This window comes from Vipera berus, assembly GCF_964194415.1.
Source record: "Vipera berus genome assembly, chromosome: 3".
NCBI classification, from domain to species: Eukaryota; Metazoa; Chordata; class Lepidosauria; order Squamata; family Viperidae; genus Vipera; species Vipera berus.
The window spans coordinates 35055725-35331189 of record NC_138204.1 but is presented as its reverse complement, the minus strand read 5'-3'; the positions used below and the strand labels follow the sequence as shown (position 1 = coordinate 35331189).

The window sequence follows — 275465 nt, the reverse complement described above, 5'->3', positions numbered from 1 at the left end:
TGTGTATGTAGATCTATGGATCTTATTCATATATATATATAATCCAAGCCCTAAATTTAGAAGAAGCATATAATAATAAGAAACTTCCCTTAAGATCAACTAGCTGCCAAGAAATTTAAGAAGAAATTCTTCTAGTATCCTATCTATATCTAAACATCTGGCAATTCTAAAATTGGCCCATAGCTGCAAATTAAACATTTAGATTCCCAAACTATATAAAATGAAAAATGATAGGAATTTCTCTAATGTAGCCTGCAAGTTTTCTGCAGTGTAATTTCATATCACATAATACAATTAATATACTAAATATGCTAAAAAGAAATATACTAATATGCTAAAAAGAAAGCTAAGTCGGGTGGAAAAAATCCCCATGTCAAAATGAGGTAAATTTCAAGTATTCATATGGTTCTGACAGTTTCTCTCTCTTTCTAATCAATTATTCCACAACTATTTTTCCTACTAATGAAAAAATGCTTAAATTATAGATTAAATAGTGTATATGGATTCACCTTTAAACTTTGAAATGTTCAGATGAATATGCACTTACCAAAAATAAAGTATGACTTATAAAGCAGCTAAAGAACAGCAAAATATATACATTTTTATATTTATTCATACTGTAGCAAGTGAAGATGAAGAAACTGCACAGCCTTTTAACTATCAAAAGAAACTGTTTACAATCCATTCATAACATCAGTCATAACAAATTCAAATTATTATATATTCTTGCTTTCATTCTAAATATACGTAAAGTGCAGTGGAACATACTTTTCATGGAAAGATTAAAGTATGTTACAGAAATAATGTAAGAAGATTTTTTTAAAAACAGACATATACCACACTGAACATCATATCACTGATAAGGTAAGGCTACCATTACATAATGAGTAAACAGTACATCAATTGCATCAAGACTATTTAAAGGATGGAAAATTACTCTAAGAACAAACAGTGACAGCCACTGAAATACTATAACAGGAAATCATTATGTTTCTAAGCGACATTTTTTGGACAATCCATTGATATTGCTTCCTTTCCTCTTCTGGGAAATACTGGAATCTTTTGGGAGATCAGCCTGGCTTTTGTAATTCTCTTCATTGGTGATTTCTAAAGGCTGAAAGAGTATCAAAGAAAAACAATGAGATGGGGAAAGACTTTCATTCTCTATTCCCAGTTGCTCAAAGAATGAATACCTTTATTCATACCTTGCAAAAATGTAAGCTTCCCAGCTTAGAACTTCAGAATTAATTTTCTGCTCAGACTATATTCTTGCAACTCACTAGATTCTTTAGGCACCCTATTTTACAGTTTATCAATTTTAGTAGCATAAACACCAGGAGAAACTTCACAGAACTTTATTTCTGTTTGGAATGAATGCATTATTTTCTAACACTCCTGCAATATGAAATCCATGTTTTAACCTGTCATAATAGTTTTTATACATTTTCTGCACATTGTTATTACAATGACTCCAATTCTCACGAAGGCCAGTCAAGGAGCAAATTCTGGAAAGACATATCACTTCAAAAGAAATACAAGCAGAAAATTCCTTCTACAAATTACAAACCAAGTATTTTATTTATATCAGTTTAATACAAAAATAATTATTTTAATCTCTGCATTTTCTTTAGAAGAAAAAAAGCACAATTTTTTTGCAGTAGTTATTTAAGGACCAGGTGCCTCCTGGTGCTTTAATTGTGTAACTACAATACTTTTTTTATCCCTAGCAACATTGTATAAGTTTGTACACAAATAAAACATATTATTATTTACTAAAAGCTACCTTATGCTCTTTGCAGAATGGTCATTCTGCACATTGGCTACCGTATCAGAATATGCATATACATACTTAGATATTCATATGTGTGTACCAGTGTATTATTTCTACACTGTTGTCTTACTCTCAGGTTCATGTACTTTAATTCACTTCTTTCTCAAACACACACACTTTCGATGTTTCTCCCACTATGACTACTGGAAGAAGACTAGGAAGCCTAATCTATCAACTCTCCAGCTCTCTCTCTCCTAAATTCTTCCTTTGTTGGGGAAAGCAAAAAATGTCACAATGTAGCAGGTTGCTGCTAATTCCCTAGAAGAAAAGTGAAACTACTAAAACTGGTTCCTTTTGCTCATTAACCTGGAATCTAGATCTGCAGAACCAACATGTAGCTGAGGGGCTGCATACCCGTTTATTGGAACAGAGAAAACATTTTTGCTACAGTTGTTCTCAGTTTGTGTCCATTATCGGTACTATACAGTTAAAAGTTTTAATAACAATGGTAATTCAGCTCCGGTCTTCTCTAAACTATGATTCAGGTTTCCTGCTATCCAAATCCTACTATGATGCCTAACATAATGTGAGGAAAGTTCTTGCAAAAGTTAAGTGAAAAATATCAGGATTGTATGCCAAGACATGACGGTCATTCCAGCTGCAAAAAACAGACACCTACATCAGGAAGCTGCTGGAATGGGGTGATTACACCAGTGAAAACAGCAGAGAAGACAAAGATCTCAGTTATTCAGCCATCCACCCATCTAATTAAATTAAAAAGTTTAAAAGTTAAACCAAGATGATGGCAGCCTCGGGATGAGAATCTTCTCAACCCTGTCAGTCACCCCCAATGTAGCAGGCCTCTGTTGGGACCCCAGCCCAAGGAGCACAGCCAGGTTTTTAGGGTCTTCTGGGAGGCCAGTAGTGAACGGGCAGATCTCACCTCTAAAGGGAAAATATTCAAGAGGCTCTTCTCCTGGACCCTGCCATCTGAAATTCTTTGGCAGAGGCAATGCAAAATCAGCCCTTTCCGCTAAAATGAGTGGGATGGTTAATCCCATCAGTTCCTCAGATATCCTGGGCCCATGCCAAAAAGGGTTTTAAAGATGATGACTAACACCTTGAATTTGACCTGGAAGCAAACTGACAACCAAGACGCTCATGTAAAACATGTGCCACCCAAGGGAGCCTCCAGAATTGTCAATGCTGCTGAGATCTGTACCAGTTTAGCTTCCAAATACTCTTCAAGGGTAATCCCATGTAGAGCATATTACAGTAATCCAATTGGGAGATGACCAGGGCATGAGTGACTGTGTACAGGGCCTCATGATCCAGGAAAGGATACAAATGGTACACAACAGGAAGTTGCACAAAAGCTCTTATAACCACAACTGCCATCTGTTCTTTCAGCAGAAGTCACGAGTCTAGGAGAACCCTCAGATTGCGCAATGAGTCTGTCTGGGATAGTGCAACCCCATCCAGAACTAAGGATGATAAACCCCCAGCTACCATAGCTATGTCTATGAACCCATAGCCATTGTGTCTTATCAGGGTTCAGCTGAAACCTGTTGTCCCTCATCCAAGCTATCCCCCGACAGTTTCCAGGCACCATAAGAAAACAGCTACAGCATCGTCTGGATCACCAGGAATAAACATGTACAGTGGGTATCATCAGCATATTGATGGTACCGCATCCCATGGTGTGTTGGATGATCTCACCCAATGGTTAAATGTAGATTTAAAAAGAAGCAGAGAGAGCACCAAGCCCAGCAATACACCATAAAGAAGCGGCCATGAGCTGGACTGCTCTCTCCCTATCAACAGACTGGGGCCGGTCTTGAATAAAGTAGCTGAACCAGTGCAAGAGTGTGTCACCAAATCTCAACTCCCACAGCCAGCCCAAAAGTATAACATGGTTGTTGGTACTGAAAACCACTATCACTGATGCACTATCCTCATCCTGCTCCTTCCAGAGATCTTCTACAACAGGGATGTCAAACTCAATTTCATTGAGGGCCGCATCAGCATTGCAGTTGCCCTCAAGGGGCCGGGTGGGTATGGCCAGGGTGGGCGTGGCCTACTGGGTGGGCGTGGCTAAAGTGTGTATGGCCTATTGGGTGGGCATGGCCAGCTCTACATTGTTCACATCAAGGGTGCCTATGGGGGCCTGGGCAGGAGTGGGACAGATCTGAGGGTCTCTGACAGAAAGAGGGTCTCTGGGCCAGGGCCAAGGCAGTGGGGGCCATTCCCTCACTGTTTCCAGGATGGCTTCGCGGGCCACATGAAACCATTTCGCGGGCCAGATCCGGCCCCCGAGCCTTGTGTTTGACATGTCTGATCTACAAGTACAACCAATACTATCTCTGTCCCATAACCAGGCCTGAACTTGACTGAAAGGAGTCCAGATAATCCGTTTCATCTAGGACCCTCTGAAGCTGCAGTGCAACCACTTTTTCCATCACATTCCCTAAAAAAAAGGGGAGGTGGCAAACTGGAAATTGTTCAGGCAGGTGGGATCTAGTAAAGGTTTCTTAAGGAGTGGACTAACTAAGGCTTCCTTAAATGGTCCCAGAAATATCCCCCTCCGGCAGCAATGTATAAATTACTGCCTGGATCCACCTGCATGTCACTATCCTGGACTAACTTATTTACTAATCAGGAAAGGCAAGGATCTAATAAACAAGTAGTTGTCCTAACAGCCCCGAGGACCCTGTCCACTTCCTCAGGTCCAACTGGATCAAACTGTTCTAAGATAACTGGTTAACTATACTCCCTAAATAAAGAATTTCACAGAACTGTTATGAGACAAGAAGCAGCTTTAAAGTAAGTGACATTTATAAACTGTATTTTTGAAGTTGCTGAACCAATAGCCATAAGGATTACCTGTATTTTCCTCATATATTAAGAATGTATGTTACCGAGTTGCATACCTAATAGAATTCCAAATAAAATATGGTTGTAATAGGATACATTCCAAACCCTTTTAACCCAAGGCATGTTTTACAAAATTAGGCACCAATACAATAAGCTGTCAGTTGAAAAAACTCTGTATTTTTCCTTGACGTTTGAGTTATGCTAACCTGGCCAGGAACCCAATGTCTTCTTATACTGCCATCCCAGAAAATACTTTTTTTTCCTGGCAAAGATATAATCCAGGGACTTGTACACCATGGCACATTCATGACACTACACAAACTCAATTACAGGAAGATAGGCAATTATACAATGGAGATTTCACTCACAGCAAGACTGCACATGTGAAAATTAACCAACACCCCATTCTTTTGTAACAGAAGTAATGTATTTCTTACCATTGTTGTCTGGCTTGCATATTTTTCTGTCCATTGTCTGGCATTTTTGAGAAATGCTTGCTTGTTGTATTTATACTCTGAAGACTAGACATAATAAAAAAGATCAAGAGAAGGATAATTATGGCCTTTCATCATCACATATAGTAATGTTTAATGGCAGATTCATCTGACAGCATGGAAGACTTCACCTTACAGGAACATACAGGCTAAACTTTGAAAGAGGCCTTAATGGTTTATATATTGCATGTAACATATATGTGAATTTTGTAGCATGAATATTGGAAAATTCTATTAGCATTTTTAACACACCATAAGTTATATTCACTGATTTCCTATCTGAAGAATATTGTGCAATTAAATATGAAAAAATTGCAAAGTATTTCCTTGTAAACCAGGCAATTTAAATTTCCTAAAGTCCAATATTTTACAATCAAATAAAAGAATGAAACCTACTATATCAGCCATGAGAGGGTCATCAGGATTAGGTTCATTCATGAGGATCTGGATGGAAGTTAGCAAAGTAGCAATGTTCAAGGATGGCCTCCAAGCACCCTTACATGCAAGAATAGAAGAAAAAATATATTGAAGAAAGTAAGTTACTCTCCAAGATTTTTCAGATATTATTGCAGACTAAGTGTTCTCATTGCCTCCCAAGTTATAGAAGTGTAGTCCAGAGTAAAAAGGTTGCACAGTAATTTCACCTCTTAATAGACATGCACTTCTTTACCTTCTAACCCAGACATGTCAAACACAAGGCCCGGGGGCCGGATGCGGCCCGCGAAGTGGTTTCATGTGGCCTGCGAAGCCATCCTGGAAACAGTGAGGGAATGGCCCCCTCTGCCTTGGCCCTGGCCCAGAGACCCTCCTTCTGCCAGAGACCCTCAGATCTGTCCCACTCCTGCCCTTGATGCGAACAATGTAGAGCTGGCCATGCCCACCCAGTAGGCCATACGCACTCTAGCCACGCCCACCCAGTAGGCCACGCCCACCCTGGCCATACCCACCTGGCCCCCTGAGGGCAACTGCAATGCTGATGCGGCCCTCAGTGAAATTGAGTTTGACACCCCTGTTCTAACCAATTAGGCATATACTTTTTCCAGGGCAATCCTAAGGTACTCAGTTAAATTGATGTAGTCTAGTTTTTCCCCCCAAAAAATTCAAGGTCTCCTAGAAATCACTGAATATCCTTAATATACATTGAGTTTAATATACTACTGGTGGATGGAAGTAAGCAAGTTCTGCTTACGTCGATGTACTTTTTAAAAAAATTTAAAATTTTAAGTTTTTAAGTTTACAGTCTGGCTGTAGTTCATAGCTTTATGGATGCTATATCCATGAATAATAACAATTCATGGTGAAATAAATAAATTGCAAAAATATCCCTACACACATAAAATAGCATTTTAAAAGGCTCATAATTTTTACAACAAAATTATTTCAGCAGGGCAAACCCAGCAATATGTAGCAATATGCATGCCAGGGACTACATCCTGCACAGATAAAGCCATTTATATCAGTAACCATAGCAGCTGTCATAGATCTCCATGATAGCATAATTTTATCTAAAATGATACAGCATCAGCCCTCCCAATTAGTCTAGGTTAGGAAACCAGAGAAATACAAGCTAATGCTAGTTTTATTAGATTATAATAGCAGAATCTCAAGTTTGAATGTGATTTCCTTTCCTTTATCTTCATGAGAACTAAATCACCTAGTCATTGGAAATGTGATGGGCAGCAAATAAATTTTATACATAAATAAAATAAAAACTAGGGAGAATCATGACTGAGACACTTTCTCAAATCACATTTCTGTCCCGACCAGATTTTATCTGACCATTGTCTTGGTTGAGGCTCTTCCTCCTGTTCAAGGTTATTTCTTCTGCCCATTACAAATAATGGAACTACAGATAAAATTCAAGTCCTGTTGTCACAAGTTGAGAAGGAAGAGTGCAATCTCTGCTATTCATTATTCCAGTGTTATAAATTTCCTCCCAGTAAAACCAGCAGGAATAACTGATCCAAACTTTGATTATCAGTTTCAGAGAATGTTTGACTTCTCTGGACTTTGAGAGATAATAATATGAACTTGTCCCTCAATTATGGACTTGTCTTTCCATCTCTGGAGAATGAGATTTTTAAATTAATGTTTCTTGGCCATTCTCTTAAGAATAATAGTTCTGCAACTTATAATAGAAGTGATGCAGTGCTTTACCTTGGGTGGTAATCTAAGAACATCCAGGCAAATTCTTCCAGCTGAGTCAATGTTGGGATGGTAAATGGGAGTAACAAAACGCATTTTTGGAGGTTCAAATGGATACCTGTTTCAGAAATAGTTCTCATTATTAGAAAAGGAAGACTTTTTAAAATGGTTACAATCGATTCTTTATTCCCAAGTCATTTTTCAACTTATAAATCCCAATAACTTGTTACTGAATTTATTACAGAACAGTTCATTGACAACTTTCTGGTTCCTATTTCAATCTTTTGAGGATTCGTAGTTAATATGCCCATTTTATATGGACATTTGTTTTAAATTTCAAAAACACAGATTCACCATTTACCTTTCAGGAACAATTACTTCCAAGGCAAAAACTCCTTTTTCATATGGGGTATTTGCACATCCTAGTATTTCTAAAAGAAAAGATATAAATTGTATCAACACTGAGCTCTTTAAATAACTGTTGCACTTACTGTAAAAGCAGTTAGATCTAAGAAGTGACAATAGTAATCTCTTTAACATCTATTCTATTCAAGAAACTCAGCAGACTAGGAACAAAGAAGAGCACCAGAGTCTGATAATTACCAATTATTCAAAGTTGGAAACTAAATTAGGATACGTTCAATAGTGGATTTCCACAATTGCAAGTACAAGGTTTCTGGCTAAGGAAAAAAAGAACAATCGAAGCTACAACTAACTTCTTGAAAAGTGAGCAACTTTTCTATTTCCTATTATAAAGTGATCAATTCTTTTCTATATTTTGCAAACACACACATCTTTCTATTACATTAGCAAAGTAGGTTTCTTTATTCTGAGGATAAATGTGAGGGGGAGGGGGAGCCAGAATAGGATAAAATCATATGGGCTCAAATTTCTTAAGTATAAATAGATCCAGGATAAACAGATTCAAAAGAACAAATGTTTTTATCTAAAAAGGATTGAAACCTATGGAAAATGAAATCTCAGAAAACAGTCATGTGTCACTGTTTTAATTTAGTTACTTTCTGAAATAATAAGTAAATTCTGTCAGCTGCTGGCTTTTCTGTTTTAAAATTGGGATTATTCTTAAATACATTTTAAGTTGTTTATAAACTGTTTGTAAATATACCGCTGTTTATAGTATATTATTAGCTAGTTTTGGTGACGGTTTGTTACTGGAACTTTGTACTTTGATATGGCCCAAGGGCTAATCAATAAAGTTGTTGTTGTTGTTATATTATTAGTTATTGCTAAATAGAGAAATCTGAGAATATAAAGTTTAAAGATATGTAAGCATAAGCTTTAAGACTGTGTTGTGCCTTAGATTCAGCTGCAAAAAGATGCTTCATAGTACATAGCAGCACACAAAACAAAAAATGCAACGGCTTTGAAAAGCAATCAGGCTCTGTATTTTTGCCATATGTTCTATAGTACCCTTTTATAGTCAGATCCAAAGATCTAACAAGCATTCCAGTAAAGCAGGGCCTGAAAGTTATTCAAGGAAAGAGAAGGTTAAATTATGCAAAAAAGAAAACACATAATTACATAATTCAAGATCATACAATTTGTGAAATTCATTTAGCCGTATTTATAAATTTCCTCAATGACTGATACCGTCAATGTCAATTGATAATCATCATCTTTCAAAACAACTCAATCATCAGAACACAGAATGTCAACTTTTTTACCCTCATCTAATAGAATTCTGTGATGTGCTTAAATTACAAATATGTATTATTCTACCCAAGTACAAATTATTTCATTTCAAGCAAAACATTGTTTTGCCCAATCATTATTCCCACTTGGTTCTGGAGATTGCTAGATGCTTACATTTCCACCCTATGATGTTGAAATATATTCAATGGAATCTACTCTCAAAAAAAATAGGTTTAATTTGAAATAAATAAGCCTTCCATATATGGATACTGAAAACCAGAGATTTGATCTCAATATTTAATGTAATAACACAAAGTATAGAGATTGTATGTCTTAACAATTATAATGTTTGATGTAGGATATACGAAGCCTTATTTTCTTACAAAGTAATTTGCTATAATTTGTACATTTGTTCAAGGGATACCCACCGAGAATTTCAGTTACCTCAGGTGGTACCAAAAAGGGAACAAGCATATATAAGTGACCAGGGTAAGGGGTTGTAATATATGCTTCTCAAGTTCACAGATGACCAAAAGATAGAGATAGCAAACATCTTATAGAAGAGGATTACAGTTCAAAAAGATTTTGACAGCTGAAACAGATAGAAACTATCAAAATGAATTTCAGTAGGAATAATGCAAACTTCTATATTTAGATCAAAAAATCAAAAGCGTAGATTATACTGGGCAGCATTACATGAAAAAAAGAATTTGAATGTTTTGGTGCATCACAAACTGAACCTGAGTCAAACAATGTGGTGCACTGCAAAAAAGCAAAAGCATTCATAGGCCACAGCAACATAAATGTAAGATCAAGAGAAGTTATGGTTCCATATCTAGAATATTGCATCCAGTTATGGCACTGGATATTAGGCAGATCACTGACAAAGTACAATGGGTCAGAGTACAGATGACAGCCCCCAAGATGATAAGAATTCAAGAAGAAAGCACTCATGGGGAAAATTGGCAGGTTTTAGTTGTCTTTGACCTGGAGAAGACTGAGAAACATAACAGCTGTTTTTCAAATATCTGAAGGACTAGAAGGTAGGACAGAATTATCCAGAGTTGTTGCAAAAGACATGACATGAAACAGTAAGTTTAAATTACGCAGAAGACCTCATCTGAACATTAAAAAATCTTAATGGTAAAAGCTATTTAACAATGGAACCAGCTGCTTTAACACAGATGGTCTCTCTTGCTGGATATTAGATGGTCATCCATCCACTGGGGAGGCCCATTGTAATGGATTCTGCACTGGGCAGGATGTTTGATCAGATTATCTCCAAGGTCCTTTAGCATTCCATGCTGTATGAGTCTAAAAAGCATGAAGGGAAATGTATATTCACACAGTGAAGATAGAACTGTAAAAAATAAGGCTTGTAAGGAACATACATTAAAAAGTTGATCTCAACTGCAACCTAAAAATAAATAGAATCTAATATTTTGTGTATATATATTTATATTTGCAGTATATACATACGGGCTCGAAGATCATTTATGTGATTTCCATTCTGCCAGCAGGTAATACCTGGTGGTGGCTCTGTGGTCAGTAATTGTAGCTCTCTCTTCAGCCGTGAAGCCCTTTGCATTGCACTGCAATGACATAAGAAAAAACTCTACATCATTTAGTTCCTTTCTTTTCAGTTCCCATAAATCCTCCTCAAATCATAAATTTTAGTATAAGGTATAAACTTTCATGACCCGATGTTCACTTAATCAGATGTTGCATCTCACAAAAGCTTACACCTTACAATGAAATATCTTAGTCTTGAAAAATATTACCAGGCTCTTCTTGATTTTTAGCTACTATGGACTAACCTAACTTCCCACCCCCACTATAATTTCACAAATCTTGCAATAATCCTTACTATCATAGGATAAGTAGATTATTTAAAGCATGACACAGGTTGTACAGAACAATTAGAATATTTTTTTTATCTAAAAATACTGATCCAGACTTCATAATAATTATATTCATGGATAAAGCCCTAAATGGCTTGGGTCTGGGATATTTGAGGGAACACCTGCTGCCAGCATCAAGCTCCCTTCGTCCAGTGCGCTCCCACAGGGAGGGTCTTCTCAGGGTACCGCCGGTAAGAGATTACCGGCGGACAACACCCAGGGGGAGGGCCTTCTCAGTGGGTGCGCCTGCCCTGTGGAACCAGCTGCCCGCGGAGCTTAGGACTGCCCCCCCCCCGACCTCCGTTCATTCTTCGAGCTCTCTGGCCCAGGCTGAGAATTTTTTAATTTTTAATTTTAACTGGGTTTTTATTTTTTTCTCAGGGTTTCATTTAATCTTTTTTAATTTGTTTTAACTTTTGTATTGATTTTCTTTTAAATACCCTGTAAACCGCCCTGAGTCCTTCGGGAAAGGGCGGTATATAAATCTAAATAAATAAATAAATAAATAAATAAATAAATAAATAAATAAATAAATAAATAAATAAATAAATAAATAAATAAATAAATAAATATAAATGAATGAATGAATGAATGAATGAATAAATAATCAAAAGAATTTCTACTGATTAGCAGCAACCATACTAAGTTAACCCTCTTAACTGGCCTTGGACAGGACACAGAAAAGTGGATGTTTCACAAGTGGAAGTGTGGCACCTTCCCTCCTGCCCAAAGTCTCTGTAATCCTATCTGTATCCTTATCAACAGCATATTAAGGAAGGTCTTTGATTGCTCAAGTATTCAAGGTCGGGGCTGGTACGCTCCCTTTTCCTATTCCCTCCCCAATGTGTCCGCCCAAGGAAATTGAAGACCAGGAAAGCCTTAACCCAGGGGTCGGCAACCTCGGCTCTTTTATGACTCGTGGACTTCAAATCCCAGAATTCCTGAGCCAGCTATGCTGGCTCAGGAATTCTGGGAGTTGAAGTCCACGAGTCATAAAAGAGCCGAGGTTGCCGACCCCTGCCTTAACCGTTTCCCCAAGGAGTGGCCCGGGCTTAGTGAGCGAGGGGGAAAGCAAATTACCATCCCCTCCCCACACACACACACAGACGAAGGGCTCACGAAGCCACGCCGTCAAGCGAAGGGGGAGCAGCAATTTGATAATGACGTGAAGATTTTAACATACGCACCCTACAAATGTGGTTGCTTTCCTTTCAATCTCCCTCCGCCACGAACCCTCTCTGGACCCGCGCACTGGAGACTCTGTTCGGAGAACCGGGACTAAGATCCTGGAGAGCAAAGCTGCCTCCTTCCTACGTAGGGAAAGAGTCGGCCTCGCTCGTTCTTCGCGCCTGGGAGACGGCAGGAGTTCGAGAACCGGAGATTGGAGACAGTCTGAGTGCTCTCTAAGGAGCCCGCAAAAGGCCCCGCTGAGTTCGGAAGCCAAACTGAGGGGAAATTTCGGAAAAGCGCGCCACGAAGTTTCAACCAGCAGGAGTGAAGCTATCTAACGGCCTGCAATATGACCGGGTGAAAAAAATGCCCTTCAAGATCTAACTTTATGCCGATTGGCTATTACAGGAATGGCTCCCGCCTCAGAAATTTAAATCGGCGGAGCAGCTCTAGGTGGCTCTCTAAGAGGAGCTTGTCACTTGGTCAAAGTTTCCGGGCCGGGGCTAGACCGGGCATAATGAATAAAATCATATATCCTTGCCTAATGCTGTACAACTATCCTCACGCAAACCATCAGTCCGCGAATTTACATATCTGTCTTAGTTGCTGTTATATTCGCACACCGATGGTTGAATGTCAAAATGACGGATCGGCGCTCTACTTGTAAATCACTAGGAAGAAATGCTCTTATAGGCTTATGGAGCCACAAGACTCTAGGGTTACTTTTTCATTGAGTTATAACTGATCACTATGCTTATTTTGATCACTTTTTAACTAGCTATAATATTGTTACACAGTTTTGTTTTTTTTGTTTTGCTTTGAAATCTCATCAACTTTAACAAAATTAGCGAGGCTTACTGCCTTCAAGTCACAATTGATTCCTGGAAACTACATGGGGAAGAAGTAATGTAACTATTTTCTAATATTCGTTATCAGCACTAAACGAAACCAACCTGTATGTTGATATCCTTCCTTTTATCCTGACAACCTTGGGTGGCCCTTAATTAGTAAGAGTCCATCCAAATAATTTTCTTGCTCTGACATAAAAAGTCCCTGCTTCACTATTGGCTAAGGACAAGTCCTAATGACATTGCCTCTGTTTCATCAGTATGCCACTAGAATAGTTCAAAATGTTGGATACTCTAATGTAAAAGTGATGAGAAATGTTCCATGAGGACAAGTTAAAGTTGATGGAGGAGGTGACTTGAGACGCTGTAGTTGAGTTTGGCAATTTGCTTGGATTCAGTTGGCCTGACAAAACTATTGTAGGACTGCCACCTCCAGTGGCTGGGTTGAACATCTCTACTGCAATGCTGCTTTGGCTGAAAGGGAGATCAGAACCCCATAGCTTCTGCATCCATATATTTGTGGTTTGTTTTTTCTAATGGGTAGGCCAATCAATAAACCTAGAACATAGAATAATAGAGCTGGAAGGGACCTGAGAGGTCTCCTAATCCAACCCCTTGCTTGAGCAGGAGACCCATGATTGTCCAGTCTCTTTTTGAAAGCCTTCAGTAATGGAGCACTCACAACCTCTGAAAGTAAGCTATTCCATTGGTTAATTGCTCTTACCACTAGGAAGTTTCTCCTTAAGTCTAGATTGCTTCTCTCCTTGGTTAGTTTCCAACTATTGTTTCTTGTCTTGCCTTTTGGTGCTTTGGAAAATAGTTTGACAAACACCCCCTTGTCTTTGTAGGAGCCCCTCAAATATTGGAACAGTGCTATCATGTCCTCCCAGTCCTTTTTTTCATTAGACTAGACCAGGGGTGTCAAACTCAATTTCATTGAGGGCCGCATCAGCATTGCGATTGCCCTCAGGGGGCCGGGTGGGTGTGGCCTGGGTGGGCGTGGCCTACTGGGTGGGCATGGCTAAAGTGCGTATGGCTTACTGGGTGGGCATGGCCAGCTCTACATCGTTCGCATTTAGAGTGCCTATGGGGGCCTGGGCAGGAGTGGGACAGATCTGAGGGTCTCTGGCAGGAGGAGGGTCTCTGGGCCAGGGCCAAGGCAGTGGGGACCGTTCCCTCACTGTTTCCAGGATGACTTCGTGGGCCACATGAAACCACTTCACGGGCTGGATCTGGCCCCCGGGCCTTGTGTTTGACAAGTCTGGACTAGACCTACGCAAATCCTGTAACCATTCTTTATACATTTTAGCCTCCAGCCCCGTAATCATTTTTGTTGCTCTTCTCTGCACTCTTTTTCTTTTTGTATTGTGGTGACCAGAACTGGATGCAGTATTCCAAGTATGGTCTTACTAAGGCTTTGTAAAGTGGTACTAGAACTTCATGTGATCTTGATTCTATCCCTCTATTAATGCAGCCTAGGATTGCATTGGTACTGATTTTTTTTTACTTCTTTAACTCCAATGTAGTTACTATTATTCATCAATCTTTTAAAACAGAACATTAGAAATGAAAAAAATAATGTTCCTGAAAAGATCTTTATTTCCACTCCATTCTATTTGTTTCAGGGGCATTTTTCACTCTTTAGGATAATTCTCACATAGTCAAAAACACCATAACCTAATGCAAGATTTATCTATTACCAAGAAAAGAGACAGATTGAAACTGCACCACTTACCTAAAAGAGGAGGAAAGTACAAAGATTTTAAGTATGCTTTTACTATAAATAGGGCTTGGATTACATGTATATCAGTTGTTGTAAATCTTTTGTGCTGGCTTCATAACTTTTCTGCAACAAACTAATTATATTAACTTGATTTTTTTACTCTGCAAACCAATGGAAGCCTCACACTTCTGTTTCCTGCAATTTTCAGCTTCGTGTTATTGCTAGTGTTTCTCTAAATGCATTGTTTAAAACTTATCACCCAACTCCCTCATTTCAGCCAATGTTGCTCACAATCTTATTTTTTGCAGAAAGTGGAAGACAGCAAAGAAATTTTTTCACTTCATGAAAAGTATGCAGAAAAAAATATGTCACACTTCTCATTTATGTGTCAAACTTGGAGACACATTTACATTTGTAATTTGGAAAAGTTTTCCTTTATGAACAGGATAAATAAAGAAATTAGATCATAACCTTAACTCCCAGTTCCACAGTATGCCAGAATTAATGCTTTCACTTAATGGTGTTAACTAGGATTTTCCCCAATTTATATAATACTTAGTTTCATGCAAACTTTCAAATTAACAGTAAGGAATTTATATCCTGGTTTTTATATAAAACACTGGATATCCAGTTATAGTAAAATTGAATGCTCTTCTCTTGCAATGATCCCTTTAATATTTACTAAAGTCTAATAATAGAGAGTTTACAAGCATTTATTTTTAAAAAAGAGTTTACCATGATTTTGATGTTTACCATGAAATGTTTTAAAAGAAACACAATTTAACACATGATTTTGGGGTTGAATTTATCCAGAGTATAAACTTAGGGAAGCTGCAATATGCAAAACTCAAATTCAGAAATTTACAAGATTTACAAGAAATTTACAATTTACAAGAGCTTTCTCAATTTCCAAAGAAAACATATGTTCTACCTATTTTGGTTTAAAATAATAACACCAATACTTGGCCATATAGAATTTTGGATAGTCCAAAGAACAAGCTGTGGTCTATGCACAAAGATAACTGTTAACATCTTAGCATCTATACTTATCAAAGAAATGACTTTATAATTGAAACAAATAGTGAGGACATGCTTGAAAATTGAAAAACAGAGATACGTTGTGATACATTGGTTAAGATGTACTCAGACAACCCTCAGATATGAAAACTCACTGGGTGATTTGGGACCAATCACTTTCTTAGCCTAACCCACAGGTCTGCAACCCGCGGCTCCAGAGCCGCATGCGGCTCTTTCAGGCATCTTCTGCGGCTCCCAGTCCTCTGCCATGTGCAGTCCAAAAAAAAAAAAGTGGGACTAAAAAAGTTCAACCAATCAATTCAAATATGCAGGGTAGGTGCATATCTCGCCTTGGCTCCACTCTTTAGTCAAACCCTGTTCTGCGCATGCGCGCATGTATGCGCATGTGCACACATTTTTTTGCGGCTTCCAGTTTTTCCTTTTGTGAGGGAACCGGTTCCGAGTGGCTCTTTCACTGTTTCAGGTTGCTGACCCCTGGCCTAACCTATCTCACAGGATCTAGATGGGATCATATTTCCTAAGAAAGATTAAGTTCATTAATTAGGACTATACTTTGGTTCTCAAATGTTACTATAATTGTAAGTATACAAAGAATGTATTTTCAGAATTCATAACTGACTTTTCCTGAACAAACTGGACATAACACTGCACTTTGTTACCTTTGCTACTATAATATAGGAATTGTGTGTATATGCATATCAGGTGTATGTATGTGTGTATACACACACACACAGGATTTTATCCCTTGCATTCAAATCTTGAGTGTTTTGAGCACCTCGTCAGCCCAAATATGGGGAAAATCTTTTGCCTGTATCAGCCCAAACTAGGGCCATCCACTGGCAGCAAGTCACAACTGTGTGTGTGTGTGTGTGTGTGTGTGTGTGTGTGTGTGTATATACTCTCGCCTCTCCTGTTCAACATCTATATAAAGCCGCTGGGAGAGATCATCCGTGGCTTCGGGGTGAGGTATCATCAATATGCTGATGATACCCAGCTTTTCATCTCCACCCCGAACCAACCCAGTGATGCCCTTGATGTGATGTCCCATTGCCTGGAAGCGGTACAGATTTGGATGGGAAAGAACAGGCTCCGGCTCAACCCGGCCAAGACTGAGTGGCTTTACGTACCGGCATCTCGTTTAGTCCAAGAGGTTCCATCTTTGGTTATAGGAGGAGAGATCTTACCTACCGTTGATAGAGCATGCAATCTAGGCGTCCTCCTGGATTCACGACTCAGTTTTGAAGATCATATTGGAGTCGTGGGTGGGGGGGCATTTGCCCAGATTCGCCTGGTACGCCAGTTGCGCCCCTTTCTGGACCGAGATGCCCTACGTACAGTCACCCACGCACTCGTTACCTCCCGTATAGATTACTGCAATGCTCTCTACATGGGGCTGCCCTTGAAGACCACCCAGAGGCTTCAGCTGGTGCAGAGTGCGGCTGCACGGGTAGTGATGGGAGCACCCCGATACTCCCATATTACACCCCTCCTGCGTCAGCTGCATTGGTTACTGGTTGCCCTCCGGGTGAGATTTAAGGTGCTGGTACTTACCTTTAAAGCCCTACATGGCTTAGGCCCGGGATACTTGCAGGACCATCTGCTGCCAGGAACGAATTCCCATCGCCCAGTACGCTCACACAGAGAAGGCCTCCTCAGGGTACCGTTGGCTAGACAATGTCGGCTGGCGACCCCCAGGGGGAGGGCCTTCTCTGTGGGAGCGCCAGCCCTATGGAACTATTTCCCCCCTGAGCTTCGGATGGCCCCAGATCTCCAGTCCTTTCACCGCAGCCTCAAAACACTCCTTTTCCACCTGGCTGACCTGGACTGACAGGGATTTTAATTATGTTTTTAATTTTTTAACTCTAATTTTTAATTATTTTAATTTTAATTTATTGTACAGGGGCCTTTAATTTTAATTTTATCTTAACTTCTGTATTTATTGTATGTTATTGTTGTTAGCCGCCCTGAGTCCTTCGGGAGATAGGGCGGCATATAAGTCCCAATAATAAATAAATAAATAAATAAATAAATAAATAAATAAATAAATACATAAATACATAAATACATAAATAAATAAATATCTCAAAAAAAATAAAGGGAACACTTAAACAACACAATGTACTGTATTTAATAGTAGGATGTCTTATTTTCTGTTCCCTTTATTTTTTTGAGCAGTATATATATATATATATAAGCTCACGCCTACTGCTTCAATATATTGAGAGTATAGAGAGAGAGAGAGAGAGAGATGAATATAGATACAGAGAGAGAGAGAGAGAGAGAGAGAGAGAGAGAGAGAGAGAGAGAGAGAGAGAGAATGAATGTGGCTTCGAATAACAAAAAAAGCAAAGGTTAGAAGAGGAACTGTCTAAGGCGGGGGTCTTCAAACTTGGCCCTTTTATGACTTGTGGACTTCAACTCCCAGAATTCCTCAGCCAGACACGCTGGCTGAGGAATTCTGAGAGTTGAAGTCCACAAATCATAAAAGGCCCAAGTTTGAAGACTCCTGGTCTAAGGTCTTAAAACAAGCTAGGTGACAATTTAACCACAGGAGCTTCCACATAATAATGAAAGTAACCTTAGGCCAGGGATAGGCAACCTCGGCTCTTTTATGACTCATGGACTTCAACTCCCAGAATTCCTGAGTCAGCTTTGAAGTCCATGAGTCATAAAAGAGCCGAGGTTGCCTATCCCTGGCCTAGGCAAATGGGTTCCAAGAAAACCAGATGGGTTCCAAGAGAACAGGACCTGTCGGCTAGGCAAACTAACTTAGAAAGGGCAAAAGCAAATGGGGAACGTGGGTTCTAAATTTACCAAATTTAGATTTTTTTTCTAAATCTAAATTTACTTCATTAATATCCCATCTTTACTCTTTTTATGAATAACTCAAGGCAGCAAACCTCTAACACGCCTTCCTCTTACTATTTGCCCGACCACATCCCTGTGAGATGGGCTGGGCTAAGAGAGTGTGGCTCAAAGTCATCCAGCTGGTTTTCATACCTAAGGGGCGTGCGTAGATGTAGAATGTGAATTCTAACGAACATAGCCTGCCAAAGCTAAAATTGATGTATTTAATTTTAGAATGTATATTTAATTCCTACATATGTAATTTGTCCCAAAGTCAAGATTTGTTTTTTCAGTTGAATTAAATCTATTAATAGAAGCGTATACGTAAATATTATTTTTAAGGTGACAATAATTTTCTTTAATCTGCCAAAAGACGGAAGCAAAGAAACTTTAAAAGTAGCATTACGATCAAAGCCAGACAAGTTCTAATTTCCCTTTCCCCACCCAAACAGGAAGTAAGATCAACCCGGATGACCTTCTTGTTAACTCCCGGAAGCTAAAAGCTACCTCTGTCTGAACTGCCATAAAGGTAGCAAGATGGCGCCCCTCAATTAAGAAAAGAGATTAGGAAGTGATTGACGGAAGTGGAGGTACAGGAAGTGGCTGTTATGACTGTACAAGAGAGTAGCTTTATTACGATTTCCCCATATCCGGAAATACGTCGTTACAGTGGATTTAAGAGTTATCCCTTGGCAAAGGAGTGATCGACGTCGTCTCGGGTCAGGGTAACTCTTCCGGGATTTAGTTCCCCAATTACGATGTCCGAGATGGCGCTGGAAACAGCTACCAGTGGAAACGGGGAGGGGGACCCTCCAGTTGACATCCCATCGTAGTGAGTATTGATGGGCATTTTCCTCTCACTCCGCTGTCTCTTTAAATTGGAGGAAAGCAGCTCCGGGTCTTTATCCGGCTATTGTGGCTCAATTCCACAGCGCCCCGTAGAGCTGACTTCTCGTGCTATACGCAGGCCCTCCCTGTCTCTAGAATTTGTCCTCTTAGATCAGGGGTCGGCAACCTTGGCTCTTTTATGACTCGTGGACTTCAACTCCCAGAATTCCTGAGCCAGCTATGCTGGCTCAGGAATTCTGGGAGTTGAAGTCCACGAGTCATAAAAGAGCCGAGGTTGCCGACCCCTGTCTTAGATATTCATTGAACGGTCAAGTGGTTGGAGGAAGGCTGCCCTTTTAATCTTCCTGAATCCTTAGTGGGCAAAGAGTGGCAAAAGTAACGTGGCTTCTTTTAAAAACAGATCTGCGCGTACTGGTGGGATCCTACTAAGTGGATCTAGAGAGTTTTAATGTCAAATGTTGAACAGCAGCCATCAGGAAGATATATATAAATGAATTGTTAAAATGAAGAAAGATTGGGGTGATTTGGAGCAGGTACTTTGTAGAAAAAGCTGAATTTCTGATCAAATAGTAAAATAGTTAGGTCCAAAATTGGTTTCATTATATGCTTCCAATTTATGCCTGATCCCAGTTTGTAGATCTCAAGGAACGAAGGAAGACAATGGAAATAATACTGTAAATTTGAAATCATTTCTATTACGTTGGAGGGAAATAGCCCTAGACTTTCTGTTGACCTGATTAATTGCTCAATCGATTGATTCCATTGCACGTATACACTGCATTCAAATGATCCCACCTTTATTATACTATGTAGAAGAAGTAGGGTTCTGTTTCTCTTCACCCTTCTAGCTGAAAAAATATTTTAATTCATTTGTTCAAAGAATATGATAAGATCTTAAGATCTATTTAAAAACCAGAAAAGCTGTTCTGTTAACAGCTTTTGGCTGGAGGAATGGAGAAGTGATATCATAATCATCAGTGACTGTGCTTTCATTTTTTCTTTAGTATTAGTGTTTAAATTACATTTTTAGTGCTTAAGTTACATTAAGTTACATTTTTATAAAACTAACACAGTACATGGAATGATTTTTTTCTGTAAGTAATCATTGAAAGGCTGTTGACGGTACTCAACGTTTGGAATTTAGGAGAAATCCCCATTAAAGTAGAATAATATTGATTATACTCACAAAATCAAAATATTTATTTGAAAGTTAATAGTTTAAGGTATTTAAATATGTTCAGTGTGCAAACCAGTTATAAGAGCAATGGATCATATGTATTTTTCTCTTTAAGTTTTACAGATTGCGTATATCAACCAGTTCAAATGACTGGGCTAGATGGAAAAAAAGTTTTGAAATTGCTTCCAGTTTCTAAACCTTTAAATAACTTGAAGCTTCTGGTTCAGTCTCCAATCATGTCTCATGATGTTAAAAGAAATGATTCACTATCTGTTCATGATTATGTGAAGACTTCATTTAAAAGTACATCTACTGCTAAAATCTCTGAATTAAAGACTGTTGCAGCCAATCATTTAATTTTACTGAAGCCTTTAAATCAAAAAGAAAAAGTTAATGTAACTGTTGTAAAACAAAATCCAATTACATCAACAGTTTCTGGCATTCAGAGTAGTTATTCAGCTGATAGATCATCCTTACAGAAATCTGTTGCTCCAGTTTGTTCAGATACGAGCACAGCAATTGTGAAAATAGAAAATACTCCACTTTCTATGAAACCACCAGTGTTACCTTCTGGCCATCACCTTCAAATACCTGCTCAGGCCAAAGTTAAAACTCTTCCAGTTTCTGTTTTACCACCAGTAATTCAGGAGAAAATCCTGGCTACAGTTCCAGCCTCAAATGCTTCAGGGACCGGTCAGGTTATCAATGTACCAACTGTTGCCTTTGTATCACCAGTAAATGCAGTGAAAATGCCTGATTCCAAATCATTGGAAACAAAATATTCAAAACCAGTGGAAGAAGTATCCATTTCTTTAATACCAGCAACACCACAAAAGGTTATCAATAACTCTGCTATAGAAGTATCAACCTCTGGTAGCATGAAAAATAAGACAAATCCTATCAAATGGGTTGTTCATGAAAATCCACGGTCATCAACATCTTACCTTGTCCCTGTAAAATCATCTAACAAGGTGGCATCTAAGCTCTTAGAAACATTGATCAATAAGAAAAATACCAAAAGCAATTCTACAAGTATTTTGCCTGTTTGTCCTAACAGCCTCTACGAAAGTCATGCAAAAATGCCTTCTACAAAAGACAATGCTCAAGTAATGTGCAATGGAAAGACGCATTTAATGGCTAAAAAAGAAGCTAATATTTTTTCAACACTCAAGCCTAGCAAGCAAGAAAGCACAAATGTCAGAAAACAAACATCAGAATTAATTAATTCAGTTACAGATAATACCATGACCAATCAGGTTATCAATATTGTATTATCAAAAAATAAAAGGATTGCATCTAATGTAAAAGAACTTAAATTTAGTGACAATTCGATACCGTATCTAGAATCTGAAGTAAATAAGGATTTTAAAGCAGAATCTACACCTTCTGCCTCACCACATTGCAGTCTTCAAATAAGCAGCATCAGCCAACATGAAGCATCCTCCTCAAGGGGGAGTGTTTCTGTTGGGATAAATGTTGCTCAGAAATATGCCACAAAAGAAAACACATACGATACTGCACAGAAAGATCTTTCTTCTAAAGCAGCTGCTGATCCTACATCACCAACTTTGGTACATCGTGCAGTCAAAGAGGAAGAACAACAGGTAATTCTTCATATCAAATTGTATTTATATTATTGGATATTTATATCTTTGGGATCATGCTCATATCTGCCAATATGATTGGTAGAAATGGAAGTATGGTGGAAATTTTTCTGTAATAACCTCTTCCTTGAGGAATAATTTGCTGAAGGATGTTGGCATGACTTCCTTCCATTTTTGAATAGGCCTCACAATTTTAGATGGTCAGGTGATCTTTTTAAATAAATAGATGCCTCTATTTTATAAGATACAATTTTATATTCAGTATTTGCAAATTCTCTTGCAAATCACTTTAAGGAATAAAATGATTGTAATGAGTAATGCTTACTATTTTAGGTTAAAATAACTTCAGGAACGCCAATTTGGATGAAGCATATCCAAGAACAACAGAAAAAACAGCATCTTCAGTTGAGAAAGAAATTTGGTCTCGTTAAAGAAGAGAGAGTTTATCTTAGGAGAATTTCATCAGTTCCATCTAAAAGTACAGAAGCATCTGTATTTTCCAAAAGTGTACAAATGAATGACATTGATAATTTGATGTCTATGCCTATGAAAAGTGAATCTGAAAAAGAAGGAACGGTATGTAGAATATTACATTTATGATTAATATTCTTTGATATTCATCCTTATTAATAACTACTAGCAATAATAAAGCCTGTAACAATGATTGGCTGAATTACTGTGATGTCATTAAATGTTTATACATTCATTTTATTAGAAAAAAATGTGTTTTTCAAGAGGAGTGTTGAAGTATTAAAGTAACATCAAGGTATATGCCCTATTTTTATAGCTTTTGATATTTTTGTTATTTTTAGTGTTTTGTAACATTCAGAAAGGAGGGGATATATTGTATTAAGTGAAGCAATTTGAGTACATTAACTTTTGAACATGAAATAATGTCCCACTACTTGTTTTTCGTTCATGACAAGTAATAAATGTTTTGTGGAACATTTAATATATCACAGTTTTATAAGCCAATGTGGTGGTGCCTTAAAAGAAAAACAGTTTTAGGGAATGATGTGCTTATCCCTCCCGTCCCTAATAGAATCCTTTCAAGGACTTCCTCCCAGCACAAGCAGTAGTGGAAGTAAATCTAAACCAGTGAACTTTTTGAAGTTACATATTGATTTAAGGAAAGATGTTTCAGAGGGCTTTGAATTCAGTAGAATTTCCTGGTATGCTTTCTAGCCCACTCTGTAATACACCACCTTTTGACTCATTCCAAAAGTGGACTTCCTAAAGTTAGAACATCCTCAAAGTAGGAAAAGAAAAATTGGGTTTTCAACCCTAGGAAGACAAAGGGAGAAAAAAATGCCCCATGTTCCTTGAGACATTGTCCCCAAAGACAATGAGTTTCATTCAGAATAGCTGTAGAGTGGTTTGCTTAATTTATATTGTCACAATAATATGCTATTCTTTGTTTTCTTTATTTACAGATAATTGGGGAACAAGGGAAAGAGATGAATAGAAAGAGGAGGACAAAATCAATACCAGTTTTAGAAAATCCAAAGAAGAGAAAAAATGATGTTACAACAATGCAGGACGCTGAGTGTAACAACTCTTATTCCGTAATGGAAAACTTGAATAATTCTTGCACGCGGGACTTATCGGAACAAGAGCAGTCTACTAGTTTTCTTCAGTGTTCCCATAAAGTCTCAAATCCTTGGATTCACAACAACCAAGCGAACAGTGTTTTGAATTCTACTTCTAATTGCCATGAAAATGAAAATGAAACTGCTCTCAGTGAAGGTTCTTTCAAAAAGGATGTTTTTCCTTTCAACCCCCCAGACTTGGAAGAAACAATAAAAGATGAGAAAATAACACGGCTTAAACTATTGCTGAGGGAACGAGAGGCAGCCTTGGAGGAAATTAGAAAAAAAATGCATTAGTGTTAACAAAGCTAATTTGCCAATTGCTGAAATGTTACCTGTTGCTGTTCATTTAACCTACTATAAATCTAATTTTCCTAATGTTTACATGGTATTAATAGGTATAAGTATGAACGAATGAACTCCAATTCCAAGACAAAGAAGTATGCAAATCTAGAATCTTATTGACAAGAATATAACTTGCTCAGAAATTTATTTAATTCATTATATTTTTTTATAATAAATACAATTTATATTCATGCTGATCTTAATCAGTAACCAGAGTGGTTTCACGGATGAAATGTTGATAGAATTCTTCAGTTAAAAATGTTTTGAAAGCATATAACTAGCTTAATCCTGACAGAAATGTAGTAGCTTAGATATTATTTAAAACACTCAGTGATTAATATTGATCTGTTATTTAAGTGAGTAAATTTGTTCCAAAATTCAAAATAACATTTTTTGTCACTAAAGATCAGTAGGTCCTTTAGTTTCTCAAGAGATGAAATTTTGATCCTGACTTAAACAAGTAATATATTGATAAATAATTAGAACAGTGAACCGTACTACAAAGTATAGTAATTTGCAATATGCTATACTCATGTTTAGATTTTTAATGAGCTACTTATAGCCTTATCCCAGACATTCCAGTCACTATCTGCTTTCCCATTCATTTTTTATCCATTCCTTTATCTTCTAAATAATTACGTGGTCAGTATTGTGGCCCTAGAGAAGCTCAGACGTAATCAGCTTGTTTGGGATTTGTTAGCTTCATAAAAATCTGGATTTGGTATAATAAGTTGCTATTGCAATAATATATTGTAATCTAGGTTTTAGCACCAGTTAATATATAGCCTATATTTTCATGACCTTTTCTGTGAATCAATTTAATTCAATAATTCTTTTCAGTTGTGTTTCTCCTTTTCTATAATAAATATACAAACAGGGAAATCTCACTGGCTTATTCTTTAAAAGTATTACTCATTTGATTGGAATGTAATCCATGCTGATCTACTAACCTAACTCTCGGGGTTTTTTTTGTTTTCTGTATGTTGTTGATGGAGCTATGTGTAGTGTACCTGGAGCTTTTTGAGATACAGTGCTAAAGGATAGGGTTGTCCTATGTTCAATTGTGTTGGATCATAACTTGACCAACTAGATTGTGTGTAATGGAGCCTTGAGCCTCTGGTTCTGTGAAAATGGTCTTGTATGTTTTCTTTGCCACTCCCCATCACCAGAGCTTTAATAGGGGATTTTGCCAATTTGTCATTGCTGACACCATAGCTTTGAAAATATAGCACTGCTGGGGATTGTGGAGAAACTTGGCAAAAATCAAGATGGTGTTTCACTAACTAGCAGTAGACCCAGTTTCACATTCATGATGCTGGGACTTTGGCATCTGAGGTGCTGAGCAGCCTTGGAAAATATTGTATACTTTTGCCATCTCCTGGCCAAGGAGTTTGGTGGAATTCCAGGGCCAGTGATGGTCAGACACTCATTTTTCTGCCAGAGCTTTGAGTGTCATGATTTGTCATGATCAGGTCATGCCTGATAGCCATGGGATTCTCTGGTGTTACTAACCACTGCAAGAAGACAGGTCTACCTTCAGTGATTGATGAACCCAGATGGGTTTCAGAGGGAGCTGGGGATAGTTCCCAGTGGTGTGCTGCATGATTCATCTCAAGCTTTCATTACTACTTGAAACAACAGGAATGCTAAGGCTATAGATTGGAGTCCTATCCAATCCACCTAGGCAACCTTTCCCTTTTCATGGATCCATCACTCCCTGGAATGGTGCCTCAGGAGTCTGCTATTTAAAATCTATGTAAAGCAATCAGGTGAGATCACCTGTCACCATGATATGCCAATAGTATCCAATTACATTTCATATAATTATCTCCTGGCAAATTAAATGCTGTTGATGTCCTATCCCAGTTCCTGGAAACCTTGGGAGCCTGTATGGGAAAGAGCAGGCTTTGGCTGAACACCAGCAAAGCTGAACGGGTAAGGAACCTTCTGGTTCTAGCATTTTGCCATCCTTGGTACTGGATGGGATTATACTGCCCAAGAAGACCCAATATGCAACCCGGGGAGGGGGGTTCTAGCCTATGACACCTTCAAGGAGTAGGCGGCAGTTCTGGCTAAGAGGGCCATTGTATTGCATGGTGTGTGCCAATTGTGCCCGTTACTAGATTGGGAGGCTGTGGTCCTGGTCACTCATGTCCTATTCACCTTCCAGGTGGACTATTGTAATGCACTTTACATAGGCTGCCCCTGAAGAGTATTCAGAAACTTCAGCTGGTGGAAAATACTTTTGGTGTGGGCACTTAGGTGTGCTCCTAGAGACCTAGAACATCACAGAAGCTGTATTGGTTGCCAATGTGCTTCCAGATCCAAGTCAAGATTTGACCTTTAGAGCCCTTCACTGCTTGGACAGGTTATTTGAGGGACTGCCTCTTCACAATTATATTTGCCCATGCCATGAAGTCTGGCACAATAGGTAATATCTATCTGTTAAGGAGTTACATTTGGCAGGACCTAGGAGACAGGCCTTTTCTGCCATGGTATCCTCTCTGTGGAACATCATTCTCCCCACACTGAGACTGGTTGGTAACCATGATTGACAACTTTCTGCAAACCTCTCGATATGTGGCTACATCAACAGGCTTGGGGATCTCAGGGAAATGGAGAATACGTAGGTCAGATCATTATACTGCAATACTAAAGATGCTCCATTTCTAGTATTTTTTTAATAATGTTGATAGTTTTGTAAAATTATGGAATGTTTTTAAATGTTTCTTATGGTTTGTTTCTTACAGTACTGTATGCCACCCAGAGTCACACTTGTGAGATGGGTAACTATATAAATGTGAATGAATGAATGAGCACAAAGGCTTATAAATGATAAATATCCACAAATGCATTTATCATTTCAGCAGCATCTGATTTTACCTTCAAAAATGTTACTTGTGTTTGGTTTAAGTATTGATCACATCGTCTAAATATGATTCCTAAACTGAGGTATTCTTCTGGTTTACTTAAATAAATAATATTGGGTTCTATATAAATAGAGTTGCTTTTGTCTTAGCTATCCTAACAACAGAGAGAAACAACTTCATTTGCAAAGAGACAAGCTGAAGAAAGAATAAGAAAAACTCAGCAGATTTGTATAAAGTTACTCAGCAAAGAGCTCCAAAGAAGAGATTACAGGTAGTCCATATAAGAATGTTGAGACCAAAAACTCCTTCATCAATCATCATGGTGGTAAATTGAAAAACCACAGAACTGTGCTGCTTAGCTATGGTAATTCTGGCTGCCATTGTTAAGAGGACGTGAGTCATTAAAGACATCACGACTGCGACTTCCAAATTCCAGCCCTCTTCTCACCAACTTTGCTTGTGGGAAAGCAGCAGGAAAGATCAGAAATTGTGATCACATGATCACGGGGACACTGCAACATCCATCCACTCCAACATTCAGTCATAGCTACTGATTCAACATTGTTAAGTCTGGGTAGACACTGAATGAGTGGTTAAACAAGGACTACCTGTATTATTTATAACAGAAAAGCTAACACAGGAATAGCTGAGATGAAGTTTTCTGCAAAGAATAAGACTATATCTACTCTTGAAGGCCCAGAAATAAGAGAAATGAGCTGTAGAGAATCTACTGAAGTATTGAACATAAGTCAAATTTTACCCAAATGTCCATATAACGTCACCCCAGATTTTATAAGATAATGTTAAGTGAGCATCATTCCATTTGTTACTGTTTATATTATCTAAAATATGTAGCCTACTTCTTCACTCGGTCAATTTAAAGGATGATGATGTCTTATGACTAGCTATCACTCAGTTTTAGAGGCAGCTGCCAATAGTTAATTTTAATATTTCTATGACTAGCAATGTAAATATGTATTTGTTTTGATTCTACTAAAATCCCTTCTTATATTTCCAAACATTTTTATTGTGAGTTTGCTATTTATAATTTAATACCATTATACAATACAAATGAGTGTTTATTCTGTCAATTACTGTATGGATTAAAATTATTAAAACTAATGTATATAATTTGAGATTAGTTTAGATAACTTAGAGCCACTCTATGCCCAGTTTCCAGTAATATTTTAATATAAATTAAGAGGGAGCTAGTAAGGGGAAGCTTGGGAATTTCAAGAAGCAAAAATACCCAGACCATGCTTTTTTTTCTTTGCCTGAAGACATGCTCTTATCTCTAGCCAGTGCTTTTTTTGTAAAAGAAAAAGGTACCGGAACTCACACATGTCATACAACCTGCCTTGCCTACCCTACAAGGTTCCATCCAAAAAAGGTGCCAGAACTCCATTCTGAGCGTTCTATGAGAAAAAAAGCCCTGCCTCTAGCCACATTTGTCCCATTATTAAACTTTATTAATCTAGCTAGTCAGATTATTATTCATTTTGAGAATATTCTTTTTTATAATAATTTATTAATTTTCCAATTTTACATTTAAGTATTTAAAAAGCAACGTGGTGACTGGGTTAATCAACAGTTCGATAACAAAATCTTTAGTACAAATCTCAGGTTACAACATCAGATTTTTCCCTTAAAATTTACTGTCTCGTATTCAAGCTAGTACAGTTTTAAATTATATCAACTCAATAAAGATCAGTATTACATTTATCAATAAATTTTTAGCTTATACATATCTTAATTACATTCAATCTGTATAAACAATCCATATCCTGTTAATTTTTACCCAATTTGTAGTTTCTCATCAATATTCCAATTTAACCTTCGATATTTATAATTTTCAGGCTTTGGGTAACCAAGATTTCCCTTGTCTCAATTCATAGCAAAATATAATATCCAAAATACACATTTTATCTATTTGAATGTAATCTTGTTCTATTTCCTAAAGGTTATCTATTTCCCACTGTTGTGTTTCGTGCTCGAATGAGCAGGAAAGATGCCAGGCAGATGAGTACAGAGAAACAGCAACTTTATTGATAACCATAACTGTACTGAGGGGTTAGGGTGTACATGCACTCTTTATATACTTTCTTAGCCTTCAGACAACCAATCAGATTGAACCCATTATTCCCGCTATTTTGGTTCCCGCCTGAACTGTTAGAGCTCAGTACATGTGCTAGAGAACTATTATTTTTTTATTTTTATTTTTTATTTTAATCTCATTTATATCCCGCCCTTCTCCGAAGACTCAGGGCGGCTTACAATCTAAGCACAAATTAAATGTGCTTAGCAATAGCCTTCATTCTATGTATATGCCTGCTTATTAGGGCTTTCCCCCCCAAGCAGCATTATTACAAAGTCAGCTTATTGCCCCCAACAATCTGGGTCCTCATTAGTTCCCAGTAACCAAGTGAATAGGTGTTTCACCAAACCTCAATACATAACACCCACCATATTAAATCATCTACTTAATAACATAATATCCCCTTTAATAAAACAAAAACATTATGTATATTACCTGGGTTTATCAATAAATCAAACATATTCATAATAATTAATTTTCTTTTCCCTTTTAGGTCTAATTTTTAAATATTAAACAGATAAAATCCTTATTTTCAACTAATTTCCAAGTATTTTAAATCTAATGACCAAAATTCCCCTTATCTCAATATCTCCCTTTAACCCTCTAATTCAGGGCTTTTCAACCGGTGGTACGCGTACCACTGGTGGTATGCGAGCACGTGACTGGTGGTACACGGCATCGCCTTCCTCCCCCCCGCCTCCCCCCACCTCCCGCCTGCTCCTTCCTAGCTTACTTGCTGCCGGAAAACATGCTGCTGCAGGAACCTACCAGGCTGCGTGAAGAGCACAGGCGCAGATCTCGCACTCCTGCAATCTCCCTCGCTCGGTTTCAGCTTCCCTTGCTACAAGAGAAAGCAGGCTGAAACGGAGCGAGGGAGATTGCCAGGAATGCGAATCGGCCAATCTTGCACTCCTGCAATCTCCCTTGTTCGTTTCAGCTTGCTTTCTCTTGCAGCAAGGCAAGCTGAAACCGAGCGAGGGAGATTGCAGCAGCGTGAGATCGGCGTTTCTCAGCATGTGCCGATTCACGTTCCTGGCAATCTCCCGTGCTCTGTTTCAGCTTGCTTTCTGCAAGAGAAAGCCAGGCCGCAGGGCTGCCTCTGTGGGTGCTGCTCTAGCGCGGAGAGGGAGAGGCCAGTCCCCATTCGGCCCGCCAGCCCCGGGAGAGCCCTGCGCAAGCGTGTTGCTGGCTGCCAAACCCTGGCTTTCAAGCAGGAGCGGCCTTGCCCTATTTGCCTGGAGCAGCCACCTGCCCCGCTTTTCGCAATCCCTGCTATGCCGCCACCGCACGTTTCCAGCAGCGGGAGGCTCCGGGACAAGGGCCTGTCGGGGGTGGAGTTGGGGCTGCTCTGGCGGGCCACTTCTGTGGCAGTGGGGCATGCTGGTGCCCTGCACTGCACTCCACTGCGGGGGCCACCCTGGGAAAGTTGGAAGTGCAGCTGTAGTCCGGGACAGTCAACCACTCTGAGCCCTGGCTGGCTGGCTTTGTGCCTCTGTCCCCCAAAAGCAGCTGTTGTGAATTGCTAGTGTGCGCTTTCCCTCAGTGGCAGACCCCCACCCAGGACTCCGGCCGCGTCTGCAGAAGGCAAGCGGGGTGAAGGGCGCTTTGGTGTGTCTTCCATCCCTCCTGTGTGAAGGGCGCCTTCCTGCCCCACAGTCCACAGCAGCATTGTTGGTGTGCATGGATCGACTGTGAACGAATGCAAGGTGTTTCTGTTGCTGGAATAAAGCTTATTAAATGAGCTAGCAACCTCCAAGTATCATTGATAGATCTTCTCCAACTTTCCTCTGGTGCTTCATGAAGAGTTAAGTGGGCGTCAGATTTCTTGGTAAAAATGGATTTGGAAGGAAGGAAGGAAAGAAATGACAATGGGAGGGAGGGAATGAGGAAAGGGCAAAGAGGGAGGGAAGGAAGAAAGGAAGGGACAATGGGAGAGGGAGGGAGAGAAATAGAAAGAGAGGGAGAGAAAGAGAGAGGGAGAGAGAGGAGAAAGAAATAGGGAGGGAGAGAAAGGGACAAAGAGAGGGAGAGAAAGAGAGAGAAAGGGAGAGAGGATAAAGAAATAGGGAGGGAAAGGGAGAGAGAGAGGAGAAAAGGAGAGAAATAGAGGGAGAGAGAAAGGGAGAGGGAAAGAGAGGGAGAGAAAGAAAGGGAGAGAAAGGGAGAGAGAAGGAGAAAAAAGGGAGGGAAATAGAGGGAGAGAAAGAGAGAGAGGGAAAGAGAAAAATAGAGAGGGAGAGAAGGAGAGAGAGAAGGAGAAAGAGGGAGGGAAATAGAGGGAGAGAGAGAGAGAGGGAAAGAAAAATAGAGAGGGAGAGAAAGAGGGAGAGGGAGAGAGAAAGAGGGAGAGAGAGGAGAAAGAAAGAGGGAGGGGGAGAGGGGGAGAGAGAGGGAGAAAGAGAAGGAGAGAGAAATTAAATTAGTAACATGATTGTTAAGTGAATATGGTTTCCCCACTAACTTTGCTTGTCAGAAGGTTGCAAAAGGCGATCACATGACCCTGGAACAATGTGACCATCATAAATATGAATCGATTGCCAAGCATCTGAATGTAAATCACATGACCCTGGGGATGCTACAACGGTCATAAGTGTGAAAAATGGTCATAAGTCACTTTTTTCAGTGCCGTCATAACTTTGAACAGTCACTAAGTGAATCATTATAAGTCGAGGACTACCTGTACTTTATCATTTTTTTTCCTTTTTGGGGGGAGGGGGTGTCAAATTTTTGAGACCTTGCTGGGTGAGTGGTGGTACTCAGACATTGCCTTGTCCTAAAAGTGGTACAATGGATGAAAAGGTTGAAAAATCTTGCTCTAATTAATAAGTTGAGATCCCCTCTAATAAGTCAAAACCCCAATTTTCTTCAACCTTATTCTGGCTTTCTTACTTTGCCAACTAGGCTTCCATATCAGTGCTTTTACATCATCAAATATATCTCCCTCTATTATTATATATGCTACTTGAAATAAAGGAGACCATTGCCAGTTTTCTGAAAAGGTTAGCCCATTTGTATTTATTAAATTGTCTCTCTGTTATTCCAGTTCCCCATACTTGCCCTGATGTTTATCTTCCATTCAATCTGTTCCTTTCTCAAATTCCGATTTATACAAAAAGTCATTTCCATTTTCAGCATTGTAACTTCCTTTTCTGGATTTTTCATCAGCTGTATTTGTTGGTCAACTGAGTCCTCTGTCTTAATATTTGATTGTCCCACTTCTTCTGTTATCTTCTGCATTGTTGGTTCTTTGGTTATAGTCAAAGTTTGGGTTTGTGTATCTAAGCTGGTATCTTGATCTTTTATGTTAGATCTTATTTTATCAGAAGCTGAAAGAATGGTTTCATGTATTGCTTTCAACATGGAAAGAATCTTTTCCTGGTCTTCATCCATCTCTTTCACGTGTTTGTAAACAGTCTTTCTAGTAAAAGTTGTTTGTCAAGCAAGATTTTATAGTCCAAGGTATTTCACCATCTCATATAGTAAACAATATTCCTCAAGTAAAGAGATAGGAAAGCAATTTCCCACATATAACTCTGAAAGTCAGTAAAAGTTTACATTCACAGTTCAAGTAGGCCAGTTATGCCACCCAGTTGTTCTCTTACAGCTAAGTCTCTCACAGGTGGTGCCAAGGTCAGAAAAGTCTTACCTGAGGTCTGGGCTTCGAGCCAAGTCTTTTAGGAAATAACAAGTTGTAATACCAAACTTTGCCACAACATGTCACTGATGCCATTTAAGGTTTTTTAAGTTCAAAATTTTTCTAATCCTCTTTCCAATTTTATTTCTTTTTTGTAGATAAAAACAAGTCTCCAGTAAAAATAGGAAAAATTTTGGTCCCCAAGTTTCAGGAACATATAAATCCAATTAGATTAAAATTGTTCTTGTAATGCTTTGATTCCCCTGGGTAGTCAGATGCCGCTATTCTTAGAGGGTGGGATAGAAATTCTCTTCCCTCTCCTCACAGGGGGAAAGATATTTCAAGCAGCTTTTACAGGAAGAGAAGGTACCTAGGGTGAAGAGAAGATCAGATCTCACCCAGTTTCATCCGTGTTGCTTTCAAAGTGCTTGGTGGTGAGTTTGACTTCGGCTGTCTGCTGCCTAATGACGGGCCATATTGCTATGGCCAGTCTTTCCTCTGCCAATTTGAAGGGCTGCACCGGATTGAGTGGAAGGGCTGCCGCTATCCCACGATCAAATGCGGGTCCCCTCCTTGCTCGTCAACCCTACAGGGCGACTTTCGACCCTTTCCAGGGTCCCCTAGTGAAAGGAAATCAGATGTGGAAGACAGAGCTTGCTTTCTAGCAGCTGCAGCAGCAAACTGGATCTTGAGAATATTCTTTAGGCAAACAATTGTGGTCTGAAAAAGTTACAATGGGAGATATTCTGACAATAGTAGCAACAATTTTATGAGGCATACAAAAAAGCAAATTTGTAAGTAAACTTTAATCTGCAAAATTTTTGTTTATAAAAATCTGTAAAGATATAAAATACCATATAATCATTATTTTATATTATATATTACAATGTTTTGTGAGATACTTAAAAACTTTTTATATAAACAATGGGCAAGTCAGTAAAAATCCTTAATAGTAGTATTTTCATATAAAATGACATGTTTATATATCGCACTGAATGTTATATAAGCATATGCAGTATTTAAAAAACCTATGGTACTGTGCAGAAGTTTTCAGCAGTTGTGCAAAAATGCTGCAAATTAGAAATGCTTTCAGAAATATAATAGTTTATTTTTATCAATTAACAAAATGGAAAGTAAGTGAACAAAAGAGAAATCCAAATCAAATCAATATTTGGGGTGACCATCCTTTTCCTTCAAAACAGCATCAATTTTTCTAGGTACACTTGCACACAGTTTTTGAAGAACTTGGCAAGGTTACTTCAAAGTTGTTCCAAACATGTTGGAGAACTACAGATCTTCTGTGGATATAGGCTGCCTCAAATCCTGTCCTTTCATGTAATCCCAAACAGACTGTTGAAATCAGGTCTCTGTGGGGGCCAAACCATCACTTCCAGAACAACTTGTTCTTCTTTATGCTGAAGATGGTTAATTACATTGGCTGTATGTTTGGGGTCACTGTCCTGCTGCAGAATAAATTTGGGGCCAATCACATTCCTCCCTGATGGTATAATGGATATGTATCTGCCGGTATTTCTCAGCATTGAGGACACCATTGATCCTGACCAAACCTTGAACTCCATTTGCAGAAAAGCAGTCCCAAACTTGCAAGGAATCTCCACCATGCTTCACTGTTGCCTGCAGAAATTCATTGGCCACAATTTTTCCATGAAGACCACTTTTGGCCAGATGTCTCCGGACAGTAGCTTGGTGTACCTGAGTCCCACTGGATTCTGCCAGTTCTGTGCTGATGGCACTGCTGGGCATCTTCCCATGTTTAGCATGATATGTCTGTCATCTGCTGCATTAAATTTCCTTGGACAACCACTTTGTCTATGGTCCTCAGTGTTGCCCATTTCTTTGTGCTTCTTCAAAAGAGCCTGAACAGAACAATTTGGTTTGCAGCCTGCTTTGCAATCTCTACCTGGGAGAGACCTTGCTGATGCAAGGAACAAGACCTTTTGTCTTATTCATGTTCTGCTTTGCCATCGTGTATGACCTGTGACATAAAACTGTCTTCTATAACCTCACCTTAATAGCAGAGTTTGGCTATGCCCCTTTACCTAAGAATTGATGCTATTTTAAAGGCAAAGGGTGGTCACCCCAAATATTGATTTGATTTGGATTTCTCTTTTGTTCATTTACTTTCCATTTTGTTAATTGATAAAAATAAACTATTAACACTTGTATTTCTAAAAGCGTTCTTTACAGTATTTTTGCACAATTGCCTAAAACATTTGCACAGCACTGTATATATAAAGGTAAAGGTAAAGGTTCCCCCGCACATGCGTGCTAGTCGTTTCCAACTCTAGGGGCCAGTGCTCATCTCCGTTGCAAAGCCGAAGAGCCAGCACTTGTCCGAGGACGTCTCCGTGGTCATGTGGCCGGCATGACTAGACGCCAAAGGCGCACGGAATGCTGTTACCTTCCCACCGTAGTGGTCCCTATTTTTCTACTTGCATTTTTGCTTTCGAACTGCTAGGTTGGCAGAAGCTGGGACGAGTAACAGGTGCTCACTCTGTTACGCGGCACTCGGGATTCGACCTGCCAAACTGCCGACCTTCTGATCGACAAGCTCAGCGTCCTAACCCACTGAGCCACCGCGTCCCTACTGTATATATAGCCTATACTATATATGGGCTGATGCCAGTGGAACTAATAGACATCATTATTTCTGCATATTAAAAATGGAACCAATGTATGTGAACCAAAGCTTTTTTCTCAGAGGAGTTCTAATTTATGTCATTTTCTGTTTTCTTCTCATATGCTTCCTGTGATTAGTATTCCTTGATCATCTTCCAGGAGCTGCTCTTGAGTATGATAAAGATTAGGGCCAAAGAGTTTTGTTTCCATATGCAATGAGATTTTCTACAATAAATGGTGGAAAAGAATGAAATGTATTAGTTAATTTGGTTCTGTTATCATAAAGCATGATAAATGTTCACATTAGATCCTACTTTATAAACAAAATAATTAAGGAATCTCATGGATAATGTTACTATCTTAATAATTTTATTAAAGTTCAAAAATTGTACAAAGTCATCTCAAATCATTCCATCTTTGAGACTTTGTTCTCTTCCTTGTCTATCCTTTAAAGGGAGTCCCTGAAGTCCCTGGGAGTCACTACTTCTAAATGCTGAATGGAACCATTTCGAGAATTTTGCCTGGACTCCTTCCTTTCCCAACAGGTGGAAGGTCTTCCTGGCTCCCTGTGAGATGTTGCTCATGCTCACTATGTTCTTAGAGCCCTTTTCTTTAAAAGCTATATGATGCTAGTGGGTTGGGCTTCAGAGAATTGGAATGTTTCTAGGCCCAACCATTGATGTCACTGGCTCGAGAAGAACCCCAGGGAAAAATAAGTCTCCAGATTCCAACACCAAACAGATATGTTCAAATCCACCACTGATTTTAACACGTACAATACTACATAAATTCTAGCTTAAAATGAATAATGGGGAGAGGACAAAAGAAAGAAGGGGAGAAATATTCTGCAGCACACTACTTTTATTTCCCCCCCATTACTGAGGTAAATTACATATGTCTGTATTTTTTAAGCTTATAGGCTGCTTTAATTGTATCCAATTTTAAGCAATGTATGCTTCATCTCTCATGATTAAAATAATACAAATTCCATAAAGTCTGAGCCACCTATTCACAAGTGAAATGCTGGTCAATAGGAGGAAGCGGCAACCAAGAAGGATAAATTCAAGACCTCTGATAATAACGCTCGGAATAGAGACCCAAAGGGAACCCTCCCTCCCTGATCTTACTAAGAGCACAAATGGTGCTGAGAATAGACAGTGCTGAAAACATCCAGGTCTTAAGCATATAGTGCATTTAACAAGCAGCCATAATCAAAGTTTGACCCTTGAGTCCATCACAAACAAAATTTCACACCCAGTAATCAGAACAGTAGTATCTCTGGTTATATGCATGGCTTTCTACAACCATTCTCTCTCCCTTGCCTTGGACTTTCAGCTGATGCAAAAACCAAAATTCAAATCAGAAACATGATCGTCACACTTCTGAAAGTCTTTCCCTTCACCCAATTCTCAGTAATGTGCCAGGTCTGCCTTTTCTACAATTAAATCATGGCTTAGGAGACATTTACTATGGGCAGGCTAATATATTACTCTCCAATCCAAATTCAAAAATAAGAAAATGCATTGCTAACAACTGATCAATTTGGTCTTTCTTTTATAGATGCAATTATTCTGAAAAATATAATACTTCAGGATCAGTTTCTGAAAATAAAATAGTCATATATCTCTATTTAGCTTTAAGCTCAGAAAACGAAGAAAAATAAACATGAAATATTTTGAATAATCACCTATTTTGCTTACAACTAATTTCAAAGGCTAACTTTTGTTGCAGAAATTCATCATACATTTTAATAAAGTATTTTCTTAATGTCCTGTAGGTATGGAAAATTGTTTTGATGGCTTCTATTCCACCTCAGCTTCAGATAGATTTACCAACTTCAAAATATCCAAACATAAGATATTTAGTAAAACAGAAACATCTGTCTATATGACCCAACTCCTTTTTGTGGTTCTCATACAATGCTCACTCAAAGATGGCAATTCCCTTGTATATAATTTGGTTCCAACTTCTTTCTCAATTGTCATCTGTAGCCACTGTCCCCAAATTAAGGACACTTTCTGTCTACCAAAGGTTTGCCCACCCTTGCTGTAGAGAAACTTACCTGGAAGTCACGGATGAAAGTCATGAAAAAACTGATAACAGTGAAAGCCAAAGACCATTCAGAAACTGTGGCAATGATATGGACAGTGTATCCCTGCAGAAGACATTTTTTAAAAAAGTATTATACTTTTCAATGGTAGAATATCATCAGTTCTAATGGTAAACTCAAGTAATGAAAACCAATAATAAGCACAAGAAAGTTCCTTATTTGATTTTCATTCTATTAGAATGTTTATACTACTGACTACTGAAATATCTTGATAGTTTACAATTAAAACATAAAATCAAATTAAAACCAATGTATTAAAAAGAGTTTCAATAATTAAAAACTTGCAAGTTATGTTTCAAGTCCTTTTTAAAAGCAGTCAAAAGGCTTTAGACAAGTATAGGAGAGAATGACGAAAGGTTAAAGAGAGCATCAAACTTTATTTCATTACATTATGTATATTTATGTACATTAAAAAAAATCCCTAGTGTCTTCCAGACATATAATGCTTATAGAACTTGCCTTTGATGATGCTGGCTAGAGATTATGGGAGCTGAAATTAGGAAAGGCTTTAACGTGTGCTAACAAATGCAATACCAAAATATAACAAAAAAAGGGAATAAGACAAATAATTACCTAATTCTCAATAGAAGTTATTAATGGCTACTAAATGTGATTTATGTATCTACACATACATACAAACACACACACACACTTTCTCCATGTTTACAGGCATTATACTACTTGCCGGGGGGGGGGGGGGCGCAAAATAAAATACCTTTTGTTCATGTCCTGTCTTTGAACTTCTCAGAAACATCTAGGAATCAAACTTTGGTCTGATTCAGCAGAAAACCTCACTCTAAGTTTATTAAAGGTAAAGGTAAAGGTTCCCCCACACATGCGTGCTAGTCGTTTCCGACTCTAGGGGCCGGTGCTCATCTCCGTTTCAAAGCCGAAGAGCCAGCGCTTGTCCGAGGACGTCTCCGTGGTCATGTGGCCGGCATGACTAGATGCCAAAGGCACATGGAACGCTGTTACCTTCCCACCGTAGTGGTCCCTATTTTTCTACTTGCATTTTTACGTGCTTTCAAACTGCTAGGTTGGCAGAAGCTGGGACAAGTAACAGGCGCTCACTCTGTTACGCGGCACTTGGGATTCGACCCGCCAAACTGCCGACCTTCCGATCGACCTCAGCGTCCCAACCCACTAAGCCACCGCGCCCTAGGTTTATTACATTCGCTTTATAAAATATTAAAGAGGCTAGACCAGCTACTCTTTTTAAATTGCAGTAATGAAGCCAATTACTAATGAAGTAGACTTCTTGCTTATGTTTGTGTATGTTTGCAGAACTAAGTATGGTGTTTTGGGTAAACAATATATAAACACTACAATGTGTTAAGAATATCTTGGAATGTCTTCTGCAATGTGCTTGACATGTTTCATTTGTATCTTCTGTTGTCTTTTTAAGAAAAATCAAACTTACTTTCTCCTGGGGATTCCAATGCAGCCTCCATAGGGAATCTATTCCAGTTAAGCAGAGTAAAATGAGTGTAGAAATAGCCACTTTAATCATTAAGGAATATCTTTGAAATACGGAGGAAATAGCCTTGCTCTCCATCTATTCTTGTTTAACCCCACTTTTTTTTAATTTTAAAGGCTGTATACCCGGCAGGTTTTGAGAAGGGATGGTGTAATCTTTAGTTTAAATGATTTTTTAAAGTTTATCCCATCCTTTTGAAATGTGCCAATAATGCAGCAAATGTCCCATCTGGTCAGTCAGTATCAAATACAACCATGGCATTTCACTCATCCAGAAAATTGTTGTTAAGGATCAGGGGATTCTCAGAAACGCCTGAGGATGCAGTTGAGAAAAGTATCAACAGAAATCAGGGATTCTAACAGTAACACAAATGCTATATTTATATATATCTTGTGGGTGGTTTTTCCCCGATGCACGCTGTTGGCCCAAAAAAGGGAAGAAGGAATCTTTTGCCTGTATCAGCCCAATCTAGGGCCATCCAAGGCAGCAGTCGCTACTGCGACAATCATTTTTATGTTAAATTTGGATTTAACAAATCCAACGTGCAAGCAGCCCAGGTTTGAATCTCAGAAGGGTGTGGCTGGCTGATGAGAGCAAAGCAGCTTGAAATAGCTATAGCAGTCTCCCTTTAATTCTTTGTTAGCAATCCAAATTTAATATAAAAATGATTGTCGCAGTAGCGCCTGCTGCCTGTGGATGGCCCTAGTTTGGGCTGATACAGGCAAAAGTTTCCTTCTCCCCATATTTGGGTAGACAGGGTGCATCAAAAACTACTCAAGACATATATATATATATATATATATATATATATATATATATATATATATATATATATATATATATATATATATATATATATATATATATATATATATATATATATATATATAGTTTTACCTATTGTTGTAGAATACTGTATTACAAAATCCTTTTCACAATCAATACATATAATATGAATAAAATAAATATGAACACAATGAGTACTAACAGATTATTATGCCATAATACATTCAAATACATATAATCAAGTGCATGGAATATTATCCAGAGATAAAATCCATTTATAAGGGCAACTGATGACCAGAGTCAGGTTGAATATTGAGCTGGGCAGTTTATACATTTATTTATATATATAAATATTTTTTTAAAAATCACACTATGCAATATTTGTTAATTAGTTCAGCAATATAAAATCACTGATGTTGTACACATATGTAGAACATAATGTGTAATATAAGACATATATTATACTATATCTATATAATGTTATATATATTATTTCCTTCTGACATCTTTCTGCATTACATACCATAAGCTACATACTCCTAACCCAAATAAAATCTCATACAACTGGTAAAATTGTAGACCATGGAAATAAACATCAATGAATTAAGTCATCTTTAAAGATACAAGATAATTTCTTGGTTCTGTTGCAATAGTCTAACATAGTTACCTCTCCAGAAATAAAAAATAAAGCTTTTGAAGTTTATATATATTGTCATCTTTTCCAGCATTGTTATAAGTAAACATTTTAGCCACCTGAAAATAAAGCATCCTTTATTTAAAATAGACTTTTAAGAAATATCTCTTATTTACCACTTGCACTGTTTTACCACAAAGGATACTACTCACTATGCTTACTGCGCACCATAGCAACATTGTAAATCTGATCCAAAAAATATCCTTCCCATGAATTTGTGGTTGCATCTTATAGGAAATAATTGTCTGAACCAGAATATATACGGCTCCAATTCCAAATGCAAGGAAAGCTCCAAATGAATGCATGACAAATACAGAATTTTTCTACAGGAAAATAACATAATTTAATGGTTTTTAGAGAATACTGGGGTAATCCTTAAAAGGTTCAAACAATATAAAAAAACCTGAATCTTTGAACAGAATCTCTCAAAATTACCAGAATTATGGCTCAATAACAAATACTGTTATCTGCAAACCACTATAAAAACCTAGAGATCTATAATTATTGGAAGTTCATTATTTCTAATTAAGAGCAAGATTGTAATGGTATATATCTTAAAGGCAGCAATTTTGCTCAAACAGGGCAACTTTATTTAATGAGTTTTTTTCCTCCCAAATTACAATATTCACCAAATTAAATGAGTAATTTAAGAAAATAATTTTCTCTTTTTCTTTTGCCAGGTTATAATACTGTGAAAAAGTATTTGGCTGTTTAAATTTTCCTGAATGTATATCTTTGCCACTGAAGATTATTAGAGCTTCTACTGGTATTTCCTAAACAAAGTCAGCATACATTCAATGTGCCATGGTAAAAAATTAATCAGTCTCCTGATTCAATCAGTTAAAGAAATTCTAGCTCCAAGGTTCAACGTTCATTAAATATTCAGGATTGATAAAAAATTTCTGAAGATGTCCATTAAAAAGAAATTGATGCCTATCAGTCTGAGAAAAATTACAAAACACTTTTGAAAGGTCTGATGCTCCACCATTTCACTTCAGAGACATTGTGTGAAATGAGATTAGGTACACTGCTGAATTTTCCAAAGAGTGGGTATTCTGTCAAAATTGCTCTAAAAGAACATCATAAAATTGTCCATGAAATCATAGACAAAAAGAAAAAAACATCCAAGGATTTGCAGGTCTCCCTTGCCTGTGCTCAAAGCGTTTATGATTCCAGAAATGGGATTCATGGGCAAGAGGTTTCTGAAGTTTGCAAAAAAAAAATCCAATAGCTAAATAAGCAACTAGATTTCAGGAGAATAAATAAGGCAATGGGAAGCTTTATAGGCCACCTAATTGCTATGTCTGGGGGAAACAAAAAACACTGAATTTGTTAATAACCAGCTGTCAAGCATGAAGATGACAATATCACAGTTTGAGGATATTTTTATTACCGGTACTTCAGGATAAATAGCCATCACTGAGGAGAGAATGAATTTTGTTCATCCCACATAATTTTATAGATAATCAACCCATAATCTGAAATGCAAATGGGTCATATATCAAAGCAACGATCCCAAACTTACAATTAAGTCTTACAATAGAATGAACGGAAGAGAATAAAATGACTCAAAATATTTTTGAATGATTCAGTGAGTGTCTAAAACTATACAGAAATTCACCAGGCTTAAAAGAAAGCAGGTATTGCTGGAGATCCTCAAATATTACTGGATTTAAACAAACTGACATGGAGGAATGGACTAAAATGTCTGGGCAGCATTATAAAAGACTGATAATTATGGGATACGTTGGTTATGTAGATGCCAGAGTAGATGAAACCAATTACAGTACTGACTTGAGGGAGGCAATTGCTTTTTCACAAATGCACTTTATGAAATAATAAGCATTAAATGTTGAGCTTATCTGCTCACTCAGACTTTATACTGTATATCAATATGACTGACTCATAATATTCAGTGGCAAATTATATGCAAAAATTCAGAAAAAATAAAAGATGCCAATATTTTTCACAGAATTATAAATATAAAAAGTATTTTCCTCTGCTGATGATATGTAGGTATTTATTTGAAATTTTCTAAATCTAACCCAACCTTTACATTTTACTTTATTGTAATAGTCATTGAATGCACTGACCCTATTCTATAACCAAAAAAGGTTTATGATTGCAATCCGTTCAGAGTTACCCTGAGTTAAGATGGGCGGCCAATAAATATTAATAAACAAACAAATTTACAAATAAATAAATAAACTGCCATTTATTCTGCTTTTCCTTCAGTGAGATCAGCATGCCATTTCTAAGTAGTTGATCATTCAGCATAAAGTAAGATCAGCTTAACTTCAAACAGCTTTTCTGCATTATGTGTTTTCTGATATATCTCACAATGACTAACCCTGAGAGATCTACTGTAACTAATCAAAAACTCTCCACGAAGTTTCAAGGATATGAACTCTTTTTACTCCCAAAATCAACATTATAAATGGTCATCTATCTTTGGCTTTAAAGGAATAGTTTGCAGCAAATATTTTTCATTTTAAGGCCAAAATGTAAAATCTCAATAGCAAATATTACTGCCATCATAATAAGAAATGCCAGATTTTAACATCATATTCAAAACTGCACCTATTTCTGAGTAGTCATTTGTAATTCATTTGTTCTTCATGAAGTACTGTGGTGAAAGAATTAAGAATGGAATATTGAGAACAAAGAGGCTGAGATTCAAATACATACTTGGCCACAAAATCTAATAAATTACCTTGGCCAGTTGCTATTTCTCTGCCTTAACATATTCCATTGGACTCTATACAATAAAACTTAGAGAAAAGAAGTACAAATGTAATAAATATACTTATAAAGTATTTTAAAAAATACTTCTTGTATTTCAAACCTAAATGTATGAGGAATGAGAGACTTGGAATTAACCTTGATATTTAGCATCAACAGTGTGTTTACTTTATGGAAAGGATGCCTCCTAGACCAGAAAAAATAGTTTAGACTAGAGAATTTTGATAAGATACATTAATGTCTTGAAAACAAAATCAATTATTTTCCACAAAATAAGTATCTCTAAACAGCTTTTAACAGCTTACAATCTAGTTACATTTAATGTCATAGTATTTATTCAAGAGGAAAAGGTTTTAAATGTGCAGTAATTTATCTACACTCTTCTTAATCACTGGGTGTTTTTTTCTTTCATTCTTCTCATTCTTTTCATGCTACACTGTCACCTACTGTTCATCACACAAAGTATGATGCTTGGAAAAAATATATAGACCAAATAAGCAATAAAGAACATTACCAGCAAATGCTTCTGAGCACACTATTTTATGAGAAATGTAAAAGATGCTGATGTTTAGTCCAGTAATGCCAAATACTGTATTTGTTACACTTTCTCAAAGCTTTCTAGTTGTCAGGACTGATTTATTCTGCTAAATTATTATTTCTGAGAAAACATTTCTCGGACACTGAGATTACTAATAATGTGGTATTTTTCTTGAAAATATATCCATTTTAAAAATATTATCTGGCCTAAATAAAATAAAACCATTCCGAATACCAGCAGTTTGTCCCTGAAAACTTAAGAAACTTACATTTATTTGATTTATACCGTTGCTAAGGGTAAATAAAATTTAAAAAATAGATATAGAAATATCCTCACTATCCAAATATATTGTATTTGATTGGTTGATTGCCAATCAATACCAATTAAAGGTGTTTCCAAGTAGACACATACTATTCAAAATATATTGTGCATCTTGTGCTGTCTTTTACTCCCTGTTTTTTGGAAGCATGGAAGAAATGGTGGGGAAAAAACAATGATGTTCCCAATGTCAAACAACATAACACATACCTTTCTTATCAACCTTCATTTGGGCAGATCCTTAGAATAGGCTATTATAATCTTATGATGAAGATATGTACTTTTGTAATTTAATCATCAAAGAAAAAACACAAACCTGAAAGTTTGCAACGATGCAAATCCCAAAACAGCTAACTATTCCTAACACTAAGCCAGCCTTATTTAGTCTGAGCATCTTGGATTCCTCAGGGTTCAAAGCACTGACTTGTTTGTACCGAACATACGCGGTGGCAATACCTGTGAATGAACAATTGAAACAGAATAAGAATAGAGAAGTGTGATATCGAATGCAATGAAGACTAAGGCACAATTATAGCCACATGAAAATAGTAGTCTTTTATGCAAGACATAATAAAAGAAAAGTAGAAATAAATTAACTATATGAGGACTCATTTCATGTTATATATAAGGGGTTTGGAGAAACCTGCCAACCATGATTTTTTAATCCAGCCATTCAATAACTACGGTTAATTAACTATAGTTTAAATCCTCTGAATGTAAATGGAGAGTGAGATGCTCTTTAGCTATTCCTGCGATAGCTTAACATCCTGTGCTCTCCCTTCATTATAGTAGATGCAACTCTGTATAATTGTTTTGACCTTTAAAACTCTGTAAAAAGTGTACTTTTTTGTCTCAACTGCACATACCAACTGCATTGTCCAAAACATCTTTCAGTGAATGTCCTTTTCCTATAGTTAAGATTTCTTCATCTCTGTAGTCTCATCAAAGCCCACATCTCAGCAACCTCAAAAGCTCAGTATTATTTTTACTGTACTTACCTAAGAAGGAAGCAAAGCATAACATTATTCCAAACAAGCATCTTTCTGGAGGTCTTGCCCCTGTGTCACTGCAAGATAAGCAACGTATGATACTAAGCATCCTACTATGCAATTAGAATGACAAAACGTACAAAATACACAACACCCATTATTAATGTTGACACTAATGATAAGTGATGCAGTATGAGTAAAAATAAAGATTTCTTTGATAACTACATAGATTCTTGCAGGATAGTGGTTTGCCAATACCTACCTCCATAACGTGTTTTTAAATTCCATACCTAGCCTGCCTACGTGGGGCTTCCTGGAGATTTCTCATTCAACTACTCCTACATTTGCGCCTGCTAAATTCTTTAGAATCAGATAAGGTCATTTATCCAATTATTTTTCTCTCCTTTCAAAAAAAAATATGTATGTAATGATATGTGGGAATGACCTTAGAAGACGGGGGAAGAATTGCTTCCCAGGTAGTGACCAGGTAAGAGAGGGTGTATGTAGCCCACAGGTGCACAATGGGCAGAGAAATAAACTCAAAAGGGAACCTCCCTAACTTGTCAGGCAGTAAGACAGATGCAGCCAAACTGTATTGAAATAGTTCATTATACATTAAACTAAGCACAATTATGTTTATCAAAGCATATATATTTAAAAACAGGAAATACAGATTTGGAAATAATAGCTAATATTTATATAGCACAAGCAGTTACACATGTTTTATGTGGTCAGTTCAGAGTGACTTAAAACTGATAAGGAATAAATCTGAGTCTTAGTATTCCTCCTCAGTTTCATTTAAGAACACTGAGCTAAAATAGTCGTCCAGAGTCAAAGCCAAGGATGCCACTGAAGTCCTAAGTAGTAATTGATATCAATCATTGATAATATCAATAATAAAGAATTTATACTTTAATAAAGCAAAAAACAGCTCGAAGAACCATAGTGACTGCTATCTTGGAGAGAAAAGCATTGCAGAGATATAATATTTCCAGCTTCAATTATACAATAGTACTTACAAAATATCATCTATAACCCAGGCTTAGGCTAAGCTTTCTAGATAAAAGTACAATGACTTGCTTTAGAACTAAAAATTAGGTCTACTAAAGTTGTCAAGAGTTTCAGACTACATCTTGGCTTAAAGCAACAACTTTTTTTACAAGGGACCAGCAAAAGAGAATACTTAGTTCTGTAGTCAAAATCTACACCAAATGTCTGTATTTCACATCTCAAAATAGTAAAAATTATTTTCATAATTTCTATATTTAGAATGAATTATCTGAAGTTCTACTAATTAGCTAGAGCAGGCAATGCCAACTTGTGGTCCACAGGTTGGAAATGGCCCTGACCAGATAGTAATGTGGCCCAAGATATAATAAAAATATTTTAAAAAATAAAGTTTGTTATTTATATACATTAACTATATTATATTTTTATATGCCATCCAAGACTTCCCCCAATGTGACCCAGTAAAGCCAAAAGGTTGGACGCCCATGAGCTAGAGGCTTTAAGAATCTGGAAAATATAAGAATTTAAAGTTACAGCAAAATTGGATGTGGTGGAGAGAGGAGGAAAAGAATAAGTTTCTATACAGTATTTTCAGAAGTAAATGAAAGTTCAGATAGATATTCATCATAATTATAGAGTTGTAATATACGCCAAAGGAACCAAGATGATAAAACTTGACATTATTTGAAATTAAATATATTGGGCCTGTGAACACCTTGGGAATGATCCAATAAGCATCTTTATAGATATTTCTTGACTTATGACCATACAGCAGCCTGCCTTTACAGCTGTAGTTTGCGATGCCCATAAAGCAAATCCACAGTAATTAAACAAACACAATATGAAACCCATTGTTTGCTACCAAATGGTTTTGACAAAATTGAAAGTAAATGCCCATTTTCAGTAAAATGTTGTAAATCGTGGTCACATGACCACGGGATGCTACAAATGGCCATAAAGGGGTGGTGAGACTCCTCCTCAAGAAGCCTGCCCTGGACCCGGCTGTTTTAAATAACTATCGTCTGGTCTCCAACCTTCGCTTTCTGGTGAAGGTTGTTGAGAGTGTGGTGGCGCATCACCTTCCTCTGTTCCTGGATGAAACTGATTATCTGGACCCGTACCAATCGGGTTTCAGGCCTGGGCACAGCACGGAGATGGCATTGGTCGCGCTGGTGAATGATCTCTGGCGGGCTCAGGACAGGGGTTGTTCCTCTGTCCTAGTCCTATTAGATCTCTCAGCAGCTTTCGATACCATCGACCATGGTATCCTAGTGCGGCGTCTCAGGGGGTTGGGAGTGGGAGGCACTGTTTTGCGGTGGTTCTCCTCCTATCTCCTGGGCTGCTCGCAGTCGGTGTTGACGGGAGGGCAGAGGTCCGCCCCGAGGCCTCTCGTTTGTGGAGTTCCTCAGGGGTCGGTTCTCTCGCCCCTCCTGTTCAACATCTATATGAAGCTGCTGGGCGAGATCATTCGTGGTTTTGGGGTGGGGTATCATCAGTACGCTGATGATACCCAACTTTTTTTCTCCACCCCGAACCAACCCAGCGATGCCCTCGCCGTGATGTCCCGTTGCCTGGAAGCGGTCCGGGTCTGGATGGGGAGAAACAGGCTTCGTCTCAATCCTGCCAAGACTGAGTGGCTGTGCATACCGGCATCTCGGATCAACCAGACTATTCCATCTCTAACGATGGGGGGTGAGGTGTTACCCCCCGTTGATAGGGCTCGCAACTTGGGTGTCCTCCTGGATTCACGGCTCAATTTTGAAGATCACATAGGAGCCGTGACCAGGGGGGCTTTTGCCCAGGTTCGCCTGGTGCGCCAGTTGCGACTCTACCTGGACCGAGATGCCCTACGCACAGTCACTCATGCGCTCGTGACCTCCCGTTTAGACTATTGCAACACTCTCTACATGGGGCTGCCCTTGAGGACCACCCGGAGGCTTCAGCTGGTGCAGAATGCGGCTGCGTGAGTTGTGATGGGGGTTTCCCGATACTCCCATGTAACACCTCTACTCCGCAAGCTGCATTGGCTTCCAGTTGCCCTTCGGGTGAGATTCAAGGTGCTGGTGATGACCTATAAAGCCCTAAATGGCGAGGGTCCGGGATATCTGAGGGAACACCTGCTGCCAGCATCAAGCTCCCTTCATCCAGTGCGCTCCCACAGGGAGGGTCTTCTCAGGGTGCCGCCGGTAAAAGATTGCCGGTGGGTAACACCCAGGGGTAGGGCCTTCTCAGTGGGCGCGCCTGCCCTTTGGAACCAGCTGCCCGCGTAGCTTAGGACTGCCCCCGACCTCCGTTCATTCCGCCGGGACCTGAAGACCTGGCTCTTCGAGCTCTCTGGCCCAGGCTGAGAATTTTAACTTTAACTGGGGTTTTTATTTTTCTCTCAGGGATTGATTTAATCTTTTTAAATTGTTTTTAACTTTTGTATTGATTTTTCTTTTAAATATCCTGTAAACCGCCCTGAGTCCTTCGGGAAAGGGCGGTATATAAATCCAAATAATAAATAATAAATAAATAAATGTGGACCGGTTATCAAGTGCCTGAAATGCAGTCATGTGACTATGGAGGAGCAGCCATCAAAACTGACTCATAAGTACCTTTGGTGGAGTCCATTATAACTTCAACTCTGGTTGTTGAGAATTACCTGTATTGTAAAGTTCCACAATGAATGGGATACAAAACTACCAGTGTATTCCTGTACTTTCTTCATTCCAATTCAGTTCAAGGAGCATTCAAAGGAAATTTCTAAGACACTTATCCTTGTTTCTCCCAATATATATTTGGTCTGATATTTTTTAACAGACAAGCTATTTTGGAAAACATTATATGAATGAAAAATATATTTAAAGTAAGCAAATAAGCATGGAAATACATTTGTTTTCTGCCACCTCAATTTCAAGGGTAACCTTTTGCAAATCTAATTAAAAGAGCAAAGGAAAGAATCACTTCAGTATGTGTATATAAATTACATATGTGAAGACATGTAGTTGTAGTGGTGCTGTGGTTAGAATACAGTATTGCAGGCTAATTCTGCTGACTGCCAGCAGTTTGAGTCTGACTGGCTCAAAGTTGACTCAGCCTTCCATCCTTCCAAGGTCGGTAAAATGAGGACCCAGATTATTGGGGGCAATATGCTGACTCTGTAAACCGCTTAGAGAGCGCTGTAAAGCACTATGAAGTGGTATAAGTGCTATTGCTATAAGTGCATGTCTATCTATCTTTTGAATATATTATGAAACAAATTCTATCCATTTTGATATGGGGGAGGTAACCTAACTTCATTTTTTAAAACTTTTAGGGCAAAAAAACAGGAGAGTAAGAAACGTTTCATTGATGTAACATTAGTTACAGTGCAAAAATGCAAAGCATACTGACCTGATATAGGGTACCAGAGGGTCAACATGGTGTAAGAAAACTCCAACAACGTATGAAAACACAAAAGCAGAACTCAAGCAAATAACCAGGGCAGAAGGCAAGAAACTCAGTCCTTGTTGAAACCACCACATTTCAAAATGATCCACAGATTTAAATACTGAAATAAACAAACAAACAATCAACCCTTTTTTCTTTCTTCTTGACTTGAAAGCAAATAAATTGTATTTATAACAACACTTCTATATCATCCAATTTTTTCCAATTCATTATAATAATATATTATCCTTCTGCTCTGTATTTGAAAATATTTCCAGTCCAATCTTTTCAGTAAATTATTGAATCAGGACTTCGTTAGAAACAGTATTTTCAGCTTCCTTTTTTAAGTTATGTTCTAAGTCTAGCTCAAACAAAGAAAACTGTTGTATAAAACCCATGATAAAGTGAACAAACTATTTGGAGCATGTGTGAATGTTCTTAAAAATAGGAAGTGGAGGAATGAAAAATCAAATAAGAATGTTGATAACCCTTTAGTCTAAAAATAAGTGGAACCCAATACTGCACAGTTTGGCCTTTAATATATAAACTTTATATTTTGTAATAGAAAGTACAAACAACCACATTTATGCCTCCTCTATCATCTTCCATTCCAATTCCATAGGTCTGCCTTTAAAGACCATCTAGAAACTGGAGGTAATGCAAAATGTATCTAAAGAAAATAATCTGGTATGTCACATAACACCAGCACTGTAGGAGTTCAATGCAATGCTGATTCATTTCCAATTATCCTGCAAAGTTTTTTTAATATGATGGTTCATTGCACAGTCACCCAGATGTTTAGACTGCATTTCACATTTTTGTTCCCCCATTAAGTCTTTCCCAAAGACCTGGGATAGGCAGATATTGTTTGATATTGTTAAAGGTACTGTCCAGGATGTAAACTATTCCAAATAAAGAAGCTTTTTGCAATTGACTGATAGATTTTGTCAATACCAAAGTTCCAGTTCTTTTGGAATTGCACCCAGACGCCTATTATATCAGCCAGATATTTAGACTGGACTTGGCATTTTTGTCAAGAGAAACATAAGGGCACCCAGACGGCTTCATAGCTATAGTGGGACTAGAACTCAAGTCTCTGAGTTTTTAAACTGATACCTAAAACTAAAATGAATAGGCTATAAAGTCTACATGACTTGATTATCTCTAAGATTGCTTACTTCAAATAAAAATTCCCCCAATGGTACTTGCAGGGAGCATATGCTAAGAGTTTTCATCTTCCATGAGAGCTCAGAGGCTATCTCTAAATGTGGGAATTGCCTTTTTGAAGAATAATTTATCTCTGAAATAAAATAAGCATTCTCACTTTTGTTAATTAAAAGGCTTGCTAAGTTTCACCTTTTTCAAAGAATATTTGGAAGCTGTAGAATGAGTAAAGGATGTACCAAGGATTTATTTATTATTTCAATTTATATAGCTATCCATTTCAAATATATGACTCTGGATAGCTCACAGCAATTAAAAGAAATAATATAAAAATCAATATAACATAAAATATAGAACCATATTTAAAAACAGAACACAATTCATAGCCATGTAATTCCAAAATCCATTATCAACAATAATTAACATAACCATGGTACAGTTCTGTCACACATCGAGGTCCCTGCATACAATGGCAAAACAAAGTTTTTAAGGCCTTATGAAAATCTGATAGGTTCAGAACTAATCTGATCTCTGCGGGGGGTAATGTTCCAAAGGGCAGGACAACAATAGAAAATGAAGGGCATTGCCTATTATGGATTGTTATAATATATTCTATACATGTTTCCATTGTTATATTTTAATGTAATGCTTGCTTTATAAGCCACATTGATTCAACAATAGAGACAATATAAAAGTCTCTGTAATAAATTGTAACCATGACTGACAGACAGACAGACAGACAGACACACACACACACAAGGTAATTCTGGAGCAAAACAAGTATTGTTGTCTATGTATTTTTATTTTGTTGCACAACAATGTGCCACTGGAATTGCAACCAACAAAGTAGAATAACTTTACATAATCAATATTCTAACTCTAGCATTGGTAATAGTAAGACATTTTTTGATATCTGCCCACTGAGATGAGATAATATGAACAGATTAGTAGAAGAAAGAAAACTGAATTGTTGAATAAATTCACAGCTTTTCTGGAGGAATATTTAAACTAAACAACGGGGACAGTGAGTTAATTGATACAGAACATCACTGTCCCCGGCAAACTAAGAAAATAGGGGAACTCAGGCACCACACAAGTTATGTAGCAAGTAAACACAGGGTCAGTCATAAAGGACTCAAATGTCTGTATACCAATGCGCAGAGTATGAACCAGTAAGCAGGGTGAACTAGAAATTCAGGTAAATGAGGGCGGATACGATATTGTTGCCATTACGGAAACATGGTGGGATGAAACCCACAAATGGAACACACAGCTAGAAGGATTTAAATTATTTAAAAGAAACAGACTAAACAAAAGAGAAGGTGGAGTTGCTCTATATATAAGAAATAATTTTATCTGTACAGAAATAGAGCACAACAATGATGAAAACTGTAAACTTGAATGTATTTGGGTCAATATAAAAGGGGTAAAAAATGACATTGCCATAGGTGTATACTATAGGCCGCCCAACCAAGCAGAGGAAATAGATGAACTTTTTGCTAGTCAGTTAACTAAGGTATGTAGGAAGCGCATCACAATAGTAATGGGGGACTTTAATTACCCTGATATCAACTGGGAGACAAATTCTGCACCAAGTGGAAGATCTAACAGATTCCTAACAAACCTAACAGACAACTTTCTCTCCCAAAAAGTAGAGAAGGGAACTAGGGGATTAGCCATATTGGATTTAATTCTCACTAACAGAGATGAAATGATAGAAAGTGTTGAAGCCACAGGAACCTTGGGGGGAAGTGATCATGCAATATTGGAATTCAACATTATGGAAGCACAAGCAATAGAACACAGCCAAACTAGAGTCTTGGACTTTAAAAGAGCTAATTTCAATAAACTTAGAGAGAGCTTGGGAAGGATTCCATGGATGAGAATCCTCAAGGGGAAAACAACTCAAGAAGCTTGGGAAATTTTGAAAAGTGAGATAATAAAGGCCCAGTCTAGCACAATATCAACAAAGAAGAAAAATAACAAGAAATAAAAAGAAACCAGCATGGCTGCATAAAGAACTCTCTGATAAACTGAAAGATAAAAAGGACAAGTATAAGAAGTGGAAAGAGGGGCACATAACTAAGGCAGAATATCAGCAAATAGCCCGTGCCTGCAAAGATGAAGTGAGGGAAGCTAAGGCTCCAAATGAACTAAGGCTTACGACCAAAGTTAAAAATAACAAAAAAAAAGCTTCTTTCAACATATAAGAAACAAGAAAAAAGTTAAGGAAATGATTGGTCCATTAGAGGGGGAAAATGGCAAGGTGACAAGCAACAGGGAGAAAGCAGAACTATTTACTGTATTTTTCGGACCATAAGACGCACCTGACCATAAGACGCACCCAGTTTTTAGAGCAGGAAAACAAGAAAAGAAATATTCTAAACCAAATAGTATCAGTATACTAAAACAGGGCTTTTCAATCTTTTCATCCATTGTACCACTTTTAGGACAAGGCAATGTCCGAGTACCACCAGTCACCCAGCAAGGTGTCAAAAACTTGACACCCCCCCCCAAAAAGGAAAAAAAATGATAAAGTACAGGTAGTCCTCGACTTACGATTTACTTAGTGACTGTTCAAAGTTACGATGGCACTGAAAAAAGCGACTTATGACCATTTTTCACACTTATGACCGTTGCAGCATCCCCAGGGTCATGTGATTTACATTTGGATGCTTGGCAATCGATTCATATTTATGATGGTCACATTGTTCCAGGGTCATGTGATCGCCTTTTGCAACCTTCTGACAAGCAAAGTTAGTGGGGAAACCAGATTCACTTAACAACCATGTTACTAATTTAATTTCTCTCTCCCCCTCCCTCTTTCTTTCTCTCTCCCTTTCTCTCCCTCTCCTTCTTTTTCTCCCTATTTTTCTCTTTCCCTCTATTTCTCCCTCTTTCTCTCCCTCTATTTCCCTCCCTTTCTTTCTCCCTCTTTCTCTCCCTCTATTTCCCTCCCTTTCTTTCTCCTTTCTAATTTTTCTCTTTCCCTCTCTTTCTCCCTTTCTTTCCCTCTCCCTCTTTCTCTCCCCCCCTCTATTTCTCTCCCTTTCTTACTCCTTCTCTCTCTCTCCCTCTTTCTCTCCCTCCCTATTTCTTTTTCCTTCTCTCTCTCCCTATCTTTCTCTTCCTCTCTCTCTCTCTTTCTCTCTCTCCTTCCCTCTCCCATTGTCTATTCCTTCTTTCCTTCCCTCCCTCTTTGTCCTTCCCTCTCTGTGTTAGAGCAGTACTCACGGAGGCGGCCCTGCAGCCCGGCTTTCTCTTGCAGAAAGCAAGCTGAAACGGAGCGAGGGAGATTGCCAGGAACGTGATCTCACGCGAGATCGCGTTCCTGGCAATCTCCCTCGCTCCGTTTCAGCCTGCTTTCTCTTGTAGCAAGGGAAGCTGAAACCGAGCGAGGGAGATTGCAGGAGCGCGAGATCGGCGTTTCTCAGCACGTGCCGATTCATGCTTCTGGCAATCTCCCTTGCTTTCCACTTGCGGAGGTTGGGGCTGGCCATACGGATCACCTTCGGACCATAAGACGCACCCTCATTTTCCCCCTCACTTTTGGGGGGAAAAAGTGCGTCTTATGGTCCGAAAAATACGGTAACTCGTTTTTTGCATCTGTCTTTACACAAAGGGGAAAAACAGTCCAACCTAACAAAACCAGTGCCATAAAAAACAGAATAGAAACGCAAGTTAAGATAGGCAAGAAAATGGTAAGTGAGCACCTGTCCAGCCTAGACGAGTTCAAATCACCAGGACCAATGGATTACACCCCAAGGTTCTCAAGGAACTGGCAGACATGATCTCAGAACCACTGAACTATATTTTTCAAAGATCCTGGAGCACTGGGGAACTACCAGAGGACTGGAAGAGAGCTGATGTAGTTCCCATATTGAAAAAAGGGAAAAAAATAGATACAGGAAACTACAGACCTATCAGCCTGACCTCAATACCTGGGAAGATTCTGGAAAAGATAATCAAATAACAAATCAGCGAACACCTTGATGCAAAGTTATCACTAAAAGCCAACATGGGTATGTCAAAAACAGATCATGCAAGACAAATCTTATTGCATTCTTTGACCAAGTGACAAAACTAGTGGACCAGAGGAATGCTGTAGATATAATTTACTTGGACTTCAGTAAGGCATTCGATAAAGTAGATCACAACCTACTACTTGATAAGATAGAAAAATGTGGGTTAGACAGCATCACCACCAGATGGATTCATAGCTGGCTGACAGGCCATACTCAGCGTGTGGTCCTCAATGGAACTGCATCTACATGGAAGGAAGTGTGTAGTGGGGTGCCCCAGGGCTCTGTTCTGGGCCCAGTGCTCTTCAACATCTTCATCAATGATTTGGATGAGGGGATAGATGGGGAACTCATCAAATTTGCAGATGACACCAAGCTGGCAGGAATAGCCAATACTCCAGAAGATAGGCTTAAGATACAGGAGGATCTGGACAGACTTGAACACTGGGCGCTATCTAACAAAATGAAATTCAATGGTGAAAAAAGTAAGGTTCTACATTTAGGCAGGAAAAATCAAATGCACAGGTATAGTATAGGTGGTACCTTGCTCAATAGTAGTAACTGTGAGAGGGATCTCAGAGTCCTAGTGGTCAATCACTTCAATAGGAGCCAGCAGTGTGCTGCAGCTGCCAAAAAAGCCAACACAGTGCTAGGCTGCATTAACAGAGGGATAGAATCAAGATCACATGAAGTACTAATACCACTTTACAATGCCTTGGTAAGGCCACACCTGGAATACTGCATCCAGTTTTGGTCACCACGATGTAAAAAAGATGTTGAGACTCTAGAAAGGGTACAGAGAAGAGCAACAAAGATGATTAGAGGTCTGTTTTTAACAAAAGCTTGAAACTGTAGCATGGAGAAGTAGCCATTGTAGTTTCACATTTAGGACCTGCCCATACTTTGTTTTTCTTTCCTTTTAACCAAAGAAAATAGGAAAGACAAAATAGCTGACAAAGGCAATTTATTATTATCACTAGCAACTGTCGGTCGGGAACACCTGAATCGGAGGGTCTTTGCTTCAGCCAAGTAGTTCAGCCAGATTGGGAAGAGGCTGGAGAAGGCTATTTTCCCATTTTCTCCAGTCTCCTCTCTCAGGCACCACCTTAACTTACACTACATTCTCTCTCTCTTCTCCTGGTGATTTGAAAAGTACAGAATAAACAACAGCTACAACGATTACTTTTCTTGAGCTTTCGCCCTCACCCCGGACATATCCTGGACTTAAAAAAAACACCCCTCTTAACATGATATAAACTTAACCTCTGCCACCAGCAGCCCGTAGACAGCGTCCTCCTCCGGCCCGAGTGGCAGAGAAAGCAGCGCTCTTCTTGCAGAGGGTGGCGCCTGGCGCCTGACTGGATCTAACCCCGCCGTTTCTGCCGGCGAAGCGCGCTCTGACATTCGATCCTCCCAGACAAGGTGAGCTCTTTATTTACTACTACCTCCCGTTCTCTTGCAACTGTTTCATCTCACCGCTCCGCCTCCCTCCGAGGGAGGGCCTGGAAGAAGCCGGACGCGAAACGACGGAAGCAATCAGAACCCGCGCTCTCCCCGCCCCAACCCCCACGCGTGTGGTTGCCGCTTCCTGCCCATGCGCATCAAAGCACCAATCTCCGGGCGTCCCACGCACGCCCCCTGCTCGGTTAGTTGCCTGTTCCAGTCGCGCGCCCTTCCTAAGCAACCACGCAAGCCGGCTTATTTACGGCAGGCGCAAAAAAAAAGGACGTAAACGCGCCTCCTGGGCGAAGAGGCTGGTTATAAAGGTAAATGCCGGGTGTTCTTGGTGCTCTTCGGGATTGGCTCTGTTGGGCGGTAGAAGCTTGCGTCGGGTGTCCTTCGAGTTCAGCCAAAGAAGGTTGACTCGTGTGAGTCTCTGCCTCACCTGCCGCGAGGTTATGTGCTTTGGAGGGGGGGAATGGTCGACCTTCTTTTCTCTCTTCCTGAGCTTCGTAGGCTCCTGCGCAAGAGACAGGGTGTCGCTTGCGCTGCCTTGTTTTTCCACTCGGAGAGGGCTGCTGCCGTTTATGCCCGGACAGGCTGGCAGTCAGTCAGTTAGTTCGTGGAGGGAGCGATGTAATCGGAGCAGGCGTTCTTCAAATGCTGGGGACAAGTCAAAACAACCTTCTCCTCCACATAGATATAAGCAGAGTTTGTGTCAAATACAGAGTGGCACACATAAAGTAAAATGTGCCTCAGCCTTATATGGATTTTCAAGATTGAAATATCTGTTTTGAGTTTGTGTTCAATTTTTTGACTGCTGGGGTTATTAGTGGAAATGCATCAGTGTTTCGGGCAAAATGCTAATTGCCACATTTGCTTTCCTTTAATGCAAAACTAAAATTGGAATCTTGTACATTCTATAAACACCTTATTTATAAAAGCACAGTACTCTTTCCTCTCAGTATTTTTGTCACTTAAGTTACATTAAGAGTAACTTAAGATTTCCTCAGTCTTTCTTCTGAAGTGTTTTTATATGTAACTCGCTTAAGGGAATTACATTATAAAATTGCAAAAAACTTCTTTTCATTGATTACATTTTCTTTTAGTTATTGTATTTACTGAGTGCCTTAGATTTACAGACATAAATGAATCAGTTAACTAATTTGCTGCAAAATATATATCAATTATATCTTCATGATTATATAGAAAGCAATAAAATCTATATTAGTAGAGACCTGTTTTAAATACTCTTAAGTGAAACTTAATTGTTAAATGGAGAAGCTGATAACTTCAAACAATTGGGAATATGCAGTAGGTTACATGATTATTCATCTCATTGTCTTGAATTTAGCTAACCATACATATCTCTGAAGAGGAGCTTCTGGAAGAAAAAAAAATATTTGTTGAAATTAATAAAATTCCTCAGGCTAAAATCATGTTCAAACTAATTCCAACTCTTGCTCAAATCTTTCTTTATCCATAAACAAAAGTACAAACTGCATCATAACACACACTTTCCTGTGTTAAATAGAGGAAATCTAGAACTATCCATCTGCCGATAGTCTTATAATTACAATATAGAAATGTTCCTGATTGCAGCCCATAATACTCCTAATATTAGTGCTCCAGTCTCCTCCCTCTTTTGGAATGCATCTGTCATGATGGAAGTGCATCTTCAATATAATCCCTAAAGTAATCCATATATAGTGCTTTCCAGGGAGTAGCAAGAAGTTACTGAATGTGGGTAGCACACTTTAAGTGGACGGCAAAGATTAAAACAAGATTAAGAATTTAATGAACAGAAGGGCTTTGTGAAAATTACTAAAAATTGTGATGACTCCGATCAGAAGTAAGACATTTTATTAATAGAGATTTTACCTATATTCCATGCTTCTCTGAAGGCTCCTCTAACCAAAAAGATTTTTAATGGTATTAATATAAAACTAACCACTTTAAATAGACTGACTAACCACTTTAAATAGACTGGAGGAAGGGACAAAGGCTTTTCAGGGGGAAAAGTGAATTTATAAAATCTCTCTGATCTTCTGTTACTGTTACTACCTCTCATACGTAGGTTCAAATTTTATGGAAAAAAATCTTGTCCTATGGATTATTCTTATTAATCCATTATTTTGTTTGTTTTAATACTTCATTTTCTTCCAAAAGAATGCAAAGCATTTTAGAAAAGCCCTGTAAAAATATTTTTTAAAAAAGCATTCCTTAAGAGCTCTAAAAGAAAATTTAAATACAGTTTCATTCTCAATTACAAAAACAATTGAAAATAATTCAAAATGAAGTTATCATATATTGTCTTGGATGAACAAACTTCTCTTCATTTGTTGTCTTAAAACAGATAACATGAGGATCAGATATATTTTCTTCAAGAGAGGAACATAGTTGAGAAACTACCACTGTGAATCAGTCTGTCTGTCTTTGGAGGGAGTAATGCAATTAGAATATAATTACTCCTTGCTATTCTTTTTATGTTAATTTATCAAATAGTTTTATTTGAACTGACCAGTTTTTATGTACAATTTTATGAAAATATATTCAGGTTTTAGTGTTGGATATAAGAATAATATGTGTTAAATTTAAAATAATTAGCATGGGCCTTGATTCTCTCAATATATGATTGAAAATAAAGGTTAGGAAGCATATATTTGAATGTGTTTTCATTACTAAACTAATCAGTACTAAGACTTACCTTAAGTAGTAAAAATCAGTAACAATACTTTTTGAGATGACTTTCCATAATGTAATTATTTCTCATTTTTATTCTTTATTGTTGGTCGCACAGTCAACCAGAAATTTAGACTGGATTTAGCATTTCTGTTCACTTATTTAGTACTTCCCAAGTACCGTGGATGGAGATATATTGTTGAATAATATTAAAGATACTGTCATAGGATATAAACAGTTCCAAGTAAAGCTGCTTTTTGCAATTGACAGATGGTGATTTTTTTCAGTGTCAATGGTGTTCAAGTTATGCTTTAGATATTTTGGAATTGCACTCAAGGCACCTGTTATGTTCATTTAGATATATATTGTAACTTTTCTCCAGGATCTTAAGGCAGCTTAGTTATGGATATCCTTCCATTTTACTCCCACAACAAACTTGTAAGATTGGTTGTGCTGAAATAAAATAAGTGTGTCATAATTACCTTTTGATTCTCCATGACGGTTCTTCAGTCTCCTCAGTTGCAAGCCCCAAACTGTACACTATTCACTACCAGGGATAAGCAACCTCAGCTCTTTTATGACTTATGCTGGCTCAGGAATTTTGGCAGTTGAAGTCCACAAGTCATAAAAGAGCTGAGGTTGCCTACCCCTGCACTAGACTGTTACATTTATTAAAAAAGAAAGGAATATTAAAGTTGATGTATCTATGGCTTGGTTTAATGTATTTACAAATATTCTAGACTTTCAGCTATTATACTTTTCACAATTGAACACTTCAGATTTTTACAATATTTTGCCTCTTATGTTAAACTAAATACTTTCTCTTCCAGGGTCTTATGTTTCTTTACAACAATTAAACTTTGTCAGATATAAACTTTAAAGTGAATAAATCCATGAGTGGGAATCGATCACTGAAGAAACGATGTGGGGAATTGCATCCGGAATCCCCTGCACGATATGGTCACGTTCCTTCTACAGGATGTACATTGAGCAAGTTGTTTCAGTTGCCAACACCGCCTTTATCAAAGCATCAGTTAAAACGATTAGAAGAACACAAATATCAAAGCGCTGGACGGTCCTTACTTGAGCCACTTATGCAAGGTTTTTGGGAGTGGTTAGTGCGAAGAGTACCAGCCTGGATTGCCCCTAATCTAATTACAATTGTTGGACTCATAATAAATATCTGCACAACCATAATATTAGTATTTTACTGTCCAACAGCTACTGAACAGGTAAGTTAAGATCTCTAATACTTCTTTGTGACAAGGATTTATTTCTATTAATGGATCACTGTTAATTTTGTTTTGTTAATATTCTGTGAAATTTCAAATTTGTGAGGAGAAAAAGATAAACTACTTTGTGTGCAACATCTTACTAGCTGGGTATTATGGGAATTGTAGCTCAACTTATGTGAAGAACATCAATGTAAGGAAAGTTCATCTACAGTTAAATGTATTACAAAATATTCTCCTTTAATTCAGTGTAAATTATGAAATGCACACTTTAAAGCAATGTAGAGCTTCAGTAATGTACTGAAATAATCTTGAGGAAAAGGAGGAAGAGCCACAGTTAAGGCAATGATCAGATAAGAGAAATAACACAAAATAGACTGGGATTTGAGAAAGTATCTCTTTCTTGACTTCCTATTCCCTTTAGCATAAAAGTAAGGAGGGAAGAGAGACAAATTCGGAGTTGCAAAATTCTGTTGCTGTAATCCTGTAATAAAAGTAGTTTTGGTATTCATGACTTTGGCATTCAAGTCTGGTTTATCTCAAAGGGCTGACATCTTCAGATTCATAAAACAATTGGAGTGTGTGAGGACATAGCTGTTTGCAGCTTCTTAAGGCAGCTGTGTTATAGTTGGTACTGTGCAGCTGCCACCCAATCTCAGGATAAGATTCAATAATTTTAAAAAGTTCCAGGCACTTTTAACATTTATCCCTGCTTCCTATCAATAACCTTTTGCTTCCAATCAAAATGCCTTAATATACTATATATTATATGGCCCAAGTGAATCAGCATTTAGCTAGTTTATGCTGAGATAGTTGTTCTACTGCTTTTATTCATGAACTATTTAACAGTTACTAAATAGGGTTCCTCATTAAACCTTTCATAAGGAACAGGAATAACTACTCATTTGTAAATATTTTAAATTGCTATTTGATTATCAGTTTTTATCAAGTTCACTTATCCTACCTTGAGAAAAGATAGTGTGCACCTTAACATCCCTGACTGGTGCTTGTGCAGAATCATTTTTTTTTAGCATCTCACAGCATTTTGTTTGCACTGCTAGGAACCTGTTTTAAAAAATAATCTAACTATATCTTTCTTTATTGGCTACAGGTGGCTAACTCCTTTGGTTGCTTTTTCTCCAACATTACTTTTTTAAAAAGGCTAATTATATTTTCTTGTTTTATCATTTCAAAAGACTAGAACATTTTTGTAGCTCTACAGTGGATTTTTTCAAAATTTTTACCCTTTACGTACAGAGCTGACATTATTTATGATACTATAATTGGAGGCTAGTATTTAATATCTAATGAATATTGATGAGGATGTTTTAGATAAAAAAATTGTTGAATCTTTTTAATTTTTTTTTACAATTTTTATAACCCATTCCTCTCCTTACAGACTGTGAGGAGAGAATAACAATGGCAACAGTAGCATTTAAAAGAACAGAAACACAAAAAGAATTTTAAAACAACCTTATGATCATTTTTCCAATGTTAGGCACCCAAAATCAACTAAGAACTTTGGAATTCCAACTTATTTTCCTCCTTACATACTGAGCTACAACTTCCATATAAGAAAGTGAATAGAAGCATATTTTTAATGAAGAACCTTTTTTTTGTGTGTGGAATATCCCTTCTCCCCCCCCCCAATGCATCTGGCCCCCAAATGGGTCTTGTTTAAAGGTTTTGAGTTAGGGTGCTGACATGTTTGATTGCCTTTAATAATTACTCTTCTCACATTTGTAGCATTTGCATTTTGTTTCAGTTGTATTATTTTTACTACATGGTACCTAAAATTGTTATATATTTGATGGCCATTTCTAAAATAAATATATTATTTCTTTCTTTTTTGCTTTACTTCAACAAACTTTCATTCCTCACATCAGAAATTAGCCATTACCTTTGTACCATTATTTGCACATCCTGAAGTTTCTCAGTTTTTTTCATATTTATATATATTTTTCCTTGATAGAATGCTTACTGTTTGCTTTAGTTTTTTGCCACTTGTGTGTAACTTTCAACTATCCATTCCATTTTTCCTGTTGAACACAGCTATCTTGATATTTGAGACATTAATATTCTAATCCATATTCATTGTTGCATCATGCAGTCCATCTGACAATAGCTACAAATCATTTGAGTTTTTACTAAAAATATGGTATATCCTGTATACCAAAATATATATAAATTTTTCTATGTAGATAATAGATAGTAGATAATAGATAATATCTTTATCATCATTTCCACAAACATTATTTATATATTTATCTATAGAAGTAAATATATTAAACTAGAGTACATTATATATCTTTGATTTTTACTAGGTTCTGTTGACATTCAAACTATGTTTAGCAGTTTACTAGCTTCTATTAAAAAGATCACTTGGTATATTTACCTAAAGAAGCAATATATGTTTCTTGAAACAGCATTAAATTGATAATTATCATGGAATTTACTTAACAAAAATCAATAAAATTTATTTTATAATAATTACAGAATTGGCAAAACTTGGTAGATATTTTAAGATAGAAACAATTGACTTGGCTATGAAAAATATATGTGGTAAAAAATATTTTACCAAGAATTTCTATTTCAATAATTTCAGTAACAATTGAAGATAAAGTGCTAAATAAATGGTAGAGACAAGAAATAAACTTTGTTAACAATAACAAAGAGTGAAGATTTTACTTAAGATTTTGCAAGACACAAAGAAATTAGGAAGACATGATACCAAATGTCAAACTATATTAAGACAGATACCGCACTTGGATTATAGATTGGATCATACTCTCTGCTAGTAGGTTAAATCCCTTGTAAAAGGGATCCCACAGGTTTGTACATGTAGCCTTGATTGAATATAAACAGAAATACACAATGAGATTATTCAATTACAAACAGAATATTTAAAATATTGGATACACACACAGAGAAAGAGTAAGCCATTTATTTTCAGGAGAACATGTAGAAAATGTTGAAAATAAAAAAAAATTGTAGATTGCAATCCTATTTTTTAATAAAACAAAGGTGACAACTTTGTTCTATCCTTGAAATGAGCAGAGCTGCTTCATTAGTTCAATACAGCTTGTTCTCATTTAGCAACTATAGATTGACAGTTTTACTGCTAAGTGACAGTGTTGTTAAGTGAAAAATCATGTGATTCCAACTTTGCTTTACTGGGATAATTAACAAGAAGGAAATTAATGTTTCTGTTTACATTCATTGTAAAGGAAGGTAAGCAGGCTCACAATGGAATAGTCACATAGGGAGGAATATGCTTGCTAGTTTGCCTAGTGCACCGAGATGCTTAGGAGGCAAACTAAAAGCTGAAGGTATGAAAGCAAATAAAGTTTCAGCAGGTGCAGGCAGCAGCTGCAAATTGGCTAATTAAGGTCCCATAGCTGAGCTTGTTAACTTGAAGTTATCACGTTTTGGAAAAGTGCTGTGTTGTGGAGAAAAGCTCAGGAAAAGATTCCTTATTTAGGCAATATCTCTACCCTGTGAGGGTAGGGTAGGGTTAGGGAAAAACGGGTCAGGCACAGCTTAATGTGTATTAAGTGTAATGGCAATTGAGAAAGAGATGCTGTAAAGGCCATAAATGTGGGCATTGGTTACAAAAAGTTACCTTTTTTGTCACCGTTGTAACTTTGAACAGTTGCTGCCCGAGGCAGTGGCTAAGCGAGATCTACCTTTATCTTCAAATAAGGAGCATAGTTCAAAAGGAGTTTTAAAATCAAGATGGCATGCTCAGAGACTTGCATGTATGTTGAGGAAAAAAATATAACACAGCACCTAGAACATCTTTTGGGGCTTATTTACAAATTGTCACTGAAATGTGATTCAGAAACCAAATATGTTTAAATATTTTACATTCAAATGCTTGCAGCATTTCAACAGAAAAATTGAAATGCAACAGTGGGAATATCAATGGAAGACAAATACTAAATATATCGCAAATATAGTGAACTGTGGAATACACTTGTAGCCCAATGCGCTTAGCTCAGGATGTGATGATGATGATGACTGCAAATATTACATTCAGAGAAAACTGGTGTAAGATATTTTATATTTGGTATATTGTTCAGTGCTGATAATCCAATTTCAAAAATTGCTGATAATGCAATAATCAAGTTGGGTCATTTTCTCATACTTGGTGTAACGTTGGAATCCTGTTAATCCTGGATGATGATTTGTTACAGAATGAAACCGATCTTAAAGGTTAATTTTCTTTCCTGTCAGCTGTTTTTCTGCCAAATATCAAACTCTATATTCTTACAAAGTACAGAGTGAGCTTTGATTATGATAACAGGTGCCTGCATACCATATGCATCATTATTCCTCCTTTAGACAAAGGACAAATTAAGTTGTGCAAACATGTATCAATGTCAGAAACAAGTTCAATACAGAATTTAATTTAATTAGAAACTCTCTATGGATTATGATTCTCCACATGGATTTGTACCACAACCACAGTTTACTTTCTGTTAAGATAAGGTTTTAAAATTTTAGATCTTCTCTGATTTAATGCAGTAGAGATGCACTTTCTCAGATTAGAAAAAAACTTACTAACTCCTTTTTATCAATAGTTCTTATATTTGTTATTTTATTGATTTTTGAATATCAATTTAATTTTAATACTAGAAGAGCTACATTGATTAAAATCACTTTTACATTTTACCATGCACACACACACACACACACACACACACACACACACACGGGGGGGGAGAGGGAGAGAGAGAGAGAGAGAATGTAAATGCCCTCACATAGCTGTTTGTATAAACATAAGAGGGCAAGAAGATTTATGTGTATTTTTAATAAGATTTAAATGAAATGGGAGAAAAAAGTAAAAACGGTAGACTATAATTGGAAATGATACTTTAAACCAAAGTTTCACTGAAGTGTTATACAAAATTGAATGAATTTTGTCTTTCTAAGGGGCTATAAAATGTATTTTAACCTTTTCCCTTAAACTAAGATGCATGATGTTCTTTTTGACTCTTGTTCCTTCCTCCACCATTAGCAATAAAATCTCAAGTCTAAAAGATTTTTGCCAGTAGCAGCTAAATTCACATAGGCAGATTCTGGAAGCTTTTATGAATCAAGAACTCTGTTATATGAATATGCATAAATATATCAGGTAAACAGATTTATCTTTGTGATTATTGAACTCACTAAAAGGGAGAAACTTTGTTAAGAGCAAAAAAGGAACAAGACACTTTTTAAAAAATGGAAAGTCTTAATCATGGAGCAGTTCAGCATGGAGACTAATTATATTTAACCACAGAGTCTTTGAAATTTAGTTTTAATCTTAGAAGTGCTATAAAAATATATTTAGATTCAGATTTAATCAAATTCAGTTCTGAAAATCCCCATATTTTTATTGTATCTTTAATTTGGCCACAGATGCACAATTTATATGCTTGGTACGCTTAGTACTCTAATTGAAATACAACAGGGAGGAATCCTCTCCCTTGCCCCCATTTCTGATTTGGTTGTTAGCTTTTCTGATGCTATAACCTTACCAAAACAATCAGATAGGAGAACAAGTACAGAAAAATAATTTTATGAATAAATATAGTATATAATAATAACATCTTATGTAGTTGATTCATTTTTAAAAATGGAAGACAGTCTAATCCTGAGCAGTTTAAAAGCTTGAAGGCTATGGTTTTTAAATCTTTTATTATGAACTTTAAGACTAGGAGAGTTATAATGCAAACATAATTACACAAAAATATATTCCACTGAAAGTGAGGTTATTCTGGGTATTAGAACTGTTGCCTATATGTACAATAGTTCCTGCCCTACCAAATTGTTTGGCTAACATAATTTATATTTAAAATAAGAATGCCATTTCACCATATTAAAGATTAAAGGGATGCAGTGCTATCAAGAAGTGACCTTTTATTATATGGATATAGAATAAGATGGAAATCAGGAAAAAGAATCAAGGCTGCCCTCAAATTTTGAAGGCTGTTTCTGATTCTCCTGGATTTATTATATTTATTATTCCGAAATAGAAATAAATATATTGGCTGTCATTGCTGAATATTCTTAAATAACCTCTGGCTCACGTTAAGAACTGAGCTTTAACTTTTGAACAAACCATAGTGGCTGGATTCTTATATATAATGCTATGCTAATGGCTAGTTTACAAATTACAGTGGCTGGTTTCACTGTAAATGGCGTCATTTAGTAAATAGTGTCAGTTATTTAGCACATGTAACACCAGTATCCCCTGAGCTGCATTGGTGTCTTGCGGGTGCAATTCATGGTGTTGGTTGCTACCTTTAAAGACTTTCATGGCTTGGGACCAGTTTACTTCAAGGATCATTTTTCCCCCTGGTTCTTTCCACTGTCCAATCTGGTCCAGCAGGATAGATATACTCCAGGTCCTGTTACCCATAGAAGACTAGTTGGTGGGGTGCAGGAGGTATGGTATGTTTTTTCTGTCATAATGCCCATGATATAGAAAATCCTTCCTCTGAAGATTAGCCCAGACCCTGCTGACCTTTCATATGGCCCTAAAGAGCTTGATATGTGCTCAGGTGCATGGCCCTGAGTATTGAAGGGTCCTGTCTCCGGTTGTGTTAACCACCATGGATTGTAACATTCTCCTTAGCTGCTTTTTAATTTCTGTATTGTAATGGAATTCATTTTTAATTTATTCATGGCCTAGAACAGGCATGTCAAAACTCGTGATGTCACATGATATAGCGGTACGTATCGCAACTTTTTCCCTATTGCCGGCAATGGGGTGGGCACGGTTTCGGCATGATGCATCCGGCCCACAGGCCAGCAGTTTGACATGCCTGGCCTACAGTCACATATTAAGATGGTAGCCATACAAATTAAATAAATAAGCTGAAACAAAACAATCTAATAGTGTGCATGTTCATCAAATGTGCAATAATCCTTTCAGTTACAAAACTTGCAGATGGTTCAGGTTTAATCTTAGTACTCTTTGCTATAATACCATTTGTGTACGAAAGAAACTGGATATGAATAAAAGAGGGAATATTATTTGCATTTCTCATAACTAATCATGCAGTAGAATAGATTGTCACTATATGAAAATCATGCCTGATTTAAGACCTACACGTTTATTTACATGTTGCTGCTTTTTTACATACATTCTCTTTTTTAGGCACCTCCTTGGGCATATATTGCATGTGCTTGTGGCCTTTTCATCTATCAGTCTTTGGATGCAATAGATGGGAAACAGGCAAGAAGAACCAATAGTAGTAGTCCTCTGGGAGAACTGTTTGACCATGGCTGTGATTCATTGTCCACAGGTACTGCACTAGATTATGGTCTGTTAAGTACGTAATTTATGAGGACTAGAAATTTCTAAAATCTTTTGGTGCTCTAATAAGATGAGAATAATTTACTTGGTTGTATAATTTTCATGCCACAGGTCAGAACTGTGGTAATATATTTTACAAAGGTTCTACATTTGATTAGTTTCATATTAGCAGGTTGTAGCCTCAGGTTGACTTTGTTTGGTAAACACAGTTTGGCTGGTTAGTACTTCCATAGAGAACTCTCCATGTAATGCTAGAGTTTCAGGTTAGGCTGGAGAATCACAAAATTATCCTGGAATAAGACAGTGACATACTATATGTCCACCAGAAGTCAAACTCAATGCAAGGGAATCCCTTTTTTTTCATCCTAAGTAGTTTAAATCTTAGTTTAAGACTGAAATGCTTGAAAGACTTGTGAATATTTAAATTTAAATTTCCTTAAAAGTTAAATTTCCTTAAAACCCTTTCCAAAATTCTATAAAGAGAAAGAATAGTTGAACCAAAATTAAAATACTTGCAGACCATGTGCTTTCAGTGGCTCTCTTGCTTTTTTATCAATTTTCTGTATATAAAACATGTTCTGATGCCCCCCTAAATTGCAGCTGTGGAGCCTTATGGCATAATCTGGTGAACCAAAACTAAAGTTATAGAAATCATACGGATTTTGGAGGAAGGGGCTTGCTACAGAATTTGCTTATGTGTGTGTGTGTTCAGGTGTGCCCGCACGGACATATGGATATGTGTTCATGCAGATTTTGTGACAGACTCGCCTTTGTTTTAATTATGTCTATTTTTGATCAGATAATGTCTTTGCATTCATTGTATTTCACCCAAAGCAAACATCATAGTGCACTCCTATGTTCTAAACCATGAAGAAGTGGCTGAAATATATTTTTTTCTTTTCCGTTTGGACCATTTTGTCATTGTTGTTAGACATTCAGACTGACATAAAAATGGAATGCAGTGTTGATAAGCCAGGAATTAAATTCTTACTAAAGATTATTTATCTTTTCTTGCCACTGTATTAAGCTACTGTTAAGCTATCCCTACTAAATAAAGTCACGAGAGCCAATTTTTATTTTGATTAAATGCATGGCCCTGTGAATCCTAGTCCCACTGTAGGCGTAAAGCCAGCTGGATGATTTTGGGCCAGGCATCCACTCTCAGCCCTAGGATCAAAGCAATGGCAAATCATTTCTGAAAATGTTGCCAAGAAAACTGGATTTGTACAAGAAATCGCCAGCTGTCAAGATTGATTCCAAATCTCTCTCTCTCTCTCTCTCTCTCTCTCTCTCTCTCACACACACACACACACACACACACACACACACGCACAGAGAGAGAGAGAGAGAGAGAGAGTGAGAGAGAGAGTAAAACTTTTATAAAAACTGCTTATACCAAACTACAAAGAGTATTCTAAATTCATTCTGCTGTAACATTTGCTTCAATGGTTCTACCCAATGGTTCTGTATGCTTTGCTACACTCTATTCTGATAGGAAAGAAATAGGCAAAGGCCTTTATCTGTATATCTTAGTAAGAATGCTGTTTTAGCTACTGCAGCATATACTGCTGTTTGTCTAGGAATAAATTATAACAAATTACAGTTGATATTTTTTGTGGTACTGTACATTTAATATTTTCTCCTGCCTTTCTATGATCTCTTGTCAAATTGGACTGGTATTTGTTTTTGGGTTGTGCTTTCAGTAGAGATTAACTGTTAATAATATAACTAGCGAAACTGCTGAACGGTCACAATTATTGTGAATATTTATAAATATTATAAAGTACTCCAAGGGGGATGCATGGTACTTGAAAATACTGCACATCAGCAACCTTTTAGAATGCTTGCTGTCAATGGCTAGATACCTTTCCTAATTACAGGTGAAACTTGAAAAATTAGAATATGGTGCAAAAGTTCATTTATTTCAGTAATGCAACTTAAAAGGGGAAACTAATATATGAGATAGACTCATTACATGCAAAGCAAGATAGTTCAGGCCGTGATTTGTCATAATTGTGATGATTATGGCGTACAGCTCATGAAAACCCCAAATCAACAATCTCAGAAAATTAGAATATTACATGCAATCAATAAAACAAGGAGTGTACATAGAACAATATCGGACCTCTGAAAAGTATAAGCATGCATATGTACTCAGTACTTAGTTTGGGCCCCTTTTGCAGCAATTACTGCCTCAATGCAGCGTGGCATGGAAGCTATCAGCCTGTGGCACTGCTGAGGTGTTATGGAAGACCAGGATGCTTCAATAGCGGCCTTCAGCTCTTCTGCATTGTTCAGTCTCATGTCTCTCATTGGCAATGCCCCATAGATTCTCTATGGGGCTCAGGTCAGGCAAGTTTGCTGGCCAGTCAAGCACAGTAATCCCATGGTCATTGAACCAGGTTTTGGTGCTTTTGGCAGTGTGGGCAGGTGCCAGTTCCTGCTGGAAAATGAAGTCAGCGTCCCCATAAAGCTGGTCTGCGGAAGGAAGCATGAAGTGCTCCAAAATCTCCTGGTAGACGGCTGCGTTGACCCTGGACTTAATGAAGCACAGTGGACCAACACCAGCAGATGACATGGCTCCCCAAATCAACACAGACTGGAAACTTCACACTGGACTTCAAGCATCTTGCAGTGTGTGCCTCTCCATTCTTCCTCCAGACTCTGGGTCCTTGGTTTCCAAATGAGATGCAAAAGTTGCTCTCATCAGAAAAGAGGACTTTGGACCACTGAGCAAAAAGAGGACTTCGGACCACTGAGCAACAGACCAGCTCTGTTTTTCTTTAGCCCAGGTAAGACGCTTCTGACGTTGTTTGTTGTTCAGGAGTGGCTTGACAAAAGGAATACGAAATTTGAAGCCCATGTCCAGGATCCGTCTGTGTGTGGTGGCTCTTGATGCACTGACTCCAGCCTCAGTCCACTCCTTGTGAAAATCCCCAACACTTTTGAATGGCCTTTTCCTGACAATCCTCTCCAGGCTGCGGTCATCCCTGCTGCTTGTGCACCTTTTTCTTCCACACTTTTCCCTTCCACATAACTTTCTATTAATGTGCTTTGATACAGCACTTTGGGAACATCCAACTTCTTTTGCAATTACCTTTTGAGGCTTTCCCTCCTTATGGAGGGTGTCAGTGATGGTTTTCTGCACAACTGTCAGGTCAGCAGTCTTTCCCATGATTGTGATTCCTACTGAACCAGACTGAGAGACCATTTAAAGGCTCAGGAACCCTTTGCAGGTGTTATGGCTTAATTAGCTGATTAGAGTGGGACACTTTGAGCCTAGAATATTGCACCTTTTCACAATATTCTAATTTTCTGAGATTGTGGATTTGGGGTTTTCATGAGCTGTAAGCCATAATCATCACAATTATGATAAATCACGGCTTGAACTATCTTGCTTTGCATGCAATGAGTCTATCTCATATATTAATTTCCCCTTTTAAGTTACATTACTGAAATAAATGAACTTTTGCACGATATTCTAATTTTTTGAGTTTCACCTGTAGATTGCACAAAATTCTACAATATTTTCTAGAATTATAGAAAAACTTTTCTCTGGCTTATTATAGAACACAGTGTATAACTTTCAAAGAGTAGTACAACAACTGTGTGATCTAATTCTTGTTTTCTATTTGGAATCATGTTACTGAATTATGAAAATGAACCAAATAAACTTTTTTTCTTTTATCATTCAGATCACATTCCCCACTATAGCATTATTAAGTGGGGAATGTAGAGAAAGTTCTCATTCAATATTAAGATTAAAAGGAGATAAAATTCAATTCAAATAAGATATTTGAAACTAGGCTTGATTTGAACCAAACTGATTTTAAAAAGAATCACGCACTATATTTGGAAAGATCCAAACTCTCGCAGCTAGCTTACTTTTATGACTGAAAGGAACAAAATAACAGTGATAGTAGACCATTCAGAAATATTAACTCCTGACATATAGTTTCAAGGATTTCACTATAATAAATTTTTGCTATATTGCCCTGTGCCTCTAATGAGGTGAGAGTTGTCTAACAACACATCTATAGAGAAAATATAATTAATACAGACTTTCCAGTGCTAACTAAAAAATAAATTCTTACTACTAAAGAACAGTTCTAGACTCCTTCACCACTTATTTTTCTGGAATGGCAGTCTCTGGAATTGGCATGGCTTATTAGTTAGCTATTCACCTTACTATCAGAAGGCCTGTTCAGTCTCTACCCTTCCCCCACATCTTTCACCATATGGAAGGAAAGCTGCACAGTACATCTGTAAACAGAAAGCATAGTAAATCCATAACATCTTTAAATCTCCTAATAAGTTTAAGGGTACCTCATTCACCTCTAACTGCTTTAGAAATTTGATTACTATTCAGACTGAATACTTCCAAGTTTTGGATGGTGCTGGCTTTAGGATAACAAAGGCAGATGTTGAAATTAATTTCCTGTAAATAGTCAAATATTGCTAATGGTATAATTTTATACATGTCTGAGAAGAAAACTCATTAAATTGAATATTAATAGATTTTATCCCCATTATTTATTTATATTTACATTTATGTAAACACAAAACATTCATACATGCATATAAAAACACAAGGTGGCAAACATATCTAATGCTCCTACCTCTTATTTTTCCCACAACAGCAACCCTATGAGAGAGAATAACAGCCCAAAATCACTCAGCTGGTTTTCATGCTTAAGGGAGGCCTAGAGGTTACAGACTCTGGTTTCTAGGCCAGCCCCTTAACCACTACAACAAACTGTTCCCCAAAATGTGCTTTAAGACAATTACATTTTTAATGTAAGTGAATTCACATGCGACTGAGCATCTAGTATCGTTTCCAGTGTAGTTAAGAGTTCTGAAGTTTGTTGCCACGTATACTTTTTGTGTTTATTCACAATGTCATTATACTAGCATAAAATATTAACCATTTGTGGAAATCTTATTTTTAATCTTGCACAAGTGTAAAATATAATTGATAACACTTACAAAAGTTGGAGACAATTCTGCAGGCCTTTGAAGGAAATCTTATACTTTTCCCAAATCCATCAGAAATATAAGTGAGGCCAATTTACATATTAGAAGTTATTAAACAGCCATAATGATCTATTAGCGAATATGTGCATTTTCTATCACTTAGTTTTAATTTATTTTATCTTCAGTCTTCGTGGTTTTGGGAACGTGTATCGCTGTGCAACTGGGAACAAATCCTGACTGGATGTTTTTCTGCTGTTTTGCTGGGACATTCATGTTTTACTGTGCACACTGGCAGACATATGTCTCTGGAACAATGCGCTTTGGAATGTAAGTAATGTAGCTGAGAGAAATATTTTGCCATCTTATCTATCTTTTTACAGTTGTAAAATGAAACCTGATACAAATAATTTTATTGTTTAAATCTGTTTAAATTCAGTGCTAGCTAGATGCAATAACAACTGATTTTGCATATTGTAATTTTTTTTTAAAAAAACACACCTTTCCATCCTTGACTGATAAGGTCTGGTGCACATATCACTTACTTTGGAATTAACAGTATCTGTTGTATTATGAATAATTAATTAGGTCATTATGTGTGAAAGTCAGATCAAGATTTCTTTTTTCAAAAGCTGCAAAATCACTGCTTGGCTGCATTGGTTCATGCTGCTAATTGTATAACTTTTTCATCCCAAGTTAAGACTACTAGTTTAGAAATAGTGTTTATACACTTTGTCTCTCATCTCTTGGTTGTAAGGCTAAAAAGCATTGGGTACACAAATGATGCAAAACCATATATATTGCAATGTGTTTCGTGCCAATTTAGTCTGTATGAATCCAGCCACTGTTGTTTTTTAAAGGATGGTTTTATATTTTAATAATTATCAACTATCCACAGTTTATCAAGCAGTGGCAGTGTGTGAACCAGCATTAAGATCATGGTTAAAAATTCCTAAAATACAAGACTTTTTAAATTCAGTTTAGAGCATTTTAAGTAATAAGGTAAAAGAAGGCTATATTCAAATGTATGGCCTTTGTATGATCCTCTTCACTTTCTGAAGCAGTAAACGTCAATTGATTTCATGTGAGGTTTGAGTTCTGGGGAAAAATAAATCTTACATATTGACTATGACCAACAGATTTTTACAGTTTGGAAATTGTTTTCTAAGATACAAAATGCTTCTTCACTGAATTAAGAGACAGCAAGATCATGCAGATTTCATACAAATTTCACAACATCATTTAAGTGTGTACTAGTAAATATAAATTAAATGAAATATCTTGATAGATTTTTCTTGTGATTTATTGAATTTTTTTTATTTATTTATATCCCACAATTTTTAAAATAAATAACTCAAGGTGGCAAACATACTTTCCTCCTATTTCCTCTATATCAGCAATATAAGTTAGGCTGATGTAAGTTAGGCTGAGAGTGAGTCATTGGCTCAAAGTCACCCAGCTGGTTTTTCATTATCTAAGGTGCAATTAGAACTCAGAGTTTCTGGTTTCTAGCCTGGTGCCTTAACCAAGTCTAAAACAAATATTTAAAGAATCTGATGTGACTAAAACTTTATATCTTTGTTTTAGACATATGATTGGGCTACCTAATTGTAAAATGTACTATTTTTTAAAGTAATAAAATAATAAAACTAAAATGTTGCCATTAAAATACATATTCCATCTCAAAGTACTTTGTAACCTATTACTGTATTTTCTGTTCAGATATGATTTTACATAACAGAGATGGTCATAACAGAAATTAAATTAAAACTTTTTTTTTCATTCATAGAGGTGATCATTTCTGATCTCTTCTGGTCTTAACCCAAGCTCGTAATTACTGCTATAGATTATCTAAAGCAGGGGCGTCAAACTCAAAACGTCACTTGATGTGTCGTGACGTATCGTGACTTTTTTGCCATTGCCAGCAATGGGGTGGGCGTGGTTTCGCTATGATGCATCTGGCCCACGGACCGGCAGTTTGACACCCCTGATTATATTTTTCAGACATTTGTTTCAATATGAGATGATATATAATATCTGAATAGAAGAAACGAATTCAGTCAGAAGTTTCCTTTCTGCCCTTATTCTAAAAAAGACTTGTTTTCTTACTGGTTGATTGTTGTAAAACATAAAGAACTGAAATAATCTGTTCAAGAAAAAAATGCTGGACTGTGGGAGCAACTCATTATGTACAGTCAGAATTAATTTTATTCTTCTTTTATTAGAAACCTTTCCACCAGGAAAAAGAATTGTGTGAATAGCTACTTGGAAATATACACTCACTCTTTGCTTAGCTACTACCTTGATTTATGACCATTCACAAATATGACGTATATTAAAAAAATAATTTTCCAACCCACGTGTTTATTTGTGATCAAATTTTGTGTGCCTGACACCACACACTGGAGTAATCTTCACAGCAACTCTCTCCCTATTTCAGTTGCATGGTTCACTTAGAGACCATTTTGCTTAATGACTTGTTCATTAGAATAGAATTTGGTCACTAAGTGAGGAATGGCCATATTTATGTTCATACAAATATTCTGATTCATCCTTTGTAGTTCCTTAACCTCAAGCTTAAGAAAGATTCTACAGTCTCCTTTCTAACATGTATAACAGATATTATCTTAATAATAATAATAATAAAGTTGGAAGGGACCTTGGAGGTCATCAAGTCCAACCCCCTGCTCAGGCAGGAAACCCTATACCATTTCAGACAAATGGCTGTCCAGTCTCTTCTTAAAAACCTCCAGTGTTGGAGCATTCACCACCTCTGGAGGCAGGTTGTTCCACTGGTTAATTGTTCTAACTGTCAAAAAGTTTCTCCTTAGTTCTAGGTTGCTTTTCTCCTTGACTAGTTTCCATCCGTTGCTTCTTGTCCTGCTTTCAGGTGCTTTGGAGAATAGCTTGACTCCCTCTTCTTTGTGGCAGCCCCTGAGATATTGGAACACTGCTATCATGTCACCCCTCACCCTTCTCTTCATTAAACTACACATACCCAATTCTAGCAACCGTTCCTTATATGTTTTAGCCTCCAGTCCCCTAATCATCTTTGTTGCTCTTCTCTCTATTATTTCTAGAGTCTCAACATCTTTTTTACATCGTGGTGACCAAAACTGGATGCAGTATTCCAGGTGTGGCCTTACCAAGGCATTGTAAAGTGGTATTAATACTTCACGTGATCTTGATTCTATTCCTCTGTTAATGCAGCCTAGCACTGTGTTGGCTTTTTTGGCATTTGTAGCACACTGCTGGCTCTTATTTAAGTTATTGTCCACTAGGACTCCAAGATCCCTCTCACAGTAACTACTATTGAGCAAGGTACCACCTATACTATACCTGTGCATTTGGTTTTTCCTGCCAAAATGTAGAACCTTACTTTTTCCATCATTGAATTTCATTTTGTTAGATAGCGCCCAGTGTTCAAGTCTGTCCAGATCCTCCTGTATCTTAAGCCTATCTTCTGGAGTATTGGCTATTCCTGCCAGCTTGGTGTCATCTGCAAATTTGATGAGTTCCTCATCTATCCTCTCATCCAAATTGTTGATGAAGATGTTGAAGAACACTGGGCCCAGAACAGAGCCCTGGGGCACCCCACTACACACTTCCTTCCATGTAGATGCAGTTCCATTGAGCACCACACGCTGAGTACGGCCTGTCAGCCAGCTACGAATCCATTTGGTGGTGATGCTATCTAACCCACATTTTTCTATCTTATCAAGTAGTAGGTTGTGATCTACTTTATCAAATGCCTTACTGAAGTCCAAGTAAATTATATCCACAGCATTCCTCAGGACCACTAATTTTGTCACTCAGTCAAAGAATGCAATAAGATTTGTCAGGCAGGATCTGTTTTTGACAAACCCATGTTGGCTTTTAGTAATGACTTTGTTTGCATCAAGGTGTTCTCTGATTCGTTGTTTGATTATCTTTTCCAGAATCTTCCCAGGTATTGAGGTCAGGCTGATAGGTCTGTAGTTTCCTGTATCTATTTTTTTCCCCTTTTTGAAGATGGGAACTACATCAGCTCTCTTCCAGTCCTCTGGTAGTTCCCCAGTGCTCCAGGATCTTTGAAAAATATAGTTCAGTGGTTCTGAGATCACATCTGCCAGTTCCTTGAAAACCTTGGGGTGTAATCCATCTGGTCCTGGTGATTTGAACTCGTCTAGATTGGACAGGTGCTCACTTACCATTTTCTTGCCTATCTTAACTTGTGTTTATTCTGTTTTTTATGGCACTGTTTTTGATAGGTTGGACTGTTTTTTCCCTTTGTGTAAAGACAGATGCAAAAAAACTGAGTTAAATAGTTCTGCTTTCTCCCTGTTGCTTGTCACCTTGTTGCCACTTTCCCGCACTTATGGACCCATCTTTCCTTAACTTTTTTCTTGTTTTTTACATGTTGAAAGAAACTTTTTTTTGTTATTTTTGACTTTGGTCGCAAGCCTTAGTTCATTTTGAGCCCTAGCTTTCCTCACTTCATCTTTGTAGGCACAGGCTATTTGCTGATATTCTGCCTTAGTTATGTGCCCCTCTTTCCACTTTTTATACTTGTCCTTTTTATCTTTCAATTTATCAGAGAGTTCTTTATGCAGCCATGCTGGTTTCTTTTGAGAGCTGTTATTTTTCTTCTTTGTTGGTATTGTGCTAGACTGGGCCTTTATTATCTCACTTTTCAAAATTTCCCACGCTTCTTTTCCCCTTTAGGATTCTCATCCATGGAATCCTTCCCAAGCTCTCTCTAAGTTTATTGAAATTAGCTCTTTTAAAGTCCAAGACTCTAGTTTGACTATGTTCTATTGCTTGTGCTTCCAGAATGTTGAATTCCAATATTGCATGATCACTTCCCCCCAAGGTTCCTGTGGCTTCAACACCTTTTATCATTTCATCTCTGTTAGTGAGAATTAAATCCAATATGGCTAATCCCCTAGTTCCCTTCTCTACTTTTTGGGAGACAAAGTTGTCTGCTAGGTTTGTCTTCTAAGTTAAAATTCTGTCATCCAACTCTCCTTTCTAAAATAGTAGGAATAAATATTTGAACTTTTAGTTGTGCTAATTTTTCTGTTCTTTTGTGATGTCCATCACAAAAATGGTTTTTAACAGTGCTAATGGGACATGCTGATATAAATATAATTTTATGTAAGCAAATATATTTATTCCTTGAATTCATTTCTTTCCCACCGATGAATGCAAATGAGTTCCAGAGTGAACTGAGGAATATCCCAGGGCCTTGTTGCATGGTTCTGCCAAAGCTCTGATTACATCCTGGAACCAAAGGGCAGCCAAGGTTTTGAATAGAATTGTGCCTATGTGGCCTCTCTTGACCCTACACTCTCCATGGTTCATAGAAGAGCTGCAGGTTCTGAAAAGGGCTAAGAGACTAGTAGAACATCTCTGGAGGAAAACAAGGTATGAATCCGATTGTACACAACTTAGAGCTGCTATTAAGGCCTACCTCATGGCAGTAAGAGTGGCAAAATTACATTATTTCTTGCTCTTATTGCATCTGCAGAGTGTCGTCCAATGACCCTGTTCAGAATAACCCAGTCCCTCTAGGACAGGGCTTTTCAACTTTTTCACTCATTGTACCACCTTTAGGATATGGCAATCTCCAAGTACCAACAGTCACCTAGCAAGGTGTCAAAAACTTGATGACCAAATAAAAGGACTGTTCGAAGTTACAATGCCACTGAAAAAGGGCCCCCCAAGCCACAGCTAAGCAAGACACATGCCTGCCCACCTGGTGGCGCTCTTCCTCCTGTCCAAGGTTTCCATTGTTGTGAGCATTTCTGTTGAGGATTGGCAGCGAGGGTGGGGTAGGGGGTGTTTGGTTTTTATTCTCCCCCCCCTCTGCTGGATGGTTGCTGCAGGTTTTGGTCACTTCACATGACTCTGAGACACTGTGACCATAAATATGAATCAGTTGCCAAGCATCTGAATGTAAATCACAAGACCCTGGAGATGCTGCAACATTCCAGCTGATTGGCGCATCTTCTGGGTTCAGCAGAAGCACCAGGATCAGCGCCAAGCTCCAGCTGGAGCCTGGCGCTGATCCTGGCACTTTCACTGAGCCCTGACAGCCCCGAAGAAGCACTGATCCTGGCGCTTTCGCTGAGCCCTGACAGCCCTGCAGCTCCAGCCATCTCTCGGTCAGGCTTGTGCGGTGCTGCCATCGGTTCAGCTCATTCCCCTCCCCCGCAACCACTTTTCTAGTATGGTCGCGTACCACCTGCCAGGTGCCAATGTACCACAGGTGGTACCCGTACCACTGGTTGAAAAGCCCTACTCTAGGAACAAGGGGGTTCAGGTGATCATCTTCAGGGCTGTGCAGAGGAATTTGTGCATCACTTAATGGACAAAGTCATTTGGATTCATTCCCAATTGGAACCCATATGTGGTGCTGGTCCATTAGGGATGCCTGGGGAAAGGTCTTGCCCAGCTGTCTGGGAGCAGTTTATTATTGTTGGACCTGATGAATGGGCAGGGTCCTTGATGCTGTCATTGCAAGCAAATAAGTTAGCTCCCTGTCCCTCCTGGCTGGTGAAAGCCTTCTGAATGGTGACAAGCAACTATGATAACTTCCTCACTGCAGCAGAGGATGTTTCTGGGACTTTTCATGAAGGCCTTAGTTCGCCCTCCTGAAGAAACATCACTTGATCCTGTCAAGAGACAATTTCCATCCAGTCTCCCAACTTTCCTTTTTGGGGAAGATGATAGAAAAGATGGTTGTATGAAAATTTCAGAGGGTCCTGGATGAAGCGGATTTTCTGGACCCCTTCCAGTCAGGATTCAGGTCCAGTTATGAGACAGAAACAGCATTGGTCACACTTGTTAATGATCTTTGGTGAGAGTAGGATAGGGATAGTGCATGCATCCTAGTCTCCCTGACCTTTCAGCAGCCTTAGATACCACTGACCATGGTATCCTTTGGAGCTGACTATGGCCTTTGGGGCTGGGCTGCGCAGCTTTGCCCTGGTTTTGATTCCTTTCCCCAGAATTGATTTCCAGTCTGAGTTGATGGGCAGTGGGAGGGCTAGTCCACAGCTGCTGCTTTGTGGTGTTCCACAGGTTTCAGTACTTTCTCTGCTCCTATTTAACATTGTGAGATCATCCACCACCATGGATAAGGTACCATCAGTAAGCTGATGATACTCAACTCCACATCTCCATCCAGGGTGACGCAAGTGATGCTGTCACTGCCCTCTTGCAGTGTTTGGAGGCTATGGAGATCTAGATGGCGGAAAAGAACTTTGGCTGTACTTGGTAAGACTGACTTTGGATGCATGGCACTCTGGATTCCAAGACTTTAATATCTTTAGTTCTGGATGGGGTTGCACCACTGCAGACTGACCTGGTGCACAATTTGGGGGGTCTCTTGGACTCACAACTCCTGCTGAATGAGGAGGTAGCAATTGTGGCTAGGAGACCCTTTGTGCAACCTCATATTGTATACCAGTTGCACCCTTTCCTGGATTGGGAGTCCCTGCACTCAGTCACTCAAGCCCTTGTTAGCTCTGATTTGGACTGTTGAAACATGTTCTACATTGGTCTACCCTTGAAGAGTATCCAGAAGCTTCCGCCGGTGCAGAATCAGCTGCAGTTCTTCGAGACCCAGGGTGGCCCACATTACACTACTGTTCCATGAGCTGCACTGATTGCTGGTTTGTTTCTGGGTCCAATTCAAAGTGTTGATTATCATCTTTAAAGCCCTTCATTGCATAGGTCCAGGTTATCTGAGGAACTAGCTCATCCCAATGGGATTAGTCCGCCCCACCTGCGCTGGCAGAAGAGGCATGTTGCAGATCCCATTGGTCAAGGAATTTCAGCTGGTGGGGTCCAGGAGAAGACCCTTTTCTGCTGGGGCACCCACCCTCTGGAACTTCGTACCCAGTCCAAGGTGAGATCTTCGCTCTCCCTTCTGGCCTTCCAAAAAGGCTTGAAGCCCTGGTTCTACCAGCTGACAAAGGGCGCCAGTGGGGGAGTGGCATCTTGGAGGTGGTTAATGGATTAGTCAGATCTCATCTCTTTCTCCTGCACACTTTGTTCCCTCCCCCTCCATCTTGATTAATGGAATTTTAAATGTATGGTTCTTATTTATTGTTTTAATAGGTTATGTTGTATTTTAATTGTGTGACTGTTGCTTTGACAAGATGGGTGGCATAAAAGTTCAATAAAGAAATAAATTTCTAATAATATTGGTTTTGAAAAGGAAAACTTCACACAGAAGGAATTTTCAAATTCCTTGGTTTATTGACATTAGAAATGTTAATTCTTTTAATAACAGATTAAAAGATATTTGCAATAGCTGCAGTTCAGATATGTTTTTTGTAGTGCAAAATATAAATGAGAGCTTGTATATTTGGGGAAGAAGAATTCAAATAAATCTTGCAGACTATCATACAGACACTTACTATCCTATCTATATTATAGAAGGAAATAGCAATATACATATGACATAACAAAATGTACATCACTGGTGAGAGGAATATGGGACACCAATGAAGGTGAAGTATTGCAGAGCATAGCTTGAGGCCTGCATGGAATTCCCCAATTATTTTGTGACTGTATTTGATTAATGTACATTAAATAAAATTTGCTCTTTATACTACTTTTACCTGTTCCATTATCCTGATTCTACCTATGTTTAAAGGACAGCTTCCAAAGGGCAACTGTAGTTCTTTGTCTGAAAAAAAATTGTACATTTTTGAGGAAGAGCTTTCCATAGAACAAACAAACTAGGAATAGACAGAGAGTATGATGTGATGATTCATACACCAACTTAAAACTATGATTTGAAATTGTGATTATGGCCTCACATAGTCAATCTTGATTTAGCATGAATCACGAGTCAGTTCACTAAAATCAGCAGTATAAAAAAATAAATCTAGTTTCAGATATTTGCAGATTAAACCACAAGGAAAGGAGAAAGATAGTTGAATTCATTATTATTCTTAAAAGTTTTCTATCTAGATTCTTTTGACTGGTGGGCAAGGTTTAAATTTCTACAACTGCTTTTCATTGTTTGAAAGAAATAAAACTTCTAATAATCTTAGCAACACCGTGACCAGGGGAGCTTTTGCCCAGGTTCGCCTGGTCCGCCAGTTGCGACCCTACCTGGACCGAGATGCCCTACGCACAGTCACTCATGCGCTCGTGACCTCCCGTTTAGACTATTGCAATGCTCTCTACATGGGGCTGCCCTTGAGGACCATTCGGAGACTACAACTGGTGCAGAATGCGGCTGTGCGAGTTGTGATGGGGGTTTCCCGATACTCCCATGTAACACCTCTACTCCGTGAGCTGCATTGGCTTCCGGTTGCCCTCCGGGTGAGATTCAAAGTGCTGGTGATGACCTATAAAGCCCTAAATGGCTTGGGTCCGGGATATTTGAGGGAACACCTGCTGCCAGCATCAAGTTCCCTTCGTCCAGTGCGCTCGCAGAGGGAGGGTCTTCTCAGGGTGCCGCCGGTAAAAGATTGCCGGCGGATAACACCCAGGGAGAGGGCCTTTTCTGTGGGTGCGCCTACCCTCTGGAACCAGCTGCCCGTGGAGCTCAGGACTGCCCCTGACCTACGCTCATTCCGCCGGAACCTGAAGACTTGGCTCTTTGAGCTCTCTGACCCAGACTGAGAATTTTAACGGGTTTTATTTTCAGGGATAATTTAATCTTTTAATTCTCTTTTAACTTTGTATTTTATATTGATGTGATTTTAAAATGCCCTGTAAACCGCCCTGAGTCCTTCGGGAAAGGGCGGTATATAAATCTAATAAATCTAATAAAATCTAAATCTAAAATCTAAACACTCCTATACAACCAAAGGATTGGTCGGAAGGAAAATTCTGAAAGTTTCTCTTGTAACCAATCATTCAATGCAATGAGAAAGTCACATTTACATTTTAAAACCAGCTAGCTAGAGCATTGTAGAAATTTAAAGAATTGCTGGTTCTCTATCAGCTTTGTGCTCTATGGCAATTTAGACTGAATAAAAAAGAACATAGTGTAAATTAACTACATAAAAATAAATAATAGCTCTGTACTGTGAAACCAATGAGCTCCATTATTTTAAAAAATGTTTTGCTTTAATTTTTTTTACTTTGTTTCATTTTTTTCTCTCTTACCGTGCATGATAAACAAGAGCTACTCTGCCTGCAAAATTATTTAAAATTGCTTTGAGTAATTCTGCTTTTTTGGCTTTTTTGTACCTAATCAGAATTGATGTGACTGAAGTGCAAGTCTTCATAATAATCATGCATTTACTGGCAGCGATTGGAGGACCTACATTTTGGCAAACTATGGTAATTTTGTCTATCTCTGTATCTTATATCTTTTAGTCTTCTAGAGAAATTAATTCCCTTATATATTTATATTATTCTTATTTTTATTGGAAAGATTTTATCATTTCCAATAGAATAAATGTCTATTGTCTCAGATTATATTTTGATAACATTCTGCAAGTATTTCAACAGTTCTTAACATAAAATGCTGTCATTCAGTCAAAATCTCTTCCATAAGAAATAATTTTGACTGTTGTCTAAACAGGTTACTAATACACTAGGTAATTCAGTAGCATAAATTAGTAAACTGCAGACACTTAAATTGAAAAACGGTAGACTGGTAGAGCTGTGCATCATTTGAAGGTGACACTGCATCACTTCAGTGAGCCATGGTTCAGCAGAAACAAAACTAGAATATTTTGATTGTTCTAGTTATGAATCAAAATCTGGAGAGATCCCTGAGTGTTTGATGGGTGAGTATGGCAAGGGCTGGCCCCCTTTCACTCTTTTTCTTTCCAGTAGCCTTCAGTGAGACATATCTTACCAGCTTCACCTCCAGTCTCTACCACCTGTCTTCACACTCGTTGGCCACCGCTAACATTCTTAGTTTTTTCTTCACTCCACTCCCAACCAATCACAATTTGTATCTAAAGCAAAAAAGGCCCATTTTGTTCCCAAAATTACTTGAAACATGTATGTTTGGCTCAAGCATGGAACACCTGAAACCAGCTGTTCTGTTCAATGTATGCATGGAATGCTATGTACCTCCTTAGATAGCACCTTTCCAAACTTGCTGTTCTGGATATTGAGGCAACATTGAGGCTCTTTCCCAGTTTTTGGGGGGAAAGACCTGCAAAATAACCCTTCCAAACTTTGGAGAGGCATGCCTGTCTCGACACTCAGCAATGAATTTAGCGGGACAGCTTGCAAAGAATCTCCAATTAGCATGCATAAATCTACTAATATAATTCTTATACTATAAATGCAATTCAAACAGTGCTAAAGAAATAATTAACAAGATAATTTGGCTGCCATAGATGCTTGAGCATGTTGTTTTATCTGTAACAATTGTTTGTTCCATATGTTGTTGTGAGTTATCTAAAATTGAAAATGAATAATTGGTGGATCTTATAAAATGTATTTTACAGTAAAAGCAAATAAAACTAAAATTATTTTAAACTTGCATAAATGATCATTTCAAACAATATTTCTTTCATTTGGTACCCTTAGCTACTTAAGTTGTTTGTTATTGGGTAAAAAAAGGCGTAGTGCTAGGTGTACTAAATAAAGAGAAATACTGTATATATCAGTATATGTACTCAAACATTCTACTTTTCTTTCTGTATCACTTTATGTTTACATGATGGTTTCACAAAACTTGTTCTAATGGTACTATTGCAGTTAAAAGAGGAGCAAATTGAATAGAGCAGAGAGGAATGAGGATAGCAGCCTTCTTTACTACATTTCATGCCATTGTAGTCCTAGAATATTCTTAAAGAGGTTTGCAATGTATTGTGGCCTCCCTTCTGTTTTGTTCATCTTAACACATGCATGATTTAAAGTCTGTAGTCTCTAATGGAAACATTTCTCCACATGACATTATTTAGTCTATAAAGACTAAATGCATGTTTTGTGTGCAAAAGGGCATAGGTTAGTTATCTTCAGACTGGTCTAAAACTCCACAGAGCCATTGCTAATATTACTGTACTGTGACATAAAGCAATATTCTTGTTCTTGTGAAATTAACAATAATTGGATGATGTAAAGGATTATTAGGGATGCGGTGGCTCAGTGGGTTAGGACAAGCGCTGGCTCTTCGGTTTTGAAACGGAGATGAGCACTGGCTCCTAGAGTTGGAAACGACTAGCATGCATGTGCGGGGGAACCTTAACCTTAAAAGGATTATAGGTGAAGCATCCATTATTATTATTATTATTATCCATTAATCATCATGCTTACAAGTAATGTAGTTCTGACTATCAGATCCTTACATGGAACAAGGCGTGCTAGCATTCCATATCAGTGCCATCTGTTTGGTTCTGTCCCGAGTACTGCAAAAGGATCCATTATTGTATTCCCATGCAGCTCTTTTTTTTTCTTTGTGTCTGTTTGTGACATAGAATTTTGGAGTATATCCAAAGGTCTTTTTCTCATTCTTCTGTGATTTCAGTCAGCTTTTTCCCCTGAACGTATGCAGTCAATTATTTTTATTATGCCATTTCTTACTTCAAGGACAATATCTATTATAACTTAATTAAATCTTGGTTCCTGATTATGCCAAAACAGGCATTCAAATGTTTGGTCCTTCTAGTCAGTTATTACTTGTTTTTTTCTTAGGTAATAATAGTCACATATAGGTCTATTATTTCAATCATTATAAATAAAAAAAATTCTGAAAGGTAATTTACTCCAGAAAATTTTCTGTTCCAGAAAATTCCTGGATACAGATTTAGAAAAGTGGAATGTATTGAGTTCATTTGAAATCTAAAATAAAATTAACATGAAATATTTAAACTTTTAATATTTTTCCTTTCTCGTTAAGATTCCAGTGTTAAACATTCACATGAAAATACTTCCAGCTATTTGTACAGTAGCAGGAACCATATTCTCTTGTACAAACTACTTTGGTGTGATCTTCACAGGTGGAGTTGGCAAAAATGGATCAACCATAGCAGTAGGTGTTTTTCTGTTTTGTTTTATATTTTAGTATACATTGTTCTTCTATTTTCTCTTCTGTGTAATCCATCCATTCTTCCTTCCTTCCTTCCTGGCTTTTTCCAAAGGCACATAGGGGGTATCAAAAAACCCTCAGTAAAAATTAACTTATTAAAATAATAAATTCTCAACAGCATCATAACAGATTTTTTAAAATTCAAAGTTCTGTGTTTTCCAATGCATCTGAACATTCAAAGCATGTCCTTCTCCTGTTCTGTCCCAGCCTACGCAAATACTGCTTAACCACTTACTAATGAGGAAAAACCCCTTTGCATTGAACAAGTCAGGACTTGATCAGATAAACTCCTTTTATTTTTACACATGGAAAAATATGGAACAAAACTCCAACCAGTCCTTTAGCTATTGAAACGACCAAGATTTAGTCTCTTGAGTTCTCAGCCGGAATAGTCAAGGTTTAAGTCACTCAAACACACATAAAGCCGATAAACCTGGTTAAATGTCCAAGAATCCTGAGGCAAGAAATACAACGAAAGAAGCACAAAGCCGTAGCACGAACGTTTGCCTTCGGCAACCAGCCCCTCCCACGTCTCTCCTCTTTATAATCCAGCCAGGGCGTGGCTTCTTGGAGTTTTACTTTTCTTGGAGAGCTGCCCCACCGTCTTCTGCTGTCCTGCACACCTTTTTTCCCTGCACATCTGTGCAGCTGGAACAGGCCCCAGCTGCTCTTCGTCTTTGCTCAATTTAGGCCCCCAACCCAGCTGTCTCTCTGCCTGAGCGTGAGTAGATGGGCCTGGTGTCACATCTAGCTCTGAGTCTTCCTGCTCCTCAGAGCCTTCCACAGACTCCGATGTGACCCCAGGCAACCGTTTCCCCTCAACCAATTCATCTGACTTGGCTGCCAGATCTGCTGGCAGGTGAGGACTCACAACATCTCCTGGATTAGATGAGAAACCAAAGTTCAGACAGAAGAGATAAGAGTAGATCTCTATGGTCGGGCATAAGGTTTGTAATAAAAAAATATCCATTTCCTAGTTTCCTAGTTCTTATCAGATGGCATTCTCGGATAGACAGGCTCTGAAGCAAAATTACTTTGGTCAATCTGATTTTATATGATTTAAAATAAAATAATCTTATTTTAGAATTTCTGAAATCTAATTAATAAGAACGTCTACTACATTACCAAGTAAAAGGTAAGAATATACAGTATTTAAATAAAAATTCCAACGTGACAAGAAAAGATACTTCTTTACGTCTGGTTCTGCAGGTGCATCGTTTTCTATTGCAAATTTCAAACTGTCTTATAATAATTTTTATACATCTTTATAAGGTAAAACATTCCAATCAGATTAAATAAAACAGCAGTTTTTGTTTGTCCACATTTCTTAGGCTACTTCAGCACCACTGATGATCGTCTGAAACTAAACTAAGACCAGTTGTCTTTGGAGCAGATTTTGTATTAATTTAGATGAGTGTTTAATAGATACAGTGGTGCTTAAAGGTTTGTGAACCCTTTTAAATGTTCAGTGTTTTGCATGTATGACCTAAAATGTTACCTATTCTCCACACAAATCCTGAAACTAGATCACCCAATTAAACAAATAAAAAACACACATATTCATTTGTTTAATTAGAAAGATGGTTGAAAACTATATTTGTGTTTGGCAAAATGTGTAAAGCTCTAAGATTATCAGTTCATTTGAAGGGGAAATGAGAGTCAGGCATTTCAGTCAATGGAAAGATAATCAGGTGAGTGTAGGACGTCCTGCCTTATTTAAAGAAAAGAATTCTGGGTACCAGTATCAAAGTCTGACCTTCACAACATATGAAAGTGTGTCATGGCTCAAACAAAGGAGATTCTCTTTGAAAAACAATTGTTGATGCTCGCCAGGCTGAAAAAGGTAACAAAATTATTTCCAAAGAGTTTGGACTCTGCAGTCCATTATCAGGTAGATCGGATAGAAATAGAGGTAATTCACACTTAGTTACTCTTCTCAAGACTGGACAAACAACCAAGATCACACCAAGAGCAAAGTGTGTAATACTTTGGGAGACCTCAAAGAACCCAAGAGTGACATCTAAAGAACTAAAGCCCTCCCTTGCATTGGTGAATATGAGAATACTAAACAATGGTGTACATAGCAGGATTCTAAGGACAAAGCCACTAGTCTCTAAAAAGAACATTGCTGCCTATCTAAAATTTGTGAAAGGCTACATTGATAAGCCAGAAGGCTATTGGAACAATGTTCTGTGGAGAGATGAGACCAAAATAGAACTTTTTAGCTTGAATGAAATGCGTTATGTTTGGCAAAAAGGCAACTTTCATTCCAACATAGAAACCTTATCCTATCTGTGAAAGATGGTGGTGGTCATATCATGATTCAGCCATGTTTTGCTGCCTCTGAACCAGGATGGCTCCATTATTTATGGAATTCTGAATTGTACTAGCAAATTCTACAGGAAAATAAGGGTATTATCCATAAATTCACGACCAAGAGAAAGTCAGTCATGCAACAAGATAATAATCCAAAACATAGAAATTGTACAATCAAAGAATGGTTAAAGCAAAAAGAAGTCAATGTTTTGGAAGGAAGCCCACCAGCATCCCTGAGTTGACACTGTTCTATGTAGAGGTATGGGCTAAAATACTTCCACACTGATGTGCAGGACTGATTAACAGTTATTGGAAACATTTAGTTGCAATTGTTGCCCAAGGAGGGCACACCAGTTACTTAAAGCAAGTTTACATAGTTTTACCATACACAAATATGTAGCTTTGCATGATTCTCATCAACAAATAAGTGAACAAGTATAGCATTTTGGCTGATTTGTTCACTTGTGTACTCTTTATCTAAGTTTTAGGAGTTTGTGGAAAATAGATAATGTTTTAGGCCACTTTTATGCCAAAACATTGAACATTCAAAAGGCTTCACAAAGTTTAAATACCACTGTATATTGGGAATTACACGAAATGTTTAGATTACCCCACTGTTCTCTATATAAAGTGTAGACAGGTGATAAGCTGAGTTTTATCAGTGCCTCCCACAATCTGCTTTGCAATCTCCAGGGTGTCTACTGATGGCACTGTTGAAGTCCAGCAACAAAATCACCAATTTCATTGAATAGGGTGTTTTCCTCCTCAAACTTCAGAGTAACAAGGCATCCATTTTTTTGCTTTAATCCTCCATTTCCCACTCTACACTCACATAAAAGTCGAATATGATTGTCCAGCTTGGCTTGTAGCCCTTTAAAGACCAAAAATGTAAATTAAAAATTTTATTCCTATTATCTTTCTCTTCAAAATTAAAGTCAGTGTTATTAACTCTTGAAGGTCCTCAGAGGATCTGTTTATCCTATTGCCACCAACAACCTCTTTTTTGATTTTAAATTTACTTTTTCTCCCTTATATACATTTCTGAGATATTGTATCTAGATGTGGAAAATGAAGAAAACATGATATAGTAACTTTTTATTACTTAAGTAATTTAAAATTGGTTATGTACAAGTTCACTTCATATTGGAACATAGTTACAAACCTTGCCTTCCCCGATTATAAATATAGTCATAATTTTGTCTCTGGGTAGAGGGAGATTTTCCTAGATTAAATTTCTGAGCCTCCTCAAACATGACCTTCCATTCCCAAACTGTATTCTTCTCAGGACCCTTCTTCCTTTAGGGTATAAACTAAAGAAAATGCCTTGCACTGCCAGGCTTGGATTCGTAGCTTCTCACCCGGCCATCATGACATCTTAGCTACACATTGTTCAATCATTTCTTTGGAGTTGGTTATTTATGTTTTTCTTTTAATTCTTTTTTTTTTCTTTAGTGTTATTCTGTTCAGTTTTTAAAACTAATCATCTTTAAATTGCAGAATTAAATAAATTAGATAAATGTATGTTTATTCATTCCTTGCATCTTAACTAAATATTGTAGGTAATATAGTTCTTATTAGTTCTCCATTAACTTTGAAAAAGTTCAATGAGATTTAGTTATTAGGTTTAGGTTTTAGGTTTTATTTGATTTGTATACCGCCCTTCTCCCTAGGGACTCAGGGCGGTTCACAGGGCATATATAAATTTATTTATTTATTTTATTTTAATCCCATTTATATCCCGCCCTTCTCCGAAGACTCAGGGCGGCTTACAAGCTTAACGATACAAAAGTTAAAAGGAGATTAAACCAGTGCCCAGTTAAAAAAACAATAATACAATACTAGAAACAACAATTTAAAAACCCATAATCCCCCATCAGGCCAGACCAGCTAATTCAAATAAGTGGGTCTTCAGGCCGCGACGGAAGGTTCGGAGGTCTGATGTCATCCGGAGCTCCACCGGCAGTAGGTTCCATAATGCCGGAGCGCCCACAGAGAAGGCCCTCCCCCTGGGGGCCACCAGTCGGCATTCCCTGACCGGAGGCACCCTGAGGAGGCCCTCTCTGTGGGAACGCACAGGGCGGAGGGGAGTTGACGCCGGCAGCAGGTGGTCCCTGAGGTAACCCGGACCCATGCCATGTAAGGACTTAAAGATCATGACCAAGACCTTGAACCTCACCCGGAAGACAACTGGCAGCCAATGCAGCTCGCGGAGCAAAGGTGTAACATGGGAGTACCGGGAAACTCCCAAGACAACTCTCGCGGCCGCATTCTGTACCAGTTGGAGCCTCCGAGTGGTCTTCAAGGGAAGCCCCATGTAGAGAGCATTACAGTAGTCAAGGCGAGAGGTCACGAGCGCATGAGTGACCGTACACAGGGCATCCCGGTCCAGATAGGGCCGCAACTGGCGCACCAGGCGAACCTGGGCGAAAGCCCCCCTAGTCACGGCCACTATATGATCTTCCAGGGTAAGCCGTGAATCTAGGAGGACTCCCAAGTTGCGAGCCCTATCCACGGGGGGTAAGAGCTCACCCCCCATAGAAAGAGATGGAACATTTTGAATGTCCCGGGATGCCGGAATGTACAGCCACTCAGTCTTGTCAGGGTTGAGTTGAAGTCTGTTCCTCCCCATCCAGACCCGAACCACCTCCAGGCAACGGGACATCACAGCGAGGGCATCACTGGGGTGGTTTGGGGTCGAAAAGAAAAGCTGGGTATCATCGGCATATTGATGATACCCAACTCCAAAACCACGAATGATCTCACCCAGCGGTTTCATATAGATGTTGAACAGGAGAGGCGAGAGAACCGACCCCTGAGGAACTCCACAAACGAGAGACCTAGGGGCCGATCTCTGCCCCCCTGCCAACACCGACTGCGAGCGTCCCAGGAGATAGGAGGAGAACCACTGAAGAACTGTGCCTCCCACTCCCAATCCCCTGAGACGCCGCAGCAAGATACCATGGTCGATAGTATCGAAAGCCGCCGAGAGGTCTAATAGGACTAGGACAGAGGAATATCCCCTGTCCCGAGCCCTCCAGAGATCATTCACCAGAGCGACCAATGCCGTCTCCGTGCTGTACCCGGGCCTGAAACCCGATTGGTAGGGGTCCAAATAATCCGCTTCATCCAGGACCAGAGGGAGCTGATGCGCCACCACACTCTCGACAACCTTTGCAAGAAAGCGAAGGTTGGAGACTGGACGAAAGTTGTTCAATACAGCTGGGTCCAAGGCAGGCTTCTTGAGGAGAGGTCTCACCACCGCCTCCTTCAAGACGGTGGGGAAATAACCCTCACTCAAGGAAGCAGATATAACCGCCTGGAGCCAGCCTCGTGTCCTCTCCCTAGCTGCATAAACCAGCCAGGAAGGGCACGGGTCCAACAAACATGTGGAGGAGCTCAGCCTCCCCATAATCCTGTCCACTTCATCAGGGGTCACAGAATCAAACTCTTCCCAGATAACATTGACAAGACCGCCCGTGTCCTGATCGCCTGACTCTGCCCAGTTGGAGTCCAAACCGGTCCGAATCCGAGCGATTTTATCCGACAGATGTTGACTAAATTCCTCGGCACGACCCTGCAAGGGATCCTCCCTCACCTCCTGATTAAGAAGTGAGCGAGTCACCCTAAACAGGGCGGCCGGGCGATTATCTGCGGACGCGATGAGGGTGGAGAAGTAATTACACCTCGCCACCCTCATCGCTGCGAGATAAGACCTAATATAGGTTCTTAACCGCAACCGGTCGGGTTCGGATCGGCTAGACCTCCAACAGCTCTCTAGGCCCCGTTTCCGACGCTTCATCTCCCGGAGCTCCGCGGAGAACCATGGAGCTCGCTGGGATCTGCGCCGGGTCAGGGGCCGCAAGGGTACAACCCGGTCAAGTGCCTCAGTGGCTGCCCTTTCCCAGGCTTCCACTAAGGCATCCGCCGAGCTGTGAGCAATGGAGGCAGGTGGGGACCCCAGCGCCGCTTGGAATCTATCAGGATCCATTAAGCGTCTGGGGCGGTACCATCTAATTGGCTCCGTACCTTCACGGCGGGGGGTGGCAAAACGGACGACCAGCCGCAGGAGATGATCGGTCCATGACAGGGGCATAATAAATGGAGAGCCCCCACCAAGATCATCCAACCACCGTCTAGATAAAAAAATCAGGTCAAGGGTGTGGCCTCCCTCATGAGTTGGTTCAGAAATTACTTGCGTCAGGTCCATGGCCGTCATGGAAGCCATGAACTCCCGAGCTAGCTCAGATGAACCTCCCAGGGATGGTAGATTGAAGTCTCCCAAAACTATAAGTTTGGGAAACTCAACCACCAACCCCGAGAGGATATCGAGCAGCTCGGGCAGGGCTGCCGCTGTGCGACTAGGCGAAATGTACACCAGCAGCAAGCCCAACTGCGCCCCAGAACCAACTCTCACAAAGAGAGACTCACACCCGACTATCTGAGAAACGGTGGTCTCCCGCGGACATAAGGTCTCCCTAATAGTGACCGCCACTCCCCCACCCCTACCATGAGCTCGTGGCCGGTGTAGCACCCGGAAGCCTGGTGGGCAGAGGTCAACCAAAGGGACCCCACCCTCTGGGCCCAACCAAGTCTCCGTGATGCAAGCCAGGTCCGCATGCTCACCCTCAACTAAGTCCCTGACGAGGGGAGCTTTGTTAACCACGGACCTGGCATTCAGGTACACCAGCCGGAGCTCAGGAGGCTGCACATCCTCGCTCCCAGGACCTCGGGGAAGAAGCAGAGGGTCGGAGCGCCTCACCGCTTGCAAGTAGCGGAGACGGCCCTCCCGGTAGCGATACGGCCCCCTGTCTATCCGCCTGCTGCCATTCCCCGTCGTGGGAATTGATAATCCCACGACCCGCTCATGAGCCCCGGCGACGACACCCCGTTCTCCCCCCGTGCGGTCAGACCCAAGTCTGGCCTGAGCCATGGTTGATTGGCCACCCCCCCCATAGCCAGACAACCCCTATCTCCCACCCCTCTCCCTAACCCTATAAAAATTTTTGATAAAAAAGTAATCAGAGGCCTTCTATTAGATTTACATTGACGGCCCCTACCCCTGCCCAGCCATCTCTCAGAGACCCAAAACTGTATGTGTGTATGTATGCATGTATGTATGTTTGACCAAAGTGTGCTCTGAAATGCTGAAAGTTGTATTTATGTTATGTGCCCAGCATTATAAATTAATATTAAATCTCTTTCCTATGTAGGGAACAAGTGTCCTTTCACCATTTCTTCATATTGGAACTGTCATTACATTAGCTGCCATGATCTACAAGAAATCTGCTGTGGAACTTTTTGAAAAACATCCTTGCCTGTATATACTGACTTTCGGGTTTGTTTCTGCTAAGATAACTAACAAACTAGTGGTAAGTATTTCCTTGTGCTTTTAACTAATTTTCTATGAAATACTTCACTATTACAGGTTTATTCTTTTTTCTCCCAGTCCAGAATTATTAGTGTATATAGTGGCACTTCAACAAGGTTTATCCTATGACTGTCCATAATTCAGTACTTGAAGAGAAACATTTAATCAAATGTATATAGTTCCTTCCTCCATAGACATTACTAATTCTTATTATAAATAACAAATGCTTGTTTTTTTCTCTGTAGGTTGCTCATATGACAAAAAGCGAGATGCACCTCCACGACACAGCATTCATAGGTCCAGCACTTTTGTTCTTGGATCAATATTTTAATAGCTTTATTGACGAATACATTGTACTTTGGATTGCCTTGGTAAGTGGCAAATGCATTTTTAAAATACATGTATACATCCTTGGTTTTCTAATGGCAATGCTGGATTCATAATTATTACTATATTACTTATAAATTTGTATGCCAACCATTCTCAACAATTCTGGACAGCTCACAACAGCAAAAAATATTATAAAATCAATACGGTATATAAAAAATAAAGATAAATGATGGCAAGCGTGATAAAGTGAAGAACCAGGTCTTCATGATTCTTTTAAACAACAGCAAAGTGGGAGCCACCTGGATCTTAAGGGAAACTTTGTTCCAAAGGGCAGGCACTGCTATAGAGAAGTCATGCTTCTGTGGTACTGAGTGGTAACATTGTTTAATTGAAGGAACCCAGAGTGCACCAACCCTGCAGATGTTAGGGAGACAGCCAAGCCCTCTAATACCCAGGCCCTATGCCGTGTAGAGCTTCAAGGAAGCATCCAGAACCTTGAATCACACCCAGAAACAAACCAGTATAATTTCCCATATCTCTGGAGCATGGCTACACACACACACACACACACACACAGCAGAAAATGGCAAGTGGTTTGATGTTTTAAATTGCATAATAAAGTTATGTCATCTGTAATTTGAGAAAAGAGTATTTTTAGAATAGAAACACATTAAACTTGTAGTCTGTGTTTGATACTGAGAAATCATAGCTGGGTATCCTAGATCTTTTCCTTTAGCTATGTGCATTGGAAATATAACCCATATTTTTTCATCTTTTAAAAAATAAGACAGTGTTCCTAAAGAGAGATAACATTTTGCAGTTCTCTTCATATCCTCAATAAGAAAATATTCATTTTAGCCATGTTGTCAGTTTTTTTAAATGCACTCTTTCCTTGTGGGTTTTAGTTTTTTCTTTAATGATTTTTTAATTCTTTATTCTTTTTTATTCTTTAAGATCATGTTGATATTAAAGTGTTGATAATTACTCTGATATTTCAGTCACTGATACTATTGGAGTTTTCATGTCACACATGTCATTTACTGCATAGTTAACCTATCCTTTCTCCAAAGTGCTCAGGACAATGGTTGCCATATTTTGTCCATGTTATAACCAAATCATGAAAGATATTCATCTGAATGATAAGGGATTTCAACATAGGTTTGCAGTTCTGTCTTGTGAAACTATACAGCTTTCATAGATCTGTGCCCACAAGTAAGAAAAGGTTGATGTTTTTGTATTGATGATGGAAATCCTCTAGCCTAGAATACCAAAGAATGCCATACCTCCAATCAAGGAAGATATAATAATAATAATAATAATAATAATAATAATAATAATAATAATAATAATAATAATAATAATAATAATAATAATTAATAATAATAATAATAATAATAATAATAATTAATTATTATTATTATTATTATTATTATTATTATTATTATTATTATTATTATTATTATTTTATTTATATACCGCCCTTCTCCCGAAGGACTCAGGGCAGTGAACAGGGCAAACATATAAAAGTACAAAAATACAAAAATTAAAAAAGAATTAAATGAGATGCCCAAGTTACAACAATAGATTAAAATACATTTAAAACAACAATAAAATCCAAACCCATCCCCCATCAGGCCAGGCCGGCTTGTTCGAACAAATAAGTCTTCAGATCGCGTCAGAAGGAGCGAAGGTTGGGCGCCATCCGGAGCTCAACCGGCAAACGATTCCATAAATCCGGGATGCCCACAGAGAAGGACCTCCCCCTGGGGGCCACCAGACGACATTCTCTGACTGGTGGCACCCTGAGGAGGCCCTCTCTATGGGAACGCACAGGGCGGAGGGAAGTTGACGCCGGCAGCAGGTCATAGAACCTAAGATTTCTACAGCTGCATTGGAACAAGAATGTTGGGGACTTTCTCCTTTTAGGAAAATATAGGACAGGTGAGACTGGGCAGACACATCTTGAAAGCATTCCAGTTGCAAAAGGGTAAACTAAATTGGTTCAATCCAATCAAGTTGGGCTTTATTTTCTTTTGCATGAAATATGGGAGCATATTCTTTGAGGAACGTGCCTGCCCTGTCCTCTAGTTTAGGCCACTGGGGGACTGGATCTTTCCCAGCTCCCACTTCTGCTTTAAAATGCAATATATATATATATTTCTTTGGTCGGGACAAGATAAAATTTTATTGAAAGAGTATCTTAATGTTTAAAACAGAGTTCAAAACCCAAAGTAAATTGTGTCAAAAGTTTTTATGTCCAAATCTCATACGTGTTTATATTATCCTTTTAGATTTTTTCTCTTTTTGATTTACTCCGATACTGTGTCAGTGTCTGCAATCAAATTGCTTCCCATCTTCACATCAGTGTCTTTAAGATCACGACCTACAGTACGTATTCAAATCATCACTAGGTTGTTGTTGCAATAACCAGTAGCTGTTTTCTACAAAAGAGGATGCGGTTATATTGAGGAGTCTCCAGAAACTGCAGCAGATAGGAACAGATCTAATTTATAATAATGTTATATAGCTAATTTTGTTATGGATGACGCTCCCTAGTTAGACAGTCCTCCAATGAAAGGAGAATCCCAAGCATTCTCCAAATGTCTATATTACCAGATCCACGGGTGTGTACCTAGAGAAGCATGCAGAGAATAAGGCTTTATCTTTGTAATTACCTTGACCACAAACCAGGCTCTCAGATATCTGGATTCCAAACAACAGGAATTTCTAATACAGTTACAAGCTATAAGACTATTTGCTTTTAATTTAATTATTCTTTAAAGTGCTCATTTAATACCATCCCAGAAGTAATTATTGCCTTGAGAGACTCTGGCATCTCACTACCTTTGGTTGCTGGAATATCTTGGATTTGAGCCTAGATGACTATTCAACACTAGTTGCTGATAACCATGGTTAGTTTTTAAGAAAACAGATACTTCATGTTATTAGCATTGTCTCTGGAAGCTGGCATTTTGAAATGTTATCTTTGGAAGCAATCCACTGTGGCTGATCATCTTGTCATTGCAAATTGTACAGCCACTGTGCTTGATAAATTATTTTGTCTTTAAAAAAATTCTAACCCTAATCCCTATGATGTGGGATGATTTTCAGCATGCATTATAGTGTTATCTGTCAATTTATTTTTTAAAATAAACACTTTAAAATAAATTTTGTTTTTTTCAGTGGAAAGTCTATACAAAATTTACAGTTACTTTTTGTATAAAATTTATGCAAAAATATTTCTGTTTAATAAATGAAAATTCTCATAACTATAACCCTTGTGATCTTATGTTTTGATCAATAGGCAAAATGTTAATTTGAATTGTTAAGAGTATATTTGTGCAGTTGAACTATATTAGCATTATGGAATCAAAACCCTAGACCACAGGTCGGCAACTCTTGCGGCTCCCAGCCGCCCGGTGCGCGCGCACCTCTTCCAACGGGCAGTGGTGCGCGCGCACCTCTCCAAATGGAGAGTGGCACCGCCCGTTTGGAGAGGTGCACGCGCACCTCCCCGAATGGGCGGAGGTGCGCGCGCACCTCCCCAAACCTTTGGAGAGGTGCGCGCGTACCTCCGTGCGAATGGGCAGCGGTGCCGCTCTTTGAGGAAGCTGCTGCGGCCCGTCTCTGAAGCTGCCGAAAGCGGCAGCTTAGCAGACGGGCCGCGGCAGCTTCCTCAAAGAGCGGCGCCCCTGCCCATTCCGAGAGGTGCGCGCGCACCTCTCCGAACGACCGGAGTTGCGCGCGCACCTCCCCAAACCTTTGGGGAGGTGCGCGCGTACCTCCGCGCGAAGGGGCAGCGGTGCCGCTCTTTGAGGAAGCTGCCGCGGCCCGTCTCTGAAGCTGCCGAAAGCGGCAGCTTAGCAGACGGGCCGCGGCAGCTTCCTCAAAGAGCGGCGCCCCTGCCCATTCCGAGAGGTGCGCGCGCACCTCTCCGAACGACCGGAGTTGCGCGCGCACCTCCCCAAACCTTTTTCTTTTTTAGGTTGCCGACCCCTGCCCTAGACCCTAAGCAAATAAGGCTCATTGCAGTGTTTCTTGCATAAATAGTATATACAGTATGGGACCCCACCAAAATAAAAGTCACCCTGCTAGCAAGAGAGATGCACTGATAATTACGCATTTCAGGAAAGGGAAAAAATGATGCAGGCATATATATTCATAAGTAATGGATGATACTATCCTACATACTTGTAATCCTACATACTTGGGTTACTTCCTGCCCTTTTGCTATCTTCAAAAGAGAACAATTGAGTGGGAAGAAACAGTTCAAAATGAGCTCGGAAATTTAGGGCACCAAATCCCAAAAGGAAGAGATTCTTCATTGTCATGTTGAGGATGACAATTATTTCTACTGAAATAATTGCAACAGTGTAATATTTTTAATTAGGCATGGCTAGAATAAAGTATATAAAGTTTCTGGCTCAACAAATCAAATTGTTTTTTACTCCCTATTATGTAATATTGAGTCAAATGTAAACAAGAAAGAAATTAGTAAAAATTATCTGAGAAATAATACATACCAGATAAACACCAAGTTTATAATGATACCATTTTTTATAACATTTGTCTAGCTATACTCAGTGAGGTTTACCAGATTTTGAAGTCTATTTAAATACCTGCTGTCTTGGACAGGCTATTATCCAACAAATGTTGATGCAAAAATATTGACAGTGACTCTAGCATGTAGATTATAGACACTGTTTCTCAGATTTTCCAACGCATAGGGTCCAGTTTAATAAAAGGTTGCCAAGCATTTGATATTATATTACTGACATTCTGGATATGTATTCACAAAAAATGAAATAAATTGAAATTAGTGGTGGTTTTTACCCTCAATAGTATACATCTGCATACACTTCTGTGGTACTTTCTTTCTTGTATTCCATGATAATTTTCATTGTATTCCAAGTAGCTTCCATATTCTTTTGCCCTTGTTTCTATTTTCTATTCATCCTTTTATAAGATCAGTCTGTTATAATTCTTTTTTTCTTGCTGAACTCTTACTTCCTTTGTCTGCAGTCCTACTTTCACTCTCTTTTCTTCTTCCACGTTTTTCCTCAAAATCCTTTCTTGACACTACCAAAAAGCGGTCAGTCTCACATTCAGAACTTCTCATCACCCAGGCATCCTTCACTATTAATTCATGCTTTTATTTTTTGCAATTTGTTCATATGAGTAGACTTATTTAAATGATATATTTGAAACAATCTTATTTTATAATAGCTATACTTAATCTTTTACACTCAGTCATGTGGGCTTCTCATGGATGCATTTTACCTCGTTCTGCTTTTAAATTTGATATTGGATCATTGTTTTATTTTATTAAACAAACAGACTATTTCAAGAAAACAGCTAGAAATGAACACAAACTGTTATTATAGCCTAATAATATAATATAGATATATTTATATCCATTTTAAGATAAAGAGCACTATGTAGAGTGCAGAAAAGAAGTAATAGTCAACAAAATGTAAAGCAGGGGTGTCAAACTCAATTTCATTGAGGGCCGCATCAGCATTGCGGTTGCCCTCAAGGGGCCGGGTGGGTGTGGCCTGGGTGGGCATGGCCTATTGGGTGGGCGTGACTAGAGTGTGTATGGCCTACTGGGTGGACATGGCCAGCTCTACATCGTTCGCATCAAGGGTGCCTATGGGGGCCTGGGCAGGGGTGGGACAGATCTGAGGGTCTCTGGCAGGAGGGTCTCTGGGCCAGAGCCAAGGCAGTGGGGGCCGTTCCCTCACTGTTTCCAGGATGGCTTCGCGGGCCACATGAAACCATTTCGCGGGCCAGATCCGGCCCCCGGGCCTTGTGTTTGACATGTCTGATGTAAAGGCACAAAATAAGGAAATATAAATAAAGTGAGTAGGATTCTTAACAATTGATTTAGGTTCATTTTTAACAAACTAAATTCATAAATGAATATTCCCTTGGAATAACTATTTCCAGATATTTAAAAGAATTCAATAAAAACCCCAGTTAAGTTTTGAAAACATTGAGTTGTTCCAAAAGAAATTTGAATTGTCTAAACTTGCAAAACAGTACAGTAAAACTTTTAAATATCACCATTTACTCCAGCTGATTAAGTAGTCTGATGGTTTATATATGTTTGTATTGTTTACATCAGATGCATCTTTTGTGTAATGATGTAATTGTGTCAATGGCGTAATTCCATCATTATTCAAATGAAATAAAATGACATAAATTGGAGCAAATTACAGTTTTGATTTAACAGGCATTTATGAATAATAGACATTCCCATTTCCCAAATAGTCCTTTGAACTGAGATTTTATTGTGTATTCAATTAAACTTTTTTGCAATCTTGACAGTTTGACATTAGCGACAGTACTGGGATGTGTTTTAAATAATTCTAAGTCGATAGTATTCTTTGAATTAACATTTAAAAGAGTATTGTATAATAAAGCTGGATAGAGGATTTTTTTTTAAAAAAAAACCTCTAACGAAGAACTGGAGTATCCCATATTAACAAAGCAATGGCTAACGATCAACAAATATTAAGTGTATTTCTTATCTTAGGATCAGACTAATTCAGCAAACATGTTTAGTGGACAACAAAGAGAAGGGGTTAAAACAGTTGGCTTGAGAAAAGATTTATTTATATGATAAGAGGCTTGTCCACTATTGCCCTGTTTTTGTTCAATATTCTTAAGTGAATTAATAAATATTACAAAGATCACAGTGTTTAAAGATGTGAATGTGACTCTGAATTATGTACAAAAACTTTGAATTTATCACTGTGGATTTATGGATGTAATAAGCGTGGGAAGGATAGCCAGCCAAAAGGTTACTCTTCAATACTGTATTGGAAAGATGGTGGAACCCCAGTATTTAAAGTCCACATTGCCAATATAATATGCCTTCCTATTTAATAATTTCTCATCTAACAATGTAGTGCAGGGGTGTTAAACTGCCGGCCCACAGGCTGGACATGTCATGAAGAAACCGTGCCCACCCCATTGCTGGCAATGGGGAAAAAGCTCTTGATACGTCGTGTGACATCACGTGACGTCGTGAGTTTGACATGTCTGATGTAGTGGAAAGATTGATTATACTGTTCTGCGCAGTCAGTTTAAAGGCATGGTTGTATGTAGAAAGAGATATAATTAGATAATTATGTTTTCTTTCTTTTTTTCACAGCATGTATTTTTTATCATAAAAAATCTTTGGGTGGAGGGTGCACCCCCCTCTGAGTTGTACTTTAAATTGTCTAGTTACAGATGGCACTGTTTTTCTCCTGTCTGTAAAAGAATTTGGACATTCTTTACATAATTCAGAATAAAAATACTAGAAACTGCTAAGCTCTATTCCTATTTAATTGTGAATAGAGCTTTGTACTTCACGGTTAGTAAAGACGGTTCAATAGCTGAAGAACCTGAAAATTTTATAAGAGACATTAATTTTCCTATAAACAATATAAGCTTAATAACTTGTCCTGTCAGAGGACTTGACTTGTACACACTTATTAAATTAACTTATTTAAAACTGTGTCCTAAAAAGTACATTTTGTTAACTTTGACATGACATTCAACTTTTATCTATACCACATTTGTTGAACTCGATAGCAATAACTGGTATGCAACAAAACTATGTGGCAAAACGTGTACCAAGACCAAGCCTTACATACTCAAATCCTAAACTCTGCTGAACTTATGCAAAAGGGACACCTATTGTCCCCTCCCACTGCTTTTTTTTAATTTTCCACCTTTTGTAAAGATATGGTATTACTTATTTATTCTTGGGGCAAAACATGTTGGGCAAATTGGAAAGTAGCAGATTTGGTCAATCCAGTCTTCTCCAGGCTAATCCTTACTTGTATTCTCAATTTCAGCATAGTGACAAAATATTTCAAGGAGAGCAAAGACAACCTTTCTATCTTTTGAAAAGATATGCAAAATCTACAGCTCCTGGGATAACTCTCTTAAAGATCAGAGATTTATATCTTTATATTAGAACCATTCTACTCATTGTTTATATTAGTATTTGTAACATACAAAGTGCTTAAGAGATAAACTAAGGCAACTGTGTTAGATTTTGGTTCTTATCATCTGTAACTAATCTAGCTAACCAACAGATTGTTGAAGTCACTAAAAATCTGGAGGACATATAGTCAACCATCCTGGAAATGAACACTGAATGTAGGAAATTGATTTTTTTCCCCTTACTAAATGATATCTTTAATTAATATTTTCCAAATTAGCACTGGAAATTCACCAAGACTTAGGCTCATAAGAATTTCATTGTAAATAAGAACAAATATGTCTGATTAACTATTCACTGGCAGTAACTTGTTCTAACTGTGACGCTACAATGCCACTTACGATGCTAGGAACATCAACAGTCCCTCAAAGATAGCATCCTAGAGTTTGCTTGTTTTCCTGGATGTCCAATGTTCAGTGCAAGAATGTGTATCTCCCAATTCATTGATAATATTTTATAGTGGTAGAATGGGTCAAACTGGGTGGACTTTACTAAGTTGACATGGTCACTGGGGATCTGTTTGCTTTTCTATTTCTTTATTCCTATGCTCTTCAACTTATTCTTTAATCCAATATTGTGGTTCCACTTCCCTCCTTTAAATTGTTTAGTAAGAGAAATTTCATGTGGCACTGGGACAAGCATTCCTGCTTAAAACATAGCAAAGTATAGAATGTATATAGAAATCTAACATCCATTTTATAATCCCATCAAGTACAAACATTCAACATAAGATCTTTGGCCTGGAAACCAATTTAATGAGAATAAAAATGTTTTCGATGAATGTAATTGTCTCACTATTTCCACTATATTCTCTGTCTTATGCATTGTTTACTGCATCAGACAAAATTTCCCAAAAATGTAGAATCCTATTATCAAAATAGGATTGTTTGATAATACAGTTTTTATGCTGCCATTCCTTCTGTGGAACTGCAGCTTTGTCAGTTGGACTACAAAATTTCAGGCAAGTAAAGAGCAGCATGTAATGCCAACCAGAAGAAAAAGGAAAATGTAGAAAACAGTGCCCAAGGCTCCCCATGACTTTTCATGGTTTACGTGCAAAGCACAAGTACTACCAGGACAGCTAACAATACCAACAGTATCTTTCACGTATGGACCTAATCCAGGTAGATGATCAACTGAAGATCTGCCTATCTCCTAGGGACCAATCTTCTCTTATGAAGCAAAGATTCAGGAGAGTCTCCTGTATTTCTTTTCTTGATATTCATTTAATTTCTGCTGAAAATATCCTGCAGTTAAAACAAAAAGTGCATTAGTAAGAATAAAAATAAGATAGTAATAAATATATAGAACATAGAATAAAAGGGTTGGAAGGGACCTCCTCCTCTCACACTTGGCATATTTAGTTTTGTTCACATATCAGACCCTGGTCTGAGAAGTTTCTGCTAGCTGAGCTATCCTCTCTTCGTGGTGAGAATGTAATGTTAAGGCAAAAAAGTACATGGCCACTATGGCCTAGGAATTTACCTTCTATGCACTTCTTGCTTTTTTCTGCTTCTTGAATAAATAATGAGAACATTTGAGTCTTGACGAATTTTTTCACAAATCTGCGGTTGGTCTTGGAGGTGAGGGCCTTGCAAAATGATTGTTCTTGGAAGCTGCCTGTGCCATTTCTGCTCCATTTGATATGTGCTGGATAGTGACCAATCATCCTCACAAAGAATTGTATAAAGGTGTCCGAGACATGTGCATTGAATTCCTCAGATGCTTGAAAAAGAAGAGGAGAGAGTGCATATCTTCAGGTCAACAGAAATATTTTCTCTATCTTAAAACTTGAACTTAAGAAAATTCTACAAACCACAATAACTGGGGCATTGACAGACCTATCACATGGAAACCAATTTAGAATGCCCTCATATAAGTGCCATCAAATAAAAAATTGTGTACAATGCCTCAAATGAAGATTTGAGGTGTTTTCTGAATTGTGAAACTAGTCACCCTTTTCAATCAGATATGCAGTCTTAAAATTTTAATAAGCACATTACACCCATTCATTAACAACAATAATCTAGTGATGCTAAAGTGCCTCAGAGTGCCAGGATAGTTGGTGAGGATAATGGAAGGTTCCCGAACATAAGAATTGAGGGGTCTGGATTTTGGAACAGGGCTGCTGTTGCGGGAATAGAGGCAGGCCAAAGTATTATAGTGGTGATAGGCATCTGGAGATCTGGTAGGAGATGGAATAGGTTAAAAAGCTAAGAAAATACTAATATGAATAAACACATGGCTGCAAAAGAAAGATTTTGCTTGCTTTGCCAGTTTGCTAATGTAGAAAAATGATTTAGCTTTAAAAATTAAAAGCCAGAACAAGTCCTGAAGAATCTTAAGTTGAAAATTTATATGAACAGACAAAAAGGTTGTCCTCAATATATGGTCCATCCATAACTACATCAGGAAGTACCCCAGGCCAATCAATATTTTATTCCAAACTTCCACTAAAACTTAACAAACTTTCTTACCTATTACAGTTTTATAAAATACTATTCATTTATTTATTGTTCAATTGCTTACTGTTTATCATCCACTCCCATTCAACATGGCTGAGGGTATCTTGAACTGGACTGTGTTATTATTACTCCAAGACCTTGTAAATTATGCTATGTTTCTACTGGCAAAATGTAATGTCTGTACATACAGCATCATGTAGCATATATAACTAGCAAATACATCTGTAATTTCAAAATATGAAACAAAGAAAGCTGACTTAACTGACAAATTCTTTTCTAAATTCCTAGAAATTTTAAAAACAAATTCACTGGAAGCAACTGTGTCTACCAAATTAAAAAAACACCAAGAGCTGTTTTACACCATGACATGTCTAGAATGCTTTTTTGTTTGTTACTTGGCCTCTACTCGACAAAGCTGGCACTATTTAGCAAATTTTCTACATAGCGCGTCATTCTTGCTAAATGCACAGTTTCCTAGTTACTGATACATAATGTAACTCTTGATGTAATTTATGAAGGCAACTAAGCATTTCTGTTTTCATATTACTATGGACAATAATCTTACTCCCAGCCATCATTAGATACCCTATATACAAATCTTTCAAAGATCAATGTAATTGTTGCAAGACATGTTTTAGTTACTTTAAACATCTAAGCCATTCTGATGGTATTACTCAAGTAAAAGCCTGTAATTCCAAATATTGATCTGGGTAATGAAATCAACTAATTTGCCCTTACACTTGATGGAAAACTGAAAGAGTAGAGTAGAGTAAAGTAATAGAATAGAATAGAATAGAATAGAATAGAATAGAATAGAATAGAATAGAATAGAATAGAATAGAATAGAATAGAATAGAATAGAATAGAATAATTGATTTTCTAGGATCATAACATTTTACTATATACAACATTTTTAGATCTTGCAATGCCCTTATTCTACAAATCATTGCCATATACACTATTACTACATAGCAGTTATCTCAATAACGTTATTTCTGCTTCACTGGGAATATCCTGTGCAAGAAATCTGAGCATCCCACTAATGGCATATTACGTTTTTAATTACTTCTGATGAAATAGTCAAGTATTTCATTCACCTTAGATTGGATATTATCTAAGTTAAATTTATCATTCTCCTATTGGGCTCTTTCCATCACTATCTTCAATATGTCATCATCTTCCCACATGAAGAAACCTATAATCGTAATATCTAACATAAAATGAGCATCAGCTACGTCACCAAACATTTCATTATTTTTCTGCTGAAATACTTCAGCAATACACTAAAAGACTAAAATATTTATCTTGTTACTTTAGTGAAATGTTATCCATTTATTTACAGTATTTTTGTACAACTGATTCCACATACATTTCCTGAAGTTTATAAGAGTATGTGTAACAGGAGACTTCTGGTTTGGTCGCCAACGGACAACTGGAAAAAGCCGGAGCTCCGGCTTTCTAGTCCGGTTTCTCTTCGCCCAGCAACCCTTAAAGGGTCGGAAAGTTGCCCTGGAGGGGCAACGAAGGAGGGACACTCCAGGAGCTCAAATCAGGCGGCGGCCAATTGGAGTGGACTGAAGACCCCTCTGAAAAGGCAGAGGAAAGGCTGCCAGGTGAGCCGAAGCAGCCCAAGTCATCTCCAGCCAGAAGGGAAGCACCGCAAAATAGCTGTCAACTGTGTGCTGAGGCTGGGTGAGCCAGAATTTTCTTTCCTTCTCCTTGTGGATTATAAAACGTTGAGCTCCTGATGGGAAAGAGCTGAAAAGTAAAGACCCCCAGAAGGACTAATTTAAAAGTGGGAAGCAATTACCAAGAGGAGAAAGTGGTTTTTTTAAGAATATCGGACGTTGATAAATAAGCAGAGGAGGACATCTAGTGGCGAAAGAAGAAACGACAGCACTAATAAATGGGGGAAAAGAAAAGGAGGAGGAAACGGAAAAAATGTTTTCATAACAATGACCTTGAAGAGACACCTGCAAATAACAAAAGTGCCTTGTTGTGAGATTGCAAGGGAAAAGCCTTTTTAAAGTTACTTCTGTTGACTTTGGCTAAACTTAAACAGATACTGTTTTGGTTTTAGACTGTGAGCTATAAAATGAGTTCATCAAACATTACCACACTTATGAAGAAAACCTCTTCTGCACCCTCTAGTCCAACAACACAGGGATCTACTGAAGCAATGCTGCAACATGAGAAAATAAGCACTGCCCAAAGCGAAACACAGAGCTCATTAAAACTGATTCAAGAGATGATGCAAAAGAAATCATGAAGAGACACAAAGTAAACTTGAGAAAGTAAATCAAGAAATCCTGGATATAAAGGCAAAATTTGAAGCTCAAAATCAAATGATAATGAAAAATGAACAAAGAATTCGGAAAGTGGAAGAAAAATCAGAGGACATTGATAAAAAGATGGAAATGTTATTACAAGAAAATGAAAAATTAGAACAAGTAAACCAAGACTTAGAGGGGCCAATCAAGATCTTAGAAATAGAAAAGGCGGAAAACTATTTGAGATTTCAAAATATCCTTGAGGACAGAGAAGAAAACATAGCAGTGGTGATTATTGACATCCTGGTAGAGGCTTTAAAGGCAGATACGAGGAGAAATTCAAATGGAGGTCCATGAAATATTTTGCATGAACTCAAGCTATGCAACAAGAAACAAACTGCCAAGAGAAGTATATGTAAGGTTCATAAAAAAGACAAGAGATGAAGTACTGAGAAAAGTCCGAGATGAGCCAATAAAATATAAAAATAAAGAAATTGTGGTTTTAAAGCAGATACCTAAGAGAGTAAGAGATACTCAAAGACACTACCATTTCTTAACTACAAAGCTGATTGCCAAAGGCATAAACTTCAGATGGCTGATGCCAGAAGGCATTTTAATAAATTGGAACAATGCAAGATATTGATTGGATTCAGTATGGAAAGCAGAAGATTTTGAAGTAAGGAATAGAGCAATTTTAGATGGAGTGAAACAAAGACAAGGGGAGAGTAAGGAGCAGAAGCAAACAGAAAAAATGACTCAAGCAGCAACTACACAAACAGGAGAACAGAAAGACGATCAAGAGGGCAAAGATGAAGGACTTGTCAGAGAACAGAGGATTACTAGATCAACTAGACCTAAAAATAAATAATGGAAATAGAGAAAGAAAATGGATTTTTTTCAGTAAATATAAGTTGACTAAACTCCCCATCAAAAAGAAATAGTTTTCAGGAAATTACAAAAAATGAATATAGATATAATTTGTCTGCAAGAAACACATATAAAAGAACAGAATCATAAATTATTGGAATATCCAAAAATTGGGAAACTATCACACATCAGCACCTCAGAAAAAAACAGGGGCCGTATTTATTAAAGAGACGATTCTAAATTGGTATATTCGGATAAAGAAGGAAGAATCTTAATGGTAGAAATATATCTGCACCAAAAGCAAACACTGCTAGTGGCAATTTATGCACCAAACAACAATCAAGAAGAATTTTATAAAAACCTACACAGAAAAATAATAGAAATGGGGTACCAAAATATTTGTTTAGTAGGAGATTTTAACGCGATAGTAAACGGAAAAATTGACTATAAAAGCAATAAAACAGGAAAAATTGGACATTTTTTTATATGGCGGAGGAAATTGGAATCCAAGATGTCTAGAGGAAGATCAACCCACAAAAACTACAATACACCTTTTATTCAAACAGCCAAAAATCTTGGTCAAGAATTGATATGATTTGGATGACTGCTGACGTGAGAATGAACATGCAGGATATTGAGATAGAAATAGGCATATGGGCAGACCATAACCCCCTGAAAGTGACTTGGAAATGAATACAAAAAAAGATCAAGATGGACTTTAAATCAATCTATATTAATTCATAGAGAATTCATAGAGCTAGCAAAAAAAGAAATGGAATTTTTTTTCAAAGAAAATAAAAAAAGATACATTACAAAATGTATGGGATACAGCTAAAGCATACTTTAGAGGCATAGCTATAACATATATGGCAAAGAAACAAACAGAGAAGACAGCAATATGTATTACTAAAAGAAAAAATTGGAAAGTTAGTATCAGAACTGCAAAAAAAACCATAAAAGAAGACTTTGAAAAGAGAAATGGATATAACAAAACATAAATTAAATCTGTTGGACTCAGAAAAAGTGGCAGAACAGATAAAGAGAGCAAAACAACTTTTTTGAAAATGCCAATAAACCAGGAAGATGGTTAGCTTATAAACTTAAAAAGCAGAAAGAGAAGAAAACGATACATAACTTACTAGATGGGAAAGGCCATTTACAATTTAAACATGAAGAAATAAAAAAGATAATCAAAGAATACTACAAGGAATTGTAAGAATATGCGTAACATCCACAACCTAAAACAAACGAAAAATTTAACATACCCTATTACTCAATACTCTAATAATGTCTAAACCCTCAATAAAATTCACAGCATTACCCCTTAAATACTCTGCAGAAGATTGTCGTTCTCAATGGAAAAACAGTAGGGATGCTGCTTTATCTCAGGGGATAGTGAAATACATAGGGATAGTTCATATACGGAGAAAAAAGTGTTTCTACTACTGCTTCCCTAATGTCATGAAAGAGGTGGCTCTGTCAATATTACTTTGAAACAAATGGCCTGGACAGACCAGTTCTACGTGAAGCTAGTAGTACCTGTCAAGTATAAATGGACATGATGCAGATGATTCATCTAATGTGCCAGTCTTGATCTAATTTTAATCTAAAATAATCACTATACTTTTGACTTTGGACCTCCAACAATGCAGGAACTGAAAAAATACTACCCTGCTATAAATTCAATAAGCTATCTCAGCACAAACTCTTGAGATTAAGATCAGTGATGACTTTTCTTCAGTGATAACAAAACTATTAACTCAAATGCTGTATATTTCAATTTCTCTGCACAACAAAAGGTGCACTTTAGGGTACCATTTAGTCAGCAGGCCCAGGGGGAGGGCCTTCTCTGTGGGCGCCCCGGACTTATGGAATCAGTTGCCGGTTGAGCTCCAGATGGCGCCTGACCTTCGCTCCTTCCGACGCGGTCTGAAAACCTATTTATTTGAACAAGCCGGCCTGGCCTGATGGGGGATATGTTGGGGTTTTTACTATGGGTTTTTTATACTATTATTTATTGTTTTAGCACGGGCTCTTATTTAATTCTTTTTTAACTTTTGTAATTTGCATTTTATATGTGCCCTGTTCACCGCCCTGAGTCCTTCGGGAGAAGGGCGGTATACAAATATAATAAATAAATAAATAAATAAATAGTTTCCATCATTCTGCATACTAATTGAAAATCATGTTTCCTTTTCAGCAATGGACCATCAGATAATCGGGTAACACAAAAATGAAAAATGGTCTTATGTTTGGTTGCATTCACTCTTAAAACAAACTCTCTCACATCATCAAATCATAAACCATCACATGGAACCAGAACAATCTCAGAACACGTTAACATCACAGCTGTTTGCTTTTTTTAAATCCAAAGGTGCTTTTTCTTTCTTTTTTTTTTATTGAAAAGTTTTACATACAATTTTTCCCTTAAAAAATCCCCCCTCCCCCCCTTCTCCCTCCCCCCCTTCCTCTCCCCCCTCCCCCCCTCCCCCCCCCGACTTCCCAGAGCTAAATACAAGGTATATATAAAAAAAAAACAATCATAAACAACCATATACTAACAACCATAAACTCTAAAATCTATCACTCTCTAGCTTATATAGGATAAAACAAACCTTAGTAATATTAAATATATATAAATATATATAAAAAAAACTAATATAGAAAAAAAAAACAAAGAAAGAAGACTTATTCAAATATAAAACTTCTTAACCCTATACTTGTTCTGAATAAACCCAAGCCATTTTCTCCCTTCCATAATATAACGTTCCTGCGAGTAATCTTTCAAATAGGCCGAAATCTTCACCATTTCGACCAGGTCAGAAACCTTTAAAATCCACTCCTCTATAGTCGGCAGTTCCTCTTTCCAGTACTATCCCCGTAATTAAATTCAACATCAACTTAGTATATTCCATCAGGCTTTTATCCAAAAAGCCTTGACCTTTTTACAAGTCTACCATATATGAAAATATAAAAATATATTACATCTTTATCACCACACCTCCAACATTTAGGCTAATAATTCAGATACATGCTTAGCTTTTTAAAATCTAAATACCATCTATAAAACATTTTATAAAAATTCTCTCTTAGATTTCAAACTTGTATAAATTTTACATTCCTCACCCAAATCTTTTCCCACCTCCCACTACTTGACTGTAAGTACGTTGTGAAAGTTCCATAGACTTCTGCTGATCTTGTTCTTTTATCTTCTTTGATCGTTTTAAAGCAGCACGCATCACCCTCTGTTCTCTGGGATCATCCAAAAGTGTTATAACTTGATCTCCTCCAGCACCATTCTCCTCTGTCTGTCCATCTTCAACCTCTTGATATTCTCCTTCTCCAGATCCCTTTGCAGCTTCCAGAAGTGTTAATGGGGTTGCTTTTAAAACATTATTGTAAAAATCACGCGCTTGCATCACAGTGACCAGACGGTACCTTTTACCTTCATGCATCACCATCAACCCCGCTGGAATCTCCCATCTGAACCTTATATCTCGTTGCTTGAGCTCTTGCACAAGAAATGTAAAATCCTTCCTTCTCCTTAAAATCTTTGGAGGAATTTCTTTTAGAACCAGAACTTCTTGATCAGCAATCACGACCTTAGTATCATAGGCAGCTTGTATAACTTCATCTCTAATTTCCCTTTTTGTAAAATAAACCACCACATCTCTAGGCAACTTTCTCTGTCTAGCAATCCATGAGTTCACACGATACACTTTATCCATGCCTCCTTTTATTTCAGATGCTGGCTGATTCAATACCACTTCGAGAGCCTCAGAAACCAGCTGCTTTAGATCTTCCTTAATATTCTCCTTTAAACCTCTGATTCTAATGGCAAACTGCATCTGGAAATATTGAGCAAGGCTCAATTCTTTATCCATTTTGTGTCTTAAATCTTCATTCTCCAATACTTTTGCTTCTAATATGGCATTCTTTTGAGTCGAATCTTTAACTTTTTCATCCAAATCTTCCACACATTCAGCCACTTTATACACTGAAGACAAAATGTCTACCTTCATCACCCTGTACTTCTGTTCCATCCTCTCCTCCATTCTCTCCTCCAACTTCTTCAATTTCTCCTCCATCTGTGCAAATTTATCACCCATTGATTCCAAAATTGATTCCAAGATTACCTGGGTATGTTTTTCAAGAGCAACTTGTAAGTCCTTCGATGTCACTACATCAGGAGGATGCAATGCCTGCAATGATGATTGTTGCACCGGGGAAGTTCCAGCACTCCGAAGAGTTTTAGGGGGAGGTTTAGCCACCATCTTTTACTTTCAATTGTGACGCACTTTCACTTAGAGTTTAAAAAGTCCATCAAGCTCGAGAGTAGAATAAAATAATCCTCTTCACCTTTTCCTCTTGTACCGCTCTGCCTGCTCTTTTTATTCCATAGTCCTTCCTTCAGGCAGGGGTGGTCGCAGACGCCTGGCTCTGCTCCATAAAGTCAGGAGCAGAGGCGCTGGCCAGCTGGGAGCGACCCAGGCTACGGGGGAGTTCAATCCTTCGGCCGCCCAAGCTGCAAGCTCAGGCGGCCCCGGAGAACTCAACCCCTACCTGGGGCCTCACCCCCTCCTCTTCTCCTGAGGAGGGGGCTTCAAATTCGCCCGAACAGCTGATCGGCGCTGTTTCGGGCGAAAATCACTCAGCTGAGCCGCGGGCAGCCCGGGAAGGCTGCCTCCGTCGCCGCGGAGCCACCGGAAGTCCAAAGGTGCTTTTTCAAGAGGCAGCTGGACTTTTTGTTTTTCCTTTCTTTGTTTCGATTCCCATCCAAGAAGCTTCTTCAGTTATTTCTTAAAGAAAAAGTTCGCCCTAATGTTGCACTCCATATTTTATCAATGGAACTATTTATTCCAAAAATTGCCTTTATGTTAACAAACAAAGCACAAATCTCACCATGCACACAAATTTATCTAAACCCATTCAAATATGTTGTGTTTCTTCCCACAGTCCCCAACAAATAGCCATACCATCTAACAATGGTGATGAAATACAACTGGCTAGGCAAGGCTGGCAAAGAGAATGATCTTACTCTGGATGTTGTTGTTCATTGTTGGCAAAGAATGCAACATTTCATTTCTCAACTTGGGTGGCAAAATCTCTTCCTCGTCTCCGACCTGTAGAATTATTAAAAAGAGAAGTTATATCAATAACTATTGCAAATTCGTACTTGTAGCATAGTGAAAGATCCACAGTTCCTCACAATACCTGTAGGCTACTCAAGAAAAAAAATGGTCTTACTATTAACTCACTAAAGCTATTTTTAGCAATTAGAGCATTCAAGAAGAAAGAATTTAGGCAAGCTGGAATTTAGAGGATGAGGATAGAGAGCTTTCTGAAAATAAAGCACATTATAATGTCATAGGAAACATCAGCAAACAGTGATAGATAGATGATAACTGTAAGTAAAGGGAGGCTAGCTAATTGAAATATTAATAGCCCATTTTTCAAGGCAACCCAAGTCAAGAATATGACACAACCATAACCTGAAATTGGGAAAGAACAGGAGCAAAGTAAAGTCAGCAGAATTAACCAAGAAATATTGAAGAGAGGGAGAGATGAAACAGATTAAGAAAGGAGAAAGTAGATAATATGGAAAAGATAGCTACAGAGGGCAAATCAGGACTAGACAACATTTATTTTGTGGAGTCTTGGTGCTCTCTGAGCTTGATTATCTGCTAGAAGATGATACATTACCTAACTTGGTAACATCTTCAAGCACTAATGATATTACCTAGTTGGATAATGAAATCTCTGCAAGCAAACCACTAAGCCTAGATGGCATCAAGAACTTCATAGTTCAACCCTGAATTTTAGAAATTTTCATTTATTGAATATGGTTCTAGATTCATTTTATTACTCCAGGGTCCTCCAATATCATGGTGCCCAAATGTAGCACCAAATTTACAAAAAGTATTGTGCCCATTTTGTTAAAATACAAAACAAGTAGCCCCCCAAAAGGAGGCCAAAATTTTATTTCCATGATTTTCTTGCCCTGTGGCTTTCAGTGGCTATATAAGACAGATAGGCAGGTAGGTAGGTAGGTGTGTGTGTGTGTGTGTGTGTGTGTGTGTGTGTGTGTGTGTGTGTGAGAGAGAGAGAGAGAGAGAGAGAGAGAGAGAGAGAGAGAGAGAGAGAGAGAGAGAGAGAGAGAGAGAAGCTGTCAAGAGGAAAAAATATTGGAAGTCATTGCTGTAAAACGACTCGCAATGAATCAGAGCTAAAATTCTGAGAAGAAACTGAACAGGATGAATTTTACATCATTAACTAGAAGTGCAGATCTAAGGTCCATAAATGGTTATAATATAGGACTTGGATAGAACTTACCATTTTTAAGAATACTCCTTGGGACAGATCTACAAGCAACACCTAAAAAGGAAGCAGTACTTAGATTTATTGATTTATTTAAACAATTTGTAGGGCCACTCATATTTAAACAACCCTGTGCAGCTTACAACAGTAAACTACAAAAACCATATGACAAAAACTAAAAGCCCAGTGTGTTAATCATCCCCCCAGAGTGCCCTCACACAGGGATCCCCCAACCCCCAGTACACTACCTGGCCATGGCGAGTTTGGAAGTGGGCCACACGAGTGGTGGGCTGGCATACCCACAGCTAGCTCAAACAAGCAACAGGCTTTTCGCGTTGGCCCACTGCTCATGTGAGTTGAGCTGCGTGGGCACCAGGCTGACAACTCGCGCAAGCAGTGGGCTTATCACACTGGATCACCGCTTGCGTGAGTCAAGCTGTGTGTATGCTGGGCTGACGATTCGCAGGAGTAGCAAGCTGGTGTGCGCATGCACGCACCAGTCCACCTTTTGCATGAGCTACTTCCCCTCCCCCCCCAAATTGGGCCACCAAGCTATAAAGGTTGGGGACCGCTGCCTTAACAACCAACCATAGGCTCCTACCACACTACTTCAGTGCCTGAGTAAACAGGCAAGTTTCAATGGAGCCTAGGGCTACAAGAATGGAGGGAGGCAAGGGAGCATGCCTTATTCAATCTAGTGGGATAGGCAATATAAGATTATTATTAGAACAGCTGTTTAACTTGCAAGCCAGCTTCAGCACACTACTGGTCATATATGTATGTATGTATGTATGTATGTATGTGTATATGTGTATATTTATTTAGCAACCACAATTGGAGTCAGCAACTTGGTCATTGAGCCAAGAGGTTGCTAACTGAAACCGCATTTGTGAATTTGATCTTATTTCAGTTTTCCTTTGCTTTATAGATTTGCAAAGATTATAAATGCAAGGATTGATTGCAAAGTTATTTTTTATCACTATCATAACTACGAACAATCACTAAACAAGGCAGTTACTACATGTAACTGCATATATCTATCAAGGCTGATGAGAAAAACAAAAGAGGTTTCAAAATCAGAAATGGTTTGGTGGAGACAGCCAAACCACTAGATCCCATAGAGATCTCTGTAATTAATGGAATGATACCTTCATTCAGGAGTAGAAAAACAAACAAATCAGCAATCTATGTTGAAAAAATATCTAGGGTACCATTTTAAATAACAAGGCCTAAATCAGAGATCCCCAACCTTTTTGGCACCAGGGACTGGCTCCGTGGAGAAAGGTTTTTCCACAGACCGGAGAATGTGTGGTTTTGTGTGCTGCCTGCATCCCACAGATGGGGTTTTGCTTGTTTGTGCAGACCGGTTGCTGGCATGCTGGTATCAGTGCATGGACCGGGCCTTGGGGGACTCCTAGCCTAAATTAATTTTAGGAGATACCAATGTTCATGTTAAACTTTTAAAAACCCATGTAATTGATTAACTGATAGGGATGATTAGGAACATTGTCACTGGGAAGAACATACAGAAATATCACCACAGCCAATCTCTGTGCTGGTAATTTTTACAGACACATAGCAAACGTTGATCCATTCAACTATCTTTGTTTTTTTATGGAAATGTGCAAGCCTGTACCTCTTCCATAGGCTGATCCTGAACCTCTGCCAGGTAGCGCTTTTGGATCCCAACCATAAATGGCGTGGGACTGCAGACGGTGCCGAGAAGTTTCTTTGGAACCACTGGGATGTACATATGGGCCCAGGTAAAGGGGTAAAGAAGAGCAGCAGCTGAGTGAATGCACGTGGAGAGGGAGCTGAAAGGAAGCCAATGTTTCAGATTAAAATATAAAATAATATTTTAAAGCTAAAGAGCATATCTAAATAATCAGTTCACCTTGCTGCATAAATACCCTTTGCATGTTTATTATTTCATGGTTTAAATGCATTGCCACTGCTGTCTTAAAGGGTTTATTACAATACAGTATTACTGATCTTATGATTCTAATAGTCAAATATATTTCTACTTCATTCTGCAATGATTCTTAGCAAAGACCTGGGAAACTTTCTATCTCCAATAGCTCCAAACTGTAAATAAGAAGCACCCCAGCTTCTGTCTCTCATCCGCTCCCTCCCCCGACCTTTTGCTGCTCTTTGGACAGAGCAAGAATAATGATACAGTCAGCTCCTAAATCAATGAGTTCCGTCGCTGCCCTGTTGTTTCATAGATGGGGAATTCTCTTGACGGAAGTCCCAAAATGGGAATGGTATGCTTTTATAAATGTAACACAGTCATTTGTGAAAACCATTAAGATAACCTTCCAATCTAAAAGTCTTATTACAAACTTTACAGGACAGACACAGAGCTCAATGGATGGTTAGAACTGCAGAAAAATCTACTGCAACCAGCCTGTCTTCCATTGAGGATCTGTATACTACAAGAGCCAGAAAGAGAGCTCAGAAAATATCTACAGACCCTTCATATCCTGGACACAAACTGTTTCAACTCCTCCCCTCAGAACACCACTATAGGGGATTGCATACCAAAACAACTAGACTATTTCCCCCCATGCCATCACTCTGCCAAACACCTAATTCTCACAGCATTGTCTTATGCCTAAGGATATTTACCCATATAGAAGGGCTATATTGCTATTATCCTTCTCATCTTTCCTATACCTTCTCCTATTGGTATCTTATGATTTACCACTTTGTTGTTTGTATCGTATAATTTATGTTGTATCTTATAATTTATGATTTATGACTTTGTTTGTGGGTACATTGAAAGCTTATGCACTGGAGACAAATTTCTTGTGTGCCCAATTACACTTGGCCAATAAAGAATTTTCCAGCAAAGAATATTCTATCTAGCCTAACCTAACCTTAAAATATCTCAACTTACCAAGTCATATCAAAATATTTATGTTATACATATAAAAAGGAAGCCTGTATGTATTTCTCCATCTGCCATATGGACATTTCACAAGTTAATTAACCCAAGTAACAGCAAGTTATAAAATGGAAAGCTGATTCAGAGTAAATACTACGCTTCAGTCCTACTGACTGGTGAAGCACAACTGAATTACTGATTTCAACACGACAAGGACAAAATTGCTTCATTAGGCTTAGCGTTTACCTAAGCTCATCAGCCAGGAAGATTATCCGTCTCTCCAGAACTACAGAGGCAAATATCAGAAGTATCTTTTCAGGACTGAGGCACTGTAAAAGGGCCTGAAATTCTACATGCTCCAGGTGAGAATCCAATGGCCGGGTCAGCTCAATTTCCTAAAAACAGGACAACAGGATAAAGTTAACATAGCAATCATGGCTGAATACTGTTTGTCTAAAATAATAATTTTCACTGGGATTAAATTTCATCTTTTTTCCAGTTCTGAGTAAGTGGTTATGACAGCTGTAATTACACCCTTAGAACCTAAAATAAGGGACAATGCTAAAATATGGCTTAGTGCAATGGCGTAAATTTAACAAGCTTCAGGCTCCCATACTTGCCTGTGATAAACCTGAGTTCTATATTCTGTATAAATTTCTGGTAACTCTGGTAAATTTAAAAAAGAATTTTATATAAACCCCTTATCAAATCAAAATATGTTTATTCTGCTTTGCTCATATAAGCCACTGTTTAACCTACAAGTGTTTTTCGGATTGTGACAAAAATCTGGAAGCACCTGATACCACCTTTTCAGACTAACATTTTACTAAAAAGCATATATTTTCATAAGCTTTCAAGAGCTACATCTCATTTTATCAGGTGCCTCAGTGAGTTAACGAAGAGAACTGTGGCTAACAAAAGCTTATGCAATTTAACACAATTTTGAATTGGAAAAGATGCGACTAGACCCTCCTGAATTTTGACTACCATAAACAAACACAGCTTTCCTTATGTGTCAGGCTCTCCTGACCTTCTCAGCAATAAATCATGGATCTCCTGGCATTTTGTGACTTAGCTCTACTCTTTAGCCAACCTTGGCAGAAATTTACAAGCAACTCCAATAGACTGGAATGTTTATTGAGGGTAAGAATGAAGCTATACTTATGAATTAATTGCCCACTCCCAGTGAGAAGTTGTGAATGACTTTTATTGGTTTGGGGTTTAAACTTTTATCTTCTTTTTGTCTATGAACAAATTTGTATTTAGAATAGGCCTTAGTACTAACACTGAGTAATTGTTGCATATTTATATAATGGTCATTTCCAGCTTGGAAATTAATGATTCTAGCCTCAACCCTCATAAATTCAGCTGAAAACCAGATCAGTTAAATCAGACATGTCAAACTCGTGATGTCATGTGACGTCACGTGACGTATTGGAGCTTTTTCGCCATTGCTTACAATCGGGTGGGTGCAGTTTCTTCATGGCACGTCTGGCCTGTTGGCCAGCAGTTTGACACCCCTGAATTAAATGAAAGAAAGATCACCTCCTTGTAGCTATGTGAGAAGACTGGAGTGCAGATGTATCTATGGAGGAGAGACATCATTAGGAGAGACGTCAACTTCCCTCCGTCCAGTGCGCTCCCACAGAGAGGGCCTCCTCAGGGTGCCTCCGATCAAAGAATGTTGATTGGTGGCCCCCAGGGGGAGAGTGTTCTCTGTGGGCGCGCCAGACCTATGGAACCGCTTGCCGGTTGAGCTCCGGATGGCCCCCGACCTTCGCTCCTTCCGGCGCGATCTAAAAACGTATCTATTTGAGCAGTCTGACCTGGTCTGATGGGTTAGGGTTGGGGTTTTAATACATCTTAATTACTGTTTTAACCTTGGGCATTTATTTAATCGCTTTTAACTTTTGTATCCTGTTTTTGTATTTATTGCCCTGTACACCGCCCTGAGTCCTTCGGGAGAAGGGCGGTATAAAAATATAATAAATAAATAAATAATAAATAAAATATTCACACACTGTAGCAAAATATAACAGAATAACAGAGTTAGGAGGGACCCTGGAGATCTAGTCCAATTCCTTGCACAAGCAGGAGACCCGATACCATTTCAGACAAGTGACTGTCCAGTCTCTTCTTAAAAGCCTCTGGTGATGGAGCACACCCAACCTCTGAAGGGAAGCTATTCCACAAGTTAATTGTTCTCACTGTTAGGAAATTTCTCCTTAGTTCTAGGTTGCTTCTGTCCTTGATTAGTTTCCATCCATTATTTCTTGTCTTGCCTTCTGGTGCTTTGGAAAATAAGCTGACCCCCTCTTCTTTATTGGAACACTGCTATCATGTCACCCTTAGTCCTTCTTTTCACTAGATTAGACAAACCCAGTTTTTGGTTTGATTTAGCAAACCATAACACTAAATTATAAACTACAATTTGCAAAAACATAGTTACTAGGTTCATTCTATTGAAACAAACCACGCTGGTGTAGAGCCACTAGCTATAGTTGTTTTGGCACAGGAACTAGCCATCCATTTACAAAATTAATCATTCTTTTTTATATACACAGGGATGCATAAGTATAATTTGAAAAAGATTTGGAAGGGGAGTTCTGCACCTCTCCTTGAGTATACCATCTCCTCCCTCCACTGTTCATTAAGGCTTGCTCAAATTTTCAGGTTTCTGCTCTTGTATTGGTGCAGTACAATGGTTAAAATAATCTGTTTTCCCAGAAAGCCAGTTCAATATGAGGCTGGTACAAAGAGGTTTCTATGTCCATATAAGGCTAATGAAAAGATACAGCTGCTTATGTACTGCACAACCCATCAAACTCCTCCAGTTGTGTGAAGCACTGAGCAAGCCAGGAAACCAAATACCAAAATGTCATCCTGATAGTTGACAGAGAGAAAACTCTACTACCAAAACAAGAAGTCAGTACAGCAAAGACAATGCATCAGAGAATGGAAAGTTCATGCTTTGAGCTATTGTGACAAGGAGGACAAAAACTGAACCTCTCCCAAGACAATTATTAATTACTCCAGAACTTCACTTATGTCTGGAAATCATATTTGACAGTCAAACACATTTTATTTTTTAAAAATGATTTGTCTGCATCGATTACCGAAGCATCTCTCAAAAGATCCAGAGACTCAGGACAAGCATAGATCATGCTATTTCTTAAACAAATATCCTTAAAACTGAATCTGCAAAATACCACCCAAATAGAATTAGGACATGATAAGATCAGTTTCCTATTATTGCCATCTGATACCTGGTAATCAGCAATGGATTCTAGAAAAACTTACATGTGGAAAGGGCTTCCCCCATCTTTCTGGGAACACTGAATCACTGATTCATTATTTTATTCTACTGTTCCCTTAGCAACTACGAACAGCCCTCATTCTTTAGAATGACTGAACAGGTTTTACATGAAGTTCCTCTTGGTTAACAAAAAACACAAAACAATATGGGCTGTCACTAAGTTTGCAGTTGCAGTCATGCATTGCTAATTAAGTGAAGCATTATGTTTCACATTGTTCTAATGTCATTTTGCTGTTTTTTATTTTGTTAGCCGTAATAAAGAATAAGCTTTAAAGTAGCCACCAAATTAATATGACAGAAAATTATTAAATACTAATTAAATTACATTAATTAATTAAATATATTAAATAAATAACAATTATTAAATTCCATCAAATGCTATTTGATTTCATTTTACTTACAGGCTGAGAATTTTTTTTAATCTTAATTTTAACTGGGTTTTAATTTTCTCAGGGTTCTATTTAATCTTTTTTAATTTGTTTTAACGTTTGTATACTTTCTTTTAAATGCCCTGTAAACTGCCCTGAGTCCTTCGGGGAAAGGGCGGTATATAAATCTAAATAAATAAATAAAATAAATAAATAAATTAAACACAGCCACTGAAAAAACAAAGATAGCCCTTGGCCCAAAATGTGCACTGCTAAACTACACTGTGGTCCAACTTAACACGTATTTATTGAATTATTATTTTCATATCCTTTCCTTAGGAACTCAAGTTGCATAGGGGCTTCCTCTCATTTAATCCCCATAAAAGCCCTTATTAGGCTAGAAAGAGAGATAAGACCACACTTACCAAGTGAACTCTGTGATCAAGTGGAGATCTGAACCTGAATCTCCTGATTCAAGTCCAGCAATGTAGTCACAATACTGCATGGCTTCTCCAATGCAATGCAAGTAGAGCTCCAGGTGTACAGGAAGCAAACCATAAAACAGAGCTTCTCATCTGCTCAATACTCAACTAATTAAATACTTTCATATCTACTTCTAAATGTTTCATGCTGCAGCAGTTTCTTGACTCTCCATTTCAATGGAACCAGTTTCAAAACCTAAATGGTCATTTCCTAATTTGTCAATCTCACTGAGGTTAAGCAGTGCCACTAGTAGCAACTCCATCCTGTCTGAGATAGTAAAGGAAAATGTCAACTAATAGAAGCCAGGAGACTGTGAGTTGTAGTCTTGCTTAGGCATGAAAGCCGGCTGAGTGACTTTGGACCACTCACTCTCTATCAGGCCAGCTCAACTCACAGGGTAGCGGTAGGGAGAATTGGAGGGGGTTTTGCCTTGAGTTTTTAAAAATTACAAAGGTGGGATACAAATAAATAAATAAGAATACTAGAATGCTATGAATATGGGGTTGGGTAGGTTCTGTCACTAAGACGTCACATCATTCTTTTTCCTTTAAACAAGACCATTATAGAAGTTTTGTCTCTTTTCTCTCTCAGCGGGCAATTTCATAGTCTGTCCTTTGCACAGCTCTGTCCACCTGGCTCAAGATGATTGTATTGAATCAAATCAATAATTGGGTTGGGAGGAGAGGAGTTTCCCCTGTAATAGGTATCCAACTGGCATCCCTTTTTTTCCTGTATCAATGACACCGGTTGTATTCTGCAAGACTGCAGCACTGCCATTACTATATCAATATTTAAAATGGGGAGGGGGATAAGGGAGAAGCAACGGAATCCAGCTAATTATCACTCTATACATTTGCAGACTATGATTAGTAAACATTATGCCTTCCATTGGAATAGTAAATTACAAGTTATGATAGAGAAAGGATCAACTCTGGGCAAAGAGCAAATCAGTTTTTATCCCAACTGTTCTATATTACATCCTATGACAGCTAATTGGAAAAAATATAACTGCAAGAGCAGGCCTATACTTTACATATATAGATTTCAAATCACTTTTTGATTCCACTCCAAAAACATTTGGGGGGGGGAGTTAAAATAACATAACCATGGATAGGCATCTCCTATTTTTAATTCAAACACTTTACAAAAGTGCCATTTTTCATGTTTTTGTAAAGAATTAGGAGTAATCCTTTAAATATTTTGACTAATCCAATCTCTATTTGAAAGCGAATTAGATAAAATTCTTTAGCCCCCACCCTATTTAATCTCTATTTAAATTTATCAAGTAAATCAGGAGTCTCCAACCACAGGTACCGGGCTGTAGCACACCAACAACCAGTTCGCACAAACAAGCAAAGCCCCATCCGTGGGATGCAGGCAGCACACAAAACCACACACTCTCTGGTCCATGGAAAAACCTCTCTCCACAGAACCAGTGCCTGGTGCCCAAAAGGTTGGGGACCTCTGAAATAATTTCCACCCCTAAGATTACAGGAATGGATATTCTGTTCTTCTGTATGCTGATGATGTAGCTCTGCATTCAGATCTTTTACCCATTACTGTGAAAGCATCTGCTGGTAATTAATGACCAGAAAATCAAATGGCTTCTTGCCAGGAAATCTAAAAGATTTAAATGAGTTATCAAGGGAACAAAAATTAAATAGAATAACTGTTTTGAATATTCATGGGTAGTGCTAAAGGCCACAAATGCTTGGAAGATGCATACTTAATTTGCCTCTTAAAAAAGAAGGACGACAACCAAAAGTGGAGCTGAGGACAAGATTGTTAATACTCTCTTATGCCACTTTTTTCCTCATTTCAATAATCCTGGGAGACCAATTTCAATCCTTGGGACAACTGGCAATTTAGGTGACACTTATTCATTATGGTTGCTACCTGAGCACAATTGCTCCTTTGGAATACATTCAGACAAAAAGAATAATTATATATATTTATATATCTATAAACATCTATCATTGTGGATAGAGTGTGGGCAAACATAAGGAAGGTCTGATATTACTGATAGACACTCTCTCAAACAGAGGTCAGTCATCTCAACTCAGGCTTTTTACAGCTTACTCCCTTGCTGTTAATCAAACAAATCTTATTAATTCTATGGATGTTCAATAGTTTTTTCTTAAAACTTGTTGGGAGGTATTGGTTTATACATTTGCTTAACATAATTACTTTAATTATAACATTTAATTACAAGTCATGTTAGAATCAGCCAAAGGTATCTCAAGTAGGCACACACCTCTGTTCCGGATTCAGGGATGAAGCTTTTAATGGTAACAGTTTTTCCTGGTGCTGGGAAGGGAGATTCACGCAGGCCCTGCATAAAGGGGTAGACGACTGCTGCAGAGATCTGTCGCCTCTTCTCTACTTCATCCAAAATCTGTAAGAAGAAGAAGAAGGATACCCATCACTTTGCAGCTTCCCAACTCAACTCTTGATAGTGGCTTTACTCCTCCTGAAATTATTCAAAACCAACAGAGTCCTAAGCAAAGTAATGATGCGTGATAAACAAGTCCTGATGCCATCTCCTACTGAATCATGTGTCTCCTTCAAATGCATTTCATCCTCAGAACCAAGGTGTAAGAACCAAACAGTCAAGAAACAGTAAGAGTGATAGATAACGGTTAAGCCAAGCTTGAAGAACCTACCTGGATCCAGCCATTTTCATTCTCCTTTCACAAGAGGAAACTAATTGAGAAGTTATTGAGAAGAATTGAGAAGAAGTTAATTTAGTTACATCTGGTCTTGAAAACTGTAACTAAGGCGACATTTTAAATTTAGCTTCTTCTATTATTCATTTGTAGACCAAGTTATTCAAAATAGCTGAATTATCTGAACTGAGCTACTGTTCTCTATATTCAGGTTAAAATGCTATATTGCTTTTTCCATTCTAATAATGGTGAAAATATGAACAAATTATATCTCTATGAGTAGCCACAGCCATTTCCCAAATATCTGGGATGAAGGACATGACTTTCTTTCCTTTCCTCTTTTCTGTGAAAGATCAGAAGAAAAATATAGAAAGCTCATCTTACGATGAAACAAGATTAGGAACAGCAGATCATATATTTCTGCCTATTACCTAACAAACAGATTAATGTTTTTTGTATTTAGGGGAACAGACTATCCAGAAAACATACCTTTGAAAATAGTCCAAAGCAACCGAGACAGCTTACAATGCAATAAACTTCAGGGAGACGAGCATCTCGTCCAGAAGGCTGAAAAGCAGTGATGTAGGAAAAAAAGACACTATTAAATTTCCCTTTTAAATTAAACATCACTATTAAATTACACATATATATTATGGAAATATACAAAACTATTATAGCAGCAAATATGTTTGTTTAACCAAGTTCCCAATTTTTTATCCAGGGAACAATGGCATTCCAAAATAATGTTGATAATTTCTGGTGCACATCCATATGCATATGGCTAAAACTTGGGACATCTAAAATTTGGTTTTTTAACTTCAAATCCTGGAATCTTTCAGGCAAGTACATGGTAAAGTTACCAGATTTTATATGATTTTGACTTTCTCATTCAAAAAAATTCCGTTCCATTTTGGGATTCCATGAGCTATCAAAAAAGGGTCATTTGTGCTATGGGATACGCAGGCATTGCATTGCTGATGTCTAGGTTTTAAGATGGTCTTCCAAAACTTTTAAAGATGACTGAGAGAGCTGCATAATACAGAAGTTTAAGAACTACTGGTATAAATTACAGGCAAGTTTAAACACCCAAAAGTGATTTTCTTGATTTCAGAGTGGCCAAATAAATAAGCTAGTACATAAAATGGCCTTTGTGGAGTCATGATTACACCTGTCCTTTACTACATGAGTCAGATTTTTATAAACATACATAACATTCAATATGAAAAACAAATAAACCAAGCCTCAGATTGGCGCTGTGATTATTGGATGCTCTGACTCATTCCCTTTCTTAATATCTCATTAAATATAGAACAAAAAAATGTTTATTCTTCACAAGCCAGTTCAACTAACTATAGCTTCTTCCTAAATACAGCTCAGACCTGGACAACTTGCACTGTATAGCTCTGTGCATACTGAAGATGTTACCTAGCCAGATAATAAAACATCTTCATGAAAACAACCACTCTCAGAGAGTACCAACGACTCCACTGTGTATTTTCTCCAAGAAGAATTTTTATGACATAAATTTAGCCTCAAAACTATCTGTTCCCTCCCACTATTACTCTGGAAATATGATCATTTTGATATGAGATTTTTAAATAGAAAAAGTCAGATATATCCCACCCCAAAGAATCTAATCTGCAACCTAACACCTTGTGAGGCAAGGGTGTGCTGCCCATTACTCTTTCCCTTTAAACAAGGTACTGAATGAAGACATAAGCTAGTTGTGACTCTGGAGCTTCCCAGCCAAGTTATCAGACATGATGATAGTATATCTCAATCCTGGCCACGCTAAATTCCTATCAAACATCAATCTTAAAGTATAACATTTTCAGGAAAGAAAGACTTTTCAATCTTACCCACTCAAACCTCTATATTAATAATTTTTCTTTCAGTGAAAAAACTTATATCAAAAGAAAAACAAGGAAGACTGTTTTAAGGAAGAAGACCTTAAAGCTGCACCCTGTTCACTTATAGCAGGGGTGTCAACTGCCGACCCATGGGCCGGATGCATCATACTGAAGCTGCGCTCACCCCATTGCCAGCAATGCAAAAAGAATCACAATACGTTGTGACATGTCACATGACGTGGCGAGTTTGACAGGAATGCCTGATCAACCTAAATGACCCAAAGAATGGTCATGCTTTAGCTCAGGTGTCTTCAAACTTGGCCCTTTTATGACTTGTGGACTTCAACTCCCAGAATTCCTCAGCCAGCATGCCTGGCTGAGGAATTCTGGGAGTTGAAGTCCACAAGTCATAAAAGGGCCAAGTTTGAAGACCCCTGCTTTAGCTTGTCCCAATTTTTTCTTGTTGCCTTTCTTCTAAACCCCTACAATTGAAATATTTATTGCAAATACCACTGGAGCTAAAGGATTGTGAGACCTTTTCACAACTTAAGGTCAAAGCTTTAAAAAATGTTCACCTTGGTTTAGAAGCAGTTTCTGTTAATTATTAAACAGCTCTTCAAGTGTGCAAACACTTTAATCCTTTTTGGATATCCTTTTTATGTACCCCACATAATTGCGGGGAGAGAGAGAGAGAGAGAGAGAGAGAGTAAAGGTTCCACTTGCTGGCACTGACCTAGCTGCTGTCCCACTGCTCCAACCATCTATACTTCATCAACCCCTAATTTATTATGTAGTTAAAATCCTGAGTCACGGCAGCTTACTCATTTACAGAAGTTTGCTCTATGGCTGCAACTGTTAATCATTATTGAATACCTTACATTAATTGGGAGATACTTTTAAGTTTGTCTTGTTTATGTTTAAATCATTATACCCCAATTCATTCAGTAAACGATCGCCTAAGAAAATACAAAATAAATATTTTCTTTTAATCTCTTCATTGTGCAAGTTGGAGCTTCTAAGATTTATCTTTTTACCATTTTCAGCCCAATGGAAGCTGCAGCTGTGTCCTATGGGACAGAATGTTGGGCAGCTGCTCAGAATGTTGCTGACTTCCCCATTCTGAGCTCCCCTTTCCACTTTCTTCCTCAACATCTGAGCCAGAAGGAGTTCTTTTTAAGAGCTTGGGAAGACTCTCCAGAGTCATGCACTGCAAGCTTGCCTTAACATTTTTTTCTTTTTAATTGCATCTCTAAAATTAATACATGGACAGCAAGCCAATCAATGCCAAATGACAGCTATAAAACAAAACAAAAAACAGTTTCTTTGACTTTACCCAGAGAGAGTATGCTTTCTGTAAATATCTAAAGATCAAGCAAACTCCAAGAAGCAATAAAAGAAACATGTGAGAAACAGGTCTCTTTTTTTAAGAAAAAAGCACTTAAAGATTGTGAGGGACTGATGTGAAAAATAAGGAATGAAAGGAGAAAATAAGCTGGTGAAAGCAGGGTGGAGTAAGCTGCTGACAGGATGAGAAGAGGGAAATGTGCACTGAGCTGCCACCTGTGTTTTATATTGGTTTTTCTCAGGCATATGACGTGTTTCATTTCAGACTACCTGTTAACACATCCACTTATTAAAAAGGAAGCCACGACTGGCTTCAGTTTCTAAATTGTGGTAGTTGTAAAATGTTCTAAAATGAAGTGTGTGACAACCTCACAGGTCTCAATATAAAAAAAATTGCTATGTATCTATGTAGCTACAAGAAAAAAAAAGAAAAAGGATAAACTTGAATTACAAGTGTGTGTACTACATATGGAAACCAAGAATCCTAAGGTCCACTTGCAAACGGAACAATGTAACTCAGGTGCTACTACTTGTCCCTAACTTTGCATATCTCTTCAGTATCCAGGAATACCCTCACTCCCAAGAAAGATTTATATTCTAGAGCAGGGGTGTCAAACTGGCAGCCTGCGGGCCGGATCCGTCATGCACAGACCACGCCCACTCCGGCTCCACAAAGACAAAAAACATCACGATACGTCATGTGACATGATCGAGTTTGATACCCATGTTCTAGAGCAGGGGTCTTCAAACTCAGCCCTTTTATGACTCATGGACTTCAACTCCCAGAATTCCTCAGCCAGCGTGCCTGGCTGAGGAATTCTGGGAGTTGAAGTCCGTGAGTCATAAAAGGGCTGAGTTTGAAGACCCCTGTTCTAGAGCCTCTTCTGTAAAGCCACTTTTGCTATTCTTTCCTCCTAACTAGGGACCTGAAAGGACCTGATACCCAAATGTTGCTGCTTCCACAATGCACTTTTACCACACATCAGAAATAACCATACAGCTGAAGCACATGACATTGTAAAATTTTCCTATATCACTAAATATAGGAAAAAAATTCACCAGCTGCCATACTGAATGTGTCAATAGTTCTTAGAAGGCCAGTGCTTGGGCACTTCATCCAATATTTTTTTTTCTCCTAACCCTATCCCTAATGGTTACTAGATGGCAACAAATAAATGCCTTTCTTAAATTTATATGGAGATTCTTAATAATCCAACTCATGATTGTCCCAAAAGTGCTTTTTCAAAAGGCAAGTGGACTTTCTGTGTTTCACTTGAAGCTTCTTGGATGAGAAGCTAAACATTTTAAAGCAAAACAAAGAAAGTTCAGTTGCCTTTTTAAAGAAGCACCTTTGGGACTTTCTTAAAGTGTTGATTGTTGGTAATCAATCTGCCAATCAAACAACTGATTGACCACTAGATGGCATCAAAAATTTAGTTGCATTTCTTTGCTGCCCTTTAGTGGCAGTTAGTTGCCAAAATGTACCCACTGTACAATATAAATATTATGGAAGATCTGAGAAAGGGTTTTGCTATCTGTCATGGATAGATAAATTGTTCTGCATTTCAAAATATAGCCTATAAACCAGTGGTGGTGAACCTATGGCATGCGTGCCAGAGGCGGCACTCAAAGCCTTCTCTGTTGGCACGCACGCTGCCGCTGCTGGCATCCAGGTCCATCAGGCCACCACCACTGCCCAGAGCAGGAGCCCCACCCAGCACAAAGGAGGTGAAGCAACCAACTAACAAGCTCTAGCAGAGGTGGTAGAGCAGAGGTCACCAACCATTGTTGATTGATGGACTGGAAGAAAAGGGAGGTGGAAACATTTTACATGCATGCACGTGTGGTGGCCCATTTTTGCGCCTCCGGGTTTTGCCTCCCTGCCTCCCACGAGGGCACCACAATGCTGATACAGTCCTGGCACTTTGTGATAAATAAGTGGGTTTTGGGTTGCACGGTTTGGGCACTCGGTCTCTAAAAGGTTCGCCATCACTGCTATAAACTGACCATGGAAACCAGGTTTCCAGTCTCCTGCGTAACTAAAACACTGCATCACATGTGCTGAGCCCAGCAACCAGGTGAAGGGTGTGGTTCCATGGTACATTTGCTGGCCCAACTGCAACCAAGCAGATCATCAACCCTATCCACACATCATCTCAAGCAACTTTTCATCCCTAGGTTGTCCACAAGTCCACACCCACAAATCTTTACAATTGTTCAAAATAACTACCAAATTATATATTCCAGGGAAAACATTAATCCTATCAAGATCAGTAGTAGCTATTATTGTTTCTTTCTTCCCCTTAATTAAAATATAAAATTATCAGTGAACACATAAATTAGGCTAGGGGAGGAACTTAGAGGAATATATAAAAGCACTTCAGTTTCTTTCAACTTTGTAACTTCAATTATGAAGTATCAATTTACACTACCATGAACATTTAACTACCAATCCCAGCATCCCCAAGTCAATTTGATTATTGGGCTATCAATGATCATCTGACTACAAGTTCTATCACTCCTACATATCAGGCTCTTAGTTAGAAGTCATGATTAATTTATTATAAATTTATAATCTAACACATTTGGTGGTCATCATGTTGAAGAACAGTGTTTTAAATAATTCAAATGAGATTGTGTAGACCAGCAATTCAACATAAACTTATCCCATTATAAATCTTACAAATCTCATTTGCAATTCTGTTTGGAGTCAGCATAATTTAAAAAAAATAATTTTTAATAACAGGCAGAATAAACAGTGGCTGGGTAATAAAGACACACCACATATTCATTATTTTTAACATAAATAACCTTATTTCACTTCATATAGATATCATTCCGGAAGTAAACTCTATTATTCTTTTATAACCACAGGGAAAATATCTTTTTAAAGAGATTCTTTCCACTTTGAGACATGAAAACCTTCTATAAGCCACTTCTTTTCCTCTCTAAGCCTGTTCTACAGTATTGAAAACTCACTTCCCATCTGAGGAAACTATCAAGAAATTAGTAGACAAATCAATTACTGCCTCTCACAGGACAATCAATAAGTTGGTGGATAAAACCTGCATTTTTGGATCTTTTCTATTTGTCCTATGTTTCCTAATAGAAACTATGTCTTTGGAACCTTGTTCTACCTCCTGAATTTGAAAGCCAGACATTGTTTATCGCCTAGTTTTTTTGCTAGGTTTCCAGAGAAAATGCAATAAGCATGGCTTTCTCATCAAAGGATATTTCCTCCAAATATCCAAACTCCACCTTCATTCCTGAACCGTCCAGCCTATGTGGATAGATGAAGTACCATATTCCCCAAATGCGACAACTATCTTTGATCCAAACTAGCTGAGTTAAGGACAGCCATATTCAACAACAGTGCTTTGTGGTTTGCTGTAATCAGTTGTGTTCATTCTTGATTTTCTAAAAACTTGTGCTATCCCATTTCTTCCTTCATTCTCTCTTTATCTTTTCTCTTATTTTATCTGAAGCATTATTAATTAAAAACATGCATTTACCACCACCCAGCAAATCACTTCATCTCTACAGTTCTCTATCCAGACATTTTAGCTGGCTGTCTCAAAGAATCATTATTGGTATTCTCTACCTATTCCAAACCACTGGTCTGATTTTTTCTACCTTTCCTCTCCACGTTAACTTTCATCTCTATGTTTGTGAAAGGTAGTCATTTCTCATTTACTCTTTTTGATTATTCATAAAGCTAGAAGTAATAAAGGACCAATGTTATAAATTCTTATTGGTGCAATAAATTTTAGTGTTATTCTTATCTAAGATGGTCCAGAACTTTGGAACGTAGTTTCAGCTCCATCCAAAGTTACAGAGCTATAAAAGGTATGTTTGTCATGAGAGCAATCCAGAGTGGAGTAAAGCTACTTTTCTGGCTTATATTTTTCAATACAAGATTTTTATTTATTCCCCAAATAAGTCAAGTTCTCTGAAGTTGGATATAACTGCTTTTATATTCTAACAGAACAAATATTTGGCTGCTTTCCAAACCCCTTAAGTTTCACTGTTTGGTTATCTAAAATACAAATTTACATATTGCACTAAGCCAAAATGACTGTTTGGGTTTGGCTTAGATATTGTGTAGTTTATTTATTAGATTTTTATCCCGCCTTTATTACTTTACAAAGAACTCAAGGCTGCAAATATACATAATACTCCTTCCATCAAACTATCATTAAATAAACCATAGCTTAGTGTGATTGCAAATCTAACTACAGATAATTCATTGCAAAGATGCTGGCCTATTCATACTAACAAAATGTGAACACCACTGCCATAATTAAACTAATTCAGTGCATAACATCCCTTTCCAATTCTGTATTTTATCCATGTGCTCAATAAAACTTAGATCTAATAGGGCTTCTGAGCATTCCTGTATGCTCAGAAGCCAAATATTCTTCCTAAAAATAGCCTGCTCAAGCTTTAAATGTGAGATTACCAGAATGCCATCTTTTCCAATGTGGCATCCTTAAGATTGTTGGATTAGAAATTCTGTAACTGTGGATTGTGGAATATTGTGGACCTTGCGTTAGGGAAGCAAAGCATATCGTTCTATTGTGCAGAATGGTTGAAATTTTCCAAGCGGTCACAATACAATGCAGTTGCTCAAAAAATGGTGGCTGCTTCCAGGATCATCCCACAGGGCCCAGCAATGGAGCAGCCTGTTCTCCTTCCCAAGCCCAAGCTCTGGAGCTCCAGAGATGTTTGAAAGGTAAGTGTGCAATGAGTAATGAGGGTTGAGGAGGATGTGGGGCCCAATGACGTATGAAGCAGGACTAAGGCCTGCAAGAACCCAGTGAAGGATGGGGGGAGATTGACAGGGGCTCTGCAGCAGCTGTAACTTCGGGATCAGGTTATAAGTAGCTGGGGGGGGGGAGAATCTGCTGTAACTTTGAATAGTCACTAAGTGATCAGTCATAAGTCAAGGACTATTTATACTAAAGCTTTCTAATTTAGCAAGAACCTGGCACTAACACCATGATTCAAATAGACAATATAGGTAGTCCTTGATTTACAACAGTTCATTTAGTGACATTCGAAGTTACAACAGAATTGAAAAAAGTGACTTATGACCGTTTTTCACACTTATGACGGTTTCAGCTTCCCTGTGGTCATGTGATCAAAATCCAGATGCTTGGCAACTGGTTCATATTTATGACAGTTGCAGTGTCCTGGGGCCACATAATCACCTGCTGTGACCTTCTGACAAGCAAAGACAATGGGGAAGCAAGATTCAATTAACAATCATGTTACTAATTTAACAACTGCAGTAATTCACTTAACAACTGTGGTAAGAAAAATTGTAAAATGGGACAAAACTCACTTAACAAATGTTTCATTTAACAACAGAAATGTTGAGCTCAATTATGGTCCTAAGTCAAGGACTACCTGTAATAATTTTTTTTAATCATGATGAAACATATTTATTTTCCGGCATTTTAAGGAATTATCGATTATAAGACAAGATATGACAGCATGGAATGTATTGCCTCAATTGATCCAATACCTCAGCCAAGTAAACTCTTAACAAGCCAAATATTGTTTTTTCAAAACAATAAAATTAAATGGCATGGGCCCGGATTATTTTTATTTTTATTTTAATCCCATTTATATCTCGCCCTTCTCCGAAGACTCAGGGCAGCTTACAATCTAAGCACAAATCAAATGTTGCTTAGCAATAGCCTTCATTCTATGTATATGCCTGCTTATTTGGGCTTTCGCCCCCCCAAGCGGCATTATTACAAAGTCAGTTTATTGCCCCCAACAATCTGGATTATCTGAGGGAGCACCTGCTGCCAGCATCAATTTCCCAGCGTCCTGTGCACTCCCACAGGGAGGGCCACCTCAGGGTACCACCGGTCAAGGACTGCCGGCGGGCGATCCCCAAGGGGAGGGTGGGTGCACCTGCCCTATGGAATCAACTGCAAATGGAACTCCGGACTGCCCCCGACCTTCGTTCCTTTCGCCGGGACCTAAAAACCAGGCTCTTTGAGCTATCTGGCCTGGACTGAGGGGTTTTAATGATTTTAAATTGTGATTTTAATTTTTGGGGCTATACTTAATTTAATGGTGATGACCTATAAAGCCCTAAATGGCTTGAGTCCGGGTTATCTGAGGGAACACCTGCTGCCGGTATCAAGCTCCCTTCGTCCCGTGCGCTCCCACAGGGAGGGCCTTCTCAGGATACCGCCAGTTAGGGAATGCCGGCGGGTTATTCCCAGGGGAAGAGCGTTCTCTGTGGGCGCGCCGACCCTATGGAACCAGCTCCCCATGGAACTTAGGACTGCCCCCGACCTTCGCTCATTCCGCAGGGACCTGAAAACTTGGCTCTTTGAGCTGTCTGGCCCAGGCTAAGGGGTTTTAACTTTTTATTAGGCTTTAGTTTTAAATTTCGGGGACTTTATTTAATTAATTGTTTTAATCTGATTTTAATTTTTGTATGTTTGTTTTAATCTTCCCTGTACACCGCCCTGAGTCCTCCGGGAATAGGGCGGTATATAAATTTAATAAAATAAATAAATAAATAATTTTATTTTAATTTTATACTGTATTGTTTTTAAATTTTGCCCTGTAAACCGCCCTGAGTCCTTCGGGAATAGGGCGGTATATAAACCGAATTAATAAATAATAATAAATAAATAAATAAAAGAGGAAATAATCACCAACAGTCTTCTGCAGTAGCCAATTTTTCTACTCCCATCAATATTGGTAAGGACAAAAGAAAATGTTTCACTGTAAAGAATAAAAGACATAAAATGTTACTAGTTTTATCATATTTACATAGCTCCCCGTCTCACAGAACATGACTCTGAGCAGTGTACTATGAAACCTAAACCTTTGAAAAACGCTAAATTAAAAACACCAAAGTTACCAATGACAGAGTAGCAGATACAGCTATCATGATAGGCAATGTAGCCATTTCACTAATTTGCCACTTCTCTGAGATCCCCAAGCCTGATGACACAACCCTGTTTTAAGGGACTTGATCACAGCAGAAAAGATCTGCTGTCACCAAGAGGACCTCTAGCATACCTCTTCTACTGGATATAATATAATGGGCAGATATAACTGGGTGGAGGGTCCCTCAATCAACTCGGTCCCATGGCATGAAGGGCTTTAAAGGGCAAAACAGTACCCTGAATTGGACTCCAAAGCAAACTGGCAACTAATGTAGCTCACAGAGCAGAGGTGTAACATGTGCTGTTCTGGAGGCACACATAACTTCCTGCCCTATCACATTTTGAACCAGTTAATGATTCAGAAAACTTTCCAAAGCAGACCCATATAGTGTGTGTTGCAATAGGCTTATCTGGGAGATGACCAAGATGCTTCCTGACTCAGGAATAGGCACAAATAGTAACAACAGGAAGCTGTGCAAAGGCCCTCCTAGCCACAAATGCCACCTGTTCTTTGGGTAGGAGTCATGACTCCAGGAGGCTGCCCATTCTGCACACCAGGTCTGTTTGGAGCAGTGCTACTCCGTTCAGTACCAAAGATAGCATAGTCCCTAAACCAGAGGGCTGCAAAACCCAGAGCCGCTCAGGCTTACCAGGGTTCAGTTAAGCCTGTTGTTCCTCATCCAGGCTCTCACAGCCTCTAGCTATCAGGATAGAACGCCAACCGCAAAATATGGACAAAATTTATAAAAATAACAAAACATAAAAATAACCAACTGTTTATAATATTTATAAGAAATAATTTGCAAAACATTGCATGGAGATTACTGTATTTTCCGGCGTACAAGACGACTGGGCGTATAAGACAACCCCCTACATTTCCTGTTAAATTATAGGGTTTGGGCTATACTTGCCATATAAGACTACCCCTCTTCCAACGCACACCAAATAAAAATTAAAAAACATCAGATTTGATTTTAATATGGTAATTTTAATTCAAATGCTTATGACATGCAGGTACTTAGTAGGAAAACTGTCACTTATAAACATAAGGCTGTTTGTCATCAAACATGTAAACATAAAACAGTGCAAGTGGATTAAACTTTTCCTAATTCACTCTAAAGCTTTCCCTGCGCAGACCAAATGGGAGATCCGCTCCAGGTTTTCCAGCCAGCCCACCCAGTTCCTGAGTCAAATGTGTCCTTAGAGCTAAGCAGCTGCTCTGGCTGCTGCATTCCCCACCTGCCTTTCAAGTTGGGATAGACTGCAGCTGCTCTTCAACTTTAGAAGGAAAGACGCCCAGACCCCAGCCTGTAAAAAATCACAGACTGCAGCTTCTTCTCCAATTGGTCCCGCTTTCCCTGCGCAGACCAAATGGGAGATCCGCTCCAGGTTTTTCAGCCAGCCCTGTCCCTAAAGTTTCAGCACCCGGCGTATAAGACGACCCCTGACTTTTGAGAAGATTTTCATGGGTTAAAAAGTCATCTTATACGCCAGAAAATATGGTATACAAGAAAGGCTGTTCAGTGCAGCATTTATTTTAGCCAGCACTACTGAAATAAAAAAAGAAAATCTGCTTAAAATCCAAAATCTATTGAGGCTACCATACCAAAAGTTCCCAAGAAGGCCATTCTGATTATTTATGGCCCAACAGAATGCAGGGATCTGTTAAGCTTATCCACAAAGCCAAGAGATTGCTATGACCTACCCAACCATATGTAGTTAGAGCCCCCCCCCAAAAAAATCTCTTAGGAAGATTAACTTATTATAATTACCAGTTCTAATTCCCTTTGTGGTGCCCAGAGCACTGTACAAAAAGCATGAAAAACCATCTAATCACCAAACTATTCAATGGAATTCATATTAAAATACTCCCTTGAAACAAAACAATAGGAATATGCCTATTTAAAATAAACTCGTTAAAACAGCCCATTTCCTCCTCTGTCAGCATCTTGTGGGGGTTGCAGATTATCTAAACTACTGTTACTGAACATAAGATTGCAACCTTTCTCTCCTTTTGTATTCGGATTCAAAACACTGTATTTACTACATACAGGAAGCCACCAAATTAGCATTTGGCTAAAGATCTTCAAGCAACAGCAGGAAAGATGCCATATTTGCTTGCTGAATAACTTGTCAGGTGAATTTTCTCAAACAAGCTGTACTGGAAAATTCAAGAATAGTAATTTTCCCTAAAAAGGGAAGGAAGAGATCCAAAGTACATACTGATTTAAACAAGTACTATTTGTTTATTCAAGTACATATATTTATTCTGTTGAGTGGAATAAAAGTACAATAATTCGGGACTGATTGTTATATAGAAACCGGGAAAATGTGAACTTTGTTTTTATTTGCTTTTGTTTTCATGGCATTCAACACTAGGTCTCTTGTAAGACTAGTATACTATCCCAGGACAGTTACCTCTTATACTCCATGAGGGGTGCCCATTCATTACCATCTGGGAAGCAGAACAAGGGAATGGCCTGAAGCAATCTTTCCTCTTCTTCACGCTGTCCTCTCAGTAGATTCTCACGCTGAAATGCAAAGCAGAAAGTAGATGCAAAAAAGTTTCTCTCACAATTTTATTCTATCTGTACTTTTGAGTCAGTGTTGACTCATGGCAAGTGCCTGGAAAAATACCTGTAGAGTTGAGAGGAAGTAACCGGCCCAAGGTCATCCATGTGGCTTTGCACCTAAGGCAGAACTAGAATTCACAGTCTCCCAGTGTCTAGCCTGATGCCTTAACCACTACGCCAGACTGATACTCTTCTCATAATTTAATCTAGAAAAACCAATGTCTACGTTTGTTAAGAATGCAAAAATGAAAAACCACAAGACAGAGTCTGCTTACACCACTTACTTAACAGACGCATATTTAATTGTATATGGTATGTGTACTATTGTATAACTATCTCTGGAGAATTGCTATAAGGCTCAAGGTCATCCACTTCTGTCAGGACTAATCTGAAAAGCAAACCTTCAGTTCTTATAAACAGATAATTTCATATACTCAGTGGTGGGATTCAGCCAGTTTGGCAGAACCGGTAGCTAATTTTTTGTTGCCCAGGCCCAGAATGGACTTCCGGAAGCGGCATCCACACAAAGAACCGGTTGTTCACACATTTGAATCCCACCACTGCATATATTGTACATACTAGAATTATTGTTCTCAAAATGATGGTTATGTTTGTAAAATTAGTAAGATATAAAGCACTTTTTGCATTCTCAAGGGACATCCAACAATCATTATTAGCAATGTGTAGCCAAATAATATTTTTCTAACTTTTTTCCAAATCCACATTTCAACAAGAAAACATTTTTAATCTACATATAATGAATACTAGTCTGTCTTTAAAAATACAATTGTCTCCAAGAAAAAACAAAAACTGGTATTATATTTTTGAACTCATTACTCGGTGGTAAAACAGATGTTTTGTGGGCAGAAAATCCAACTTATATTCTGGCATTTTCAAACAAATGATCAAACAATAATTAAATACACTAATGTGATATTTTCTGAAGGCTACATGTAATCCCGATGCTCAGACTATGGGCCTCTGAGATAGCAGGTGATCAGGAAAGATCTGAAAGCTGCTTCTAATTTGATTCTGTATACAGCTTCCTAGATCGCGTACATATAGTTTGGTTGGTGCTCAACACTAAGCAGGATTTTGCAAAAGGAAAAAAAACAGTAAAGGACTTGCAGCAATTTAGCTGCATACCTTTCCTTCTATGCATACATAATCATGAAGCAGAACTTCATGTAAAGAAATCTTCCCTCATCAGAATGTAAACAGATCTAAGGATTTCCCCATTTGCAAATAACCATAGCACAAAGATGACTAGCAATATCTTTTTCAGGACCCCCTGAATATTGCCATTATTGTGTTTTATCTCAGCCCTTGATTGACACAGTCGCAAATTGGAGTTTATTTGCCTTATTACTCCAACTTTGTCCAAGGACAGCTTTAAGATATATAAAATCCATTAGACTTTGTCATGCCTTTCTTTGAAATCAGTTGACAGCAGCAACATGAAGACACAAAAGAAGCAGGGCAGATTCAGCAATGGGAAAAACTAAACGTCATCGTGCTATACTTTCTGCCAGTGGAAAGATGGATGAGTAGTAGGGAATAGTAGGGAAAGGCTTCTAAGTTGATTATTAATCTAAGGGAGAGATGCTGTATTTGATGCCTCTACAGAATGTCTTAGGAACAAGGCCATACCCATAGTATGAAGTTTAAGAGCACCTGTTTTAAGAGCACCTGTTCAGCAATGAAAGCAGCGGAACAGCAGGTTACATCTAAAGCATTTTGTATTCATATCTGGTGGTTTTGGTAGTTTGTGTCATTTCATAGTGAAAGGCAAGATTGACCTTTATGATTCTCTTAAGAATCTGTCATATACTTCCCCTTGCTACATAAGTTGAGTGATGAAAATATATAGCCAAATGAAATCAAACTGCTGCGCTACAATAGGAACCATACGAAGCAAAGCCACAAAGCAAAAGATAATGAGGCCCAGATAGTCAAAAACAGAAAATAAAGGGCACAGATTCTAACTAAGGAGATTACTTTGGAGAAACAGTTAGACCAATACAACCTAAGCTTTAGCAGACATCCATGCACTTTTTTTTTGTTAGGGAACAGATATATCTCAAGTAGTCTCAAATAAGACAAACTGTCTGGCCATTGCAATCTTGGTGCCTTCTTCCCTATCTACATTTGCTATAAGTTGGCATGCAAAAGGAAGAGTGGTGATTGATGTCAGAGCTTCTAGGTAGATAAAATCAAGAAGATTTTATCTACCTAGAAGCTCTGACATCAATCAACCACTCTTCCTTAATGCTTTGAGGTAGACCCTAATAGCAGTTCTAGTTTGCGCTAACTTGGATTCACTCCATGTTGTCCTTCAGCACTGCTCTAGGCATCTCTTCAACCATTTCATCTCCTTCAACTCATTGGTAAACTCCGAAGCATTACAAAAAGGCAGTCAGCATCACTAACTGAGATGTTCCACTGAGTATCGTCCACACACTGATGATATCTTATGCTAGATAATGTTAGATAATCTCACCCAGAAGCTTCATGTAGATAGTAAAGAGGAGTGGAGAGAGAACACTGAATGAAATGCAATTAGAGCACAGCCAGCCACAGTTGTTGCTCCAGGTTTTGCACATATTTTATCTCTGAGAAATATCTGAAAAAGGCTCCTAGCAATGTTCTAATTTCTACACATGATGAGATCATTATGTTCAATTCCTTACCCTTGGAAATTGATAGGTAATCTTGGGCTCATAATTTCCCTTTGTGTCCTTTTTAAGTGAGACTACAACCAGGTATTCAAAAAATAGGTGTCCAGCTGAAGAAGACAAACTGCTTCTCTGTCTCAGCCTTACATCAGCACCAGATTCGTTTTCTGTAGGATTTGCATCCTGGGAGTCACCTGTAATGCAAAACAACAGTAATGTTATATGTAAAATGTAAAAATCTTGGCTAAGATAAGACAGACATTCCATGTCAAGGAAAGTGAATTATCTGTCTTGAAATAAATGCTTCTACGTAAAGATAACAAACTGAAACTATTCCTCACAATTTGCCTCCTATCTGCTTCCTATAGACAATAGCCCTAACAAGGCTTATCTTCTGGTGCATAAACCCTTGCCCCAGTTTCTTTCTCATTAGCAATGCATAACTAGCAGACATTTATACATAGCATTCACATTAACAGTGATCTCAACTCCCATCCCTTATCATCTGTTGCTGCACACATCCTCAGTCTTTATACAAAATTTCCCCCAAGAAAGCAGTGATGACTTGAACCATCTGCTCACAACTTTTGTCTTAGGGTTCCTGCTCTGAATCGAGAGTATTCTACATTCACATCTACACTGACATCTGCTCTCTTGAATGCCTTCATTGACATTCACTTGGCAGGTAGATACTACGTAAAAATCTGTTGCTTCCTCCAGGCTTTTTTTGAATGGATGTTGCTATTACCATGGTGGCAATTTTTCAAAACAATCTTCTTTAAATATTGTCTAAATTGTATTTATCTACCACTACCTAGTAAAGATCAGAAAATCAATATAAATCTTTATCCATGGGTCAGAAAGGAAGGAAAGAAAGAGCAGAACAGAACAAGAGTCATCTTGTGGGGGAGATGAGTGGCATAAAAGTTGAATAAACAAACAATTAAATAATATGTATATAGAAATGCAAAGAAGCTCTTCTGATTTAGTCAAACAATAAATTACAGATAATGACTGCATCAGGCTGCATGAGGCAATGTTTAATAACTTTTCCCAATAGGTGGATCCAACTGCCTGAAGGAAAAAAATCAAGTTTTAAATAAATGAGGAGTGTAGAGGAAAATCCCTTCTGTGTTTGCCTTAGACAGCTGATTCTATAGATAAAGAGGTGAGAAATGTCATCACCAAAGCAGAAACAAATCTTGGAGAAGAACACATTTCCACCCTGCCATATAATCAAGTCAGCACCCAGTCACCCTTGACATCTTGTACATCAGCTGCATTTGAAAAACATGCTAAAACTATAAGCCATCCTTAATTAACTACTTTGGCTGTGGTTATTGGGCATGCTCAGCACAGACCAACCAATTATATTATAGCTTTTAATGGGATGGTTTAGTTCACACAATACTGTAATGGCTATTTTGCTCAAGACATTAGAAAAATATAAATTAAACATATAATCTGAAAACTGTATTTGAATCAAATGTGGTTATAAGAGTCAATTATTTGAACTGAATATAGGAACAAAATATAGTTTCCCACTTGCTTCTCTATTCTATGTAATGTCAGTGAAGACCCTCCAATTGGAGCTACAGAATAATTTAAATATTGACAGGATAGCTCCATAGGTTGCCCACTTGTAAATGCTTTTTCATGGCTTTGATGCTATCAAAGCCAAACAAATATTAGCTTTTGTGAGGAAATACCAAAATAAGAGGAGGGAGCAGAATTTATAATAAATTTTTAAAAGACCAAAGCTCTGTTCATCAAAATTGCTTCCAATATAGAATGAGTTAAGAAACAAATCTTGCTTTATGATTTTTCACTATAGACATAAATAGTGCTAATTCCAAGATATATTTCCAAAGTGATATGCTAAATTATAATTTGTAGTTTATAAAATTAAAGGTCAGGCTTAGTTAGGCACTTATTAAACCTATTTAGGAGAGCTGCACCTCTAAAAATGATTACATTTCCCAAATTATTACAACTTTTTCAGATATTACCAGTGTCTTTAACCAGGGAAAACCCTGAAAATTTTTTTGGAAAATGTGTATTCCAAAACAAAAAGCATGCATAAATATAAAATTGTTGTAAAGCAATATCTCAAAAGGGATGGAGATTTTCTAATATACTGTATGATTTAGGTGAAACCCCTATTATTTTGAAAAATAAACTTAAAAACCAGAAAAAAACTGAAGAATCACATTCATATTAACATTTATTATTTCACACAAAAAATAGATCTAAAATTTTACAAAGAGGGCTTGCAAAGTTCCTTCTTGGATTGCACAACTGAAATCTGCAAAAGTAGCACCAAATATGACTACTGTCATCTTTCGTCACTATTGGGCAACATTCTTTTTCACTTAAATTAATAAAGTTAAAGCACAAGAGAATTGCCACTGCTCCCAACTCTACATCCAACATTTTTCTTACCACAACTGGCTGGGGAAGAAGGAGAGAGAAGGGACAGGAGTTGACGGCTATTTTGGTGCCAATTCTCAAATCTCCCTGGGTGTTCATTCCATGGTATCAGAGAGGAAAAGACACGTCCATGCCTAAGAGATTTCTGGACTAAAACACCTGTTTTAACAAAGCTCCTTTTTATACATTTTTGTTAATATTTCCTCCTTTCGATACCATTTTTGTATTTTATTTCACTTTACCTTATCTTAATATTTTGCTTATTTCAGGAATTAAAACTAATTAAAAGTACCCAGTGCTATAGATAAAAGTACAAGATGCAGAATCAGCCCTGGAATTTTGAAATCAGCAAAGGCTGCAAAACACACACAGACACAGAGATTAATGAGCTCCTCACTTCAAAGGTTTCCACTGAAGACCTGATTTCTTCGAATCCTGTGAACAGTTCTTCAGTGCTATCCCATCCATCAGATGAAATGCCAGTGTCTCCTCTCTCTACCGTCTCTAATGATGCTCCAGCTGACAAACTAAATAACACCCTAACCATACACACATACCTATCAGATTGTTTAATGAAATATTGCCTTTTACTGCTCTGACTGTAATAGCAACTATTTCTGTAAAAATGGATAATCTGAAGAAATCCTTTGATGCCCACCCAGGAATGTTACAGAAAGCAAACTACCTTCAGTGAGCTTCTGTGCTGGATACCCCTCCATCTGTATGGATAAGTAGCCTGGAAAATGTAAAACCTGCGCTCCTTCAAGCGCAAATAGCAAAAAGGACTCGGTCATCATGTATCAACATAAATCGGTTCTTCTTAATAACAGCATTAATGTGAGGAGTTTGAGGTAATTTTTTTCCTAAACTTTCACTGCCAGCGTCATGCCACTGACATCGTTCATGTGAAATGAACATATGAAATGCTTCCCATCCCCCCCAAAAATAATAATGGATTCAGTTGCTTTTCAGAAATACTACTATCAACACTTTTAATAATGAGGATCTTTTAAAGGACTGCTTAGAATTACCTCTGTTTGGGAATTCTCTGAAGATAACATGAGGCCTCTTCTAAACCACATTACATCAGCTTACTCATTCCAAAACGCTGTGTCTGTTTTCCCCTTCCTTTTCTGCTTATCTTGCTTTGAACGGCTGGAGAAGTGGGGGGGGGGGAGGAGAGTAAAGTGGCCTGCCTCCTTCTATTCTCTGCAGTCATCAGTCTGCAACAAAGACCAGAGAGCAGAAGACCATCTTGTCCTCTGCTTCCAATAACTATCACAAAAGGGGACGTTTTTCATCCACCACTTTCTTCCATCAACTCTGCTTTATTTATTTTTGAGATTTCCTCCCCGCCCTTTACATATCAGTAGCCCCACATAAAACTCTGTGAAAACATTAAGAGGTAAAGATATGTTCAAATTCAGAAAAATGGAAAGGGGCAAATACTTTACAGGTAAACTCAACTTATGACCATTCATTCAGTGACAATTTGAAATTATGAGAGTTCTGAACTAAGGGACTTATGACCCGTACCTGCAGTTATGGTTGTGGCAGCACCCCTGTGGTCAAGTGATCCAAATTTGGGGGGTTTGGCAGCCCATCCACACTTAGGGTGCCAGGATGGATTAACTGCCCCACTCTCCCCCTCATCTAAGCTCTTTTGTCCCCCTATCGCCGTTCACTCCACTACTACAAGTTGACCTTTGTCAATTTCTTATTCCTTCCTGCAGATGAAGACATAGTCTGGCTCTTCCTAAGGGAGCTGCTGGCCATATAAAACAGAGCTGCCCAGATCCTGGGAGGAAACTATTACAGGGAAGAAAGTCTCACCTAGTCAGCAGCTGCCTGGGCACACCTTATCAGCAGTGGTGACAAAGATCAGCTGGAGCCTTGGAGTACAGGGTGGCAGAGACTACTCTGGCTAGGCCAAGGTAAGGCTAGGCTTCATGCAGCACAAAGGGGCTTCCTCGTGCACTGTGCTACTAGGGCTTTTTGCAGCCCCAGAGCTCCACACCAGAAAGCCTCTTTGTGCCATATGAAACCATCCTCATTCCAGTCCAACAGCACAGTGCAGAAGGGCTTTCTGATACATTGCAGCTGTGAGTCATTTTGCAGTCACAGAGCATCAAGAAGCGCTTGACTGCAGTGTATTCTTTTCCCAGCCTTCCTGAGCTCAGGCCACATCACAGTAGCCTCCTCCCTCAATTGTGCACAACCTGCGTTGGCCCTCAAAAGGCAGCAACCCCATGCTCCATACCTGGCATTCCCTCCACTTCCTGCTTAACAGGAATTATTTAATTTAATTTAATTTAATAATATTTCTATACCACCCTTCTCCCTGAGGACTCAGGGCGGTTCACAGGGCAAGAGTAAAATACAAAATACAAATATTAAAAAGAAATTAAATGATTGCCCAATTTTAAAACAATTGATATACAATTATAAAACCCCAAAGATAAAATTAAGAATACAAAAAATAAAAACCCCCACCAATCCCCATCAGGCTAGGCCGGCTTGTACAAACAAAAACGTCTTGAGATCGCGACGAAAGGAGCGAAGATCGGGCGCCATCCGGAGCTCTACCGGTAACTGATTCCACAGCTCCGGAGCGCCCACAGAGAAGGCTCTCCCCCTGGGGGCCACCAATCGACATTCTCTGATCGGTGGCACCCTGAGGAGGCCCTCTCTGTGGGAACGCACAGGGCGCAGGGAGCTTGATGCCGGCAGCAGATGTTCCCTGAGGTACTCCGGCCCCCTGCCATGGAGGGCTTTGAACACCATTACTAGTACCTTGAATCTCACCCGGAAGGCAACTGGCAACCAATGCAGCTCACGGAGCAAAGGTGTAACGTGGGAGTATCGGGAGACTCCCAACACAACTCTCGCGGCTGCATTCTGTACCAGTTGGAGCTTCCGGGTGGTCCTCAAGGGCAGCCCCATGTAGAGAGCGTTGCAGTAGTCCAGACGAGAGGCCACGAGCGCATGAGTGACCGTGCATAAATCATCCCGGCTTAGATAGGGCTGCAACTGGCGCACCAGGCGAACCTGGGCGAAAGCCCCCCTAGTCACAGCTCCTATATGGTCTTCCAAGGTGAGCCGTGAATCTAGGAGGACTCCCAAGTTGCGAGCCCTATCTACGGGGGTATGAGTAACTAAGTAACTACGGGGGTATGAGTAACTAAGACCACAGGGACTGCTGTCACTAAGCTATGCAGGAAATTTTGCTTTAGGACCACATCACTTAGTGATGGAAACTCCAGTCCCAACTGTGATCATAAATCAAGGACTATCTCTACACAGAACTATAATCTGTGTTTGATTTTGGCTGTTATATGAATTACATTCAATTTGCAGTGTTGCACGAATCCAGCCATTGTGTTGTAGACTAGAAACATTTACTTTGTGAACAGAACAGAAAAGGGAGTTGTTCACCTGCTCCACATGTGCATTTCCTGGTTCCTGATACAAAGTTATTACACATCTAAGTTTTCTTCATACTTGATATAAAATAATCCCAGCCTTGATGATGAATTAATCCATCTGGACTCACCAATACACACTGTCATACATTTATACTTAATCTTTTTCAATAACATAACTTGAGTTTCTCAGCAAGTTTCTCATTCAACATGGAGAAATCCAGCAGTTGCCAGATCACAGGTATTCTTAAAGGCCAGATGTACATTATAGCACAGATGAAAGAGGCCAATGGCTTTTACACCAGTATAATAAAATAGAATAGCCTTAATTCCAGGGATGGGATTCAAATATGTGAACAACCAGTTCCCTGTGTGGATGCCACTTCCAGAAGTCCATTCTGGGCCTGGGCAACAAAAAATTAGCTACCGGTTCTGCCAAAGTGGTGCTAACTGGCTGAATCCCACCACTGCTTAATTCCCTTGCTTTAACCAAACAAGTAACCAGAATTACGGTCAACATCTTATCCAAAAGTATACAGAAAAAAGCTATAATCAATGCATTTGTTAAGGTTTCTTAGATCTCATTGTTATTTCCCTTCAACTTGACTACATTCTGTCAAAAATGAGTAAAGCTTGGTTAAGCGGAAACTGAACTGCACAAAACAACCTTCATTTCTGCATCCTGTGTCTTATTTTCTGAAAACCTTATCAATTCTAATCTCCAGTTGCAAAAAACATTTTGTACCTTAAAAGCCCATCTAAATAATTATCACACGGACTTTTATGACCAAGTATCATAAAACCCAATCTGGCAGCTTCAGCTTATTTATTTATTGTCACTTCACATCATTCAGTCAGTCCTATTCCCAAAATTCTTTCTTCCAGTTTTCCCGGTTATTCCAAACGTTTCCTTCCGTTGTCGTCACATTAAGTACACAAGGGACTTTCCTACCGTGAATTTATCGGAAGCGTGGTGGGGAGACGCGGGGGGACACCGCTCAGCGTCTGACCAACCGGCTGGGGCAGAAAATAAGGGCAGACCCAGCACAAACTTGGCATGATCATTTCTGTCGGCCCAGACCCCCCCCCCAAACCTCCCCAGGGACGGAGTAGGCACGGCGCACCCCAAGGCGCAAATTCACTAACTGGATCGGCGAGCACGTTGCTTTTCCCGAGAGTTCGAACTACAGCGGAGCCGGGGAAGCAGAGCGAGAAGAGCGAAGGGAGGAAGAGAAGGGGACGAAGGCTGGGCTGGCGCCAGACTGACGGACAAGTGGGAGGAAGAGAGCTCGCCCGGTCCTGCCCCTTAAGCTCACCTCTTCTAGACGGTCTCTGTGTCAGGCTATTTCGGAAGAAGCGGGCGAGCTTCTCTCCCGCCATGCCGTTAAGCGGCTCGCTCTCTTCCGCACCAGGCTGCTGCCGCCGTCTCCTAGTCCCGCTGCGTGTCGACTTAAAACTTTACACCTGGGAAAAGTGAAAGCGGTGGCAGCAGCGGAGTTGCCGGGCGGGAGGAGCCTTCGGGAGGCTGGAAAGAGGCGCGCTGCAGTTCCCGAGCGAGGCGATGGGTGGAGAGCAGAAGCCTCTGCCTGGAGGAACAACACCTGAAAGGCGGCAGCCTGCCAGGAAAACACCAGGCCGCCACGTGCGCACGCCTCGCTTAAATTGAAACAGAACTCTGCCCGCATTGGTTGTGGGATCCTCAGGCTCTCGGTGTCCGCACAGTGTCATTCAAACTCACAAGAGACTTTACTCGTACGTTTGTACACCGCTGCAGCTCTTTGCCTTTCCTTATTTTATTTATCTTTGACCATGCTTCTCAGGAGCTTTTCAATCGGAATATGGTATACTTGTTTATATATATATATATATATATATATATATATATATATATATATATATATATATATATATATATATATATATATATATATATATATATATATATATATATATATATATATATTTAAAAAAGTGCAAATTTCTTCGACGTCTCACGTGGCTTCTGTGGGGCTAAACTGAAATGAAATTTGCTAGATTTTTATTCTTTCAAATGTACTTCGTTAAAGGGACAAAATATACTTTATTATATTCAAAGTTATAAAAACTTGAATTACATCCAGCTTCTTAGAGAAGTACACAATACCTGTGCTAAGATCCATTATTTATCTAAATCCAAGCTTTTCATAAATAGTAACACCACCCATACAGGGCAAAATCAAACTACGTAATGGGGGAGTCACACCCATGAAATCCAATTAAAAGTGTCTATAGCAAGAGTGAATGTGTATCCTAGTCCTGTTTGAAGCACAAAGTCAACTTCAACCCTAAGGAGGGAGTGGCAACCACTTCTGAAAAACCTTGCCAAGGAGATTGCAGCAGTTGCCAGGAAGGCTTGAAGGCCCACTCCTAGGAAGATGCCAGTGACAAAGCACTTCCAAAAAAAGATTGTCGAGAAAATTGCATGGACTTATTCCTATAGGTGCCAGAATTCAAGACTCACTTGAAGGCACAAATTAAAAAATAAATGCACACTAAACCCCCAAGATGAGAGCAGTCCCATGATACGTTGCTGCCTGAGACATATTGGTATTCACTCCTCCCCATGCACACACTATATACAGCAGTATATATAGTATATTGGTCTGGTTATGGAATATCTATGTGTTAAATCATAGACTTAGTTTCAATAGTAACTGAACCTAGCTATTAATAGAGCATGGCTCATGGCTTAGTATGTTATGCAAGCTTATCCAATTGAAATTTACCGTATTTAATAAACTAGGAATAATCAATCTCTAAATTGGTCAAGAAAATATATGCTCATATTATTAACCTCATCTCATTATTTGACTAAGTAGCTTCCTTAATGGACTGTGGAAATATTGTAGCCATGATATTCTTATTAGCAAGCTAATCAGCCTGATTAGTAAAATATATGGGCTATTGTGTGCCCATCAGACAATCAAATTGAAAGAATACTCACTTGGATTTTTGGAATGAAATATTAAATGGTGTGCCACAATATTCAGTCCTAAGTCCTATACTTGAGACATTTTTATTAAAGGGCTTTGGTGAAGAAGTGAAAACATGCTTATAAAATTGGCTGGTTATATAATCTGAGTGAAACAGCCAAATAAATCAAAAACTCAGATTGGTCTTAATAGGATACAGCACTGGTTCTTATCCTGTGGTTTGTGAAAGCTTGAAGAAATGTTATGATTTAAATCTTGAGTTAAATCTTGGGGGGGTCTGTGCCCATAGTCTGTGGCCACAAAAGGTATTTAAAGTGGATCAGTGGTGAAGAAAAGGTTGAGAACCATTGGCCTAGAGAATATATATAAATTAAATAAATAAATAAATAAATAAATAAATATCTTATTGAAATTGAATAGACAATGCAAAAGTCTTCATTTAGGAAATACAATTCCAATAAAGTGGATTAAGAAGGAGGATATCTGGCTCTGTGAAAAAGTTCTTGGAAAAGTTGATTTCAAACTGCATCAGAGTCAATAAAATAGCGTTTACAAAAAAGGCAGATCCAGTATTATATTGCATCAAAAGAGGTTTCCAAATAAAAGGAAGTAATGGTACATTTTGTAATACAGTATGTTGGTGAACTCTTTCCACAGCCCCTATGCCTCTGTTTACTCCAACAAAGGTCAAGGGTCATGAAGTTATTTCCTTGTTTCTTACCAGTCAAACCTGTAAAAGACAAGCGTTGCATTGCTCTTTTATCACAGACATGCACAAATTACCTTTCAAGACAGTTTTTAGTTTGTTTAGAATTCAGTCATTCTGTAGTTTGTTTGGCCTGCCCAGTTGGACAAAGATATTTATTGCTGGGACAAAACAAGTTTATCAGAACCATCTCAGGTATATCCAGTTAAAGGAAGAATTCCTGTAAAGGGGGTTTAAATGATTTGGGAATATTAATTGTTAAGATGACTTACCTGGAGATATGTTACTATTCTGAAAATACCTGAAGTTAACTTATTCTCTCATAGAGTATAAGGACCTTATATTCACAGAAGGATAAAGCTTGCTTTCCATTGTCCCAGACTGCTAGATACAAAATAGTGTCTTTAAGTTATAGGAAGACAGATACTAAATGAATTTTAGGAAAAGTTTTCAACTATTGCATTTGTTAGTTGGCATAGAATAGACAGCCTTCTGTTAGAAAAAAATCAGTGTGGATTCCTAAGGATATGTAACAGAGTACTATGTAGCTAGCTGACAAATGTGTAGTCCTCAACTGAACTACATCCACATGGAAGGAAGTAATCAGAGGGGTACCCCAAGGTTCCATTTTAGGCCCAGTACTCTTCAGTATCATCATAAATGATCCAGATGAGGGAATTGAAGGGGAACTCATCAAATTTGTAGATGACACTAAGTTGGCAGGAATAGCCAACGTTCCAGAAGACAAATTCAAGATCCAAAAAGATCTTAATAAATTGAATACTGGGTCCAATCTGACAAAATGAAATTCATCATAGATAAAAGTAACATTTTACACTTAGGCAAAAACCCCCAATTCTATAGGTATAAACTAGGTGAAACTTAATGCCAGTAACTGTGAGAGATCTAGTGGACAATCACTTAAATAATAACCAACAGTGTGCGGCAGCAGCCAAAAAAGCCAGTGCAATCCTAGGCTGCATTAATAGTGGGATAGAATCAAGATCACGTGAAATTCTGGTACCACTTTACAAAGCCTTAGTAAGACCACACTTGGAATACTGCATCCAGTTCTGATCACCAAATACAAAAAAAATGTAGAGTCTCTGGAAAGAGTGCAGAGAAGAGCAACAAAAATCCTGACCTATTTTATATGATGTTTTATGGAAGTGATGGCCAATTTACCCCAAAACTAGAACTGCCCTGCTCAACCAAGAAAATCTTGGGAAAATGAGTTGCTTTCGCTGGTATTGCAATCATCCTTTTCTTCTCCAGCTAAGGAGACAGGAACAAAGAAGTCAACACAAGATCAGTTTAAGTCCAGAAACTGGTTTACAACAATTTAAACTATCTAAGGCATGTTGGCAGATTATAATCCCCCAGAACAGTAACCAGAACCCAAAATACCTGCTTAGTGTATACTTCATTGAAAACACACAACAGTACAGAGAAATATAGAGTGGTGCCAGGCTTAGAGAAAAAGTATTAGATTTTCAGAGTTAAATTAATTCAAAATGCCAATTAAGCTCCAAAGAAAAGTAGTTATGAAATGAGCCAGACAAAGTTTTGAGCACATCTAAAATGAAATCAAACTTTTGATATAGTCTGCATAATTGACATAGTCTGCGTAATTATTATTAGCATCTGAATAATTTTATTCAAGTATCTATAATTCCAAATCCAAGCCAAAATAGCAATAAATGCAGTTCATTAAATAAATTTCTTTCTACACAATCTGATTTTGGGTATATTTATTTATTTTCTTTACATCCTCCCTCTAAATTGTTCTGAAGAATGAAACACTTGCTCACAATTCTATGACTTAGGAGTTTATCTAATAAAGAAATTATCCTAATACAGATTTTGATATTTTTTCTTACATCAATATAATATTTTTCAATGCCATATTGCTTACTAAATGAGTATCTAACATCAAACTAGAATTTTATTTGAATATAACTGTTTCTCAAACAAACAAAATATTGATGGAACTGGGCTCTAATGTAAAAACACAATCTTAGTGAATTTATTTGATGCATTATATTTTTCACCACAAGATGTCAGGGTAACCACAGTGAAACTACTTGGTGGCAAGATGAACAAAAGTACACATCCATATTAAATATTATATAATAGATGTGTATAAAGAATATACAGGAGTGTCTTGTAGGGTGTGGTCAAAGGAGTCCAGATGTTGTCCATGAAGGAGCAATTGAAACTTTGCCTGATTTCTGTGTGTCATATGTGTGACACACATAAAAAAATTGTGAGCTTTTATTGCACTGTTATATGGTCTCCATCTTGGGTTTTTTTTTGTTTTTTGTTTATATTGTTGCTGCTGACACTCCTGAATACATAAATGGAGTCCATGTTGCAATTATTCTGAGCTTAAATATGCGTCTGAAAATGTTTCATGCATGATGTGTATTTTTGTACTGTAAAATAATTCTTTGTGGCATCTAGTGGTCATTCATATTTTTGCAGCCCAGTTCTAGAATCCCAATATATGGTGCATTTTCATACCATGAGGGCTTTTTTTTCTCATAGAACGCTCAGAATGGAGTTCCAGCACCTTTTTTGGATGGAACCTTGTAGGGTAGGGCAAAGCGGGCTGTATGACGTGTGAGTTCCAGCATCTTTTTCTTTTACAAAAAAAAGCACTGCATACCATAAATGCAAATTGCTGGAGGACAAAGCTGGGGAAATCTTATTTGCGAATGAAAAAAAATGGAACTGTATGGGGGGACTCTGCTGTCTGACTGGATTAGGCAATTTTCCATTATATCCATTATATTCCCCTGGGCTCTGCCCAAGCTTAATCAATGAATTAGCCAATTGTGTTTTGGGTTAAATATAATTATTCATCAATCAAAAACCTCCAACAATACTCAGTGTTTTCCTAATATAGTTCCTGAACTTTCACATTGCAATCAATCATAATTGAATCATGTCTGGTGAATAAATCACAATAAAGTCAAAAGTAAACAACACATTATGGCTTAGTGTGCCTTATAAGCCATGATGTATGGTTTAATATGTGGGAACTAAGCTGCTCTACTTTCTTCAATGAACAGTTAAACCATGGTTTAGTGCAATATATGAACCTCATTGGCACAGTATCTGTGTACTAAATATAATTGGAATGGATGTGGCTATTATGGCTGATATAGGATCTCAGCAACGGGAGACAAAGCAGGACTACCATATCTGGGCTGCACTGGATGGCAGCAGATTGAGTTTCTATATTCCACTGCTACCCTCTTAGTCATCTACATTTTTGTAGCCAAAAATGTGTAACCCTAAGACAAAGCCTATTACATTTCCAGTGAGTTTGTGAAATTCTGGGTCCCTTCCATTTGTGGAATCATTTTCAAGCTAGGAAAACTGAGAGCCATTAGAAGACATTACTTCTGCTCCCAAGAGGCCCTAGTCAAATGGTAGGGATGAAAAGGTAGATAAGCCTCAAGCTTAGATTTGCCAGGAAATAATGATTTAACTTGCGGGAGGGGGAGCTTCTTGGCCAATCAGCTTGAAACTCTCCTTTGAACCTCTTAATGAGTGCTGATAATCCCTAAGTATTTGTTGGCATTTGAAACAGTAAATTGCTCTGTGCCTCACACCATGAAGTCCTTTTCAGAAAGCCAAGCTAAGTTTACTCTGGGGCATGTGAGATCAGATATCAGCCGGGGAGTCTCTCTGTTATTGCTTTCTTCTTCCATTCTCTAGCTTTGCAAATCCAGGCTGATTTGTGTAGCTCACCTGGAGTCTCATAAGCCACATGCCGTGCAAGTTCTCTTCTGCATGAAGGAAAATGGATCAGAATGCAAAACAAACTATTTTCCTACTGGTAGGGGAGAGACTGGTGGAACTGTACAAATTGTTACTCATTTATACCATTATGTACAAGGACTTGAGGAACAATCATAACAATCGCAAAAATTGTCTTATGCTTTATAGATGTAGTTGCTGGAAGTAACAGATGCCAAAATAAAGTTCGCAACAAACATGGTTGAATCAATGTCAAGATTCAAGCATCCATAAATACAAGCAAAACTTAAATATAAATAAAAGCAGCTGGAAACAATAGTACCGTGTTTATATACACATTTTCTGCATTGCATTGTTTTCTGTCCTGTAGATTTTTAAAAGATTAGAAAATATGTTTAGTTATTTGGCTTATTTATTAGCGTTACAAACCATGACAGATGTTAAAGCATTTAAATATCATATTGTTAAAGAAAAGTCTTCATCAGGGTTCCATCCAAGATGGAATAAACATGGTGACTGCTTTAGGAAGAAGGTTGTAGTTTACTGAAGAGGAGAACCAGACAGAAAGATGCTCTGGCAGAAAAAGGACTGAACACATGTAGGGAGTGGGTTTTTATACCCTCTGGAGCCTTTTGTTTAGAGCTGCTTCCTGTTCCTGTTTGAGGCTATTTCCTGTGTCATGAACTTTTGACCTGAGTTTGAATGTGCCTTTCTGGTATTCTGATGGTGATGGGTTAATCCTATTATGTCCAAAGGTCATGTCCTGCTTCCCTGAGGCTGGGCTGATGACTCTGGATGGAGTATATAGATTTTAGGTCTTTGTCTTCTTAACCTCCTAGCTCCCTGGATTTACATCTGCATTTGTACACAACTGGTTTCTGCTTGGGGGAGGGAGACTGAGGCTATCAAGAAAAACTGGGCATGTTTTCCTGCCTCTTTAAGATCCTTTGAGGAAATATACTGCTCAAAAAAATAAAAGGAACACTTAAACAACACAATGTACTGTATTTAATAGTAGGATGTCTTGTCTTGTGTTCCCTTTAGCAGTATATATATTTTAATATTTCCTTCTCTGGGGAGCTGACTTTCCACAATATATGCAAAAGAGGTTCCTCAGTGGGTTATAATGGGGATTAATTCTGTAGCATCTCAGTGGAAAATTTGAGTACCCCAGTAGTTCCTACTCAAATGTTAGTTCTGTTATGTATTAGGCTTTTTAGGAACACCTAAAGCACTGTTGTGATTCAGGGTCAGCCTGTGGGTTCGGCAGTTGGGTCGGATGACTAGATGAGGGGGAGGAGGGGGGTGTTGAAGAAGAACTTGCTGATGATGGCTTGGAGGCTCCGCAGAGCCCCCAGCCAGGCCCCTCTTACTTGGTGGAGACCCAGCTGTGTGAGCCCGACAGTGTGGATGAAGATGACCCACAGCTGGCCCTGTTCAAGGACGCCCGACGCAGGAGGCAGTCAAGTAGGAGCAAGCAGAGAAAGGCTGTGGGACTTCTCGGAAGGAGGCAAAGAGAGGCCACGCCCTGAACTCTTATAAAGGGAGTGTTTGGGGGAGGGCTGGTTTGCTGAAAGCAACCGCTCCGATAGAGGATCAAAGCTCCGGTATCTTGTTTCATGTTTTGTTTGTTTGTGTAATAAATTTGGCAGACGTATTCCAGCCTCTGCCGTTTGTACAGGGGTTGCCTTTCTGCAAGGCCGGTAGCAGGCTGGTACAGAACAAGCACTTGTATAAGAGTCACCACCAGGAGGCGTTGAACTGTAACTGTTTTGGCAGGAAGCAGTTTCGGCGGGAAACAGGTTCAATCCGATTGGTTGGTTGTGTACCTGGCTAGGTACTGGCCAGTTATATAAAGAGTGCAGGTAGCCCCTATTCCTCAGTACGGTCACTACCACCTAATAAAGAGCTGTTATGCTGTACTCATCGGCCTGGCATCCTTCCTGCTCTCCAGAACCCACTACACAACAGTGGCGATGAGGATGGGATCCTGCTTTGCCTTAAAGAGCTGAATTCATGAGGGGACGGCTTCGCGTGTTGGAGGAAAGAGGCATCTTTCCCCCCCTTCTACGTCCGGCTAGTCACCACGCTAGCGGCCTCACATACTCAGAACCAACTGTCTGAGTCGGCAGAGCAGGATCTGAGAACAAGAGGAAGAAGATGCCTAAGGTCGGCCAGCCCAAAGAATTCAACATCCGCCATCCCGAACGGTGGCCATCACACCTGGGGCAAGTCGAGAACTATCTCTGGGTGAACTAAATCGACGAGGACGGCCTAAAAGTGGCAACCTTGCTTTGCATAAGTGGGCCGGCCACATTTGATTTGGCCAAAAGCCTATTCGCACCGACGCCAATCGAAACCGTCTCATACAGAGACCTCATGCAAAAGCTGAACGGGCATTTCAAGCCCCGAATGTCCGAGCTGGCCTGGCGGTTCCATTTTGACCAGAGGGTACAACAGCTGGGTGAATCTGTGTCAGAGTTCATCGCGGCCTTGCAACAGGCTGCCGCCTCTGCAAGTTTTCCAACCTAGACGAGAGACTACAGGACAGGCTTGTGTGTGGCCTATGAGACAAGCGACTGCAACAGAGGCTTTTCGCAAGGCCTGATATAACTCTCCAAGACGCTCAAGATGAGATCTTGGCCGACGAGGCGGACGGTGGCGCGGTGTAAGCAGTACAGACTCCCCTGCCCAGCAGCCCAGAGGAAGCAATACACTACGAAGGCGATTCGTACGGCGGGCACACAGATGAGGAAGAAACCGACATCGACCAGATCCAGCGAAAAACGAAACAACGGGATTGAGGACGCAAGCACAGGGAGAGACAACAGAAGGCAGCTCCCTCCCTGAAATGCGGAGGCTGTGGAGGCAACCATGCAGGGGTGAGCTGCAAGTTCCAGTCAGCCACGTGTCGGGCCTGCGGAAAATTGGGCCACATCGCAGTGGTCTGCCGTAGCTGTTTCCGAGAGGGCCTACCCAAGCGACAGTCGGAAAACTCGTTGTTGAAAGGTACCGGGGCCCGGAGCTCGACAAGCGTGGGGTTTTTCGAAAGCTGGAGGGCCATCTGCCGTACCGGGGCCCGCCGGCCACTTAAACCCAAACTAAAATTGGAAGTCCATTTACAAGGCATTCCTTGTAAAATGGAGCTAGACTCCGGCTCTGCAGTCTCGATTATTTCCGATGAGACATTTAAACTTGTTTGCGGCCGGAGCAAGCAGTGGGTTAAATTGAGGCCCTCCAGTATCATGTTAACCGATTTCCAAAATGCCCCAGTAAAAGTTAAGGGGGAGGCCACCCTTTCCGTGTGGTTTAAGAGGTTTCAGGAGCACTTGGATGTTATCGTAGTCGAAGGCCGTAGAACCAGTTTAGTCGGGTTGGACTGGTTTGAGGCATTGGGCATTGTAATATCTGGCATCCACAGGATGCAGGGAAACAACATCGAATCTGTCTGCAAAGAGTTTGCAGACGTATTCGATAGTAAGCTGGGAAGGTACACAGAACCTCCCATTTCATTTAAATTAAACCCCAGTGTCTTACCCATTAGAATTAAACCCAGGAGAGTCCCCTTCACACTCAAACACAAAATAGAAAAAGAGCTAGACAAACTAGTAGAACAGGGGGTCCTGCAGCCAGCAGATGGGGGAGAGTGGGAGACCCCGATAGTCACCCCCCTCAAAGCTAACGGGGAGATCCATATTTCTGCCAATTATAAATGCACCCTAAATAAGGCCGTAAACCAGCACGCTTACCCGGTCCCCACAGTCAGCCACATTCTCGCTTCCCTCCAAGGCGGCGCCATCTTTGCTAAACTAGACCTCGCGCAGGCGTACCAGCAGCTGCCAGTTACCATGGAGACAGCAGCAGCACAAACAATTGTAACTCATAAGGGAGCCTTCAGAGTTAACCGCCTGCAGTTTGACGTAAGTGTAGCACCAGGAATTTTTCAGGAGGTAATGGAGCAAACACTTAAGGGCATCCAAGGTGTATGCCCTTATTTTGACGATGTCCTCATTGCAGGAGAAACAGAGGAAGTGTTAGCAGACAGACTTAGGGCAGTTTTAAAGAGGCTTCGCTCTGCAGGTCTCAAACTAAAAAGAGACAAATGCAGCATAGGAGTTGTATCCACAGAATTTTGGGGGTTCAGGATCAATGCCAGTGGGATTCACCCTGCAGAATCCTAAGTGAAAGCAATTAAGATGGCCCCAACTCCCAAAAACAAGGCTGAACTGCAAGCCTTTCTGGGATTATTAAACTTTTATCACTCCTTGCTACCCCACAAAGTAGCCATAGCTGAACTCCTGCATAGGCTCCTTGATAAAAAAGCTGCATGGAAATGGACCAATGTCCATGACAAAAGCTTCCAGGACCTAAAGGCTCTACTGTCCAACAAGTCCACAGTCACCCATTTCATGGAAACGAAGCCTATCTGCATTGCTTGCGATGTTTCACCCTATGGAGTGGGAACAGTGCTAAGCCATCTGGAGGAAAATGGTACACAGGTTCCCATAGCTTACTACTCTAGAACCTTGTCAGGGGCAGAAAGGAACTATGCACAGATAGACAAGAAAGCCCTGGCAATAATGGCTGGGGTCAAAAAATTCCACGACTATCTGTATGGTAGGGAATTCACAGTGTTTACGGACCATAAGCCTCTATTAGGCTTATTCGCCACTGACAAACCAACCCCACAAATACTCTCCCCAAGGATGCTCAGATGGTCCATATTCTTATCGGCTTACAATTTTAAACTGATTCATAAGCCAGGGAAAGAAATGGGCCATGCACATGGGTTAAGTAGACTACCCCTAGCAAACATAGAACCAGATCCGATGCCAGCTGCACAGATACTGGCAATTCAAGAGCTACCGGAATGCCCTTTCCATGCAAAGGACGTTGCAGCGGAGACAGCCTCAGACAAAATCCTGAGCAGAGTTCAGTCTTGGGTATTCACATGGTGGCAGGATAAAAGTCCAGGCCCGGAATTCCAAGTGTATTTTTTAAGGAGGCATGAATTGTCCACACATAAAGGATGCCTGTTGTGGGGTAGTAGGGTTATTATACCATCAACACTGAGAGATAGAGTTCTGCAGTCTCTACATGAAGGTCACCCTGGCATAGTTCGCATGAAGGCTTAGCAAGGAGCTACCTTTGGTGGCCAGGGTTAGATAAGGCAGTGGAAGAGCAGGTACAGGGATGCTACACTTGCCAAAAGTCCAGACCTGAGATGCCCCCAAGCGCCTGTCCACAAATGGGAGGCAACACATACACCCTGGTCCAGGGTCCATATAGACTATACTGGTCCATTCCAAGGACAGCTTTTCCTTATAGTAGTAGACAGCCACTCAAAATGGCTGGAGGTAGTGCCAGTCCCAAATATGACCATGGCCAGAACAATCCAAGTGCTCAGGAGACTTTTTGCCACACATGGTCTGCCTGACATTGTGGTATCAGATAATGGGGCTCAATTTACTGCTGCTGAATTTCAGGCCTTCATGAGAGCAAACTTGATTAGACATGCCACATCCACGCCCTTCCACCCATCAACTAATGGACAAGCAGAAAGGATGGTGAGAACAACCAAAGACGCACTCAGGCGCATTATCATCAGTGATTGGCACCACAGGTTGGCAGAATTCCTATTGTCTCAACACACCACACCATGCATAGCCACAGGGAAGAGTCCTCCGGAGGTCCGTTGGGGCAGATGCCTCATCACCAAACTGGACAGGCTTCACCCCAATAGAGTGGCTTCTGAGGCCACACAACCCCAAACCCCAAGAGAACTACACCCGGGTGACTTGGTTTGGGCCAGGAACTACGGTCTGGGACACGTGTGGATTTCAAGGGTGGTGGTTGACAAAACTGGGCCCTTGTCTTATGTAGTAGGGGTGGAGGGGGGTCGTCAGGTCAGACGGCACATAGACCAAGTAAGGAAAAGAGTTCCAGAACGATCACCAAGCAACCAAGGGGAGAATTGCCCCTCATTGAGTTTCCAAGCTGGCACACAAGCTAGCTCACATCCCCCCTACCAGCACCACCAACAAACAACCGTGTCCGAGCCTGAGGAGGACCATGTTGACACAGAACTGCATCAGGAGAACCCCGATCAACAGAACAGCAAACCTCCCAGGACCGCTGGGCTAACATTGCCACAGGGTCTGACTATGGGGTGGGTCTACCAGAAATGGGCAGCCAGAGCTTACCTGCTGACTCTCCAGTTCAGGAGAACTTGGACATCCAGGATACGCCGAGTAAGGTGCCAGCACACAAGGGGGAAGAAACCCTAAGACGTTCATCTCGGCCCCATAGGCCACCCGCGTACCTCACTGACTATGTGCGTAAATAAGGGAAGCCGGGTGCCTAGGTCCATTGGGAAGATTGGTTGTCATGAATGTAAGTTCATTGTGTATGTATATTGTTTCATCCTTAAGGGGGAAAGGGTGTTATGTATTAGGCTTTTTAGGAACACCTAAAGCATTTGTATAAGAGTCACCACCAGGAGGCGTTTAACTGTAACTGTTTTGGTGGGAAGCAGTTTCAGTGGGAAACAGAGGTTCAATCCGATTGGTTGGTTGTGTACCTGGCCAGGTACTGGCCAGGTATATAAAGAGTGCAGGTAGCCCCTATTCCTCAGTACGGTCACTACCACCTAATAAAGAGCTGTTATGCTGTACTCATCGGCCTGGCGTCCTTCCTGCTCTCCAGAACCCACTACACAATAAGTTCTAATAGAGCATTTCTACAAGGGAAGAAAGCAGAGATGGTAAGAGAACTAACTGCATTTCTACACATAAGCTAAACAAGTAAAAAATGTGGTATTATGCATGAGGGCGGTCTAGGTACTTTACTAGGCTCATCAGCACTGGACCATCAATAAGTTGGAAAGAAATAATAAACTGAATGTCTGACATCTAAACAAAAGACTGCCATGAGAATTTAGCCTTGTTTTTCTCCATTAGATATATATCAGTTGCCTGGAAACCCAGGGATTTCTTTGTAAAATCCATCATGGCTGGCCAAGATATCACAGTTAAAAGTAAATAGCAAGGAGATTTCTTCTCCTTCATCTATATTTCTTTTCCCTCCTCTATACCAAATTCTAAAGCTGGGCTTCCAATGTTATAGAGTAAATAATAATGTGAGCCCCTTGCATTCTTGCAGTTGTCACCCAACAGGATCTCAAACGATTTTATAGACTGTGAAGTGGAATTCATCCCTCACATGCATGCAGGGAAATTCTTTGGCAGAGTCCCACAGCATTTAGACTGTATAGTAACCACTTCAGCTGACACTCTCTCAGCTTTAGCAGGGCTCTTAGTGAGTAGAATCTGAAAGGCAATATATCAGTCAATATGCCAAGAGCTCTTAATATGCAGTTGTCCTCCTACATTCCCTATGGATATCCTCTGGAACAGAAATGCTCTGAAGAGCCGAACCAACGACTGCTAATAAAGAACATCAGCAAAGATTTTGCTCAGTCTGGGTATAAGTAGTATGAAGAACCAAACTTCTTCCCCTCCTTCTCTTCAGTTCTTTTTTTTAGGTAACAGACTTTAGGATAAGCCCTGTTTCTTTTTTCAGTCTTATATGCTTATTAAGAAAACATTGTCTATAAATTGTGATAAAAATACAATGGGTGAATAGTTCATAATAAGCCATATGTGCTTTCAGTATCACCCCACCTTCGATATATTCAGCTGAAACTAATGCAAACTGAAGATTTTTTAAAATACCTAAAACAGAAAATTCAAAGGATGTCTATCATCAGCAATAATTAAGAGGGTGTTTTTCATTCTATAGAGTTTACATAGAACTTTTGCCTAGAAGATCCTATGGATCAAATGGTATTTTATGCATACATTAGTAAGGAATTTCCCTTTCAGAAGAGAAAAGTTATTAAAGAAGACAATTAAGAGCAGAGAAACGTTGGCTCTTTCATTATTAGTCATTTATATCAACACTAAGGTCATATGAAAGCATGCCTGGAATGTCACAGAGAGATTTTAAGATTTCTGTTCCAAACAGGTGCAAGTTTGGACCTAACTCAGTGACATGTTTTGTTCTATATTTCCTCAAAAGCAGTTCTTCCACACTCTTTGTGTGTGTGTGTGTGTGTGTGTGTGTTTATATTCATTTTTATTTTTCCATTTCTTCCACAAACAAATCAACAAATATACCCCCATACATAGATACATACACTTAAGTTTGGGTGCTGCTCGTCCATTTCCCCTTTCACTGTATCCACCCTCCTTCTCTCTCTTCCCTCTTCTCTAATTTATTTCTCAAACCTCCCCAAACGTCGGCAGGAGGAACGGAGACCTGGGGAGGTTTGGGGAGGCGCCCAAACCTCCCCAAACGTCGGCAGGTCTGCGCGGAGGAACGGAGACCTGGGGAGGTTTGGGGAGGCGCCCAAACCTCCCCAAACGTTGGCAGGTCTGTGCGGAGGAACGGAGACCTGGGGAGGTTTGGGGAGGCGCCCAAACCTCCCCAAACGTCGGCAGGAGGAACGGAGACCTGCCGACGTTTGGGGAGGTTTGGGGAGGCGCCCAAACCTCCCCAAACGTCGGCAGGTCTGCGCGGAGGAACGGAGACCTGGGGAGGTTTGGGGAGGCGCCCAAACCTCCCCAAACGTCGGCAGGAGGAACGGAGACCTGCCGATGTTTGGGGAGGTTTGGGGAGGCGCCCAAACCTCCCCAAACGTCGGCAGGTCTGCGCGGAGGAACGGAGACCTGCCGACGTTTGGGGAGGTTTGGGGAGGTGCGCGCGCACCTCCCCAAACTTCGGCAGGTCTCCGGACGGTGGCGGCTTGGGAGAGGTGCGCACGATCCTGGAAGCACCGAAGCCTCGGCCGCGCGCAAGTCCTCGGTAAGCTCCGGGCGGTCACTTGCTTCGCGTCTCCTGAGGGAAGGGGGGGCGACTGGAGCGGGCGTGTTTCCTCGCCTGCTGGGCGCCGTGATTTGCCCAGGGAACGCGCGGGCCCCGAATGGCAGCGTGGAGCGAGGAAGCGGACAGCCAGGGCTTCCCCGAGAGCCGCGGCCACACAGGGTATTCCTGTGTATTCAGGCTTGCAAAATGGCGGATCGAGCCTCTGCTGGCGGCAGAGGCTTGCAGAGCGCGGATCCAGCCTCCGCCGGCGGCGGAGGCTTGCAGAACGGCGGATCGGCTTATACTCGAGTCAACAACTTTTCCCAGTTTTTGGGGGTGAAATTGGGGGTCTTGGCTTATACTCGAGTCGGCTTATACTCAAGTATATACGGTAATCCTTGCCTTTTTCCCCTGCCAAATATATTTCAAAATTATTTCATTTAGCCCCTCAAAATATTTCTTTTCCAATCTTATTGGTATTGTTGAAAACAAAAACAACAATCATGGTAATATATTCATTTTGATTATTGCAATCCTACCCATTAATGATAGGTACCTTTTTCCATTTATCCAAATATACTTTGATTTGTCTTTTCAATTTATAATGGTTATCTTCTTTAATTGTTATACATCTTGCTGTCAGGTGAATCCCCAGATATTTTAACTTCTTTACAATCTGTATCTCTAACTTTCCCATCAATTCTTTTTTGTTTTGTTTTTCAGTAATATTTTTCACTAACATTTTTGTTTTATCTTTATTAATCTTCAAACCTGCTACCTCACCATATTTTTCTATTTGTTCTATTAATAGAGGCCCTGTCTCTAGTGGCTCCTCCAAGATAAATACTAGATCATCTGCGAAAGCTTGTAGCTTATATTCTTCTCTCTTAACTTTCATACCTTTTATATCCTTATTCTGTCTTATAATTCTATTTAGTATCTCTAGTATCAATACAAACAATAATGCGGATAAAGGGCATCCCTTTATAATATTAATCTTTTCAGTCATATCTCCATTAATCATTATTTTGGCTATTTGCTTATTGTAGATTGCTTTAATTACATTTATAAATTTCTCTCCAAAATCCATAATCTGTAGTTGTCTTATCATGAATTGCCAATTCACATTATCGAATGCTTTCTGCGCATCCAAAAACATCAATGCCATCTGTTTTTCAGGATGTGTTTCATAGTATTCTAATGTGTTTAATATAATTTGCATATTGTCTCTAATCTGTCTTTTGGGCATGAACCCATTTTGATCCAGATGTATAAATTCATTTAGGAACTTTTTAAGTCTTTTGGCCATGATAGATGTGAATATTTTATAGTCCACATTCAGCAAGGAAATCTTCCACTCTCTGATGCTCGTCCGATGTGTATATGTATGAATGAATGCATGCATGCATGCATTAACAGTATTTCTTTTTTATATCAAGTTAAATTTTAAAAGCAAAAGTAAAAACTAATACAATAATAAAATAATGAAGAAAAAAGAAAAGGAAACCAAAGAAAGCTGAAAATACAAGAAAGAAAAAAATGAAAAGAAAAAGAAAAAAAATACAAGAAATAACTTTGGCTCTTCTTTACAGCAGTTATAAGTACAATTATAAATTTACTTCTTTCTATTAAGTTAAATCATAACTTTCTATAAAATATCCTGTTCAATAATAAAAACCATCGCTTTTCAGCAGAATTTCAATTATTATTATTATTATTATTATTATTATTATTATTATTATTATTATTATTATTATTATTATTATTATTATTATTATTTTGTTAAGTTTTCAGTCAGAATAAACATACTGTCTTTTTTCTAATCAAAGAAGTCAATTTGGCCATCTCAGCAAGCTTCATCACTTTCACTATTATTCATCCATTGTAAGTACTGCCAAATCTTTCTATCTTTGTGCATAAAATAATATCACTGTGATTATCATATATAAAAAACAAAGTTCTATTATTTTTTCCTCAATTGTTTATTCATCAATCGCAAGATGGTCTCCATTATATAACAATCCTTGAAAATACTTTGATTCCTTAAAATCCTTTGAATATATTTGAATCCAAAATTTTCTAGCTTTTTTATACAGCCACCAAGAATGACAAAATACCTCTTCTTGTTGTTCACATTTTCAACATGAAGTGCCTTTACACATTTTAGAACATTTTTTTCTGGTGACATATATCAATCGTATATCTTTTAATACAAATTCTCTTTTAAGGTAAAGGACTAAATTTTAGTCCTTTCAACCACTTATTTCCCTATTTTTCCATCTGCATGCTTTTGACTGCTGGGGCTTTTGGGCCCTTTTCTCCCCACTCCACTCCTATTTTTAAGAGTTTCACAGTTTCATTTCTTATATTATTTGATCTAAGTGAGATTATAGTTGAACAAAGAGGCAAAGCACTTTTTGGAGCTTGTTTATTTTACATATGATATGAGCTATTGCTTGTCAACCAGCAACATCACTGGTCTTCATTCTCTTATTTCAGGACATTTTAAGAACATAAGAACGTAATCCTAGCCCTTATCCTGGTGGATCTGGTCAGACTTTGGTTTCTAACAGGAACCAACCAGATGCCCTGGGATTTTCGCATGCTGGTAATGGAGAGATAATTCTTCTTTTGCTGTTGCTCCACTGCTACTGGTATTTGAAAACATGCTGCCCTCAACTTGAAGGTAACTTTTTGTTACAAGTTACTAGTTTTTGATCGACCTTTCCTCCATGATTTATCCAATCCTTTTTAAAGCTGTGCCAGTTAGTGGCCATAGGCACAATATATGGTGGTGAATTCAGCAGGTTATGTATAGTGTGGAGAAAGGTTTCATTTCATTGGGATGAGTTTTGGCTTTTTTTCCCCCTTGTCCTAATTTTCCTTTGAGCTTTTTTGGATTGAGTTTTGTGTAAATATTCTGAGAGAGGAAGAAAAATGTGCTTCTCCATTTTCCCTGTCCACTTTTTCCATGATATTCACTGTTTTATACACTTTGATCATGTCCCCTTTAATCACCTTTTTCTGAGTGAAGGCATTCCAAGCGTTCTAATCTTTTCTTACTGTATAAGGATATACAATAGTTGAGATAATTTTGTTTGCTCTATTCTGAACTTTTTCCAGCTCTGTTTTATTCATTTTCAAATGCAATGATCAGCACTATACAGTAATTCTAATCTACAGTTTTATTAAAACTCTGCAGTATTCCAAATGTGGGCATATTATTGAAAATAAATATTGAAAATAAAACTATGTAAATTGCAATGACCTCTATCTGAGGTCATCATAATTTACACAGTTTTATTTCTAACCCATTTCCTGTTGGATCCCTAGCTTTTAATGTTTACAGCTTTGTAATCCACTCAGCAGCATGCTTGAATGTTTATGGAATGTGTTCCAGATGGTACTGCATTCAGAAATACATGGTCCTAATTTAATTTTTACTTCGTCATTTGTTGTTTAAGCTCTTACATGTTGCTATTATTTGGCATCTGCTGATATATTGGGCATCACAATTTATTCTTGTAAAAACTGATATACACAGAGTAAATCCATGCTTACTGATTAAAAGTGGGACCCACTATGTTCAAATGTGATTAAAATTGCAGCTATAAATAAGCAATATTATATCATCAGCTGGGTCAAAGGAATTAATGTTTGCAACTCAAGTACTATGTCTGCAATGCAACTGATGTAGTAGAATTTGATCTAGGCAAGTGTCCACATTTGGATATGTTAAGTTGAAGCAAAGGTGGATATGTATTTTGAAAATGAACATTTGGCTGAAGCAATCCTCATTGACTCCACTGGCTGCTAAAAGGGGGATACTTTTCCATCGTTCTCCAGTTAACAAAATGGGGAAATAATCCTGCAATACTATTAATTGCCCATGGTTACTGTACTTAAAGCTAGAAAAATGCAGCTCATCATCAACATGATGCTGAATTCAAGCATCATTAACTAGGAAAAAAATCCAAAGTATGGAACAACGCAATGTGTGATCTGAAAATTACCAAGTCAGTCATTTATATGCATATGCACATATTTACTCCAGATTTCCCCACCAACACAAAAGGTTTCCAGAGACTTCATTTTTCTCATTGTTTCTGCATCTTTTGAAATGAATTAGAGCAAGAAGATATTCTTTCAATACCTCTTAAAGTTATGCCTCACAAATGAGGAGTTAAAACAAAGACTAGGATTTCCTAGTGGATGAGGTGATCTTTGAGCTTCTTCCCAATTCTACAGTTATGTGGTTGCTGCCTGTCCCATTACATCAAAAGTAAAGGATATTTCTATGGTGCTGGGAACACACTTCAAATCAGTGCCTTGTTGACTGTCCTCAGATGTAAGTCTCCTTTTTGTTCTTGGATTCTGAAATGGAGAACAGAAATAGGAGGATTTGCATTTGCCACTTTAAAAACAGAAAGTGATGTCTTCTGTTGGTCAATGTATGTACTTCTGAGACACAGAACAGAATTTGACCTGTTATACAAGTCACATGACCACCTCCTAAAAAAACAAAGTTTAGTTGCCTGGCAGCATTTCCATGCGTCAGATACTTATTAGAGCTCTCAGCTGCTGCCTCACACCAGGGGAGTGAGGTAACTTGTGTGAGGACAAACAGGTGGATAGATACTGGCAATACTCGATATATGGCCTCTATCACATACTATATCTACATATGGAAAGCCCAGACTGGATTTTTCAAATAGAACCAATAGGCAGATTGAAGTGCATATGTTAGAAGCATTCCAAAGGCATTTTTAATCTAACCCTTTCCCTAAAATCAATATAAATTTACATGTGTGTTTGTTTATTTATTTATTTATGCCATAAAGAAAATTTCCACAGTCTCACCTCCAAATTCAGATATATTGTGTACCTCTCTTCACGAAACCGGTCCCTGGTGCTAAAAAGGTTGCGGACCTCTGTTCTAGTTTATATTCCAAAACAGATTTTGGAAGCAGAAAAGAAAAAAAATGAAGTAGAGTCAGATTCCATTTTAACCAACACCCCCTAAATGATGAATGTCTTTGTTTCAAGGTTTCAAAATATGCTGTTTTTATTTTCCATCTTTCTTTTGGTAATCCAAGTTGGCTGATCTGGAGTCTCCTCTTATTTTATCCTCACAACAACCTTGTGAAATAGATTGGGATGAGAAATAGTCACAGTCTCAAAGATCCCCAAAACTTTATGAATAAGTGAAGGTTTCCATGAGAGTTTTCCATTCTGACCAGATTTTTTTAAAAAATACATTGAATTCAGTGAGATTTCATTGCCTTAAACCTATCCTGACTGTTCAGATTTTCAATGAATGAAATTGTTAATAAGACACTACATAAAGTACATTCCCAATTATTTAGAACAGACCATAATACACTGTCTTACTAAAGTGACAATCTCCTGAATGAGAGATTCTTCATATTGCTAAGGCTCACTCACAGCTGCTGTCATAGTTCAAAAGTAGGCTAGATATACAATTGTGTGGCATGCACATACTGAAAAGCTGTCTGATTTATTGTCCAATGATTCACCATTCTGTAAATGAATAATTCCAGACATGGAAATGCTGTCTTGTTAGCCTAGAAAGGTATATAAAATACATTCCTCATTCCTAACTATCAATAGCTAACAAGCTTTTATGAAAGAAAGATTGCCCATGTGATGTTCCATTGCAATATGCAATCATCAAGGAGTGTTCGTTCAGTACATTCTTAGGAATATTCTCAGTGTCTGTGAGCTTAGCCATAGTTGACCCATGATTTGTAGAATAAAATTGGGTTCACTCAATATACTGCTGTAGGTAAACATAATTGGACTTAAACAATATGCTAGGTCACAAAAAAAGCAAATCACATATTGACTTATTGTGAGAACCTAGCCAATCTCTGTGGGCAATCAACATAATCCACAAGGGCAAACAACATAACAACATAATCCACAAGTGATACATATTGAGCATGTGCATGACAGAGATGCAGGAACACAATAAATGTGAAAAAGATTTTCTAAATAAAGAAGTTTAAACTATACAAAATGCTTTGTTTCAATAAAAGTATTTTATTTCAGGTTTTAAATTTTGTAATATTATGAGATGGAAGACTCATAATACTTCAGATGTTGAATGAAGACTATAATTTGCATATATTAATTTTGTAAATTCAAATTACATTTGACGCAGTTGTAAACTTTGAAACTAATATCTTTGTTTTAAAGAAAGCTAAATTTAGCAACATAAATCCAATTAGATTTACCTCATCATAGATGTGAAGTTTGAACTTTTGATGTTTAATATCCATTCAACTGATGAGATTGGAGACTGTTTCTTGGATTGGAGATCAGAGACTGTTTTTTCATTAAGTAATATATTTACACTCCAAAAACAAAGAAAAATATTGCTGTGGCTGATTTTTGAGTCATCCTGTGTGTTCTTCTTCACTCTCTGTAACCATAAGAGAAAGTTGCTCCATAACTGTTTTTATTTACATAAACAATTTTTATCACCATCCATCTCACAACAACAATTTTATTGGCATAGATGATTGAACTTTTCAAAAAACAAGACATAGCTTAAAAATAAACCCTCAAAACAATAATATCATGTCCATCTGAAGTCTAAAATCCATTCCATTTCCAGTTAATGAAGAAAAGAAGTAGACAAGCCAACCAATAAGGCCCAAATATCTGAAAGAACATCCAGGTCTCTAATGCCTTATGAAAGGCCAACAGTTTCAGTGACATCTGGTGCTGTGGCAGAGGAGGCATGACTCAAGTCCCAAAAGATAACATTACCTAACAGAAGAGAAATGGAGCATGCCAATCTACTGGTGCTTTAAAAAAAATGTTATGACGCTGCCCTTTTCTCATGCTGACTCTACTTCAGATCCATATTTACCTTATCCATAAGGTAAAGTAGTGTTTCTTTCTTCTCCCAACAATGGTATCACATACCTGTTAGCTAGCCCAAAAAAGAGCTGATAAGGGGTTAGGCGCATAAGGGATATTAGTGTTTCACCACATGGCCCGCCCAATCCAATCAGGCTGTTTTCAGGCAACTTTTAAAGACAGATTTGGAGCTCTTGTGAAAGAATACAAGATCCATGTTTCACTCTCTATTTCTCCTGCCAGCCTGAAAAATAGGTGATAGGCAAGAGCTTAGGCCACCCGCCACCCTTGCCTGTTTAACTACTCTTACACTCTTCCAGAGGCACAATAAACCTGTGTTCAAAAATAATATTATAAGCCACAGAAGATGGGGAAGAGGCCCTGTCAATTAGCTTGTGTTTAGAGCTATCATCTCTCTTGCTTTACTAGACTGTGTGGTCACCCATAAATCTACAGTACAGGACCTGAAGTGCAGAGTAGTCTAAGGCTTCAATGCATCCTACAGATTATTTGTTGGGTGAACATTGCCCTATATAAAGCAGAACAGTGACAGCTCAGAACCATGTTTTGACAAATGGTTAAACCCATGATCTACTTGTCTATTAAATATTTCCTTGCCAGCAGGTGACACAAGAGGAATTCAACAGTTTCCTTAAATTGTCCAGGATCACATCTGCAAAGACAACATCAGTTATTGGCCTTGTTACTGGCTCCGCAAAGAGGACAACACACACTAGCACATTTTTGTACTACTTTATGGACTGGAGGAAAGTACAATAGATAGAATATAAGGGAGCCTACAGATATGTGAATCACATCTTTTCAAATACAATTTGTTATTGAGTTGAATGAGGAGCTCTCCCACAGGTTGCTATGAAGGAATGAAGAAATGACTGAGTTTCCTATTTTCTGAGAGTATAAATTCCAATTGTTAAAAAAATTAAGGTTCATTTCCTCCTATGCAAGACACTGATGGAAAACAGTAAAATCTATACCTGTTCCTATAGTTGTATATACTCAGCTTTGTTGTGTATACTCAGCTTAATTTTAAATGCTTTGTCTATATTTCCTATGTTATTTATTTACTACATTTTTGCTCTTTTTGGAAATTGTTTAAAGTATTTTATCTCACAGAAGTTTGATTATAATAAATACAGTAGGTAGCTGTGCTATTAAATATAACAAAGAAAATGATATTGTTTTGGCTGAAGCTACAGCTGAAGACAGGTGTGTAAGTAGATATTTATTTATTTATTTATTTAGAGTTATACCTCATCATTGTTCCAGAAGATCAAGCAGCTTATGTAACGTTTACTTTTCCAGTTTTCACCCTCTGCCATAAACCTGACTGGTCCAAAGTTTCTCCGAGAATTTCCATGGGTCCCTCGACCTGGTCCAAACGGTGACTATCTTCACAATTTTATTTCTCTCACGAACTTTTATGAGAGAAATTCAAGCCCAAGAATTTCAGAGCAGAGGTTGAATTTTCGGAAAGGGGTGGAAGCTCCATTCCTTCCTCATGTTATGCCCTTTAATTTCCAAAATTTCCTCCAAACGGATTAAGAATAGATACTTCTATGCTTGGAAAACTGTCCCCGTATCTCGCAGCTACGCCTGCGGCGGGGGGGGGGGGGGGTTACTGAATCCACAGCTCGCAGCTGCCCGTCCTTCTAATCCTGCAGACAGGTGGGTCAACGCCGGGCGAGCAGAGGGCGGTCCGGAGGCGACTCCTGGACCTATAAACCGGCCTCCTCCGGTAGAAGCAGAAAGCGAGCGCCCACCGGAGCTCCTTTCAGCGGACGGGAAACTGGACCGGTTGACCACCTCCGCCCGTCGATGTCTGACCTCGAAGCTGTTCCAGCGGCTCCAGAAGTCGCCCCGGCCGCAGGTCCGGAGGAATCCCCGGCACCTAACCTGGCCGGAGCGAGAAACCAGCCAGCGCCCGAGCGCGCCCTGCCCGTTGAGGCAACTTGGCAGAAGACCCAAGAAGGTGAGAGAGGCAGACGGGAGGCGGTGAAATGAAGAGACGGGGAGGAGTACTGCAAGGCCCTCATTCCTCCAGGCCACCCAGATAGGGGATGCGATGGATAGGTGGTGTGCTGGATGAAGGGGGGGGGCATTTCTTGGTGACCTTGGTGGAGCAGTGGGCTAATGCCTCCTTAAGTAACACCAGCTGCCTGCAATTAGTGCAGGTTCGCATCCCACCAGGCTCAAGGTTGACTCAGCCTTCCATCCTTCCGAGGTAGGTAAAATGAGGACCCAGATTGTTGGGGGCAATTAAGCTGACTTTGTAATAATGCCGCTTGGGGTGTGTGTGAAAGCCCTAACAAGCAGGCATATACATAGAATGAAGGCTACTGCTAAGCTTGTAAGCCGCCCTGAGTCTTCGGAGAAGGGCGGGATATAAATGTAATAAAAATAATAAATAAATAAATAAATAAATAAATAAATTTCTCCCCACTCGACGTTCATCTTCCAAGAAAAAAAGCAATATAAAACACTCATATTCCGATCATTTCCTGTGATGCTGGTGACAACACTCTTTAAAAATCACTGTTTGTCTTCTCTGGGGAAAGGGTTGTGCTAGGTGACAGGTAAAGCTAGCTAGAGATGATAAGCATTATAAATGGGATGACACTAAAATGGTGACCAAGTGCACTATGAGACAGGCACACAGATGCTGGATAGACGCTTGTGTTAAGACATCTGACACCAGGACATATTTCATAGCATTTGTTTGAGTATGTCATTGGCCACATGTCATATACACTTACTTCGCCCTCAGATGCCCATGATCTTAATGCAATATGTGAGACCAGTCTAGTGCTTGTCAATTCTTTGATATCTAGATCACCCTGTCCCATCCTTGAATACTGTGGATAATTTAATTCTAGAGTATTTAGATTTTGCATTGGGCATACTTGGGAACATCTAGTATCCATCAAGCTGTGGAAGATTGATCTAGGGAAAGCATAGATCTCATTAAATAAATGTTTCCACATCAGTCACTCTTAATCACAGATATCGATGTCTGCCTTAAGTCTGCTTCCCAAATAATTGGTTGTACAGTTGTAAAGAGCCTCTTATATAAAGTTTCACCCAGTGGGAAACTCAGCACAACTAGACTATTTGGTTCAGTGGAAATCTCTATGGATGATATATGTTCACAAGAGCCCTAAAATGTCAGAATGCATTGCCAATTAGAATCCACTGAAATTAGTCCATGGCACAGTACTCTACTCATAAATTCATCTGGGACGCTGATTACAATTAAAAGTTGTTTGCAACAGGTAGTGATGTGTTTATGTTAATCAGCAAATATTCTTAGATTGTCCAGCTAAGCCATTCAGAAAGAACTATGAGTTAGCACAGCATAAAGGTTGCACCTGTAGGAATGGCAAATGATTTATTAATGCTTCTATATTTATAGTGGCAGCATCTTTCAGTGCACCGCTGAATTTGGCAGTAGAGGATGTGAACGAGAGCTCTGTGACTCTAACATGGGATGGTCCTGAAAATGTGGGCCCTTCTGGTCTGGATGGATATGTAGTGGAGTACTGCAAAGATGGAAGTAGGTTTGGTTTTATTCCCTTGCAAGAATGAAAAATTGCAGCATTGGGATATCAACTAGTATGAAAGAATTGTTTCTCCTCTTGATAGTTGGCAGCCACAGTCAAAGAGAATAGTATGGGAGAGGGATAGTTTTGATGTAATGTTCACTAAAATCTTGAAAACTGTTGCTCAGTTGTTTTTAAAAAATGTCATGTCTACTTTTGCTAAGTAGTAGCACACTTGATTACCAATTTACATATTTGCTCCATTATGCTATACAGTAGATACGGTGGAACAACCACATTATAGGATTATAAAGTCTAGAATTTGACATGAGACTTTTTCTTAAAGAGTGTAAGGTGGGAAGCTATTTCACAGAGGTAACTTCTCTGCAAGTGTTGTGCTGGTTCTGTTCAACTGTTAAGTAATGCGAGTTGCAGAGTGGGGCAAGAAATGTGCAAACATCCACTCAAATGTAGAATTACTCAAGGGAAACCAGGAAATAAAAATCTTGGTTATCTGCTACATTTTTGTTACTTCATTGGTGCATGATTATGCCCCTGTTTCAAATAGAATTTTTGTAACAAATCTTTATATCGGGAGGTTAGATAATATATAATGGAAGCTGCCAAAAATGTCCCTCGTAGGAATGCCATAGGTGCCCTGAAAAAACTCAGATTATCACTAAGTGGAACAAAGAGTGAATATTTGTTGCTGCCTTTTAATGATCATCCAAAGGTTTCCAGCTTATAGAGAAGGTCCTCGAATTCCTACAGTCATAAATTATGATGTCATAAAGCAGGTCACTAATGTGACTGACCCAATTTTACAACATTTATATATACACTTTTTTAAAAATTATAAAATCTGCTTTGGAAAACCTGGCTTAGGACATTTCATTTATGAACAACTCTATACAATAAGTAAATGATATATTGATGCCATCATAGGCTGAGTGGGTTTTTTAAAGATAGCTTCACAACATGTTATAATGACAATAATGATGAATGAAAACTGCTAAATTCATCTAGCATTGATGAGGTAGCAGCTGATTATTTCCCTTTTTCATTTTGAAAAGCAGATGGTTTACACAGATTGATTAGCTGAGGTGTTAGAATTCTAATACAAGAGGACAAATAACTTCATATAAATACATTAAATTGAATTTAGCTGTTGGCACTGCTTGCACAGTATATTCTGTTTCAAACTGTTTGTGGAATATTTCATTTCTCCCAGTTTCAACTTGTATGAATATATTACTATATTGTATAGCCACTTGATGTGTTTGGAGGGCTATTATATTAGTTCACTAATTATATTTCTGATTGATTACAAATTATTAATCTTGAACCAAGTAACATATTTGTCAACATGATAGAAATGTCTACAAAAGAAGATCTAAATATACCTAAAAGTTTTCATGGTAACAATAAGGAAGCAAGACAATAGGGATAAAAAAAACATGAGAGCTGAGATTCTGTGCAGTGCAATGGTTAGAATGTTGGACAAGGAGTGAAGACACTCAGGTTCAAATACACTCTTGGCTGTGGAAGCTCACGGTGTATTTTTTTGGCCCATCGCTCTCAGCCATTTGATGTCACAGGGTTATTGTAGGGAATAATTGCAACAAGGAGTGCTATGTGGGGTCAACTGGACTATATCTATTTATAAATCAGTTAAAATATATCTACTGTATTTGATAAGAAGTAAATAAGTTATTAGACAACATGACTTTGTATTTCCATGTGATAAATAATTTCAAAGAGCTCAATCTCCTCTAAACTGTACCTAGTCAAAAACATCTATGCTCAGTAATCTTCTTCAATTTTCATTTTTAACTAAACTGAGTGGACTTTCTCAGTATTTCCAAACATGGTGTTTTCCATCTTCTATTGTTCCCAAACCATGTCAAAATACCTCTGAAGAACATCAGACTTCAGAAGGCTACTTTTTGGAAAATAATAAATGTCTCAATGTTCCTGAACAGATTTTTAATATTCTTTGCTACAGAATTGCTTGCTGCTGATCTTTTTCCACATTTTTGTTTTAGCAACAAACTGGGTGACAGCCAACAATAAACCCTTTCTTTGTATTCGTTACACAATCCACAACTTAATATCTGGAGAAAAACTTCATATTAGAGTGAAAGCTGTAAAAGGTAATGCAGTTAGTCAACCAGCATTTCTAGACCAGCCACTTCTCATCAGAGAAATTCTTGGTACGTATCTGTAAATATGTGTTTGTGTGTGTGTGTGTGTGCGTGCGTGTGCGTGCGTGTGTGTTTGTGGGTTATGAGCATGTGCATATGCACATACAAGGATAGTGCCTGGGAGAAGAAATATGCCATAATTTTTCCAGCCAAGTTGTCTTTTGACCCACTGAGAAATCATTCTTCCCATTGAGTTTAATTTCAAAAAATGGCATGGAACAAAAAACAAAACAATCTCTTACCTTTTTTTCATGTCTATCAATTGTCCTCAAACTGGCAATCCATAGTGATACATTTCAGTTTTTAAGAAGCCAGAAGATCTGTCACAGCACAACATTGATTCCTTATTACAGCCAAAGGTCAGTCACTTAAAATACGGTAGTCTGCGAGCAGTAAACGATCTAGACAACAGAAAAATACATAATAAAAGAGGTAGAGAGGGTGCTACAACTGTTGAGACAAATGGAATAACATTATGCTGGCAACTATTCTTTGTCTGCAATGTTTCTTTGTCTGGATCTGAAAGAATGCAATTTAGAATTTCACTTAAAATATTGGCTGTATTAAAACATTGGCATTTATATTGCGAGAGCTGAGCAGATGGACCATTTTAACAAGACGTCCTAATGTGAGCAAATGTGATATTCCTATTTTTGACAAATATATTTGAAGCTTTAGGGATGGCTTTCGATTTCATGCCACCTTACAAAAATCATAATGTGGGCACTGCTAGATATAATCTAATACACGTAACTCATATTTTGTCACTAATAGTATTAATATTTTCATCTGAACCAAGATTGTAATGACTACGGTTACAATTGGATATCATTTTCTTGCTCTTTTATGATTCCAGATTATTTGTTTAATATATTTATTAAATATAAATAGCCAGATTATTTATTTCATATATTTATTAAATGTGAATAAAATGTTTTTCCCAGCTTAAAAAGGTAATATATTAAAACAAAACCAATGCCAATGAGAGATATAAAAACGTGAAATAATCCCACAGTAAGCATGCAATGTAAAATTGATCAACTGCAAATGCAAAACATCCAATTATTTATTCCTGCAATTTATTTGCCACTTAGTTCCAGAAAAGCTCTGAGCAGTTTTCAAATGGTATAAAAGTAAAATAGAATTAGAAGAAGTAATCAACCTCCCAAACCCAATTTCCTCCATTTCTTGGCCACTGAGAACAATTCTAGCAGGAGTGTTTGTTTACTGCTGGGATTAGACCACAGCAGGTTTTCCAGGACTACAAGGCCTTGATGGTTTTCCAGAATGACAATGGGGCTGGTGCTGAGGTGACTCTGATGAAGCACTATTCTGAAAGAAAGGTACAGCTATAAAAGAAGTCATGCCATTGTCCTGGTGACTGCAATCTCACAAGGATGGAATTTAAAGGTTCTTTCCCCCACTGGATTTTATGCATGGGCAGAAACCTTTTGGAGAAGACAGTCCTGCAGTGTCCAAGTCCTGAACTAGAGGATTACTGATCACAAATTGATAAAATAAAATACTAACATAATTCAAGCACCCTGAGGAACAGACAAATCTTAGTATGAAGCAATGTGGCTGCCAGATTGCTCTCACAAATGGGGAGGGAGGGATATCTCTCTAAGAACCTAGGATGAGTAAATATTGAGTAAGTATTAAATAAGTATTTGCAAGAATTACCTAAATTTAGCTTTCTACAGACCAAGTTTGAAAGCTTAAAACTTGGACTTGGAACTGGGCCTGATAAAGAATAGAAAGCCAGGGCAGACATGACATGACTAACATATTTTTGGAGAATTGGCGAGTTAGAAGAAATCTTACAGTAGATCTTGATTTATTTCGGATACTATCTATTCCAGTTACTGCATCATCCACTGTCATCCAAGTCCACTGTCTACTATTGGACAAAATAATGTTGTTTGCTTTGGGATATTGTCTTTATTTAAAACTGTATATTAGCTGGAAAATTTCATCTCTTTGCAGCTGATAATAATGAAGGCTGGTTTTTCAAAAACTGTGATAAGTTTATATCACATTGCAGTTTATATCACATTGTTATATGCTATTACAGGTAGTTCTCCACTTAAAACATTTTGTTTAGTGATCATTCGAAGTTAGAATAGTACTGGAAAAAGTGACATGACTATTTTTTACCCTTACAACCCTTGTGGTCGTGGCGGCACAGTGGTTAGAATGCAGTATTTCAGGCTAATTCTGCTGACTGCCGGGGGTTCAGTCCTCACCAGCTCAAGGTTGACTCAGCTTTCCATTCTTCTGAGGTCGGTAAAATGAGGGCCCAGATTGTTGGGGGAAATATGCTGATTCTGTAAAACGCTTAGAGAGGGCGGTAAAGCACCGTGAAGCAGTATATAAGTCTATTGCAATTGCTATTGCGATTGCAGCATGCCCATGGTCACTTGGTCAAAATTCAGTTGATTGGCAACTGACTCATATTTATGATGGTTGCAGTGTCCTTGGATCATGTGATTACATTTTGTAGTGTTCTGACAAACAAAGTCAACCGGGAAGCCAAATTCACTTAACAACCATGTTAGTAACTTAACAACTGCCATGATTTATTTAAAAACTGTGGCAAGAAAGGTCATAAAATGGGGCAAAATTCAGTTAACATATATCTCACTTAGCAACAAAAATTTTGAGCTCAGCTGTGGTTATAAGGTGAAGACTACCTGTAATTTAAATGCTATAGCATTTGTAAACAGAGAATCTAGAGCAAATTGTTCTTGCATTTGGCTGTTTAACTAGCAAGATTGCTTTATCTATGCCTCTGGGAACCAATTAACATAGAGTGCTTGCATTCTTCCTTAGAGGCAATTAGGACCAACTGTGACGGAATCTTAAACCCTAAGGATTATTTTTTATATATAATTAATTTTAAATTAGCTTTCTAATAGTATCATATTTTAGCACAACTAGTTACTCTGGTTTTCAATGACCAAAATGAAAATAATGCTAACCTACTGCATTGGAATAGCCTATAATTATTGCACTCTCCAAGTCTCAGCATTTTTTTTTAATTTAATCCTTTTAAGAGAGAAAAAAAATCCTTCTGGCAAGATGTGACAATGTAAAACAGAAGACTGGCAGATAAAAAAAATTAAATGTTCCAGATTTTCTTTATTCCAAATGTTGTCTTCCACCCCCCCCAAGAAGAGGATTTATTTACATCTATGGGAAGCTTCAATCTAGAAATTCAGTCTGAAGACATTTCAGTCAAATCACTCCTTCAAAATGAATCTTTGAATCAACTTGGTCCATTGAATCAGGCACAGCTTAAAGATTTAGCAAATTTTTCTGCATTAAATCAACTTATATTAAATCAATTTATACCAGTTTATAAATCCTCAGTAAGACCACACTTGGAATATGGCATCCAGTTTTGGTCACCACAATATAAAAAACATGTTGAGACTCTAGAAGGAGTGCAGAGAAGAGCAACAAAGATAATTAGAGGACTTGAAGCTAAAGTATATGAAGAATGGTTGCAGGAATTGGGTATGTCTAATTTAATGAAAAAAGGACTAGTGGTGATATGATACCAGCATTCCAATATCTCAGGGGCTGCCACAAAGAAGAGGGAGTTAAGCTAATTTCCAAAGCACCTGAAGGCAAACAAGAAGCAATGGATGAAAACTAATCAAGGGGAAAACCAACCTAGAACTAAGGAGAATTTCCCTGATAGTTAAAACAATTAATCAGTGGAAAGATTTGCCTCCTGAAGTTGTGGATGCTCCAGTAATAAAGGTTTTTAAGAAGAGACTGGACAACTATTTGTTTGCTGCTTGAGCAGGGGGATTGGACTAGATGAAGACCTCCAAGATCCCTTCCAACTCTGTTATTCTGAATCACAATCCTGAATTGAAAAGATTTGATGAAAATCATGTCAAAATAAATCTAGCTGATTCAATAATTCAAACGAACTCAGAAATTTTAGTTGGATCAATACTTCTCTATTTTTTTGTTTGAAAGTATGAAAGGCCATAGAGCAGGGGTGTCAAACTCAATTTCATTGAGGGCCGCATCAGCATTGCGGTTGCCCTCAAGGGCCAGGGTGGGCATGGCCTACTGGGTGGGCGTGGCTAGAATGCATATGGCCTACTGGGTGGGCATGGCCAGCTCTACATCGTTGGCATCAAGGGTGCCTATGGGGGCCTGGGCAGGAGTGGGACAGATCTGAGGGTCTCTGGCAGAAGGAGGGTCTCTGGGCCAGGGCCAAGGCAGTGGGGGCCGTTCCCTCACTGTTTCCAGGATGGCTTCGCGGGCCGCATGAAACCACTTCGCGGGCCGGATCCGGCCCCCGGGCCTTGTGTTTGACATGTCTGCCATAGAGGCTTCATAACCTACAATTGATGAAGGTACCTATTTTAATGAGAAGCAGTGTAGTAACTGTTGATCATAAGGGGAAAAAATCCAGAATCAAAACAGGCAGTATCTTTATTGGACCAACTAAAGTTGTACAAAAGTGTTGTTTACGTAGTAGAAATTAGTAACATATTGATATAATTTCGCTTTGTCCAGAGCAGCCCAAGATCCGACTTCCACGCTACTTAAGAGAATTGTACCTGAGGACTGTGGGGGATATGATAAACCTCTTGATCCCATTCTGGGTATGTGAATCAGAATCTCTTTGCAATTATTTCTGCTCTTTTGGCCTTGTCTGAGGAAGAGTTTGTAAATTCTGCCATTTATTCTGGAGCTCAAGGCAGCACACATGGTGTTTCCTGCTGTTTTCCCCAGACACTATGCACTATTTGGAACAGGGAGTGAGTGAGAGAGACAGCACAAGAGGCCCAAGGTCACCCAGTGAGCTTCCATAGCTGTAGATGGATTTAGAACCATCTGGGTCTTCCTGCTCCCAGTAAAGCAATTTAACCATTACATTACATCACATGAACATCACTGAAGAGACAAATGTGAACAGAGAGTAGCATCACCTACACCAGGGCTTTTCAACCTTTTCACCCATTGTACCACTTTGAGGATATGGCAACATCTGAGTACCACCAGTCGCCTAGCAAGTGTCAAAAACTTGATGACCAAAAAAAAAAGGAAAAAAGTGATGAACTACAGGTAGTCCTCGAATTACAACAGTTCACTTAGTGACTGTTCGGAGTTACAATGGCACTGGAAAAAGCCACAGCCGAGCAAGACACCTGCCTGCCGGCCTGGCAGTGCTTTTCCTTCTGTCCGAGGTTTTCATTGTGAGCATTTCTGTTGAGGATTGGCAGTGGTGGTGGGGTGGTGGTGGTGGTTTGGCTTTTATCCCCCCCCCCACACACATCTGCTGGGTGGTTGCAGCAGGTTTTGGTCACTTCACATGACCCTGGGAAACTGTGACCATCATAAATATGAATCAGTTGCCAAGCATCTGAATGTAAATCACAAGACCCTGGAGATGCTGCAACATTACAGCTGATTGGCACTTCTTCTGGGCTCAGAAGCGCCAGGATCAGCGCCGAGCTCCAGCTGGAGCCTGGCGCTGATCCTGGCACTTCCACTGAGCCCTGACAGCCCTGCAGCTCCATCCATCTCTCACTCAGGATTGTGCGGTGCTGCCACTGGTTCAGCTCATTCCCCTCCCCTGCTACCACTTTTCTAGGATGGTTGTGTACCACCTGCCAGGTGCCAATGTACCATAGGTGGTACCCGTACCACTGGTTGAAAAGCCCTGACCTACACAAAAAAGTGAGTTGTAGCAAATGGGATTTCATTGGGCAAAATAGAATTAGAGAAGAAGGAATTGACCTGATTTAAGTTTTGGAAATAATCTAATTGCCCTTGAAGATGTCTAGTTGAATGAGAGGAAACCTAATAGGCTAGAATTCAGAGGAGCAAGTTAGGTCTACAGGCAGAATGCTACACAAGCTATGAAATCCTAAGGTAATGCCCAAATTATTCTTCTGACCGTCTGAATAACTGACAAGTTTTAGCTTCATAAAAGCATTTGATTTGTATCTTGCCAGTCTTGTGAAAGCTTTCATTTCTTAGCAGTTGATCTCTGAATACTGAAATGTATCCTCTTTTACCTAACAGAATCTCCCTTGTTAAAAGGAGCTTACCATCTACACTCAGAAAGCACAAGCAGTATTTTTTAGTCAAGTAATGGAGTAGAAGGTTATACAGTGTCTAAAATAGCTCTCTGCCAAAAATAGGAAGCCATGTGGATTAGCACAGAGAGGCTTTGAAAGGGGTATAGCACTCCATGCATTTCCTTGGTTCTTGGTTATTTGCAGACGGAATCATCTATGGACCTAGACTCCTCTCTTCAAAGAGCAGCTGCAGCTCCAGCTTCATTGGACTCACATTTGTATTAATATTAGCTAACCTTTATTTTGTTATTGATGTTGTTGTTTATAGCTTAGAACGTCGGAGTTCTAGGGAAAGTTTTTTCACCATTATTTTATCTAGATATAGATTTCAGAGCATGATACAGTAAGAAAAAGAGATTACACAATTTCATTACAGTCTGTCATCATTATCAGTGCATAGCATGCATGAAGTACAAATACAGAGTTTATCACTTATTTGCAGATAAGAAAGTCTGCAGAAGTCTCTTGGTAGGCTATATAAATTAGTACATAAACTTTAGCTATAACATCTCATCCAAGCAATCAGGAAGGAGCAATAAAAATGCATATATCAATGTAAAATGCATTATCAAGAAAAACAAAACCAAACATCTTGGTGGTTCTATAATCACAGTAACAAATATATTCATTAAAGTGGGTGTTGTTAAGTCTTCTACCTAACAAAGTACATGGGAGTTCAACATCAAACAGTAATAAAGTATTTAAAAACCTTAGCAACAAACACAAATATTTCACAAGCCAGAGACTTGCTTAATTCCAGAAAAGCTCTGAGCAGTTTTCAGATGAAAGTAAAATAGAAAAAAAATAGAAGAAGAGGCAACCAACCTCCTAAACCTAGCTTCCATCCATTTCTCAGCCACAGAAAACAATTTTGGCAAATAGAGAGTCAGTTTGGTCTAGTGATTAAGACACCAGGCTAGAAAATGCTCCATGCTAGGACATGAGTGAAACTGCATTGATGTATCTTAATGTTGGGCAGAGATAGACAGGGACAGGTACTTCCTCAAATATTAGTGTCCCAAGCCATTTAAGGCTTTAAATCACCAGAAATGTTTGGGAAGGTAATGAGTTTTTTCTGTGAAATTGATGTTAAATTATTTCTGTATTCTCCATGCTGAATTTTGCAGTAGAGGATGCCTTTTACTTATCTAAACAGGGCATCCCTATGAACAAGTCCTTCCCCCATCTCCTGACTCACATACAGAAGATTTAAACAAAAACAATGGCTTTCAAGTGATAATATATCAAGAGCTATTGACATCATAGAAATGGAAATGTTCTTGCTTTAAAAATTCAAGACTTAGATATTTCTAAAATAAATGCCTCTCTGTAAGTGTTCCACCTCTGAATGAGCTTATGGAAAATATGTTCCTGGATAATGGAAAATGTGATTCAATATTATAGTTCAATCACAGAGAGTGAAAACAAATTAACTATGGTTTTTGGGTGGAATTTGAATGTATTTTCCCCATGAGATTTTTAGTCTTCTAAAGTAAATTGGCTTCATCTTTGAAACCTCGCCTTAGATATTCTGCTCATTGGTATTTTAATAAGCATTGGCCTACTGTGAATCCTCATTGAAAACTGCAAGCTGCAGAATGCTGTGGTAGGTTAAACTTTGTTTGTAAACCTTAGTTAAATAGAATAATATTTAATATTATCCATTCATTTTCGTGTCCATTTCTTAGGGAAAGCCAAAGCCACAAGTGACCTGGACCAAAGAAAGCCAACCTTTGGACCCCAAACGAGTTGTTATACGCAATACTGAGAAGGATTCTGTATTCTTTATGCGTGCAGCACAACGTAAAGATTCTGGAAAATACCAAATAAGTGTTAAGATCTTAGATGAATTTGAAGATGTGGCTACCTTTGATCTCCTGGTGATTGGTAAGGACAATGAAGCTATGTCAGCTGATAAATTATTTAATATTTGAATGGTATAGATGCTTCTCCATTGAAGCAAGCTTCTCTAAAATGGGAATCCATAAAGTTCAATTTTTTATGGGATCAGCTGTTTCTAGTATAATTGGACATTAGAGGATTGATTGTGATATATTCCTTCTATTATATTCTTCCTTCTATTTACATAATTATTTAAATGAAAAATTTAAATATGAAAGATTAAGAGTTGTTTTTGCTTATATTAAAGCTATACCCCCCCCAAAATGGTTGAAGATGGGGCTAACAGGGAATCTTAGTTTGAAAGAGACACATATTCAGACATTCTTATAGTCCTCGTTTAATGACTATTCAGCAACCATTTGTAGTTACAACAACTGAATGAGAGGTACTTATGACCAGTCCTCAAAGTTCCGATCTTCTCAGCACCCCTGCAGTCCCATGATGGTGATCTGGGCGCTTGGCAACTGGCTCACACATACGATGGTTGCAGCGTTCTGCATCACACGATCATCCTTTCCAGCCTTCCTTGCTGGCTTCCCACAAGCAAATCCAAGGGGAAAGCTGGCCGGGAAGATTGCAAGTCATGCAGGTAAGTTGCTCACACTGTCTCCCATCCAGCAGCAGCCATCCCAACTTAGCCACTTACCTGCCTAGTGACCTCCTTGCAAACCAACCAACAAGGACCAGCAATCGTTGTTTAACAACAGCAACAGGGAGTGTCAGAATTGCCACTGCTAAGCGATGTGGTTACGGGATGTTGAGCTTTACAATTGTTTCACTTAGCAATGGAAATTTGAATCCCAATTACCATTGTTACCTGAGGACTACTTGTCCAGTATTTTGATTTCTGTTGGAATGTGAAGTGAAAGTGAATGCTAAAACAGACAAGAAATTCTATGTTTAATTTTCAGCATCTCCAGAAAGGGTTGGAAAAAACTCTTGACTGTAACTCTAGAGACTGTAACTCCAGTCAGCATTAACAGTATTGGGCTCAAGAAGTCAATGGTGTGACAGTATTTTGTCTTGCTATGTATTCTGGTGTCTCTTTTGCATTAGTCTGTGCTTCAGGAGAAGTATGGTTACACTGTGTTTCTCTCTCTCTCTCTCTAGAAAAGCCAGGCCCTCCTGAGAATCTGAAGGTGGTAGATATTTGGGGCTTTAATGTGGCATTAGAGTGGAGCCCACCCCAAGATAAAGGCAATGCTGATCTCAAGGGCTACAAAGTCCAAAAAGCAGATATGAAGACTCAAGTAAGAGCTATTGAGTGCACAAAAGACAGCCTTTTTTTTAAAGGGGGGGGGGTAAAGAATGGGGGAAACTGGAACTAAAAATCTTGCAAGGATAATGGTGTTTTTATAGCCATCCTTAATACATATGCTTCAAAGGATTTAGCTAACCTATTACTATATCACTTATGATAAGTTTTTACCTTAATCAAAACTTAGAACATTATTTATCAGCTGGTATAAGCCAGCAAATGTCGTTTAGGCCAGGGGTCCCCAACCTTGGCCACTTTAAGGCTTGTGGACTTCAACTCCCAGAATTCCTCAGTCAGCTGGGAGTTGAAGTCCACAAGCCTTAAAGTGGCCAAGGTTGGGGACCTCTGATTTAGGCTATGTCTGCCTAGGCCCTGATTTGACATAGGCTGGAAATAAGGGAAGGAACCATTCTAGAACATTAGAAAGACTTTTCTGATGGATTGCTAATACTTTCCTTTCATTACATAATTTTATTCAAACATTATACAAGTAGTCCTTAGCATACGACTACAATTGGGATCAGAATTTCCATTGCTAAAAGCTGGTTGTTAAGTGAGCCTTGCCCGCATTTGCAACCCTTTTTTGCCATGATTGTTAAGCAAATCACTGCAGTTGTTCTGAATCATGAGGTCATTAAGTGAATCCAGCCTTTTTTGAAATTTCTTACTAGTCTTGATTTTGTTACCATCAATTGATAAGATCTTCTTTGGCATAAAAGTAACTCCCACCTATATAGAATTTGCCCCCAGCTGAATTAGGGTTTGGAAACGAGGTGAGGAAATGAATAAGAATAACGTTACATTACGGAAAATCCCTGGAATAGTTTTTTTAATCTTTTAAAAGTACAATTAATTGGGTCATACCTCGATATGGAAAATGAAGATAAATCATGGTTAAAAAAATAGTACAGTTTTTTTAACTGCTAATCAACCATAGTAAATAACTTTATGAATCAACGTCTATTTAGTCCAGCAGATATATTTCCCTTGGGAATCTTTCTTCAGTCCTCCAGAAATAATAATATGGCAATATAGTTTGCCTTTTAACATATGTTGGTGCTGACTGTCCATTCAAAATCCCTGAGACAGACTTGGTTCCTCAGCTATTTCTTTAAACCTGGGGTTGTGGCATGTTTGGTAGAAATATACTTTGTTATATTTCTATTTGTACATATGTCTTGAGATGTACAATCTCAAACAAAAACATAGATATACTCAGGGCTTTTTTTCTCATAGAATGCTCAGAACGGAGTTCCGGCACCTTTTTTGGATGGAACCTTGTAGGGTAGGCAAGGCAGGTTGTATGACATGTGTGAGTTCCGGCACCTTTTTCTTTTACAAAAAAAGCACTGGATATACTGGATATATATATATCATACAGTTAGCATATATATACTTCTAAGTCAGACATGTCAAACTCATGATGTCACATGATGTCGTGCAACGTATTGGGACTGTTTTGCCATTGCTGGCAATGGGGTGGGTGCGGCTTCCGCATGATGCGTCCAGCCCTGTTCTAAGTAGTAACATGTGAGAGCTGTCTCTTTAACCCCTATATGTAATTTGGGAGTCAAGACTAAATCATTGCTCTTGCCTTTTTTAAAGGTAAAGGTTCCCCCGCACATGCGTGCTAGTCGTTTCCGACTCTAGGGGCCGGTGCTCATCTCCGTTTCAAAGCCGAAGAGCCAGCGCTTGTCCGAGGACATCTCCGTGGTCATGTGGCTGGCATGACTAGACGCCAAAGGCGCACGGAACGCTGTTACCTTCCCACCGTAGTAGTCCCTATTTTTCTACTTGCATTTTTACGTGCTTTCGAACTGCTAGGTTGGCAGAAGCTGGGACGAGTAACAGGCGCTCACTCTGTTACGCGGCACTCGGGATTCGATCCGCCAAACTGCCGACCTTCCGATCGACAAGCTCAGCGTCCTAACCCACTGAGCCACCGCGTCCCTATGCCTTTTTTAGGCCATGCAAAAAACATAACTACTTTTGTGCAAAATGTTGAATTTCCTGAACTGGGTGCTTTAATGTTTAAAGGTCTTTCTGCCTTGTTCCGCAGCAATGGTTCACAGTTTTAGAACATTACAACCATACAAGCTGCACAGTATCTGATCTCATCATTGGCAATAGTTACTCTTTCCGAGTTTTCTCAGAAAATCCTTGTGGTCTAAGTGAAATGCCTGCTGTCACAAAGGATGTAACGCACATAACAAAATCAGGTAAGGCTAATGAAGCATGATAGAAAAGTAGAAAGATCCTGCTGTTTCTTCATTACAGGTGTGGGCAACTTGAGACCTCAGAGGTATAATGGCACTCCAAACTATTCAAGATCCCAGATCTTCCCAGATCAAGCCATTACATTTTGGGAACTGGCAGTACTTTCTTACTGTTTTGAAATGAGAATCAAAAATATAGTAAATCATAAAATATCAGCTCTTCAGGATAGGCCAGGTCAAGACTGGATTACATATTAGCACAAGGATTACAGGATTTGTTGTGGTAGTATGTAATATGTGCCAATAAGGGTGGCGAAGTATGCTTACCTGTCTTCCCTCATTGCATCTGCAAATGATTGCCCAGCAGCCCTGCTTTAATAGATCGGGTCCCTTTTAGATAGGGGGGAATCAGGTTTCTTACAGACTGATGTGAAAAATATTCATAGCATCTGCCACACAAAGTCATTTGACTTTTCTCAAACTTGGAATATGGCTGGGCAGAAATGAGATAAGAGCCCTGTTATATGGGATGATTTCTAGCTGGTTGGTCCTGAGAAAATGGACAGGATCCTTATGGCTAGGGGTTCAGCCACGTGTATTGTTGGTCCATGTCCCTCCTGTTGGTTAAGGCCTCTTGGGAGGTGATATGCAGTTGGATCCAAACTGGTTAATGCCAGTAAATGTTCCCTCTTCTCAACAGCCTATCTTTGGACTCAACAGTTTTAGACAAATTTCATCCAGTCTCTAGCCTTCCCCTTTTAGGGAAGGTTGTTGAGAGAGTGGTTGGGGCTCAGCGATAGAGAGCCCTGCATGAAGCTGATTATCTGAATGCTTTTCAGTCTGGGTTCAGACCTGGTATAGTACCAAAATGATATGGACAAAGCTGATTCCCAGTTTGGGAATCTCCTAGACCACGGCTACTGCTCAGTGAGAAAGTGGTGGCCATGACTAGAAGGGTCTTCACACTGATTCATCCTGTGCACCAATCACATTATTTCCTAGATTAGGAGGCTTTGCTCATAGTCACTCATGCCTTGGTCATTTCTTGTTTGGATTACTACACTGTGCTCTATACAGGGCTGCCCATATGCCTGAAATCCACTTAGATGCTACAATTGGTCCAGAATGCAGATTTGCATTCAGAATTGCAAGTTTCTATTACTATTACCTTATAATAAAAGTAGTAATATTAGTTTGTTAGTATCAATACTATTATTATTAATAATATAATAATATTTTAATACATTTAATTTTAATATATATTTAATATACAGTATTTATTAAATATATTAAATAATATGGTAATATTAATGGTAGAAGGACTCACTGGAGAAGAGCTTAATGCTGGGAAAGGTTTAGGGCAATAGAAGAAGGGGACGACAGAGAATGCGGTGGCTGGATGGAGTCACTGAAGCAGTAGGTGTGAGCTTAAATGGACTCCAGAAGATGGTAGAAGACAGGAAGGCCTGGAGGAACGTTGTCCATAGGGTCGCGATGGGTCGGACACAACTTCGCAGCTAACAACAACAACAGTATTTTCCAAAGCACCAGAGGGCAGGACAAAAAACAATCAAGGAGAGAAGCAACCCGGAATTAAGGAGAAACTTCCTAACAGTGAGGACAATTAACCAGTGAAACAGCTTGCCATCAGAAGTTACAGGTGCTTTATCACTGGAAGTTTTTAAGAAGAGACTGGACTTATCTGAAATGGTATAGGGTGTCTTGCTTGAGCAGAGGGTTGGACTAGAAGACCTCTAATATCCTTTCCAGCTCTATCCTGATTAAACACTATTCATGATTTTGGTTTCCAAGTCTGGACTACCTGGAAGGGCTAACATCAATCCTGCAAGTCTGAATGCGCTTTCCTCTTTTCATGAGAATTAGGGAAGGTTTTTGTCTGAGATCTTTTCTCAGGTTACGGTTCTGCTCTGGATTCAGGTTCTTTTATCTGGCTATTATCTTTATAGCAGCTCTCCTCAAGTACCAGTTCCTCAATGTTAATGCTGGGCATTTTACAGTCCAGGGGCTATTCCAGTCTGGCCCATGGAGCCGGGTGGTGGCAGAGGGGCATCAGCGTAAGTGTGTGTGGAGATTGGGTGCTGTTGGTGGGGTGGGACATTGTCAGTGGGGGTGGGCTGGTGTCACAGTGAGGGTGGGGCAGCAGCCCTGTACAACAATCCCAGTTTTTCATGTGGCCCTTGGGGGGGGAAAATTGTCCACCGCTGTTGAGGGTCATTCTTCTATCCATTATATTGCTGACTCTTATATTAAACTGAATGGTTATTTTGAATTTCTTTCTCGTACCTTTTTCCCCAGGTCTGAGTCTCTTTCTTGCCTTAGCTGTTTTTGCATACCCTTTTCAGGGTTATCTGTGCACACCTCTAAGTTAAAGAACCCCCAAATTCATCTGCAGAATCCCCAATTCTTTAAAACTTTTGGCCCCTTCTTTATAAATGAGTAATTTATTCTCATTTTTACATTGTTGCCCTCATCCTCAATGAAAGATTACCTGCCCCCACTTTCTGATAAATTACTTTCTGATTCAGAAGATCTCAGAATAAGGTCTTCCTGTTTTTGTAGGAATCGTGTACAAACCAGAGAAGTTCTGTAGCCGGGATTTCTGTGAAGCTCCCAAATTCACTCAGCCACTGATAGACAGAACCACCACCCAGGGCTATAGCACCCAGCTCGTCTGCTGTGTCCGAGGCTTCCCAAAGGTGGGTTCTGTCATGGGATGGGATGCCTACTGGACTGCAACAAGATAGGATACCATAGCAGGTATAGGAAGGGTGGTGAATGGAGATAACTACCGTAATCTCTTTTGCCCTTAAAAAGAAAGATGGATTTGTTAAGTCTCTTTCTTACTGCTGATCTATAATGCTTTGTTGTGTATTATTTAACCTACATTTACACAATGGTGTGTTTATTTTTGTAAAGGTTTTCATCACAATTTTCATTTTAAAATATCAACTTTTCCCCCCAAATGTTTATTTCTAAATATTCTCCCTCAGAACATAGGATTCTCAATATATCTACCTAAATTATATAAATAAATCTTGCCAATACTTTATTGAATTGAGAACCGGATCACTGCACTGTACCAATGCAGGAAATGTAATAGTAATGGTTAGCTATATTTCAATCCTCAGATTAGATTATATCCTCATGTTCTTCATATCAGACCTTGCAAAAGTCAAATTCCCCAAGCATCAGACTCAGTAGTGTCAGCTTCCCATTACCCTCCGCAAGCCCATATTTGCTTACACTGAAAGAGATGCATCCTACTCTCCAACCACAAATTCCACCTCTTCTAAAATTTTATGAAGCAAAGTGATGTAAAAGACAAGTTTAAATAGTTGTAGACAAAATGTCTGACTTCCTGAATACCTGACAGTTTTTTCCAGAATTATAGTAGCTATAGAATTCAGATAGATATGTAGTAGTTATACAGCAAATAGGGGGTCAATGATGCAAACTACAATAATACTGGAAGATAACTTGTATAAATTAGCCTCACTGAATGCAGACAAGGGAGTAACGAATAGAAAAAGTAATGAAGAGAAATAGTTTACAGTATATACCTATGCTAACTACTGGGGAGCTTAGGCTAACTACTGGGGAGCTGCATTTTGAGATATTTATGCACTTTGGTGCCTTTACTTGATTTTAGCCCAAAGTGATCTGGATGAAAAACCAAAGGGAGATTCAAGAAGATCCAAAATATCTAGTGCACATGGACCAGGGGATTTGCTGTCTAGAAATCCGCAAGCCTAGCCCTTTTGATGGTGGTATCTATACATGCAAAGCTGTGAACCCTTTTGGTGAAGCCTCTGTAGATTGCAAATTGAATATAAAAGGTATGTACCGTATGTATTTCATCTCTTGTTTGCATTTGAATGCTTTGTTGCAATTCCAATAAATAAAGTTGTGGAACCTCTGAATGATTTCCCTAGAGACTTACAATTCTTTGTGTGTAGAAATTTCATGCATTATCATAAAGAAGGGGCAAAATACAAAAAAGGCTACATTAAATAGTGATTACCCAGTGAAGAGATCCTAATATATTATAATCATTAAACTGAACCAAAGGGATAAAATGTTGACATGTTTCCAAAGTTTACTAGATAGAATTGAAATCCAGTGATCTGCCATCTATTTATTTGATTCCTGCAGTTACTTCCTTCTAGGACATGTCCAGAATTACTAACTTACATGGCAGTTAGTAGTTCCAGGAAAGATGACCTCACATACAAAGAATATTTCTTAATTTCCCAAGGAAGCATTATATGGCAAGTGAGAGTATGGTGGTACCAGTCTTTAATATAAAATAGGAGTTGCCAATTGTTGCCAGCCAACTAAGCAAAATTTAACTTCTTGCACAACTTTTTCAACTATTCTTTTAAACTGCTTTTTGGCGGAACAGAGTGTTGGACTCTCTCAATTATTTATATATTTATTGGTTTGGATTATATGCTGCTCTATGTACAAAGACTCTAAGAGACTTAGAATATATCAACATAATAAGATTAGGATTTTTAAATTTCATAACGATGGACTTAATCTAGTGTGCCACTATTCAGGGTTAGCATGATCCTCATTTATTGCCAGAAACCTTTCTGAAGAGCCATGTAATGTAACAGGAAAGGAATGTGGTCCAGATAGTTGGAGGGAAGGCTGTTCCAAAAGAGGAGCCTGCCTCTAAAAAGTTCAAATATGGGTCCCTCCGTACGACATTCTTCTATAAGGCCTCTCTGTCAGATCATATAATATTGGGTGGATTTAACTCAGAAAACTAACTTGGAAACTAACTTGCAGCCATCGCGGCTTCTGTAGTACATAATAATATTACATTGGACAAACTTTGTGTGTCTTTAACAACCTGGAGACTCATTTTCAGAAAGTATTCAATGGAAACCCCATGCGGAGCAAATTGCAGCAGTCCAGTTGTAATTTGCTCTGCATGGAGTTCCAGTCTGCAACTAGTGTACAAGATGTAATTGTACAAAGCCCCCCTCTCCCCGCTGCCAGTCATAACCTTCACTTACTGTTCAAGCAGGAAACTTGATTTCAGGAGGATCACTAGATTGTGAACTAAGTTCTTCCAGTGAAGCCTAGCCTCAGATTCATCTGACTTTGGGATCCATAGCCATTTGCTGGGATTCAGGATCTGCCTATTTCCACCATTAGTCTCCAGGCACTGGATCAAGACATGAACTGCATCTTCTATCTACATTAGAGTGGAAATATATAAGTGGATATCAACCACGAATGATGAAATTTCATCTGGTGGCTTTGTGTAGATATTAAACAGCAGAAGGAGAGGACTGAGCCTGAATACTCCATAATAGATTGTTTGAGGGTTTGCCCTCTCCCCATCATAATTAACTCTTAAAATAGGAGTTGTTGTTTTTGCAAGAGATGTGGATGGGAGACTGTAGGTGAGTTTTTCTAAAGCCTTTATACTGTAACTCCAAGTATTAATTGACGTATTTTATGTCATGCAAGCAGATTTGGGCAATCTGTTTCATCCAGATTTTTGGAACTATGACACTTGCAAGCCTTAACAATTGCCAAGATTAAAGTGAATTGTAATTCATAGAATATGAAGGATACCAGATTGCCCATTCCTGCTGGTAGGATTGGCACAAGATATCTTGTTTCTCCTCCTCACCCATCTGCTTTGGTTCCTATCACCTTAATTGCTTACAGCAACTATATCTCATTCACCTCATCCCCAAATCAGAATTTCTGCTGCTGTACAGACAACAGTTCAGATATACTCCCAGGACTTTATTTGCAATCCATTATTCTAGGAAAATGAAAAAAAGAGTGGATGATTGTTTTCTAAGTAGTGGATCAGAACAGTAGTATCTTTTCTGATTTGCTGCATGAGCAATGTGACTTGCAGTAACTTACTGGAAGGCCAATGTTGATGTCATACTAGCTTGGTTCGTGGTGTTCAACTAGAATTTACTAGGATTTGATAAGTGTTAGGAAATTCCATTTATGGATTTCTGCTCCTTCTTGATGCCCTCTGGTTGTTTGCTTGCAGATGTTTTATTACCGAATTAGGTTACATCATTATGCATGGATGAAGTTACCTAGTTGGGTAATAAAGTGTCTGTATACAAACACAAGCTCAGAGAGCACCAAGAACGCCACAGTTTAACTCCACAGTTCAGTCCTGAGCTACAGAAATTCTCTTTTACAATATTGAAATTCCATCGAGCAGAGAAGAGACCTCGGTCAGTATGTAGAAATACACACATGTACACCCAGCAATATACAATAATATTTCCCAGCTAAGATAAAGTATGTGCATGTCTTCCCTTGGGAATCAGAATAATGAAATAACATGTTGCATCTGATCAAATTTCAAGTCTAAGAAACTCCACAGACAGGCAGTGTTTCTCCAATAGGATCTCTTTTAAGTCTAATTATGCGGTTGAAATATTGATTTCTCTAATGTTCTATAATTGGCAAAGAAACTCCTGTCTGCCAGTTGACTGGCTTTCATCTATAATAGCTCTAGCCCAGGTTAATATTTCCAATATATTACCAGCATGCAATTTTTTCTTTCAGATCTCTTTTGTTTAACCTCAGTTTGAGAAGTAAACATCTCCAAGTGAACGCTTAAACCTTATGGCATCTTTCTGTACAATAGCCTTTGTATTTTTCTAGTTCTTTTTATCTTTACTAAAGTCAAGCTTGTTCCATCATTAATATTGCCAGGAGGGCAAAAGACCCACATTGTACAAAGGGATCTGAATGGGTCAAAATCTTAGATACTAGTTCATGATGTTTCTGTTATGTCTGCAGTTCCAGAATGATGATATCTGGGAAATGAGATGAAGAACAAGGTAGGATGAACTGTCACTTAAGTCAGTTGGAGATCATTAGTTATCAAGCTTCCTGCAAGCTTCAAGAATCCATCTTAGACCTGATAACAATCCTGGACCACTAATGTACTTATGTTGGTGCATTAAGTTCTCTGAGGCAAAAACTGAAAAATGCAAAATTATTATTTTATATAAAACTAATAGATTACTCCCTATCCTGGAATATCTTTGAAAAATCATAAAGTCCTGATAGCATGTTTATATACACCATTTACTAGTTAATTGATAAAACAATGATCAGCCATCTGTTGTTTTAAAAACAGATCTAGCTCTTCTTTTTTGAATCACATGGTCACATCTTGTGATAAATCTCATTTATCAAGATGAATTATAGTCCTCCTACTCTAGTTTACTGTCAAGAAAGATAAGGGTCATTTTTTAATGTAAAGGCAATCAGATCTAAATTCTTTGCTTCATTTTTTTAAAGTATAATAGCATGAACAGATATTGGAGGGAATTTGGATTACATTTGTAAGTCTCCTCATCTTATATAAGGATCAAATTTATTTTTATGTGCATGTAAGAAAGATTTCAGGGACGCGGTGGTTCAGTGGGTTAGGACGCTGAGCTTGTCGATCAGAAGGTCGGCAGTTTGGCGGGTTGAATCCTGAGTGCCGCGTAACAGAGTGAGCGCCTGTTACTCGTCCCAGCTTCTGCCAACCTAGCAGTTCGAAAGCACGTAAAAAATGCAAGTAGAAAAATAGGTACCACTACGGTGGGAAGGTAACAGCGTTCCGTGCACCTCTGGCGTCTAGTCATGCCGGCCACATGACCACGGAGACATCCTCGGACAAGCGCTGGCTCTTTGGCTTTGAAACGGAGATGAGCACCGGCCCCTAGAGTCGGAAACGACTAGCACGCATGTGCGGGGGAACCTTTACCTTTTTAAGAAAGATTTCAGTTAGATCAAAGACATGAATGTATACAATAGTGGGGAAGAAAATGTTTATCTCATAATCAGCTGTAGCTAAGTGAGCTCTAGCCACATACTTGTGATTTTTGTACTTGTCTGTAAAGAAAGATATTCTTTATCTTAACTATTTCCTTCCCTCTCTCTCAACCAGATCTTGCAAAATTCTCTTCTGGGTTCTCAGCTCGGGAGAGTCCTTTACGGTTCCTAGATGGGATCTGCAGCTTGGAAATAATTTTACCACTGTGGATTTTCAAAAGCAGAAAGTTCACCTGCGGCTGCACTGGCTCTATAAATAGCAACTACATGTTTCCTGTAATACCAAGATTGTCATCTATGCCTCTTGATATTTAGCCCTGCAGAACAAATACTGAATAAAGAAATATATGTTATGAGAATGAAATGATTCCTGTAGAGAATTCAGAGGAGGGGGGGGGGCAGGAGTGCTCCTATCAACCTTTCCCAACCTTGTGTTCTTCAGTGTATTGGACTTGCTATTAAGGTTAGGGAAGGCTATTCTGATTCATTACTACTCAGTGACTATGTTCCTTTTCTTTCTGTTGTCATTACTATCTAACATTAAGCCAGGATTTTTACCACCAATTTCATTTCAAAATGACTCTAGGTGGCTTACAGCATAATAAACATTAAAATCATTTACTATAAAATGACAGAACAGACAAAATAAAATAATTAACACTAGATGGAAAAGGAGGGAGCCAGATAAATGGATTGGGGGCAGGTGGAATTAGATTTTAATTAGTCAACCACCTCCAATGTAAAATTTCCCCCTATCGGGCTCCAAGCCATCTGGCAGAACCAGGTTTTATGGCTCTCACAAAAAGTCAGGAGGGTGGGAGACAATCTCACCCCAGGGTATGAGATGTTCCAAAAAGCAGGAGTCACAACAGAGAAGGCTCTTCTGTTAGACCCTGCCAGCCAAAATTCCTTGATCAAAGGGAGCTGTAGTATGCCCTCTCTGCTGGCACAGGTGGGAGGGAGAGTCCCACTGGCATGAGACAGTTCTTCAAGTACTCTGGACCCATGCCACAAAGGGCTTTATAGGTGACTACCAACATCTTGAATTTCACCAGAAGCAAATTACCATGCAGTGCAGCTCATGAGCAGTAATATAACATGAACCAGCCTAGGGGCCCCAGGAACTACTTGTACCACTTCACTCTGGGCCAGCTGTAGCTTCTGAACGCTCTTCAAGGCTAGCCCCATGTAGAGTGCATTACAATAGTTTAAACATGAGAATATCAGCTTGGCTTGCAAATGACACTGTATAGAATGGCTAAATGTACACCTAACATTAGGACGAAATCAGCCAATTACTGTCTTAGCAATCATAGGCATCTATGAGCATAAGGGAAACAAATGTTGGAACATGTGAAGACATCAGATAAATGTCATACTGTAACTTATATAGTTGTGTCAGATATAAGGGCACAAGCATGCAATGAGCGTGTTTGCATGATAATGTCATGGTTTGTGGTTTGTTGCAGAACCACTGGCAGTATGCGTAACTAGGCATATATAAGTATAGTAAATATAGTGGATATAGGTTTTTTTTCTTGCCATATTCTATAAATTAATTTAAACAGTAAAACAGAAGCAAAAGCTTTCATCATTAGCCTCTGATATTACCTGGTGAGTAGGAGTGAATTGCCATAAAGCAGGGTCTGATCTGTGTCAGAAACCAACTTGGTTTTCAGTTAAATTAATTTTCAGATTTGTATTTCCTGTTATATTGTATAAACTAACATAGGATTATTGTATAATCTTCTGAAAATTGTTTGGCTTTTCGTTCTACAATATGGCATGATCTATATACAAAATACATGTACATTTATGTCCCTAGTCAACATAGTCTAATGTCACCACAAGCTTTTCTTATACAGTTATTCATAAAAGATTACACAGTTAAAGCAACATCACACCTCCTTTTTTAACACACCTTTATTAAATTTCAAAAGAAGATAAAATACAAAACAACAAAATAAGAGTGGGGGAAAGGGAGTCAAAAGGGAAGAAGTAAAAGAAAGGGGAGAAATGGGGGAAATGGAGAGGAATATTTTTTTTAAAAAAAAGAAAGAAAGATTTTTGACATATACAATAAACAGTTGTACAATATTTATTAAAACTAATACTCTATTAAAAATAAAACATTGCTATTTTTTATAAAACACATGCACACCAGTGCTAAGATTATATAAACTTGTTCAGTAAATTTGTCACATGAACAGTGACAGACTTGAAGATATCTAAAATAAATCCTTTGGTACTTGTGAATTAAATCTTCAGTTGGTTTTTCATCCACAAACCTTTTTGCTTATTAATATCATAGAATTCAAGTAACAACTCATCTTTTGAAAAATAAGAAGCAGCAATGTTTTTTTTTCCTGGTTTTACAGCCAGGAAAATGTAGATGAATTCTATTCAGTTAACTGAAATTATAGACATGGCATTTAGTAATTTCCAAATATGTGGGGATAGTAATTATAGTACTAAAACTCTCCCAGAGTATGCTACGCCTCCCAAGAATCTGGCATCTCCAGTTTCCTCACACGATAAAAGGTACCGAGTTGGAGAAAGCTAAAAATCTGTAGTAGCATTCCTTAGTTCCTGTCTTCTATCTGTGTTGAGATACAAACATCCCAAATTTCCAACCAGATAATAGAGGATGGTGGCAGCCCTGTCCTATCTGGAATCAATGGTAGAAATGTAAATCAAATAGCAAAGTTTGTGGTCTGAAATTATAGGGTAGCTATCAGTTTTCTCCCTCGATTTGCCATGCATTGGATCCTTAATTGCAGAATAACTATGTCACTAATGAGCTTCCCTGAGCACAAAACCACAAACCAAAGCCTTTCTGTTTTGAATTGGAGCCAATTTTAAACTTTCCGTTTAAAAACCTACTACTGCAATGAATCATACAGAAATGAGATACACAACTGATAAAATTTTCATGATAAAAATTCAGCAGAGGAAGTTAATAAGTATATCTAGAAAATTATCCAACCTAATTAGTGCAGGTTTGCATCCCACCAGGCTCAAGGTTGACTCAGCCTTCCATCCTTCCGAGGTAGGTAAAATGAGGACCCAGATTGTTGGGGGCAATAAGCTGACTTTGTAATAATGCCGCTTGGGGTGTGTGTGTGAAAGCCCTAACAAGCAGGCATATACATAGAATGAAGGCTACTGCTAAGCTTGTAAGCCGCCCTGAGTCTTCGGAGAAGGGCGGGATATAAATGGAATAAAAATAAAAATAAAAATAAAAAATAATGTTCTAATTTTTGAACATTTCTGATGCAAATCCATACCTATGATTCTCCATAATATTCTCATGATATATAATTGTTCCAATATTTTTTAGGTTGAGTAGCAGACTTTTCTGAATTAGGCAGACTATCAGTTATTTTAATATACTATTTCGTTGTAGGGACCAGTTTGCTTGAAATTCCCTGTATGAAAAATCCCCATATTAATGTTAATCCCCATATTAATTAATCCCCATATTAATCCCCATATTAATATGGGTATTTCATTATGGTCACTTGCAATTCCTATACAGAAGGAGAAGCAGATAAATGGCTTCCAACATTACTTCGAGAAACTAGATGACTTGACTAAGAGTGCATACTTAACATACAGTACACAGCCATGTGCCTGACTTCATGTGAAGCAATTTACATAAAGAAATAAAACAATTTATTTTTAATAATAATAAATTTACAAGTAGAGGAAGGAAAATTTTATTTATTAAATTATCATTCACTGTTTCCCACATATCAGCAAAGTCACCTTTACAGAATAAATAATATTCAGCCAAATATTCTGGCTGAAATTTTTTGAGAACATGAGTGAGAACAGCCAAAGGTCTGCCTTGAGACCTCAGAACACCTTTCTGGATCCCCATCGGCATGTTATTTATACAGCTACATTCCACTGTTCATAATGAACTATAAATGTCTTTTGGGCTGCCAGACGGGGACCAAATTCCTCAGGGGGTGAGGAATATGAACTTTTTTGATGGAAAAAGTTAACCCTTGCCTTTATTCCCAGGCAAAAAGTAGGTTGTAAAGGGCAATAGTTGCATTATATTTGTTCTACAAAAAAGGCATTGTTAAATTAATGCAATTATCAAAAAATAAAGCAAACATGTTGACTTTACTGTGATAGATATGGCCTTATCAGTGAACAGATGCAAGCCATACCTTCATCATGCATTAATCCCAAATGGTGAACTTCTATGAATACAGTTTGTTCCAAAGTACAAGACTATGTTGATAAACTCTGTATGGTCCTAACCTCTGTTGAGACAGCATGGATGAAAGAAATAGGACAAGCATCCATAGTCTTTTTCATGACCACACTTTTGGCGATCTCACATATATATTAACTGAATCTGGCAAAGAAGAAAGTTAGAACAGTGTAACATTGAACATGCATGTTACTTGTACAAATGTATTTATTTCTTTGATTTATAGCTTGTCCAGCACCAAAGTGACTCCGGGCAGTATTAAAACTAAAAAGCCAATGTAACAAATTAAAAAAAGAGAATACCAAAACAAACCAAGACAGATCAAACCAAATAGAACAAAAGCAAGCAAAACACGGAACTTCATTGTTATCTTAGCCAGATAAAGCCTGGTCTTACACAATTCAAATCGTTCACATTGTTGAGTCTATTTGTATAAATAAATTCATCTGATTAACATAATTATTTGATTTAGGAAATTGACCTATACATTTTGGCTATTTGAACTGCTTTGAACTGAATGTGCAAATAAATATGTCACTGTGCACATGCACAAAAGGCATTTGAATTGGCCTGAATATAATCATTTTGAAAGCCAGATTAGACAATTGTAATTGACTTGTCACTTCAACTTAGAACTAAATTTGGAAGCACAATGGGATTCCATCAAAGAATTGAAAACAAAAAACCACCCAAAAATGCATTTATGTGGCAGACAGCCAAATTACCAAGAAAAAGTACAAGCAACCTGAAACTGTAGAACTGAGATCAGAAAAGCAGTAGATTGTAATAAGATGAGGTTAGTGAATGATATTAAGAATATCAAAAAAGTGGTGTTTTAGATATGTTTGAAATAGAAAAAAAGCAGCTGCTCCATGAAGAAATCAAAATGCTATTCAACTCGAATTTTGGCTCAGTCTTCACCATCGAAGAAAAAAGAAAACCTGTAGGTGGATGAACAGACAAGATTGAAGCTTATGGCTGACAGAAACATGGCCAAAAGAATACCCGCTTACATTTAGTGATATTACATTTCCAGGACCAACTAAATTACATATTATTTTATTTATTTATTCTATTAAATTTGTTGCCACCCATCTCACTGCAAGTTTATTAACAGAACTTGCTGATGATCTGGCCAAACCTTTATGCATTATCCTTGGAGAACAGACGAAGTCCTGGAGAACTGATGAAATCCAGATGAGGGAGGAGAAGAAATGTGGTCTTTGTGTTCAAAAAGAGCCGTGGTGGAGCAGTGGGCTAATGCCTCCTTAAGTAACACCAGCTGCCTTCAATTATTGCAGGTTCGCATCCCACCAGGCTCAAGGTTGACTCAGCCTTCCATCCTTCCAAGGTAGGTAAAATGAGGACCCAGATTGTTGGGGGCAATAAGCTGACTTTGTAAAAATGCCACTTGGGGGCCCCCCGAAAGCCCTAATAAGCAGGTATATACATAGAATGAAGGCTATTGCTAAGCACATTGTGCTTTAGATTGTAAGCCGCCCTGAGTCTTCGGAGAAGGGCGGGATATAAATGGGATTAAAATTAAAAATTAAATTAAAAAAGAGAAGAAATAAAATTTCAGCAAAATGCAGTCTGGCACTGATACTTGAGAAGATTCTAGAATAGATCATAAACAGATCAATCAGAAAGAAGCTTGAGAACAATGTAGTAATTATGAAAAACCAGCTTTCCATTTCAAAGAAAAAAATCTTGCCAAACAATTTTTTCTAAAAATTGGGTAACTTCCTTCCTAGATTATGGGAATGCTCTAGACACAGTATGTCTTGACTTCAGCAAAGCATTGATGCAGTTGCTTTGTTTATTTTGTTTATTCCACTTTGATGGGACCATAGCTCAAGTATTTTAATAATTTAGACAAACTGCAACTTGTTCAGAGAAGAGCAACATGAAGATCGGGGGCTAGAAACGAATTCCTGTGAGGAAGGATTGAAGAAGATGGATTTAGTCTTGAGAAAACTTGACTTTAGAAAAAGTTTCCTAACAGTAAAATCGGTTCAAGAATGTCACCATTTACCCAGGGTAGTAATGAGGGTTCCTCTTCACTGGATGTGTTCAAGTGGATGATGAATAACCTCAGCAGGACCCTATGATTTTACGAAGTGTTTCTGAATCAAATCTCAGAACTGAATATTCACCTGATGCACATACTGCTGTGTCCATTGGAAATTCACGGACATGACTGAAAATATACACAGAGCTACTATTTTAAAATTGAGAGCAGGTCAGGATAAAACTAAAATCTAAACAGAAAACTAAAGGCCATTCATTAAAGTCTACATAGGCTTGGGAAAAAATAGCCTTATTCCTGGGCTTGCTTTTTACAGAAAGTGGGGGAAAAATTGCATAAGACTGGAAAATATGGGCTAATAGATTTCCCAGAAGGTGAAAACATTTCACCTTTGATTTTGATTAATAGTTTTATTAAGAGAAATAGCACATTGTTTTCCTCACTGTTTCAATGACTACATTTCAGAAGCAGTTTCCCCCAACTGTCTGATATTATTTTAGACATGACCTATTTGCATCCAGTTGAAGTTACAGATTCCATCCTGACATAGAGAAGGATCTGCCAATCATTATTATTGGCATAATGATTGAACAGAAAAGATTCTGCTGGGATGCATCAGGTTTTTCCTAGGCTGAAGCTATTATTGGGGCTAATGTTGTGAAACATCTGGACATGGGTTGAACTCCACCATATTCTTACTCTCTAAAGTATTAGAAACAAAATATTTATGACTCAATTTCCTAAAACGAATTGACTAACACAAGCAAGCCACTAAAAAGATAGCATTGAATGACTGAGCATTATAAAAAAAAACAAGCCCACTAAGTAGGAAGCACTCAGTGATTGAGCATTGAGTGTTTGCAATTCTGCTACAAAATAAAGTCAAACTCTGTTCCTGGCATTAGCACAAATGACTGCTCTATGCAGTTTTCTTGATAACAGAAAGGATTTTCCACAGCTTGAGAGATACATTTAGTAGCTAAGTGCTTATATTTCTTCATAAGAAGTCATTCAGAAAGTCTTTTATCTCATGTCCATTTTCTGAATGTCTATTAGAAGAGTACCATCAAAATCTTCTGTTCTTTATTTGTTAATTTTACATCCCATTTTTCATTCAGAAATTTCATCCTCCAATTTTCCCCCACAACTTTACCTTGAAAGTAATCTATATGGTTTAATTTCTATAGCAATTGCAGACAACGAGCTAGCATTTCTTACATAATTTTAACACAGGGAATCACTTTTCAAAAGATACAAGAAGTGGAGAAATTATAATTCGGTGTAATGATCATATCATTCATCTGAGATAATTTTCTGGTTTAGCCATATCCTGGAATAATCATATCACAACACCAATCAGAAAATTCAAGCAAGATACATTTACCATAGAAATTGTTCACTAATTCCCTTCACTCTCCATAGTGTGCAAATCTGATCAACAATAAACTTCCTTCCAGACAGCAATAAATTTAAAGTTGATATCTTTCTGTTATAAGAAAAAAGTCTTATGTCACTAATAGATTTACTATGACATAACCTTTGTAAAGGTTATAAAATTCTCTCATGTGGATATACATGCATAGAAATGTAGAAACTCAAATACTATATACAATGAAAGAAAATCAAACATCAAACATATGAGACCCATCTACAAAAAACCTTCTGTGTAAAAGGTATGAAATGTAAGAAGTATAACCTATGAGATTTCTATACAAAACTCATATGTATAACTGCATGGAAATATGAACTTTGTGCAAATACATTTTTAAAAGATGGCACCTTTAAACATTATGGATTTTGTCCTTACTGTTATAGCATGTTTTCTCAATATATCCAAGTAAGGAACTATCAACTGAGTGTATTTATTAACTGACAATAAACACGTAACAAACTAATTGTTAATTATTATTGTATTCTGCCATTTCTCTAAGAGCTCAATTGGTTGTATGTAGGAGTTGGCGGGGGGTCTCCTTTCATTTTATTCCAATAAGACCCTTTAAGTCTGGTTGCACTGTGAGAACAAGTAACCTAGAGTCAGCCAGTGAACTTTACGCCCAAGTTCACCTCCTTAAACAGTACCCTTTTGGCTCTTATTTAACAAAAAGAGATATTACAACAAATACTGTAATTGCTTATGGTGCCACAAGGATCCATCCCATCCCTTTATAACATGCATTGTTAAATTTACTTCAAAAAAACATTCAGTGTATAATTAATCTTGTGCTCTGACCTTTCTATTTTTTTTAATTGATTCATTGCAGCATTCCAATTCACATTGAACTGACATGCATAATTTAGGAAGGAGCAAAGAAACAAATTTAATAGACCACCAAAGTTAAATGCTGTTGTAAGTGCTTTTGGTTTCACTGGGGATTTTATCCTGAAAACAGCATATCAAGCTATAAGAGAAATGAATAAATAAGTCAAAGTGCTTTTTGAGGTCTTAGAAGTGCTTAAGTAGCTGAGTGACCTCTTTTCCATTTTTTTTGCAATGATTTCAAGTGCTATTAACTATAAATCATTTACACTATTTAATTTAGTTCATTCCCATTCCATCCATAATTTAAATTAACTGGTTGCTGTTGATTCTCAAGGGAAAAGGGGGGTTGTTATTGTGAAGCTACTGATGTTTGGTCTTGATTTGAATGGTAGAGCAGGACACTTACTGAAGGAACACTCAGGGATAAAATGTTCTTGCTTTACAGAATTTGGGAGCAATGAAATAGGGACCTCTCCAAATATGAAGGAAACAGCAGAGGATATACCTACTTTCTTTAGACTGAGAAGGGAGAGAAAGGAATATTTTCACTTCAAAATTCAAATTATCTTTCACTGGTGTTGATAAACAATGAAACAACTGACAGCTCTTACACCCAGGAAAGTTTCCACTTTTGACAGGAAAGGATTTTTGAATAAGGGGGCTGCCCTTATTGTAGAATGCAAAAATATTCAGGACCTGTGCTGTTCTTTCCAGTCATTGGTTAGGTAAGAGTTGTTTGTCAGAATATACTGTTTGCGTTCTGATTCTTTATTCCCTCTACTCCACCCACAATCAGTTTCTCATTTGTCACCCTTAAACACACAAGAGGCTCAGTAAATTGAAGCACCAGCTGACCTCATCTAGGCTTGGAAGCTGGGGCGTCTGTGTGTGTGTGTGTGTGTGTGCATTTGGTTAGAACTCAGGTGAGGAACTATATGGCTATAGCTTCACTGAGAAGCAGAACAAATACCCTAGAACAGGGGTGTTAAACTGCCAGCCCGCGGGCCGCATGAGTCATGCCAAAACTGCGCCCACCCCATTGTCGGCAATGGGAAAAAAGTTGTGATACGTTGCGACACGTCACATGATGTCGCAAGTTTGACACTTGTGCCCTAGAAGAAGTCATGGAAACCACTTCAATATTGTTGCCAGTAACTACATGGAGGCATCTATGAAGTTACCAGGAGCTGAGTTTGATTTAGAGGAAACTCTACAAGATCATTAGATTAACCCCCTGAATCCTAACAAAGACCTATCTTCTTTTGCATCCTGCTTTTTTGCCAGCAGCCCCCCCAAAAAATGAGTAGAATAAAACAGCATCCTGCTGTTTATAGTTTCCAGTAACTGGCACCTAGAGTTACTTTGGCATTGGGTTGTTCAGCAGCTGGATGATTATTGTTAAATAGCGGGTTCTTTGGCGCAGGAATGAAGACGAGGTAGCTGAGTGCAGGGAAACTCATATTTTATTTCATGCAGAATCTGTACTGAGCAAATGGCTGCAACTAGCCGCAATATATAGTCTAGCCCCTAGGCGGCAGCCAATAGGTTTGAAACAACTATTGCTGCCTAGGGATAGCCAATTGTAGCGCTGGAGACTTGTAGTCTAGGTTGCTGGAGAGCCGTTAGCTGCTCCAGCAACCCACGTAGTATTACTATGAGCCCAGTACATAACAATTATGATAAAAGTATTCACTGCAGGGATAATTTTGGAAACCTTTATCATAATCTTTGATATTTATCTGTTTCTTTTGCTTAAAAAAAGCCTAAACATTGTGCTATGGCCTATTGATAACTTTGGTTATCTGTTTCAGCATTTTCTCTAGTTTTGCAATATCCTTTTAATGAAATACTCAGTAATTTTAAATTATTATGGTTAGATTCTTGAAAGAGAATTACATATGTTGCCTCATGATTTTCCTGAACCAATGGCAGATGGAAATCCTTAGTGTGTGACTAGAAGAACAGAAAGGGAGAAAGACAGAAGGAAAAAAGAGAAATGGAGGAGACAATACCATTTTTTGTCTTTTTCCCTTACCATTTTTGTATTTAGAATAATGGAAGAGTTTTTCAGGGAAGCTCTGAAACCTGCACATTATTATATATTCATCTTTTTCCCTGCTTACATCTAGCATTCATCTCTAAATGACAAAGTGTGTGTGGGGGGAAGATCAAGCAATTTGGTACAAAACAAGAACAAGGAGACCCAGACAATTTGGCTCATAACTATTTTAAGAGAATCTCTGTTCTTATTATCAAAAGCAAGATAACCTACTTTCTCTTTAGGCATGAACTAATTAGTTGAGAACTGTTGCTAAAGTACTTTTAAGCAACTGGACTACTTGTTTTTTTTCTCCACTGAAAAAAATGAGATTCCAGCAAGTTTTAGAACACAGGACTATCTTTTTTCATAAAAGGCATGGGCATTTGTTAAGCTGATAATCATATGGAAAGGAAGTTTGTGACTCTAGTGCTATGATATGTGTGTGCACTGCTGAAATGGGAGTACTTTCAAACAACCATGCAAATGGAAGCAGAATGCTATTGTTTGTTAATTGGATTCCTGGTCCACACAGGCTTATAAACATCCCTTGACCATGGCAACTTCTGGGCCCTTCATTCTTCAGACTGCTGTACTTTTGCAGTTAGGTTAGGTAACCTAGAATAATAAGAGTGTATGTTACTCTGAAATCAAGGTTATTCATGTTCAGTAGAAGCAAAGCAAGTCATCATTGATTATATGGTCTAAGGCAGTAATTCTCAACCTTGGCAAACTTTAAGAATGTGGACTTCAACTTCCAGAATTCCCCAGCTAGCTATTGTTATGTTGGCTGGGGATTTCTAGGAGTTGAAATTCACACGTCTTAGAGTTGTGAAGGTTCAGAAGCACAGCTCTATCAGCTAATGTTCTTCAATTTTGTAGAAATGATAATTTTGTAATGTGAGGTCTGTCTAATCTGCACTAGGTCATTGTACTGCTCAGATTGCTAAATAGAATTGTTTTTTCATGATATTAATTTAATACCTCTGATGAAAAGAAAAGAAAAAATACTGCCTGCCTGTTTTGTTAATTAATCTACAGTAGTTCAACATCAAGACTGGAACAAACTAAGAACTGAAATACAAACCACAATCAACTTTTTGGCCTGGTCCTGCTTCAGTTTCTTGATTATGTTAGTTTTGGAATTCACTGATATTATTTGATTTGACAAGTCATTATCCAGCCTGGTGATTCAATATTTGTAGATTTTGTCAGGGCCTGACTCCTCCTCCACTTCCTCCTCAAAAAAGTTAATATGTTATATGATTTGTTCTGCTTATTTAGATGCATAGGCAGTCTTTGACAACCGTAATTGAATCCAGAAGTTTAGGCAGTCATTAAGCATCATGTGACCACACCCAATTTTATGACCTTTTTTGTGGAAGTTATTAAGTGAACACTGCAGTCATTAATTGCATGCTGAATTCATTAAATGAATCCATTTTATCCAATGGGCATTTTTTGGCAGAAATCTTGGAAAATCAGCAAAAAATGCCAAAAAAATGCAGTCATATAAATGCAGAATACAAATAGCCTTAAATGCAAGACAGTTGTCAAGAGCCCAAATTGCAATCCCTTGATCATGGGGGAGGTGTGTGGCCATGGAAACTGGGTCACAAGTACCTTTGGGGGGGTCCATCATAATTTTGGTTACTAAGCAACTGGCCATTAAGCCAGAACTACCTGTAGCAAGTTGTTCCTCATAGGTAAGGAAACTGAATTTAATCTCATCTGCATGTCTAGATCAGTTACAAAAGAATCTGTTGACCTCTTGCTCCTGAACATAGCCAATCATCCATAATTGTCAAAATTTTAATTCAACATCTGGAGTGGAAGACCTGCTTTTTCTGGTTATTCATCTCTAGGAAGCTCACTAGAACAAATAAATACAGCTTAAAATTTTCCCTGACAGCAAGTTTAACTGCAATCGTAATACATGCATTCAAAAAGTGAAGATTGTGTTATTACGTGACAAAGTGAGATGTCTAGAGATCTCAGATTTGAAGCAAATGGTCAATTAATTTAACTTCCTAATCTTGCATTTCTGTAAAAGCATTTTTATCTTTAGATATCAAATTGTCCTTAGAATTGGGCATATTCAATTTGATATAGGTTGTATTCAGTGGTGGGATTCAGGTGATTCGCACCATTTCGGCAGAACCAGTAGCTAATTTTTGTGGACTTCCGGAAGCGGCATCCACACAGAGAACTGGTTGTTCACATATTTGAATCCCACCACTGGTTGTATTGTTGTAAAGAGGAAACTTGAAATGAAATCTTAAAAGAATTCCTTGGCATCAACAGCTACTACATAGGTGTAGCAAAATTCCACATGATCACTAGGTGGCAGCAAAGAGACACAAAGCCCCCAAGATTTATTTATTTGTTTGATTATTTATTGAGGCTTATATGGCACTCCAGTTGATAACAGCTCTGCATTGTTTACATTATCAGTACTAAGGCAAAATGCAATTAATTCCCAACATCCAAAATTAGAAAAATGTCATAACCTACAAGCAACTCGACCTAGCAAGGTACCCAACCTTTATTGCCGGTGAATCCAGCAGGTACTGTGCCTCCCACATGGCATACTCAAAGTGCCTAATCACTGGAGTGTCTTTACTCTGTATAGTACAATGTCAGATTCAATCACAACTGTCCTTGAGGGCGGATACAAGAAAATTCCCTACCCAGAGAGGTGATGCCCTCTTTACTCTGGATTCATGGAAACAACAGAGCATGTATTCCTCCAGTGCCTGCATTACAGAAACACTTGTACTAGCCTCATCTCACTATTATTGCATAAATTCCCAAGGCACACAGGCCAATTCTACACCTTCCTGCTGCTTTGAGATACTAACCTGCTACAACACATAATGTTGCCACGTGTCCCAAGCAGTGCTTAAAACCCACCCGATGATCTGCAATAGATTTAGTTTGCCCTATATTAACCATATGGTCTCCTTCACCAATCTAATGTTTTACCCCTCCTTTCAGGCTTTTTAAAAATATGTATATGTTTTATAGTTCTCAGCTTTTTATAATATTATTTTTTAAAAACTTTGAGGTATTTTTTTATTCTTTTAATTGACTGTACCCTGTTTTCCTTATTCTGGTCTTTGACCATAATAAATATTTGATTTGATTGGGCAGTCAACTGGCACTGCCTATACTCAGGACCATCACAGCTTACTTGCTCCAAAAATTGTCTAGAAGACTCAGGTTTTAATGGATATCAGGAACTGCAACAATGATGGGTCAACACTATCTTCAGGGACATGCTTCTCCAGAAGAGGGGAACCACCACAAAGAAGATTCCTGCTCTAGCTCTGCAGAAGGCCTTTCCTACTGAATCTTACCAAGTTGGCAGAACCCACTGTTGTCTATTATTCAATTGGATTTTTGCTGATGTATTGAATTAATATAGTATTAAATACATAAAGATTTATGGCAGCAAGAAAAAAAGTCACATAATAGTGGCATCTAAAAAAAATTTGTGATGGGCACTAAGTTCCTGAACATATGAGGATATGAATTGCTTCTCTGATCTTGCTCATACAAACTCTTAGTTATTATACTTGTCAATATTAAATATAGATAGTGCTCATGTTTTACAACCATTGAAGACAAGGTTTTCCTCCAGATTTCTCTTTGTTTTTTTCTCTGGATTCTTTTATATCACTATTTTATTTTTTTTAATTTATTTTATTGAATTTATATACTGCCCTTTCCCGTAGGACTCAGGACGATTTACAGGGCATAAAAAACGTCAATACAAAAATTAAGAACAATTAAAAAGATTAAACTAAATCCCTGAAAAAATATAAATATAAATATAAAACCCCAGTTAAAACCCCAATTAAAACTCAGCCTGGGTCGGAAAGCTCGAAGAGCCAGGTCTTCAGGTCTCGGCGAAATGATCGAAGGTCGGGGCCAGTCCTAAGCTATTGAGGACATTTACTACAGTATATTGCAAATCCCTACAGAAAAAAACAAAACCACTGAGATTAATTTCCTCTTTATTGGAATGAAAGATATGTCACAGCTTTTTGTTGGTGTATTTCCCCTTTAAATAGGTAAATATATGTCAATTTAAGAACAGAATACCAAGTGGTACAATGAATATTGCTAGTAGAAGTAATAAATAATACTCTTGGTTGCCTCATTGGATAATGAAAGGAATATTTATAGATCATCCTGTACAGTTGAAGGCTGCAGCCCCAACCACTGCAGTCCATAACTCCTAAATAGCAATGTCGCTATTACCAATATTATTTGCATTCCTGTCCACTTTGCAATAAAAATACTGGTTCCAGATTTGCAGGAATGTGGTCCTGAATTTTTTAATCCTAAATGCATAAACAATGGGGTTCATGGCTGAGTTCCAATGAGTCATACATATAGCAATAGAGGTCAAGGTTTCCAAATGCTTCGATTTAAAAGAGAATAGGTTGACACAGTTGCAAATGTGCAGAGGAAGCCAGCAGAGAGCAAAAAGGAATAGCACCAAGGCAAGAGATTTAGCAATCTGCAGTTCCTTCCCATAATATTTTTCTGGGTATGCTGAACTGGAGCCAAACTTTTTGTTGAGTTGCTTGCGAATTATCTTGAAAACCTCTATGTAGATGATGAGCATAAGGACCAGTGGAGGCAACACCCACCCGAAGAAATTGAAATACACCATGTATTCCATGGTGATGACTTTCTCAAATTGGCAAGAGTTGTTGTAGTTTTTCTCTCTCAGTCTGTTCCAGCCAAACAGCGGAGTCATGCCCACAAGGAAGGAGATCAGCCAACAGCATCCAATAGCAACCCCTGCCCGTTTGGGGGTCACCACATTCTTATAACTGCAGAAAGAAAGAATAAGATTGTGGCATTACAGAAATAGCTACACATGTGTCTCAGTTAATTTCCCTTCTTATTTCTTAATCATTATTTATTTATTAAGGCAGAGTTTCTCTGTACTTCCCTTCTATTTCTAGATTATTCACATCTAGCTTTTTCCCCATTACTTTCCCGGCCTTCCCACAATCTTTCACAAGAGAGCTGTTTTTTTATGAAATGTTCTTAAAACAATGCACAATCTTTTATTTTTCCAGTAGCCAGAAGAGATTTATGACCATCATAATAATGCATAACCATTATTTGAACCAAAGGATCCTTAAAAAGGAGATAGAGATGCTTGGCTATACCACAAGTCAATTAATAAGGCCAGGTAATTCAGAATTAACCTGATGAGAGAAACTAGGCTTGATGAGGACCAATTATGCTCAGATAGGGTCAGAGATTTCTAGTGTTCAAGAAGCAGCCTCAACACAACAAAGCAGATGCAACAAATTGATTAGTGGGGAAATAATTTCTTACCTATCAAATTCAATGGGAATAGGAAAATGACATCAGAAAATATCTATGATATAGCACATCCATAAAGTATAGAACAAAAGGAATTGGCATCAAGAAGGAATCTCACCAGATTTTCTGACACCTGATTTAATTGATTATGTATTTCCCTGACCAAAATCTCACAATATAGGGGGAAGCCCTTATCACATATTCTATTGGCTGATTTCAGAAAGCTGAATTTTTAAACTCTGGTGAATTCATGGACATGGCCATGTTTTCTTTAGTATTCCATTTTCTTCTTTTATGATGTTTTTCCAGTTTCCCAATCCTTGATATTCCTGAAAGATTCTTATCAAATAAAAATGAAGCCAGACAGTCCTCTTTAAGATTTAAATATAACAAAAAATAACAGGTCCTTGGGAAGGAGTCAATAGGTGGATAAAAATTCTAAATTTAGCCTAAATATCTGGCTGTGACCAAATATTAATAATTAAAATGTAGATCACCTGACTGTCAAACAACCCTGGGTGGTTTACAATTTTAAATGTCTATGGAGATTCTCAGTCATCCAGGTCATGGTTGTCCCAAAGGTGCTTTTTCAAGAGGCAACTGGACTTTCTTGTTTTTCTTTGAAGACACATTTACCAGAAAAGATGGAAAAGAAAAACAACTAAAACACATCAAGGAAGCCCTCAGAACGTGTGGCTATCCCACCTGGTCCTTCATCAAATCCCAAAAAAGACCCAGCAGGAGTTCCTCCATAACAGACAAGGAAGAGAACAGTAAACAAAGCAATGTTGTCATGCCATACGTTGCAGGAATATCTGAAAAGCTCAGAGGTGGATCTTCAGCCAACACAACATATTTGCACATTTTAAACCCAAAAATACACTAAGGCAGAAGCTTGTCCACCCCGATAAAACACCCAGATACAAACTAAGCAACAACGTATATGCAGTACAATGTAGTGAGACTTGTGCAGATCTGAACATTGAGGAAACCAAACAACTACTTCACAAATGCATGGCACAACATAGGAGAACAAACCCACCAGGATAAGATTCAGGAGTCCATCTGCATTTAAAAGACAAGGGCCACTCTTTTGAAGATAGCAAACTCTTTTGAAGACACCGCATTTTGGACAGAGAGGACCGCTGGTTTGAAAGAGGGATCAAAGAGGCCATCTATGTCAAAATTGAACAGCCCTCTCTCAACAGAGGGGGAGGGATATGACTTCATCTATCTCCAGTCTACAACACAGTCCTTTCAGCAGTTCCAAGAAGACTCCATACCCATTTTCACTACTCAGGTGAACTTGAGGACACAAATAAACTTCCAAGTGGTCTCAATGACTCTTTAAAAGAATGCAAATGGCCAGCTGTCTGTAAGGAGTTTAAATCCTTCCATTCCCCACCATCTAGTCAGAGCTGAAGAAGCTTCTTGGATGAGAAGCAAAACAGCTTCAGAGAAAAACAAGGAAGTCCAGATGCCTCTTGAAAAAGCACCTTTGATTTAAAAACGAAAATCAATACAACTCCCCTCCCTACACACACACACACACACACACACACACACACACACACACACAAAACCCAGCACATTTTTTTTAAATGAGCCAAGGTTGGTTAGGGACTTATATATTAGGGAAACATTTGAAGTTGTGTTGCATTTCACCATTGTTTTGAGAGGAGCCCTTTCAGAGTCAATTCTCAAAGTAGTGTAGCTCTCCCACTTCTAAAAGCAAAGTGATAGGGTGCTTCATTTTACTTGATCTTCTTGCTTCAACTTTCAATAATGGAACTCTTAGAGGAAGTGATGTGATTTGGAAAGGCTAGATTTTTGAGGTCATAGTCACAACTTGTTCTCTAGCTGTCTATCAGTTCATGTCACTATCAGCCATTGTTCAGAAAACTAAAACTTTCTGTAAGGCCTTTCTCATCACACTGTTCAACTGTGCAGGTAAGGTATCAATATAATCACCAATTAACAGAGTCACAATCACAGCAACTGTGAGAGGGACCTTGGAGTCCTAGTGGATGATCACTTAACCATGAACCAGCAGTGTGCAGCAGCAGCCGAAAAAGCTAATACAATCCTGGGCTGTATAAACAGAGGCATAGAATCAAGATCATGTGCAGTATTAGTACCGCTTTATAAAACCCTAATAAGACCACACCTGGAATACTGTAGCCAATTTTGATCACCATATCACAAAAAAGATGTTGAGAGTCTGGAAAAAATTCAGAGAAGAGCAACTAAGATGATCAAAGGCTTGGAGACTAAAACATACGAAGAACAGCTGCAGGACTTGGGTTTGGCTAGTCTAAAGAAAAGAAGAAATAGGGGAGACATGATAGCAGTATTCCAGTATTGGAGGGGCTGCCACAAAGAAGAGGGGGTCACGTTATTCACCAAAGCATCAGAGGGCAGGACAAGAAATAATGGTTGGAAACTGATCAGAGAGATAAGCAACCTGGAATTAAGGAGAAACTTCCTGACAGTGAGGACAATTAATCAGTGGAACAGCTTGCCTCCAGAAATCATGGGTGCTCCATCACTGGAGGTTTTTAAGAAGAGATACTAGACAGTCACTTGTCTGAGATGGTATAGGTTCTCCTGTTTGAGCAGGGGGCTGGACTAGAAGACCTCCAAGGTCCCTTCCAGCTCTATTCTATTCTATTCTATTCTATTCTATTCTATTCTATTCTATTCTATTCTATTCTATTCTATTCTATTCTATTCTATTCTATTCTATTCTATTCACTGTGTTTGGAAAAATTCCCAAGCATTTATGAATCCTTTATATATTATTAATTTTTAGAATATAAAAATTGCAGCAATCTCTCCCCAAAGGGGGATAATGTGGTTCTCGGGTTCAGTTGGGTTTGTTGCTTACATACCTGGCGCCCAGCTGTGTGGCAACAGCCCTGCCTGAGCTGCTCGACACCCTCTCAGGGTTGGCGGTAGAGTTCCCCAGGCTTATAGTCCTAGGTGACTTCAACCTGCCGTCACTGGGAGGGTCGTCGGAGTTAGCTCGGGAGTTCATGGCTTCCATGACAGCCATGGGCCTGACCCAGGTTATTGAGGGCCCGACTCATGTGGGGGATCATACTCTCGACCTGGTATTCCTGTCTGGACAGTGGTTGGATGATCTGGGAGGGGGCTCCCCGTCCATCACCCCTCTTTCATGGTCAGATCACCACCTCCTGAGGCTGGTTTTCCGTCATGCCACCCCCCGCCGTTATCTGGACTGAGTTCGACCCTGTTTCCCCTGATGATGTGGACAGGATCATGGGGAGACTGAGCACCACCACCTGTTTGTTGGATCCGTGCCCCTCCTGGCTAGCTTATGCAGCTCGGGAGGGAACACGAGGCTGGTTCCATGCAGTAATAACTGCTTCTTTGAAGGAGGGTGTCTTCCCTGCCGCCTTGAAGGAGGCGGTGGTGAGACCCCTTCTCAAGAAGCCTGCTTTGGACCCGGCTGCTTTAGACAACTACCGTCCAGTCTCCAACCTTCGCTTTCTGGCGAAGGTTGTTGAGAGTGTGGTGGTGCATCAGCTCCCTCTGTTCCTGGAGGAAACTGATTATCTGGACCCGTACCAATCGGGTTTCAGGCCCGGACACAGCACGGAGACGGCATTGGTCGCGCTGGTGAATGATCTCTGGAGGGCAAGGGACAGGGGTTGCTCCTCTGTCCTGGTCCTATTAGATCTCTCAGCGGCTTTCGATACCATCGACCATGGTATCCTGCTGCGGCGTCTCAGGGGGTTGGGAGTGGGAGGCACCGTTTTACGGTGGTTCTCCTCCTACCTCCAGGGCCGCTCGCAGTCGGTGTTGACGGGAGGGCAGAGATCCGCCCCGAGGCCTCTCATTTGTGGAGTCCCTCAGGGGTCGGTTCTCTCGCCTCTCCTGTTCAACATCTATATGAAGCCGCTGGGCGAGATCATTCGTGGCTTCGGGGTGGGGTATCACCAGTACGCTGATGATACCCAACTTTTTCTTTCCACCCCGAACCAACCCAGCGATGCCCTCTCCGTGATGTCCCGGTGCCTGGAGGCGGTTCAGGTCTGGATGGGGAGAAACAGGCTTCGTCTCAACCCCGCAAAGACTGAGTGGCTGTGCATATCGGCATCTCGGGTTAACCAAGTTATTCCACCTCTAACGATGGGGGGTGAGGTGTTACCCCCCGTTGATAGGGCTCGCAACTTGGGCGTCCTCCTGGACTCACGGCTCAATTTTGAAGATCACATAGGAGCCGTGACCAGGGGGGCTTTTGCACAGGTTCGCCTGGTGCGCCAGTTGCGTCCCTATCTGGACCGAGACGCCCTACGCACAGTTACTCATGCGCTTGTGACCTCCCGTTTGGACTACTGTAACGCTCTCTACATGGGGCTGCCCTTGAAGACCACTCGGAGGCTTCAACTGGTGCAGAATGCGGCCGCGCGAGTTGTAATGGGGGTCTCCCGATACTCCCATGTAACACCTCTACTCCGCGAGCTGCATTGGCTTCCGGTTGCCCTCCGGGTGAAATTCAAGGTGCTGGTTATCACCTATAAAGCCCTACATGGCCTGGGTCCGGGGTATTTGAGGGAACACCTGCTGCCCGCATCAAATGCCCTTCGCCCAGTGCGCTCCCACAGGGAGGGTCTGCTCAGGGTCCCGCCGGTAAGAGATTGCCGGCGGGTGACACCCAGGGATAGGGCCTTCTCAGTGGGGGCACCTGCCCTCTGGAACCAGCTGCCGGTGGAGCTGAGGACTGCTCCCGACCTCCGATCATTCCGCCGGGGCCTGAAGACCTGGCTCTTTGAGCTCTCGGGCCCAGGCTGAGGAGACATTCATTTTAATTGGGGTTTTAATTAGTACAGGGTCGATTTAATTTTTTTTTTTAAATTGGGTTTTAACTTTTGTATGGTTGATTTTAATTCCCTGTAAACCGCCCTGAGTCCTCAGGGAAAGGGCGGTATATAAATGCAATAAATAAATAAATAAATAAATAAATAATGCTTATGACAATGGGTAACTCATTTTTCTCCAGCTTGTGATCTATGATGGCCTAAGGAAGGTGGTTTATAGTTTCAATGAAACGCGAATCAATCTTTAGAAGCAAGCCTTAGCACAGAAAATAGAAGAATCTCAGGACTTGAAATTTTTAAGTCCACCCCAGAAGCTTCTTTTCCTAGTTCAGGTGGAGAAGATGCACCTGTTTGGCTTTTAAGCTCCAACAACAATTACAAATTATCACAGCCAATCACCAGACATTTTTAATGTGATGATATTCCAATACTTCTCTGTCCTCCTGATTCTTATTATCATCTCACTTTATGAGTAATTAGGTTCTAAAAAAGAGAAGCACATTCTCATCTCAAGGAGTACTTCCTGGATTTAAATAATTATCATCCACTAACCAGTAACTTTTTCTTTAGCCAAGAGTTAGAAAAAAATGCTCTTGCTTACCTACAAACAGACTGTAAGAAAGCTGAATATCTATATGCATTCCAGTCTCACCAGAAATCTGGGTACTGCACCAAAATAATCTTGTTTGTCCTGATTGTGGTCAGAGAGAGATGGGGAAGTGGTACCATGCTGAACATCTTAGATCCCTTAGCAGATTTTGCTAGTGTTGACCACAATATTTTGATATAGCAGGAACTGAAAACATTGTATTATAATGAATCTGTTCCTGCCAGCTGCCTATTAATGACTCACATTCTGATCTTCTATTCCATTTTAATCAGGAGATATTGCACAGGTGTTGAATAATTGCTTGGAAGTAAAGACAGCCTGAATGAAAAGAAATACACTAAACTACAAATGAATGTTAGCAAGGCAGAGGTAAATGGTTGATTCTTGGACCTGAGAGCTAGAAAAGTGACCTACTTCACTTCCTATAAAGACACAGATTATCACTGCAATTCCAGAAAAGTCAGTTAATGTTTTTCCCCATGATCAATCAGGGAGCATCAAAACTGGCCTCCTGCCTAGACCATGCTACAGTATGTGTTGCTGGGGTTGCATGAAGTAAAACACTTTTAAAAACATAGTCACTGTTTAACTAACCACTCTTGAAACACCAAAGTTAGCTGCAAAGGAGAAGGCCAAGGAATCATGAGATGGGGCTTATCAGGAGTTCAGGCTAGCGGGAAACCAACCCAACCCTAAGCCCCCCACCCCATTTTTTCCCCATGGCTGTGCTTACCCTCTGGAATGATCTACCCATCCAATCCCTTGATACATAGACAGTGAAAGCAAGGCTCTTGCCTTGAGTATTTGGGTCAGGATGATTATAGCTGCCATCTGGAAGACTGCAATAAATTTAGTTTCTAAACACTGAATAATTGCTTATTTTTGTTTTCTGATATTGTTTATTTTGCTTTAGATATTTTTTTATTTACCGTATTTTCCGGCGTATAAGACGACTGGGCGTATAAGACGACCCCCGACTTTTGAGAAGATTTTCAAGATTTTTTTGTCTTATACGCCAGAAAATACGGGTGCATGCCAGTTGCCAAGTGTCTGACACAAGCCCGATTCAGCCCCGTCTGATGCAGATGGTGCAAAGCCACCCTTTTGAAGCCCAAAGGGGCTTTTCCTTCCACCCACCGCAAGAGCTGCGTTCACATAACGCGCTCTTCCAGGCCAGACTCTGCAAATGGCACACCAGAAGCTGCAACCACCACAGGAACTCCGAGTCCCTGCCTTTCGGCAGCCTGCACGGCTGAGTGCGATCCAGCTTTGAGAGAGCATTTGCAGACAGAGCAGCCGCTGCATCTGGAGCCAAGCCCCGCCTGGGAGGCGGTCAGCCAGGCGGGCCTGGAAGACGCGCTGGAGAGCTGGGCTTGGGGCAGCCATGCTGAGGCCGGCTGGCAAGGGCCGCTGCGTGGTCTGCAGGAGAGAGGAGCGCCAGGCCACCAAGTACCGCTGTCCAGGCTGCCGAGAGAGATAGTGGGTAGCAGGGTGCACTCTGCTTATGCTCAGATGCCGCTTGGGTGAGGGTGAGGGGCTTCCTGCTGCTCCCAGGGTCTGGCATTTGCAAGGGGGAGGGGAAGGGGCTTAGAGGCTCTTGGGGGTGGGAAGGGATGGTCACGTTGGAGGGGGGACTGGACTAAGGAGACTTGAAGTTGCTTTGCAAGAACGGGGGCGCTTAATTGATTCATGTACTATTTTCCGGCATATAAGACAACTGGGCATATAAGACGACCCCGGACTTTCGAGAAGATTTTCATGGGTTAAAAAGTTGTCTTATACGCCGGAAAATACGGTACTAGTTTATTGTATGCTAATTAATACTGCATTGTTTGAGTTGGGCACTAAATAGATAGATACATAGAACTTTGTGAGCATTCAAGACTAAAGAAAATCAGCTCTGCTGCTTCACAGAGCAGCATGGACATCTGGGACACAGTGCTACTGTCAACCTGCTGCCAAAATCCCATGGAAATACAAAGAGGGAAATACAGAAGCTTCAGAGAAGGAAAAAAAATCAGGACAGCTGTTGCAGTTGTGACAGCTGCCACAGAGTTATTTTTAAGAACTAGACTTAGACATTTAATTGATTTATCTCTAGTATTCTATGTATTGCAGCCATTAGGCTACATGCAATATGTGAGAAAAAACGGTACATTTAATTCTGTTGATAATCTTGTTCAGTATTATCTACTTTAGCTTGTGGCAGACAGAGTCAGCTACTCCCTCCCCCCCTTCTGTATTAAAGATTTCTGGAGTTGGGGGGGATTAACTAAGTTGATTAATCAAGTTTGGGAGAGATCAACTGTGAGGTGATTAATCAAGATTAAATTTGCCAAGTAAAAAGGTGCTAAGTGCTTCCCTCCTTAGTGCAATCCCAGCGAAAATTTTCCCCAAGACAGTACTAACACCAACAACCTCAGTTCCAATGGTATCAATTCAACTTTCTTTTTGGAGCAAATAATAGTTTCAGGCAGGAAGCAGCAGGCTTGGGTGGAAAGTTATAATAACTCCCTCTTGTCCTCATATGCACAATCCTGATTAGAGCATTTTTATTCAAAACTTTAGGGTGAGCAAATTTCAGAGGATCAAGGGCAACAACATGCTTCCTCAATCAACTGGAGGCCTGCATGTGACCTTAACCGTATTGGGGGAGTTCACAGGGAAGAACAGAAACTTATTTTTTTTCCACCCAGTTTGTAACTTTTGGAACGTAAATGGATGGGTATCAGACTGGAAAGCCTCTGGAAGATAAACTCCAATTTTCACCCATACAAAATCTCCCTTCCCCCACCTCAGAATCACATTGACAAAATTGGGTTGCAAAATGATTTTGGAGTGGGGATAGTTTAAGAATGAAATTAAGACCAGTTTCTCTCTCAGAGGGTCCTAGTTTCCTGTTCACCCCACTTTTTTTGAGCAACACAATATTTGCTACTAATATTTGATAATTACTGTCAAATTTTGAAAACATGATCTTAAGGCATTAAAAAGGTAAAGGTTCCCCCGCACATGTGTGCTAGTCGTTTCCGACTCTAGGGGCCGGTGCTCATCTCCGTTTCAAAGCCTAAGAGCCAGCGCTTGTCCGAGGACGTCTCCGTGGTCATGTGGCCGGCATGACTAGATGCCATAGGCGCACGGAACGCTGTTCCCTTCCCACTGTAGTGGTCCCTATTTTTCTACTTGCATTTTTTACGTGCTTTCGAACTGCTAGGTTGGCAGAAGCTGGGACAAGTAACAGGCGCTCACTCTGTTACGCGGCACTCGGATTCGACCCGCCAAACTGCCGACCATCTGATTGACAAGCTCAGCGTCCTAACCCACTGAGCCACCGCGTCCCTTAAGGCATTAGGAAGCTGCAAATGGAATGCTAGGATAGCCAGATGCAGTTACCGGTATCCACCCTGCATTAAGGGATCACATGAATACATAAACATATGCCTAGCATTTTTGTTCCACAACTCTGAGGAAAATATGGTTGAGAAATGTCAGATTACCCCATAAATGTCTTAGTTTGTTCTGAATTAGCTGCCATAATAACCTTGTGGAGCTCCTGTGTACTATTCATAAGCAGCACACAGAAGGAACATGACATGCAATTAAAGAAACTGGAGAGAACAAGCTAGGTTCCACCTTTCATGACAGTGAAAGTTCACCTTTACTCCAGGATAAGCCCAGAGCCGTTAATTTTAATGACATTCTGCTTCCGTCTCTCTCTTATGCTCTCTGCACCTATTGGCTGAATAAATCATTGCAATTTTAAATATTCTTTATTGCATGCTTATGGGATTAAAACTGAATCATTACTAGCAAGAAAAGCTATACAGTTCAGGTTAATCTAATAAGAAAAATAATGGTTCTCATGGAAATTCAGTTAGACACGAGGGTATATTGAAAAGGGCATATAAAACGACAGATATAAACCCAGCATTAGGTACCAATTTTGGTTAGATGTTGAAGCCAATGGCTGGCAACGAGTGACTCAAATTAAGACCTGACAGAAGAACAGAAAAACAGAATTAAATTTAAGTGCCATAGTAAACATTGCTTTTTAAGCTAGCAGACATTCAGTAATGAAACAAAACTAGGTCTCCTCTCCTTATGACCATGTTTATGATCAGCAGAAAGTCAAGGAAGGGTTCACGTTATTAATCCTTTATAGCAGCTTCCCACTGGAGTATCACTTCTTGATCTTTGGGCTAAGATCAAGTCAGTGTCTGACTCATGGGGCAAGCAGAAGTGGATGAATTACAATTTGGAAAGAAGGGTAAAGAAATTGGTAGAAAAGAAAATGAGTTGTCTCATTCATGGCCAAATGAGGATGCAGTGGAAGTCCAACCCAGTGCTTTGTTAGAACTCAGTGGGGAGAAGCTGCCTCAGATTGAACCTTAATAAGATGAAATAGCTGTTAAATCAGAAATCAACCAATTACAGGACTGTATCAAATTTGATTGTTATGTTTCCCCAGAAAGAGTTGCCTTTCAACATGGACATTGTCCTGGATTCACAGAAGGCAATTCAGCTGGTGTAGCCTTTTCTGGAAGAGGGCACTGAAGACTCATGTCATCAAGCGCTTTCATTATCTGTATTCACTCTGGATGGGGCTATCCTTAAAAACTACTCCAAAATAGACACACTTCTACTAATGTATGTATTTTGCATGCATTTTCTCAAAGTGTGCACATTTTACAAGCCAAAAAAAATATACATTGTTGCATAAAGCTGTCAAATACAGGTGGTCCTTGATGTACGACCACAATTGATCCCAAAATTTCCATTGCTAAGCAAGTCAGTTGTTAAGTGACTTTTGCCCTATTTGAATACCTTTCTTGCCACATTTGTTAAGTAAATCACTGCTGTTATTAAGTTAGTAACATGGCTAAGTGAATCTGTTTTCCCCATTGACTTTGGTTGTCCAAAGGGCGCAAAAGGTGATCACACCCTGGGACACTGCATGTACATGCCAGTTGCCCAGCATCCAAATTTTGATCACGTGACCATGGGAATGCTACAACAGCACATTTTTTTCTGTGCTGTTGTAACTTCAAATGGTCACTAAATGAACAGTTGCAAGAATGTATTCATACCGTGTTCTATACTTGCATACATTTTTAGTTGTATATCATGTTGCAAAATTCCAAAAAGTTCCAGCTTTGTACACACTGTACATGTTCCACATACTCCTTTGTGTTTGACAGGTTTCAAATCTCTATACTGTTTAGATCAAGCATGTCAAACTGCCAGCCCGCAGGCCAGATGTGTCACGCCGAAACCATGCCTGCCCCATTGCCGGCAATGTGGGAAAAAGTCCTGATATGTTGTGCGATGTCACCTGATGTCACGAGTTTGACATGCCTGGTTTAGATAAAGCCTACATTAAGTAGAGCTCAGCTCTGGGACTTCAAGGACATGTTCCTACAGTTATTTCAGAAACATGCATAACTGGTTCACCACTGCCTTTTTCCACATTTTTTTCCATGTTTCCAGTCTAGCTTACAACTCTGGTATTCCCTGAAAGCCACTCATCCTGGCCCTGCTTAGCTTCTGCACCATAACACAGTGAGCGAAGGACTGCTAAGGACTACTGCACTGTATCAATCAAGGGTATTGCCATCACTATTATAGTGCCAGCTCATAAACCTTTTTGGCTGAGGATAGGTGCATTCAGACAATGAATGACATCTCTCCCCCCTCCCAAAATGGGCAGGATCTGTAGATTTGGTTTAATGTAAGTGAAATATGTAATTAAAAGTTAAATTAATTAAAACTTAAATCAAAATAATTAATTTTTAACAGTACATACATGAGTAGAAAACAGCTAACTTCTCCTTCCAGCAGGGAGGGTTGCAACTTCTGCTGGGTTGCAACTTCTTAAAGGGCCCTGGGGGCAGCTTCTAAGGTTTTTAATGGCATTTGTGCATTTTTCCTATCGCAGTAACTCCAAGAATTAATCTCTAAAGAGGGCAGTTAAAAAAAGAACAAGTGACACAATTTATTACAAGAGAATGGGTCCCACCTCCTCATTCCAAATAAATGGCTCCATACATTTTTAATGACTGCTCTGGCAACAGAACCACTAGTCTGTCTCTAGTCTTTAAGGAAATGTTTCATCTGCAAAGGAACTATAGGTATAATTTCTAATTTGTTTATTATTTACTTATTAAATTTATATGCCACCCATCTCGCTATCCAAAGTGATTCTGGGCAGTTTACAATGGCATAAAAGCATGAATATAAAAGCATTAAAATTAACATCAAGTAAATAAAGGTTAAAAACCAAGAGCCAGGACAATAGAGATGGGTAGACTTTTGCCTCTCACCCACCCAACCACCTCCAGTCTAGTGCGCCCGCATTGTTACAGGTTATACTGGACTTATGAACACAATTGGGACCAGAAATTCCATTGTTAAGCAAGGTGGTTGTTAAGTGAGTCACACCCAGTTTTTGGCCATGGTTGTTAAGTGAATCACTGCAGTTATTAAGTGAATCATGTGGTCATTAAGCAAATACAGCTTTCCCCCATTGACTGTTTGTTGGAAGCCATTTCCCAGGTGGGAATGAGAAGGGCATTGGCTTCCTTTTGCTAAAAAAAGAACAACGTGCAATAAGCTATCGAAAAACTAAAGTGCTAGTGTTTGCGTGACACAACAGTCGGTTACAAACCTGGCAAATTAATGGGATCCCAATAGAGCAGATAAGTAATTATATCTTGGGGTGCAGTTCCATGCTTCCTTATCCTGGAATGCACATTTCTCTTATTGGACAAGTGTGGCCCAATGTAACTCCTCAGCTGTCTAGACAATTCTTCTATTCAAAGGGGGAGCATTTTATTCCTGCAACTTGCAAGATTTTTCTTGATAAGGTCATTTCTCAACTTCTTTGTGGTATTCCAATTTGCATTTTTACAAAGTGATACAAACCAAATTTATAAGAGCAATACTCGCAGTTCCAAGATGCATTAATATTGCTGTATTATGGCTAGAGGTAGATTTGGTTTCTGTGAGTGCCAGAGCCCAGTTCTACCTCCTCAATTTCTGGTTGAAATTTATTTATTTTTCTTTTGTGGGTCTGTCTCCATTGGTTCTCAGAGGCTATTTCAAATCAACCTGGCTAACAAAAGCTAAAACTCCAACCCTTAGGCTTTCTTTGGGAAGTCTCTGTCCATTAGGACTTCAAAATGCCAGAAGCCATCTTAAACAATATAACTGAGATACTGATTTATAAACCAGTTTAAGCCTATTAGCCAATGTTACAGTTTATTTATTCTTCTCAAATAGGCATGTGCCATTATTTTATCTCTCTTCAATTATGATTTAGAATAAGAATTTAACTTGATTTAATTATACTATTACTGTATATCAGGGGTGTCAAACTGCCGGCCCGCGGGCCGGAGCGTCATGGAGAAACCACGCTCATCCCATTTTCAGCAATGGGAAAAAGTTCCGATACGTCGCGTGACGTCACGTGACGTCGTGAGTTTGACATGCCTGCTGTATATGATCATTTTTAGTGTATTGCATTTCTCTGATGTTCCCTTTAAATAAGCAACTCTTATTATGATGCCAGCTTATATTAATTGCCTATAGAATGTATGCCTAGAACTAAGATCTATACTGCTATGCTCTTCTTCTTTTTTTCTTTCTTTCTTTCTTTCTTTCTTTCTTTCTTTCTTTCTTTCTTTCTTTCTTCCTTTCTTTCTTCTTTCTTTCTTTCTTTTCTTTCTTTTTCTTTCTCTCTCTCTCTCTTTCTTTCTTTCTCTCTCTCTCTCTCTCTCTCTCTCTCTCTCTCTCTCTCTCACACACACACACACACACACACACACACACACACACACAATTTTCATAGTAAGATACAGGATCAGTTTGCAATTACCACCTTGGAATTTCCAGTATCCAAAGAATTAGTCTGTAATGGTCTCACACCTTGAATATTATTCATTTCTCCCTTAAAATTATCTTTTTTCCTTATCAGTTATAAGCAATTCCGCCCATTAAGATCTACTATTAGTATACAGGCTTGCTCAACTTACATTTAATGGACATTCTATGCAAAATCTATGCAGAGTTCTTGCTCTTGGCTCATCTAAGTGTAATACGCTTGTTAGTTTTAAAATAATAAAACAATTGTTTGAATCCTCTGCACTTGTGCTTTTTTCAGTGAGTTTTCTACCACAATGATTATATCTTAACACACTGATCCTTTCCCTGTGGCTTAGGACAGGGGTCCCCAACCCCCAGACCATGGACAAGTACCAATCCATGGCCTGTTAGGACTGGGGCCAAACAGCAAGAGGTGAGCGGTGGGTGAGCGAGCAAAGCTTCATCTGTACTTGCAGCCACTCCCCAGCACTATCATCACCGTGTCAGCTCCACCTCAGATCATCAGGCAGGAGTGCAAACTCTACTGTAAAACTGCACATGTGAGGGATCTAGATTGCGTGCTCCTCCTCCCACCCCCTTTCGTGGAAAAACCGTCTTCCATGAAACTGGTCCCTGGTGCCAAAAAGGTTGGTGACCATTGGTCTAGGAAATGATAGAAAATACCTGTTTTGTAAATCTTCTAGTAGCTATAATCCTGTGCTTTATGGGGATTTCTATTTTTAAAATAGTAACTCTTGTCCTTATTCTTACATTCCTGACACTGTTAAATACAGAAATATTACTACCGTTCTTGCATGTTTTAATGTCTATTAATATCAAGCTACTCTTAAAGTAATTTAGTACTAGAGAGATATTGTGTGGACTTTTATAGAGAAGGAAACTCTGCTAAAAAGGCTATCTGCTCCATGGTCAGTTTGAAAAGAGTAGAAATCTTAACCAACCTATCAGTAGCTATGGCCTCAACCAGAGACTTTGTAACATAATGAATATGAGTACAGTATTTTCAATAAATATATTTCAGTGTGAGTGATAGTAATTTTAATGTGCACCTATTTTATACAGTTAACATAGGATGTGTAAATTTATTATTAATTTAGTGATGTGCTATTGATGTGCTATGTTGAAAGAATCAGTATAAAAAGTGACATGGGAAATAAGCACACTGTATTGTTGAAAGAAAGTCTTCATCAGGGTCCAGTCCAAGCTGGGAATAAACAAAATGGAGACTGCTTAAGAAAGAAAGTTGTAGTTTATTGAAGAGCAGAGCCAGACAAAAGCATGGCTCTGGGAAAGCTGACCACTTGTATAGCTGGGAGTGGTTTCTTGGGTTTTTGAGGCTTTGTATTTCCTGTGTCATGTACTTTGACCTGAGTCTGAGTGTGCCCTTTTGGTATTGGTGGGTAATCCTATTATGTCCCCAAAGGTCATGTCTTTTAGAGTTTGGATGGCATATGTAGATTTTAGGGATCTTTGTCTTCCTAATCTCATCAGCTTCTAGCTTCCTGGCTCCAACCTTCCTGAATGGATTATCATATCTGCATTTCTAAAAGCTGGCCTCTGCCTAGTTTCTGCTTGGGGGTAATAGGGCTGGGGTTGTTTTCTGGGGGCTGATTTCTCTCTTTTTAAAGATCTTCTCCATTATTCCATTGGGGAAATATATTCTGCCTTTTTAATATTCCCCAAAATATTTCTTTCTCTGGATTCTTCCCACAGTATGGATATTTTAACCATACATAAATCTTATAAACTAACACTATTTCTGTCTGATCCCAATCCAATCTGAATTTCCACTCTAATTTTAATTAGAAAAAGTAAATCAGAAATTTGCTGAATTAAAAAAAAACCTCTACAGAAATTTGCTGAATTAATAAATCTACCTCTAAAAGCAGATTGCAAACTAGAGAAGTATGCATTAATCACTAATCACAGAATAAAGAGCTGCAAGTGATTTAGAAGTCAGCTAGTCTCCAGCTCAATGCATGATCTGTTGGATCATCTTTGATATGATTATCCAGCCTTCATTTAAAGAACTTCTGTAAAAAGCATGTATCACTTCATGAGCAGCCTATTTTTCTGGCTGACAGCTCATACACTCAGGAATTTCTTCCTGGTATCTACTCTGAGCTTACCTTTTGAAGTTTTAATCAGAAGTTAAAAGTGTGGTGTCCAGAATCTTATACCAATATGCAATTACTTGGTAAAAGATAGTCACATTTAATTTCATAAGAAGGACATCTTAAGAGGAAACAGAAAGTATATCAGTTGAAATGTCTTTAAGACCATCACAGTAGATAGATTATACCATACACATTAAGATAATTATTAATACCTCCAAAGAAGGAAGCCATTGTGGCTGAAAAGCTGTAAAAGAATGAAATGACAAAATTTACTGTATATTCCTTGAAATCTATGCTAATAAATAGGTGAATTTTGTTATGTTAATGTTTTTAAAACAGATAAGGTTAGTAAGAAAAATATTTTGAAGATTATATCACTAACAATAGTCTGACAAACAAAATGGATTTTCAGAAATCGAGTTAAGAAGATGGCTGGACTCTAAAATAAGCTAATCATGGGGATGTCTATGGAGATTCTCAATCATTTGGGTCACAGTTGTCTCAAAGGTGTTTTTTCAAAAGGCAACTGGACTATGTTTTTCCTTGAGGAAGACATTTTGCTTCTCATCCAAGAAACTGAAGAAGCTTCTTGGAAGAGAAGCAAAATGTCTTCCTCAAGGAAAAAACATAGTCCAGTTGCCTTTTGAAAAAGCACCTTTGAGAAAAAGCATGGGAAAACGATTGGAGGAAGAAATGGCAAGAACAAATAAATAAAACTAATCCTTTGCTCAAGTTTCCACTTCAGATATTGTTGAATAGATCCCAATACTTGAGATAATGATTCGGAAAAGGTGCCTGGCAAGAGAAAGGTGCCTGGCAAACAGAAATGAGAGAAATGACATTCTGGGACTAATCAACCCATTGTAAATAAAGACCAATGAATTTTAACAGCATTAGCCTAGCACAAATGTGGATTTACTGATTTCCTATTAAAGCATGTCATTCCATTATGTATATTTTCTTTTCAAAAAATCGAACATAGCCAATATAACAATAATTTTTACAAACTGTTTTAGAAGATATTTAGAAAATTAGAGAACTATTAACCTATCATCTCCTCCATATAAATTGGTGGAGCAGTGGGCTAATACCTCCTTAAGTAACACCAGCTGCCTGCAATTAGTGCAGGTTCGCATCACACCAGGCTCAAGGGTGACTCAGCCTTCCATCCTTCCGAGGTAGGTAAAATGAGGACCCAGTTTGTTGGGGGCAATTAAGCTGACTTTGTAATAATGCCGCTTGGGGGTGTGTGTGAAAGCCCTAATAAGCAGGCATATACATAGAATGAAGGCTACTGCTAAGCTTGTAAGCCGCCCTGAGTCTTCGGAGAAGGGCGGGATATAAATGGAATTAAAATAAATAAATAAATAAATAAATAAGTTATATCAAAGCTAATGTTACCAGCCATCCAGAGTAGTCTTTTTCAAATGTGGCAACTTTAAGATGTATGGATGTCAATTCCCAGAATTACCCAGCCAACCTGTTTGAGAAACACTGATCTAGAAGAACAAATGTAGAGGGATAATCAACATGGCTTCTGTAAAAAAAAAATTCTTCCACATCAGCATTTTAGAATTCTTTGAAATATATAGTAGTAGTCCATTTCTGTACTAGAAACTCATTAGATAACAAGATTCAGAGGTAGAAATAAAGAGATAATTTTGATAATATAAGCAAATAACCGATAGGATCCACTAACAATTGGAAGCACCTTGTCCACTGGAGTCAGAGCTGAACATGGAAAAAGTCACATTACTCAGGAACAACTCTAAAATGTCCTCTTTAAACAGTATGTTTGGGCAACATTAGTACAATACCATTTACTTTAAGTATATGTAACAATAGGTTTAATTACCAAACTAGGAGAATGACTTCAAAAAAAGGCTTTCCATTTTTGCAAACGTCTGTCTCTGAATAGAAGGAAAAGGAAGGCCATGCATTGCGGATGCAGCATCATCTTAATTTATTGCAACAAGGCTTTAGAAAGCTTGTTGTGCAAAAGGAGGAAATCTAAAGCAATTTCTATGTAAGAAAGGTGTAGATATTTCTGCAAGAGGAAATAAGTTTTGTTTAGTTTCAGTTATGTTATACTTCAGTATTGTCTGCCCTTTTGCAGCATGGGTGGACACATAAAGACACTAGCAATGTACTGTACATGAAGTAGGACCTTTATCCCATTCATTCACTTTGCAGAACTGCAAATGGAAGCCGTGAGTATAATTAGCAAGACTAAATGGCATCCATCGAGTTAAGCATACAGTACAACACCCATACACAAACACAAAGACTGCAAAACTCCTCTGCATAATCTTTGCACTATGCTCAAATAAGTTTTGCACCCCTTTGGTCCTACTCCATCAACTTCTTTTGGTAGCTGAGCCAATTTATTTCCAGATCAGCTGGGATTATCCTTGAAACAAGCATTCTTGAAGCTCTGGAGCTTGTACGTATAGACTTTCTAAGACAGGGGTGTCAAACTCAATTTCAGTGAGGGCCGCATCAGCATTGCGGTTGCCCTCAGGGGGCCGGGTGGGTATGGCCAGGGTGGGCGTGACTAACTGGGTGGGCGTGGCTAGAGTGCATATGGCCTACTGGATGGGCATGGCCAGCTCTACATCGTTCACATCCAGGGTGCCTATGGGGGCCTGGGCAGGAGTGGGACAGATCTGAGGGTCTCTGGCAGGAGGAGGGACTCTGGGCCAGGGCCAAGGCAGTGGGGGCCGTTCCCTCACTGTTTCCAGGATGGCTTCGCGGGCCACATGAAACCACTTCGCGGGCCGCATTCGGCCCCCAGGCCTTGTGTTTGACATGTCTGTTCTAAGAGCTTTCTTGAAAGCTAGAAAAGATTGTATCTATGCAGAAGATCAGCTACTATACAGAATATAAGAATCTACATGTGTGTGTGTGAGCTCAAAATTTCTTCAGTAAGTTTCTTTCTCCCACCGTTTTGTATGAATGGTTTTTGGCTGCTCTATTCCCAGATTGGAAGGTATTTAAAGAGTGGTTTTATCTGAAATGCTTTGCTTCCACCTCGCCAAGCTCCACCCTCAGACAAGCATACCCATCAGATTATCCCTTTCAGGATAAAACAGATGATGCAAAGTGCAGAAGAAGTAAGAAATGGTAATCCAAAGAAATTAAAGCCTGACATAACATAATGAAATATAGCTAAATCTAGTTTACATCAACACAAATCAATATATTTCTGTGTAGTTTTCTATGATGGCAAAGCATTTTTCTTTTCACCATATCCATGCATCATTTCATAGGTTGCCTTTTGTTCTTTATATTTCTCCTTTTTCTCATCTCAAACATCCAAAAAGGCATTGTCTGCATGCACATTCATATCCAAAACTAACTCTTCTGACATCAGTCCTTAACATTATCTTTATATATTCATCCATAAACATCTAAGGAGACATTACACATCCTTGTCTGACTCCCTGCTAAATATTGAGTAAGAAATCCCTTTATTTCCATATAAGCTTTATTTAACCCCATTGGTACAAAAATACAAGCAATCTTCAACTCCATATTCTTCTAATACATTCAAGCCTATTTGATTTACCATACAATTTCTCTTAATCAACAAACATACAATTAACTTTCCCATTTTCAATGACCTTCTAATCTAAACAGTAACACCAGCTGCACACCAGCTGCCCAGCATAAAACCACACTGCACTTCCCAAATGTTGCTTATTGTCAGGCCCATTTGTTACACATTTATTTACTTATTTATATTTACATATATTTACAGTTCTATCCTGCTACAATCAAAATTAACCCTTGAACTATTGTATCCTTTCTTATACTCTGTTATTAAGAATTCTGACCAAAACTTTCCTACACATGTGAACAAATTAGTTTTTTAATTTGTTATTGCCATCTTTTCTTTTCTACAGGAGGGGTATAACAGCATAATTCTTATCTGATAAAGTCTTCATGCATATGTTGAATAGTCATAAAGACTATTAATAAATTGTATATTTATTTTAATATGCCCTTAGATACATTATCTACAGCAGCAATCTTATCTTTTTTCAGCATCTTCACAGCACTTGTGACTTCCTTTTCATCATTTCTTTCTGCACTTTTAAAGTAGTCTTTGAGATGTCACTATCATTTCCATAAAAATCTATAAAATACTGTTGCCAACATTCCTTCGCTCAAATCTTGTCTCATGTAATCACTTATTCTTTACATGCCTTCTGCCAAAACCCTTTATTTGGCTCTAGTCCCCCACTTGCAAATATTTTCGCTTCCATCCAGATTACTCTGAATTTTCTCTGCTTCTTTTAAGCTTAACTGTTCCTTGCTCCCTCTGACTACTTTCCTTGCAGCTCTCTCTATTTCAGTGATGGCGAAACTTTTAGAGACCGAGGGCCCAAACTGCAACCCAAAACCCACTTATTTATCGCAAAGTGCCAGGGGCACATCAGCATTGTGGTCCCCTCGCGGGGTGGCAGGGAGGCCCCTATGAATGCCGTCTCTGGCACACAAAAAACAGGAGCGCAAAAATAGGCCACCATACTGCAAGGCGTAAAAATGGCCGCCGGTGCGCCGTGGGGTCCAGATACAAGGTGCTGCACCACGCAAGAATGGGGCAGGACTAGGGAGTATCACGCAGGCACTAGCCCCGCCCCATTTGCAGCACGTGTAAATGTAAAATGCTTTACCCTCCCTTTTCTTCCAGTCTGCCAATCGACAATGGTTGGTGATCTCTGCTCTACCACCTCTAGTCGAGCTTGCTAGTCGGCTACTTTGCCTCCTTTGTGCTGGGTGGGGCAGCCTGATGGATCTGCTGCTGGCGGCAGTGGCACATGTGCCAACAGAGAGGGCTCTGAGTGCCGCCTCTGGCACACGTGCCATAAGTTCGCCACCACTGCTCTGTTTCTTTCATCCTCATTTTTCAACCATTTTTAAATGTTTTTTTCTATACAGAGTCCCTTTCATTTCCTCATTCCATTAAGCGTTGTTTTCATGCTTCTTATTAGTGTAACTCCAGATATGGTTTTTTTTCTTACTCTGTTGGGAACAACTTCTATATATATAATCTTTGCTTCCTGTACCTGCCCCGTCCCAATATCAGTCACATTGCAATAGAATAAAAATAAACCTGCAGAAACCTTGGGAAATAAATGGAAGCATTCCTACAGTAGTATTCCAAGCCTGTGGATTTCATCTCTTGTAATGAAAATTAAGTTTCACCCAAATAGTGGCAACAAACAGGTGAGGCAATATCAACTAGGGGAGCACTGTACAAACAATCAAGGCTGAAAAGTTTGGCTTCATGATATAAAGAACAATGTTGTGCTTTCATTGCTGCCAATATGTCCAAGTGCTATCTAGGTTAAGTTTTCTATCCTAAAGGTGCTTTTCAAAAGGCAACTGGACTTTATTTTTTTCTTGAAGACATTTTGCTTCTCATCCAAGAAGTTTCTTCAGTTCTGAATGGATCTTCACTCAGAACTGAAGAAGCTTCTTAGATGAGAAGCAAAACATCTTCAAGAAAAAAACAAAATAAAGTTGCCTTTGAAAAACGCGTTTGGGACAACCATGGCCTGGATGACTAAGAATCTCCATAGAGATTAAGTTTTCTAGTACTTTCATTTTTAGTACTCAATGTACAGGTAGTCCTTGACTTACAGCCATTCAGTCAGTGACCGTTCAAAATTGCAATGACACTGCAAAAAGTGACTTACGAATGCTTTTCACACTTACAACTATTGCAGAATCCTGAGGTCATGTGATCACCTTTTACCACCTTCTGACAAGCAAAGTCAATGGGGAAGCCAGGTCCACTTTACAACTGTGTTATTAACTTAACAACTGCAGTGTTTCACTTAACAACTGAGGCAATCAAGGTCTTAAAAAGGGGCAAAACTCATTTAACAACTGTCTCACTTAGCAATAGAAATGTTGGATTCAATTGTGGTTGTAAGTCGAGGACTACCTGTTAACAAGTCCAGAGAGTCATTCTTAAGAGACTATGATTCTTTAGCAATAACTGATGAGCTTCACACACTTGCTACTGTAGGTGAAATACTGTAGTTTCAAACAGGAGCAATATTTTGGTGAAAACGTCAGAACTTGCTAAAATGGCAAAATCAATTTATCTGATTAAAGAAAAGATAATATCTACATTGATTGGGGATTGGAAACCCTTTATGGACTAATTGTATAAAGAAGAAAAAAATGAACTTGTGATTTACGGTTTTGATGATTAGACAGGATAGAATATAGAAAGAAGAGAGTCATGATGTAACTTTAGGGACAAAAGTTAAAATGTAATTGTACTTATAACCTTGAATTTGGAAATGGTCCTGGTCGAATGCACTGGATGGAAGAGCATAAATCATTTTCACAATGATGCTACTATCTGTGGTCCAGCTGGTAGCTTTATTGCAGACCAATTTCTCACTAACTCCTCTTTCCATTCCATTAGCTGCACCATCAACTTTTGGTTTCCCTGACTGACTATAAAAGAGATGTCAAACTCGCAATGTCATGTGATGTGTCATGACATATTGTGAGTTTTTTTCCCATTGCCAGCAATGGGGTGGGCGTGGTTTTGGCATGACGCATCCAGCCCGCAGGCCGCCAGTTTGACACCCCTGGACTATAACATGAACATCAACAGTGGCTTCTTTCAACCACTCTAGCAATCTTGATGTCATTATAACCACTTCTGTTTCCATTTCATTGGATTGGGCATGCATGCCAGCAAAAGCTTCAGCTTCATTGCTACTTTCTTTCTATACTACAAACTTGAAAAAATGTGCAGATTTTAGTCGTTTCGGGATGTTTTAGACTCTATTCCCTCTTCTTTTTGGATTTTTGAGCACCATTCAGATTATTGCGACAAGATATAATGTAGTACAAAACCTAAGTGGAATAAATGGAATAAGAGTAACAGCATTCCTGTCAATATGACAAGACCAGAAGCTGGGACGTAGTTATGCAATGCAACATTCATTTATTTATTTTGCAAACCTTCAGCTGACTTGAGAAAAGGCTTTGCGTCAATAGAGATGTTTGCTTTTTTTCTCACTGGTCAAGCCTTCATTTTTATTAATATTTATTGAATTTATGGTCAAAGACCAAAATAAAATACACAGCTATGATTTAAAACAATAAACAAAAATGAAGAATTGATGCATGACAGAAAGGGAGATGGTGCAACTTTAAAAATTATAGATTTTTTAGGCTTGGGTAACCATACTTGGAGGGGACGTGGTGGCTCAGTGGGTTAGGACGCTGAGCTTGTCGATCAGAAGGTCAGCAGTTTGGTGGGTCGAATCCCAAGTGCCACGTAACAGAGTGAGCGCCTGTTACTCGTCCCAGCTTCTGCCAACCTAGCAGTTCGAAAGCACGTAAAAATGCAAGTAGGAAAATAGGGACCACTCCGGTGGGAAGGTAACAGCATTCCGTGCACCTTTGGTGTCTAGTCATGCCGGCCACATGACCACGGAGACGTCCTCGGACAAGCGCTGGCTCTTCGGCTTTGAAACGGAGATGAGCACCGGCCCCTAGAGTCGGAAATGACTTGCACGCATGTGCGGGGGAACCTTTACCTTTACCTTTAACCATACTTGCCTAACATACTGCAAACCATTTCTAATTGCTTTGCCTCCCTCTTCTTCCTGCCTTTCCTTATATATATATATATGGAGAGACTGAGAAGAAATATATCCTTCTTTGCAGACACATTGATTGAGTTCACCCAAGAAATATAACCAGATTAATCAGTTGAGGAACAAATGGCTGAGAGCAGAGATATTCAGATGCCAAGCCTGTATATATAAACAATTTTGAAGAATGGTAGCGTCATTCAGGGTTTTCTCTCAGGGGCATCGGGGCACCCCAGCAGGTTTTGTGAATGCTATAGCTGCTGGAGCTAGTATCCAGATGTCTGCTAGATGGTGGTGAAGAGTTAGAGACTTCTGCATTCCTTAGTTGCCACTAGCAATTGTTACAATTTCTGCAAGTGGTAACTCTAATCAGTGCACAAGGAAATTTAGCCACTCAGTCCCCACCCTTCATGCCACCCTAGACAAGGGATTATGGAGGAACGCACACACACAGCCTCCTTGCCATGATGAAAAGATGCCCTACTTATCATTTCCTTGCCATGTCCTTACTGTGTAGCCGGCCGCCATGTCATTGCCAGTCTACTATTGACGTAGACTGAAGCCACAGTGTTCTGGCATGAAAATGTTTTTCCAACTCCTGCAGCAGAAGACCCCCTATGTGGATAATCCACAGTGCATCAAGGTCAGCAATCTATTTGGGTCCAACTAACTCAGCAGGCCTGCTGTGGGACCACCCCTTGTCATCACGAAGCCTCTCTTGCCAGCTGTTTCGTTCATGAAGGTAGAATGGGACTGAGGGATGGGAAGTCTGATTTCTTGTAAGGCCAAATTCATGTCAGTATTCAACTGGGAAGCAAAAACCTGCTGGATCTTTTTTTGAGGGTGTGAAGCCTGTGTTTTCTCAGTTTGCAAGCTATTTTAAATCAAAGGGAATTGTCGTTCTTTAAAAACAGGTTACACAACTATGCCTCCTTAGGCTTATGATTGTGATAATGTTCCTTATTTATTAAATATCACTCTTGTTTTCACTCCTTCAACTCTCTCTTGCTTGGAACAATTTCTCATCTCTTAGCTTTACTTGTTATTGAGACATCTTATAGCTGTTTCTAGCCTACAAGTCTTTTTAAATTAAAAGTTATTGGAAGGATTTAAGGAAAGATGTGATGACAATGTGTATTGATTTTTTTTATCTTTCTTTTTTGAGATGATTATTATTTATTCAAATTTCTGGGTCACCTGATTCCAAATTATTCTGGGTAGTAAGACATATAAAGAAGTATAAAATCAATAATAAAACCCAACAGATAGCATCACCTGAAGAGACCAAATCCTCCCCCCATCAGTAGACAAAAACAAAGAGAAAGATGCAGCCAATCATTCAGATGGCTGAACTGTGGTATATTTGCTCTCAATATTTCCTGCTCATGTGGTATATTTGCTGTCAATCCTTCATCTTATTCTTTTAATTAAAGCTGTATTGTTTTTGTTTTGCTTCAGAGGATCAACCTGTGTGTAGGAATTATTCTCAGACTGCTGGTTTGGAAATACAATACAGATATATTTGCTGCCAAAATATCTAAAAATTAAAATGCATTAAGCTGCAATCCTCTTCTTCGACAATCATAAGCTTGCCTGAATTCAATAATCCTATAATCAAGGTTTAATTAGGGCTCCCAGATTTTCATTGTAAATTCTAGACATTAGCAAAATAAAATATTGAAAAAAGAAACTGCTGGCTGCCATCTAGTAGCATTCTGGATTTTAGCAATTCAGTAATTTTAGCAATTTGCTTAATGACCGCAGTGGTTTTATATTATGACAGAAAAAAAGGTGTATAATCAGGTGTGACTTGACTTTAGCAATGGAAGTTCCAGTTCCAACTGCAGTTGTAAATCGAGGACCATCTGTTTGTATGATCATGTGAAGAATTCAGCATGGGGAGGGGGGAATTACCACCCTTTACAAATGAGTGCATGCAAACACATCAGATGGCCTCTGAGATCCCTTCCAATTCTTCAGATTCTATGACTGGCAAGCGCCAGTCAGCCTGAGCCGTGCGCCAATCAGCTAGAGCCCTGAGCTGATCCTCGGGCGCTCAGCAGAGCCCGAGCAACACCACAGCTCCAGCTGACTCCCACAGGCCTACACTTTTACACTTTTTTTTTACAGTGCTTTTCAACCTGCCTTACGCATACCACGTGCCATGTGCCAATGTACCACCACTGGTACACGTACAATGGATTGGAAAGTTCTGCTCTACAGGACCGAACTATCTAAACTGTGTCAGTGCTGCAAACACTGCCCCTTTCATAAGTACAGATGAGACCATAGCACTGATGAGCATACATAGTTATTTTTTTCATTCTGTCTCCCTTGGCTCCTCCCTAACTTTCCACTGCAAATGTGATTTCCTTCTGGGTTTTCCTTTTTCTGAGTTGAAAGTAGTATTTGCCAGCTTGTGCAGGCTCACGCATTATTACCTGGCTTTGCCCCCTGCCCTTTATTTTCTTCTAGGTAGACCCCTGCCCTGTCCTGTGCTGAGGTAAAATTGCTTCATCATCTTATTTTCCCAGCTTGATGCAGTTTGTATAATAGGTCATTCTTACTAGCTTACTGAAAATGGTAGAAGGAGTGGATCTAAGAAATCGGTTTGGGAGTGATCTGGGAAAACATTCATTCATTCATTTGATTTTTATTGCACCTTTATTACTTTATAAATAGCTGAAGGCAGCAAACATACATAACATTCCTTCCTCCCATTTTCCCCAGAACAACAGTTCCATGGAGGTGAGTTAGGCTGAGAGAGAAAGTACAGTAACTGGCCCAAAGTCACCACCCAGCTGGGTTTTCATGCTTAAGGCAGGGCTAGAAATTACAGCCTCCTGGTTTCTAGGCCAGAACCTTAACCACTATACCGAACTGGCTTAACGAAACCATCTTTCCCATTTTATTTTCCAGATTTTGTCTTCTCTTTCCTTGAGATACAGTATGTATCTCAAGAGTTGGAGAAGGTCATTTCTTTGGAAAAATATTACTGTTTAATTTGTTCTTCCTGTATTGAAGTATATATAATTCCTATTACTAATACAAGATTAGGAAATTATGCTACAGATGATATTGAAGATAAAGCAACCCAATGAAATTTCAGCAAAGGATAAGCAAGACTAGTCAGCCTCCCAACCTCACTTTCCCAGGAAGATCCCTGGAGAAAAACAGGTCTCCCTATCAGGACAAATTGGCATTTCTTTTTCCCCAGAAATCCACGATATTATATTTGCTGTTTGTTAGCTGTTGGGGGCCTTCCACCTAGCTCCTACATCTATAGACCCAATGTAATATGGAGGAGAGGTGCTATAAAAACTTGACAGTAATAGTTTTTCTGCATAAGGGACAATTGAGTAGCAATTCTATGAACAAAGAAAGAGTGCGGAAACAAGAGTTACACAAAATGTATTATGGAATTGCATCTGAGCTGACATGTCTCAGAGGGTTATGGCAAAGGCAACAAAAACATTTTTCTTGGCAGCAGATTGAGGAGTGTTTGACATCATTTAAAGCATTAGTTATGAAAAGTTGTAGTGCACATTAACTGAAGTGAGGAAAGATGACATACAAGCTATCTTGATCCAGTCCAACTCTTAGCCCTGGTAACAGCATATTAGCAAAACTTGAATATGCTGGCTACAAAGGGACACTCTGGGGAACATAGAAATAACTATTATGTCATTACTGTGAATAACACAGACCTCCATTACTGAGAAACCGTATCTGTTGATTTTCCAAGTAGATGGAATCTCAGATTTATCCCAGGGTTTGTTCCAGTGTAGTGAAATCACTTCATTTTTTTTAATTAACAGAATGAGAGTGAGGTATAGAAGTCTCTTCAAAGCCTTGCATGCAACTCTGAATCAAGGGATATAGTTTGACCAATTGTTACTATTTTTTAAACTGGCCTTTGAGATTATGTCTAATTCATGTTCCAAATGTACTCTTGTCCCAAAAAACCATTTATTTTAAAATTTTCAAAAAGGTAGTAGCCCTAATTCTTTCTCAGAGGTTTCAGGATTCCTATAGGCCAGCCAGCCAGAGATCAGTAAGGCTGAAGTTAGGGTGGAAAGAAGTTGACATTTTTGCAATGTCTCCTGGATGCTGTTTAAAAAATGCAGAAGGAACTAATTTAGAATTGATTTTAAAAAGTACCAATGGAACAGAATAAGATTTGCAGAAGTAAGTCAGAATCCATAGCTACTGCTAGATTAGATAGGAAGTTCACAGTTCCTAGTACATCAAACCATGCATGGACTTCCTTTTTAATCACAATGTAGAAGAATATGAATATTTAAGGGAAGTGAAATATTTGTATTTTAGATAATTTTAAGCTGTTCTCAGAATCATCTTGTAAAATGGTATCTCATTCAAACATATTTTATAAAATGATTCTGAGAATATCTTCTCTCTCTCTCTGCCCCCACCTCATCTCTCTCTGATATATGCTAAACTGACCTCCTTAAAGAAAGGAGAACTGTAGATCTAATACATTTCTTTAAAAAATCAATACTTGTCTAGTGCTGGACTCAACATTCCAGTACACCTATTTTACAATTCTAATTTGCATGGTTTACCACTCTATTTATGAAATATAATCTCGAGTTTCTTTGCTCCCTTTTCCAATTATTTTCCAGAGATAAATAGCATTAAAAAATCCAAATGTTTAATCACTTTTTCACCACTGAATATTTCAAAAAGCATTTATATCTGTCTCCTCTATTAATAAATACTTGGAGATTAAATGAAAAAGAAATACGATTGTTAAATCATATTTAAAACCTGTAGCAGAAACAAGAATAAGAGACATATGGTTAGCCAACCTTTATATCAGTACTGTTGGAAATACAGCAATGGAAAAATAGCAGCTGGCCAACCTTGATTAATATTTTCAAAAGCTAAGCAGGATGGGGCCTGTTTCAGTTAGAGGCTACCAAGAAATCTTAGGGTTCCAGATTAGAATTGGAATTCAGACTAAACAAAGACAAACTTTGTAAGACAATGGAAACACTTCTGTACTGTTGTACAGAAAACAAGGACATGGGGACTTCCGGTGGCTCCGCGGCGACGGAGACAGCCTTCCCGGGCTGCCCGCGGCTCAGCTGAGTTTTTTTCGCCCGAAACAGCGCCGATCAGCTGTTCGGGTGAATTTGAAGCCCCCTCCTCGGGAGAAGAGGAGGGGGTGAGGCCCCAGGTAGGGGTTGAGTTCTCCGGGGCCGCCTGAGCTTGCAGCTTGGGCGGCCGAAGGATCGAACTCCCCCGTAGCCTGGGTCGCTCCCAGCTGGCCAGCGCCTCTGCTCCTGACTTTATGGAGCAGAGCCAGGCGTCTGCGACCACCCCTGCCTGAAGGAAGGACTATGGAATAAAAAGAGCAGGCAGAGCGGTACAAGAGGAAAAGGTGAAGAGGATTATTTTATTCTACTCTCGAGCTTGATGGACTTTTTAAACTCTAAGTGAAAGTGCGTCACAATTGAAAGTAAAAGATGGCGGCTAAACCTCCCCCTAAAACTCTTCGGAGTGCTGGAACTTCCCCGGTGCAACAATCATCATTGCAGGCATTACATCCTCCTGATGTAGTGACATCGAAGGACTTACGAGATGCTCTGGATAAACTTTTGGAATCAATTAATCAATCAATGGGTGACAAATTTGCAAGGATGGAGGAGAAATTGGAGAAATTGGAGGAGAGAATAGAAGAGAGGATGGAACAGAAGTTCAGCGTGATGAAGGTAGACATTTTGTCTTCAGTGTATAAAGTGGCTGAATGTGTGGAAGATTTGGATGAAAAAGTCAAAGATTTGACTCAAAAGAATGCTATATTAGAAGCAAAAGTATTGGAGAATGAAGATTTAAGAGACAAAATGGATAGAGAATTGAGTCTTGCTCAATATTTCCAGATGCAGTTTGCCATTAGAATCAGAGGTTTAAAGGAGAATATTAAGGAAGATTTAAAGCAGCTGGTTTCTGAGGCTCTTGAAGTGGTATTGAATCAGCCAGCATCTGAAATAAAAGGAGGCATGGATAAAGTGTATCGTGTGAACTCATGGATTGCTAGACAGAGAAAGCTGCCTAGAGATGTGGTGGTTTATTTTGCAAAAAGGGTAATTAGAGATGAAGTTATACAAGCTGCCTATGATACTAAAGTCGTGATTGCTGATCAAGAAGTTCTGGTTCTAAAAGAAATTCCTCCAAAGATTTTAAGGAGAAGGAAGGATTTTACATTTCTGGTGCAAGAGCTCAAGCAACGAGATATAAGGTTCAGATGGGAGATTCCAGCTGGGTTGATGGTGATGTATGAAGGTAAAAGGTACCGTTTGGTTACTGTGATGCAAGCGCGTGATTTTTACAATAATGTTTTAAAAGCAACCCCATTAACACTTCTGGAAGCTGCAAAGGGATCTGGAGAAGGAGAATATCAAAAGGCTGAAGATGGACAGATAGAGGAGAATGGTGCTGCAGGAGATCAAGTTATAACACTTTTGGATGATCCCAGAGAACAGAGGGTGACGCGTGCTGCTTTAAAACGATCAAAAAAGATAAAAGAACAAGATCAGCAGAAGTCTATGGAACTTTCACAACGTACTTACAGCCAAGTAGTGGGAGGTGGGAAAAGATTTGGATGAGGAATGTAAAATTTATATAAGTTTGAAATCTAAGAGAGAATTTTTACAAAATGTTTTATAGATGGTATTTAGATTTTAAAAAGCTAAGCATGTATCTGAATTATTAGCCTAAATGTTGGAGCTGCGGTGATAAAGACGTAATATAATTTCATATTTTCATATATGGTAGACTTGCAAAAAGGTTAAGGCTTTTTGGATAAAAATCTGATGGAATATACTAAGTTGATGTTGAATTTAATTACGGCAGCAAGACTTTTGATAGGATAGTACTGGAAAGAGGAACTGCCGACCATAGAAGAGTGGATTTTAAAGGTTTCCGACTTGGTCGAAATGGTGAAGATTTCGGCCTATTTGAAAGATTACTCGCAGGAACGCTATATTATGGAAGGGAGAAAATGGCTTGAGTTTACTCAGAATAAGTATAGGGTTAAGAAGTTTTATATTTGAATAAGTCTTCTTTCTTTATTTTTTTTTCTATATTAGTTTTTTTTTATATATATATATTTATATATATTTAATATTACTAAGGTTTGTTTTATCCTATATAAGCTAGAGAGTGATAGATTTTAGAGTTTATGGTTGTTAGTATATGGTTGTTTATGATTGTTTTTTTTTAATATACCTTGTACTTAGCTCTGGGAAGTCGGGGGGGGAGGGGGGGAGGGGGGAGAGGAAGGGGGGAGAGGAAGGGGGGGAGGGAGAAGGGGGGGGAGGGGGGATTTTTTAAGGGAAAAATTGTATGTTAAAACTTTTTAATAAAAAAAAAAAAGAAAACAAGGACATGGATATGTAGTCACCTTTTATTCAACTCAGCTGAAATGAGTCTTTATACTGAAAATTCTTTCAGTAATAAGATGTGACATTGCCAATATCTAATATTTTTCCACCTTTGAAAAAACCAAGGCATGATTCGAGAGAAAGATGACAAATGTATAAGGAATCTAGTTGGATGGCAACACCTGGTCAACATAGCTAATCTTGGAGAATCACACAGGCCAGTCCTGGTTGTACTAGGATGGAAAGATCTTCCAGCAGCTCTAAACTAGATCTGGAATTCTCCCTGCCCCAAATAGGGCAGAAGACAATGGCAACTAACTTTCATAATATAGAATGTTTGATGAGGAAATTAAATGAGTTTGGGGCTTTGGGGGTTTTAAAATACACAAACAGAAAACAACAATGCTAATTAAAAATATGACCTCAAAGGATTGTGATATATTGACTAAAAAGTCTGGTTTTAGGATTGAGAAAAAGGTGAAATATTTGGGGTTCATATTGACAAACACAAACCTGTTTCAAAATAATTATATACCTCTCTGGAATGATATTAAAAAGGACTTATTAAGATGGGATAAACTGCATTTATCACTATTGGATAGAATTCCTGTAATTTTTTTTTTATTTTAATCCCATTTATATCCCACCCTTCTCCGAAGACTCAGGGCGGCTTACAATTTAAGCACAAACCAATGTGCTTAGCAATAGCCTTCATTCTATGTATATGCCTGCTTATTAGGGCTTTTGGGGGCCCCCAAGCGGCATTATTACAAAGTCAGCTTATTGCCCCCAACAATCTGGGTCCTCATTAATTAATTAATTAAGATGAATGTCTTACCAAAGATGCTTTTTTTGTTTTAGATGTTACCAATACTGCCTTTTAAAAAATGGCAGAGGGATATTTTGAAGTTTATATGGCAAGGAGAAAAAACCCAAGAATTAGATATAAATTATTGCAAGATGTTAAGGAAAGAGGAGGGGTGGGTTTACCAAATTTGTATTTCGATGCTTGTTTTTTGGTCTGGCTAAAACAGTGGGTGAACATCCAGAATAAGAGGTTACTTGATTTAGAAGTCAAGAATTAAGATTTGGATAGCATGGTTTTTTATGGTATTACAAGGTTAAAGTAAATGTTGATTTTAACAATCACTTTGTTAGACATGTCATTCTAAGAGTTTGGAATAAATATAAAATAAGGATGCCCCTTTGGGTGTCCACCCAGGAAGTTTTTTTAAGAAAAGAAATGATGGCAAAGCCAGACTGGCGGACTTATGGTAAAATAGCACCTTTTAATTTTGGTGATCCTATCTATCCTCAAGTTTAAGGGAGAGCTAGAATTAAAAGGAAATGTCTGCCACTGGTTTACATATTTACAACTAAAGGGAAGTTTTAAATTAGACAAAAAAAGTTGTGGGTACGACTCTGTTAAAAATGAATTGGAAATCCTACTGTGTGGTAGTATAGATCATTGCTAAGATCTATAAAACATTATTGAATTTAAATTTGGAAAGTGAATATGTAAAAGCATTGTATGATTCAGTGGGCAAGGAACTTTGAATATAATGCAAAGCTTGAACAATGGGAGAATATGTGGATGAAAGGTTTAAAATTTACATTAAATTACAATTGAAAAGAAAATTTTTATAAGTTGATGTATCAGTGGCATTTAACAGCAGATAAGTTATCAAGAATGTATAAAAGTATTTCAAATAACAGAAGATTCTTCAAGTGAATATAAATATAAAACCAGAAACTTTTCTTTGGGGTTTAATGAAAAAAGATTTTGATGTTATATATGTTGACAGTAACAAAAATATTTTATGCACAAAAATGGAAGGACGCTTTAATCCCCACATTGGATGACTGGCTGCAAAAGCTCATGGAGTTAGGAGGGATGGCTAACTGACTGCTTTGATAAAAGAAAAAAAACACAAGTAATTTTGTTTCTAATTGGAAACCACTTCTGGACTTTGTATTTGGGGTGGAAAAAAATGAAACTTTGATTTTGGGTTTTACTGATTAGATAGATCTACTGTTATAGAAATGGCTAGTTTATTCTACTATGTAAAAGTAAAAAGTTGAGGTTCAATAATAATGATGATAATGATGATGATGATGATGATGTTGGAAGGGACCTTGGAGGTCATCTAGTCCAACCCCCTGCTCACGCAGGAAACCCTATACCATTTCGGACAAATGGCTGTCCAGTCTCTTCTTAAAACCTTCCAGTGTTGGAGCATTCACAGCTTCTGGAGGCAGGTTGTTCCACTGGTTAATTGTTCTAACTGTCAGGAAGTTTCTCCTTAGTTCTAGGTTACTTCTCTCCTTGATTAGTTTCCATCCGTTGCTTCTTGTCCTGCTTTTGGGCACTTTGAAGAATAGCTCGACTCTCTCTTCTTTGTGGTAGCCCCTGAGATATTGGAACACTGCTATCATGTCCCCCCTAGTCCTTCTCGTCATTAAACTAGACATACCCAATTCCAGCAGCCGTTCCTTATATGTTTTAGTCTCCAGTCCCCTAATCATCTTTGTTGCTCTTCTCTGTACTCTTTCTAGAATCTCAACATCTTTTTTACATCATGGTGACCAAAACTGGATGCAGTATTCCAGGTGTGGCCTTACCAAAGCATTGTAAAGTGGTATTAGTACTTCACTTGATCTTGATTCTATTCCTCTGTTAATGCAGCCTAGCACTGTGTTGGCTTTTTTGGCAGCTGCAGCACACTGCTGGCTCATATTTAAGTGATTGTCCACTAGGACTCCGAGATCCCTCTCACAGTTACTACTATTGAGCAAGTTACCTCCTATACTATACCTGTACATTTGGTTTTTCTTGCCTAAATGTAGAACCTTACTTTTTTCAGCATTGAATTTCATTTTGTTAATAGCGCCCAGTGTTCAAGTCTGTCCAGATCCTCCTGTATCTTAAGCCTATCTTCTGGAGTATTAGCTATTCCTGCCAGCTTGGTGTTGTCTGCAAATTTGATGAGTTCCCCATCTATCCCCTCAATGTTCAATGTTATTTCTTATTTTACTGCACCAAAGGGAGTCGGAGGTCAGTGCCTTTTCTTTCTTTTTCCCTTTTTCTCTACACTTTTCTCTTTCTTTTCCCCTCCCCTATTTTTCCTATTATTTGCTTTTGTATTTTTGTATTTTATATTATAAACTAATACAAAGTATTGACATGGCAAATAAATAAATAAAAATAATAAATGAAAAAGGAAAATAATGTAACAAAGCATTGTTGCCCATAGTTTTCACATAAATAAAAAATATTTTTTGCTTCCCAGTTGCCTCTAATCCAGACATGTCGAACTCGTGATGTCAATTGATGTCGCACAACGTATCGGGACGGTTTTGCCATTGACACCCCTGCAATCAAACAGCATTTTGCAGATTTCAAAACTGTATAACTCCAACCATAGAATACCCGCTCTGAGGAGTGATGCCTCTTTTCATTTTCAATATTTTTGGAAATATTTTTTTCTTTCTATATTAGAGTGGATCATTCTGAGATGTGGTTTCTTCCTCTCTTTCCTTGTGTATCTGTGGTTATGGACATTTCAGGGAGTCTGTGAAAATTGTTGCCATCTATATTATCTCATTTTTCTTTTATGTTGAGACCAAAGAGTAGCTTTTATTTTATTTCCAGGATACATCTTGCTATCCTTTTCCTCAATCAAGAGGTAGAATTTTTAGAGCTTCTAGCTGTTTTATTTCAGACAATGAGACTCCCTATGGATTTCCTGCAGGCATGGCAGAATTTAGCCAAAAAAAAAAAACAGCCGTAGTGAGATGCATGTGGGGGATGGCCAAGAAAGCATTTCTTTGTATTTACATCCCAGACATGCAAAAAGACAAAGGACAAGGATGTTCCTGTTTGGGAGAAGTTCCTGACAGAGGCTCTCCTTCCTTCATCTCCAATCACTTTGATTTAAAAATTGGACACCAGAGTTTGCATGCTTCCTTCCAGCAAAGGAAGAACATAAATGTAAATTGTATACCCAAATATCCTTGTGTGTGGGTTTGTATATCTGGAAGACAGAGATCATCCAGTAAATGAAATAGCTACTTTTATTCTGGTTGAGGACATCTCTATTCATAAGACTTTACAGCAAGTGTGGGTAATGTATAGCTTTAGGTCACATGCACCTTCAACCCTCTTTTTGTGGCCTTCAGAGCTGTCTGCAAACATGGTTGCTAAAAATTGTGGGTCAGTTTCTTCTCACTTTGAGGCAGTTTGTGATTCAACTGTGAACTGTGATTCAAGAGAAAATTCTCTGAACTTCCTCTGCCAATGAAGAAAACAGAGCACAAATGGCCCTAATCCTACCCAATCATGTGTTACATTCTTAACCATTTTGCATCATCATGACATGGTAGCTGCCAATTTTTCTCACTGACTTTTGGTCACCGATCACCGAAAAACTTCCCAAAGCATCTTTGAGAATACAGAATATAGAATAACAATGTTGGAAAGGACGTTGGTGGTCTTCTAGTCCACCACCACCACCCCGTTCCAGCAGGAGACCTTACTATTTCAGACAAATAGTAATCTCTTCTTTAAAATTGCCAGCAATACATACCCACAACCTCTGGAGGCAAGTTGTTCCACTGATTAATTGTTCTCATTGTCAAGAATTTTTTTCTTAATTCTAGATTGATAAGTTTCCATCCGTTACTTCTTGTCTTGCCCTCAGGTGCTCTATAGAACAGCTTGACCCCCTCTTCTCTGTGACAGCCGTTCAAATATTGGAAGACTGCTATCATTCTAGAACAAGGGTGTCAAACTGCCGACCCACGGGCCGGATGCGTCATACCAAAACCACGCCCAACCCAGCTCCAGCAATGGGGGGGGGGGGAAAGTTGCAATACGTCACGACACATCACGTGATGTGGCAAATTTGACACCCCTGTTCTAGAATGTTCTGTGTTTGGAATAACAAGTGCATTACAGGCCCTGGGGTGTTGCAAGAGAGCCTCTTTCCCCTTCACAATTTTGAACAAGAAACCTTCTGCAGTTTCAGGACTTCCTCCTGGGCCTTTTTATAAGACACCACAATGGGGCAATTGTTTCAGGCCCCAGACAGGAAGGAGTTCTCATTCAAAACATGGTTCAGTATTTAAAGCACTCAGATGGCATTGTTTTCTTCATTCAAGGCAGTGAAGTTGATCAGTTAAGCTATAATTTCAAGTGCTCTTTCGGTATATAGGCTTTCCTCACAAACTCCTTCAAAAGAGTTCAAAGGACAAAAAGCAGTGGAGAGAAGGGGATCTTGACATGGGATGTAGGAAGGAGTGAGGTCAGGGCAAATTAACATCCCTCCATGCATGGGATTTTACAGAAAAAGACTGGACAATGTTCTTAGGGCTGACTATTAATCAGAAAGAGGGAGACAGGATAATTCCTCTAGCTGCCAATAAGAAAACTCAGCCACAATTTCACAGGAGACACAACACAGATCTTGGAGCAGCCATTTGTCAAATTTCAGTTAAAGGCCAGACAAGCCAAGGAGCTTTACTCTACTTCTATCTTCATTTACACTGAACACCTGGAAAGAGAGCTGGTATTTCCTCTCTCTCATTAAGCAGCTGCCCCAATGTGTTTACTGTATTGGCCATGTGACAGATTCTTAAAAGGCATCCATCTCTCACTTCAGGCAGCCAAGTCGAAATGGATACGACACTCTGGCTGGAATAAATGCTCAGGAAGAGAAAGAACCAGTGGTGGGATTCAGCCAGTTCGCACCAGTTCAGCAGAACCGGTAGCTAATTTTTGTTGCTCAGGCCCAGAATGGACTTCTGGAAGTGGCATCCACACAGAGAACAGGTTGTTCAGATATTTGAATCCCACCACTGGAAAGAACCCTCCCAAGGAATCGGCAGAAGGGGAGGAAAGAGAACACAAAAGGAGGCGAAAACAAGAAAGGAAGTTTGTAATCTTGCTAGACTATCTTTTTTACCAACATTTCTCAAATTCAGCAAATTTAAAATGTGTGGACTTCAATTCATAGATTCACAGAATTCGAGATGGTAGCTGGACCATTGATCAAAGCTCTGCCTGTTTTTAATATTTATCACATGAGTTTTAACGGGTTTGACCTCCCTATAAACTCCCCTGCTTTAAACCTCAGCTTCTTTCTCCCTTTGTCTTAGCCATGCCAGCTTAAACTGATCAGATCTGAAATCCAAAATTTCAAGAGGGCATCAAATTGCCTGTTCCCAGGGCTTATGTGGGAGGGGAGTCAAAAAAGTCAAAATGGTGGAGTCTGAATCCCTATCCCTTTTTATGTGTCCCACATGAAAAAAAGGGGTGGGTATCTGCTACCACCTTGACTCTTTGGGGATTCCAACAGACGCCCTCTCTACTCCCTCTTTATTGCATCAATGGTTTTAACTACCTTCCTTTTTCACTAGAAAAATAAGGGGAGATGAGATTCAAACCATCTCCACTTCAATTGCAATTTCCCTAGTGAAGTCAATACATTTTTTAAGAATATAATTATTAAGTTGCCACTCTCAAACCTGATCTGAAAAAAGCAAGTGATAATTCAGCTGGCATTGCTGGTGACCTCCATTCTTCTTTCTCACTTATTTGTTTCCAAGTGTGACTGAAAATGGGCTCCACCAATATACAGCTATAAACAGTTCTGCTGTCTCGTGTGGTTGTTGTTTCTGCCTCCCAGACAGAAGCATTTATGGCATGTCCATAAATAACACTGCAGTGGAGGCTTTCTGACAAGTGCCGGGGAGAAGAAGGTGTGGAAGAAGCCTGCGGGACAGATGATTGCTTCTCTGACTACTGTCCTAACCAATGTCAAACTTTCTCTGGTTTTATTCATTAGGAGCCCCAGATGTTATGGTGCTGATTAATGCTTCAAATTCTGCTCTGATGATCTAAGCCACATGATCTAGGCAGAGAACTTTGCTGCTTTTATTTTATATGCATTATTTTTTTAGTGCTGAGATTTAATCAATTATAGAAAGAAGCCAACTCCTATTATCAGCATCTCCTCCTCAACCACTGATAAGGTACCTACTGCAAATAGGCTATTCTCTTTTGCAAATAGTGAAGGGCATTCCAAAGCAGCCCAGCCTTACAAATGGGATTGAAACATTTCATTGACATCTGGAGGATTTGGTGGCAAGAAGCAGAACTGGACACAAAGAACAGGCAGACTCGTGAGTAAGACTGAATTTCTGGGGGAAGTCTATATAGGATTCCCTGTTCACTGCCCTTGTAGATGCCACCAGAATCATGCTGGCCATAAGCAGTGGATCACTCTGAACCCTTTCTTCCTCCATTACCAAGCTACAGGACTACATCGTCAAATTTTGGGGAAAGATTTTGAAAAACATCCTATTTTTAAAGAAAAGAAACTTGGCCAGGGGGGGACATAGAGCCAGGAAGCCCCAAGAGTCACCTCATCACTACCAAGCCTCCAGTGTTGATCAGAAGCCAAAAAAAAGGTAAACTGGATCAAGAGCACCCCAGGGTTGAAAGGTGAGCTGCCTTTCTTTTAGAATAATATTATACTCAAATCATGTCATTGACTGGGCAGAAAGAACCTGAAATTCGAAAGGAAAACCACTAATGTGAATTTGTTCATAAATTTAATTCTTAGAAATCTGGTTTCAATCCTTGATTGTTCAGACATGTTTGCAATACTCACTTGATTCACCAGAGAGAGAATGTTTGTGTTTGTGTTTGTGTTCATGTGTGTGTTCAAAATAGTCAAGATGGCAGCTGCAAGGCTGCACAGATGAACACATGGCCAAAGCCACTGTCTTAATTTTTTAGATACCCCTCCCCACCTCATGGACATTGCTGCTCATTAAATCTTCCTGTGACAGGATCTTAGGAGCACACAAATAGAAGAAACATACACTTATTTTAAAACATCAAACGGAGGAGCAAGTGAAATTGTTCAATTCCACATGTGGGCACTTTTAATCTCTTTCTCATTCCACTCATTTTCCAAAGGTTTGGTCTGATATGATATTGTATCCATCTCCTTCAATCATGAAGAGGGATAATGTTCCACCGCTACTGAAAGGTCACCATGAACAGCACAAATAAACCTCTCCATGGACAAAGAGATCTTCATCCTTTGTGAGTCATGACATGTAAAGCCAAAGCTCATTCAGGTAAGCTCCTGAAACTGGACTAAGCTCTATTGCCTGGGGTTAAAATGTGTCTGGATATGAGTCATCGTTCTTGGGATTGCAGTAGTAGCTAGGCACACTGAAAGAGTCTCTCCTGAGTCTCTCCTACTATCATGCCACCTGCAGATTACTGCAGATTACAAACAGCCAGCCAGAGACAAGCTCCAAAGAGCACCCAGTGTAAGGAAGAGAGGGGGAGGGGGAGGGAGGGAGGGAGAGAGAGAACTATACATTTGAGAGAGAGCGCACATGACAAGGAAAGCTCTTGTCTTTTTGATGGCATACATGGTTTTCCCAGTTCTGCTGTGAAGAATGCCTTCCTGTTTCAAAACAAATCAGCGAAGCAATCTCCTATAATATAAAGCTGAAAGTTACCAGTGTTATCCCTCCCAGAAGACTAATTAGTTTCAGGATAGGAGGCTAACATTTAAGCCACTCCCAGGTGGGCACCCAGTTAGAGTGCCCTTGGCCTGTGGCTGATTAGATTTGCTCCTCTTTATGCTGCCAATCAGAAATCTCACAAGCAGAAATATTTAGGGAACACACGTAGAGGGGCTTACATAGATCTCTAAGAGCTTACCTGAATCAGAACAGGCCAGCAACCATATTTGGAAGACAGAATGCTATCACATGGCCTTTTATTAACCTCCCACTCATTATCAAAGGTCAAAGCAACCTCTGCTGTATGTTTTGCAGCTTTACTCCTGGAACATTCTTTCCATGTGATGTCATCTCAAATGATCCCATTCATTTTGGGTAGCATACTTCACTTTTTATAACCCCAGTGGTCCACTTCACAGAGCCAGCAATGACTATTCAATTGACTCCATGGTTGCTACAATTTCTAATAGCTTTTAGAGTTACCAGGAATGCTGGAAAAGCACAATGATTATACTTTCCTTCTAAACAGAAAGGTGCTAGTTTGAAATCTGACAGATTGTATATTTTAAAATATATTACTATGTTTTATTTCCCTGAGCTACCTAATTTTTGTTGTACCCTCTCATAATTTGTCCACTCACCAGAGGTAGAAGACTTTTACCTCAGCTTCCAAATATTACATCTACCTCTACCTATACTAACACACACAGACATCCAAATACAAAAGCATAAGTCCAGTAAGACTAACCCACAGGAAGGAAAATGATTGGTGCTTGCTTTTGTGAATAGGTGGGAGGGCACAGCAGGAAAATTATCCAATGGGAGGTAATCTGCTGCCTTGGCCAAATATTTGTTGTTGCTAAAATGTCTTAGTCAAGTAAATGTTTCACCTGTATCGTATATTTTGGGCATGTTCATAAAATGGCTACTAGGGAGGATACCAAGCACACATTTACCAGAAAGTAAAATAGGTAAGTTCTCTCCATCCCAACTCTTGCATGCTAGGAAGTAGCCCATAATCTCATATTTTCTTTGTCTTTTTTTCCTGGGCAGATGGATATAAATACTAAACTGCAATCAATCATCATATTACTTTGGGGTTAGATGAAGAGTATAGTACAGAACAGCTGGACCAAAGAGACTAACGCATGAAGAAACAAAGGTAGAGAACATTCAATGTTCCAACAGTATATCCCACATGATTACATGATCCTTCCAGGAAGTTCTGTAGAAGGGACTCTGCAAGGAGTCTACTCTATGCTGCTGCTTGGTTTAGAAAGGAAATACTTTTTTTACTGAAAAGATGAGAATCAGCTGAACGTTGTTCTTGCAAACTAGCATGGACATCATATTTGCTATTAACAAGATCTGTGACAATACTTTTACAACTTTAGTTATATGATGTAGGAAGAGCAGTATGTGTCGTGTCTTTTGCAGTCCTGAGGCTGACGTCAAGTGTAGGAAACAATCTCATTTCATTGTTAAAATTTGGTTAGATTTATACATGGTAAAGGCTGAGCACTGCATTACAAAATTACAGATATTATTAGATTGAGCTGTAATCTTGTTTATTCATTTCACTGTTCTTTAACTCTAAAACTGTACTGATAAGAGGCATGACTGTTTTGTCATTTCCTCACTCCCTTGGCTGTTTATGTTAATGTACCCATAAACAAATTCTGTATGTAATACTTTTCCTAAATTAAAAAAATCTACAACTGCTAAATTTCTGCATGTAAGCAGATTTTAAGGATCCTGAAACCATCCATTAATTATATAGATAAAATCACATCCCTTAGTGTTAATTAATGCATGATAATGTCCTTTTCTCACCCACACACTCAAAAGGATGCATTTGAAAGGATAGCACAATGTATTTTTTAAAACCTAATAGTTACATGTCCTATTTAAATTGATACCAATATGTTATCCTTTGCAGAATTAGCAATTGGAGGAATAATGTATATGTTCCATAACTCCACCCCAGTGCCAGTAAATATCCATTTATTACAGTTTGATCCCAATCCTGAGTTCATCTCCAGGCATTTTTACCTTCCTCCACTTCCTTTTATCAAAATCAAATTGGCTGTAAAATGGAAAGTGAAACTTTTTCATATACATTCATAATTGCATACATGAATTATTGCTTATTTGTACTTAGAAGAGGAAACTGACCAATGTGTTAAAAAATATCTCTGATCTTAAACATATTTTCATCATTGTTCTCTTCCCAGTACTCTTACTTCCCTACCATCCATTCTTGGCATCCTTTATTTATCTTTTGTTCAAAAAACCCACTAGTCAGAATACAGTTTAAAATATTCTACTTCCCACCCTCACAAAGAATGACAGAATCCTTCTCTCAAATCAGACAGTCTTATTCTTATTATATTTGGATTTCCCAATATTTCCTATCTGGAATTATTTAGAAAAGCCATATACATAATAATCAGAGCATAATCCAGGCCTAATATTTAGTACACAACATGCCAAACATCAGAAAGAACTGAAATCAGAACAAAGCCAATGCAGAGGAGAGTGAATAGGTTCAGACAAGAATTTAATACTTTAATATGGTGCCTCATTTATGAATTATTAAAAGAAGTCTATACAACATCATTATCCATTTATAACAATACTACATTTTTCCTTTGAATTTTTTGCATGTTTTCCATAATATTCCATTAGGGAAGAAAAGATGGAACAGCTTCATAATATTGTCAATTTATTTGTAATATAGGTAGTCTTCGACTTATAACCAAAACTGAGCCAAAGTTTCTGTTGCTAAGTGAGGCAGTTGTTAAGTAGGTTTTTCACCATTTTACAACCTCTCTTGCCAAAATTGTTAAGTGAATCACTGTGGTTGTCAAGTTTGTAATATAGTCATTAAGTGACTCTGGCTTCCCCATTGACTTTGCTTGTCAGAAAGTCACAAAAGATGATCACATGACCCTGGGACACAGCAACCGTCATAGATATGAGTCAGTTGCCAAGCGTCCAAATTTTGATCACATGACCAAGGGGATGCGGCGACAGTTGTAAGTGTGAAAAACAGTCATAAGTCACTTTTTCAGTGCCACTGTAACTTCAAATGGTCACTAAATGAACTGTTGTACTCCATGTACTAGCTGCAGTCCATCAAAAAGGCTTCAAGTTGTATAACCAACTCTTGTCTGCCCTGATTAAAAAGGTAAAGGTTCCCCCGCATATGTGTGCTAGTCGTTTCCAACTCTAGGGGCCGGTGCTCATCTCAGTTTCAAAGCCGAAGAGCCAGCGCTTGTCCGAGGACGTCTCCGTGGTCATGTGGCCGGCATGACTAGACGCCAAAGGCGCACGGAACGCTGTTACCTTCCCACTGTAGTGGTCCCTATTTTTCTACTTGCATTTTTACGTGCTTTCGAACTGCTAGGTTGGCAGAAGCTGGGACGAGTAACAGGCGCTCACTCTGTTACGTGGCACTTGGGATTCGACCCACCAAACTGCCAACCTTCTGATCGACAAGCTCAGCGTCCTAACCCACTGAGCCACATGAACCTAATTTTAGTTTTTAAAATTTTTGTTTTACCAAACATATGCCTTTCTCATTTTCATTTATTTTTATTTTATATAAAGTAGATGTCAATCCAATGGTCATCCATGGGTTGGACAAACGTATTAAAGCTTTATTAACAAAGTTCAATAAAACATGATTTTGAAAAGAAATAGTTCTTGACATTTTTGGAATTTTAGTTCCTTCCTGTGCAACACAATCTTAGAGATATACGAAAAAATTCAACTCCCATCTCTGACTAGGACTTATCTCTCAGGTTCTAGTTCTTACCGGATAGGAACCTTGACTCGGAGATAGCGATCCACAGCAATCGCCAATAACGCCAAGATGGAACTTTCTGTGAGGATGAGGAGAGGACATATCAACATCAGGCAGCAGTGGAAACACATTTTTGGTCCTACGTAGATGACGATGGCCAGAGGAATTGCAAGTGTTCCCACAGCTGCATCTGCCACTGCCAAAGACACAATAAAGTAGAAGGTGGCATCCCGGAGAGACTTGTTCACTTTGACAGCCCAGATCACTAGGATATTCCCAGGGATGGATATAAGGGCAATCAGCACCTCTATGAAGATATAAACAAGGTGGAAGGGGAAGTTCTTGTTCTCCTGCATGGTGTTGTGATGCTCACTAGCTGAAGACCTTTAAATTGCCTGAAACGATTAATGGAGACATAAGATATGGTCAACAATAAGTACTACAGAATTTCAAGCTATCCAGTTACTTTATAGAATGTGTAAAATATATACGCAAATATACAAATTTTTCACAATCTGTATTTATTAAATCTTACAAGAGTTTCTGGTGCAGGGGAAGTCTACATTTTAAATCCTGCACAATTACAGCCTTTTATATAAGCAGCCCTACTCCAATTTATCACCAAGAATTTCACATATTGAATATGTAATATGAGTCAAGTTACTGTACAGAAAAACTTTTCTTCCATCAAACAGATTGCTACAATTAAGGCTGAGTTCTTCCTTGCTGCTTCATTTGATCCCATCCATTCTATTCAGCAATCACATAGACTTCAACTGATAACATCTAGAGGACACTGCTGATTCATAATCCCATGAAACCTTCCTTGAAGAGATCACTCTTGATATCTATAATAGTGCGACTTACAGTATTTTGTATCCGCTCTACAAAATTGTTATCTCTTTGCCTTCAAGAGCAAAGAAAACCCAAAATGCAACAACTCCGTGGAAGGACTTCTTCACATGTCTGATTACCTGAGAGAAAACTACACTCGGAAAATAATGCAGAGACTGGGGTGTGAAGGCTTATCTCCTAACATATTTTTTTTACCAATCTGATCTCTGCCTGATGGAGTTTCTGTTATTTTGCTATCATAATCCCAACTAAGTCACTTTGTTGGTGTAGTGGTCTTACTGCAGACCACTGGAGGATACCTAGATTTTAGTCTTACTTTACCTAAGGAAGCTTGCTGGGTGATTATAGACCAGTCATTCTCTCTCAGCTTACTGGGTAGTTGAAAGCCACATATCTACCAACTGCAACAGAGCAGTGTGATAAATTACTGTCCATGATTTTCAATAAATGATCCCAATAAAAAGTCATAGATTTTGAACTGTAAAAATTCATTAACCCAATATATTTTAGTAACAAGCAATATAATTAATTAAAAGGGAGAAAACACTGTTAAACTTATTCAGATATGTAAAAGCCAACAAACAAGAACATTAAAAATTTATAAATATAGGGGAGGCCTGTGATTCAGCGAGACATCCAAAGTCAAAGATTATGGGTACCTGATATACATAAAAGTGACTCCTATGTTTATGAGGATGATGAAGAAGGCTAATAGGTCTTTGGCCCTATACACAATTTTTATTAAAATAGCAAGGAGTTACTTCCATGAGGACGGGTGTTCAAAAATTCATGTGATTGATCCCTTGCTCCTATTTTGCACGAACTGCATTACTTCAAAGAAAAATTGAAAACCCTTAAGATCGTGCATTGTTGATCTATGGAGCTGGGATGTGCAACTTTTTCAGGATAAAGGCCCTCGTATTGCCTTTGAGTGGAATGCCTAAGATTACAGTATCAAAAAAGTAAGTACGGTGTTTAACTTTTTTTTCCACTTCATATGTATATTTTGTTTAACTAAAAGCACTTCCACATAAGGGATTTACATTTCTCCAAAATAAGTTCGCCACCTACATAATCTCACACTGTCTGTGTTCTCAGGTGATTTATTTCCAGCTCAGTTGTAATGTATCCAAAATCACAAAAGTAGAATATTTTCATTTGCATGTTTAAACTCCACAGAACATGTCAGCATAACATTATTCTATTGGTGGGAAGATGCTTCCTTGTGCCTTCTTGGTGTTTTGGCTCAAGCCAGCTTCTTCCTCCTTATTTCAGAAGTTTGGCTGCCATGGGGCCTTAGCAGCTTTGCATTTCCTCTTCCCCAATAGCATTGTTTTGGTTTCATTACTAGGGAAACACACACTACAAAACTCAAGATCTAGAAGGAAAGGCACTGACTGTTTTTCTTGGGCTCTCTTACTGCAGAACTGAAAAGCAGAACTGAACCCAGCATTTCAAGTTCTGACCTAAAAATATGCCCCTACATTAAGAAGTACAAGCTGGCAATAAGCTGAATTCCTCTGGGACCCACAAGTCACATGGGAGATCCTGATTTATTTATTACACAAATGCATATACGGCTTATTACTGAATGAAATTTACAAAAACAGGATGCATATAATAAAAGCAGGAGCGAGCAATTTATCTAAAAGGCAGCCAGCAACTGTTATGTCCTAAACACATGGCAAAAGAGCCAAATTTTAAAAGCAAAGTGTTTCAGGGTATTCCCTATCTCTCAGGAGGCAGAGGATTTCAGAGGAAGATGTGTCATTTTGTTGCTTCCTCACATCCTTTACATCAGAAGGAACCCTCCCTAATCTGTCCCTGCAAAAAAAGGGGGGATGGGCCAGAACTTGATGGGTGAGGTGGTTCTCAAGGTACCTGTCAATACACGTCCTCAATGAAAGTAAACACGAATCTTCAACAGGAACGTGTGACAAAACGTGACAAAAGAAGGAGCCGTCCTTCTTTTCTTTAAACAGGACAGGTGCCGCTGTTTGGGAACGGGCCGGTTGGATAAAACCCCTTGCCAGGTTCTGATCGATATACCATCACAGTTCCTCCATCTCCCGTGGTGTCATAGCATACATACAGGTTTTGGGTAATTTGACCCCTGGCTCCAATTCAATGGCACAGTCCGTTGTCGATGGGGTGGCAGGATGTCACATTCTTGCTCATCAAACACCTCAGCAAGATCAGAGTACACCTGCGGTATCTGGACCTTCTGTCCTGCATCTGCCTTACAGGCTCCTACCCGCTCAGCTTTCCCTTCCGGTCTTACGAGGTCATGAACAGGGGGCTGGGGTCCTATCCCGATATGGAGGTGACGGCAACCTCCTTCCCACCAAATCGTTGGACCCCATTTATCGAGCCAGGTAAGCCCTAAAATCACTGCCTCGGTCATAGAGGGTACTACTATGAACTGAAGGATCTCCCAGTGCTCCCCCATCTCCATCCGAACAGGCTCTGTCACATGAGTAATAGGTGCCCCCCCAAAAGGGACCCGTCCACCTGCTTGAACCTGAGTGGGGTGGCTAATCATTCCATCTTAATGCCCACCTTGGACACCACCATTTTACTAATAAGGTAGCAGGTACTACCAGAGTCGGCTCCGACACAGGACTCTGCCTCCCCCCCGCACTGAATGTCGGCCCCATGAGGTTCGACAGTACCTGGCAGCCAAGCCATTGAAGGTCTTTAAAGCTGATCACCAGCATTTTGAACCGGATCCAAACCAATTCACTTGTGCACGTCTATTGCAAAGTGGTGAATATGGTAGAACCTTGCACTTCTCAAACATTAAAATGCATTATTTTACTGTGGTCCCAACATAGAACGTAAGATAGTCCTTGATTTATGACCACAATTGGGACCAGAATTTCAGTTGCTAAGTGATGCAAAAATCAATTTTGCAACCATGTTTACCATGGGCATTAAGCAAATTATGCAACTGTTGAGTGAATCCTGGGAAGGTTGCAAATGGTGATTGTGTGACCTCAAGATGCTTCAATTGTCATAAAACTGAGCCAGTTGCCAAGACCCTGGATTATGATCACATGACTACAGAGATGATGCAACAATCATAATTTTAAGGACAGTCACTTTTTCTGAGACTGCTGTAACTTCAAACCATCATGAAATTAATGGTCATAAGTCAAGGAACAAATTTTCCCTTTTTTCAATTTATCATGATTTCTCAAGCCTGCATAATGAGCATGTTTATGTTGGTAACTTTTTAGGCTTATCCTAAGAAGACCCCTCCTCCAATTTTCCATTCCATTACTTATTTCATAATCATAATGATAGAATAGACTGCCACTAGAAATGGGTTAAGATTCTCTTGTACAAACAGTATTTAATTAAAGATTGCTGTAGTTCTCTCCTGCATTATAGAATCTGAATTAAACAGGGACTCGGTCTAAATCGGGTGTTCCCAAACTCTTCAGTTCATATACTCCTTCATAAAATTTCAGATTGCTCATCAACTCCCAAATGTATTATACAAGAATAATTTAATAAAAATTACTAATAGTATTCAAATAATAACTCAATAATGTAACAATAATGTTATACCTGCTGCATAACATACCAGATTTAACAAATGTTGATAAGAAAGACAAAACAGAATATGGATAGTGGATGTGGCTGTACCAGGAGACATAAGGATAGAAGAGAAAGAAGTGGAGAAGATAACAAAATACAAGACCTCAAATAGAAATAGACTGATGGTGGCAAAAGCAAGCAAAGGTAGTATCAATAGTAATACTGTATTTCCCCTAAAATAAGACCGGTTTTATATTAATTTTTGCTCCAAAAGACGCATTATGGCTTATTTTCCAGTTAGGTCTTATTTTCAGGGAAATACAGTACTAAATGCTTCCATCTGGCTGATAATCTTTTTTATACAAGTTTTATTGATTTTTAAATATTTAGATATACATGTATTTGCGAAACAATATGGTAGTTGGGTAGTTAAAATAAGAAATAACCAGTTGTAACTAGTTCAGGTTGCATCAACAGAGATGCCGTCTCTGATTCCCTTAGTTATTACATAGTCAGAATAGGCAAGTTAGTACACTTCTAGTTGTAACCCAGTCAATCAATAAAATTTAAAATATATTTTCATATCAATAAATATCAATATCCTGTTTTTAAATTTTATCTAATTGCAATAGGATATTCTAGAATCGTCTATGGTATATAGAAGAAAGCTTAATTTTTGGGTAACCCACAATTCCCTATTTCAATAAAGAGTGATTCTCTTGTCTACAAAACTTACATTGTTCATTACAAAACATTCTTATGTTTTACCATCTTAACAAATTACCAGTTATTAGAAATATATTTTTGTCTTAACCGTTTAACAATTATTAAAAGACTATCTTTTATGTATAAAATTCTAGATTCTATACTATAGTTCAAAAGTAACCACTGATATATTCTATAAGTCATCTTGACCGTACATCAATTATTAAAATACTATCTTTTAATGTCATTCCAAGTTCTATAATATGGTTCAGAGTTATATTCTAAAAGCTTACTTTTGTTTTCCTTTACAGATCTAAAAGCTAAATGTAAACTCAGTTATATTTTTAGAGATTCCCCTTAATCCATTGAAAGATATTTTTATAGTCTATCTTTAGGAATCCCAAAAAAGAAACAAGTTCAGTTTTTTAAATCTAACTCTTGCCTTCCTTTTGTGCCAATCAGGTTTCCCTCTTGGCATCTTTAAATTCTCAAATGTATCTTCCTTTCTTACTATACCCCTTATTTGAATCCAGGGAGCGTATCCAAATGTCAGTTTTGCAGTTTTAGTGTCTTCACTCTTGGTATTGCTTTCTTCAGGTGCTGTTGCTTTTTGAATTGTAAGTTTTGTAGTTGCCATTAAAGTTTGGACTTTAAGGTTTTCTGTAGGTTGCTTTTGTTGTTCTTTGAAATCTCCTATTTTAGTGTTAGTTTCCACTTCCTCTATTTGGTTTTGGATTATCTTTTCCTCATTTAAAGTCAAAATTTGATTTGGTGGCTTTAAGTTGTCAGATTTTTCTTGCAGTTTGGCTTTAATTTGCTCTGTCATTGCCAAAATCGTGTCCAGTATCAGTTTATAATCAATAAAAATGGATAGTCCCATTGGCCCTTAAAGGTTGATAATAATTACTTTGGGGAACTCTGATCTAGATAACCATCAACATCATTCCAACACTTTGATTCAGCATCACAGTTTTTCCTCTATTTATGAGCTATAAGACAATTTTGAGCTGACAATTTTTGCTCTGTGATTATTATAGATTTTAAGTCAGCACTGCTGTCAAATAGATGGACAGCATGTCTATTTCATCCTTCTTTTCATCAAAGATGCCAGAAAGAGTTGAACATGGATATTTTGCATGCAATGCATATGCATGCAATAGCAATGAGCTATCCCGTTCTTTGGTCTTCTCATCTCTCCTACAAATGTAGCAATCAGAGAAGATTTATTCATCCTATAAATATAATACAATATCCTGTCCCCCAGGTAATAGGTAGAATTCATAAACTGGCTGTGGTTTCATCTAAAAATAAAATGGGGATAATATACAAGTTCTCATAGGAAATGGGAAACAGAGCAGTCCATAAACAATTCCTAAACAATTGCAAATAAGCAGTGGTGTAATTTGTAATTAATCATATTAATATTCAGTAGTCACACCAATAATTACAAGCAGTGTATTGCAGATGTCAGTATCGACAGCAATGAAAGCATAACTGAGGGAATGAATAGCTACATTTCTCCAGGTATGACAATTTGTGCTTTTTATTCTTGAAAAAATGTGATTCCGCTGTGAGACAATGGCAACCTTGGAGGGAAGAAATGCAAATTATGCATAACAAATGAGATGCAGATGTGGATGTATTAAGTAAGCAAAGAGTAGACTTTGTCGCATTATAGACTTCTTGCTGCTATACAAGTTCCTTTTTTGTCCCATTATATAGTTTCTCATTAAACTGGTGTGGCATATTTTCAACCTGTACTAGGAAAGGCTATGCATTGGGGGGGAGGCAAAGTAAGCAAGGCTTCAGGAATATGCCAGCAAATGTCGCAACATATTTTTGCAAGATATTTTTGAGCAACCAAGGCACCTCTTGAATGAATCCTCAAACATTACTTGTTCCCATTTCCATTCCAGAACACCTTTGAGCCTTTGTTTTCCCCATCTGCAGAGTTCCCTCCACCACAAACCCCGCACCACCATCCTTATTTTATTACATTTTAGAAACATCCTCCCTTTATGCTCTGGAGGAATAACTGGTGGTATACAGCCTAAGAGCTAAAGGAGGGTCAATGACAAAATAATGCAGATGCCCTCCAAGATACTGTTTTTTACTTGGAATGCATTCATTTGGGGGAAAATATCAGGGGAGCATCACCATTCCTGGCCTGGTGCTGTTGAAAGGTTAGGGATTACATTGTCTATCAAACACAGGGGAGTGAAAGTCTAATCTATCTGAAAGGCACCAGGTGCAGGCAAGGCTGGGAAGCCCTTTCAAGGACTGGCACAAATCTTCCCGCCCTCCGGAGAGAAGTTTGGTTAATCGGAAGAACGACCACGGCCTGATCCCCCAGCCCTCCTTTTCCCTGAGAGTCGCCCCGTTAATCTGACTGTCTCCCAACCTCTCCCTGCCTTTTTTTCCGTCCGGCTTACAGCTGATCTCAGAACAAAGGCGCCCCCTGCGTTCTCTCTCCTCGCTGCCGCGCGGTCCCGACCAGGAGCTGAAATCCTCCGACTTCAGGCAACCAAGAAAGAAGCGAGATCACCAAGTGCCACAAAGCGCTGCGCCCCGAACAAGCCCGCGCTCCGAGGCTCACCTGGCCTCTCGCACACTTTCTTCCTCCAAGCGAAGCCTTCCCACTCAGGACCGGCTGGCGGCGGCCGCGGAGTGGGAGCATCCTACTTGCGGGCGGCTCGGTTCCTGGGCTCCTGTATCTCTTGGCATCTGAGGATGCGTGCAGCTCGCCTGGCTCTCGGCCGGGGCTTCTTAAGTTGGGGCGGTTCACCGCGCTGAATCCGGACCCCAATGCAGGCAGGCGGCTCTCATCCCGAAGCCTGCTCTCTCCCTCCCGCTGCCGACCGAGATATCCAGCGGACTGCACCGAACCAGGCTCCTTGCGGTATTTTAAAGAGGAGTCGTCTGGTTTGAGGGTCGGTAGGGCGCAGTGCGCAAGCGCGCGTGTCCGGGAGTTTGGGTATGTGTTTGCAGAGCCCAGAATCGCATCAGCGCCGCTGCACCAGAGCCGCGTCGCACCGCGCCGCTTTCGCCTCTGCCCCAGGAGCTGAAAGCCGGGACTAGAAAGGCAACCTTTCTGCAACTGAAACGGAGCTGACTCCGGAGATGCCCTGCTCGCCTCCTTGCCCTCGAGTTGCCAGAAGCCTTAAAAGTTACTCAGCGCTTCTAAGAGCCAACTCTGCCCTGACCCTAACCCTAACCCCCTCCGCTCCTTTCCGCTTCACCTGTGCCGACTTACCTTAGGGTCAAAAAAAACCCAAAGCAAAGTGCTGAAAATTATCAAGGCTTCCGTTAGTGTGAAGCATTAACGTGTTGGCAGACGAGAGAAAGGCTTCCACATGTGCCCCAGAGTTCTTGGGTGTCTCCCCTGATCCTAACTGCCTTATCTGTGGCTCACCTAACTCCCAGTCGTTGACTCGTCTGGCCCCTACTAAAGACCTCCTGGGATTTAACACCGGTTCAGCAGGTGCTTGTGCTGGCTTTAACTCCTGCTCTTATTGTTCTGCAGTTGTGCTGTTCTTGATTCTGTGTTGTTTTACAAAGGGCCTCGGAAACCGGTCTTCAAGAGTAATGTGACTTTGTGTTGTGAAATAATATAATCTCTTGCTGGTTGGGAGAGATTGTAGGGAGTTGGAAGGGATCTCAAGGATCCTTCTATCTGTGCAAGAAATCTACTACTAGGGTATTTCTAAATAAAATAGAACATACCTTTACTGAATGTTAGTAGAATGAAAATTTTAAGCTAGAATCAGATCAGCAGTAGAGAGAGAGATCTAAAATTAAAAGCATTGAATTGTATAAATAAGGTGTGACAGTTATTTGAGAATGTCAGCAAGCAAATGCATGAAGATTATATAGAGAGGTCCACCAAAGGCTGGAATCAATTTAGCCATCTTTAAGGTCTTCTAAACACTATTCTTTATTGAATGGTTTGTTTTATATGGCTGCCCTTTGTATGGCTGCCCATTTCACTAAGTGACTCTGGATGGCAAACAAAATTTAAACAATACAAACAATTAGAATAATGTGAACATTAAAATACACAGCAGCCAAGAACAAAGCACCCATCATAATGACTAAATACATTAGGTCTTACTAATCTGTAATTTTTGCAAAGGAGAAATGCAAACAATCAAATTCCTCAATTACAACTTTTGAAACTAGCATTTTTATTTTTCTTTGTAAATGATCTAGAGCACGGGTTTCAAACTCGATCACGTCATGTGACATATGACATATTGCAATGTTTTTTGCCTTTGCAGAGCCAGGATAGGCATGGCCTGCGCATGACGCATCCGGCCCACAGGCCGCCAGTTTGACACCCCTGATCTAGAGAGTTCAGATAAGCAATGATGTGACCATGTCTCCAGAATAAAAAAATGCTTGTAAGCAATATAAAAAAATTGTTCCAAACTGCATGGTGAAAATGATATTGGAACAAAGTGTACATTAAGGAGCGTCCATTAAGGCAGAGGTCCCCAACCTTTTGGGCACCAGGGACTGGTTCCGTGGAGAGAGGTTTTTCTGCGGATCGGAGGGGGCCTGGTTTTGTGCGCTGCCTGCATCCCGCGGATGGGGCTTTGTTTGTGAGGACTGATTGCTGCCATGCTGCAGCCTGGTACTGGTCCACGGACTGGGGGTTGGGGACGCCTGCATTAAGGCAAAAAGACTTAAATTCTTATATATCCAGTTGGCATCAAAACTGGAGGAGAATAAGTTCTGATAGAGAATAAGTTCTAAGAGTTAAGTTAGTACAGTCCTTGGTGCTGAGCTAGGATGATTTTCATTACCAAACTATTGTTTACTTCTTGATTGTTGATTTGATATAATTAAGGAACTACAGTGCCACTACCAAACAAACAACTACTAAACAACAAACTAATCAAGGAACTTCCAAGACCACCCCCATCAACACTAACAGAGCAAGCCACTAGTTTATAAAATTAAAGCAAACCCCATTCCTTACTAGCCCTGATGATGTTACCTAGTTTGGTAATGAAATGTCTATATAAGAAAACAACTAAGCTCAGATAGCACTAAGACCGCACAGTTCAGCCCTGAGCTATAAATGTTCTCCTCCATCAATTAATTAATAACTTGAAATGTGGCAGCAATAAAAAGGATAACTTCCACTCTAATTTGATTCAAGAAATTAAAAACATCAAGTTATCAAGATTTAAGTAATTTTAAGTAATACCCATATTTATAATTTAATAATAATTAGATTTGGAATACTATGTACATTTCTTTTTTCTACATCACAAAAAAGCTATTTTACAACTAGGAAAAGATGGTAGACAACCTCAGAGAACTGGTTTCAATCCCCTATGAAGAAACAGCAAGATTGTGACCAAGTTGAGTCGCAACTGTCCAAAGGAGATGTGGTCTTCATAGCTCCCAGGCTTCTCAGAGGCTCTTTTTGAGAAGCAGGATGAACAAATTAGGCTTTCATCACCTTCTTCCATTTTTAAATAGCATCATTTTGATCTAAATTGGAAGTTATATAGTTTGGGACTACAGTTTTGGGTATGATAGCAGAGATTTGTGAATACTGTCCTCATCCCTATAAACTTCTACAAATAACACCCACTCAGATCCCAGCCTAGATTTGACAGGGGGGGCGGGGGGAACAGGCAGAATTTTTAACCACACATTTTTATCAAATAAATATTCCCCACACTTCATGTGTCATGGTATAATTAGGGAGCTGGCTGAATCTTGAGTAGTTTTTTCCCCCCAGCCTATTCCACCCAATGTTCAGATAATTTGGGAATGGGTACTATGGCACATATGGTACCATGAGTTCTTTGGATAAGTGCAGTATATAAATGCAATAAAGAAACATCAGAGCAATTCACAGAGTGTTGGTGGCTATATTTCTGTGATGTCATAACTTCTAACTTCATTCCTAGGAAGGGATTAAGACATATTTCCTGTTGTAAGCATTTCTATTGCAGTTCATTAGAATGGAATTCATTATCTGTTGTAATAGGATGCCAGTCCCTCCTATAAAATCACACATACACATTTGCTTCAAGTCTCCACTGTATGCAAGTTTTAAATTTGTTATTTTTAAAGCTATGTAATGTTTGCTGCATAAGTATTGCCATCACCCATTTGCTCCAGTGCCAGGAGATGCTTTCCTAAAAACAGTTCTAATCTAGGCACCATGAGCACATAGATGTAAATCAGCAACTTACAAACTGTATGAATGATTGCTGTATTATGTACATGGTATTTTCTGATGCTTAATTAGGCATATTTATCAAGAGACATACCACAACTGGACTTCCCGTAAGTGCTTCTGGGTTTGTACATTATGTGGAGCCATGTGGAGCTAAGAATCAGATAAAGAGGTGTAGTTGTTTGAATATATGTTTTTCTTTCCAATCAACTAATATCCAGCCAGATATTTGATGGCACTCTAAATGGCTCCTGAGATATCACCTGTGCATCCATACAGGAATGGCATATAGAAAGGTTCACAGTGTACATTTCTGCAGTTTCTTTTTTTATGTGAACATTATGTGGACCGAGCCACTGTTTTACATCATGTTTGTGTGGGCTGCGCAGGGTACTCCCAGATGGTGGTGATGGCTGCTCAGAGCCCTGGGCCGTGGAGGGGAAGCTCCCAGCCTGGCCTTCGAGTTCCCAGGGCACCAGGATCCTGCAGCTCAACCCAGTCCAGCCCCACTTCCCCGAGGGGGCGCTGGCTGCACTTACCTCCTCCTCGAGGCTGCTGCTGCTGCTGTGCTCACTGTCCTTGGCCAGGTTGCTCATGGTGGGTGCAGGAGGGTAAAGTGCGTGGGTCAGAGGGAGGCCCGCTCCCTCTCCATGCAAGGAGACCTGGCTTTGTAACCAAAGCATCCTTCTTAATAGGATGGGCGATGGTCTAGAATGGTCGCATACCACGTGCCAGGTGCCAAAGTACCACAACGCATACCACCGGTTGAAAAGCCCTGGTCTAAATAATAAACATGAAGAAGTTTTTCACAAACCTGCTACAGGAGAAATTAAAACATTAAACTAATTCCATGAGCATTAGTTAGCCTGTCCCTTAGAAGCTTTAGTCAATAGGAGTAAAACCTCTGTTGAATTAATGCAAAATAAGTAAATTTATGAAACATTAGGAACTGTAATATCTTGGTCTTAGCACAACCAGTACCCTTGACAATGACCTATCCATAATCAGGAACTAATTATCTTGGTTAAGTTTTCTCTGTTTGATTTACTTGCAACAACATTCTTTTCTCACTTATCACCTATAGTCCTTGAGAAGTGACCTCTGAATCCAAGAATTAAGATTAATGTATTTTTGGCAAGAGAAAAACTGGTGCAAAAATCAATCTTTCCTTCTTCTTGAAATCAATTTATATAAGAGAACTCTTGTAATTTTAATTCTTTTCAGTCTTGATCTACTTGAAAAAGTTCACATTATTCATCTTATCAGTCTAAGACTAATACAGAATAATATTCATGTTGTTGTTAGTTGCAAAGTCATGTCCGACCCATCGCGACCCTATGGACAACTGTAAGGTACACACCTGTCCGGCCACCTGATTGGCCCAGCCGCGCGGCGGGAATTCCTGGACACCGGGTTGGGTGGCCAGGGGCAGCGCGGGAAACCTGAGCCTGCGGGTTGGACAGCGCCGGGCACGCCGGGCATATAAATACCAGCGACGGGGCAGGTAGGGCCAGTTCGGCCACGTGTACTTGAATAAACAAGACAACAGCAGTCCGTCTCAGCGTGTTCACTCGCCCAACCGACCAGACTCAACAGTGGCGACGAGGGTGGGATCGGCAGCGGCAGAGACAGCGCGAGACGAGCAGACGCGGAGCGGGAAATTCAAAGAGACGTCAGTAGCGAAAACCCCTAACCCAGCGGAAGAGAATGGCGCAAGTCGGCTCAATCCAGGAATTCGACCCCCAGTACCCAGAGGACTTGGAGGAATATGTGGGACAGGTCGAGGGGTACATGCTGGTGAACGGAATCACGGAGGATCGGAAGAAAGCCACCGCGTTGCTAACGATTAGCGGGACGCCGGTCTACCGGGTCGCCGTGGGACTATGCCAGCCAGCAGCGGTAGCCAGCGTCTCTTATGCCGAACTCCTGGGGAAACTGCGTGAGCATTTCACCCCGAAAAGATCCGAACTGTTCTGGAGGAGGATCTTCGAAAAACGGAAACAGAAACTGGGGGAATCAATAACACAGTTCGTGGCAGCAGTGAGAGAAGCCGCACTCCGCTGCAAGTATGATAACCTGGAGGTGCGCATTCGAGACCGTGTGGTTCTGGGCTTACGCGACGAACAACTCCAGAACAGAATCATATCCAAGCCCACGGGGAACTTACAAGAAGTCCTCGATGAGCTGCTCACCTATGAGAGCACCGGTCAACGTGACCCCCCCCACAATAGCAATGGCACGACCGGTTCCATCCACCAAGAGTGCCTTGTGGACGGTGGGGTGGAGGACTACCAATGGGAGACAGACATCAACGAAGTCACCTGCCGGTTCGGTAAGGCCACAGTGAAACCCCAGCGAGCGGACGACTGTGATCGGAACAGGAGGCCACCTCCCCCGCAAGCAAAACCACCGAGGGAAGGCCCGAACAGGCACAGGGACTCAGAACCCAAGTGTGGTAGCTGCGGCGGCAACCATCCCCGCACAAGTTGCCAGTTTAGGAACGCCAAATGCAGGAATTGCGGAAAAACCAGCCACATTCAGAGCATCTGCAGGAGCAAGCCGCGGGAGAACCTGAACGACATCGACGCCTGGGCAGCAGGTAAGGTAACCCCCCGAAACGGTGGCAAAGGGCCCCTTAGGCCATGCACACACACACAGGACCGGGGGGGGCAAGGGCCATCAACCAAGTGCTTAGGCCCAAACTACAAGTCGAGGTTCAGTTACAGGACACCCCCTGCAAAATGGAGGTAGATTCGGGAGCGGCAGTGTCTATAATCTCCAGAGAGACACTGGCTTGCATCGAGGCCAACAGCAGGCGCCGGGTCCCAATCAAACAATCACACATACAACTGGCAGACTTCCAAAAATCACCCATCAAAGTTTGCGGGTCCATCACAATAGACGTCAAGGGGTTCAAGGGGGTTCAAAGGACCCCTCAAACTTCTAGTTACAGAGGGCCGGAGGACCAGCCTAATCGGCCTCAACTGGTTCGAGCCGCTAGGCATATGGGTCGGGGGAATAAACTCCATCCAAACACAGACCCTGCAGGCCGTCTGCGACAAATACGCGGACGTTTTCGACGACACCTTAGGGAAATACAAGGGGCCACCGATCAGCTTTAAACTAGACCCCACAGTACAGCCCATCCGAATTAAGGCCAGGCGAGTGCCATTCGCACTCAAGCAAAAGATAGAAGCCAAATTAGACAAACTAGTAGGCCAGGGGGTGCTAGAACCGGTAGACGGGGGACCCTGGGAAATGCCTATCGTCACCCCTCTTAAACCTAACGGGGACGTGAGAATTTGCGTGGACTATAAAGCCATGCTAAACCGCGGATTAAAGCAGCATGCTTACCCAGTCCCAACGGTGAAGCAAGTCCTCGCTACCATCCAGGACGGTGCCATCTTCGCTAAACTCGATTTGGCACAGGCGTATTTGCAACTCACAGTCACCAGGGAAGCGGCAGATGCTCAGACGATTGTTACCCACAAGGGGGCGTTCCGAGTCAACAGGCTGCAATTTGGGATAGCTACAGCCCCAGGTATCTTCCAAGAAGTGATGGAGAAGACACTAAAAGGTATACCTGGGGTGTGCCCCTATTTTGATGACGTGCTTATTGCAGGGAAAAATGAGGGGACACTAGCTGAAAGATTAGAAAGGGTCCTAGAAAGGTTTAGGAAGGCTGGGCTCAAATTAAAGAAGGGGAAGTGCTCCATAGGAGTAGCTTCCACAGAGTTTGTGGGATACAGGATAGATGCACAGGGCATACATCCCACAGAGGGGAAGATAAAAGCAATCAAGGCAGCCCCAGAACCAAAAAACAAGGCAGAATTACAGGCATTCTTAGGCCTGATAAATTTTTATCACACATTCATCCCCCTTAAGGCTGCCATAGCGGAACCACTACACAGGCTTTTGGACAGCAAAACACCATGGCACTGGCAGGAACAACATAAAAAAAGCTTCCAAACCCTTAAGGACATACTAGCCAGCAAACCTGCGGTGACACACTTCATTGAGGGGAAGCCAATCTGTTTAGCATGCGATGCTTCACCATATGGGGTAGGAGCAGTGATCAGCCATTGGGATGACAACGGGCATCAAAGGCCCATAGCATATTATTCCAGAACTCTAACCAAGGCTGAGCGCAACTATGCCCAAATAGATCGGGAGGCACTAGCAATAGTGGCAGGGGTAAGGAAATTCCACGATTACCTATACGGTAGGGAATTCACAATACTCACTGACCACAAACCCCTCCTAGGATTATTCACCACGGACAAACAAACCCCGCAAATAATGTCACCTAGGATGCTGAGGTGGTCCATATTTCTGTCAGACTACACATTTTCCTTACAATACAGACCTGGGAAGGACATGGGCCACACAGATGCACTAAGCAGATTACCACTACCAGACACTGACACTGACCCAGACCCAGCTAGCCAGATCCTAACAATAGAAGAGCTACCAGAATGCCCAGTGATGGCCAAAGACATCGCCATAGCCACCAGTAAGGACCCGGTGCTAAGTAGGGTGGCGACATGGGTCCTAGGTGGGTGGAACCAAGGGAGCCAGGAACCACAGTTCCAAGCCTACCTAAGGAGGAGGGACAAAATATCAACTCACCGAGGGTGTCTCTTGTAGGGGAACAGGGTAATAATCCCAGAGGAGCTAAGGGAAAGAGTTATCAGTGACTTACATGAGGGACACCAGGGGATAGTACGCATGAAAGCCCTGGCCAGAAGTCACCTTTGGTGGCCAGGGCTAGACAAGGCCATTGAAGAGAGGGTAGTAGGATGTTACCTCTGCCAGAGGTCTAGGCCAGAACAAGCCCATGCACCAGTTCATAGGTGGGAGGCCACACACAACCCATGGTCACGCATACATATCGATTACACGGGGCCCTTCCAGGGAAAAACATTCCTAATAGTGGTAGACAGCTACTCCCGGTGGCTAGAGGTAGTGCCAGTCAAACACACAACATCAGCAAAAACCATACAGGTTCTGAGGGGACTCTTTGCCACCCATGGGTTACCTGATGTGATTGTGTCTGACAATGGGCCCCAATTCACATCCAATGAATTTCAGGACTTCCTCAAGGCCAATTGGATTAGGCACGCGACGTCGGCTCCCTTCCACCCATCCAGCAACGGCTTAGCAGAAAGGAACGTAAGGACCACGAAAGATGCACTACGCCGAATCATCACCGGTGATTGGCCCCAAAGACTGGCTCAGTTCCTACTGGCACAACACACCACCCCGTGCACAGCCACTGGGAAGAGTCCGGCAGAAATGAGGTGGGGCAAGAAACTCACCACCAAACTTGACAGGCTCCATCCCGACAGGACAACACCAGAGGTGGAACAAGAATGCACAGCCCGGACTCTGGACATTGGGGACTTAGTGTGGGCCAGGAACTACAGCCAAGGGGACAAGTGGTTGCCGGGGGTAGTGGTGGACAAGCTAGGCCCACTGTCTTACATCATTGAGGGGGAAGGGGAACGCCAGGTCAGGAGACACATAGACCAACTAAGGAAAAGGGCCCCAGAAATCACCCCACATAAGCAGACCCAGCATCCACCCAACACCACTCACGGGGGAATAGCCACACTCCCAGTCACCCCACACCAGGCCAACACAGGACCCACGTCCAGGACGTATGGGACGGGGGGAGTCAGGGATGTCACAACCGAGCCAGGGACACCTGAGGCCAACACCAACGGGGGGGAAGGGGAGCACACGGAATCCTTACTGCCAACGGGGCTGGATCAGGGCAGGGACCAGTTAGGGGCGTCCGAACCAACCCAGGAAGGGGGGGGCTGAGCCAGCCAGATCAACAGGGAGATACCCTACCAGGGTGCACAAGGCCCCAGCTTACTTAAAAGATTACATAAGACAATAACAGCTTCAATTGGGGGGAAAGGGGTGTAAGGTACACACCTGTCCGGCAACCTGATTGGCCCAGCCGCACGGCGGGAATTCCTGGACACCGGGTTGGGTGGCCAGGGGCAGCGCGGGAAACCTGAGCCTGCGGGTTGGACAGCGCCAGGCACGCCGGGCATATAAATACCAGCAACGGGGCAGGTAGGGCCAGTTCGGCCACGTGTACTTGAATAAACAAGATAACAGCAGTCCGTCTCAGTGTGTTCACTCGCCCAACCGACCAGACTCAACAACAACGTTCCTCTAGGCCTTCCTGTCCTCTACCATCTTCTGGAGTCCATTTAAGCTCATGCCTACTGCTTCAGTGACTCCATCTAGCCACCTCATTCTCTGTCGTCCCCTTCTTCTATTGCCCTCAATCTTTCCCTACAGCACCTTATAGAACTAACACCCAAAAATGATGTCCTTATCATCAAGGGGGATTGGAATGCTAAAATAGGAAGCCAAAAGATAACTGGAAATAATATTCATAAAACCATTTATAAGCATTGTAATGTTTGCTGAAGGGCAGGAGAGAACTAAACATACTTTTGATAAGTATCGGTATATATCTTATTCACAGGATAAAAATATCAGTTTCATCAGCAAGACAGCATAAAGGAATATCCACTCATAGCTCCTACATCATTCTGAGACTTTTAGAGGCAATAGTAAACAAGCAAATAAATAAAAACCAAATTGTGATGTCTTTTTACCTCAAAGGATAGGTGTACTGAATGGTCTGTGTTCTCTCATCTCCAGTTTGAAAAAGGACACTCTCCTAGGTGGAAAATACACACACATCACTAGACATTTCTGTGGAATTCATGTAATTTTCTGAATTCACAGAAAGACAGGAAATGCAGTTCCTTTTTTCAAGAATATATGCTAGCGAAAATATAGAATTTACAATGAGGTGCCATTCAAATTTCACCACAGTAACGTATGACAAGTCATGTGAGATACACACTAGACTAGAGAATCAGAGTTTTGAAGGGGCTGGATCAAAGCTGATTGCTGGAATCAGGAAATAAATTATGTACACCAAAGGTGTTGAGTGTGTCAACAGATGAAGAAGAGAAAGAAGCAGACAATTTACAAAGTCACACCACACAAAAGTTTGAATGACTACTGTTGTGAAAACAGTCCAAAATTTAAAAACAAACAAATTAGATACTCAAGAAGCTGGACCATATTTGATTTTAAAGCTCTGCCTGCCAGACAGAGGACATAAGGTCAAAAAAGAGAGCCTCCTTTTGCTAGCTGTCTGGTAACCCTAGCTCTTTCTTCATCCACTCAGGTTCCTGGTCAGCATCGTTTGTTGCCATTCTGCTGTTATGTCCCTAAAATGCTGGGTTCAATCAATGGTCTTTCAGATTTGCACAGGAGCAAAAGGGATGCAACTTTTTAGACTAGGCATTCTCTTTACACTTTTGGGCAACCCTTCATAAAAGTTTCCTTCTATAAGCATTCTGTAAGGATACATGGCATTGCCATTTTACATCCTCTTTGGTGGAAATTATTTATTTAAGCAGCAGCCTCCAAAATGAAAAAAATAGTTTCCAGAGATTTGCAGAAGCCTCCTCAAGTTTTGCAACTGCCTGTTGTGGTTGGGAAAGCATTTAATTATAGCCAATGATATCTATCATCTGCCTGAAGACCCTTAAAGAGAATTGTTCCCACCAGTTCCACATTAAAGCAGGTTAAAGCAGGTCATTTTTTATTATTATTACTATTAATTAGAAGAGAGAATGATAGGTCTCATCTCATGTCACTGTTACCATGTTTTATATCACATTTCATGCCAACAGAAATGGCAGTTGCTGCATGAAGTTTTTGGAGCAGAACATGGGGTGGTGAAAGCTCATCTGCTTTTCTGAATATGTTTCATAGGAGGCTTTGTTTGAATGGGTTGGTAAGTTCTTTCAGGTTTGGAGAAGAAAGATGGTTTCATCTGTGCAGACAGAATGAGAACGAACAGAGTGGAATGGACAGCCAATGCCTCCACCTTCTCTGACAAATATGGTATTTCTGGACAATTCTCAGAAATCAATCTTTAGAGAGAAGATGCATTCATGTTAAAAAATAAAATGATATTTCTTCCCACCAAGATACTCCAAGATTGAACTAACCACCAATGTAGTTTCTGATCCTCTTCTCTAAACCATTTTATGCCTCTTTGTTTACTATAAATGGCCAGTCGAACAAGTTGGCATAATCACAATCATGTTGCCTTAGTAAATTTATAGAATCTTTTTTTATAAATCACTAAATAGGTTTTAATGTTTTGCTATAGCACATGATTCTTATCTGAACCTGTTTCCTAAAACAACGGAAACTACTATACAACATTTTCTGAAATTTCTTAGAATCAAGAAATGTTGCAGTTCTATGTCCATAAATAAGTCCATTAAATATAGTTGCCCTGATTTCTGTTTAAAAATGCACCACATCAATAGATAAAAAAACAGTTAGTAGATATCATTCTTATGCAACAGTACTTTCAGAGGAGACTATTATTAGACTTTAAAAATATTTTTTTAAAAAGAAAATACCATTAGTTCTTGAAAGCCTGATCCTAAACTGAGGTCATATTTCTTAATTTCCTAATGTTCCATGATAGACTTCCTTAATATGTAAGAAAGCACCCAGAGAGATGTTTTGCTTGCCAAAAATGTCCACCTCCACCAGCAATTAACAAAATGGATCAAAAGTGACCAGTTATGACATAGGTTAAAGGATGCCGAGGAACACAGTGTTGAGGAAATTATTGTTTACAATTCACACGTATACAACAGCAGATCTAAGGAATGCTGAGAATTGATCACTATCAAGTTTAATAAAAATTGAGATAGTTCTATAGTATAGTAGCTAGCCTGAAAAAGTAAGTAATATGGGAGCTCATTAGCATAGAATCCTAATTTGCATTTCCTAAGCATCTTTCTAGGTACTCAGTAAATTACATGAATTCCACAGAAAAATCTAGCGATACGGAGTTTTTTCCTCAGATGTACCATTGCTGCTTTTTTCCCTCCTAGGGGGAAAAAAAGATGTAGTCATCTTCTTTGGCTGATCCTGACATTATCATAATTTGGGCTGAATATGCAGCTCATTATTGTAGGATTATAAACTATCAGCTTCTAATAATGAAAAATATTAAGCTGTACAGACAAATAATATATGAACCTTTCTGACCACTATGTTTTCTCCAGAAGCCCAACTCATTGTTTAATACGTAAATATATAAGACAGGAATCAATGATATCCTTTAGGAATCTTCCCTACTGAGGTAAATTAGAACTATGGATCTCCTTTCTTTTACTTTTAATGTAAAAAAGAATGAGGGATCCACTTTATTTATTAAAGTTGATTTAATTCATTTATATTTAAAATGATGTTTTCAGCCTTGTCTTGTTCTATTGTGATAAGCAACCTGCAATCGATGTAACAATTAAAGAAAACTCTCAATATTGTCACTTTGAGAGATTTCAGACATCTTTCACATCATTTATTATAATCTGATCCTTTTTTTATTTGAGAATTTAACTTGGGATCCTTCTGCATAAGTGCCATCTGTTCTACGATTGTGCTGTGGTGCTTTCCCTTTATATATTCTACCTGCAAGCAGTACCACTCCATTGCAGGATAAATGAAGTGAAGTGCAGAACCAGAGTAAGACATAAAAGAAAGAAAGAAAACAAATAGGAAATAAGGGAAGAGAAATTGCAATTTTATTTCTCTTCAGTATACAAAGCTGCTACATTAAATATGAACAAGATAGTGTGATTACCACCTAATGGACTCTGCACGAAGCCCATAAGAACTCAGTTTGGGCTGCTCCCTTGGTTCATTTCCATAGGGTGCTGCTGCCCCCTTGTGGTACACCGTGGGACAGCAAAGGTTGGTAGCATAGGAAAACGTAGCTGTTTCCAGATGATGAGAATTTCACACAGGATCCTAACTTAAACTGATAAGTCAGGAAATTATACAATTGGTACTTTTCTGCCAGTTAAACGACTTTTGCTACACTACAAAGTGCGATTCAATTTTTGTCAAGGAAGTTTTTCCACTTCCAGAAAATCAAGATTATTCTGAGAACGTAATTGTGTCTTTCTTAACTAGAATAGTGAGCAAGCACCTCCTACTTATTTTAGGCATAATGTTGAACAAAGAATAAGAAGCCTAGACAAAGCTGACTTGGGTGACCAGTCTAATTTGATTCAAAGAAGATTGTATGAATGCTGTGCATGTATGAAAGGGGGAGAGAGACCTGCTAGATAGTGAATTAATTTTAGCTGTCCATAAAATGAATCCATTTTATATAAAAATTCTATACAGTTCACTGACTGCATCAGCATCCTTATTCTGTGCTGAAGATGATTTTTTTTTATCTAAACTCAAAAGACAGCTGACTTTTCATGCTATGTCCATCTGAAATATTGGGGTGTCCACAAAACTATTGGGCCTTGCAGCTGTTTGCTTTTGAAGGCATTTATGTTTTACCATAAATTTTTATGCTCCATATTTAATATTTATAGATTTAATAGAACATAAAAGATAGAATTACTCTTTCATCCTGGCCCAGTATTAGTTGATGTTTTTGGTCGCCAAAATATAAAAAAGATGTTAAGACCCTAGAAAGAAGGCAGAAAAGAGCAACCAAGATGATTAGGGGACTGGAGACTAAAACATATAACGAATGGCTGCAGGAATTGGGTATGTCTAGTTTAATGAAAAGGACTAGAGATGACACGATAGCAATATTCTGGTATCTAAGGGACTGCCGCAAATAAAAGGTCAACCTATTCCCAAAGCACCTGAAGGCACGACAAGAAGCAATGGATGGAAACTAATCAAGGAGAGAACCAACCTAGGACTAAGGAGAAATTTCTTGAGAGTTAGAACAATTAATCAGTAGAATGACTTGTCTCCAAAGGTTGTGTGTGCACCAACACTGGAGGTTTTTAAAAAGAGATTGGACAGCCATTTGTCTGAAATGGTATAGGGTTTCCTGCTTGAGCAGGGGATTGGACTAGATGACCTCCAAGGTCCCTTCCAACTTTGTTATTCTGTAATTCTGTTAACTTCATCATTTCAGTGAAAGACCAGGTCCACATGTGAAGATCCAATTAAACTGATTTATTGCTATAGGAATCTTCTCAATTAATGGTTAACACCTGCTTAAAGTTAGATAAGGGTCAATGAAATTCAGGGGAGGGGTTGGACTTAGTCCACTTGTCACTACAGTATATAGCAGAGGTGTCAAACTACCGGCCCACAGGCTGGATGCGTCATGGTAAAACCACGCCCACCCCATTGCTGGCAATGGGGAAAAAAATCGTGATACATCGCGACACATCACGTGATGTTGGGAGTTTGACACACCTGCTATTTAGGGATTCTAGGTTGATTCCTACTTTGACTTGGTCTCCAGGCTCTGCCACTCCTTCTCTTATATCATGCCAGAAAAAGTCCATTTGATAAGAGTTATCAAAATAACAAGATACTTGTCTTGATCAATTAACCAACTTTATATTCTTTCTTTTTACTTTTAACAATCTTTATATTTAATCTCTTCAAATTATGTCCTAGAAATTGATTTCTTTTTCTTTTTTCTTTGTTTCTAAAAAAAAAAAAAATTTTCTCATGGTAAAGATTTTATAGAATTAATTTGAAAATCTTATTTCAATTTATCTGGACCCTTAGTCAATTTAGAGCTTTCTAAATGAAAGTTTTAGTCCCTCTTTTGTTGTTTATTTCCTCCACCCCCAGTTATTTTAAGTGCTTAAACTTGTAATTAAATTTCTCTCTCTAATGTTTGAAGAAAATCCACCTGGTGCTGTAGAACATCTTGATCCAAAGGTTCCTAGTAGCTGAAAAGCATTAGCAAGCAATTTCCAAAAATGATTAGAAAAGGGACTAGGTAAATGTAGTATCTTTTCAAAGGTGCCAAACTTTGTTTGAGCAAGATGGCGATTCCCAGAGGTCTACACCCTATCTGCAAGACTGCTATCTTGCAGTCTTTTTGTGAGAAGCAGCTATCTAGAGCATATGTGAGCGATCTCAATTCCTTCTCCAGATAATAATTACAAACAACTGGTTATTCACAGGCTCCTCATTCCACCACAGTCATTGGTTCTATTTTTCAGAGCCATCTTCAGTCCGTTGTTCCCCAGAAATTGGGGCTCTTCCACCTGTTTCTCAAGGTTATTTCTTTTGCCCAATATTTGTATGTACAATTAATTATCAGGCTTTATTTCTTGTATATGCTTTTTGAGCAGAACAATCCTAAATTTTGTTTCTTGATAAAGAAACAAATCATCCTAAATGGGTTATGAGCGAGACAGGGGAAAAAAACCTGGACATCTCTGCTTTATTGCATCTGGCCTAGTTTCCATTGTCATATCTAACTGGAATTAATATATGTGGCACTGTTTTGCGCAATAAGCTAAAAATGATGTGCTAATTAATTCACATCTTTGCAAATCTTTAACAGCCCTGCATCATGGTTGAGCTAAAGTTGTAGTTAGCTAAAGAGCACCCCATATTTCAGAAGGCTAAAGAGGATACTCAGGCTGACAAATAATTTGCCTGAAAATTCTAGCAGTGAGATCGTTGCTCCTTTCTTGCAAGTTCTTTAGTCACCCTTTTGCTGTTTATTCCCTCTACCCACAAGTATTTTAAGTTCTTAAACTTGTAATTAATACTTCTTTCACTACGGTTTGAAAAAAAACCTCTCACCTGGTGCTGATCCAAAGGTTCCTAATAGCTGAACAGCATTAACAAGTAATTTCAAAAATTGATTAGAAAAGCAAATGTAGTGTCCTTTCAAAGATGCCAACCTTTGAGCAAAATAGCTAGGGTGGCTTTTCTGCACCTGGTTTATTCCAGAATTATTGGACCTCAGTTTCCCAAATCTACAATTTCACATGTTGGATTATTGGTATAGAAATTCCATCCATCTGTGGGTGACCGAATTGGAGAAGGTATTTTCTGTTGCATATACACCTTCTGTTGCCTCTTCTGACCAGAGCAGTGGAAAAGCAGACAATGATCGGCTTATTCTAAACTTTTTTATATACATAGTTGTGCTATAACTTAATTTAGGAGAAAAATTGCCATTCTGGGGTTGGGGAAAGAAGCTGAGGTGGTGGAGGTGG

At 39.1% G+C, this 275465-nt stretch overlaps 7 protein-coding genes across 17 annotated transcripts; 3 read left to right on the top strand and 4 right to left on the bottom strand.

The window, feature by feature from the left end:
- Positions 1 to 770: 770 nt before the first annotated feature.
- On the bottom strand, positions 771 to 10525 carry UBE2T (ubiquitin conjugating enzyme E2 T; the record flags this gene model as incomplete). Its single annotated transcript, XM_081325318.1, has 6 exons — positions 771 to 1114; positions 5083 to 5166; positions 5536 to 5634; positions 7297 to 7402; positions 7646 to 7715; positions 10417 to 10525. The coding sequence occupies 6 exons, from the start codon at positions 10523 to 10525 to the stop codon at positions 986 to 988; spliced, it is 597 nt and encodes a 198-aa protein (XP_081181444.1). The 3' UTR covers positions 771 to 985.
- An 8453-nt stretch (positions 10526 to 18978) lies between these two features.
- On the top strand, positions 18979 to 24912 carry LRIF1 (ligand dependent nuclear receptor interacting factor 1). 2 transcript variants are annotated; one of them, XM_081324925.1, is made up of 4 exons: positions 18979 to 19296; positions 20606 to 22094; positions 22428 to 22670; positions 23528 to 24912. In XM_081324925.1, the coding sequence occupies exons 1-4, from the start codon at positions 19223 to 19225 to the stop codon at positions 23978 to 23980; spliced, it is 2259 nt and encodes a 752-aa protein (XP_081181051.1). In that variant the 5' UTR covers positions 18979 to 19222; the 3' UTR covers positions 23981 to 24912. The 2 variants fall into 2 exon arrangements, with proteins under 2 accessions (XP_081181051.1, XP_081181052.1); XM_081324926.1 differs by having other exon boundaries at positions 18988 to 19054.
- Positions 24913 to 31970: 7058 nt separating this feature from the next.
- DRAM2 (DNA damage regulated autophagy modulator 2) lies at positions 31971 to 56541 on the bottom strand. Of its 8 annotated transcripts, none has more exons than XM_081324101.1 (9): positions 55527 to 56067; positions 50519 to 50640; positions 49305 to 49461; positions 44931 to 44998; positions 44249 to 44388; positions 40480 to 40657; positions 38798 to 38877; positions 37330 to 37422; positions 31972 to 33347 (listed from the first exon to the last, which is right to left on the bottom strand). In XM_081324101.1, the coding sequence occupies exons 3-9, from the start codon at positions 49433 to 49435 to the stop codon at positions 33171 to 33173; spliced, it is 867 nt and encodes a 288-aa protein (XP_081180227.1). In that variant the 5' UTR covers positions 49436 to 49461; positions 50519 to 50640; positions 55527 to 56067; the 3' UTR covers positions 31972 to 33170. The 8 variants fall into 8 exon arrangements, with proteins under 8 accessions (XP_081180233.1, XP_081180227.1, XP_081180228.1 ...); XM_081324102.1 differs by lacking the exon at positions 50519 to 50640 and having other exon boundaries at positions 55527 to 55663; positions 55790 to 56067; XM_081324107.1 differs by lacking the exon at positions 50519 to 50640 and having other exon boundaries at positions 31971 to 33347; positions 40483 to 40657.
- CEPT1 (choline/ethanolamine phosphotransferase 1) lies at positions 56144 to 114799 on the top strand. 2 transcript variants are annotated; one of them, XM_081324097.1, is made up of 10 exons: positions 56144 to 56292; positions 59479 to 59880; positions 67028 to 67175; positions 72346 to 72487; positions 82366 to 82450; positions 84972 to 85103; positions 92687 to 92845; positions 93090 to 93215; positions 95466 to 95562; positions 114741 to 114799. In XM_081324097.1, the coding sequence occupies exons 2-10, from the start codon at positions 59542 to 59544 to the stop codon at positions 114743 to 114745; spliced, it is 1233 nt and encodes a 410-aa protein (XP_081180223.1). In that variant the 5' UTR covers positions 56144 to 56292; positions 59479 to 59541; the 3' UTR covers positions 114746 to 114799. The 2 variants fall into 2 exon arrangements, with proteins under 2 accessions (XP_081180223.1, XP_081180222.1); XM_081324096.1 differs by lacking the exon at positions 114741 to 114799 and having other exon boundaries at positions 95466 to 96552.
- On the bottom strand, positions 99447 to 145528 carry DENND2D (DENN domain containing 2D). The gene is made up of 12 exons (XM_081324095.1): positions 145344 to 145528; positions 138191 to 138369; positions 135346 to 135458; positions 132691 to 132760; positions 123303 to 123380; positions 122402 to 122542; positions 116227 to 116375; positions 114730 to 114907; positions 113109 to 113150; positions 111814 to 111898; positions 102659 to 102898; positions 99447 to 102420 (listed from the first exon to the last, which is right to left on the bottom strand). The coding sequence occupies exons 1-12, from the start codon at positions 145405 to 145407 to the stop codon at positions 102362 to 102364; spliced, it is 1398 nt and encodes a 465-aa protein (XP_081180221.1). The 5' UTR covers positions 145408 to 145528; the 3' UTR covers positions 99447 to 102361.
- Positions 145529 to 162805: 17277 nt separating this feature from the next.
- On the top strand, positions 162806 to 193767 carry MYBPH (myosin binding protein H). 2 transcript variants are annotated; one of them, XM_081322539.1, is made up of 12 exons: positions 162806 to 163024; positions 168909 to 169216; positions 170657 to 170797; positions 172829 to 172996; positions 177530 to 177618; positions 180789 to 180987; positions 182113 to 182252; positions 184320 to 184479; positions 187057 to 187193; positions 188147 to 188333; positions 191296 to 191336; positions 192440 to 193765. In XM_081322539.1, the coding sequence occupies exons 2-11, from the start codon at positions 169063 to 169065 to the stop codon at positions 191304 to 191306; spliced, it is 1386 nt and encodes a 461-aa protein (XP_081178665.1). In that variant the 5' UTR covers positions 162806 to 163024; positions 168909 to 169062; the 3' UTR covers positions 191307 to 191336; positions 192440 to 193765. The 2 variants fall into 2 exon arrangements, with proteins under 2 accessions (XP_081178665.1, XP_081178666.1); XM_081322540.1 differs by lacking the exons at positions 162806 to 163024; positions 170657 to 170797; positions 172829 to 172996; positions 177530 to 177618 and having other exon boundaries at positions 168594 to 169216; positions 192440 to 193767.
- A 12950-nt stretch (positions 193768 to 206717) lies between these two features.
- On the bottom strand, positions 206718 to 259273 carry ADORA1 (adenosine A1 receptor). The gene is made up of 3 exons (XM_081324100.1): positions 258778 to 259273; positions 251091 to 251473; positions 206718 to 207726 (listed from the first exon to the last, which is right to left on the bottom strand). Exons 2-3 carry the CDS (start codon positions 251432 to 251434, stop codon positions 207123 to 207125), a joined length of 948 nt encoding a protein of 315 aa, XP_081180226.1. The 5' UTR covers positions 251435 to 251473; positions 258778 to 259273; the 3' UTR covers positions 206718 to 207122.
- Positions 259274 to 275465: the final 16192 nt, after the last annotated feature.

Coding starts and splice junctions, on each gene's coding strand:
- MYBPH (XM_081322539.1), top strand. CDS start 169,063: ATGTCTGACCTCGAAGCTGTTCCAGCGGCTCCAGAAGTCGCCCCGGCC. Junction 169,217..170,656: donor TTGGCAGAAGACCCAAGAAG/GTGAGAGAGGCA, acceptor CTATATTTATAG/TGGCAGCATCTTTCAGTGCA. Junction 180,988..182,112: donor CTTTGATCTCCTGGTGATTG/GTAAGGACAATG, acceptor CTCTCTCTCTAG/AAAAGCCAGGCCCTCCTGAG.
- LRIF1 (XM_081324925.1), top strand. CDS start 19,223: ATGTCCGAGATGGCGCTGGAAACAGCTACCAGTGGAAACGGGGAGGGG. Junction 19,297..20,605: donor CCAGTTGACATCCCATCGTA/GTGAGTATTGAT, acceptor TTTCTCTTTAAG/TTTTACAGATTGCGTATATC. Junction 22,095..22,427: donor TCAAAGAGGAAGAACAACAG/GTAATTCTTCAT, acceptor TTACTATTTTAG/GTTAAAATAACTTCAGGAAC.
- DENND2D (XM_081324095.1), bottom strand. CDS start 145,407: ATGGCGGGAGAGAAGCTCGCCCGCTTCTTCCGAAATAGCCTGACACAG. Junction 122,543..123,302: donor GCTTTGGACTATTTTCAAAG/GTATGTTTTCTG, acceptor TTCTTCTTACAG/ATTTTGGATGAAGTAGAGAA. Junction 111,899..113,108: donor AAGGAGTATTCTTAAAAATG/GTAAGTTCTATC, acceptor ATAATTCTACAG/GTCGGAGACGAGGAAGAGAT.
- ADORA1 (XM_081324100.1), bottom strand. CDS start 251,434: ATGCAGGAGAACAAGAACTTCCCCTTCCACCTTGTTTATATCTTCATA. Junction 207,727..251,090: donor CGAGTCAAGGTTCCTATCCG/GTAAGAACTAGA, acceptor TTCTTTCTGCAG/TTATAAGAATGTGGTGACCC.
- CEPT1 (XM_081324096.1), top strand. CDS start 59,542: ATGAGTGGGAATCGATCACTGAAGAAACGATGTGGGGAATTGCATCCG. Junction 67,176..72,345: donor CTGTGATTCATTGTCCACAG/GTACTGCACTAG, acceptor TTTTATCTTCAG/TCTTCGTGGTTTTGGGAACG. Junction 93,216..95,465: donor TTGTACTTTGGATTGCCTTG/GTAAGTGGCAAA, acceptor TTATCCTTTTAG/ATTTTTTCTCTTTTTGATTT.
- DRAM2 (XM_081324105.1), bottom strand. CDS start 49,435: ATGTGGTGGTTTCAACAAGGACTGAGTTTCTTGCCTTCTGCCCTGGTT. Junction 37,423..38,797: donor ATTGGAATCCCCAGGAGAAA/GTAAGTTTGATT, acceptor TGTCTTCTGCAG/GGATACACTGTCCATATCAT. Junction 33,348..37,329: donor CTTTCATCCGTGACTTCCAG/GTAAGTTTCTCT, acceptor TAACTTTTTCAG/ACCACAATTGTTTGCCTAAA.